The sequence below is a fragment of the Jaculus jaculus genome, chromosome X (assembly GCF_020740685.1).
Source record: "Jaculus jaculus isolate mJacJac1 chromosome X, mJacJac1.mat.Y.cur, whole genome shotgun sequence".
Taxonomy (NCBI): domain Eukaryota; kingdom Metazoa; phylum Chordata; class Mammalia; order Rodentia; family Dipodidae; genus Jaculus; species Jaculus jaculus.
The window spans coordinates 112132752-112421109 of NC_059125.1; the positions used below are offsets into that span (position 1 = coordinate 112132752).

At 37.6% G+C, this 288358-nt stretch overlaps 1 protein-coding gene and 1 non-coding gene across 7 annotated transcripts; one reads left to right on the forward strand and one right to left on the reverse strand.

The window, feature by feature from the left end:
- Positions 1-54336: 54336 nt before the first annotated feature.
- Klhl13 (kelch like family member 13) lies at positions 54337-243300 on the reverse strand. 6 transcript variants are annotated; one of them, XM_045140695.1, is made up of 9 exons: positions 243051-243300; positions 163769-163842; positions 134141-134206; positions 100151-100292; positions 74498-74630; positions 73787-73983; positions 69393-70188; positions 57684-57797; positions 54337-55901 (listed from the first exon to the last, which is right to left on the reverse strand). In XM_045140695.1, exons 2-9 carry the CDS (start codon positions 163816-163818, stop codon positions 55414-55416), a joined length of 1986 nt encoding a protein of 661 aa, XP_044996630.1. In that variant the 5' UTR covers positions 163819-163842; positions 243051-243300; the 3' UTR covers positions 54337-55413. The 6 variants fall into 6 exon arrangements, with proteins under 6 accessions (XP_044996630.1, XP_004671529.2, XP_004671526.2 ...); XM_004671472.3 differs by lacking the exon at positions 134141-134206; XM_004671469.3 differs by lacking the exons at positions 163769-163842; positions 243051-243300 and adding an exon at positions 135851-135968.
- Positions 220819-220925, forward strand: LOC123456791. The gene has a single exon (XR_006634669.1). It is a non-coding gene; the product is annotated as a U6 spliceosomal RNA (small nuclear RNA).
- Positions 243301-288358: the final 45058 nt, after the last annotated feature.

Genomic DNA, 288358 nt, shown 5'->3' on the forward strand with positions numbered 1-288358 from the left:
CACACAGTAGGAGTTGACTCAAAGTCTGACCCCAGGGACACACCTTCTCCAGCAGGGCTATGCCTGCTGGAGACTAAGCAGGAGCCTTAATCAAATGGCTGTGAGTTTGAGGGCAGCCTGGGCTTACAGAGTCATTTTCAGGTCAGCTTGGTCTATAGTAAGACCCTACCTTATAAAAACAAAAATAAATTAATACATATGTACATAAATAAATCAAACCTGAGGCTACAGAACATATTTACATTCACACCTGGTAACTTTCTTAGAAAATCTAATCCTTGAGTCCCACTGTGGAAGTAATGTGTTTAAAGCTCTGAGCATGGGGTCAATTTGAATTTTAGCTAGCCTCCCACATGCTGGGATATACACTGAAGTTTGAGAACTTCTGAATTACTGACCTAGCATAGAACTCTACTGAGTCCTATGAATTGAGGCAAGGTCTAGAGTCAGTGAAGCAACTCAAACTCTTCATTGATTTTTGTCAATTCAACTCTGCCATGGGGGAGCATACCTATTAGGATCATGCTCTCTGTGTTCCACAGCCTTTCTCAGTTTGAAAAAGTACATTTTCTAGGCTGGGGAGATGGCTCAGTAGTTAAAGGTGCTTGCTTACAAAAGATCAATGGCCTGAGTTCAATTTCCCAGTAGCCACATAAAGCCAGATACACAAAGTGGCACATGCATCAAAAATACATCTACAGTAGCAAAAGGCCCTAGCATGCCCAATCACCCTGACGTTTCTCTCAAATAAATAGAAATAGTTTTGCCAGGGGTGGTGGGGCACACCTTTAATCCCAGAACTCGGGAGGCAGAAGTAGGAGAATTTCTGTAAGTTTGAGGCCAGCCTGGAACTACAGAGTAAGTTCCAGGTCAGTGTGGGATAAAGTGAGACCTTACCTCAAAAAAGCAAGCATATATATATTCTTCCTGGCTAACAAATCAAGCTACCATCTGCTAATGCACTCATTCATTTACTCATTTTTCATTCACTGATTCCTCAAGTATCTAAACATCTCTCTCATGTGTCGGGCACTAGTGCTGCCTACTATGGATATAAGTAAAGAGACAATGACAATCACCTACAAGAAGCTGTGCAGTTTATGCAACATGCTACAGTGCTGACTGCTTCTAAAGTCATGGTGTAATATCAGCACTGCTCATACCACTTCAAAAGACTCGGGTAATGAAACCCTAGTAGGAATATCATCAGACAGCCAGGACATATTTCTTCTTTATTTCATTGCTGAATTTTAACAAAGGTATGCCTCCAGCATGAAATAAAACCACCCAAGTACTTAAATTCAATTCTATGTCAGACAAGTGCTACCCAGAGTCAATTGCCAGATGGCTCATTCAGTATCTCCCATGTGGCATGCATAAATACTACTGTAATAGCTGTTTTCACTTCATCAAAGTTTGTTTACTTAAAGGATGACACCTGAAAAGTTTCTGAATAATAATTTAAAAACTCTTCAGGAAGTTTGGAAAGTTTGGTGATAAACATCCCTGTTTCAAGAATGCAAGCACTGTGAGGACATGGATCTTGTTTTATGTGGGGACATGATATATTTAAATACTAAGAACAACTGTTCAGTACATACTAGGTGCTCCATTAAAAAATTGTCATGAATTACCTTTGGTTGACCAAATTTGTTATAATTTCAGATGGATATTTTTATAATTTCAAAGGAATATTTTGAATTAAAGTGGTTTGTAAAATTCTTTCACTAAATATTAGTTTCATACCTTCCTAAGACTTTTATATGACACACATAAAAGTCTCTCATAAAAGCAAGGTTATACTGTCTAATCAAGTTTCAGTTTAAAAAATATGGTCATCCCACTTAAAACCCAGCCTTCCCAAATCTTATCTAGTAAGCCAAGAACTGACTTTGAAGAAAAAAGCACACCACTTTAAAGCACACAGGCCAGGCATAATTTCTGGTTCCTAGAAAGTCTTTCCAATTGCAATAGCCCTGGTGATTTGGCTACATGCCGGGAAAGCTGAGAGCAAAGACTTTGCCCTTCCCATCCTGGCTGGCCTCTGGAAAGGCCAGGCTGACCTTAAGAAAGGCTCTCACATTTATTTTCTTTTCCAAAGATACTGCCATGGATACCAATGGCTAGAAAGCAAACGAGAAAAATATTAGATGCCAGGTCTACAATCCAGACTTAGGGCACTGAGGGGCTGAAGCAACTGTGGCAGGGAAAAACAAGGGCTGACCCTTATATACTAGCCAGAGGGATGGTGCTTGGCTAAGCTTTCAGCAAGTTTTTGACCATCCATCCTCATTGGGGCTGTGCTGCATTTTTTCATACCAAATCTCATGGGGTGATTTGGGTGCAAATGCAAATGCTAGCAGCTAAATTCCTCTAGATGCGCCTTTTTCAAGATGCTTCATGTGACAGAGCTGAGAACATGGCAAATTTAACTTATATGTGTCACATGGCAAGGCTGAGTTAACGTTCAGGCTATAGAAGTGAAATGGGCATAGTAAGCTTCTCAGAGTCTATTTGCTCCTAAACATGCACACCAGTTTTGTTTTTTTTTTTTTTGTTTATAAGGAAATAAGTGACCATTACTTTAGTCTCTCTATAGGTAAACATATCTGCTTAGTTTCGCTTGTCTATTTATTTAAATTAGGATACAAAATAACAAGTTTCCTTGCAGCTTTTTAATATATATTTTGTTTTGGTTGATTCCTTAGCTTCCACCTTTCTCCATCCTCCCCTCCTCAAATGTATTCTTCTGCCTCGGGTATTACCTTATCCATTCTCACATCACATGTTTTCCACTAGCCTCCCCCAGCCCCTTCCTTAAGCCCTTTTTCCCCCTTTCATGATACCTTTCTAATTTTGTGACCTTATCCAGGATTCCAAATACTCCTTACCATCTCTTTCTCAGCTAGTCCATGGATTTGGCTGGCTTAGGCTTGCTCTGGAAATATACTTTCCATCATCACCAACTTTCACAGTGTCAGTAGTCCTAAAAACCACAGAATAGCTTTTGTGTTCATATTCCATGTGTTCTTTGCTCCGTAAAATATTCAACAGAGATTCTCAATAGATCAAGTGTTTGCTTGGGGTGCCATAAATAATGTACTGCAAAGTGGGCAGCTCAAATAATAGCAGTTACTTTCTTATAGTTCTACACATTACAAGTCCAAGACCAAGATTTCTGCAGAACTGGTTTCTTTGGAGAGCTTTGAGATTCTCTCTCCATCTGACTTCTAGTTGCTTTCTGGTAATTATTGTTCCTTGCCTTATAGATACAGTACCCTAACTTCTGTCTTCATATTCACATAGCATTCCAAGCCTAGACCATCTCCTTGTGAATGGCTTTTTCACTCACAGCAGGAAACTGGTTATTTTCCAGTTACAAAGAGAAGTGTTACAAAAAGCCATTGCCACAAGAATGTATAAGGGTAAAGAAATGCATTGCTTTCTTCCTTTTGCCTCAAAAACAAAACTCAAAATTTCTTCATTGTGAATTCAGTTCATCAAGCATTGCATGAGCACCTACTGGCTTCTGTAAAGAATAAAGTAACAGAAGCCCTACCCTGGAAGAGCTTGAAGTCCCCAGAGGAAGATGTATGTATGAAGACTTGAGGACCATGAGGCAATGGATGAAGAGTGGCACAGAGTGCTAGAATAATACAGAAAAAGGAGTAATTATAGTGATAAAAAACATTTTGTGATAATGAGTGCCAGGCCAACAGACTGGTACCAATTTTTTCAACTATGTTGACATACAACTTGTCAGCTCCAATAATCATTCCAGCTTGATTGCCTCTTTGGTGGAAAAAAAGGTACTCTGCCAGTATGAATAAAAAATGAGAAAGTCAATGCTAAAATGAGTTCTAGAATGGGGAAAAAAGAGATAGAAGACATTGTTCAATTTACTAAAATCAGAATATTCACTTTTACATTTTTAATCTTAAAAATCACTTCTGGCTAGAGAGATATTTCAGTAGTTACAGGCACTTGTTACAAAGTTTAATGGTCCTGTTTGATTCCTTAATACCCACGTGAAGCCAGATGCACAAATTGGCACATGCACCTAGTGCTCATTTGCAGTGGTAGGAGGCCCTGGTGTACCCAGACTCATTCTGTCTGTCTCTCTATGTCTCTCTGTCTTTCTCTCTATCAAATAAATAAAATATAATATAAACCACTTCTTAGGAAAAGACATTGATTTGGAAAGAATCTAACAAGTCATCTCAATCAACCATTACATGATGCTTGAATTCCACTTATAATATCACCCTACAAACAGATGCCCACATGAAAGACACAAACCTTTATCATCTGTCTATCATTTCTATCTATCTATCTATCTATCTATCTATCTATCTATCTATCTATCTATCTATATCTCTGTTGAGAGAGCAAATCAAGAGCTGTACACATGTTGAAAACATTGAATCTTGATGCTTGTAAATAGAAAGTAAAGATGAGATAAATGTCAAGACTCTAAGGAAGTATGGGGTGTTTTCAGGGGATAAATATGACAAGACAAGCTACATATATTATACAAGACAGAAAAGTCATGTGGACTTGATTCAATACTGAATGGCGAGCTATTGGCCCTTTTAGAACTGGAGAACAGACAGGATTAAAAGTGGATTTCAGGAGACTAATCTGACAGTAAAGTGGAGAATAAATTATACAAGAGAGAAAATGGAGACAGAAATATGAGTTAGGAGACACTTGCAGTATCCCATCAAAATGGTATAAACTCCAGGGGTGAAAGCATAATTCAGGCCAAAAATAATATTTCATAATTTCCTGAACTAGGACTTGATGACAGCTGTGTATATTTCCAGTAACTAAAGATTACAAAGAGCAGGAGCCTGGCTTATTGCTATGAGCCTTTCAGCAACCCTACAAAGTCAGTAAGATAGTTGAATATATTCCCATTTTCTAAGTAAGGGAATATAACTAGACATTCCAAAATCCCAGCCCCCAGGTGGCTGGGACAAGAAATCATGAGTTTGAAGACAGATAGATTACACAATGAAACCATTTCTCAAAAACAAACAAAATGTGGGTTTGGGGGCACTGCCAGGCACAAGCTAGAGCGTTCAGGAGACAGGCTTGAACTTCCAGGCATGGCTAAGGACCCCTGGGATACAGGAGGCCACACCCGCTCCAATCCCAGCACATCTGGATTTAGACTTCCTCATAGCCCTTTGACCTTTGGCCAGTTGCCTAGGAAACTCCTTATGTGGTATCAGCCAGCAGCCTTCATAGAGCCCATCCTGCTGGGACCCTCTTCCCACCACTATGTAGATCACCTGATTCTCCCTATATGCTGTAATGAATGTTCCTATGCATCAGCAAGCAACCATTAAACCCACCAATCCCCTTAGAACCCTCTTATTGCTCTCTCTCAAATACTTATAAAAACTCAGTCCCCTGACAAATAATCTGAGCTATACCCTGAAGTCCTCTCCTGTGTGTATCTCCCATTGTGCTCACGTCTGCTCAAGACCCTGCTCTCAACAGTTGCCTGGATGCCTTTAGGGAATCACAGCCACAGGATCCAGGGACCCATAGGGGGTGAATTTGTCAGGGTTCTCTAGAGGAACAGAATTGCTAGAATGAATTATTTAAAAAGGGGATTTATTGGATAAGCTTACAGTAGTCCAATAGCAGTTGCAGGCCTAAGAATCACTGAAACTGGTAGCTGCTCAGTCCTCGTGTCCAGATGCCTCAGCACTCTCCACCCGGCACTACAGATGATGTAGGGAAGCCTGGAGGCTTTCTGAGGAGCTGCTGGGTTTCAATCTATGTGGGTCTTCTTCAATCCGCACTGGTCTTCAATCCATGCTGAAAGGTAGCGAGCAGCTCCAGCAGCCAAGTGGAAGGGAGGAAGGAAGGAATTCTTTTTACCCAGAGCTTCCTTATATCAAGTCCCCCTCTGAGTGGGGCCACCCACTCTGGGGGAAGGGCTTACCCTGGGGGAAAGACTTCTTCCTTTAGTTGAGCCTTCCTAGAAGCAGCCTGTAGATTACCAAATAGATCAAGTTGACAACACATTAACTATCACAGGGGGAGAGTGTCGTATTGAATAAAATCAGTCTCAGGACCAAGTCACCTGACAATCACAACAATATCAATCCTATAATACTCACAGTCCTACACTTATACTAGAGGCCTTAGGCAACATTCTACCAACAAGACAAACTTCTCTTTGCTCTTATACATTATCCATTTAAAAAAAAAAAAAAAAACACTTGATCTTGTTTGCTGAGAATAAATTTCTCATGACAGACTACCCAACTTTCATTATCTTGTTTCTTTACTGGACAAATAACTCCAACTTGAGATAATCTATCCTCAGTAGCACTTTAATCTCACCTGAAACATATTGCTCTCTAGATGAGAGAAGAATGTCATTAACTCAACTTTCCCAAAAGATGAGTGGCTGACTGCTGGCACAATGTAATAAAGAAAAATAGTAAAGTATTATAATGAGAATAAGCACACTTCTTTCAACTATTGATTTTAGGGATTTCTGCTACAAATAAAATGAAAGCCTAAAACACATACCATCTGGGGCTACTAACATTGCTTCCAAATGAAAAGCAATGTGGTGACTCTGCCAAACATTGTCTGCCTCTGAGAACAGACACAAAAGGATACACAGGAATCATCCAGGTCAGTGCCAAGCAGAAGACAGCAATGGGTCCTAGGGTAGGGGCGAAAAGGAGAACAGATAAAAGACTTCTTCAATGGACACAAGATAATATATGCCAAGTTTAGTTACATAGGACAAATAAGTTCTGCTCTATTACACAGTAGAGTGACTGTAATTCATAATGATATGATGTATAAGATTTCAAAAATCACTAGATCCTGGTGCATACATATTCTCTCTCTCTCTCTCCACTATCTCTAATAAATAAATAAAAATAAAATAACTAAATACATGTTTGAGATTATTCTTATGTGAATTAGTCTGATTTTGATCATAATACATGGCACACATGTATCAAAGCATCATATTATACCCATAAATTTATATAGTTACTGTCAATTGAAATGTAAATGTAAGCTAGGTGTGGTGGTTCACTCCTATAATTCTAGGACTTGCGAGGCTGAGGCAAGAGGCTCACCATAAGTTTGAGGCCAGTCCAACATACAGGGGGAATTCTTGTTTCAAAAGATAAAATAAAATAAATAAATTTCATAAAGAATGTACTCAAATGTCTTTATAAAAGTTCCAAAGGTCATATTATTAGGAAGGGATCTAAAATTTAAAAACCACACGTTTGTAGTCAAGTATGAAGCCATAGCATGATATGGCCATGTCACTATTTTCTTCTGTAAACTGTATTTGCTCTCTTAGTGTATCAGAAAAGCTACTCAATCTGTGTCATTTAAAATTATTCCCTTATAATCAAAACATTTTCCTGTTTCTGCTTGTATGCTTAACAATGTTTCAAGGTATGATTTATAGGTTTTTAGATTCTGGTTGAGAAGTTTGGCATAAATTTAGTATAAATCTATCAAGCACCTAGCAATACAACATTTGTAAACTCTAGTGATGGAACATGCTCAAGGGACTAAACACATAAATGCCTAGTGCTATGGAGAAAGAAGAGGAAATTGCATGCAAGTCTCACTCACTAGCCAAAAAATGGGAACTACCTTTGAAATCTGAGTAGATATTCAAGCCTGAAGCCCAAGATCCCAACCCATTGCTATCTGCTGGGCTTTTTGGTACTGCTCACAACACTACATGCACCCATTAAAATTATTTTAAAGAACTGTTTCCATGTTCCTTGTACAAAAGAGTATCTATGTCTTGATTTTTTATCAAACAAGAGGCATGATTACCATAAAGACATAAACTACATGAAATAGCATAAATTATGGCTACAATTTCCCAAGGATCCTCACCCATACCTTTTACCAGCTGACAGACTTAGGTATATATATATATATTTTAAATATTTTTTTAAATTTATTTATTCGAGAGCGACAGACACAGAGAGAAAGACAGATAGAGGGAGAGAGGGGGAATGGGCGCACCAGGGCTTCCAGCCTCTGCAAACGAACTCCAGATGCATGCATCCCCTTGTGCATCTGGCTAACATGGGACCTGGGGAACTGAGCCTCGAACCGGGGTCCTTAGGCTTCACAGGCAAGTGCTTAACCACTAAGCAATCTCTCCAGCCCAGACTTAGGTATATATTTTTATACACATATTTCATTTTACCAAAAATGTAATATCATGGGCTATGAAGATGGCTCTGTCAATAAAGTATTTAAAACGTAAGCATGAGGACTTGACATCAAATCCCCAGTACCCACATAAAAGCTAGGAACAGTAGCATGACCCTGTAATTCTAACAGGAGGAGGATTTCTGGGGCTTGCAGGATAGCTAGTGTAGCATGATCAGAGAGAGAACCTGTGTCAAAAAATAAGGTGGAGAGGGCTGGAGAGATGGCTTAGCGGTTAAGCGCTTGCCTGTGAAGCCTAAGGACCCCGGTTCAAGGCTCGGTTCCCCAGGTCCCACGTTAGCCAGATGCACAAGGGGGCACACGCGTCTGGAGTTCGTTTGCAGAGGCTGGAAGCCCTGGCGCGCCCATTCTCTCTCTCTCCCTCTCTCTGTCTTTCTCTCTGTGTCTGTCGCTCTCAAATAAATAATTAAAAAATTAAAAAAAATAAGGTGGAGAGAACTTGAGAAAGACACCTGATATTGACCTCCATTCCATGCTCACACACATACATGTGTGCCACATATGCCAAAAGTATAATGTTTCATAGCTGGATTTCATTATTTGATGATACATAGAAGTCTATGAACATACATTATAGATATATATTTTTCAAAGTATCATCACATCTGGTTTTACCTTATAGAACTTCCCCAGTTATTTGCTGGTGTACATTTAGATACTTATAGAGATTTCTTATTGTTGTTTTGCATATTGCTACATATACAGATGGTTTTTGTAATGTCTCCTGATTGAGGGAAAGAGGAGAAAAGTTGGAGTCCCTGTTGTATGATGGGGAAAATATAATCAGTACCAAAGCCACAAAGAACAAGGTGACTGGGGCACCAGACTTCAGTCTTGATCTTCTTCCTTATTTTGTTGAAGGCGCAAATCTTATGTGTAAAAATGTCTGAGTCAGTTTTCCTACCTGTTTCTGTAACTATGTTTTCCTGAGACAATGTGAAATGATCTCTATTCACCCCAGACAGGGCACAAATGACAGAAAAAAAAGTAATGATTCCACACAAGCAGAGCTTGGTGAACCAAGAAGTTTACTGATAGTTATTTACAACAGCATGGGTGATGGGTTACTTACAGGAATACAGGCAATTACGGGCAGCTACATCATTGAAGATGAGCTATGCATCTCATCTCTTAGTAGCAGTTCATGACAGGAAGGGGCATGGTTGTATAGCCCCTTACCCCTAGAAATTGCATTTCTACAGATAGCCTTGCTATATCACTAAAGAAAACCATATGGCCTGCTGAAATTAATTATTCTTCAAAAATTCAAATTCAGCCCTCTTGTGACAGAAATAGACCTTTCAATGATGCTAACTTTCTGACCCCTCTGACCTGCTCAACAATAAGTGTTACATGACCACTCATATTTTTTAAAATTTTGTTTTATTTATTTGCAAGCAGAGAGAGAGACAGGGGAGAGAGATAGAGAGGATGGGCAAGACAGGACTTCAAGCCACTACAAATAAACTCCAGATGTATGCACATCTGTACATCTAGCTTTACGTGGGTACTGGGGAATTGAACCAGGGTCATTAGGTTTTGCCAGCAAGCACCTCAAGTGCTGAGCCATCTCTGTAGCCCCAAGTCATGAAATTTTTGAAGGGTAGAAGAATAAAACAGCCATAAAGTTCACTGTAACTAGTCACTGATTCTACTCACCATGCATATTCATTTTAGCACTACCAATGCATGGGTTTCCCACCCCATTTATTTTTCAAAGTCCATTCTTTTGGATATGAAATTTAGCCATTAGCTCTTGGTAACTGTTGCCAGTACCAATTTAGAAGGAAAATTTTAAAAATCACACAGATTCTGTGACAACATTGTGCATTGAATAAAAAATTTCTTTCTTTCCCAGAGAGTCATCATACTTCTTGAATTTTTAAAATTTTATTTTTCGTTATCTATTTATTGGAGAGGAAGAGTGAAACAGTAAGATAGATAAAATGGCCGTGCCAGGGACTTCAGCCACTGCAGACACACTCCAGATGTATGTGCCACCTTGTGCAAATGGTGTACATGGGTCCTAGGGAATTGAACCCAGGTCCTTAGGCTTCGCAGGCAATCACCTTAACTGCCAAGTTCCAAGCCATCTCTCTGGCCCACATTTTGAATTTTTTTTTAATATTTTATTTATTTGAGAGCGACAGAGACAGAGAGAAAGCTAGATAGAGGGAGAGAGAGAGAGAATGGGCGCGCCAGGGCTTCCAGCCTCTGCAAACGAACTCCAGACGCGTGCGCCCCCTTGTGCATCTGGCTAACGTGGGACCTGGGGAACCGAGCCTCGAACCGGGGTCCTTAGGCTTCACAGGCGAGCGCTTAACCGCTAAGCCATCTCTCCAGCCCACATTTTGAATTTTTAACAAGAGCTATCATAGTACATTTTAAACACGTATCTTTACCAAATGCTTTGTGTTCTGTACAGTCCTATGCTTCAGCTTTACAGAAAGGGTGATTCCCTGGCCAGTGAAGAAGCATAAAAGTGCCCAATATGAACACAGCTGCTACTAGGTACTGATGAGGAGTGATACAGATGTACCAGGCAGAATTCCTGGCTTTGCCGCAATTAGCCATCAGCATAAGTAAGACCCACACACAGCACTGAGAGAAAACTGAGCTAAGTGTTACGGTATGCCTATAAATCCCAATGCATGGGAGGCTGAGGCAGGGAGATTATGAGCTCAAAGTTACCCTGGGCTACAGAGTGATTTCTTCTCTCAGAAAAAGAAACATAAAACTAAGGAAGTACATCTTATGCACTTCAGGACAAAAATGGAGAGGACAAGACATTTTAGATTATACTCACATCAAGGAAGCATTCATGGAAGAGAGGCCAATGGAATGGGTCCTGCAATGATGAGTAATATTGAAAATGAAGTGGAGATGTATCAAACCAAAATGGTTTGCAGACCCTAACAGGGAACATACATGAATATAACCGGAATAGGTAGAGGAAAATAGCAAGTGGTAGAACTTACACTGAAGTATGTCCTCATTTAAAAGTAGTTGAAAAGATTGTAAGAGCCACAGGTTGAGGCATCATGCCCAGAGGCATTCCCTCCCCCCCCACACAAAATAACTTTCTGTTGCTCCCACAACAATAACCCACAACTCCATAGGGTATACCTGCAACCCCACTGAGGAGGGTCCCCAGCAGAATGAGGACAGGGACAAAGGAAAAGAGGGTACCAACTCATGAGGTATCCATACAAAATATGTTGATAATAATAATATATATTTTTAAGTACATTATAAGTACTGTAAAGACCAAGTAAAACATAGTGAGCATATTTTGACCTTCAAGAAACAAATTTACACAGAACTGGAGGAGAAGGGACTACTTCAGGAAGAGGTAATGACAAAAGCAAAGAAGTAGAAAATAGAGTATGCTCACAATCCCCATGAGGTTGACCTACATCCCCAATGAGGCGGGCCTTTTCAAAAGAGGGGCAAGGATTAGGGAAACGATGGTACCAGCATGTGTTGTTTACATGCTAAGTATGTCCATATCTAATAAAAATAAATTTTTAAAAAGTGTCAACCAGTTTAGGATCCATATATGAGTGAGAGCATGTAACTTTTGCTTTTCTGGGTTAGGTTTACACTTACTTAGTATAGTTGTTTTCCAATTCCATTCTTTTCCCTACAAATTTCATTTTTTCTTTACAACTGAGTAAAACTACATTGTATATCTGTACCACATTGTCATTATCCAGTCATCAGTTGATGGGCTTATATATGTGTGTATGTATGTAAATATGGAGATGTGAGAGTGAGTATGGGCTATGACTTGAGAAAGGAAACCATGAGAGGGGAACAAGAGGTTATGAGAAGGGAATAAAATAAAGCATGTAGTATGAAAGAGTAATTCCAACTCCGTGGCAGCTACTGCTAGCAGCAAGGTGAATGTATGATGTAAAGCAGCTGCCCATCTGTTTTATTCCTACTTGGCGAGCAGGAATTGAGATCCATATTTCTTCTATGTGCCTTCCTGTCTGCGTACCTCTTTCTAATACTCTCACAGAAAGAGAGGGTGAGAGAGAGAATGGACATACCAAGGTCCCCTGCCACTGCAAACTCCAGACACATACTCCACTTTGTGTATCTGGCTTTACATAGTTACTGAGGAATTGAACCTGGGCCATCAAGTTTTGCAAACAATAATCTTTAAGCACTTAGCTATCTCTCCAGCCTGGTATGTAATTTTTTGAGATTGTTATAATATTCTAGCTATTAATACCCATCAGAAATAATGCATAAGGATTTCCTCTAATTCTGCAAGCCTTTATGCCATTAATTATTTTCTTTGCTGTGCAATTTCCTTTTTTTTTTTTTTAAGGTTATGCAGTCTCCACACAGATTGTCAAAAAAACAAAAAAAACAGGGGCTATAGCTGAGTGGGTTTATTTCTTGACCCTATATCCAATTGCACCAACCTATATGTATGATTTTCTGCAAGTACCATGCTGGTTTTTTTGTTACTATGGCTCTGTTATATAATTTAAATAAAGGCATTAGGATACTTCTAACATTAGTTATTTTGCTTAAGATTGCTTAGGCTATTTCAGGTCTTCTGTGCTTCCATATGCATGTGAGCATCTTTTTCTATTTCTATAAACAATGTTGTTATAATATTGATAGGGGATGCATAGCATCTGTAGATAACTTTCAGTAATACAGAAATATTACAACATTAATTTTGCTAGTTCGTGAACACGGATTGTCTTCTACCTTCTAATGCCTTGTTCAAATAAGTTTGGGTAATATAGGAAGATCAAAAATACCTTAATTACATGTGTGAAAATATAATGTAACCCACTATATGTGAAATTAAGATACACTAATAAAGTAACAGGTTATTAAACATAAGAATAAAAAAATCATTAAAGAGAAATGAGATGTAAGCAATAATTTTATCTGCAACTGCTGTGATAAGTCTTTCAGTGAGAGTGAACTCCAGACATAGGTACCACCTTGTGCATTTGGCTTACATGGGTACAGGGGAATCAAACCTGGGTCCTTCAGCTTTTCAAACAAGTGCCTTAACTGCTCAGCCATCAGCCATCTCTCCAGCCTATAACTGTTTCATTTATAATATAATTATGTTGTAAATGATTTTTCTAAAGAAAGATTATAATAAGATAAAACCAAATTCACATGTAAAGCCATTACATAGATAAATCATCAAAGTTAAAGATAATTATTTTATATTTATTTATTTGAGAGAGAGAGGAAGTGGCAGACACATAGAGAAAGAGAGAGAGAATAGGCATATCAGGGCCTTCAGTCACTGCAAACAAACTCCAGACACATGTACCATCTTGTATATCTGCCTTACATGGGTCCTGGAGAATCAAACCTGGATCCTTTGGCTTTTCAGACAAATGCCTTAACCACTAAGCAATCTCTCCAGCCCCATTAAAGATATTTTTTTTGTTTATTATTTTTATTTATTTATTTGAGAGTGACAGACAGAGAAAGAGGCAGGTAGAGAGAGAGAGAGAGAGAGAGAGAGAGAGAGAGAGAGAGAGAGAGAGAGAGAGAATAGGCACGCCAGGGCCTCTAGCCACTGCAGACAAACTCCAGACACGTGCACCCCCTTATGCATATGGCCAACGTGGGTCCTGGGGAGTTGAGCCTCGAACTGGGGTCCTTAGGCTTCACATGCAAGCGCTTAACCACTAAGCCATCTCTCCAGCCCCCATTAAAGATATTTTTAAGATTAAACACAATATTAGGCTGGGCATGTTGGTGTATGCCTTTAATCCCAGAACTCAGGAGACAGTGGTAGGAGGATCGCTGTGAGTTTGAGGCCAGCCTGAGACCACATAGCGATTTCCAGGTCAGCCTAGGCTAAAGCCAGACCCTACCTCAAAAAGAAAATCAGGATATTGTAATTATCAACCCCTTTTTTCACTGTTACTATGACCTAAGAGTATTTATTTGCTTTACTAAAGTGTAAGCTTCATATTCTTTAGTGGAAATATATAATATTTGATATGGGCCAGTCATTACTTTCATTTTCATAACAAATGGAATATGAATTCATGACTATTATTATTTCCAATTTTAAAAAGTAGAACCTAGGGCAAAGAGAGGTTAAATGATACCTGCTATCAAGTAGCTGGTAAGTAGAAATGCCAAGATTCAAAACCAGGCAATCTGATTACAAAATTTGTGTTCTTGATTCCTACTCTATATGGTTGCTTTGTGAAAAGTGAGATCTCACACTGTTCACCAATTTTCTCCTCAGTGCCTAGTCAAATGCCTGACCAATATTCAATCTTTAACAAATGTATCTTGTTTCATTTTGTTTTTACTTGTTTGGGTTTATTTTATTTATTTTAAGTATACTTTATTTATTTGTATATACATGTTTGGGAAGCATATCAGGACCCCTTGAAACTGCAAATGAACTCCAGATGAATAGACCACCTTTTTACCTCTGGCTTTATGTGGGTAATAGGGAATAAAACCCAGGTTGGCAGGGATTGCAATCAAGCAGTTTAACAATGGATTCATTTCCCAAGTTGTGCTTTGATTTTTATGTTTTTTTTTTTTTAGACAGGGTTTCATGTAGCTCAGGCTGACCACATATTTACTATATAGCTGAGAATGACCTTGAACTCCTTATTCTCCTGTGTCTACCACCCAAGTGCTGACATTACAGGCTATATCGCCACACCATGTTCAATAGCGTATCAAGTGAATGAAGGAAAGACTAAAAGATAAAACAAAGAGTAAAAACCTTGAAAAATATTTGATTTTATTTTATAATCTTCTACAATCTGGACCCCAGGCTATATTCTTCCAAAATAATACAGGTAACCACAATGGTATGGATCTATACCACACAGGAAAGACTCTGAGAACGAACTGCCCTAAAACATTGGCTTTATCCAAGAATGGTTACCAGATAACCCAGGTGCAGATTCAGTGATAATACCAATTGCAAGAGATAAAGCTTGCAAGAGCACTTCTGTCTAGAACTCAATAATGAATGTTTCCCGCATAGCCTGATGTCTCAGGCAATTTTCACACAATGAGAACTGATTCATCAGGATCACAGTCCACCCAGAAACCAAAGCTGGCCTCAATCCTATCACCATTCCTGATCTGCTATACAGAGAAATAGTTTCATCCAGAGTCAGTGCAGTGCCAGGTCCAAACTTAAGGAAGTTTTACTTCCCCAGAGTTGGGAAAGAAGAGCACAGAGACATATGTCATTTTTCCTGCTCCAGCCTGAGCTTCAAAGAAACAGAGCTATTCAATCACCGATTTTGTAAGAACAAAACACTCCAAGAAGAAACAAGAGTTTACTTTGTCAAATAAGAAAAATAACCCTTGTTTTACCTTCAGGGTTTAGACTGTATTAAAATTTTCAAATGCTCCTGCTATTCCCCAAGAATACATTCACAACATTTATATAAGATCCCATTGTGCATTTATTCTTCTTATGTACTCAGAGCTGTCCTAGTGGTCTTAGTGACTTCAGCCCTGAGGCTGAAAGAGCTCTTTCAAAATATCAATGGATTCTGCCTTAATTAAGCATTTCCCCTGAATTCTCAGGTAAGAAAGCTCCTTCTTACACACCCTCATGAATTTTGACCACTTTGTTCCCTCTCAGTCCAGGAGGAATTGGTAAGATTCTTAAAAAGTTGTATGCCTCTGAAATTTTGTGCATGAGGTATGAACATTATGTAAAGATACTGATTACACAAGCCACATGCCATGTCTTTTATGGTTACATAATTCTATACAGCTACTTACTTCCATGACCACCAAAAACTCATTATTCCAGCTACAGTTCCTGTGGCAAAGACATTGTAATATCCCATACAGTGAAAAGGCAGAACTGAAAGTGTTTTACTATTTTCACCAAAATTGGTCTAATTTTACTTGAAACACCAGGCATGGCTAAATTTAGGATCTCAAAAGAAGCAAACAAATAAAAATAAAAATGAAATGAGACAGTATCTTCTGTCATAGAATACAAGCTTTAGCAAAGCTCTCCATGTTGACAAAAGTTGAGCATGCTTATTTTTCTAAGAAGAATAGTATCTATACATTGGACACCAGAGTGGACTTCACTTATTTCATTCCACTATCTTTTTGAGTACACTGGAATTTATCAGACCATGTGTTCTTACTTTCAATTGGAAAATTTGGTCTTCACATTGAAAGAGTTTGAACTGTACTAGGCAGCTGTTACATAACTAGGAAAGATGAGAGTAGAATAAAACATGCCACAAATCTGCCACTAAGGAGCCAATAAAATGCTAAAGTATAAAGTAGTGTGTTTTTTCTCACAGATACAAATATGTTCAGTTCAGTGAGGTCTCTGTATAAATGCACTGCCACAAAAAATGAGGACATTTACTCACTCAGAAGAAAGGGATGCCCATGAGTGGTTGTTTTTGTCAGCCCTATAAAAGAAGTATTTCCCCCTTTTTAAGGTCCTCAGTGAAGTTCACCATGCCAGCAGCCTAGAGCTAGTTCATCAAGAAGGGAGCAATTTAGTATTCAAAGATAGACACAAATCATTGGGAAATGCACTTATACTGATAAGAAGCAGAGGTTAGCTATTTCTTTACACAAAATCTATATAACAAACAGTTACTTTTTCATCAAAATGTGAACTACTATTTTTCATGTCAGTGAACTTGTCACAGACCTTGGAACACCTAGTAGAATTTAACTATAGTGCTGAGTTGCAGCCAACTAAAAGAAAAACAAGCAAGCCTTATCAATAATCCAAGAACTGAGAGGAACCAGAAAGTAAAATATAGTAGAAACAAGAGTCAAGAAAAGAAATGTCAAAGTCATAAACAGGCAATTCCATAAACTTAAATAATAAGTGTAAGTCAAATTTTTAGAAGATTGCTGATATTCTCAAGAATCCCATTCTACCCTAAAATCAAAATCAAATAGAGATTACAAAGAAAAAATAAATCTATAGTGGAGCTTTAAAAAATATATATAAGCAATAATGTAAGGCCTTCACAATCACTTGTATACCTTTCCATAGTTCTACTTCCTTTCACTTTTCACCTAGGAAAATATCTCCAACCCAATTGTAGAACCTAGTAAGAGTCATATTCTTGGCACTGTGTCCCATGAACAGTGATGCACTGTTTTCAAACATGGGATCTTCAAGACATACCTCAGGATTTTCTAAAGGGAGCCATGATACTGTTGAAAAGACTGACACATACAACTCTGGTCAATTTGTAGCTATTCTCTTTCCTTCCAGATGAATGTGGTTATTGACTCAAAAGCCAATCTGTGGATTCTGTAGAACTAATGAAGTTTTCTTCAAGGGTGTCTTCTTGAACAAATTACTGTAGTTCAAAACAAGCAAAACATACAGATCTCACACGTCAATTAAGTGTTTCAGATCATTGATCATTCATCTCACTCCAGGCTGATTTTCTCCTAGGCCTATGACACCTGTGATATGGAGGGCACTCCACACCACACACTAAACAGTAGCCATGGTGATCTTAAGATTCCAGTATCCTTCACTTGTGACTTCACTGGGGTCTTTGTTTGTTAATACTCACTGTGGTAGTTTAAATAGATGGCCCCAAATATATTCAGTGTTTTATCAGTTTGTAGTTTGGATCTGCAGCCACTTGGGTAGAGGAAGTGTCATTGGACAGATCTTAGGGTCCTGCCCTAAGTGGTGGTGGGGATTTGGAATTCCATTACAAAGATATACAAAGTGTCTCAATTCCACCTGGACTTCCTAAAGTATACTGTGTGGTATGGCTTTTGGGTTTTTGGCTTATAGCCTTTTCTCTGTGCGTTTGGTCCTGAGAGAGAAGGATAGCTTCTTCTGCCATTATGGAACTTCCCCTGGATCTGTAAGCTTCAATAAATATTCCTTCCTCCATAACTGTGCCTGGTCTGGAAGTTCATTTCAGCAACCTGGAAACACTTTAGAAGTTCATCTCAGCAACCTGGAAACTGTCTACTACACTCTCCTAAATACTATAGGTGTCCCAGAGCTCTTTACCCTTCTATATGTCTCCCGTTTCCAGCAGGCTATACTCTAACTAAGTCTAGGATTCTGGGACCACCTCCTGTTATGGTAATTGGGAATACTTCTGGGCTGAGAATCTCTAGCCTCTATCACAGCACCTAAGGCTACTCCCTAGCAAGTCAGTTGCCCTTCCATCCATAAAGTCCAATCTCTTTTGGCTTTCCTTCCCCAGGTACATGTACTTTCTCTTTTGTCTCTCTCTCCTCTTTTCCTCTCTATCTCCCTCTTTCTCCTCCTTTACAATAAACTCTTAAACTAAAAAAAAAAAAAAAAAAAGTTTGTATCAGTGTCTTTGTCTTGTATACTGAACCCAAAATCTAACAGATAAGTTCAAGAGGGTCTGAGGACCTATAATGCACTGTGGTCCAAGATGTCCTCCCCAACATGGTACAGTGAAATGTTCATATGCTAAGAATTAGATAGGTTCAGAATACCAATTCTGTAACTTACTATTCATGTGATCTTGTGATCTACTCAACACACTAACCTGAAACTAACTTTCTTTCTTTCTTTCTTTCTTTCTTTCTTTCTTTCTTTCTTTCTTTCTTTCTTTCTTTCTTTCTTTTTTCTTTCTTTCTTTCTTTCTTTCTTTCTTTTTATTTGAGAGACAGAGACAGAGAGAGAGAGAGAGAGAGAGAGAGAGAGAGAGAGAGAGAGAGAGAGAGAATGAATGTGCCAGGGCCTCCAGCCACTGCAAATGAACTCCAGATACATGTGCCCCTTTGTACATCTGGTTTATGTGGGTCCTGGTGAAACAAACCAGGGTCCTTTGGCTTTGCAGGTAAATGCCTTAACTGCTAAGCAATCTTTCCAGGCTATGAAACTTCATTTTTATCATTGCAAAAGGCATATGTGATGATAATAACAGTTACATGTCTATAAATGGATACAGTATATATAAAGCACATGGCAAAATCTTTAGTGCATAGCCAAAAACAGACACTACTTCAAAAACTTGGAAGGGGTGATAACAGGTAATATTATGGTTGGAGTAAGTTAGAAAGGGGAGTGAATTATTTGAAAGTAAGATCATATGTGGTTTTGTAAGGGTTGGGATTTTGTTTTGTATAGTTGATGATACTATGGAGACCAATGGCCCAGTGAAGCATAGGCAACCCTTTGTTGCTGCACAGATAGAAACACCATCAATGTAATTTTCATTAAAGCCTAGGTCATGGTAAAGTGTAGAGATTCCCTATCTTACCAGACCAGTGTACTTTCCAGGAAAAAAAAAAAAAAAAAACTTAAATAATCTTCTTCAATCCTGACTGCTCTTATCCTGTTTGTAAACAAAATCCAAAAATATTTTCTTGTTCAGTTTTATATTGTATTACATAAAAACAACAGAGAATAGGTTATAGGACCACATTTGTAACATATATGTCCAGGTCCCTAAATTCAAATTAGCTTTCATTTGTAAATGATCAGTGGAATTCAAAGCTCTCCTTAGCTTTCTGCACTAAACACAGAGGAGTTAAATTTATCTAAACCCAAGATGTCTCCAAACAATTATAACTAGTGAAGCCCTCTAAATGCTCTGGTTACCTCAGCCTGAAACTAAGAACCTAGATAAGAAACTATACCTGATACTCAAGTCTGACATTCTATGAGATTCTTACTTCCTTAGCAGGCACAGTAGGCAAAACTTCACATTCAGAAAATAATTTCATTTACTTCAACCTTTGAACCAAGATTTGTTAATCCTATAGATCACCCAGTTCAGTGAACATTTACTTAGTGTGCCATAATGAATGTGAGCTTTAAAGTCAAATAAATTTTTATTCAAGCCCACCTTAGTCTATACCAGATGTCACATATCAACTAGAAGAGAAAGGTCTAGCTATGGTATTAAAACCAAATAAAACATGGACACACATATGCCTTGATTTCCCCATCAAAAATGAGAATAACTATTTCTAATGGTTTTCATTTGATATAATGCCTGATATAGGACAAATGCTCAAGATAAGAAATCACAATTTAATTATCCACTATGCATCAGACACTATTCTAAGTGCTCTCTTCCTAAAAAATATTTGACATAGAGTTGATGAAAATGTTACCCTGTGTAATAATAGCTAACACTCACTTAAAACATATGCTTTTTACTGTTCTAAAAACATAAGTTGACTTTTTAATTCCTCACAATAATTCCATGAAGTTGATGCTATTATTCCTTTTTTTTTTTTTTTTTTTTTGGTTTTTTGAGGTAGGGTCTCACTCTAGCTCAGGCTGACCTGGAATTCAATATGGAGTCTCAGGGTGGCCTTGAACTCATGGTGATCCTCCTACTTCTGCCTCCCGAGTTGGGATTTAAGGCATGCGCCACCACGCCTGGCTTTTTATTATTCCTATTTTAAGATGTATAAATTAAGGATTAGAAATAAGTAAGCCATCCTAGAATCATGACAATTGAAATCATATTCAAAATCAGACAGTGTGAGATGGAAAGATGGGTTAGTGGTTAAAGACATGTGGTGATTTGATTCAGGTGCCCCCCATAAACTTAGGTATTCTGAATGCTATGTCTGCAGCTGATGGATTTATGGGAATTAACACCTCCTGGAGGCAGAGTATTGTTGGAGGTGGGTCTATGGGTATTATAGCCAGTTTTCCTTTGCCAGTTTTTGGCACATTCTCCTGTTGCTCTTGCCCATCTGATGTTGGCTAGGAGGTGATATCTACCCTCTGTTCATGCCATCATTTTTTCCTGCCATTATGGAGCTTCCCCTTGAGTCTGTAACCAAAATAAACCCTTTTCCCCCCTCAAGCTGCTCTTAGTCCAGTGTTTTCTACCAGCAATGTGAACCTAACTGCAACTGTAAAGTTGGTACCAAGAGTGGAGTCATTTCTGCTAGATACCTGAGTATGTGTCATTTTGTCTTTTGGAGCTGATATTTTGAGATGAATGTGGAAGGATTTGAAATCTTGGCCTAAGAGACGCCTTTCAGTGCTGTAAGTACAGCTTGATTGACTATTCTGGTCAGGGTTGACAGACCTATAGACTGTGAGATTTGGCTTATGAAGATGAGAATGAACTTTGCCTGGACTGGGATAGAAGCAATTTATGTGAGAGGCTTGCTGTTATGACCATGTCTTGAAAATTTGTACAGGGTTGCATTGCATAGAAATGGACTGGTGTGATCAGAGGGATATGGCACAGAAATATTTTTTTTTTGGCCAAAACTGCTACCCAATCACCTGCAATTGTATGAGAGATTAAAACCATTGACATTGGGCAAGCTGACCTTCATTGGAACAACAGAAAGAATGCAGTCTTTTGAAGGGGCCTGAATGCTGAAGGAGTGTCCTGTTCTTCAAAATCTGCTTTTTCACCCCCCTCCAGATTAACAAGTTGGCACCCCACCTCGTAGTATGGAGTATAGAAATGCAAGAAAGAGAAGGTTATTGAATTTGCAATGAGGTCTTGTGTTTTAGAAATGGCCAGGGTCAGTGTGAAGCAGGTTTACTGGATGCCTGTAAGGAGACCTGATGGACTATGAGGATACTCTGTGGGTTACAGTAGAAACCCAGTGGAATCCCATTGGAGATTCTAGGACCACGAGATGGTTGCTAAGGACAGCTGCCATCCGCCCCAATAAAGTTTTCTAGGACTGTGAGTAGCCTAGCTAGAGGGGTGGAATTGGAATTCCAGAGACATGTTGCTGGTTAGAATTATCAGACTTGGAGACTCAACACTGGCTAGAGTTGTTGGACTTGAAGCTACAGAGTTTGATTTTTGCCCTGCTTAAATCTTGTATTACTTGAATATTTCTTTGCTATGCCCAATGCCATCTTTTGCAGTGTGAGTCTTTATTCTGTGCCATTATGGATTTTTTTTGTTTTTTGTTGTTGTTGTTGTTGTTGTTGTTGTTGTTGTTGTTATGACTCAGTTAAAAGACTTTAGACTATGGGAATGTTTGAACATCATTGGGAATGATAAAAACTATGGGGACTTTTAAAGTTGGATGAATGTATTGCATTTTACATCATGTATTGTTAAAAGTTTGTGGGGGCCAGCAGCAGAATATGGTGGTTTGATCCAGGTGTTCCCCATAAACCTAGGTGTTCTGAATGCTTGGTTCTCAGCTGATGGAGATTTGGGAATTAACGTCTCCTGGAGGCAGAGTATTGTTGGGGGCAGGCTTATGGGTATTATAGCCAGTTTCTTCTTGCCAGTTTTTGGCACACTCTCTTGTTCCTGTGGTCCATCTGATGATGGCCAGGAGGTGATGTCCACCCTCTGCTCTGTTCATTGTTTTCCCCTGCCATCATAGAGCTTCCCCTTGAGCCTGTAAGCCAAAATAAATCCTTTTTCCCCTTAAGCAGCTTTTGGTTGGGTGATTTCTGCCAGCAATGTGAACCTGACTACAACAAGGCACTTGTTTGAAAGCCTGGGTTCATTTCCCTAGTACCCACTTAAACCCACATGTACAAAGTGGCACATTCATCTAGAGTTCATTGGCAGTGTCAGTCTCTCTCTGTCTGTCTCTTACTCCTTATTATTTTATCCCCATCTCTCTCAAATAAATAGCCATTTGCTGTGTTCTAGGATTATCTATGACAGTATAGAAGAGCACCGAGCCATACAATAGCCTAGGTTATAAAAACAGATGCCATTCATTGGGCTCTTAATGTGTCCCAGATTCTGTGCTTGGAGATTTTACATATGTAACACTGTGTTGGTTTTTAATGTAATGTTTCTATAGCCTCAAGTGTTTATGATTAAGTTTCCTACTTAGTCCCATCCTAGGAGAACATTTGGGAGGTGGATCCCAGACAGAGAATATGTGTCACTAGGTGTGTACCTTGGGATTGAGTTCAGCCCTGTATGTTTAGAGTTAGCTTGTGCATGTTAGTAAAGCTTTGTATTGCTGTAGGCAGAGTGGGTGTGATATTCTGATGATGGCTTGAAAATCATAAATGCAGAGAAAATTGTGAAAGCTTGCCTTATACAGTTTCAAATGGGAAGGGAAAGAACTTTGTTGGATCTGGGCTAGTGATGAAAGGCTAACTACATTCTGCAAAAAAAAAAAATTATATATATATATATATATATATATATATATATATATATATATATATATATATATATAAAGATAATGGACAGGTGAGCTTGGGAGAAAGTATAGAACAGAAAGATATAAAAGATGTAAAGTTTTCCACAGAAAAAAAATATAAGCAAGTGTGAAGTTACAAGCACGGGGACTGCTTTTAGGCTATTTAAGCTGCAGTTAAGGAGATTAAACATGGACCAACTGTTTTGCATTGGGACAACAGAAAAGATTATTGCTGGAGTAAATCATTGTCATGAAGTAGGGACCTTTGTGTTGGATCCAGCCCTGTGTGTTCAAAGTTGTTTGTGCTTTATGGCTCTGGCTACTGTCTATGCTATGGATGTATGGTGAAGTGAGCCAGATTCAACCATGATGATGCTTCCCCTGTAAGCCTGAAGTAAATCCTTTATTCCCAAATGCTACTTTTGGTCTGGTATCTGTCCCAGCAATAAGAAGGTAACTACAACAAATACTGAATCTTCAAATCAATAATGTGAGATAGCTACTATTAAGATGTGTGGTAAGTGCTAGTAGGAAACCTAGGGCCTTACACATGCTAGATAAATGTCATAGCCATTTTTTTTAAATGTAGGGTTTCCTCAGTTTACTGGGTTGGCCTTGAACATGCAGTACTTCTACCTCAATCTCATAAGGAGCTGGAATGGCAGGCCTGCACCATCAGGCCAAGATAGGATTATTTATAGATTAGTGCTTCCTAAATCCACACAACTACATTTACTATTCTCTACAAACTCAAGTTCCTCTAATTAGAAACTGCATATGTAATTCTTCATGATTGTCCTTCAGTGCTCATCCCCTGCCTCACCTCCCACCCCTAGAATTGAGTATTAACCAGAAGAAAAACATTTTTATCACTCTTTCCATACAACTTCTGCATAAGAAATTTCTATGAAGTGCCCACAAGAATACAGTAGTATCCTGTTTTCATGTGAAAAGGTGCCATTTCATTGCTTTGTTTTATCTGTGATTTATTAAGTTCCAACTTGAGGGTCCTAAAAGGCTCTTTACAGACCTGGGAATCAAGTACCTTCTTTTCCTCCAATCAAGAATCATTTCTCTTTTGCCATCTCATAAATAATGAACCAATGTCTGAATCCATGCCCTGTACTCAGACGCAGTGTTTAGTATTGGGAGCACTGTTTAAATTTCTAACTATTATCCATCTAATAGATGTTTCCCCTCTCTAGAATGTGAAAGTCCATTTCAAAACATCTTCAATTAGGGCTGGAGAGATGGCTTAGTGGTTAAGCACTTGCCTGTGAAGCCTAAGGACCCTGGTTCGAGACTCGATTCCCCAGGACCCATGTTAGCCAGATGAATAAGGGGGCGCACATGTCTGGAGTTTTTTTGTTTTTTTTTTTTAATTTTTTATTTATTTGAGAGCGACAGACACAGAGAGAAAGACAGATAGAGGGAGGAGAGAGAGAATGGGCACGCCAGGGCTTCCAGCCTCTGCAAACGAACTCCAGAGGCGTGCGCCCCCCTGTGCATCTGGCTAACGTGGGACCTGGGGAACCGAGCCTCGAACCGGGGTCCTTAGGCTTCACAGGCAAGCGCCTAACCGCTAAGCCATCTCTCCAGCCCATGTCTGGAGTTTTATTGCAGTGGCTGGAGGTCCTGGTGCACCCATTCTCTCTCTATATATATATCTGCCTTTCTCTCCATGTTTGTCACTCTCAAATAAGTAAATAAAAATTTAAAAAAACCATGTTCAATTAATTAGTGTTATATTTAACTGTCATCACGCACAACATGAACTTAGGTATAATACTCATGTAGTGTTGGAGTCCTTGGAGGAAGTAGAAATTCATAAAGATGTAGGAGAATACCTAGGCCCATAAAAATCCAATTTCAAGTCCTTATCCTTGTATCAAAGAATTGAAAACACAGACTCAGAGAAAACTAAATTACAAAGCATGAGATTGATTTTAGGGAGGATTTGGTTTAAGAGGGAAGACAAAGCAAGAAAGTCCAAAGCAAAAGAAATTCCCCCCTCCCAGCCTGAAGAAAATAATCTCTGACACATACAGAAAGTTCTTTCTTCACAGAAAACAAGCAGGGAAGCTCCCAAAACAAAGCAGGAAAAATGCCCAGGCAAAAAGTAATTTTTGCCCTTCATTCCTGGCTGGGAAGGAGGAGGAGAAACTGATATGATGCCCCTCACATAGGATACAATGAGACCTGTCAGGAGGCCAAGTTTACAAATGTAGGCAAGTGTTTCAGGACCATTTATATGAATCAGACATTCAATTACAATGAGCCTCATCATCATATTCACATGAATAAGGGAGGGACCTAGTTGATTGTTGGACTCAAGACTGACTCAGGAAGGGCATTCCCACAGATGTGCTAAGTCTGGGAAAAGCTTAGAAAGAAACAAGAAGTTGATGCTGGTATTGATGCTTGTAACCATCTTGACTGAGACTGGATTTGACATGGGTTATAGTCTTTCCAGAGCAGGTAAAGTGGTACCCATGTCTCCATGGGCCAATTCCTAATTAACTATCTACCAGAAAAAAGGCTACTTTGATCCTAATCCATTTCAAGAGTAGACCTCAAGAGTTCTGAATTCTGATCCATATCTGCTCATTAACTCATCAAACAACCCAAGAAAGTTGTATCATATCCTCACTCCAGAACCTGTCAATGTTTTATGTGGTCAGCATATAGGAAGCATCAATATGTGAAACCTATGTTGATATGCTAATTGGGAACAAACAAGTAGTAAAAATGAGCACTCTGTCCATTTCAAAATGGAACACTTTCCTGTGTATTATTTACTTCTTAAGTTCCACCATTAGGAAAAAGTGGGTTTGACTAATCAAGAACATAGATTTAAATCAAAAAGTGTTAATGCATATGTTTTTCTTCTTTGGTAAGAGTCAGATTATCAAAGGACAGAAAGTAGATCCCTTGCTGTTTTATGTGGTAAAGTATATTGTTCTAGAAGCATCTATAGATATGAATAATAAATACAAAATAAAGCTCTGAACAGAGGCTGTAGCTCCACACCAATAATCCATTCTAACCTATGCTTATCTTCAAAATTTCTGCTGTCCCACTCAAAATGTATTGAATGGAAAAAAAAAGATTATCCTGCAAGTCTCATAGAGAAAAGGGAAATAATAAAGAAGCAACTAACCACTCTTTAAAAAATACTAACCTTTGGGAAGGAAAGTATAGATTAGCAAGCTAGAAAACACTAAAAACATATGGGTATAAATCTTGGCTATGTCAGTTGTGACAGTCAATTTCTGTTGTCAACTTGAACAGATCAGGAATCAAGTGATATACTCACCTCTTTCCCAGGTCTGTGAAGGCGTTTCCTTCCCCCAGAATGGACAGGCCTTCATGTGGCAGCCCACATATAAAGAAATTCCAGTAAAAGCCATTGCTTTTTGCCTGGCTACCCTTGCTCCTTCCTTGTTTATGCATGTAAAACCCTGTTGCTATGCTCCTTCTTGGATATTGGAATTGAGTTTTATCAGCCTTCCAAAGTGGACTGAAACCCAGCAGCTCTCTAGGGATCCTTCAGGCCTTCAATGCTATATTGGGACTGCTGAGCCATCCAGCCTTGGAGACTGGGTAGACAATATGGTTCTCATACTCTCTAGCCTGTACATAGCCACTATTGGTCTGTACTGGGTAACCCAATCTAACATGTCCTATTTGTAATATATAATCATTCTATCAGTTCTATTTCTGTAAACAACCTAACTACACACCAACTTAGCAGTTGAGCAATTCATAAGCCCTTGGAACTAGGACTGCTGGTAAGCAAAAATGGTAATGATACCTACATCATCTATTTCATGTTATGGTTGCTAAAAAATGATTGACTTCTGACTATATCTCAAATATTGTGCTAAGGACTTGGGCATAAACATAGGGAGCCTGAGCTCCCTTCCATATGTAGGTCTTGGACTACATGGAAAAACAGAAATATTATCATGTAATTTTGACCTCCCTTGATAACAGGGCTCCCACTTACTCAGCACTATCCTCTATCAAGTACTATACTAGGTACTTCTCATGAATTACAAATTTCTGTAGGAAGCATATTCATTTCACATACAATATGACAATAGCTCTAGGAGCTTGTATAACTTTCCTAAGAACACATACTTTATAAATGGCTAAGATGGAATTTCAACCCCAGTCTGAATTCTAAAACTAGTGTTGTTTTTCACCCCACCACACTGTTCATGTGTGATGTGACTATTGACCATATTTTTTTCTTAATTAGATATGCAAGTGATTAAAATGTAATTCTTTGTCTGATCCAGTTTTTGAAATAAACAACAAAGAGTCTTAGTTCACTCAACCTTAGCACAATGCAATCTGTCTGCATTGTCCCCTAAAAGTGAAGGTTGAAAGTGAAAATGACTAAAATAATTATAGGCAACAAAGGCACATCAGCCTCATCATGGCCAGACAAGATGACACATCCATTGTTCATTACCAACAGAGAAAGGCTCGATGTGCACAGTCTCTGGGACTCTGTCAGGCCAATTATGGATCGAAGGAAAAAATGTGCTTCCATTTTTCCCTTGGGGATTATCATGATCATTTAGAGTCACTGGCAACAGGGTAGTTGGTCATAATGTAGCATGAGGAACAGTTTTCTGGATCATTTGTGTTGATGCAGGTTATCAGGGGGGAAAAAAAAAAAAACCTTAAAATTCCTCCTTGCACAAGTCACAGTTGCTACCATGCGGTCTAAGTTTAAGCCTTAACTCGTCATTGCATCATAGATGTACGATATTTCCACAATAATGTCTGCAGATAAAAAAATCCTACATTGTATACATGATTAAGAGGCTACATTTAGTGCTTGTTAAATATCTGTAGTAGGTCAGAGCTGAAAGGAAAGCTGGAGAGCATCTGACCCAAATCTCATTTAAGAGAATCAAAGGGAAGCTTAGGAAAGGGAAGTGACAGCCTCACAGGCACACAGTCATTGCTTACTAGACACTGCAACAGAAACAAAAATCAGGAGAGTAGAAGAGATGGGTTAATGGAGGTGAACTAAAATTCTCATCTTAGTCAAAAACAGAACACAAAAGATGGATATGTGAGGGGTTTTTTGTGTGTGTTATAGATAAAAATAGCAGAAGACCTGGAGATGAATCAGTCAAGACATGACCACAAACCAGCTCTAGGACCTTGCATTGACTCTCAGGATCTGGCTTTGGTGGTCTTCAAATGGGGATACTGCCATAGGCATAGGTCTTTCTAAAGCTCTAAGAGAAACTAACAGTAGTAGATGGAAGGAGAATTGGTAGTTCTCAGCCAAAGCATCAGATGGTCTCCAATAATTTTCTTCAGTTAATTTATATAATAGGGCTCCTGTATCAACTCCTAAAACCTATCCTGGCTTCCTGCCCCAGGTGTCACTCAATATAATGGCCTACTCTTTTTAGCCACTGGTTAAGATAATATAAATCTTTGAGCTATGAGCACAATCAGAAAATATCTACAAAATTATTTCTCAAGCTGGAGAAATGGCTTAGTGGTTTAGACACTTGACTGTGAATACTAAGAACCCAGATTTGATTCCTCAGGTCCCACATAAGCCAGATGCACAAGGTGATGCATGCTTCTGGAGTTTGTTTAAAGTTGCTGGAGGGCTGGAGAGATGGCTTAGCAGTTAAGCGCTTGCCTGTGAAGCCTAAGGACCCTGGTTCGAGGCTCGGTTCCCCAGGTCCCACGTTAGCCAGATGCACAAGGGGGCGCACGCGTCTGGAGTTCGTTTGCAGAGGCTGGAAGCCCTGGCACACCCATTCTCTCTCTCTCCTTCTGTCTTTCTCTCTGTGTCTGTCATTCTCAAATAAATAAATTAATTAACTAAAAAAAATAAAGTGGCTGGAGGCCCTGGCCCACCCATTATCTCTTTCTCTCTCACTCAAATAAATAATTTAATTTCATTTAATGATTTCTCTATTGCTTTCTAATCAAAATATTTTACTTCTATCCACTGTTTTCTCTCTGGAGTTTGAAATTCTTTTTAAAAACTTATTTGTATGTGTACGCAAGAGGCACACCAGGGCCTCTTACCACCAGATATTTGCACTGTTTTTTGCATCCACCTTATGCAGGTAGCTTGGGAATTGAACCTGAACCAGTAGGCTTTACAAGCTAGTGCTGTTAACCACGAGCCATCTCTCCAGCCCCACCACCAGGAGTTTGAGATTCTTTATCATATAATGACTAACTATAAAAGGAAAGAAAAATCTGATGTCCTTTCCTTTTCAAAGAAGTGCTGGGTAGGATATTAATTAATATAGAAAGACAAATGTCTTTCATTTCAAAATGATTCAATGCCAGTTTGGCAGAGCATCAGAATTTATGCCGGGCCAGTAATATTTATTCCAGGACTATATTGGGCCACTAAGAAAGAGGAGATCATCATATGTGCTCCTCTTTCCAATACTTATTATCCACAAGTTTGAAATGAATTGCTCCTCTACTACTCTCATCACCGAAAATATACTGTATGCATATACAAGCAAGAAAACACACTATCTAAACACATAGGTATACACCCTACCTGACTTGGTGAGACAAAAAATTTTCAAGCCTCAGAAGAGGCTTTCAACACTATCACATCATGCAGTCACATTAAGCAGAAAACAAGTGACTTTGTTGAAAAACGCATATTTGTTCCAATTTTCCTGTCTAAATTATCCAAAGCCCTACAGCCCTGATATGGTTCACTTAAAGATCATTACTCATGTTCTTGAGTGGGCTGCAGAATGATCATGCCTACGCAAGGTATTCTTCTGGGTGTTGGGAAATGACAGGAGTTATCTCTAGTACTGAATGTACTGAAATTAACTCAGCTTGCAAAGTTGCATCAGCACCATATAAGAGGAGATATTTACCTTGCACCTAAAGTAAGGGAAAGGGAGGAGGAGTACTGGAAGAATTAAGTGATTTTCATGGAAAATGTTTAAATAAGAAGACAGGCTATAGGTCCCCATAGGATGTTACTGGCAATGAGCAATATAACCATACGAATATGTGTGTGAAACAAGTCATTAGAACAAAATTAAAAGTTTATGAGAAAATGCCCTGGCCAGTGGCGAGTTGAACTAGGACTCGAGGAGAAGCTAACCTGGGTGGGAAAAAGGCAAACAGACACAAGAAGGAGACCATGCTAGATGTTTGTCAAGGCCTCAAGAGTTTATTTTTTCCACGTAGGTTTATATAGGGCTGTAGGGGGAAGGGGACATGGTCAGGGCAAGGAGTTGTAGGGGGTAGGGGACATAGTTAGGTCAAAGATCACAGAGTTAGTGGTTAAACCGCAATGCCTTTGTTTCTTCATCAGCTACCAGCAAGATGGGGGAGTGTTTAGCCAGGTGTACAATCCCATTGTTTCTGGTAGTTGAATATTAGTTGAGGAAGTAGAAACTTAACTTGCTATATGGCAGTTTCTGTTAACATGGCCAAGGTTTGGTTCATAGCTCCCAACAAGAAAAGCTCCGTCAGTTTCTCCTCACTTCTGTATTCCATTTGATGCATGAGTGTTACCTGCCACGTGTCATTTACAATCATCCTTTTAAGAAAAACAGGAAATGATTGCATGATCATGAAAGAAAGGTATGTTATTTTTTAAAGTGAAGGAAAACACATTTCAAAGCTTCTTGTGTGCTTCATAACACTCCCCAAGAAGTGTCTTGTGTCTTAATTAGCTTTCTTTCTTATCTCTGGTAAAACAGGTCCATAAGGTTTTCCATGTCGTTTCTACAAGGCAACCTCCTGGAAGATGTGGTGGCTCATTTGAGATTTACTACTGACAATGTGTGTACGTTTGTTCATTTTTAATAATAATTATGGAAAAATATGGGAGATGCTGTTAGGGAAATTGGTTCCATTAAATAAGAAAAGAATATTCTTCAACTAATTGTGTAGGCAGAGGCCTTGCATCATAATAAGCATGATTCAAAAAATGAATTCCAAGTCATTTTGATTTAAATTATTCTTGAACTTATGATGCTATACACTCATTCAGAATTTTATTCTATTCTATTTTTTCCATAAAAAACACAGCAAGAAGTTAATTGAAATTGATAAATAAATGGTTGTAGAAGGGTGGTCAGATTCTCAAGGGCCCCCCTGAACAAACCTTCAGTAGACATACTGTGTTTATTCTCACTCTTCATTGGTCAACTCAATTTTTTTTTTTTGATATTTTGGTGAGTACATCCTTTTCCAAACTCATAAGTATACTTACTGTTACTATGAATAAGGCTTGGTGCCAATCTCTTTACACTTCAGATTATTACCTGAATTTGAAATGTACATTTTAAAGTGTTAGCCTGTTAGTTACTCTAAAATACTTTCCCTCATACTTCACAGAACTCTTATTTGAGTTTGGAACTAAAATCCAAAAACAAGTCAATGTGTCTCAATGACCTCTTGGTTCCAAAACACACTAGGCCTCCTATAGGTAGAATATTTTTGTCATTGATGACCAAATGATTCTGTTGATTATGCAGGAAATCTCTCCATCACTGCTACTGCAGTTGAGTTCATTTATCTTAGTCCAAGAATATCGTCCAGACAGAAAAAGAGAACAAGGAGGGTTGTAAAGCTCCCTTTCACTTTGTGCATGATCATACCTACCTCTCAGTGATATGAGTGTGACTCTGTCCCATAGCAACCTTTGAGCATGCCCCAGGCTGGCAGAACCCAGCTGCTTCTCTCTGATCTGCTTCTGCCTGTGTAGGTGCCCCCACCCTGCCCAGAGACAATTTGAACATTGATTACTCATGCAAAATGTGACACAGGAAGCAATATAGGCATATGCTTCCCTTGGAATTCAGAGTTGTGGTTTCTGTGATAGAAATATGTAGTGTTCCTATTTCTAACATTGCTGCCCCACCTTGCACATAGTCTTTATCCCAACTACACACAGGTGCATCAAAAGCATCCCATAGCTCCAAATTGTACCATTTGGCTAATCCTTAGACAGTCCTAAAGTAGCCATTTCAAAATCTACAGGGAAAGTCATTATTCAGCATATAATATCTTGGCCTGTTAGCAATAATAATAACAATAGTAACACAAATCAAATACCATGACCTTGTTGTAGACTAGGCACCATGCTCTTTGTTATATAGACCTTATCTCATTTAATCCCTGTAAAATTCCTACTATAAAGGTACCTTAATCACTTTAATGCCACAAGTGGAGTATATGAGTTCAGAAAAAAATAACTTATTCAATATCATAACATCTAGTAAAAGAGATAAGTTTGAATGCATATTTATCTATTTCCCAAATCCATGCTCTCAACCTTCAAAACTAATGATTTTAAGACCAGACTGCATATTAGAATCACACTTACTGGAAACAGTACCTAGGCACCATAATTTATGAAAGACATTCCAGATGTTTGCATATAACAAAAAAGAGCTTGAAAATTTACTTTTGATAATATTAGTCACATAGTTGCTTTTGTTGGCTGGTATGAAACAATATTGGTTTGACCTTAGAAAAGTTACTTACCTAAGTCTTACTTTCTTTAAGGCCTCTTAGCATCTAGTCAGTCTTGAATATCCAAAGATCTATGGCTTCAAATGAAAATTTGGAAGGCCCTTCTGGATAAAGATCTAAATCAAGGCTGGAGAGATGGCTCACAGGTAAAGCACTTGTCATACAAGTGAGGACCCGAATCGAGATATCCATAACCCACATAAATCTAGATATTGTAGTACAAGTAGGCCTGCAGACACACACACACAAACACACACACACAATTAATATTTAAATAAATCTAAGTCTAGATGCTGGGTGTGGTGGCAAACACCTTCAGTCACAGTACTTGGGAGGCTGAGGTAGGAGGATTAGCATGAGTTTGAGACATCCTGGTGCCACAGAGTGAGTTCTACCTAGGTCTGGGCTAGAATGAGACACCCTCAAAAAAGTAAATAAACAAAAATAAATTAAAAATTGATGTCTAGGTGATCTTATGAGTGAGACATATGGAACTAGAACAGTCTAGCCATACTATCCCACTAGCAATAAGAGAATCATTGAGAATGCAGCTGGCTTTATAGAATGGTGGAATGGCCTTTTAAAGAAACAGCTACAGTGCCAACTAGGTGGCAATGGCTTGGAGGGCTGGGAGAGTGTCCTCCAGTAGGCTGTATATGCTCTGAATCAGCATCCTATATATGGTGCTGTTTCTCCTATAGCCCAGATTTACAGGTCCAGGAATCAAGGGGTGGAAATGGGAATGGTCCTACTTATCATCACCCCAAGTGACCCATTAGCTAAATTTTTGCTTCCTGTTCCTACAACCTTACACTCTGCTGGCCTAGAGGTCTTGGTTCCAGAGGGGGGAGTGCTTTTGCCAGGAGGCACAAAGAACATTCTATTGAACTGGAAGCTAAGACTTCCCCCTGGCTACTTCGGGCTCCTGATGCCCTTGAGTGAACAGGCTGAGAAAGGAGTTACAGTGTTAGTAAGTATGATTGATCCAGACTACTAGGGGGAAATCGAACTGATCTTCCACAATGGAGGTAATGAAAAGTATGCCTGGAGTGGAGGAGATCCTTTAGGGCATCTCTTGGTATTACCATGCTCTGTTATCAAAGTCAATGGGCAACTACAACAGTAAAAGTTGTACCAAGGAGAGGGATTGCAGCTAGACCCCTGACTATATGGCTTTGGCCTTTTGGAGCTGATTTTCAAGAGGAATATGGAAGGATTTGAAACCTTGGCCTAAGAGATACCTTTCAGAGCTGTAAGTACAGCTTGATGGACTATTCAGGTTAGAGCTGAAGGACCTGAATGCAGTAAGAACCATGGACTGTGAGGTTTGGCTCATGAGGGTTAGAAAGAGCTTTGCCTGGAATGGGCTACAGTTTGTGTGACAGGCTTGCTAGTATAACCGGGTCCTGAGAAATTGTGCAGGGTTGCATTGTATTGAAACGGACTGGTGTGAGCAGAGGGAAATGGCACCGAAAAAAATGAAATCTTTGGGTGAGCTGCTGCCCATTCAGCTGCAATTGAGAGATTACCACCTTTAAGATTGGGCCAGCTGACATTCACTGGGGCAACAACAAGAATGTAAACTCTTTTGAAGGGGTCTGAGTGCTCAAAGAGTGTCCTGTTCTTCAAAGTCTGCGTTATTCCCCCCACCCCTGCCCGGACTAACAAATTGGCACCCTACATGGTATTGTGGAGTATAAGAAATGCAGGAAAGAGAGGGTCATTGAGTTTGCAACACGGTCTTCTGTTTTGGAAATGGCCATGGGCAGTGTGAAGCAGGTTTGGTGGATGCCTGCATGGAGACCCCATAGGGTCATGTGGATGAACCATGGGTTGCAGTGGAGACCTGGTGGAGATGCCAGGACCATGAGATGACAGCCAAGAAGGGCTTCCCACCCAGAATGAAGTTTTCCAGCCCAGCTGGAGGGGAGGAATTGGAATGCCAGAGTCTTATTGCTGGTTAGGGCTATCAGAGTTAGAGACTTGTCACTGGCTATAGTTATTGGACTTGGAGCTACAGAATTTGATGTTTGCCCTGTTTAAATCATGTATCGCTTGAATACTTCTTTGCTATGTCTAATGTCATCTTTTGCAGTGAGAATGTTTATTCTGTGCCATTATGGGTTTGGAGGGAATTTTTTTTCTGGTATTATGGCTCAGTTAAAAAACCTTGGATTATGGGGATAGATGAACATCATTGTAATTGATAAAAAAAACTATGGGGACTTTTAAAGTTGGACAAATGCATTGCATTTTTACATCATGTATGGTTATCAGTTTATGGGGATTTATGGGGGCCAGGGATGGAATGTGGTGGTTTGATTCAGGTATCCCCCATAAACTTACGTATTCTGAATGCTAGACTTCTCAGCTAATGGAAAATAGAAATTAAAGCCTCCTGGAGGCAGAGTATTGTTGGCAGTGGGCTTATGGGTTTTATAGCCAGTTTCCCCTTGGCAGTGTTCGGCACACTCTCTTATTCCTGTTTCCCACCATCTTATGTTGGCCAGGGGGTGATGTCCACCCTCTGCTCATTCCATTGTTTTTCCCTGCCATCGTGGGGCTTCCCCTTGAGCCTGTAAGCCAAAATAAACCTCTTTTTTTTTCCTACAAGATGCTCTTGGTTGGGTGATTTCTATCAGCAACATGAACCTGACTGCTACAGGATTATTGAGAATACCACTCTAAACTTCCTTCTTCTTTCCAGACATTTAAGTTTTCAAAGCCAGAAGGCCAACCCTATCCTTTGATTTCCTAGACTTTTTAATTCTTGTATAGGATTTCCAGAGTCCCTTATCCAAGTTCCTCTCTGAGGCTATAGGTTATTTTGGGCATTTTGGAGACAGAACCCTAGGCTCTACTAAAGCTAAAAAAGTTTTCTACCATCCAGCTATATCCTCGGGGGACAAATTCTCATCTCACATGAAATTCCTTTCAAAGTCATAGAAGCACTTAAGTTACAGATATGACTTTTTCCCATGACATCATGCCCTGGGCAAGTAAGGAACCTGATTTTCCTCAGGTGATTCCCATGGAGCAACAGAATGACATCGTCACAATGGCTCAGGAAAGATTAAGAGGCCAGTGGAGTGAAAGTAAAAATGGCCTACCCTCTACAGAAAGACACAAATAGAAGCTGTCATGGAAATTTTTGCTTTTTTCTGGGGATTCAGGACCAGAGCAAATGTTCCAGAAACTGCAGCTCTTCAGCAGATAAACTAAATTAAGAAATGTTTCCTGGGAGGAAAGATGTTGCTTAATGGTTAAGGCATTTGCCTGCAAAGCCAAAGGACCTCGGTTTGATCCCCCAGGACTCCCATAAGCCAGATGCACAAGGTGGCACATGTATCTGGAGTTCATTTGCAATGGCTGGAAGCCCTGCTGCACCCATTATCTCCTCTCTCTCTCCCTCTTTCTCTCAAATACAGAAATAAATATAATTAAAATTAAATTAAATAAATGTTTCCTGCTAAGACAGAGCTTTTCTTACAGTTAAAGAAAAGTTGACTGCAGAGTTACTAGAGTTCTAGTAAGATTCCACATGCTGAGCTGGCACAGGCCTGTAATCCCACTATTCAAGAGGCTGAGGCAGAAGGATCATAAGCTCAAGGCCTGCTTGGGCTGCAGAGTGAGTTCAAACCCAGCCTGAGAAACTTAGAATGACCCTGTCTTAAATAAAATAAAATAATAAAGGAAGGTTCTGGGAATTTGACTTTGTAGTAGACCACCACTTTCATAGCATATGTGGAACCCAGTTTCTAGTTCCTATCCCCAGCACTGGAACAACAGCAACTACAACAACAACAAAACAATAATTCCACCTATTCTCTCTGGGAAATCTGCCCCCAACTGAGAGTTCTTCCAAATAGTGTAGTTATCTTTTCATAGATTCTCTTTCCCAGCTTCTCCCCCAATCAAGAGCTGCAACTCTGACTGTGATGAATGTCACTGATTGACCTGGGTTGATTTTATTCTATGTATATTGAGAAATGTCTTATGGTATTTGAATGTAAAATGACCACCATAGACTCGTTGTTTGAGTCTTAATCCAACTTGGTGACACTGTCTGCTGCGAAGGTTGTGGAACCTTTAAGAGGTGAAGTCTTGGTGGAGCGAATATTTCACTGAGGATGGAGGTTGCTCTTGAAGTATTACAGCTCAGTCTCACTTTCTTCTCTTTCTCTCCTTCCTTTCTTAAATCCTTCCTCCCTTTGGATGTGACAATGTGATGTCAGTTTCCTGTTCCTGTCATGCTTTACTCATCATGATGGACTTCTCCTGGGAACTGTAAATCAAAAATAAACTCTTTCCCTTCCCTAAATTGATCAGGTATTCTGTCCTAATAATGAAAAAGTTACTGATAGAGATATTACTCTTTAATTTATGGAAACTTTTACTACCCTCCATTTTCCTTCCATTTTGAAAATATATGTATGTATACATACATACATATATATATGTATATATGTGTGTGTAAATACATATAAATACATATATGCATTCATATATATATTCATATATATATGAATGCATGAGAGATTGTTACTTCCTGATAGCATGTGAAGAAGCTCCTTATTGCCTTAGTATAGCCAGCTCCACTTTTTAGCACCTACAATCTCAGAATTGGCCTAGTATGGAGAGGTCATCTGGATAACCTCTTTTTCAAAGAAGGTAGCTTTGATTGCATTCTTGACATAGTCAATCACCTTGTTTACATTTCTGGTGATAGGAAAGTCACTGCTGGATGGTCCATCATAGATCCAATTGGTAGAAAGATCTTGCTGTACTGCCTTCAATCTGCTATCTTTGTGCTTCTGTGCATTTTTCTTGTTTTAATCTTCTAAAGCTGTTCTGTCTAGCTCAGTATCCAGCAAGTATAGAAGGATATTTGACTCTAATGGAATTCTATTAAATAAAAGTCTCAGTGTAAGTTGCAGCTTCTCAGAAGCAGTAGCTATTTATCCAGGGCTCAGTAGCCACTTGTGAATTCAACACAGTGGCTCCTGTGTTGAACACTGGAGTGACAGAACATTTCCATTCTCTTAGAAAGTTTTATTGGATGGCACTGCTCATTAGCTCCCTCTCAGGCACTTCTTATCCAGAATGAATCGCCTTAGTTCCTTAAACTTTGGAGTTTTACCCATTAATTCTGTATCGCTATGGTAACAAGCTACCAAAACATAGGGGCTTAAAACAATGCTCTTATTATCTCATAATTCTGAAGGTCAGAGGTCATTTGAGTTCTACTGGGTTCTGTGTTCTGAGGCCAATAAAGCCAGAATCAATTTGATCACCAGGCTGGGTTAATATTTTTTATTTGTTTGTGAGGAGAGAGAGAGAGAATGGGTGCATTGGAACTCTCGAAATTACAAACTCCAGATGCATATCACAACCTGTGCATCTGGCTTTATGTGGATATCAGAGAATTGAACCTGTGCCATCAGGCTATGCAAGCATGTGCTTTCAACCAGTGAGCCATCTCCCCAACCCCCAGGCTGGGTTCTTATGTTGATACTCTGGGAAGTATGCTGACTTGGTTCATTGAGATATCCATTTTGTGGAGCTTTAGGTCTGAGTTCATTTCCTTTTGGCTTTCTACTTCTAGAAGCTGTTCATTTCCCCCTTCCAGGTGGACTCATCTCCTCTATCCTCAAAGCCAACAGCAGTGCATCAAGTCCTCATATTTTCAATTCCTCTTACTGTTAGGCCACCAGCTGAAGAGAACACTCTGTTTTTAAAGGACTCATGTAATTAAGTTGGTCTCACTTGTATTGTGTCACCTGGGTAATTTAATTTTTTTTTTCAAGGTAGGGTCTCATTTTAGCTCAGGCTGACCTGATGACATGGAATTCACTATGTAGTCTCAGGGTGGCCTTGAACTCAAGGCAATCCTCCTACCTCTGCCTCCAAAGTGCTGGGATTAAAGGTGTGTGCCACTGCACAGCTCTGGGTAATCTTTTTAAAAGTAATTTACAAAACCCATTTTATAAATATGTTATCATAGGGATAGAAACATGGCTCAGCAATTAAATGTGCTTGCCTCTTACACATGATAGAAAGCCTGATAGTATTCAAGTTCCCCAAAACCCACATAAACAGCTGGGCATGGCTATACATGTATGTAATCCCAGTCCATGGGGGATGGAAACAAAATATCTAACATAAGCAACTTCAGCAAAGGTTTATTTTAACTCATGGTTTCAGACAGCCACAATCCATGCCAGAGAAGGCAAAATTGAGTAATTTTGCCCATGGTGGTATGTGTGGAGGTGATTTGGTTATATGGCACAAATAGGAAAGCAGAGAGCACAGGCTGGAACCAGGAATGGCTATAGCCTTCGAAGACCCATGTTTAGAGACCCACTTGTAACAGCGAGCCCCAACTCCTAAAGGCTCCACTACCTTCAAAATAGTTCCATAACTGAGGGTTAAGCACTCAAAACATGAGCCTATGAAGATCATTTAAGATTTGAACCTTAGAACTCAAGCTAATACTCCAAGGTAAATACTGACCTAACTTCAGATATGGCCAGTGTATCCTTTTTCATGTTGTCCAGTAAGCTGTATCTACATATTTCAACTCATTTTTACTTCTTATTCAATTTTAATTTTAAATTTACAGTAAAGGTAAAAGAATAATCTGGGGAGTTCACATCTACTCTAGCCAACTCACATAACCATAGGAAAATGATCAAAAACCAGGAAATTATGTTGGCTCAATACTATAAACTACAGATGCTGTACTGAAGTTTCATAGATTGCTTGCATTTAAATCCCCTTTCTGTTACAGAATTCAATACAGACCCTGTATTGTAGAAGCTATTGCATCTCTCGTCTCATCCAAGTCTGTAACAACATTTTTTCATCATAGTAATACTTTTGATGAGTAATAGTCAATTTTGTTGAATATTTCTCAATTATCTCAGGTTTTTTTTTTTTTTTTTGAGAAGCCCAATTCTCATGGTTCAATTAAGTGGAACTCTGATTTCACATCTTGGTCAGGTTCATGTTTTGCCATTCACCTTGTTAGCTACTGCTTTTTTTTTTTTTTTTTTTCTTTTCTACTTATGGCCATTCCCTAGATGAGATAAATGAAGTGAAAGTTATCATCATTCTTCTACCAGAATTCAATGTGCTATTCTTCAAGTGTCTCTGGAGAATGACTTTGTGATGCATCATGAGTAATGAGAGACGCTGTCAGGACTTACAATGTGAAGCTCATTAATATGTAAATCCTGTGTCTGTGTTGAGATCTTGCCTAGTTTAATTATGACAGAGTACTGTGATGAAGCTGAACAACTGGTCACAGTGGTGCAGTCAAAAGCCATGGAGATATGATGTATGTGTTACATGAAAAACCAGGGAATGCAAACTACAAGAGAACCAAGCAATGTTAATTCAAGAAATTCCATCCCAAGACACAAGAACTTTCCAACTTCTCAGAGATTTCAGGCATGATGAACAGCAGTTGACACTCCACACCCCAACTCCCTTTGTATATATAATGCTCTCATCATAGAGTGTCTATCATAAAATAGGGTATGCATACCTGTGAAGGGCACCTGGGAGGAGACCTGTCTAGAAATATGTCTATTGGGCTGGAGAGATATTGGGCTGCAAAGCCAAAGGGCCCAGCTTCAATTCCCCAGGAACCACGTAAGCCAGATGCACAAGGTGGCATATGCAGCTGGAGTTTTTTTGCAGTGGCTGGAAGCCCTGGCACACCAATTCTCTCCATCAGCCTCTTTTTCTTAAATAAAATAATTTTTTAAAAAAGAAAAAATGACCTTTAAGAAAAATCTCTTCGTGTTCTGGACCTTGAGTTCCCTCCCTTGTAATAGAAGACAGCAGAGCCACCAATTATTACATCATAGGGTTATTGGCAGTAGGGATGGGGGGATGAAATATAGCATAAAGAAAAAGTACTGGGGGCTAGAGAGATGGCTTAGTGGTAAAGCACTTGCCTATGAAGCCTAAAGACCCCAGTTCAAGGCACAATTCCCCAGGACCCACATAAGCCAGATGCACAAGGTGGTGCATGTATTTGGAGTTTGTTTGCAGTGTCTGGAGGCCCTGGTAAACCCATTCTTTCTCTCTCTTGTTATCAAATGAATAAATAAAAGTTGTTGTTTTTTTTTAAACAAAAGCACTGGGTATGACCAAAGAATTAGTATTGCAAAGTACATAAAGGATAATTTTACTGCATTATCTATACTAGCAAAAAGCCACTTTTCTGACAGAGTCCCTAACCAACACAACTGCTAGGTTTATACTTATAATTGTTGATAGTGACCTTTTGATCAATCATGAAGCTATCTTCAATCCTCTTTGTTTCCATAGCTCTCTCCATGATTTCTGTGAAAGCATCTTTTCCCAGCTGGGTCTTGCTCTTCACACTAGAAACTTCTTGGAAGCAATGAACAAGGTGATGTTGGGACAGTAATCAGTGAATGTTGGTTAAATTAATGCCCCATTAATCTTATCATATTTGATTCAGTGACCTAGAAATTGAAACAGCATGTATCTTATTTCTACATTAATGAGAAAAATCACAGAGTTTAAATGATCTGCCTGAGGTCACATGACTTAAATGACTTTAATACTGTTAAACCAGAAAAAAAAATAAAGAAAATGACCTAAATTAAATGCCAAATTTGTCCCATTCCTAATTCTAAGCCAGGAATAGCAAACTCAAATGTCTTCAAAGGATTATCAGAATGTCAGCAATCAGAAATCATTTGGCAACAAGTATTTTGAATGAACTTTACATGGGGAGTCATAAACAACCATCCACTCACTCCATATATGGCACAAACAACAGACCAAAAGAATAATTGTGATCATGTCTAACTTAGTGAATCAATGGTTTTATTGAACTTATGTACAGAGCATAGGTGACCCAAAATCAGCTACAACACTGAAAAACTCACCTTAGCATGGATAATAAACTCCCCATAGCTGCATAGCTGGAGCCTCTCCTTCATTTTACCTTGTACATTCGATATGAACTATTATTTCCTAAGGCCCGTGCAGCTGAGACAAAATTGCAGACAGCTGTCAGGAAGGTGCAAGAGGGAGTGGGTGAGATCTCAGGTGAGGATCTAATGATCTTACACTCCTTATCTCTGGGAGGGAATGCCAATAGGCCTAAACCTGCTGATAATCACAGCTGCTCTATGAAGATGGTAGTGGTTGTTATGCTTGGAGGACAGGATTCACAATAGGTGTAGTGGAGACAACAGCAAAATGAAGGAAGTGTATGATGCAAGACAAAATAAATGACCTCTGTGAATACCTGCATGCCCAAGATCTTATTTCACTCTTACCACACTCTGTGAGGTTTGCATTCTCATACCCTACTGGGTTTTAGATATGCTGAGTGCTGAGTTCCTGGGCCCTCTTGATTGTAGGAAGGCACTTGGATCATTTTCCAGGAGAGCTTGTGTCCTGGAGTTGCAACATACTTAAGTTTTGTAATTGATGACAAGTATAGAAAGGTCAAAAAGAGAGACTCAGAAAGACAGAATAGGGTTGGAGAGATTGCACAGCAGTTAAGGTGCTTTTGCCTACAAAGCCTGACAACCCAGGTTTGGTTTCCCAATACCCACATGGCACATGCATCTGGAATTTGTTTGCAGCAGTTAGAGGCCCTAGTTTGTCCATTTTCTCTATGTCTCTGAAAAAAAATAGAGAAAAAGAAAAAGACTTATCTCTTAATTTTTAAGACATTCAACAAAAATATCTAAAGACCAACTAGTTCAGTATTGTTAGTTAAGTTCTACTGTCAGCTTGATCTGATTAGGAATCAAGTAATACCACTTGAGTGGGTCTGTAAGGGTATTTACAGGAAGGATTAGCTGAGGGAGGGAGATGCTCCCCCAGACCACCCTTGTGGTAGCAGCCCATATCCTATAAGCCCATCTAGTAAATCCCCTTATAATGCCTATTTATTCTATCCCTGACTAATACAAGTGTTATCCAAACTGCTGATCACCACCCTTTCTTGGGTAATAAAATCAGTTTTGTGAGTAACAAAATGCAGTTAAAGTAATAACACAAATGACTATCACAGAAAATATCACAGTCCCGCCAGTGAATAAGTAGCAATTTTTTTTGGTAAAATATTGTTACAAAATTGTTTTTTTAAAAAAAGCACTTTGTGAAGTCACTTCTCCATCCCAGTGTCTTCACTCTGTCCTTAAGGCAACTGAATGTGAAAGGAATTGTCCCAGGTTACACAGTCAGTCAATGGTAGAGCTATATCACACCTCAGGTCTCCCGGTACCCAGTTAATGGCTTTGTTACTCTATCACCATGCCTACAGGAGATATTAATTGAAAATTCTTGAGATGTATTTCAATGTCTGCTGTATATGAACAAACTTTTACATCTTCTAAATAATTACCCTAAGCATATGTAGATGATGTGCATACTGTTCGCTCACCACATCAAGTCCCTGCATGCCCTGCTATAGTATATGATGACATTAAAGAATTCAGTGGCACTTGTATTTTTTTTTTACTAGGATGAATGATTTCTGATGTTCTGAAGAAATGAATGGGAACTTCCTGGTATGATATTGGACAGTGTCACCCCAAGATTGTCTGTCCTCACAGCCTTGTGTAGGTTTAGAGCTCTGAAGGGGAGGGCAGATCATTAGGACTTTGGGGCAAGGAAAAGTCTACAAGACTTTGTGAAATGACTAAACTGAGGAGTGTTGGGATGTCAGGCTCAGCATATCATTTATTAGGAGTCCCTTCGGTGGCAATTTTTGTAAATGCAAGACCAAGAGGACACAACATTTGGGAAAAAGTACAAGACAGTGTTAAGACTGATTAGCTGAAGGAAATTCAACTAAATCTTTACCTCTTGTGTTTCTCTAAAGGTAAAGGACTGCAATCAGAAGTTTTATGGTAAGACAATTTCATATAAGGCAGATTCTATCAGAGGCTATTTCTAGATGGAGAAAGAATGATCATTATATCTGACCCTGATCATCAAGGCTCAAAATAGGAGGACCAAATTGCTTTTATTATCCAGATTTTCCTACTTTTCTATTTCAAAGCTGTCACTTTTCACATCCTTCCAATTAAAAATAATATTAGCAATTACTCACTGTACAAAGCAATGAGGTTCATACTGACAGTTTTATTCAAGTATTCACTTCCCATTACATTACCCTTTTCTGTCTCTCCTGATGGATCCCTCCCACCCTTTCTCTTTCATATATATATTTCATATATATGAGAGAAAATATGTACTATGGTTCTGACTTATTTTACTTAATATGATGATCTTAAATTCCATCTATTTTCCTACAAATGATGTAATTTTATTCTTAGTTATGGCTGAATAAAACTCCAATGTGTATATACATCACATTTGGCTATCCCTTCATAATCTAGTCTGATTCCATACCTTGGCTGTTGTGGACAGAGCATCAGTACGTATGTGTGTGCAGGCATCACTGTGGTTTCTGCTTAGATTCCTCTGGGTATATAGAACTAACTTCTTTCCACACTCTTGCTCTCTTTCTGCTTCTGTTTTCTTTATCGTTTATAAAATTAATTCCATATGTCCAGTTTGGCCCTTCTTAAATCAGATGATTAAATAATTTACGAATGACATATTAGAAAATCTAGACTGGTAATGATAGAAATGGGAAATTGGTGGTAAAGGGAAAGAATAGGGATGGGACTAGAAATAAGGCGGAGCTTGGTACTGGTACTGGGCAATGAAAACACACACAGCAAAATCCAGGGAAGCCTTGTGCTCCAGGTTACCATCAAAATGAATTCCACTGCTATAGGATTCTAGATAGTCATCAGTATAAATACATAATAGTCTTAAAGAAAAGGGACAAAACTTCCCTCAACTACATCCAATGATGTTTGTTTGCTAACTAGTGCTTGACAACAAGAATAATGCTTATATGAAGGAAAAAATGAAAACTAATAGCATTCTAGAACAAAAAATGAAGTACACATACATTCTAAAATATAGATATACCTTCTAAAGATGCTAAATGAAGAAGTAAGACACAAAAGGCACATATTTGATTAAATTATGCAGAATATCCAAAACATGTAAATTTATAGAGACAGAAAGCATAATAGTGCTTGTAAGAGGCAGGGTAAGTCGAGGCAATGACTACTCATGGGTAAGGGGTTTCTTTGGGGATTTTAGAATATTGAATGGCAGGACTCAAGGTTTAAAAATTAAGAATGTGTAACATATGATTATCAATGAAGAAGTCTCTAAAAGTTAATTGATACCAAGTGTGCACTGTAGTTCATTGTGTGACAGTATTCTTCATTAAAAAATGTTTTCCATAGCACTAGAAAATAAGGAAGAAAAATTGGGCTATCTTTTATTTATATTTTCTTGAAACACATTTTAGTTGGTTCCCCAGGACATTTTTTTTTTTTTCTGCCCAAGTAGAATGCCCATGATTAAGAAGCCTAAAGTTCACTCATCCTAAGGGCTAACCTTTTCTAGAACTGTTGAGGATCAATGTCAACTCTCATTTACTCAGTAGATTTGCCTGAGTCTGTGGGACAAGTATGCCTCACTTGTTACAAAGGTGGTGTTCTCAGACACTGGTAGGATACATCCCCACCAGTGCTGTTCTCTACTGCCCTTTTTGCAAGAAGTTGCCTTCCCAGTGCATCTACCTCAGTGACAGACTCTGCCATACTTTGGGAATGTGTGGACTAGTGGCCATTGACCACTTTCATTCTACTTTGCTCTTCAAACAAAAAATGCTATCTTTTTGTTTATTTCTGGTTTATCTTGAACCAGATTCCACTCCTTAGGTCAGGCTGGTCAGAATCTCTGTAACCCAGGCTGATCTAAAACTTGTAGCAATCTACTTCTTTCAGCCTCTGGAGTGTTGAGATTACTGGCATGAGCCGCCATATCAGGCTTAAGAAAAGACTTCTTTGAGACAAGTGTGGAAGTCCTGCTACCTTCTAAATTACAACCCTCTTTTTCATGAGGCCAAGCTGTAGAAGAACTTGATGTGATCCTGGGTGAGGAATTAGTATAAATCTGGGGAAATGAAACAAAAAGCACAACCTCCAGATCTTCTCAGTTCATACCTTGGCCTTGATCATTTGCTCATGTCTTGCACCTGGAGACAGCCATGGTGTGGGCCTTTCCAGTTGAATGAAGACAAAAGTGCTTCCCTTTGGACACTAGGATTTTGCTCCATCTGGCTTTTCTTCAGAAGTGGAGGTGGCAGTCCAGAGGGGTCAATTAGCTGGCCCCAAGAGGCTGTAGTGCTGTGTAATTAAATTACAGTACACGGGCTGGGCAGATATCTCAGTGGTTCACACTGCTTGCTGCTTAAGCATGAGAGTCCTCTCAGCAGGAGATTGTGTGTGTGTGTGTGTGTGTGTGTGTGTGTGTGTGTGTGTGTGTGTGAAAGAGAGAGAGAGAGAGAGAGAGAGAGAGAGAGAAAGAATAGGAGAATGGGGCTTGCTATTGAATAGTAGCTCTGGTTGAGGGAGAGATCCCATCTCAAGAAAATACCAGATGAGTGATAAGACTACTCAACTTCTCCACTGACCTTGACCCACGCATGCATAGGCATATACATGTGCACACATGTATGTGCACACACACACACACACACACACACACACACACACACACACACACAAATGCAGTACAGGTTAATGTTAGGTAAGGAGCCTGTCCCTGGTGACCTGATGACCATATGATTTGGGGGCATGGTAGAGAAAATCCTACCAAGGAAAATAAACCTAGTAAATTAATTTTTAAAATGCTTTCAGACATACTATATACAGAATTCTAGTCATCAATACTGATGGTTGGCTTAATTTCCTAGGATTTATTGCTGTCATTTTTCCTAGGGGAAGCTAATATTAGGAAGAAAAAAGAGATTCATAAAAAGACCTCAGTGCAGTTTGGGGAAAAGAATCAGCCAAGACACTGGGTTTATGAAAGCAAAACTGCCTTTTAGGAGGCAGCTCCCTGTATAGCAGGCCCAGAGGTTGCACTGAAGGTGAAGGGAGCAATGAACCCTTGTTTTCAAAACAATTAAGCTACTGAATGTGCAGCTGTCAGTGGGGAAATTTCAACTATATAATACATGAGAGTGCTTATTCTGGCTTGCTACAAAGGACTACTCATTATTACCAGATATATACTCTTCCCTATCTTCTAAAATGTATACCTCAAGTTGTCATTATTTGCAATCTGGCATGCATTCATTCTCTTTGAGTGGTGAAGTCATATGAAACCCCACACTCCTGTTTGCATTGCCAACACATTAAAGACTGTTTCTGGTCTAACTGGTTGTTGGGAAGGCTAGAATAATCAGAGTGGATGATCACAATGACATTGGTGATGTTAATAATGGGTGAGATGAGACTGCTGGCTTCCAGAAAAATCAAACAGCCAACACTGATTTTGTATTGAGGCCTGAGTTAGAATAAAGCAATGGCTTAAATCTTTTCACATTTAATGATGGACAGAAACCTGGACAAGAATTCTGAAGGACACAGGCATCAGGAAGCCTCATCGTGCATAGAAATGTGACATATCCTGATCCAGGCCCTGGCCTTCCTGAGGTCTGCTTCTTAGGCCCAGGAGTGGGAGGCAGAAGGGGCAGTGGCTGTGGAAGTGGACCGGGTGTGAACAGCTGATTTTATGGTTCATAAAAGTACCACGACTGAAAGCTGCTTCTCAATTTCCAGACCTCTTTCCTGGAACATCCTGGCCTCCTGCACCTTGTGCATGGTCTAGCCCCAGGCTACCTTGCTCCCTTTTGATAAATTTTTCCTTCATTTCCACACCAGTCTGAACCACCTGTTTTGTTTATCTTCCTAAATACTGAGTGTCAAAGTTGCTGACAACAGACTGATTGTGATGTATCCTGCCTTGACAAACTGTAGGCAACACCCTTGATGCATTCTTCCTTTGATTTGAGATTACAACACATTCTTCCCCGGATTTGCCAGAAAACACACCTATGGCAGACAATAATAACATTTCACCATTTTTCTTAATTATATGCACACCCATAGGCTGTATGTGGTCTACCATAGATATACCTTATACCAATACTAAAAGGAAACAGTATTATACTGTTTATTTTCCCTTCTGTCAACATGAGAAGAATCCCAGTGTTGGGTTGGTTATCATCCCCAGCAGTGCCTCTGTTTCCTATGATACACCAGTAATTGTGTAGCCTCCGCTGGCACCACTGTTATTCTCCTTTGTCCATTGGCCAGCATTTAATCATGCTCTTGTTAGCATGATGTGTTCCTCCAACGAATAGCCACTTCCCATGGGCCTCCCTAGTTCTGATTATGGTCATTAAAAGTTGAAAATTTCTTAGAGATGATCACCACCTTGAATTGTTGCTATCCTCAAAGGTACTTTAGGTTAGGCCCCTCTCAAGCTGGAGCTGGACCACCAGGGAGTACAGAAAGCCAGAAGTTCCCAGGAGAGTCATTGCAGGGATACCTGGAAATGGGAGATGTGGAAATGGGTCCTGGGATCTTTGGAAAGCAGACAGCAGTACTGACAAGTAACAATTCACAATGAGGTAGGTTCTTCTGCCTTTTGACCCTCCTGGATCTGCAGTGGAAAGTTTTGTGGTTGGAAAATATTTAACCAAAGGTGATCATTGGCTATTTTGAGCTCCTTTGGCTAAGACAAGCTCTTCCTCTCTCCTAGACCTCTCATACTTTAAAACTTGGATAGGACATCATGTATAGATATACCTATTTTTCTGTCATAGTAACAAATATTCAAAATTTGTGTTGTTTGGCCAGAAATATTTATTGAATATTTAAATGAGTATTGAGTAAGGAATCTTAATTTTATTAGGGAAGGGTAATGTTACTGGCTCTAGGAAGAAAAATATGCACAGCTTTAAATACATGTCCTAAAGGGGCAAAATGTCATAAGTGACCATATGATTTACTTTAAAATGCTTTAACAAAGTTTAGATTTTACAGATATGGAAAGTGTGCATAATTGCTACATATAAAATAGATATGAAGGTGTTTACTATCCTGTCAATATATCTGAAATATTATTAAAAATGAATTGCACATAGCTCTCAAGTTGTGTGTGTCCTTGCAGAATTTGGTTTGACGCACAAATAAAATGCTTAGTTTCTGTGTCTGGTTAGTTTGCTGCATTGTCAGTTTGCATACTAATGTCAGAATGAAACCCATAATTTTGTATGTTACCTAAAATTAATTGATTTTTTTTGTTTACAATGTAAATATATATGCATGTACTTACATGTGTAATTATCATTTTGTGAATATTTTCTTAAGTACATGTATGTATGAGTATGCATATATACATGTATAAGTATACATGTATACCTAGGTGTATGTATGTGCTTATAAATCCATACATCTATATAATCAAAAGAAAAGCAGACAATTCTTAAAATTGTTATGTATAGAGCATACTTTTTATTCCATTTCTATATAAATTGCTGTTTATAATCCACGAAAATATTTTATAACACCAACTGCTCAAACACTTTTTGGTTTCTGGGCTCCTTTACACTCTGTGTGTGTGTGTGTGCATGCGTGTGTGTGTGTTTGATGTGTGCTCACATTTGTTTGGGTGCACATATAACATGTGGGGGTATAAGTATATGTGTGTACATACAGAGGGCAAATGTTAAAGTCACGTGTCTTCCATGATTGCTCTCCACTTTATACAGACAAGGTCTCTCAGTAGAACCAAATATGACTAGACTAACTAGCCAGCTTGTTCCCAGGATCACTTGTCTGTATCTCCCCAGTAATGGGATTACAGTTGGGCCATCACACACATCTGGCATATATGTGGGTACTGGAGGTGTGAACCCAGCTCTCTTAGGACAAGTGATTTACTTACTGAGCCATTGCCCCAGACCACACCTAACATATTTTGAGGATGTCAATATAGCTTTGTTCATGTGGTTGTATTTATTGACATTCCCTGCATTATAAATGAAAAGAATGTTTTAAAATGCAAGGATTCGGGCTGGAGAGATGGCTTACCGGTTAAGCGCTTGCCTGTGAAGCCTAAGGACCCTGGTTCGAGGCTCGGTTCCCCAGGTCCCACGTTAGCCAGATGCACAAGGTGGCACACGCATCTGGAGTTCGTTTGCAGAGGCTGGAAGCCCTGGCGCGCCCATTCTCTCTCTCTCCCTCTATCTGTCTTTCTCTCTGTGTCTGTCACTCTCAAATAAATAAATAAAAAATAAAAAAAAATGCAAGGATTCTAAAGCCCATATTCCATTACCTGACTAACACTGTTGTGTGCGTCCTTCAGCCTTTGGGAAACTCCACTGTACACTAATGGAGGAATGAAAATGCAAAAGGCATGTGATGGCAGTATTGTGATGGAAATGGTTTTGATTTCATAAACACCAAGAAAGGGTCTCAAGGATATTCAAGAACCTCTGGACTAATTAATATATTGTGACTCAAACTTTGAAAAACAGTAATCTAGAAAAAGCCCAAGTGGGTTATAATCAAACTGAACCAAGTAAATCCTATTATATTAATTTTGTTCCCTGTGTGTTTTGCTTTTTACTGCCTGAGTAAGAAGAGTATTAGAGTTAATTCCACAACCATAATTTCACATTGGATAATTAGTCTGAACCAGTCCATGAAGGACACTCCCCTAGAAATTGATCTAGGGGCAGTCAGTCCTGAGTTTTCATCAGGCTGAAAGCTAGATGTACATTCAAGGTTGAAGAGGTGTTCCCTTCCTTCTGAGGTGAACTGGGCATGCTACTGGAAAACAGAGTATGGAGATAGAAAAGAAAAAAGAAAAAGACTGGACCTTTGATGACAGTGAGCTAATTAGGCCATGCTTTGGGCCTCCTTTACCTCCAAGAGAACTTTGCAGTCCTGTGAGAAGCATATTTCCTATTGTTACAGTTGGGGCTTTCTGTTCCTTGAAGTAAAATCATGTTGATACATTGGGATTTTAAGGAACCCTTGTGAAATATACCATCCTTATTTTCAAAGTATTTTAAACGGCAAGTTGTGTGCAATCCTCCTTGGCACAGAAATAGGTTGAAATGGTTATTGAGAGATTTGCAAGATAAAGTTCATCAAAGAGTACAGGAGCGAAATTTTAAAAGCTCAAGTGCCTTATCCATGTGTGATTTTAAGTGGTACTCTATTGCTGAAAGCTCTCATTTCTTTACTGTGCTCTGTTCTCATCACTTTACAAAACCAAAAAATGTGAGGACACTGTTCAGATGATGCCTCCTTACACACCCATCCCAGCCCCCAGCACACTACAATGGAAGCACTTCCCACTCAACATGGAGCTCATGAGGGCAAAGAATGTTGCAATCAACTGTGTAGTCCTAAGACTTTTCATTGACTGGGATAAAATAGCTTTGCAATAAATGTTGGTTGGAAGAATCAATTAGCAATAAGGAAGAATACATAAGGCAAGCCAGTAAACCACAGCCCATGCATCAAGTCTGGTCTGTGTCTGACTTTTGTAAGGCCACAAGCTAAATATGGCTTTCACATTTTTAAATAGTTGAAAAAGTTAAAAGAATAATAATATTTTGTAAAATACCTGGAATTACATGAAATTCAAATTTTCATGTCCTTAAAGCTTCATTGAAACACATTCATACTCATTCACTTATTAGTGTTTCACTGCTTTTGCACTATAATAGGAAGGCCGAGTAGTTATGATGGAGACTATATGGCCCAGAAGGACTAAAATATTTACTGGTTCTATACCAAAAAATTTGAAAAATTTCTTCATATTCTCATTTTTATCATTCTATGGAGATCTTTAGATCCACTTTGTTTCATCTAGTCTTTGTTTATTTGTTTGATAATTGAGCTCTGTTACTAAATTGGTCATACATGATTAGTGGAGATAATAAGAAACCCTAATAAATTAAATTGGATTAAATAACCCAATCACTGTAAGACATGTATAAAAGGAACTGGATTCACTAACAAAATGTTAATTGTCAACCATCAGTATTTCTTAATTATACAGACATTCTACTTGGCCATAATAGTATTTGATATTTTGAAACTGAGAAAAGCCAAACACATTGCATGACAGTTAAAACTTACTTAATACAACACAAAAATCTTATCATAACACACTGATAGATCAGAAAATGGTTTACTGAGAAGAAAAAATTTTACATGGGGCATATAAGATTATAGATTTTAAAATAATTGAGCAAAATAATATACTTGCTATTTGGTTTTTAATAGTTTACATTTTCAACATCACACTATTTTAAACACTATACACTATTTGACCAATTTAAAACAAACTTTACTTATTTATTTGCATGTGTATGTATGTATGAATGTGCCAGGGTCTCTTGCCATTGCAAAAAAACTGCCTACCTGCCTTAATGTAAGTGACTGAAGAACTGAATACAGGCTGGCAGACTTCCCAAGCAAATAGTTTAGCCACTGAGCCGTCTCTCCAATCCTTAAAATTTACTTAAGCTTTGATTTGCTTTGAATGGATATGTATGTGTGTGTGTGTGTGTGTGTGTGTGTGTGTGTGTGTGTGTGTGTATACATACACATACAGAGAGAGAAAGAGAGGAAAATGAGACAGAACCAACTTTCCACAGAAGAGTGGTTCTTGGAAGATACACAAGTCTTTGAAATAACAATAAAATAAAAATAAAAATAAAAATAACACATGTGATTAAAACACTGTTTAGCTGCCCTGTGGAGCATTCTATCACAGGTTTATATAAGGAAACTGTTTCAGAAACCACCCCCCATAATGCATATTTTCATATAAAGATCCTCTAATAATTTTAAAAAGGAAAAGATTTCATGTCATACATTTTATGGCAAAAAATGATTTGTCAAAAATAAAGAGGTATTTTTGTCTTTTATACCCCAGCCAGTTTGACCAAGAAGAAAAATTAGGAACGTTTCATGATTTTGTGCATTTTCTAAGTCCTTTTTCAAGTAGCCTAAGAACCTATGAAGGAAAAATATAAGAAATGTTTGTAATGCCAACCGATGGCTAGTGAATGGTATTTTTTTCATTAAAAAACTTAATTCACTCTAACAGAAAAGAATGATAATTATGGATCTGCTAGAATTAATAGTAAGCTTTTTTATAAAATGTGTGAAATTAATTGCTTCTAAATAACATATAGCATAGATGCAGGAAAGCTCAGTTGACAAACAGAACTGCATCTGATTGGTATTTATTCCCTTTTGCAGACAGCTAGAAGATCACCAACCTGATTTTCTTACTATATGGGAACACAACTCACTTTCAAGTTCCTTTGTGCTTATAAGTAAAGTAGCCACAGGACTGTTGGCCAGGAGAATGTGGGCAGAAGTGATATATGCCTCTTTCAAGACTAACTACCACAACATTCACAACTGTAATATCCCATTTTTCTTCTGCTGACTAAACAGAGGCCTCTGTGGAACTAGAAAAGAGGACAGCCATAGGAAAGAAAGAATCCTCACTTCTTCGAGTATAGCTACATGGACAGCAATACCCAACTTGGATTGTTTCAGAATCATTTTTCTGTCCTATCCATGCATCTATTATCAGACAGGTGTTAACGATATACACACATCCCTAAATCTGCTCTTTGTGCAGAAAACGGAAATCACCAAAACGGTTACTCTCAGAAACAATCTTGCCTAAAGAGATCTTCAAATTTATTCCAGTTACTCCCAACATTTAAAAGTTCCATTAATAGGAAAATAGTGTCCTTACCTGTATTTAACTCAAGACAAAGGTGATCCTTTGCTGCTGATTACCCACTGGTGAAGAAATGCCATGAGCTGTAGTTGTTTTGGGATAGCTCTGAAGTTTTGATTCAAATTTCATTTAACCACTTGTAGATAAAGTAGAATAAATTACAACATGTTGCCAACATAATTGTCAAATAATCCTCTACAAAAACATATCCACCCCCTTAGGATCCTAGGTTAAGAATAAATATCTAAGGTTGTTTTACACAATTCTCCCTCAGTAGGTAAGATGGATGTTTGAGACTCCAGGAAATTGCCCTTATAAATGTTGCTACTCTTAATCCCAGTGAGGTGGCACATGCCTGCATTTCCTGCTACTTGAAAGGCTGAATTAGGAGGGTGGCTTGAGCCACAGAGTTAAGAGGCCAACCTTAGCACCATGCTCAAGAAAAGGAGAGGAGAACAGAGGGAGGGAGAGGTGCATGTAACTGCTCTTATAGTTTAGCCACGTCTGGTAGTAGTTCTGTGGGACTTAAAACCAAATAGCCTTTTCTACAAGCTATTTCGTCACAGACAACCAGCAATGTCTTCATAATGAGGTTAGAACTGGCGAAAGTCTTTTGTGAATAAAAGTCATTAACACTCATCCAAGCTACTCAGTGCTTTACACTCCAATCACCTGAGTCTTTAATAGAAGCCAAATCAGACAGCAATGAAATGCCTCAGACCAAAATGACATTAAGTGTTTTTATTGAACAAAACAAGGATAAAACATGGAAGTCATTGAGCAAAAGCAGCTCTCCAGTGGAGCTGCTATACTTTGTGCTAAATAACCTTATGAACAGAGAGAATACAGAATACACATAATATGTAAGTTATCTCAACAGCAAAGGAGAAAGAATAGAATACAGTTCTTGAAGATAAAATTTGGTCAAGGGACAAATTTAGTTGCTCAAAATTTCTAGCCCTTATCCACCTTAATTCAGTATGATTATCCACATGTATTTGGTATGTGCATACTGAATTCCAATTTTAATGGAAGCTGCTTTTCAAAGGAGTTTTTTTTTTAAGTTCACATTTATTTGGCATAATACTCAATTCTTAAAAATTTGTGTTTGACCTAAGTGTGTGTATGTGTTTTATGCACACTTTAAAAACCCTGAACCTTTTCTTATAAGCAGAGGGGCCATGCTTTTTTTTTCCACAAACTAATGTTGGTGAAAATCAGTTATTTCTCCTGTGTGTCTAAGAAACTTCATGTGTTCTCAATGCACCCACACAGTCAGGTGGGTTGACAGATATGTCAAAAATACTTTATGAAAAGAGGGAGGTAGCTCATGCAAGTTGGCAACCTTTTGTGAATTGTTTCCTGTTAGAGCAGGCTGCCTCCCTTTGACATCTTACAGTCAAAGATGAAAGGAAAACTTTTTACTTTGAAGCCTAGTGAACACAGTTGTACATTTACTATAATCCACTTTCAACTGGGCTTATAATGTAAGATGACAATACCTCACACTCAGTACACAGAATTAAAAAAAGTACTGAAGAAACTTTTCGTAGACAATACCTTTTCCATATGTTAAACATCAGCTTCTATGGGATAGAGTTCCAGGATGGTTTATTACCACTGTATAAACATTCTAGGCCAAACAAACAGCACAAGTAACATCAATGTCATCTTTTTTTTTCCAATATCTGTATCAATTAAGGGAGGCTAATCCTAACATATATACTACTTAAGGGGGGAAAAGAAGATAACCATGACACATTGCAAAGATAGGACTACAGCATCTTAGTTGTAACAACGGTTTTAAGGTGCAGAAAGAGGGGACTCTCGAGAAGGTGATGGTGTATTTTCTTCAGGTGGAAAAACTGTGAGTGTGCAAGCTCGAATACCACCAAGGGACTCTGGAAGGTCAAAAACCTTATGCCATTCATCTTTATCTGGATCATATTTCTGCACTATCTCTACCATACAGCGGTTATTCCAAGAATATCCACCTACCACATAGATTTTATTTTCAAAGACAGCAACCCCAACATCACTCTGCCCTCTTAACATGGCAGCAATTGGGGTCCACTGGTCAAGGATAGGTGAATAGTATTCACAGCTCAGGACATCATCATAATCACTGGTTCCTCGGAAATGGTTGCCACCAATTACATACAGCCTCTCTCCCACCGTACACATACAATGTAGGCCTCGGACAGTGGTCATCGGTGCCTTCTGAATCCATTTGTCAGTATCAGGGTCAAAGCACATGAGTTCCTTTTGGAAAGTATCATGAGTAATTCCTCCTAATAGATGAAAAGTATCAAGCATGAGGCAAATGGATCAAAAAAAGATAAAATGGTTTCTATCACAGAAAATTAACTTTTAGTTACGTATTATGACATAATTTAGCCCTTGGGTGCTGTACATCATGTTAGAGCCCTTTAAATTGCAGGTACCCATTTCTTCCCTTGCCAAATAAAAGTATCTCTTCTACTAACCTCATTAGGATTATGACTGTGATGTGAGATACTTATCAAAAACTACTAAAAATCTTGTGCAAATAATATACAAGTCAATAATATTAAGTGGAAATGTTTGTTTTGTAGCTTATAGTGAGCTGGGTAATGGTAACACACGTGCTATCAACTCTGGCAAAGTAAAATTAAAATGCTGAATGTCTGTGGTTCTATAAACATAGCAATTTACTACTGATCTATTAAGTCTGTATATCACCTACAAAGTTCACGATTAGAACACCTAAAATCCCACCTCTACAATGATATGACTACACTGTCATTTTAGCGGACAAGGTTGAGAGAGATATAAGATAATTTTTAGCCACATCATTCAAAGATTTTACAATCAAGTGATCAAATGACATTTATCACTGCTTAAGGTATAAGTTTTTAATGCTTTAGAGCATTCCCAGAAAATAAAATAGAAATAGTGTTTGTTGGTTTGAATATCAGCTTTGTTCCTATCCTACACTTGATGAAGAAGACCATTTTTGTCATTAAAGCAATTCAGGTAGCATTTTTTTTTTCAATCCCAATGGGTCTGAGCTCATCGTTAACAATAGAGACCACACATATACAGGCAGGTGATATAAAGCATTGACTAGTGTAGCATGATTTGCTGGATGGCTCTCTCAGTGCAAGAATTCCTGAGGTTGCTCATGAATTTCCCACCTCCCAGTCACATGCTGCAGGCCTTTCATATATCCTTCCTAATAATGGATTTCATAAGGCAGTGTTCAGAGAATAAGAACCCTTCACACCTTTGTTTTTAGATAATGTAACTGCTGGGCTGGCACCAGCAGAACTTGACACAGGGGGGAAATGTTGCAGCCTGATGGATCAAGATCAAATGATTTTTAAAAAATCCATACCTAAATAAATTAAATGCTTCTACAGTGGTGTCCATTACATTAGGTAAGATTTCTTTGTAAATTATACAGAAGGTAAGAATGAAAATTGTTTTTGAGACACTGAATAAACTGTAACTATTTCAGAATTCTTTCTAGAAAAATATTTCTGCATTTCCTCAAATACAGATAATTAGTACAGAATTATTTGTATAATGATACCATCGTATAATCACATTATAATGTTAAAGGGAAAGGAAATATATATATTATGGATTATAGTAAAAAAGTGAACATTATTGATTGCTATGCATGCTTTGTACAGAATGAAGCTTATATGTTATATAAAAATATTTCCTCTATAGCTTATCTAATTTTTTTTTAAAAAAAGGTTATTGGTACACATGAGTGAAGAATGTGAATGGTGTTTAGCATACAGAGTATGAAGACTAGAAAAATAAAACTAGATAATCTGAATGCTTTCCATTTTTTTTTTTTGGTTATGTATTTATAGAAGAATTTTTCTGCTTCTATTTTACAAACTTATAGAACGCCCAAAGCACATATATGCAAATATACACATAAAAATCACTTCTAAAACCACTATTATATTTTGACCACTATTTTAAAAGATTGTTATTAGTACTAAAACTAGAAGTAAAGATCCTACAGTTAAAAGCACAGATATTATTATATTGTGCCACACACAATCATCGCATACCTGAAATATACATCACTCCTCCATACACAGTCCCAGCATGGCCATAGTGAGGCTCATTCATTTTGGCAACATAGGTCCATTCATTTGTTCTTGGATTGTAACATTCTACAGTAGCTATTAAGAAAAAGAAAAAAAAAAGAAGTACTGTAATTATTTTCCTTTTAGATATTTTAATAATAATATTCTAATTGCTAATATAAGTACAAGGGATCTGAGAGGGGCTCCTATAATAATTATTGAGACTATATTAATATGAAGCATTCATAGATATTATACTGGACAAGATAATGTTCTAAGACTCTAACACACTCTTTGATTGTAACACTCAGAATTCTTTTCTTTGGAACCTGGTTATATCTTTATAATGAACATTTCTCAAATATATTTGTTTAGCAAACATGGGTAAAGATGAAAAATGTCATAAGGAAGGAACAACATGCCAACTGTGGGAACCTATTTTGACATAATGTGCAGGAACAAACATTAATATATGTGAAAACAATTTTTGAGATGAACGTGGAAGCCAATACACTGGCTGGTTTGTGTTCTGAAATTAATAGCTTTATTCTGTACTAAAAATACACTATAGATTTTTGACAGTTGAGTCTCCACATGCAAATAGCCCTGCCCAACTTTTTGACATTTGGACAAGACACTGTTATCTACAAAGCGGATGCCTGAAAACCTCACAAATTACAAAAAAGTTATCTCATAATGTTCTAAGTAAGTTTATGATTTTGTGTTGCACTGCATTCATAGCTATTCTTGGCAATTGGCTGGAAGTTGGGCATACCTTTAAAGCCAGTGGTTTTATTTATTTATTTACTTATTTATTTTTGTTTCTGGAGGTAGAGTATCACTCTAGTCCAGGCTGACCTGGAATTCACTATATAGTTTCAGGCTAGCCTCAAACTCAAAGTGATCCTCCTACCTCTACCTGCTGAGCGCTGGGATTAAAGGCGTGTGCTAACATGCCTGGCCTAAAGCCAGTGGTTTTTATAGCAGCCACTTCCAGTGCAGCCAATACTACTCTTAACCGGAAGATGACTGGCAGCAACATTTGAAGTGAAGATCTGTATTAAGGATATTTCATCAGAATAAAAAAAAAATTACCATCTTCAACACAAAGTAGTTTAAATAAGTGACTCCATCTTATTTAAATACCTTTCAATAAATCTATTCCAACTTCAAGATTTCTGACAGTCCAAACAGTTGGAAAATATAAACCTTTTCTAAAAGTCCAAAGTAATGCTGTTATGATAAGGACTGATCAAAATCACAAATTCTAGGTGGACTTGAAAACTTTTGATTATTTGTTGCAGACACTATAAGTGATAATTCAATTTCTTGTTTCCCTCAACCCTGATTTTTATTTTTCATTCTAAAAAAACCTGAACACTGTGTAGGAAAGCACTGCACAAAGCTCAAAAAAAAAAAAAATTTTGACTTAACAAGTTCCCTTAAAGCTTTGGCCTACTATATGGCAGAGTTGTAGGCAGTAACATGAACCAGAATCTATTGTGTAAGCTATTTAATCAAGCCACAGAAATCCTAACTGATGAATAAACCTTTGGATGAGATTTTCTACTTAACTACAGGTAAAATAGAGAGAATTTTTTTTTTCTTTAGTGAATTCACTTATGCAAATTATTTCTTCTCTATTTATCATGCTCATATTTACCACTTCTTACAGCTCTCCAGTGCTTTCCTTTCCCATTTACTTTAAATTTTCAGTTGTATTTCAGAAGCTTTTACTATCCCTCATTTTCATAAACCCTCATGATGCCTTTGTTCATTGTTTCAAGATCCTTATCAACTATATTTCTTCTAAATTCTTCTGTCAAGAACCAAACTCCTGCAAAATCTTGGCTCAAAATAAGGGAAATTCCCAATACTGCTTTTTACTATTTCAAGCACTGCTGTCTTTTTTTTTTTTTTTTAAGAATAACAATCAACACATAATAATGGCATTTATTTATGAGGTACAATATGATGTTTTGATGCACATATAGACTGTGTGATGATTAAGCCAGTCCACTTAGCATATCTGTCACATCAAATATTTATTGTTCTGCTATTATGCATTTTAAAACACTTATTTTCAGTTGCCCTTAAGATGGCTTTTACTTAACAATAAGCAAACCCTACCAAGTGTACATTAAATTCATTCATTAATTCATTCATTCCTCCCTCTATCTTTATCCTTCTCTCCCTCCCCACAGAGTACTTAGCGTACTGAATGGTACATGACATTAGAAAAATAATTAATGGAGCTGGGTGTGGTAGCACACGCCTTTAATCCCAGCACTTGGGAGGCAGAGATAGGAGGAGTTCCAAGAGTTCCAGGCCACCTTGAGACTACATAGTGAATTCCAGGTCAGCCTGGGCTAGAGCAAAACCTTACTTTGAAGGAAAAAAAAGAAAAAAGAAAAATAATTAATGGAAGAATTTTCTATGCTAAAATAAGCTCATCTCATCTCTTATTGGTAAAGGGGTTTTCAAGGACTTCCAGAGATCATCTTCTCCATCTTGCTAAAACTAAAGAGAAGTCTGAGCAGTTGTGTATTTCTTAATATAAGATGCTTCTTTGAACTTCAAAATTTCTGTATAATTGTCCTTTGTTACATCTAGTTTGTTCTGCTTTGATGTAGTTTCTATTACATTCCTCTTATTATTTTTATGGTGGTTAGTTGTTGAATAGCTAATCACCATCATTAATATTCTCCTATGCTATTCTTCTGTCATTGAGTTAATTGCATCTTTCCTCTATGGCTTATAAGAATACATTCATACATTCTCATGCCTCTCAGTGCATGACAGATATCCAGCACAGTAACTATTTAATTGCTCACCAACCCTAAACTTTCCTTTTTCCAGCTAAGTAATTGATCTCCTTTAGCTATTCCAGTCTTTTTATCTTTATTGCCAACCTTTAGAGGTTTTCCCCACAGAATTGTTTTTATTAGGAAAATTAATAGCATATGTTATGAAAATCAATGCATCTTATTAACAAGGTTTGCATGTTCTTATTTCTATTTTTTATGGTTATAAGATAGTCAGATATAGACTAGCATATTAGTGCCACCAACTTTGATGGGAAGCAGGAGCCAAAGATGGACAGGGCAAGGAACTGAAACCTCAAACTGGTGGTTCCATTGGAGTCCATGAAGAACTAGAGGAGACAGGGAACATAGAAAATACATATACAGCCCATGGCTCAAATCAAGTACACTGTCTATTTCTGTATGGTCTACAGTATGTTAATATGAATGACTTTACATTGTTAATAGGGTTGGAACCGAGTGAAATGAATATTTAGTAACAACAGATAATTGTATGAAATTCAAAATCCAGTGATCATAAATGAAGTTTTTCTGGAACACAATCTTGTACCATGGTGAATGAATTGTGTACAATTATTTTTTGTACTACAAGCTCAAAGCTAATTAGTTGTGACAGAGAATGAGTGCCCACAAAGCTGAAATATATAACACACACATACACTTTCTGGAACTTTAGAAAGGTATGTTGACCCTTAATCCAGAGAATCAATTTCAGTGGTCTAGGGGCCTGGCATATAAGTCAGAGAATCTTCAATTTGAGTTTTAACTTGATTTGTTTATTGAATCAATATTAGGTATCCCTATCATCTCAGATGATTCTGCCAGGTTTCAAAATAAGTCCTAAGGGATGATGCAGAACTTGTTCTTTGAGATTTGGCCTGAAGAAAACCATTTGCGAAAAGATGGCTCTCGTAGAATTTGGATGTACTCTAGATTCCTACTGGTGTTGGTTAGTGATCAAGAAAACTCCGAATCCATTGAAGGATATGGGGTTATTCAATAAGTTTTATGCAACTTTATTGTAAATCTATTGGAAAAACTAATGTTTTCTATAAGTCATTCCATTATTTAAAGGCTTAATTTATTAAAATTATACTGAAGTGAAAGATATCGAAGCTGTTATATTCTTCAATGTAGGAAACCCTGATGGAAGGTCAGTTTCTTATATGGCATGGTTTTGAAAGATGCCAGAACTAAAGGAATCCTTTTTCTCTTAGTGACAGATCCTCTAAACGTCACCTATTTTCCCACTATAATAACCACCATGTAAAGCAGCATTTTCAATGAATTATATGGCAACAGTAAGCCAGGCACATGGATACCCTGACAGTCTTTTACTGATATACTATGAACTTAGCTCTTCCTCAAGACCATATCTATCATAAAATGATTTAAAAGGCCCAATACATTAAAATGAGTTAAAACATCTTAGAAATGCTGTCTTGTTTCCTCTTTTACAAATATATATGGACTATAGTTGTTGTGAATATGAAGAATACATGATTCACTTGTGCTAAAGATGTTATTAGAGTGTTAGATGACTTCGCTCCCTTTCTGTGGTGGTTTGATTCAGCTGTCCCCCATAAACTTATATGTTCTGAATGCTAGGTCTTTAGCTGGTGGTAATTTGGGAAGTGGATCACCCTGGATGGAGACAGTGCATTGTTGGTGGTGGGCTTACTGGCATACTCTCCTGCTGCTATTGCTCATCTGATGTTGGCTATGAGGCGATGTCCCCCCTCTGCTCATGCCATCATTTTCCTTTACCATCATGGAGCTTCCCTTCAAGTGTATAAGCCAAAATAAGCCCTTTCTTCCTCAAAGCTACTCTTGTACGGGTATTTTATGCCAGCAATGCTGAAGCTGACTGCAACACTTAAAAGTTAGTAGCAAAAAGTGGGGTCACTGCTGATCACAAACTGACTGTGTGGCTTTTGAGCTTTTGGGGCTGATTTGAGGGAGGAATGTGGAAGGATTTGAAACCTTGGCCTAAGAGACACCTTGCAGTGCTGTAAGTACAGCTTGATGGACCATTCTAATCAGAGTTGAAAGACTTGAATGTAGTAAGAATTATGGACTGTGAGGTTTGATTTATGAGGGTGAGAAAGAGCTTTATATAGGCTAGACTTGAGGCAGTTTGTATGAGAGGCTTACTGTTATGCATGTGTTCCAAAAATTTGTGCATGGCTGTGTAGAAATGGACTGGTGTGAGCAGAGGGATATGGCACAGAAGGGAATGAAATCTTTGGGCCCAAACTGAGGCCTGTTCAGCTGCCAATTGTTTGAGAGATTACAACCACTGAGATTGTGCCAGCTGAACTGCATTGGGACCAAAGAAAGAATGCAGACTCTTTTGAAGGGGCTTGAATGCTGAAAGAGTGTCCTGTTCTTCAAAGTCTGCTTTATTCCTTTCAGTATTAACAAATTGGTATCCCGCCTGCTACTATGGAGTATAACAAATGCAGGACAGAGAAAGTCATTGAACTTACAACACTTTTTTTTTTTTTTAATGGGGCAATGTGAAGCAGGCTTGTTGGATTAACTGTGTTGAGGCCCAATGGAGCCCTGAGGATGAACCATGAGCTGCAGTGGAGAGCCAGTGGTGATGCCAGGATTATGGAATGGCTGCCTAGGAGAACTGTCAGCACTGCATAAAATTTTCTGACACTGTGAGTAGCCTAGCTGGAGGCATGGAATTGGAACTCCAGAAACATATCACTGGTTAGAATTATAGGACTTAGAGACTTGTCACTGACTAGTTATTGGACTTGGAGCTACGGAGTCTGATGTTTATCCTGTTTTGTTTTCTGCCAAATGCCATCTTTTGCAGTGTGAATGTTTATTTTGTACCATTATGGGCTCTTTGGTATCATGGCTCAGTTAAAACACCTTGGACTATGGGGATGTTTGAACAGCATTGGGACTGATAAAAACTATAGGGATGTTTAAAGTTGGACTGAATGCATTGCATTTTACATCATGTAAAGGGGCAGAATGTGGTGGTTTGATTCAGGTGTTCCCCATAAACTTATGTGTTCTGAATGTTAGGTCCTCAGCTGGTGGCAATTTGGAAAGTGGATTCTCCTAGAGGCTGTGTATTGTTGGGGGTTGGCTTATGGATGTTATAGCCAGCTTCCCCTTGCCAGTGACTGGCACACTTTCCTGTTCCTGTTCTCCACCTGATGTTGGTCAGAAGGTGATGTCCACCCTCTCTGCTCATGCCATCATTTTCTCCTGCTGTCACTGAGCTTCCCCTTGAGTCTGTAAGCCAAAATAAACATTTAACTCCCCAAAGCTGTTTTTGGTTGGGTGTTTTCTTCCAGCAATGTGAAGCTGACTACCTGTTAAAGGGTTGTATGGCTTCTCTTGCCACCCTCTCTCACCACCTTCTATGTTTACACAGGCATGTGAATGTGCCAGTTAAGATGGAAATACTCATGTGTGCATATGTAAAGAGGGAGGATTCAAAACAAAAAAAATGGGGCAAAAGAAATATTAAAAACAGCCTCTGTGTAGAGCATTCAGATATTGAACCAAGAGTTAATTTAGAACAAAAACCTGCTAGTCCACAAAGCCAACGTGCCAGGAAAACTGGAAAGGGAGACTGACAAAATCTGTTTCTTTTTCCATAAAGACCATTGTGAATGGATAGAACTGAGAACTCACTGATGTTGTTCACTGGGAACAGGGGAAATCAGTTAAAGTAGTCAAGTTTAGTCACCTCAACAGTAGACAACAAGGTAACAATGCTATTGGTTGCACTCTAGGAAAATACAGGAGCTAAAATGAAGTGGGGTGAGGGGCAGAAAAAAATATAGCCTCTTGTTTCTTAGTTTTATGTGTTTTGGACCTAAAACGTTTCCTGAAATCAAGATTCAATCTGAGTACAATTAAGTTAGCCGTGTAATTAAAAAAGAAATAAAAATCTTCCATTTAACACTAGTGGCTTCCCTCCTACCCAGAGAGTCTATGATTTATAATCATATTACTTCAGGATCTATGATTTTAATATTTATTTATTTATTTATTTATTTATTTATCTCAGAGAGAGAGAGAGAGAGAGAGAATGGGCACACCAGGGCCTCCAGCCACTGCAAACGAACTCCACACATGTGCAATCCCCTGTGCATCTGGCTAACGTGGGTCCTGGGGAATGGAACCTGGATTTACAGGCAAATGCCTTAACCACTAAGCTATCCCTCCATCCCTGGAACTATGATTAATAATAATATTTATGCCCATAGATTAGAGCTTCACACTCTATTGGCTAGAGAAGCTTCGTTCTGCAAAAGGTGATGAAAAAAGTCAAAACTCAAAATTCACTAAAGGGCTGAGAGCAACTGGCTATTGAGTGCTCAGTCCTAAATGAGCTATGTCTTCACACCCTCCAAGGCTTAGGGACCACTGCAGAAGAAGATGCAGAAAGAATGCAAGAGCCAGAGGGTGGGGAGGAGTGCTATGTACCTTATGGCACCATCCTCTAGAGATGAAGCAACCACTGTATTCACGACCTCACAGTGGCTGTTGTTATCTGTGCAAGACCTGCACAATACTGAATCCAACATTTTAACATGGAGGAGGTGGGGAAAAGACACCAAAATAGAAGAGGGACTATTTGGAAAAAGACTGGGTTCAGTGAAATGGGATTAGGGAGGGAGAACACAAGAAAATAATAGGAAGGTATTGTGATCAAATTATAGTATATTAATACATGATAACCCTCAATAAGAAGAAAAAAGTAAAAGAAAATTCTAACATATTTTACCTTGTAAGATTTGTACAGAAGGTATCTGATGGTGATAGTGATTTGGAAAACACTTTCATATTTTCCCAAAGAAAGATATTTATAGATTATGAAAAATCATTTCAAACTGGATGAAATACCAAAATTTTTGCTAGAATTGGAATTAGAGCTGTTTTTTAGTATGGGTATTGGTATCTTTATCATAGTTAGCATGTACTTGTGAAAAATATAGTTTATAGAAATATGACTCCAAACATTTGATATGAGTTTAGAAATAGCTCACAGAAAGTATCATGCTCTTGTTTATTTTCATTATCAAAATAAAACACAGAGGAGTTGTAGCATTATTGTTGAATTTTTTGAGACAGGTTCTCACTATGTACAGCCTACACTGCCCTTGAACTCTTAATGGTACTACCTTGACATCCCAAGTGCTAATAAGACTTCAGATGTGTGTCACAGCACCCAGCAGAAAACTTTTTAAAATATTTTATTTGAGAGAGAAAGAAAACGTGAGAGAGAACAAGAAGGAAGTGCCACAGCCTCTTCCCTGTATAAACAAACTCCAAACACATGCATCACTTTGTGTACCTTGGTTTATGTGGGTACTAGGAAATTGAACCTGGGATATCAGGCTTTGCAAGAAAAAGCATGTTTAACCACTGAACCAGTACTCCAACCTCAAAAACTATTTTTAAGTAGAGAGAAAGTTCATGTTCAAGAAAGCCTATGCCTAGGCCATTCCCCAAGTGGATTAGTCTATTCCTTGTTCCTGGCACAAGCACTGACTAAGAAAGGCAACTATCCAGTTTGAAAGTACACATTTAACTGCCAGGGTTCATTACCTATAATTTGTCAACTCTTAAAGATTATGGTAGTTATTTTTCCTAGAAACAATGAAGTCAGAACCTGTACTTTCTGGACATCTTCAGACATATTTAAAAAAGAACTATCACATCAAAATAATGTGCATGGTTTGACTAAGAAGATTTGAAATGACAATTCTACACTAAAAGTATTAAGGCAACAATTGCTTTTGAAAAGTCTGATGAATAAAATATACTGGGGAATCTATGCAGCTAGTGGCTATGCCACCTAGGCCAACACTCTGTGCAGCTTGGTCTTTAACACAAAGTCATAACTACAAAGGATAAACATGAATCAAAAAGGTCAATGACATTAAGACCACATCATTAACCAGAATGGGCTCAATAAACAGCAAAGTATAAAAAATACAAATTGTTCTTCTCTCCAACAAATAGCTTAATCTAAAAACCCAGTAAGTATCTTTTAGTTCCCAGAAGACTGATAAAAGGATTCTGATGAATACTCTCAACTTAGATAAAGCTTTGGCAGACAATGTTTTCAACTTTTCTAGTACTATGAAGCTCAGAGTATTGGTGACCTTAAGGACTGTACTTGTAATAGAATACAAGGACTAAAGAAGGCCAGAGACTGGAGAGTCCAGCTTAGTAGTAAGAAGGCCTGCCTACATGCACCATACCCTGAGATTGAGACCCAAAGTTAAAAAAATGAAGTATTTGTTAATGCCCATTTTAAAAAATGATTTTTTAATTAAAAAGACTGAAAAGAGTAGTGGCAAATGCTATAAAATGTAGTGTTTCTTGCTTTTATTTTGGCACTGTGTGGTGGTTTGATGCAGGTGTCCCCCAGAAACTTAGGTTTTCTGAATGCTAGGTTCTCCAGTTGGTAATAATTGGATATTAAAGATTCCTGGAGGTGACGTCCACTCTTTGCTCATGTCACTGTTATGCCTGCTATCATGGAGCTTTCCCTACAAGCCTAAAAGCCAAAATAATCACTTTTTCCCACAAGTTGCCCTTAGTCCGGTGATTTCTGCTAGCAATGCGAACCTGACTGCAACAATAAAGTTAGTACCAAGAGTGGAGTCATTTGATGTTAGACACCTAACTGTGTGACTTTGGACTTTGGAAGCTGATTTTCAAGAATGTGGAAGGATGTGAAACCTTGGCCTAAGAGACGACTTGAAGTGCTTTAAGTACAGCTTGATGGAGTATTCTGGTCAGAGTTGAAAGACCTGAATGTAGTAAGAACTATAGACTGTGAGGTTTGGCTTATGAGGGTGAAAAAGAGCTTTGCCTGGACTGGGCTAGAAGCAGTTTGTGTGAGAAACTTGCTGTTATGCCCCTCTTCTGAGAATTTGTGCAAGGCTGCTTTGTGTAGAAATAGACTGGTGTATGCAGAGGGATATGGCATAGAAATGAAGTCTTTGGGCTAGAACTTCTGCTTGTTCAGCTGCAATTATATAAGAGTTTGAGACTGGGCCAGGTGAACTGCACCAGGGCAATAGGAAGAGTGTAGACTCTTTTGAAGGGGCCTGAGTGCTCAAGGAGTGTCCTGTTCTTCAAAGTTTGCTTTATCCCCCCCCCTGGATTATCAAATGGGCACTCTACCTGACATCATAGAGTATAAGAAATGCAGGAAAAAGAGGGTCATTGAATTTGCAACACGGTCTTGTGTTTTGGAAACATTCAGGGGAAGTGTGATGCAAGTTTGCTGTATGCCTGCATGGAGACCCCATGGGGCCATGAGGATGAACTGGATTGCAGTGGAGACCCAGTGAGATTCCAGGACAACCAGATGGCTGCCAAGGAAAGCTGCCAGTCCCAGATGAAGTTTTCTAGGACTATGAGTAGCTTAACTGGAGGGGCAGAATAGGAACTACAGAGACTTGTTGCTGGTTAGAATTGTCAAACTTGGCGACCTGTCACTGGCTGGAGTTGTTGGACTTGAAGCTACAGAATTTGATGATTTCCCTAGTTGTTTTAAATCTTGCATTGGTTGAATATTTCTTTGCTATACACAATGACATCTTTTACAATGTGAATGTTTATTCTGTGCCATTATGGGTTTTGGGGGGATTTTTTTTTTTTTTGTATTATGGCTCAGTTAAAAGACCTTGGAGTATGGGAATGTTTGAACATCACTAGTTTTGTTAACAACTATGATGACTTTTAAAGTTGGACAGAATATATAGTGTCTTACATCATGGATGGCTATCAGTTTTATGGGGGCCAGGTGCGGATTGTGGTGGTTTGATTCAGATGTCCTCCATAAAGTTAGGTGTTCTGAATGCTAGATTCCCAGCTGATGGAGATTTGGGAATTAACACCTCCTGGAGGGAGTGTATTGTTGGGGGAGGACTTATAGGTATTATAGCCAGTTTCCCCATGCCAGTGTTTGGCACACTCTCCTGTTGCTATGGTCCACCTTATGTTGGCCACCCTCTTCTCATGCCATGTACTTTCCCCTACCATCATGGAGCTTCCCCCTCGAGCCTGTAAGCTAAAATAAAACTCTTTTCCCACAAGTTGATCTTGGTTGGGCGATTTCTGCCAGCAATGTGAATCTCACTGCAACACACTGTTCTATCATCCAAAATTGACCCAAATTAACAAAATTATATCTTTTAAAGTTGACTCATGTCAACAAAGTATTTCTATGTAAAGGACACTTGTAATCCATCTGAAGAAGATTGAAAAAGTGACAATTAAATGGTTTACAAGATCAGTTTATAGGACCTGAGTAATATTCCACCATGACACATAACTAATATTCACAGATCATAATAACCATAGTTGTTCAGCTATGATAATACCAACTGTATGTATCTCATCTACATAGAATAGTATTCTTACTACTTGGCCTCTATCAGGTTGCAAACTATGAAAATGAAGAAACAAAATAAATCAACTCTCTATAAAGGATATTAGCCTGGTAAGTAAAATAGTCTGTGCACTTTTAAAACTAGAAAATAAGAAATTATGCCAAATTTATGTCAAGAGTATATTACAATTTAAATTAGTTGAATGCACTTTGTAGGTAAACTTATAATATGGAATTTATATATGCTGCACCAATACAATACATTGAAATACAGTCAAGTATTTCTTAGAAATAATTTGCACCTTGGGTGAATAATATCTTCTCAAGTAAGACATAGAAATAGTCTCAAATATTTTCTTGGGAAAAAAATCTAGCTGTAATTTTCTTCTAAATTTATAGAAATACCTATTTTATGATTTGAAAAGAACTTCTGCATAAAGAAAGAAATTCCATGAGTAAAGTATGCATACTTACGCAATTCTCCAGCTGCATTTCGCCCACCAACTGCGTATAGATATCCTTTGAGGGCACTTAGGTGGAAAAAGGTGCGCTTTTCGTTTAAAGATGCAACTTGCATCCATTTATTATATCGAGGATCAAATCTAAACACTGTGTCAACTGCTGTTTTTCCTTTTGTGTCATAATTACTCTGTCCACCAACGACATAGAGGAAATTTCCAATGACGGCAATACCATGCTGGTACCTTGGGGCATCCATGGGGGCTAGGGATTTCCACTCATGGGCCTTTTCATCATACATGCGCAATTCCTTACTCACAACTAGTTGCTGCCTCAACACTCCTCCTAGAGTAACCAAATGAGTGGTGTCAGAGCGAATGGCAGTCCTGTCTGACTGCATAACTGGCTGCATGTACGGCATCATTTGGTAATTGCTGGCTTCCAAAAGCAAGTTGACACAAGTATTGTCAGTTCTCATGAAATCCACTGTTTGCACATAATTAATGAGCTCCTGTGGTGTCATCAATGGAAATCGTATGTTCTTCATTAACTTTGCAGCACAGTCCATTCGAGGCTCTTCCAGGCGAAGCCAGCGACAAGTAGCCTTAAAGAGCTCAAGTTCAGTGCAATGCTTAAGGCTATTACTGGAAAGCACAAAGGCAAGACGCTCAAAAGGGAGTTTTAAGAACTCCCCAGTGCTCAGCAATGCAGGAAAATTCTTTAGGACAAAACTGTTAACATATTTATCCACTTCGGTCAGATTATAGGTGTTGGCAATCCGTCCAACTTCGACACAATTGTCTAAAGTGACCTAAGAAGCCAAGAAGAAAATTAAAACATAACTACTTTCTGGATATACACATTTTTGACCACACTATTCCTGTTCCAGAACAAGAATGAATTATGCTTTGTAAAATCAATAGCAATGCAAATAAATATTTCTATACACACTAATGATCTAAAGAGAATAACCACTTTTACCAAATTCAGTAGAAAGCTAAGAGAAGTGATCAAAGTAAGTAGGTTATAAGTTAATCTATGAATGGAATAACTCAATTATGACTGAAATAATTAATTTTAACCTCAAAATGTATCTCCACAAATATGTATAAATTTTTGATGGCTGGAAATTTTAGTAAAGAAAGGTATTGAATGACGGTTCAAGTCTATCAATTTCTCACTAATGATTCTTAAAAACACCATACAGCTAAGACATCAAAAAACAGAAAAGTTCTAAGATCAATTCCTTGATTAATTTTCATGTAGAGAGGTAACATGCATTACTATAATTCATAAGACTCCTTCAAGTTTTGTTCATAATTAAAATAATTTAATAGATAATTATTCCTAGGACAATGTTATTTTCCACATTATTTATCTGGAAATATAAGAGAATTAATTTCATGTAGGCAGAAGGGATGAACCTATATCAAATCACTCAGGCAGGTGAGTTTGGGGTATCTATTACTTGTATCTGAGCAGTGTATCTTTTCTTAACCACTCTCTTACTATAAGTATACACTACAACTGGCTGCATTCAATATGAGCCCAGACTCATGTTCCCAGCACAGACTAAAATATGCCCCCTGTAGAAAGCAGGCAAAGAGGGAGAAGTGATGAGAGGTCTTTCTTCAGCAGAACCTCTTTTCAGTGTTCTGAAGACTGATCAAAAGGAAAAACAGAAGAATTATTTCTGCAGATATGATGGAAAAAATAATAACCAGGCATGGTGACACATGCAGTAGGAGGATTACCATGAGTTTGATGCCAGCCTGGGACTACAGATTAAGTATCCAGGGAAGCCTGGGCTAGAGTGAGACCATATCTTAAAAAAAATATATATTGTTGATCAAGCCTTAGGCCATAGAGTTGTTGAGGGCTGAAGAGATGGCTTGGCAGCTAAGCTACTTTCCTGCAAAGCCTAAGAAATTGGGTTCAATTCCCCATACCCATATAATGGCAGATTCATGAACTGGCACAAGCATCTGGAGCTCAGCTGCAGTGGCTAGAGGCCCTGGTTCACTCATTCTCTCCTCTCTCCCCCACCCTTGTACAAAAAATAAAATAAAATATTATCACTTGAAACCCATTAATGTTAAAGATTAGAAATCAAGCTATATAAATGAGAAATGAAGTCCCAAGTGTTGGTACACAACTATAATTTTAAGAGATTGAGATAGGAGAGTCACTACAAGTTCAAAGCCGGATGGGGCTAAATAGTTCAAAGCTACCCTGGGCTGTAGATTTATACCCTATCTCAAACAAAAATATGATTAAGGTATTTAATTATATTCCTTTTGTTCCTCCTAAAAAAATTATTCAATAAAAAAATACTAAATCGCAAGAGAAAATAAACCTATCTTTTACTTTGGGACATTTGGAAAATAGCCTTCTACATATCAGTTCACTCATATATACAGACGCCCAAGGCTAGAAAAGGCCTAAACAAAACACAATCAATGTTGATAGTGTACTAGCTCCTTTGAAAATGCCAGAGAATGGTATTTTATAACCATCTGAATTGCCATGTCCTTGATAAAAGAACTAAATATTTTCTATAGCCCCTGTACAACAGGTACTTACACTGTGGAAATACAGCAAATTTTAATCTTAGTAAAAACAGAATTACAAAAAATTCATGCTAGCTAAAATATAGAATCAGGCTATATGTCTATCAGCAGATGACTGGATAAAGAAAAGGTGATACATATAAACAATGCAGTTCTATTCAACCATAAAGAATACAATTGGGAAATCTGCAGGAAAATGGATGAACTAGAGAATGTCAAGTAGCATAAAGTGAGCCAGAGAAACAAAAATATCACCTATTTTCATTCATATATGGAAACATCATAATAAAAAAGGCAGCAAAGTAGAAGAGAGATTGCTGAGAAGAGATTTATGGGTATAATGTTATGTAATTTAGTGATTAGGACAACTAGTATATGCATCACCTCAAACATTTATAATTTTTCAATTTGAGAATATTAAAAACCTCATTTATAGCTATTTTAAAATATATAAAACATTATTAATTATAGAAACCCTACTGTGCTACAAGACTATAGAACTCACTTCTATCTAACTATAATGTATATCTGTTAACTGACATCCTCCTAAACCTCCCTGATTCTTACCCTCCCTGGCCTCTTGTAACTATTATTTTAGATGAGCTGTTTTAGCTTCTGAAACATAATGAGTGAGAATAGACAGCATTAGTTTCCAAGCTTATTTGATTTAACAAAATAGACTCCACATCCATCCAAAGTACTGGAAATGATAGTAATTCATTATTTTGATAAAGGTTTAATAATGTTCCATCATTATATATATATATATATATATATATATATATATATATATATGTCACATTTTCTTTATCCATACATCTGTTGATGGACAAGAAGTATCCTACTAATGAATGAATTAAGTACATGTTCTTCCAAAATCTAGTTTTAAGAAAGGTTCCATGTTCAAACTCATTAAGATTAATAGGCTCCAACAGTAATTATTTACCAATGTTAAAATTTACATTAGTTAAAACCAATTATATAAAAACATATTGCCCATAACATAATGAATTGGAAAATACATAAAAAAATTACTACCTGCATAATTTTAATCAGAAAGGCCAAGACTATGCTAGGCGTGGTGGTGTACACCCTTAATCCTAGCACTTGGAAGGCTGAGGTAGAAGGATTACCATGAGTTTGAGGACAGTTTAGGATGTAGAGTAAGATCTTATATTGAGATTCCCCCACCAAAAAAGAGTGAGAGAGAGAGAAAAGCAAGCTCTGGGAACTGTAGAAATCTTGGTAATCTCTCTGAGTAAGGCAGCATTTGGTATCCTTCAGGATCTTAGCTAAAGTAAAGCACTACCTTCAGGAAATGGGCAACTGTCCTGGACTTCATTGTTTGGTTGGTTCAAATGTATTCAGAGTGATATATTCTAAGGAGTCAAGACCTGTGTCTCTGCAGATTTACATATAAGTGCTATTTCTCAAGATCCATCTCTCTTATTCAAAGAAGAAAAAAGTGGCAAGCTTACTTTCATAAAATTCTATAAGCACAAGTTACTTTTCCATAGAATTCCATTAAAAAAGATGACTATGTAAAATCACTGAAGTGAATGCATCCAAATTAAGGTGTACAACATTATCAAATAAGTATATATCTTTGTCAAATATTATAAGCATCTTGTATCATTGGACTAAACAGGTTTTTGTTGAATGATACTACTTTGTAAAACTGCATAGATTTTATTCTCATCTTGCTTCCAAGACCATATAAGCTATGACACCTCTTTGTAATGGAGTTTTACAAGTCTACACAACAGATTTCATGAGCCCTACTCTAACCTCTACATCAACATCTACCACAGGAGAAAATAAGATCTGCAAACATCTTACCCCAGATATGAGAAATACTTTGCAAAAGTCTAAGACGGGCAGAATCTGAAGAAAGCTGGCAGCTTCCAGCGTGTCTTGAAGGTTGTCCATGTTAAGAGAAAGCTTTGCAGTATAAATGAAATCAATAATTTTCCTTAGACCCACTTTGCTCACGCCATGAAGCTTAATGCACATTAAATCTTGTTCTTTCATTCCACCTTCAATGAAAAGACAGCTAGTTAAAGGAAGGTGAAAAATTAAGGGCAAATTCACATCAGCTGCTAATTAGATGCAATAAAATTAAGGGAAAGTCTTATTCTGTGGAAGAATTCACACTAGAGGCAAGCTTTTGCATATTTTCCAGTGAAAAGAGAACACTTAAAATAAAATTATCTCTACATAGAGATCACATATGATGCAAGGGCTTCCAAAATATTCTTTTGACACTTCCTAACTTTTGATGGATTAAAGATCAAGTTACTGGGACACAGTTTTTGATGGCCCACTCAGATTTGAAAAAGAAAAGCAATGAAGGACAACATGGAAAAAGCACATCAGTATCACATAAAAGACAGTGCTGCACAACCACACAGACTACTGAGTACATCTTTAGTAAGTGTTTCCTCTTATAATAATAGAGACCAAAATAACTAAATTTCACATTATCAAAAACATATTTAAACACAGATCCCTCATATCATTTTAACATGGATGCAGAATCGAAGAAGTTACCTGTGAACATAGCCTTGAAGTAGTCACTAGCAGATGCCATCATGACTCTATGCACAGGGTAAGTATCGTCTGTATCACCTGGCATCAGGGTGACATCACAAAGCAATCCTTCAAGCCGAAGCTGGTCAAAACCCTGGAATGATAACATGAATTTGGCCAGGAATCAAGGAAGAACAAGGTTGCAATCTGCATGCTAAAATCCTACTTACACATTCATGTGGCCCAATATATTTTGAAAACAGATCCAAAATAATACTCAAAAGAATTATATACCCTAACAGCTTTCAATACAAACTGATGTATATTTCACTAGATGAAAAAATATAAAATTAAGCTAATTTAGATTAAGAGCAAATACAGAAAATGTATCAATTCACTTATTTACATGACCTTCAAATTTTACTCTACTTTTGGAAAAATGACTATTTTCACTTCTTATGTCCCACACATAAATAAAATGAAAGTTCAGATTGTCCAATGTCTTTTCCATAATAACATGCAATACTGCTGCTAAAGGGCTTTACCGAAATAGTGTGGGTTTTGTGGTGGTTCTTTGAAACAGAAACGGAGAGGACAGTTGTATTAAGTGCAAGACGAGAGTTTGTTCTACCAACAGAATTGTCCCATCTCTTTAAAATTAAAGATTGTGCTTGAACATATTCTAATACTCAGTTCATTGTTGCTTCTAAGCCAACTGTCTTTCAGGTTTCAAATCTTCAAATTAATTACAATTGCTAAAAGGTATCTGTGAGACTTAATTGCCCCCAAATACGTAAAGAGTTAGCAAAGAATTAACAACGGAGTTCTACAGTGGAGAGGAGAGACAGGATTCTTTCTGTTGGTTGAGGAGCTCTTCCACCCCCACTCCACAAATAGGCAGTGATGCCTTTGAGAGAATGAAATGCTTTAAAGACTGCAATGGGCTGATTCTTCAACAGTTTCATATCATGTTCCTATGATGGATGCATACAATTTATTTCAGTAAAAAATAATAAAAAAATGTTTATAACAAACTAGTAAAATAATCCCAAATTGAGCAATATCAAAATTTTAAAATACAGAATTTGGCAAGCTATAGTTTCAAAGAAATGTTTCATTATAAAAAGTCAGGAATACAAAAGTTGACACAGACTGCTTTCTAAGATTACAAAAATACATTAAAATAAGAAACAATACAAAGTATTTTATCCCCTATGTATTTTCATAATCACAGATGTTTAAATAAAATTGTCACAGACTTAAGCAACTTAATTGCAGTGGGCAGAACTTTAGCTTTGTGTCAAGTTAACTAGGAACTACAAACTTGCTTCTGAAACCTCCCCAAGTTACAAAATGAAACGTGTTTAAAATGTTTGTCTGTGGGCTAGAGAGATGACTTAGTGGTTAAGTGCTTGCTTGTGAAGCTAAAAGACCCCAGTTCGAGGCTCGATTCCCCAGGACCCACGTTAGCCAGATGCACAAGAGGATGCACACATCTGGAATTCATTTGCAGTGGCTGGAAGCCCTGGCGTGCCCATTCTCTCTCTCTCTCTGCCTCTTTTTCTCTCTATCTGTCGCCCTCAAATAAATAAAAATAAACAGAAAAATTAAAAATGTTTGTCTGTGATAGATGGCTAGTAAAAGCCGAAATGAGAGAAATGGAACAGAGCCAGACTTTGGGGAGAAAAGGTTAGCTCCCAAAGCTTGGCTTCTTTGCTTTCACTCTCTCAAATAAATTTCAAGTTAAAAAATTTAAAGATACATTTTTTTAAAGTCAAAACACTGAAGGATAAGGCCAGGCATGGAGGCACATCCCTGAAATCCAAGTATGTAGGAGGCTAAAGCAGAGGAGTGTGAGTTTTAGACCAGCCTGGGCTACAAAGCAAGGCCCTGTCTCAAAAAATTACAGATATGAGAACTAAAAGTGAATGTCACGTGGGACCCTATCTATACATTTGTAAATTTTAAAATTCACTTGAGGGTGAGACTTACATCAGTGGAAGAGCATCTGCCTAGCAAGAGCAAGGTCCTGAATTCAGTCGTCAGGGCAAGAAAAAAAAAATCACTTGGGCAGAGAACATGGACAGATTTCTATTTCAGTGTACACAGATAAACTTCCTTCCTAGGGGATGTACAATTTTATTCTGTAGTGGGAACATACCATAATACTAAGTGGTCTCAATGTTCAAAATGACAAGCAATGTTGCAATGAAACACCCTGTACATATTCTTACTTGTATAAGTTTTCTGGTGGTGGAGATTCTCATATGTTAGTTTTTTATTAGAAAAAGGTGTTTTTTTCAAATAGCTGACAAGTTAGTGTTTTTTTTTTAATGTTTGTCCTTGGCAAAAGCACCATATCTTTGGTAGGAATAAATTTAAAAGGAGACATAAATGATAATATAACAATAAGATTAGAGTAGGTACCATATAATATATGCCTTCTTCATTTATTTTTATTCATCAAACATTTTAAACTTTCTATAAAGTAAATGTAGATAACATCCTTGAAATGTAATCATGGTCTATTCAGTCAAAGGCAATGACTGTACCCAATCAGTTATTTCCTTCCACTGAAAACAGAACCAAATGTCTTGGTGCCTCATTTGCTAGGCCTCCTGACTTTCATATTCCTACCAATATTCTGCATGTGCAAGTGAGAAATGGGGTAGGCTCTATTACTCATATTTATTTTTCTCTTTGGAAAAACATGATGAATGCTACTTATGCAATTTCTCATTTTGTCCACATTCCATTAAAATTGCTTGTGGGGGAGCATGTACTCATTCCTTAAAACCTTGACAGTTCAGGGAAGACATCATGAGTCTTTATCCTCTTCACAGATGTGACTGCTTTAAAACGGTCAACTCTTTTTCAGTATAATTTAGTGTCCCCGAAATCAAAGGTCCCTAAGCCATTCTTAGCATGTTCTCAGTAACTCCTATTCTAAACTTAATCTGTCTAACCTTAGAAAATTGTCTACTTTTATGAGGTCTTGCATTAACTTTCACTAACTGCAAGATACATTTAATGAATGTAAATTTTCCTATGTATAAATGAATACTCTCACCACCAAGTTTCATACATAACAATTTTATTTCAGGTTATTTCTATCTTCATCCAAATGATATCTGCCCATCAAAGATATCATCAAAGTTGTTTTCAGGCAGATTTGAATAACATCTCTAGTATGCACTTGTTAAAAGGAAAGGCCATTCTCCATGCTTTATATCAACTTCAATTAATCTACTTTGGTTCTTACTCTTAAAATCCCCCTCCATCAACTCTAGAAAGGGTTTCAAAGAGTCTACATTCAATTTAAGTATGTCCTTTCAACATAAAATTATTTTCTCCCATCAAATTTGTACTTATACCTCTTATAAGATTAAGCTGTCTGCCTCATCTACACCTAAACAGTTTGTCTTAGTGGAAATTGCTTAGCTTCTAAGTAATCTTATGGAGTATCATTAAAATTGTTTCTATTGATCTACTGATTTAAATTCATCATTCTGTCTCAACACTCAGCTATTTAGTATTCTGTTTCTTCTGGGCTGTGGTTTTCACTTAAGAGGGACTTGTTTGCCCTTAATTTCTTTTATATTTTACTTTTTCTCTTCTATAAATCTCCCTATATCTTTTTTCCTTCTCTATATTATTTTTGAGAACAAAAAAGAACATTTGTGGTGATTTAAACAAATGTCTCTCAATAGATCCAGGAGTGTATTAAAGCTCGTAATTTAGATATTTAGCTACCTGGCTGGAGGAAGTGTCACTGTGGATGGATCCTAATGTCTAGCTCCAAGGTGTGGGGATGGATCTGAAATTTCCAGCCAAAGATATACAGAGTGCTGTAGTTTTGTTTGGGTTTCCTAAAACTTGATTACTGGTAATGGTGGTGGTTTTTCTCTCTACATTGACCTGCATGACAGGGCCCAGCTTCTTCTGTCATTATGGAACTTCCCCTCTACTTGTAAGATTCAATATATCCCTTCTTCCATAACTGTGCCTGGGTTGGAAGTTCATTGCAGCAACTAAAGATGATTACTACAGTATTAAGATATCTTTTCCTTCTTGAAATTAAATTTCCAAACATATCAAAAGATCCAATGTTGGACTTCTGGTTAAGATGGCTGCGTAGGTACCACACCAAAGCTGCCTGGAGGGGGAGGGGGGGAGGTAAAAATAAATCCAGCAAAATACACACTTTTTACTAAAAAGTAAGGTGTATAGGAAAGTGAAACAACAGCAGAGAAGTAGGAGAGATCCAGAGCATTCAGAGCCCGCATGGGCCGGCAGAAGCTGCTCCAGCGGAGCGGGTTTGCACGCCAACCAGCCGCCTGGCTTGGCTTGAGCCACAGGAAAAGCAAGGCCAGGAAATTTTCCACTCACACTGGAGCTCTCCTCAAACTCAAGAAATGTGAAAGGAGAACATCAGTGAACAACGGAGGAGCAGATCACAAGGTAGAAGAATGTGTGGCAAACTAGAGCAGCATCGGTTCCCTCCCCCTCCCCCACTGCCAGTGCTCAGCGCTCAGGAACAGAGCAGCAGTCCAGGTCCAGGGACCCGGCCACGCCTACGTGGACTGACAGAGCACCAAAGAGGCACCCAATCAAGAGCACATCTGAGAAAAAAATCATCCCACAAAGTAACTGGGATTACACCAGGTCAGTACCCACCTAATAAGCCTGGTATATAGGCCTGAACCAGAAGTGATAATTGCACCTTCCATATCAGGATAAATTATATGTTAAATCAGATGGATGATCGAATTTGCCATTCTTAAATAAGCTGTATTTTGGGCTTGTTATTTGTTGCTTCTTGAATTATAGTGGCTTTGTTTACTCTTCTGTTATACATTAGGGAAGGGTCTCCCCTGGTCACAAACTGACTTGGAACCTCCTAAAGACCAGAAATCTTAACCTCCTTGTTGTTAGGATTAAGGGAGTGGGTGAGGCGCCACACACCCTAAGGGACAGACAGAGGATCTGGTTGTCATAATACCTACTCTTGGATAAATACTCGGTGTTGTTTTTCAATGAAAGTGTACATTGATTAGTTGAATTTTAGAATATGCCTATATTTTGTTCCACTTAGTCTACTTGAATACTCTCATAGCAGGCACATCCAATACCTAGAGTCACTTTTGTAGATACTCTGGGATTCTTCAAAGCCACACCTAGGACCTTAAGCTCCTACCCTGAAGATATATAACATCAGATTGATTGATACAACCCTTAATGCCCAGCTAACTGGAAAATCCAATCATTAAATAATCCAAGACACAAAAATATATACATAATAACACAAGAAACACCAAAAATCAATACACTATAAATCCACTGAAAAGTATTAATGCATCAGAAATGACCTCTAGTGAGAACGAGTTAGAGGAAATGCCAGAGAAAGATTTCAAAAGAATGATTATAAATATGTTCAAAGAAATCAAAGGAAGCAAAGAAGACACAGGATGCCAATTTAATGAAATAAACAGGTCAATACTAGACATAAATAAGGAAATAAAAATAATAAAGAAAACCCAGTTAGAATTACTAGCAATAAACAACACAGTTAATGAAATAAAAAAAACTCTGTAGAAAATGTCACTAGTAGAATGGATGAAGGAAAGGACAGAATACCTAAGCTAGAAGACCAGGTGGCAGATCTAATACAGTCCAACAAAGAGAAAGACAAACAAATAGAAAAGTATGAGTGGGAATTTCAAGATGTTGGGGGCACTATGAAAATATCAAACATAAGAATTCAGGGCATAGTAAAAGGAGAAGAATTTCACTCCAAAGGCATAGTTGGTGTCGTCAACAAAATCATAGAAGAAAACTTCCCCAAATTGTGAAAGAGGTGCCAATGCAGATACAGGAAGCCTTTAGAACAAAAGCCAGACAAAACCTGGAAAGATCCTCTCCTCCTCATATTATAAACAAACTACCAAACATACAAACCAAAGAAAAAATATTGAAAGCAGTCAAAGAGAAAAATCAAGTTATCTATAAAACAAGCTTATCAGGATAACAGCAGACTACTCAACACAAACTTTAAAAGCCAGAAGGGTGTGGAGTGATGTATTCCAAGTTCTGAAAGATAACAACTGTCAACCAAGGTTACTTTATCCTGCAAAGCTATCCATTCAAATGGATGGAGAAATAAGGACATTCCACTAAAAAAGAAGGCTAAAGGAGTATTTGAAGACAAGACCAGCTCTACAGAAAATACTTGAAAGAGTCCTCCATGCTGAAGAAAAAGAAAAGCACATATATAAGGAACCAAGAAAAAAACAAACAATACTCAAATACTAGTTAATACAACAGAGCAAATGTAAAACCAGGAGAAGTACAAAATAATGGAAAAAATGAATATACACCTTTCACTAATATCTCTTAATATCAGCGGCCTCAATGCAACAACCAAAAGACTTAGGTTTGCAGACTGGTTTAAAAAGCAGGATCCTTCAATTTCTTGCCTCCAAGAAACCAACCTTTCTACAAAGGATGGACACTCTCTTAGGGTAAAAGGATGGAAAACGGTGTTTCAAGCTAATGGGTCTAGAAAACAAGCAGGGGTTGCTATCTTAACATCTGACAAGGTAGAATTCAGTCCAATGTTAGTCAAGAAAGATAAGGAAGGTCACTTTATATTGATTAAAGGCACCCTCCAACAGGAGGACATTATAATCCTAAACATATATTGATCTAATATGGGGGCCCTGAAATTCATCAAACACTACTAGAACTAAGGTCACAGATAACACCAAGCATAGTGGTAGTGGATGGCTTCAAAAGCACACTCTCATCAAATGACATGTCATCCCGGGAAAAAATAAACAAAGAGGCATCTGGACTAAATGAGTTCATAGAAGGAATGGACCTAACAGATATATACAGGACATTTCATCCAAATGCTGCAGAATATACATTCTTTTCAGAAGTACATTGAACATTCTCTAAAATAGACCATATATTAGTACAGAAAGCCAATCTTAACAAATACAGGAAAATTGAAATAATTCCTGGCATTCTATCTGACCACAATGGAATCAAACTACAAATCAAAAGCAAGAAAGGCTACAGAGCATACACAAAATCATGGAAATTAAACAACACATTACTAAATGATGAATGGGTCAATGAAGAAATCAAGAGGGAAATCAAAGAATTTATAGAGTCAAACGATAATGAGAACACAACATACCAAAATCTCTGGGACACAATGAAGGCAGTCCTAAGAGGTAAATTTATAGCTTTAAGTGCCTATATAAGAAATTAGAAATGTCACAAGTAAATGACATAATGATTCACCTTAAAACCTTGAAAAAAGAAGGACAAGGGGCTGGAGAGATGGCTTAGCGGTTAAGCGCTTGCCTGTGAAGCCTAAGGACCCCGGATCGAGGCTCGGTTCCCCAGGTCCCACGTTAGCCAGATGCACAAGGGGGCGCACGCGTCTGGAGTTCATTTGCAGAGGCTGGAAGCCCTGGCGCGCCCATTCTCTCTCTCTCCCTCTATCTGTCTTTCTCTCTGTGTCTATCGCTCTCAAATAAATAAATAAATAAATAAATAAATAAATAAATAAATAAATTTTTTTTTAAAAAAAGAAGAAGAACAAGGCAAACCCAAAATCAGCAGATGGGAAGAAATAATAAAGATTAGAGAAGAAATTAATGAAATAGAAACCAAAAAAAAAAAAAAATCCAAAGAATCAATGAAACAAAGAGTTGGTTCTTTGAAAGGATAAACAAGATTGATAAACCCTTAGCAAATCTGACCCCCCAAAAGAGAGAAGAGACACAAATTAATACCATTATAGATGAAAAAGGTAACACAAGATGCAAGAGAAATTCAAAAAATCATAGGGACATACTATAAAAGCATATACTTGACAAAGTATGAAAATCTGAAAGAATTGGATGATTTTTCTTGATATATATGACCTACCTAAATTAAATCAAGATGAGATTAATCACTTAAATAGACCTATAACAAGCATGGAGACCCAAACAGTTATCAAAATTCTCCCAACTAAGAAAAGCCTAGGCCCAGATGGATTCACTGCTGAATTTTACCAGACCTTCAGGGAAGAGCTAACACCATTGCTTCTTAAGCTTTTTCATATAGTAAAAATAGAAGGAATTCTAGCAAACTCCTTCAATGAAGCCAGCATCACCCTGATACCAAAACCAGGCAAAGATAGAACAAAAAAAGAAAATTACAGACCAATCTCCCTCATGAACATAGATGCAAAAATTATCAACAAAACATTGGCAAACAGAATACAAGAATATATCAGAAATACCATTCACCCTGACCAAGCAGGCTTTATCCAAGAGATGCAGGAATGGTTCAATATATGCAAATCGATAAGTATACTACATTAAATAAATGGATTAAAGGACAAAAATCACATGATCATCTCATTAGACGCAGAGAAAGCGTTTGACAAAATCCAACATCCCTTCATGATAAAAGTCATATAGAGACTGGGAATAGAAGGAACATATCTCAATATAATAAAGGCTACATATGACAAGCCTACAGCCAACATATTACTAAATGGGGAACAACTCGAAGCTTTTCCACTAAAATTAGAAAGAAGACAAGGGTGTCCACTGTCCCCACTTTTATTTAATATAGCACTGGAAGTCTTAGCCATAGCAGTAAGGCAAGAGACACTCATAAAAGGGATACAAATTGGAAGGGAAGAGATCAAGTTAACATTATTTGTAGATGACATGGTTCTATATATAAAGGACCCTAAAGACTCTACCAGTAAACGGTTAGACCTGATAAAATCCTAAGTCATGTAGCAGTATACAAAACAAATACACAGAAATCAGTAGCCTTCCTATATGCTAACAACAAACACACAGAGGATGAAATCAGAGAATCACTCCCATTCACAATTGCATCAAAGAAAACAAAGTACCTTGGAATAAACCTAACCAAGGAAGTAATCGATCTCTACAATGAAAACTTTAAAACACTCAAACGAGGAATTTCAGAAGACACTAGGAATTGGAAAAACATCCCTTGTTCCTGGATTGGAAGAATCAATATTGTGAAAACGGCAATCTTACCAAAAGCAATCTACACATTTAATGCAATCCCCATCAAAATTCCAAAGGCATTCTTCATGGAAATAGAAAAAACAATCCAAAAATTAATTTGGAATCACAAAAAACCTCAAATATCTAAAATAATACCAAACAGCAAAAATAAGGCTGGTAGTATCACCATACCTGATTTTAACCTATACTACAGAGCCATAGTGACAAAAACAGCATGGTACTGGCACAAAAACAGACATGTAGATCAGTGGAACAGAATAGAGGACCCAGATGTAAGTCCAGGTAGCTATAGCCACCTGATATTCGATAAAAATGCCCAAAATACTCATTGGAGAAAAGACAGCCTCTTCAGGAAATGGTGTTGGGAAAAGTGGATATGTCTCTGTAGGATGAAAATAGATTCTTCTCTTTCTCCATGCACAAGAATTAAGTCCAAATGGATTAAAGACCGGAAGCTCTAAAATTTCTAGAGGAAAAAGTAGGGGAAACCCTTCAACATATTGGTCTTGGCAAAGACTTTCTTAATACAACCCCAGTTGCTCAGGCAATAAAACCACAGATTAACCACTGGGACCTCATGAAATTACAAAGATTTTTACTGCAAAGGACACTGTGAATAAAGTAAAGAGGCAACCTACAGAATGGGAAAAAATCTTCGCCAGCTACATATCTCATAGAGAATTAATATCTAGGATATACAAAGAATTCAAAATGTTAAATAATAAGAAATTAACAAGCCAATTAAAAAAAATGGGCTATGGAGCTAAATAGAGAGTTCTGAAAAGAAGAAATACAGATGGCGTATAAGTATCTAAAAAAATGTCCTACATCCCTAGTCATCAGGGAAATGCAGATTAAAAGTACACTGACATTCCATCTCACTCCTGTCAGATTGGCTACCATCATGAAAACAAATGATCATAAATGCTGGTGTGGACATAGAAAAAGAGGAACCCTTCTACATTGTTGGTGGGAATGCAATCTGGTCCAGCCATTGTGGAAATCAGTGTGGAGGTTCCTAAAACAGCTAAAGATTGATCTACCGTATGACCCAGCCATAGCACTCCTAGGCATATATCCTAAGGACTCATTTCATTTCCTTAGAAGTATGTGCTCAACCATGTTTAATGGTGATCGATTCATCATAGCTGTGAAATGGAACCAGGCTAGATGCCCCTCAACTGATGAGTGTATAATGAAGATATGGCACATTTATAAAATGGAATTCTACTCAGTGATAAAAAAATGAAGTTATGAAATTTGTAGAAAAAGGGATGGATCTGGAAAGGATTATAGTAAGTGAGGTAACCCAGGCCCAGAAAGTCAAATGCTACATGTTCTCTCTCATATGTAGATCTTAGCTACAGATGATTGTGGTTCTGTTTGAGAAGGAAAAAAACTCAGTAGCAGAGGCCAGTATGCTAAAAAACAGATACAAAGGGAAGAGAAGGGAAGGGAGGTGGGTACCTAATAGGTTGGTACTGTATATATGTAAGTAAAAGAATAGATTAACTGCCCTGAACTACACTTAATGTTAATATTCATATATTAATGCTAATCTCACTTCTGGTTAGAGAAGCTTCTCTTTTCAGATGGCAATGACTACTGGGATGACCCAAACGGCAACATAGTGCTGAGAAGAAGGGACAGAGGAGTGTCCAACACTGACATCTCACACCCTCCAAGGCTCAGGGTCCATTGCAGAAGAGGTGGCTGAAAGAATGTAAGAGCCAAAGGAAGGGTACCACTCTGTACAATGCAACTGTCCACACAGAAATTGGCCTCAATATCCATCACCTCACAGTGCCTAGCAATAATATTATCAGGTCCTAATAATAAGAAAAAAAAAGATGATGACATCAAATTAAACGACAGACTAGTGGAGGGAAGGAGGGGATATGATGGAGAACAGAGTTGTGAAGGGGAAACTGGAGGAGGGAGAGAAATACCATGATTTATTGTCTTTAAGTATAGAAGTTGTCAATAAAAAAAATGGAAGGAAAAAAAACAGGAAATTGCTTCATATTACCTCCTTAACACTTTAAAACAAGGCAAAATATGTGAAAAATATAGTTTTCAAAATCAAAGGAGTGACATGTGCGTAAAATGAGAAACAAATTAAGTGAACACTATAATTGTCACAGCATACTGCCTAAAGGTATGGAGAATGGGAGCCTAGAAAATAGCTTTGCACTCTCCTTGGCCTAAAAGTCTGAGAAGACCGAGCAAAGCAACTAAGTTTATAAGGTGAAATATAAGGGCAAGCTTCCTAGAGAGGAGGACTCAAGAGATCTGAGAACAGTCTGCTTCGAGTATTCAATTGTGAAATGACAGGCTAATTTATTAACAAAGACCTACCTATTTGCACAAAGTCTATATTAAGGTTCACAGATATTCTATTCAAACTCAAAGAGTAGAAATTTTACAATGCCATGGCCTTACAACACACAACAGGATTTTCCCTTAGTACCATGGGTTCTATAGAATAAATACTCTGGTATAACCTCTCAAGGCCTAAAAGTCAGTGGATAAAAGAGTTAATGTTAGCAAGTGAATTGGGAAAGAGTATCATATGCAAAGTGACACCAAACTGAAGTCCACATCTCACACCATACTTTATTTCCTCAGTATCAAGACGTAGACTTAGGGCATCCAGTGACCTGGATGCAGTCATCCAGTAACAAATAACCCAGTTCCTCAGGTGATTCCAAGGCATAGGAGGTGGAGTTCTCAGATTCCTAAAGTTCTGAGGAAGGAAAAGTTTTCTGTGTGTTCACAGGAGTTGTGCTAGCATTTCTGTGGTGAACTTCTTTTTCTTTCTCTTTGTTCAGGATCAGAACACGGGTGCAATTATTGTACATATGTAGCTCATCAAGGGAAATTAAGCCCTAACTTTCAGGTAAAATGACCAAAAAGGGTGCCCTGACAAGTACATAATATTGGTAAGATTGTCAAGGTAGCATTATGAACAAGAGATACAACAATGCTTCCTATCATGAATCACTGTTCAATAATAAAATGAAACAAATTATTAACACACATGACAAAATGAACGGATCTAAAAGGTTGGACTAAGTATGAGACACTAAGCTCTAGACCTTAGAGGCTGCATTACAATTGTTTTAGCTGTTGTTCTTTTTCAAAATAACAAAAACATAGTGACAAAAACACACACTGTTACCAAAGTTTAGGAGAGGTGGCTACCAAGAGGTAATAAAATATACTTTAGGGTTACATAATGGTTTGATATCATAATTTCAGGGATTAGATAAAAACTACATATTTGTAAATCTTATACAAGCATATCCTAATGAAAATCACTTTTACTGTGTGTTCCAATTTATAAAAACGAGGATGGTAAAATATACCAAGTTAACACCACATGATAAGACAGTTCAGAGAAAAGACTATTTATTAGCAAGAAAAATGAGAATATAAAATTGTTAAAACTCTTATGTGTCTAACAGCAGAGTTTCAAAATACATGAGGCAAAAACGGGGAGCCCTACAATAGCAAATACAAAATTCACAATAGTAGTTTGTAGCTACAGATTTCAACACTGTTCCACTTAATTGATTCACAATGTGACAGGAGGGAAATGGTACCAACACATGATGTATCCAAATAAAGTTTCTACATAAAAAAAAATAAAAATATGACAAGAAACAGGTTGAAGCACATCAAGCAAACTGATCTAGTTAACATTTATAAAATACTGTACAAAACAACAATAAATACAAATTATTTTCAAGTATCTACGGGATGGATATTTATCAAAGTAAAAAATCAAAACTCTAGCAGTTTTGAAATAGCCCCAAATAATTGAATAGTAAATAAAATTCTTCTCAATAATCTATGAAAGAATATATAGGCACACTAGAAAGTATAACTTTCTAAAGATAACTTTATAATTGAATGGAATTCTAACTAAGTGAAACTAAATGAAAATGCAATGTCTCAAAAAATGTCAAATGTTGGATTAAGGAGATGGCTCCGAGGTTAAAGATGGTGCTTGCAAACCTGTTTGCAAAAGCCAGTATCCATGTAAAGATAGATGCACAAAGTGGCACATGTCTGGAAGTGTCTGGAATTTGTTTTCAGCAGCAAGAGACACTGACATGCTCATACTCTCTCTGTGTCTCTCTCTGTTTCTGTCTCTCTTTTTTTCTCCTCTATCTCTCTTCTCACAAATAAATTCTTTAAAAAAATTTTGTGGGATGCAGCTTTAGCTGCACTTAAGAAATTTATGTCAATAAACGGCCATATTAGAAAAGAAGAAAAGTCTTATACAAAAGATTCCAATTCCCCCTTATGAGACTTAAAATAGAGGAACAAGTTAATTACATATTAAGAAGGAAAGAAGACATGACAAAGATCATAATGAAAACAAATTAAACAGAAAACAGAAAAAAAATAGTGAAAGCAAAAAGAAAAATAAATACCAGTCCTTGAGCTGGTGAGATGGTTTAGTGGTTAAGGTGCTTGCCTGCGAAGCCTAAGGACCCAGGTTTAATTCCTCAGTGCCCATATATGCCAGATGTGGTGGCACATGCATCTGGAGTTCATTTGCAATGGCTAGAGGCCCTGGCATGCCCATTCTCTCTATTTGCACACCCGTCAAATAAAGTACTTTTTAAAAATACTAGTTATTTAAGGACACACTTTGATCTGACTAAAAATAAAAACTAGCTAGATTGGTTAAGGGAAGAAAAAATACAAATAAGTAATATCAGAACTGATAGAGGTGATAGTCACTAGATTTTTTTTTTTTCGATTTTTCGAGATAGGTTCTCACTCTATCCCTGGCTGACCTAGAATTCACTATGAAGTCTCAGGGTGGCCTCAAACTCACAGGGATCCTTCTATCTCTGCCTCCCAAGTGCTGGGACTAAAGGCATTTGCCACCATACCTAGCTTGTCACTATACTTTTAACTAAATGTAAATAAATAACAACTCAATTGAAATGAACAAATTCTTTGAAAATGAAATTGAAATGAACAAATTCTTTGAAAGATACAAACTGCTAAAGTTTAATCTAGAATAAACAGATAACCTAAATAGTCATGCAAAATGAATTTGAATTTAAAATTCCCTCTTCCTAAAAATATTGGTGTTGCAATGGATTAACTGGTGAAGTCTACCAAATATGGAAAATGACAACATTTCACAAATACATAAAGAATATTAAGAGAAGATAATATGTCTCAACTCATTCCAGGTAGCTAGAATTGTGTGTGTGCGTGTATGTGTGTGTGTTTACTGGATACTGAACCCAATTCCTTGCACATGCTAGACAAACACTCTACGGAGACACTTCCTAGCATATATTTTGTCTCCCTATCTATGTGTTTAAACAGAGTATCATGTAGCCCAGGCTGGCCTTGAATTTGCTATGTGGACGAGGTTGCTTTTGAACACCTAAATTTTCCAAGTGCTAAGATTACAGGCATGTAGCATGACACCTTTCCCCTAACATCTTAATACCATAATCAAACAAAGAGGACTGGGAAAAAGCAATCTTATATTCCAAGGAATGCCCAGCATGGTGGTAGATGCCTACAATCCCAGTACTTACACTAGAAAAGGTGAGACAGGAGAATTCTGAGTTTGAGGCAGCTGGGCTGTAGTGACCCTGTCTTAAAAATATCAATCAAAAGCATAAATAAACAAATAATTCTTAACATCTTATCAAATTTAACAGTATATACAAAAGGTATATACTGTATAAAAGAATATATAGTATACATCATGGTCAATGAGGGGTTTAATACATTCAAGACAAGGTTTACTTAGCAACAAATATTTTGATAATATAACTAGCCAAATTAAGATATTAAAAGAAAAAGAAATATATCAATAATTACAAAGAAACTCTGTATCTATTAGTTAGTACTAAGAAAAAAAAAATTCAGCCAATGATGAATAGAAAGAATATTGTAAACCCTATACTAACATCGTAGCTAAGTACTAAATTATCTTCCCCCTGAAATCAAGAATAAAACAATATACACTTTTGCAATTTTTATTCAACATTTTTTCCTAAAGGTTCTACCAGTACAATAAGAGAATTAGAAGGTTGTAAAGGAAGTAAGTAACACTAAGTTTATTTATAGGCAAAATGATGGCATGTGTTGAAAATAATATAGAATCTCCCCCAAACTACTAGAACTAATACTTTAATGTTTGCAAGACACAAGAATCATAATCAATATCCAACTGAGTTAATATATATTAGCAAAAGTTGAAAAATAAAATTATGTGTTACAGAATTTGACTTGAGTTGGTATGGGCTATTCATATCTCTAATGTCAACATGTGCTAAACAGTGAAAAGTACTCAGTGGAAAGAAGAGGTTAATAACATACTTAAGTGACCTAAAAAAGAAGTCTCAGATACTCTTCCAACTTATATACTGAAGATATATATCAATTGGAAATATAATAATAGTTCATCATACCCTATTCTTTGGTACTGCAAGAACTTTTACTAAGAAAATCTATAGAATAATGTCCTTCTAGTCTAGATACCATTCAAAGAAAGAAAATAAATGAGATGAAGCCTAACTTTAAAATATTTGGCTCTGGCCTGTAACTTCCACTATCAGAAATTGGTTGCTAACCACATTGAGCTGTTGATCAGAGAGAGCTATGAGGTCCCCAAAACAAGACAGGCTTCGTCAAAGCACTTAATTACCTGCCTGAGGTAAAAGGTAAGACCCTATGCTAAAGACACCATATGCTGCCATCAGAGAACCCCAAGCGACCTGGATGGAATCCAGAAAAGAGCCAGTCCCCAAATAGTTAGTCCATTTAGTGCTGTGAAGTGCTACGTGAGCTACTGGGTCAAAGTGACCAGCAAAAGTGTGAGCAAGCGGGAGTCAAAGCTGCTGAAAAGCAACCAGCCTGACAAGATGTACACACCAGTGCAATTGGCGGCCCACAGCCTTAATGGGTAACCAGTGGCTTTCTGATTAGCCAAGAAATCCACTCAGTGGAAAGGAATCCATAGCTGAAGATTGGAACCAGGTCAGAATCCTATAGAGACCAAGATTAGGGTCTCCAATGACAAGCTCCCACTAGTTTTTGGCTGAAAGAGGGGCTACAACCATCAAAATCTCCCTAAATTAGCAATGTTTATCCTATTTAAACTATGCTGACTTTATTCTCTGATGGGGAGTCCGTTTTCTTTTTCAAAGGGTAGAGAGACCCAAGGAGATAAACCACCCTTCACACTTTAGCCAAGACCCAGGTGAAACCACAGAGGAATTGGGGAGACCATTCAAGAGTGCTGTTTCCATGGTGAGCCAGACAGTGGCAGGGTGAAGATGCTCAAAACATACCAAAGCAGAAATACAGAGGCTCCTGAGAGCTCATCACTGAAGTAGACTTAAAACACACCCACCAAGGCTCAGGGAATTTTGCGGAAGAGGAGGTGGAAAGATTGTAAGATCTTGTGAGACAAGAATCTATATCACTGTTTCATAAACCAGCATGCAAACTTATTTGTTACACACATAATATCATAAGAGCAAAAAAAAAATGCAGTTGTTCCTCTGTGCCAAGTATCAGACTACATTCTTTATGTGTATTATCTATACTAATAATGATGATATTAAAAAACACCAAAAATGACTATTTCTGAAACATGCCCCACATACTCCAGTTCTAGATCAGGGACACACAGAAACAACTTAAATCGCAGATCTTGAGGGTCTCACTGGAAGATGACATTTATTGAGTTTCTCTCTCGCTTTCTCTCTCTCTCCTCTTCTGTCTATATATGTAATATGTATGTATGTATGTATGTTAGAAGGCAAAAATTATTTTAATCACAATTTAGAAGTGGATCCATGATTAAGTTGCAGGTAAAAATAAGAATCTCTGGGTTGCTATTGCACAACAAACATTAATATAAATTTTAAAGGGCTAGTAGGAAGGATTTTGAAACATTTCGTCATGAAGAAATGATAAACCTCGGCCCTGGCCTGCAAAGCCTAACAACCCAGGTTTGATTCCCCACTAGTCATGTAAAGCAAGACTCACAAGGTGGCACATGCTTCTAGAGTTCATTTGCTAGAGATCCTGGCACACCCAATCTCTCTCTCCATCCCCCCTTTCTCTTTCTCTCTAATAAATAAGTAAAATATATTTAGAAACAATAAACCATTAAAGAGGAAATACTTAATATGATTCAAACATTTTATAATCTATTCGCATATCAAAATATCACATTACCTCATTAATATGCATAGTTTTAGGTTTTATGTATTAAAAAAGGCCCATTTTAGAAGAGGGAATACATGTCTGAAACTGCAAACCTGGTCAAAAGCCCATGGGTGAGAGTGATAGGCCCTAGAGGGGAAGCTACTACTGTTATTTTGCTAAGTGGACATGATATCAAACTATCTTCTAAATATTTACACTTATACCTAGAGATTAGTGCCAACTTCGACCCTTGGACAGAGAAGTTTCTTTTTACAGTATGTGCTGCTTTTAACAAAAACTCAAAACTGGTCAAAGTGCTATGAGTAAGTGACTGATCAGTGCTCAGCCACAGATTGGGAAGCTTGTATCACTGCCTCCATGGTTCAGAGAACAATGTGGATGATGCGGATGGGGGGTGGGATATAAGAGTCAGGGGATGTGGAGGGGTGCTGTTGAGCACTGCCTTCTGACACCACATGGCCAGTATACTCATAAACTCAGAGCAGCTGTGGTTTCCTGTAAAAGAATGTGCACATCAACATTCCATTGTGAATGGGGAAGGGGCTCATGAGGTCCTGCCCCTTGCTGAGGCACTACTGGCACTTATACTTGCTGGAATAGGTGGTATGGGGGGAGGGGAGACAGAGACATTTTCTTTAGAAATATAGCCATGAGCTGGGCATGGGGGCATACGCCTTTCATCCCAGCATCTGGGAGGCAGAGGTAGGAGGACTGCCGTGAGTTTGTGGCCACCATGAGACTACATACTAAATTTCAGGTCAGCCTGAGCTAGAGTGACAACCTGCCTCGAAAAAGAAAAGAAGAAGGAAAGGAAGAGGAACAAGAAGAAGAGGAAGAGAAATATAGCCATGGTAAGTTGTGCATGCTCCAGAAAATAATCCATATCTATACGCATGCAAACCACCTGAATTTAATTCACTGTGCCTTCAAAAAAGCCCATCAAAGTAAAAATAAAACTAATTAGAAAGAATGAAGGATTCAGCAGAATTGGGATAGGATACAAAACGGTAATGGGATTGTATATGATCTATACACATCATATACATGCATGGAATTGTCACAGAATAAATAAAAGAGAGAAAGAGGCAGATAGAGAAAGATCAAGAATGGGCACAGCAGGGCCTCTAGCTGCTGCAAATGAACTCCAGACACATGTGCCACCTTGTGCAACTGGCTTATGTGGGTCCTAGGGAATCAAACCTAGGACCTTTGGCTTTGCAGGCAAGCGCCTTAACCACTAAGCAATCTCTCCAGCCCTATGAAAGCATTTTAAATAAAATCTTTAAAGTACCAAAAAAAAAGGAAAAAATAGGCATTTTGCCACAAGATATCATTTTAAGGTGAAACATTATATAGTAACAATTTATCAGAGAAAGTAAAGTAAGGGCATTCTAGGGAGAGTAAATTGGTATAAGAATAGTAACATGTGAAAAAATAATGTATTTTTTGGAGACAGTGAAAAATCAGAAATCTACTAGGCTTTTTAATTGATCACCTATTCTATTAACTTTGATAAGATATTGTCAAATTAAAGACTGTATGATTGAATGGGTAAAATATTGGAACTTGACAAGGTAGTTATGATAAGACAAAGAAACCAAAAGTACTTTGACAAATATTTACAAACCATGTATCAAATAAAGGATTTTTGGTTTAGAATATATGATAGTACTTACTAGTGAATATGAAAATAATAAGTGACCCGACCCAACTAAACAACAGGAAAATATTCTAAATAAACTTTGCTCCAAAGATGAAACACAAATAACAAGATTCAACATCAGTAGTAATAGGGAAAGATAACTAAATACCACAAGTAACAATATAATCTAGTAGGATAGCCATAATCAAAAAGACATGCCAAGGAACGAACATGAAACTGGGATTTTCTATGAGAATATGAAACTGTGTAGCTATTTGTGAAACACTTTGATATTTCTTCAAAAGACTAAAATTTGTAATTAATTTAGTACTAATTCCACTTGTATATATAAACCAAAAATAAATGCAAAATTTCCACAAAGACAATAATACAAGAATAATCAAAGCAACATTATGTATAAGCCAAAAAGTAGGAAACATAAAATGTCCACCAGTAAACAAACACATGAATAAAATATATTACAACCATACACTGGCACATACTTGGCCAAATATAGGTAGGAAGCATGTTGCAGGCTACAATGTGGTTAAGCCTTACAAACAGAACAAGTGAAATAAATCAAAAGTCCACATATTTAACAATTTTATTTATTTGAAATGTTCAAATACACAGATCTATGAAGATAGAAAGTAGATTAGTGGTTGTGTGGGATTTTAAAGAAGGGGTTGGCAGCAGATGGGAGAGTAACTGTTAACAGACAGTCTCCTTTTTGATGGGTTAATAATATTCTAAAATAGGCTGTGGTGATAGTTGCAAAACTGTGAATATTCCTAAAATCATTGAGTTATACAGACTGAAAGAGATGAATTGTATGGTATGTGAGTTATAGCTCAATAAAGCTGTTATTAAAAAAACTGAAGGTGCTAGAAAGGGTATGATTGAATGAATTATCATAAGACTGCACAGAAAAGATACTGTCAGCCTGGGGCAATAGGAAGAAGTCTAAGAATTAAAGCTTTCATGATGTACTAGTAGTCCAGAGGTGAGGGAAATGAAATCACCCTTGATTTTATCAATTACTACTTAAGCTAACCACGCTTATCTTCCTTCCTTCAGTAAAAGTAATTTGTACTGCTAATTCCGTCATGGATTCTCCTGGGATTTGTTCAAGGTTCTAGGAATCCAAGCTGATTATGTATCAAATGTCTTTCTAGGCACTTTCTTTGACAGCCTAATTTGTTGCAGCCTATTTAATAAAGATGACTAATCTTCTGGAGCCATTCATGCCAACCAGATGGATACCTTATTTGGTGCACCCATCACTTCTGATCAGCTCCATTTTCTCTGACATCTTCTCTGTTTAACTTAAGTGGAAGAAAAGAAATGAATATTCAACATGCACCTTACTTTTTCATGAATTGTGACATTTAATCTTCATATTTCTCACCTAGATTACAAATAAAGAAACTGGTCCAGAGAGAATAAATGACTTTCCCAAAGTCATATCACTAGCTAGTAAGTGGTTTAATTAGAATTCTACTTTGGACTGGACAATGAATCATTCATGCATAATCCTGCAGTGTGAGACTTCCTACACACACACACACACACACACACACAAACACACACACACACATATATATACATACATATATATATACATACACACACAGTCCCCATGGATCAGTTCCTCTGACAGTACTTTCAATGTCTTTTCAAGTTGGAGTTTGTGTCATTGCTAATTTTAAAAGAATGATGATATTTACACATTTAACACTCCTTTGGCTTATTTCCTTTACAACTATATGCCCAAGGTTAGATTAAAAAATAAATAAGGTTCCCTGTTAGGGCTTGGCTTTAAAATTATCCACGTGAGAATAAAATTTTATCAGACTTGAAAATAGGACACATAAGTCTTTTTTTTTTTAACAGCAATTTAAGAGTGGTAGTTCTGGACCACTATAGGAAATAGTGTAATGATATGCAAAATCATGAGAAAGGGGAGCTTCAAGTAACAAACTTTCAGGCTACTTTCACATGACGATTCTTACCATAGCCTACAATAAGAAGTTAAAGCATAATACCATCAAGAGCTCTAAGAGTCAGCTGTATTTTCAATCATTCTGTCTCTAAATTACCACCACCTATTGTTTTGTTTACTGGATAGGTTATAGAGGAAAGTATCACTCATCTCTCTCTCTCTCTATTAATGTTCCAAGAACTTTTGTCATGCTTTCAAATTCAGGTGAAGTATACTTTTTCTACCGATAAGACCGAATTATGTAATACACTTAGCTTTATTGAGATATAATTGGATACATGTGTGTATATATATGCATACATACACACACACACACACACACACACACACACACACGCTTTCCCACAGTCAACCTGAGAAAACAATCACCTCAAAACAAGTGTTGTACCTTTTAGATATCACACTTATATCCTCTATGTCTCCCCCCCAACTCTAAGTAAACATTAGTTAAACATTAGTATATTTTGTATTTCTATACACTCCCATATTATGGATATATCATAAAATGAAATCCTAGAATTTTTGGACTTTTATCTTTAGACTTTTGCACTCAGCATGTTTTTAAGACATATCCATATGGTAGCAAATGAAAAATATTTTGTTTTTTAAATACAGATAAATCTCATTACATTCTATGGACACAAATACCTCATATTTTTTAATTTTTCTTTTGCATTTTCTACTCCCATGCTGTGCCTTCGACTTTTTTTTTTTTTTTTTTTTTACTTTATTACATGAACATCACTAAGGCATTATCCCTGGCCCCGGCACACATACATAGAGACTGATTGGTGTATTTATGACCCTGTGGTGAACCTTTTTCATTTAATATCATTATACTCTTTCCATTCAATACATACATCTATATTTACTTGTTTATTTTGTAACAGGGTCTCACTCCATAGCCCAGGATGGCATATTCCAGGCTGGTCATGGACTTCCTGTAATTTTCCTAGCTCAGACTCCTAGGCAGAATTCTCCATATATGGTATCTTGTGCTTTTTTTTTTTCAGTGAATACACAGTACTGAGTAATTTTGAAGCGACTTAATTCATATAATCACATAATATATGTTGGGAGGTTAAAAGAGGCCATTTCTGTCAGTGGGAGAAGATTCTTGCCTTAAGAACACTAATGTAAAAATATAGTTGGGCCTTAATGTGCCCTGTGGGTTCCTTATTTTAAAACTTAACCACCAAGGAATGAAAAGTATAATTGAGTCTACAATGGTTTCATCAGTACTGAACATGCATAAACTTTTTTTCTTGTCATTTGTCCCAAAACAGTGTACCATGTATTTATATTGCATTTATACTGCATTATGTAGAAAAAGTAATCTAGAAATGATTTTAGGTATACTAGAGGATGTAAACAGGTCAATGCTATTTATATATACATATATAAAAAAAACTTGAACAGATTTTGGTCTGTGGGAAGTCATGGAACCAAATCCTCTGTGTGTACTGGGGGGAAGACTATACATTCCCTGAATTACATTGCTACAAATGTATATTCCAGGGTCCTTCCCAAGAGTTCTTGGTTCAGAAGCACTTTTAAAATGTTTTTAAAACTGCTTCTGCCATTATTTGTTTTAAAGTTTTAAAACTGTCATGTTCACTATAATTGACTAAACATGCATAGGGCATAAACATAGGGAAGTGAAGGAAGGATCTCTATGTAGTTTTCCATTGTTTTCTTTAGTAAAAGCACATTAACATAGGAAAACACAACTTCCTCTCATGCTTTCCCTACTTGTTTATTCCCTTATCCTTTTCTCCCATAAGCTGGAAAAGCTAACAATTACACAAGGTATGCAATGCTCAAATCAAAGAAGATGGAAAGTTTTTCTTGTCTAGGCCTCACCTTTTTGTTGGATGCTCACAGGACAATGAAACTTAGAACCCCTCTCCCAGCAGAAATTGGCATAGCAAGAAAATGGGATTTTGCTGGATTTATTGATTCAGACTAAAGGGAATTGTAGGGATGTCCTAATTGAGACTCCTATTTTGGAAATAAGAAAAATGAAGCCCAGAAACATTATATGAAACACTGAGACCACACAACAAGCAAAAACTCTGTCTCTTGTTATACTATGTGCTACTTTATTATAATGGCTCTTGACCAGAGGTATTCATGAAATCCACCTGGGGAGATTTTATTTAAAGATACATTAGGTAAGATATTTGTTTTCCTTATCTTACTAAGCAGAAAAGACTGATATTGAAGAAGACTTGGGAGACAGCTATTTTCTTTTAGGTAGTTTCAGTCAGGGACAGAAGCCCAAAGAGAGAAACAGATGTCACCCCACCATAGCAGAAGTGGAACTCTTGTCTGATCCAGTTTCATCCACAACAGCTGCAGCGCCCCCTACTGCCTCCACAGTCTAGCACACTACCTAGATGGGCTGGCCTTTGAATCTGCATATTAATCAGGTCTTCCCTTACATACCAGAGTCTGATGAAAGAATGCATTTTCAATCCTAAAGGCTTGTCCTTGCTGATCTCTGCCCTCTCTCTGTCCAGACACAAAAATCAGACTTTCCCCCGTCCAACTGGGTAGGGGAGAGCATTGTTTCTTGGCTTGGGTAGATTTCTGCTTGCCTCTGCTTTATGCTTTGGGGTAACTTTTCACTTTAAATACTTGTATAATTTTCATCTGACCTCTATTATGTGTGTATTCCTTTACACTCTAGATCTACCATGTGGGAATTTTCACAAAACTCTAGGCCTGCTACCCATGTAATTTCTCTAAACTCGGGATAACCACAAGTGAAATTATCTCTTTATTTTTTTGAGATTTTATTTTACTTTTTGTTTATTTGAGACAGAGGGAGAGGGGGAGAGAGAGAGAGAGAGCAGGAGGGAGGGAGAGAGAATGGGCGTACCATGGTCTCTAGCCACTGCAAATGAACTCCAGATGCATGCACCACCTTGTGCATCTGGCTTACATGGGACCTGGAGAATTGAACTGCAGTCCTTAGGCTTGGCAGGCAGGCACCTTAACCACTAAGCCATCTCTCCAGCCCGAAACTCTCTCTCTCTCTCTTTTTTTTAAAATCATCACAGATTGGGCTGGAGAGATGGCTTAGCCGTTAAGCGCTTGCCTGTGAAGCCTAAGGACCCCGGTTCGAGGCTCGGTTCCCCAGGTCCCACGTTAGCCAGATGCACAAGGGGGCGCACGCATCTGAAGTTCGTTTGCAGAGGCTGGAAGCCCTGGCGCGCCCATTCTCTCTCTCTCCCTCTGTCTTTCTCTCTGTGTCTGTTGCTCTCAAATAAAAAATAAATAAATTAAAAAAATAAAAAAAAATCATCACAGATTTCATTGTTTTTATTTATTTCTTTGAGAGTGACAGAGAGAGAAAGAGGCAGATAGAGAGAGAGAATAGGCACGCCAGAGCTTCCAGCACGGCAAAAGAACTACAGACGCGTGCACCCCCTTGTGCATCTTGCTAATGTGGGTCCTGGAGAATCGAGCCTTGAACCGGGGTCCTTAAGCTTCACAGGCAAGTACTTAACCACTAAGCCACCTCTGCAGCCCATGAAACTCTCTTTACTACCCATTTCTCACCTGAATTTTCTGGTCTCTACTTTGGTACTCTCCTGTTCTTAAACCATCACCAATTACTCTTAACTTACTTCCATGTGGAGACTCAAGATGGATTTTATGTCTTCCACATGAATGTGTGTTCCTTATAAAACTCTATATATTATCTTACCTTCCATGTGCTTGTAGCTCTGCTCCAGTCTCTTCTTAGACCTCCTCTCTTAAATGAACCTCATGAATTATGCTGTGCCTTCCACACGAGTGTTTCCTGTCTTCCACATGCTTGTAACTCTACTTCAGACTTTTCTAGACCCCAATTTTCCTTGAATAAAAACTACAATTTGAGATTTCTCCCTAAATAAACTGAATAATTCATAAGTTATCCTTCTTGAGTCCATTTTTATCAATTCATTGTGGTTCATAAATTTGATAGCGCCCTCTTCTATAACAAAATCCTGCAACAGTATGATTTAACTGTATCTAGAAGGCACTTATGAACACATAGTCTTATAATGCTGTCCTCTACTTCAGCAATAACCACAGAACCACAGAAGTGAATGAAGCATTTGGGATATTAAAAAAAACACAAAATGCTCCAGATTGCTGTGTTTTGTAACCTTTTGACTTTTTATTCCCTCTTTTCATGTTAATTGCTACTTCTTACATCATCACTGGGTTTGCATTCAGTGAATATTCTTCACTGCGTACTCTCATACTTACTATTGCCAATGAGAATTGAGACATCAAAGAATTATGAACTTTAGGATGATGACCAAGATGATAGTATAATACCTTATGAGTAAGGAATAGGAATTTAGTGTAGGAACCTTGTGATATTTACTTTGGCTGCTATGTGACAGTAAATGCTGCAAGATAGGGTATCCTTTAAGAAAATGACATGCTAGCCAGGTAGCCTTTACACATATAAAACAAAGAATGAACTTTGGAAGGTTTTATTTTTAATTCAGAAAGGTATGCATGCTTCCCTTCAAGATATTTACTCTAGTGGATTTTATGGACTTATTTTGCTAAAAACAATGGCTGAGGTGAAAATAATGATACTAACCATATGCCCTCCAGACCTGTCATGACACACCCACAGCCCCTACTATAGATATCCTGCACTACAAACATCCTGCTGAGTTCTATAAGCTACAAAAATAATGCCAAAAAACAGTTGAGATTACCTGTAACACCACAGAACTGTGCGTATTGCTGGTAAAGATGCGTGTGGTTCCTGCCTTGGAAGACTGCAAATGGGAAGACAGCCCCATTTCGCTGCCTCCAAGGGACAATTTCATGTGCTGGTCTTCCTCTTCCACAAGTGATCTGAAATTTTTTTTTAAATCAGAAGGAAAGACAAATTAAAATGTGTATCATTCATAATAATGAGATTATTTAGAAAAATAATCAGTCACTTTTGCAAAACTATGGAATATGCTGACAGCTACTTCAATGTATTCTAGGTTTGTGGCACTCTACATCACAGAAAAGTGTGTGTAATTTTATTTATTTATTTATTTATTTATTTATTTATTTATTTATTTATTTATGGAAGAGAGGCAGAGTCAGATACAGAGAATGGTCATGCCAGGACCTCCAGTCACTGCAAACAAACTCCAGATCCATGTGCCATCTTGTACATCTGGCTTACGTGGGTAATGAGGAATCAAACTTGGGTCCCTAGGCTTCACAGGGAAGTGCCTTAACTGCTAAGCCATCACTCCAGCCCCTACATATAATTATTGAATTGCTTTCTAAGAAGAGAAGAACTGATAAATTAACTAAAATGATTATAAGTTATAATCACAATTTTTTTTTAATGGTTTTTCGAGGTAGGGTTTCACTCTAGCCCAGGCTGACCTGGAATTCACTATGGAGTCTCAGAGTGGCCTCAAACTCACAGCGATCCTCCTACCTCTGCCTCCCAAGTGCTGGGATTAAAGGCGTGCGCCACCACGCCCGGCAATCACAAAATTTTTTTAAGGTAACAGTATTTGTTTTGTTATTTTACTATTTGTATAGCAATGCCATCAAATTGTACTATTCACAGTTAAATAAATTGGAGACATTTAAGTTCAGATAGATTTTCTTATAGACAATTATAGAGCTTAAATGATGGAAAGGCAAAGCTTCTATTAAACAGGAGGGATTCAAACTGCTTAATCCCATATTTAATTTTAAAAAGAAAAACTAAATAACTGATTTATCTAATCATTATGTATCAAGTTTGTGAATCTTAAGAAAATCCCATACAATAGGTACCATTATTATCTTTATTAAAAATGTGTTAAACAAGGGCCGGAGAGATGGCTTAATGGTTAAGCGCTTGCCTGTGAAGCCTAAGGACCTTGGTTTGAGGCTAGGTTCTCCAGGACCCATGTTAGCCAGATGCACAAGGGGGCACATGCGTCTAGAGTTTGTTTGCAGTGGCTTGAAGCTCTGGCATGCCCATTCTCTCTCTGTCTCTCTCTCTCTCTCTGTCACTCGCAAATAAATAAATAAAAAATGAACAAAGGAATTTTTAAAAAGTGTTAAACAAGTTATTTGGGAACACAACCTTTTTAAAGTGGTAGGATCAAGCTTTACATTTAACAGTAGGTGAAATCCAATTCTACTGGCCCCTCATACTAATAAATATCAAAAGTCAACTGTAGTATGTTAATATTTTATATTTATATTATTATTTGTAATCAAACCTAACTAAACAAAATTCTACACATGAAATATTTTTTCTAGTATTATCACTGAATTCAGGACTGTTTAGATAAATAGTTATGTTCTCATTATATTTCCATCTCCTCAAAGAATAATAAAATATATAAATATACCCTATGTATTAAAAAACAAAATATTCAGAGGTCATGAGGATTGGAGTACCTGGAGTCAATGTCACTTAGTTATTCAGAGAATATAATAAAACATTTGTAAAGGGGCTTCTGTTTGGTTAAACTAAAAATAGGTAATACTGGGACAGCCTGTTGTTGCTTCCTAGAAAAGGCCTTGTATTTTCTGAATTATACATAACTAAAATGGTTTCTGGACCATGTGCCGAAGAGCAGAGAGGCTCTGGTTCTGAATGAGGTCCACTAATGATATAGATTACTTAATGGACATTAAGGAGAAAAAGAAAATATCATTTTATATATTCGCCATTTTTCCTATTTATCTATAATTATCTGACTTTTTTAACTGGATTATTCAATACATAGAGACTTTACCTTTTCCTATAATATTTATTTCCTGAGTTGATCAATTTTAACAAGTAACTGTTTAAAACTATAGAATACTGTCTATACTAAACGATCATTCTTTTTGACTACTAAAACCAATGAAATGGTTTTAAAGCGTGCAATAATTAGCAAAAAATTCTGGCCTTAAGGGTGACATCAATTCATCTTAATGATACCAGAGCCATAGTATAATGAAAAATGAATTAATAATAGATAACCATGTTTTATTCATTTCCCATGGATATTTAATAGATAATAATTCAAATATGATTTTAACAAGCATAATAGAAAATGAACATAAGAGTTTGAAGAACAACTTTTAAAAGAATTAAAGCATATATATATGCATAGCATAAAAAATACTCAGATACACATTTGTGAGTAGGCATTCAAGATTGCAGATTCAACTGGTAAAGTAAGAAATAAATTGATGGTGAGTAGTATCCCTAAGAAGAAAATGCCTATTCATCCAGACTTATTTTAATAAGAAATTCCAGAAGACTGTGTTATTGGTTTTCTGTATTCCATGCACACAGCCTGGCATGAAAGGCTTAATATTCCTCAGAATGAAATAGAATCTCTTGTCTGTTTATCATTTGAAAGACATTTCTTTATAGTGCAGTGCTTAAGTCACCATCAATTATTATTTTTATAAAACTGCAAATGCAAAAGGGGTAGGAATAAAACTGAAACTGTATTGTCCTTATGACATCTCCTGGAAACTGATTTTATAAATAAACTAAAGATAACAACTTGTTAATTTCCATTTATCTCTTGCTCTTCACATTGAAAAGCAGAATGTGAAAATGCAGCCCTTTCTTGGCAATAGGATATGGCTGACTTTCTAATTAATTATTGCAAAAGCTCAAGAAGCCCTCATCAAATTCATCTTTGTCATGAGTTTTATTAGTATTGTTTCACCCTTTAGCGTTCAAAACATTCCTCATTATTTCTGCATCAGTGACAGTACGTGTCATGTCAACCTTCTTAAAGATTCAAGATCCTGTTCTATCTTCTTTGCATTAAGTTTATTTTTTTTTAATTTTATTTATTTATTTATTTATTTATTTGAGAGTGACAGACACAGAGAGAAAGACAGATAGAGGGAGAGAGAGAGAATGGGCGCGCCAGGGCTTCCAGCCTCTGCAAACGAACTCCAGATGCGTGCGCCCCCTTGTGCATCTGGCTAACGTGGGACCTGGGGAACCGAGCCTCGAACCGGGGTCCTTAGGCTTCACAGGCAAGCGCTTAACCGCTAAGCCATCTCTCCAGCCCGCATTAAGTTTATTGATTGGATGTGAAGAGCACTGTTCTTCAACCCTGCAAGCAGGTGACACTTGTCTTCAAACCCAAGGCCAATATCATATCACATATTAGAAAAGAATCATCATCTGAGGAATTCCAGGAATGAATACATTTCAAAAAGATCTTACTTTTTAAAGCCATATTGTTAAAAGTAATCTATATGTAGTTGTTCTCAAAGAGAGGAGGACAGGAAGGAAATTTGCTGCCACTCCTCCCCCAATACACTGCTGATAAAGACTAGAGAAATTTTCTATTGTAGCAGCTGGGGTAGGGGCATGAAATTACCATCATCTTTTAGGATACTGCTAAGCAGCCTATATATAGTGCACAGGACAATCGTGTATGCCAAAGATATTCTCAGGTAAAGGGCTTAGAAACACTGATACAGAAGAACTAACTTCCTCATAAAATGTTCCTCAAATAATTTCAGGTTTAAAGTATTTTCCCAATGTTCTCACTGACTCTATGAAGTTATGTAGCAATCCAAGAACACAGGAAGATTACTAATTACCACTAACTCTTCCAAGACTAACAGAATACCTTGGTTCTCCTCGTGCCTATCATACTGAAAAATCAAATGTTTATAATAGATCTGTAGATTATAGCTCTGAGGTTTGTAACACAATTATGTACCAAAGGTTTTGTCTTATATTTCATATAAAAACAATGATTTGGGCTGGAGAGGTGGCTTAGCAGTTAAGGTGCTTCCTGTGAAGCCTAAGGACCCATGTTCAACTCTCCAGATCCCAGGTAAGCCAGATTCACAAAGGTGAGGAAAGCACAAGGTTGTGTCTGGAATTTGAGTGCACTGGCTGAGGCCCTGGTGTGCCAATTCTCTCTCTCTGTTTCTCTAATATATATCTAGTGATATCTATCTATCTATCTATATATAGTGATTCTATTTAAAACAATTTTTATCTGGATATACTTTGGCTTAATAAACGGTCTTTCTCCTATAATTCATATCTATATATTTACTGATGCCAAGCTACCACTGCCCATTGGATACATCGTATTTTCAAAACAGTGACCAACTTCTGAACATGAAATTAATCTCTCACAAAGTATACCTGAATTGACCACCTACACTTACTCAAGGAAAATAATTCTGTTTTGGGGAGTGTTTTGTTTTGTACATGTATGTGTGCATGTGTGTGTGGTATATTTATGTATTTATGTGTTTGTGGTGTATCCATGGGTGCAAGTGTACATGTCTGCACATGTGGGTGCCCAATAGCAAAGCCAAGTGTCTTTCTAAGTCACTCTTCATCATACTTTTTGAGAAATGGTCTCTCACTGAAAGTGAATCTCACAAATTCAGCTAGATTAGTTAGTTAACATGACTTAGGGATTCCCTGTCTCCACCAACACAGTGGTGGGATTACAAACACACTCCACATGTCTGAATATTTGCATGGGTGCTGAGAATCTGAACTGAGCCATTCCTCATCCCACTAGTATTTTTTATTGAAGATCATTAGTTCAAGGACAGAGGTACTATTTAAACATTTTACTGAAAAACTACTGAAAACAGAATCTTAATGAACACACAGTCTACGGAATTACATTGCACAGCTATCTGAAGATAAGAGTGGGAAAGTCTAAACAGTTATATGCCAATAAAATGATGTCAAACTTGTAAACATATCTCAAGTTTTCAATAGTTTAACAAATATTCCAGGAGAAACATGTAAATTACATGAACACAAAATTCATAAAGATGAAAATGCAAAAATATCAATCCTATCAGTATTACAGAATATGTAAGTCAAAATAAAGATTCTAACTTTAAACCTAAAAAATTATCAAATCATTAGGCAGAACATATACTCATAATTTGCTAGTGCAGACATGCATTAAGTCCACAGAGTATACATAGAGATGTTTATTCAAATAGCTATTTGAAAAAGAAATCTTAAAAACAATGGGTTAATAAATTCTTTTGTAAAATTATAGCAAGTATCGTAATGAAGGATTATGTACCATATCTATGTCTTGGTACCTGACCCATTGGAAGAGTCCTCTAGTTCAAATGTTTTTGTTTTTTTATTTTTTCTGGTTCAAATGTTTTTATACAGAGAATAGTTATATAGAAGTTTAATTTACTAGTGGTTCTATGAAGATAGTATATTATTATAATTCACTATGTCAAACACATTTGTATGGTTATGGAGAGAGGAAGAGACTCTCTTAGTTGCATCATTTGAACAGTCCTTTTAGCACTCCTCAATCCCCACAGCAAAAATATTCCAAAATCTACAGAAACCAGTACTTTCTATGTTTGACAATGAGGTATTATCTGGCCAATTATAAAATGAATATTTACTTTTCTTAGCTTCCATGACTATAAACCACAATTCATTTTTTTTTCTCAAGGTAAGGGTCTCACTCTAGTCCAGGCTGACCTGGAGTTCACTATGTAGGAATTTGTAAGAAGAAAAAATGAAGTTTCAAAGTTTTTCTTTTTCTTGTCATAATTTAATTCCAGATGCTAAAACAATATATTTTGAGTAACACAATTTCAGGGCAATAAAACAATGGAGTCTCTTGAGTTGGTGCCTAAAGTATGACACAAATATTCCCAGATTGTTAATATTATCATAACCACACATTAATGTCAGTTTATATACAAGAATAATAGTAACAAAAGAAAAGAAAAACAAGAAAGCCATGAATGGCTTCACAATACTATCAAGTCACTGACTGATCCTTCCCATCCAGCCCTCAAGAAAATAAAATACATATTTTTCGCACTCACAATTTGAAAAGAAAATCATGAAATGAGTTTTCTTCAAAGAAGTACTCCCCATCCATTTGTCTTTCAGCTTGGAAATAGAGAAGTGTCTGCTTGCAGCAGCACTGGCTAAATGAAGGATTTCTTGTGATAAAGTTGCATAGCAGGTGGAGAAGAAATTTTGCCACCTGTTCTCATACTTGCTTGAATTTGAGTGCTAAATCTGTTAAGGTATTTCCTTCTACCCCTAAGAAATGAATTAAAAACTTAAGATGATAGAAGCCATTTCCATTAGTTTCCAAAAAATTTCAAAGTATGCATTGAGTGCTAAACATATTAATAATAGCTCTTCTTCTCTATCCCTCCCAAGCAAAAACTGAAAGAGAAATCATGCAAGTCTGTGATTCTCATATCCTCTCTGTCTCTTTCTCTCTCTCCTTCTTCCCCTCCTTCCTTACCTTATGAAGAGTCAAGAGAAATATTCTAAATGAAAAATCAGAAACAAAATTTCTAGTCTTTGATTTAACAACTATAAAATAAATCTGACATAGTCATAAATACTTAAAATTTTAAGTGTTGAAAGATTTGTCTCCCAACTAAAGTGCCATTTACAGTATCATTACATTAGGAAATTATAAATATCATAGGAAAATGTTTAAATAAAGCATAAATTAATTGCTGGCTAAAAAAACAAATAAAGGATGTGTTCTATTAAGGAGGTGTTTGCTTGACAGCAACCAAGAACAAATCTTTGATTAGTTATTTATATTTTAATGATGTAACTGTAAGTATGTTATTGCTTACCTAAAATGATTTTGCTAATAGAAACCTGTAGCATAGGCAGTATTTTATAAAATAGTTGCTATATTTCCTAAGTTTTCTTTTCTGCTGAGGCAATACTAGAGTCCACAAAGTGGAAAAATAATCAAAAATGACAGGATTATAATATAAACTGAGTTTCCCAAAGTAGAGAAGCTATTGTGCACCCATTTTCTATGCATATGTCCATCGTATTTAAAATAGAATTACATTAATAAATAGCTGATGTCCATTTTAACATAGGAATAAGATCGTTTACCCAGCACCTGCTGTGTACTAGGCATTGTGCCAGGCACATTCTAGCATGCTACTTAATCCTCATGACAATCCCATTTTAAAGACGGGGAACTGAAGCTCACAGAGTTTAAGGTCTCAGCATGAGTGTCATAACTATGATCGGAACTAATAAATATATCCAGAGTTTACATCATTCCCATAACATAAAGCCTAAATAGTTAAAAAGAGCAGAAAGTGGTCTAAGAAACATTTCATATTTCAGTGCTTATTTATAAGGACAAGGGAGATATTACAAAGACAGTCTGTTAGACACAAGAAAATTTCTGGTTTCATTAATTGAATCTAAATTTGCTACTTTGTGTAAGGGAAGAAGGATAGTGAGAGGTTAACAAGTACAAGGTGCTGACACAGAGCGACAATAACTTCTCATGTGCTAGATCTAGAATAAAATAACTTCTAAGTGTAATAAGAATTAATGGAATTTTTCAAAATAGCCAGTAAAAAATATTTTTATTGTTTCTATCACAAAAATAAGTATCTGAGGTGAAAGATCATCTAATCACCTTGGTCATGTTACATGCAAGTATTGAGATGCCATAAAGTATCCTATATATGTGTGTGTGTGTGTGTGTGTGTGTGTGTGTGTGTGTGTGTGTGTATTATAAATTTTAAAAGTGGAATATGCCAGTAAGTCCTAATTACCAAGGAGTCTGGCACAGAAAGATAACGAGTCCATGATTTTGAAGGCACCATGGACAATACAGCAAGACCCTGTCTCAAAAAAGTAGATAAATACATAAAATTATTAATTTTTAAAGTAATATTCTTACCACTTTATTTACAAAAATATAATGGCAATATTGAAAATATCTCCCAACATATATGGGGTGAGGAAAACAGCAAATTCTAGAACATAATTCAGATCAACTTTAGGGAGAATTTTGTATTACTGATACCAACATTTGAAAGAACTGATTCTGAATTCCAATGGCAATGATCATAATCACAGAAATAGCACTGTGACACAGATGAGGGACTCGGGCTAGACAAATGGAATGACAAATGATACTCCATTAGATAAGTATAATGAGATGTAAGGTAATTATCCAAACTGAAAAGCATTTGCAGTATCTCAACCCAGTCCTTGAAAAACTTTACAATTAGTGGTTTTCCCCTCTATCTTACTTATTTCAATAGTTCTCTCCCTTCATCTTTTAAAATACCTGCACTAATGAAATTATACTAAGTCTCATACAAAATTTCCTAATTGGAAATCTTGGTTTATACATTATTTTTATTCTTTGCATTTTGTAATATTTTGGTGAAGCTAAGATGGGTAGATAAGTAGGTGAATTGGTGTGTGTGTGTGTGTGTGTGTCTGCCACGCATGCATACATGAAAAATAGATATAGAAATATGTAAGAATTCACTCTATTACCTGAAGAGGAAAATAAGACAAAAATAAAAGAATAAATTTATAAGACTGTTTCACCCATTCCCACTGCCCGTATGCACATACATACACAGACACACATGCACACACATAGTGCCAGAGCTTCTCTTGCCTTTAGAAAGCCATATAAGGTGAGGGAATGGTGATATTAGAATATGGTAATTTGCAGATGTGAGTTTTCAGAAACATTATGTGTCCCTCTCACTGTCAGTAGTCTCCATGCCAGTATGCAGTGACCATTCTTCCTCTAGCAATACACACACTCTCTAGCAGAGCAAAATATCTACAACTCCTATTAGCCTTGCCGACTGAGAAAACTCAGTCATATCTGCAGCCACAGTTTGCCTTTTTCTTCCTCAATTCCAACATGAGGAAAGTCAAATGGTCAATCCTGCCCCTTCAATATCAAGGCAACTGTCTTTATAGAAGCATTACTTTCAGATGATTTGTCAACCAAGATGTCATTTTACTCCTATTGTCTGTAGTTCACCAATTATGAAAACTGATCATTGTGCTATTGTGCACATAAATCAAAAAGCATAGGATGAACACAATAGATTTCATAAGCATAAAATTCCAGTTAATTAAATATTCAAATATCCAACCTTAAATTTTATTAAGATGACAGATCCTATAAACACAAAACCAATTACAAGTCACAGAGACAAATCCATTTCACAACTGGAGAATCATCATTTGAGTGGTTTAAAACTTTAAAATCCCATCATTTCTGAATTTTCCAGTTATATTCAATGCAATAGAAATCAATAATTCATGCCAGGGTTTCAGGGGATGTTTATTTCTGTTTTTATGTGAAATTTGAAAAACCCAAAGTAAGACTCACAATGTAATAACCATGACATTCCATATGTTAAGAAATATGATTGAGGCTGGTGAGATGGTTTAGCAGTTAAGGCATTTGCATATGAAACCTAAGAACCTGCTAGCCTCCCCAGATCCCATGTAAGCCAGATCCACAAGGTGACACATGCACAAGGACATGCATGCACACGAAGTAGCATATGCATCTGAAGTTTGATTACAGTGGCTACAGCCGTGGTGCGCCAATTCTCTCTCTTTCAGAAAAGAAGAAAAAGGGGGAAAAAAGTGTAATTGGCAGCTATAAGAGCTATACATTCAAACCCCATAAAAAGTAAAACAAATCTAAGATTTGACTTTACAATATCTACAGACATCTCTGATTCTTTCAATGAATGCAGGATATTCTAGTATCAAATCAGTCATGTTTTAATGGTGAGAGCCAATATTATTCTTTTAGACAAGATCAATAGACTGGCCTTTTCAAAAAATATGTGAGATAGCCAGGCGTGGTCATGCATGCCTTTAATCCCAGCACTTGGGAGGTAGAGGTAGGAGGATCACCTTGAGTTCGAGGCCACCCTGAGACTACATAGTTAATTCCAGGTTAGCCTGGGCCAGAGTGAAACCGTACCTCAAAAAAAAAAAAAAAAAGTGAGATAGTGTGAATGTAAGCAAGAGTGAGAGAACTGGCACACCAGGGCCTCCAGTTACTGTAATTGAACTCCAGATTTGTGTATCACCTTGTGTGCATGTGTGAGCTTGCACGCTTGCATAACCTTGTGCATCTGGCTGATGTGGGACCTGGAGAGTCAAACATGGGTCTTTAGGCTTTGCAGGCAACTTCCTTAACCACTAAGCCTTCTTTTCAGCCCCAAGAGGCAACACTTTTAAGATGGGTGAATAATATAAAAAAAAAACAGAAAAGGGGTTCCCAATCTAGTGAATCTAGTGATGATTCTCTCAAGCCCATGTCACATATGGAGCTTATTAAAATAAAAAAAAATAAATACCTGCCTGAATTATCATTTGCCATGTTAAAAATATTTCCCTTTTATAATCTGCCTTAACACTAGGATATTTTTAAATAAAGCTGGTTGTAAATATTAAATTTTCCCTCATGACTATGACTCCTATAAGGAAATAAATTCATTTTTGGCTTTAAGTTATCTGGTTGTTAGAAGAGACATAAAAAGAATTCTTTAGCATCCCTTGCTGTTCACCCAACCATCTATACTTCAATGGCCATGCTTTAGTAGTATAAACAGCTTCTTGAATCACAGAAATGACACTGGATTTCTCTCCCAAAATCGATCAGGGTCCACTATTTCACTATATTTCAAAAAATTATTTCAGCTAAGATTACTGTAATGTTCACTCCTGTATCACAAAGTAATTTCATAATCTAGTCACAGAAAATATTGCTGTTTATAAATAATAAATATTACTCAAGAAAACCAATTTATAAGTATTTATATGTGTGTATTAACTCTAAGAAAGAAGTGAGTTGTGCAATATTTTGCTTTTTTGTAACTAAACTATTTAAAATCCAATATTTTCCTAGAAGGCTGACTGGTGACCTGAGCTTGTGTGAGTGTACAAATTATAAATCATTGGGGAATTTTCCTCATTGAGGATAAGATATTTTTGTTTTGTTTTGAATACTAAGACTTCTGCATTAAGTTCATAGTGGAAGACAATATTAGTTTTATAAAGTATCAGTCTGTAACAAGCATCCAATTTCTCATTAATTTAAAAGGAAATTTTGTATATTTATTCAGTTATGATGTACTGTTGTGCTGGAGATCAAACCCAAGGCCTTTTGCATACTAGGAAGGCATTTTCTCACTCAGGTATATCCCCAACCATGGAAATTTAAAATAAAAGACATGTAGAACATTTTCAGGTTTAATGTTTATGTATTTTGAAGCACAGTGAATTTTGAAGTAGTAATAAAGTGCCACATTTATTTGTTTGAAATAATTCGGGATAAATTTCACTTTCTTTCCTCCTGTACAGACCTTTATACCTCATTCCATGCAGAATTTGAAATAAGTGTTTCATAAACAAGCTAAGATTTATGACTCTCACAGTAGGTGAGAACAGCAGGGAGGTGTTAAAAGTTTGCATGCTGGTTGGAAAATGATATTCTAAAGTATTTACCATATCTTCATTAGCATTTAGTGAAATAATAGTTTAGTATCTTAACATTCAATCTTTCTGTATTCCTAAAATAGTCTATGTCAGAGGTATCAAACTTTTTCATACTATGACATGACATCATCTACAAATGTGTTGGGCCACATTCATGCACCCTGGGATGTTTGTGTTCTGAAGGCTACAGGTTGGCCATGCTTGCTATACACGGAAATCGATTTGACTAAATATTTCTCAATGATAATTTCTGGAAGCTTGGTCAATCAAAAGAAATTTCATTAATCTTAAATGTATCCTGATGCCATACCTCCAAGAGAATCATAGATAAAATATTTTAGACTCTAAAAGAAGTCATCATCAAGATCTCTGACCATGTCTATGTCTAATCAACTTTCATGTACCACTATATCTCTCTAGCACATTCTTGTTCTTCACTTCCACAATTCACCACCTATACTATAGTTATAACCTCTTTGTACCACTTGCTTGGAGATATATATATATATATATAAAATTATAAATTTCCCATATATTATGGTTTAGTATCTTCACAATCTGTGATTGTATGTATAGCTCAGAAAATGAATCTCTTGCTCAGAAGCATTCAGTTAAATATTGCCTGCTGAACAAAAACTAAACCCTACACTCTTGGATTCAAGAGTTTCTGGCTTAGTCTTCTTTGACTAACTAAACCTTCCAGCCAAGTATTCATATAAACCGTACATTAAATGATTAAAAAATAAACAAAAAACTTGTAATACCTATTTTGCTTCAGAAATGTTTTTTACATATCACAGCTATGAACTGTTGTCTATTACTAAATAGTGTAGAATAACCATTTATTTAAACATGTTATTGAAAAGAAATTCACTTAATTTAAATCTGATATTTTCTAAGCTTCTGCTATTACACTGAAGATCTTTCAAGTAATAATTCATACCATAAGGAAATGTGTATTATTGCTGAGTAAAAATTTTAAACGTATTTCACTTAAGTACTATTCAGTTTCCCTTTGCTCCTAGTCAGCCATTCCTTTCTATCAAACTATACACATAAAATACACCATTACTTAAGTAAAAATATACCATATTAAAAGGATAAATTTGTCTGAAATAATTTTTCATGTTATGATAAAGGCCATTTAATTGTAAGTCAATCCTTAAATTTAAGAGTATTTTCAATCTTAAAACAGATTATAACCTTACTTTCTCTATCAAATTAAAATTTGATGTACCATGACTAATGTATTTGGTCACTGGTAAATTGATTCTATTCAAACTACTGTCAAGTCTGTGGCAACAGCATGGTTTTTACCAGCAACAATAACAAAAATCTGGATGGTGGGTTATCTCTATTCACAGGAAACATAGCCATGATTTATTCTATAACTGTAACTATATATATATATATATATGTATGTATGTATGTATGTATATGTATATGTATATGTATATGTATATGTATATGTATATGTATATGTATATGTATATGTATATGTGTATATATATATATGCACACACATACACATACATACATACATACATATATACATATTTACATATCCAATGAAGGAATTTAACACTATTGAATGAATAGCTCTGTACATGGCTGCTACAAAGCCTAAAATCTCCTGAGTTCACCTACACATTCAGCATTTATAAGTATCTGCTATGCACTACACTTCAATAGGAAATAGGCAGGATACTTCCTTATTGAGACTTCATAGTCAAAGAAATGATCACTTTCCAATAGACTATATGATATTAAAATCATAATATATGCTATTATCCATGAATAAATGTGTTGTATTATTCATATAATCTAAAATAAAAATTAAAAAGTTTTTTCCCTAGTCCCTAAGGGTATTAATTCATATTAGCATCTAAGCATCAAATTTTAAAATATCAAGATTTTTTTTGGCTGGATCAGGCTATACCAGATGCTTAATCCGCAATCAAATAATATCTACTATTCAAAATATAGCCTGACGTTATAGTTAAATGTAAGAAAGCCAAAACTTATGATGCCATGATGATACATCACAACATTTAGAAACAGATAATCTCTAATTGTATCTATTTAAATACTTCAGTAACATGTCTATGAAGAGTATGTTAATAAGCCAAGACTCCAGTCTATTTAAAGCCAAACTTTGGTTCCTGTTCCACAGATTTTTGTTTAGCTGTGAATCATTCAGAAATGATTATGCACACAACCCTCTGTAGGGAAGTGCACATCATGAATGACTGTGCACTTCAATTTGGTGATGCTTTGAGATTACCTACTGAATAGCCTATTCACAAGCAAGAGCACTCATATAATCCTCAATTTTCTGTTTCAAATATTTTTACACCTGAACAAACTAAAGCCAGAACAAATTATTAATTAGAAACATGTTTAGCTTGGGATAAGAAAAAAAAACACATCTAAAGAGAGATTTAGTTAAGGCTTTGTATTAAACTAATCTATAACATTAATTGTAACACAGTTTACAAAATGGGATGTGTTTGAAAGAAAACATAAAACCAAACTGCATCAAATCATTGAATGGAAATATATAGAGAAAGAAGAAACATCATGATGAATTTCAAGGTATATGGGATGACCAAAAGTGATTTCTAAGATCCCTTCCAGTTCCTAGGTTCAAAGAAAACTAAATGAAATAATCAATGTTCCTTGCAAGATGTCAAAATATTATATCTTGTTGGTAAGTGAAAAGGTCTATTTTTTGGTCAGTATTTGAAGTGTAGACAGGGTATTGTGCATGCATGCTAGGTCATAACCCAGTCCCCAAAGCTCTAAATTTCTGAAGCTAGAAAACAAAAAGCAAAACTAGAAGATGTGAAAAGGAATCTTATAATTATGAACAGCTATTTCAATTTTTCAAAAATGCCTACAATGAGAGATGTGAATGTGGGAGGGAAACAGGGAAGAAGAGTGTGGTTAGAAGGATGGCCTATGAGCACTGTCTTGAGCTCACTACTATAATTCATTATTCTTCTGGTGTCCACACAATATTCCAACTTTGTAAGTCTAAAATGTGATCGAGGCTCTCTGCCTTCAAGGCTTGATCTGAGTCCAAAATTTCACTATATTGACTGCAAGTTTAGAAATAGCACTTTTCAGGTATTAGTAACTTGAAGAACCAGTTTAATGTTTAACAACAGTAACATAGTCTTTACCTATCATTTTACCATTCTGACTTCACTCAAAAAATGGTAAATAACAAACATTCAAGTTTCAATATTTTCTCCTACTACCAGAAGGGCATTAACAAAGCCAACAATTTTATAATTGTCTACCACTGCTTCCTCATTCTATATATACTAAAGCATTACAGTTGTACTGATTTTTATTACTTTTTAATTAAAATTTAAGTTAATTTTTCTTATTTTTTTCCAGGGAGAAAGACTGAGAATGGATGCACCAGGGCCTCTTGCACTGCAAATGAACTCCAGATGCATATGCCACCTTGTGCATCTGGCTTTACATGGGTACTGGGGATTCAAACCTGGGCCAACAGGCTTGCAATTGCCTTAGCCACTAAGTCATGTCTCTAGCCTGAAATTATTATTTTTTAACTGATACACATGGAAGACTTTAAAAAGGGTTCTTAGAATCCTGTCTTATTTACCTTTCCAGAGACACATGAGGGCCTTTTGTTGTTAACTATTATTTTTATTGAGCTTTATATTTTATCTGATTTGGAATGATCTTTAAAATACAATCTAAATGTTCTGAGAAGGATGAAAGAAATATATTACTTTAATTTCTCAATCAAATATAATACAATCAATATCAACCTCCTTGAATTATGTGCTCACTTTGGTGATTTTTCAACTGTTCTAATGTCAATGGAGTTATTTTGAGAGCTTCTACTTAATTCTAATAAACTTTGTTAAGAAAAACTATTGTTCTTTATCTTTGAGAGAGAGAGAAAGAAAGAAGAGAGAGAGATGGAACATGAAAAATCAGCACATGGGCTAGAGAGATGACCTAGCAGTTAAGACACTTGCCTATGAAGTCTAAGGACCCATGTTCGACTCTACAGATCCCATATTAGCCCAACACACAAAGATGAGGCAAGTGCAAGGTCACACATGCACACTAGGTGGCACAAGTGTTTGGAGTTCAACTGCAGTGGCTGAGGCCCTGGCCTGCTAATTTTTCCTCTCTCTCTTTCTAGAAAAATCAGCACACAACAGTCTGTATTTTATGAAGCCAAATAAATAATAAAGTTTGTCTAATGATCATTATCTTAGTTCTGCCTTATATCTGCATTTTGTGACTGCTTCTATTCACAAAATTGATGTATTTCATACCTATTTTACAGGGAACAGAACTAAATTTCAAATTGTAAAACCTTTTCTCATACTTTGAACACAACCTCTAGTTATAATGCTGTCAAGTTGACAATTCTACTTTGAATAAGATTTTCATAAGCTCTTGTTGCAAGGGTTTGAAAGCTGCTTATGTAATATTTAAACTACTGTAAACAGTAAGAAGAAAACTACTTGCACAGTGATTAATAAACTTAGCTTAGTTATAAGAATTTGTAGCACCATCTGGGTTAGTTAAATGAAATAAGTCCTTGCATTTTTTGTACAAGCCTAGCATGATTGTGTTCATATAGGTATATTAACAGAGACCTGTGGACATGGTGGTATATGGTAAAAAGTACTTTGCAAACGTAATTAATGTTAAGAACACTGATATGTGGAAGCTGCCTCATATTGTTCATGTCACTAAATCTAACCACATGGGTCTTTAACTCTGGAAGAAGAGTGAGTGGTTCAGGCAACAGCATAAAAGGGATTGAACTTTCCATTGTTGGCTTTGCAGATAAAGGAAGAGAATTAAACTCCAAGGAGTACAGTTAACTTCTAGAATCCAAGACTATAGCTTACAGCCAGCAAGAAAATGGGAACCTCAGTCCTACACCCACAGAGAATTTGATTTGGTCCATGACAGAAATGCCTAGGAAGTAGACTTTCTCCTAGTGCTTCAGCTCTGCTAACATTTTGATTTTAGCCAGCTGAGACCAATGCCAAACTTATGCCCTAAAAAACTAAAATAATAAATACATTTGTGATTGTATAGGCCATGAGTTTGCACTGATTTGTTATAGCAACAGAAAACTAATAAAGTTTTTTCTATCTCATTGAGTTCTTACATACAATTAAGCAGTGTAACAATATTATCTCCAAGAAAGAATTAAACATATTGGCTGGGGTAATACTTTTGGACAGTACTCAGAAGAGCACACCAGCTATGACATTGTCTTTGGTGTCCAGTTGCCATAGGGAGGGAAAGGTAGAATAGTGCTTTAAAAAATTATGAAGAGAAGCTGGGCGTGGTGGCTATGCCTTTAATCCCAACAATTGGAAGGCAGAGGCATGAGAATCTCCATGAGTTTGAGACCACCCTGAGTCTACATATTGAATTCCCAGGTCAGTCTGGGCACTAGGCACACAAGGGTGAAGACCTGAGTCTAACACCCCAGCTCCAAAGTAAATGCCAGGCAGACATGACACAACCTGCCTCTTACTTCTTCCTCTTTCCAAAATTTGATTCCACACATGTCTCATCTAAATATTCTAAATGTCACGTTGATTAGGTGGAATTCCTAATAACGTTGAACTACCCATGATGGTATAAATATGCAATAGTGTCTCTTGTTCTGTGGGAAGTTGCTTTGGAAAAGGTTACTTCTAAATAACATACATGTAAACATAAATCCAGACAAATTATTTCCTAAGTAAAATTCTTTGAAATACTTAAAAGAAAAAGATACACTATTCTGTTTTAGAAATGCCTTGTATATAATATTTTGAATCTAAAGTAAATGACTGTTTCAAGAGGTCTTTTAAACAACAATAGGATTAACTTAGTTGCACATGTCAGGCTTCCTCAGACTAAAATATCTTAAGGCAAAAGAATAAATGTTGATGATGAGGAGAAAGAAATCCAATCAAACCTTTGAAAAGAAAGTTTGTAAACACTACAGAAGAGTATTGTCTTCTTCTAGAAGGACCACAAACACAGAATCATATTCAGATGCAGAATTTCACATGAAGATTAACATAGAAATACTATCCAAATGAGGAAAGTTGGGAGAATGAGGGAAACCATGACACATGAGACTGTCTCTAATCATCACTGTATTTGAGAAAATCCTTTCGTCTACATTAGCTCCCTAAGGATACGGAGGTAAGGATAGGAGGAAGTGATTTTGCACAGTACAATCAAGAGCTGTCCATAAATGAAAGGTGCTGCCTTGGTGACAATGTTCAAACATTGAACATTGAAAGGTATCACAGAAGAGATTCCTGTATTAATTAAATGAAGTGTGAATTCTCTAAATGACCTCTAAGGCCACTTTAAACTTTATGATTTTCTACTAATAAATGGTAAGCTAGCACTTTTCCAAACCCAAACAATATAATTTCCCAAAGAGAATAGCTTATCACAAAACTTACAAAATAAAACACAGCATTTCTTATGTCTTATCTGTTATTTCTGGACATCATTTTGTTAGACTACATATGTAGCAAAGACCAATTAAGGAGACACACAAGTGAAAGTTTATGTGGCAGTTGTGAAAGTAACTAAATCATTATTTTCATTTGAGACTAGAAATTTAAGACGTATCTGCTAAATAAGAAAGATTATTTGGGCTGGGAAAATGGTTCAGTAAGTAAAGCAGTTGCTCCACAACATAACCTGAGTTTGGATCTCCAAAACTGACATAAAGCAAGATAGAGTAGCTTAAACAACTGTAATTCCAGCCCTCCTGTAGTGAGATGGGAGGTGGAGATAAGACAATCTCTGAAGCTCATGGGCCAGCCAGCCTGGCATTCACAACTGTGAACAACAAGAGACCCTGCCTCACATAAAATGAAAGATAAGGACCAACACTTGAAGTTATTCTCTAACTTCCACAAGCATGCCATGCACAAAGACAAACATAACCACACACACAACAAGTATAATAAAAAATTCTCAAACCACAATTGTGAAGGCAACTAAATTAATATTCCGTTTTAAATTTGAGAATAGAAATTTAAGAAGGAGTTTGATAGATAAGAAAGATTACTCCAACTACAGATTTTAATTTATTCAATAAAGTAGTAATGGACAAGTTTAGGAAGAAGTGCCAAAAATTATGAAACACTTTTTTAAAAAATATTTTTATTTATTTATTTGAGAGTGACAGACAGAGAAAGAGGGAGAGAGGGAGAGAATGATGCATTCGCCCCCTTGTGCATCTGGCTAATGTGGGTCCTGGGGAATGGAGCCTCGAACAGGGGTCCTTAGGCTTCACAGGCAAGCGCTTAACTGCTAAGTCATCTCTCCAGCCCATGAAACACTTTTATTATCTACTTTCTGAATTATCCACAAAGGAGAATTTATATTATGCAAAATATTTTTTCTCAGGAAATAGAGGGGCTTAATTTTATTGGTGAATGTAATTGCTATTAACTACGATATTAGTGGCCCTGACTATAAAATGCATTTTACATATAATTAAAATATTTTTAAACAAGAAGCTACCAAACCAAAAACAACTTCAGGCACTAAAGGAGGACAAATATGATTCAAGTTCTAGTTAGTACACTAATACTGATATTTTTTAGCTTGAGGAAGGTAAAATTTCAGAGAAAACATCTCATATTTCTGCCCTGCTAGAATTCATAATTACACTGTTTTGACTAATTCTTAACTAATTGTTTTCCTTCTTCTTGCCATACTATTATTGTCAAAAGATAAAAGGATTGCTTCATGCTAATCGAATTTTAGTGTGTTGTTAGAATCTAATAATGCATTAACCCTATAACATTGGCATGCAGGAGCCATTTGCTGTTTTAAAACAATGAATACCAAAACAGTATCAAACCATTTAGATGTGATTGCCCTTTCCGGTTTATTAATTTAGGTAAAATGACAGGAGAATTTATATGGTTTGCACCTGTCAAGAGCAGAGTCTTTCCTAATGCAGTTTACGCTGTCCAAGAGAACCTCCCTCAGGCTAAGGTTGAACTTCAGCCTACTGTTGAACAGACTGTAACACAAATACATGTCAACAAAGACTCAGTTTCTATTAAGTATTATTATTCTAAATCTTTTGTCTTTAAGCTACTCCACTTTACCCCTATATCATTATAATTTTAAAAGTGTATTATGCTACATAAAAATATCTTCAACACTGATAAAACTATTTGCTGTCATCAAAAGTCTTTAAAATATAGAGACATTTCAACTGTCATTTGAGTTCTAAAAGAGAAAAAAAAATAGACTATAAACTCATTAGGATAAAACAGCTGTTCTCTTCTAAGTTTCCAGTAAGTAAAATGTTCTGTATTGTAGCTCTCATAAGCACAGCAACATTGCCTTTTATCCCCAGCAACCATGAAGAGTGGGTAAGCTGCACTTACACTGGATTCAGAAAGAGGTTGTAAAGAGCCTCCGTACTTGGTCTACACTTGCTCAATTCCTACAACACAGTTTTACTACAAGTATGGATACTTTATTTTGTAAAATTTCAGTCTTTGAGAAACTACTCAAGTCTTCAATAAAAGTCACAAAACATGCATTTAACAAATCATAATCCATAATGATAAAACATTACAAATCAATGATTATGCTATATACAAGGACACACACAAAAGGAAGGGATGCCAACTGAAGAACTTGACATTCACATATTACTTTAAATGTTTATACATGATTTCACAGGTTAATTTCTCATAGATCACAATTTAGCAAGGAATCCTAATTTAACAATATCACATCAGTGCAAAGAATTTAAACCAAAAAGAAAAGGAAAAAAAAAAAAAAACATTTACTGTATGTTTGCCAGTCACAGTTAGGAGAGCAAGTATGGTACTTGATCCAGTAATCTAACTTAGTTTTCACAATTTTAGAACTAAACTTGATACTAAACTTTAAGGTAATTTCGTGTGCAGTATGGCAGAATATAAAATACAGGTAGGGGATGTTTTCATTTCTGACCAAGTGAGGTAATGAGCTTTGAGCTAAGTCAATACATACATACATACACACACACACACACACACACACACACACACACACACACACACACACACATATAACTATAATCTTAAGTTGAGCTTAAACAAGTCTTTTATTATAATTTCTCTGAATATCTTCACTTAATATTTGGTATTAATTTATTTATAAAGATAATGAACTAAGGCCAATTTAGTAACAGAGCTTATTACTAGTCAAAATAGCCTACTATTGGCTTTTCAAATCTATTTTTACATCATTACATGTGTGTGATACCAGCAGTAAATATTTACCATTCCAAGACCCTGAAATTTTATGTTTTACCTTCTAAATAAGTTCAATCATCTCATGAGGTCACAGAGATGAATACTTAAAAGGAAGAAAGGCATTCACTTAAAATGTTATATTCAGCTGTGACTGAGCTTATGGCTAATATGAATTTATAATATATGGGAATATATCCATCAATGCCTAAAAACTGACAAGTCAGCTATAATATCAGCTACAACTTTGATCTTTTGGATAGTAACATATAGTAAGATGATAATTATTAATAAACGTTATTCATTGTAATCTGATCTTAATAGGGTTTTGCTTGGTTCGAGGTAAATTGCCTTGGGTAAATCTTGGATTATTTGTCACTAGTTAAGACTCATAGCCAGCAAGTCATCCCATTTTCTAAAATAATATCAAAATGCTCCATTAATTTGTCTCCCTCGATGACTTGTCACAAATAAAGCTTTTGAAAAACAAATACAGCTGTATTTTTAAACATCACTTAAATTCTTTTACTTAGTAAGAAAAAAGTTTAATACCCAATCCAAATATGACCTACAATATAAAGGGGAAGGGACATAAAAAATCTGAAAATGATTCTGAAATGGCCTCATTTTTCAGTGCTTTCCAGGGAATCACTTCCTTTGCCACGGAAAGCCTTTCAAGAGCCTGAATGATCACTGAAGATCTGAAGCTCATAGAAAACTAAGTCAAAAGACGGCAACTCACCAGAGTTGTAAACACACAATTAACCTAAAGTGGGAAGAATTCTCCAAGTTTTTACTACTAAAAATATTAAAGGGAACACACAATTAAAACACTCTTCTTACTCCAAAGCCTTCCTTGTACTGACATTTTCTTAAAAATAAAAAAAGTCCATTTTTTCCTTTCACTCTTGCCTCCACCAGAAGAAACAAGAGTATGAAAAAATACTTCAAAAGAACATTGTATGTCCTGGACTTTGTTTTTAACACTACAATTGAGTAATTGAAATATATATGTTTTTGATTGTCAAAATTCTAGGAAGACTTTCCAATACGTTTCAGTACATATTTACTTAAAATACTTTTCTAAAACAGCCTTTTATAGAATACTTTTTATCAACCTATATATATAAACAACTGACCATAGGAATATAAGCACATGATTCTTAACTTAATACTACAGAACCTGAATACTAAAACTGAGAAAGCTGTAATATCAGACTCATTAATATTTATACACAACTGAAGTGCAAAAGTCTTGATGGAATGACTCATTTTCTGATCAATATGTTAACTCAATATTTCAAATTCATCAAAATAATACAAAATACACTTCTACAATTAACATATCACTAACATCAACTACCAGATCTGAAGCCATTACACAAAAGAATTCATTGTGCTTTAAGTATACAAAAAAATCAAAAATATCCCACGTTAAACATTAAAGTTTCCTTACATAGTCCGTGAGCTATAGATTTGTGTTCCCATACTAGTAATTAGCATTTTGCGTGAACATAAACATAAACTCTAGGAAACAAAATGATGGCAAAATGTGAGCATGCCAAAATCTTTAAATATAAAATAAGCTTGAAGGATTTATTTTTAATCTTGTAGGTTTGGGGATGTTGTTGTCTGGGGTCCCCCTCCCATGTTTTACCACAAGGTAGATCCATGAATGAAACCCCACTTTAATATCCTATTTTCTCTCACTTACATGTATGCTGGAGAAAGAGGAGTTGACCTGGATGTTTTAAGCACAGGAACTGGGAATTTCCAGATAGCAGGAGAGCTCGTTTTCCATTTCAATGGCATGTTGTCACCACGGTACTACAATAACAGTAAACAGCGTTTCCATAACAGACTACTGACTAGGACTTCCATTCCACACTGTACTGACACAGCAGTGGCTGCTGCCTAAAGCGGAGAACAAGCACAGATTCTGCCAGCGCCCATACACCGACGCTTCCAATCTGTAAAATAGGACTGCAAGGTACCTCTTTTAAATCCTCCTGTCCCCTACAGCAAAATGATGATTTCTAACACTCCAAGTTCCAACTCAACGATAGTGCCACCTCCTTAGAAAAGTGTTGACTGCAGCGTGCGTGCGTGAGTGTGTGTGTGTGTGTGTGTGTGTGTGTGTGCATCACACTGCCTAGCACACAATGCAGCTTTATTTAATAAAAGCAGCCAGGGTGGGTTTTTTTTTCAGCTTGCACTACCATTGTTCTACCTTAACAGGGATACTGCAGCACTGTATTATATTTTGCACCTATTAATCTGATTTCTGACCAATAGCAGCAGGAAAAAATAAATGAGTTTCATATAAAAATGAAACAACATACCTACTCAGAATACACTTGTCATCCTCTGAACATTCTTCTTTTGAGCTGCAACAATACAAATGGGATATAAACCTCAGCATAGCCTTAGGCCACAGCTAATAGAGATCAGTGACTAAATTCAGCAGTCTGCTTTCCTCCTGTGCAAGCACTGGCCACACAATACAAGAATGCCATTATGGGAAAAACCCATTTAAAAATGCCAGTTCCTCTGTTTTCCAGTTAGAAGAAAGCAAAATGTCAGAGCAAACATAAACTGCTGCAGAACTCTGCACGTTCTTCTAGTAGCTTCTGATTCAAGTTGCACTCCTTTCCCTATTTTGATTTCCAAGCCAGGATGACAAAAATCTCATACATTTACAACATGCTGTGGTAACACGAATATCACTCTGTCTTCTACAGAAGAGAAGTACAGAATACCAAGCTCTTAATAGCAGTCCTCAGAGGGACGCTATCAACAATCTAATTCAATCCTGCCCTCCCCTTCTCTCCCCTTTCTCCTCCCGTTCACCCTCCTCATTACTCCCCCGCCCCCAAACAGCTCACAAATTGCCTAGAGGAAAGACCAATACTGCGGGCCAAGCAGGTGTCCAGCAGAGACCACTCCACAGCTCAGCAGCGGTCCAGTAACCTCTCAGGATTAGCGACTGTCAAAGACGTTCAAAAGCTGAAGCTGATGTCAAAGGCAGCTCGAGGTATTTTATGAAAGCAATGGCAAAGAAAGGGTTCATCTACACTGTTTTAAAATACTGCCAGAAAATAGCATTTGAAATAACCCCAATGTGACTGGGTGTTTCACATTTTTGTTTAAAACACAAAAATAAAGTCATAAATTTTCTTTAGAATTCTAAAAACTGAAAAGAGGTTATTTTTGAAATTATGTACAACTCTCTTATTTACAGGGTGAAGAATAAGTATAACTACTGATATGGCAGTCATTGTCCCTACACACCTACATTTCTAGGACCCTTCTCCTATCTAAAACCAGAATTACCTTGTTTCCTTCAGTGTAAACTGAATAAAGGCAGACTGCCAATATCACAAAAGTCACTACCTTTGAAAAACAGTAACTGCAAGCACAAAGCACCCGTACTGACTTTCATGCCTGTATCCAACAATAAACTTCCAACTGAAATTGCTGGCTTCAAGAATTCTTTCCAAATTATTCTGTTTCTAAACATTGAGATTTAATCCTTTAAAAGGACTTGTGTATTACAAAAGCACAGAGAAAATTTTTCTATGATATGAAACTACTTTCAAAATTCTAAGTCATCATTTAATATATCAGAAACATACCACAAAATTACCTAAGATAATCACAACAGCATTTCTTAAAAAAACTGAGTTCAATATGGAAGCAAAAAGACATTATGGAATACAAACACAGATGTATATGTGATTCACACAGATATGCATGCATATCTGTAAAGCATAAACACTATGAATAGTAAGCTAATGCCAATCATTACTACATGCAATTTTTATTCAATCCACCATGTATCAATACCCAAAAACCTTAAACCATAAATCCAACTCCTTTAGGTACCTCCTTCAAAAACTGTCTTACAGAAAGTTTTAAAGGAACTGGATGAATGAATATTCATCAACATCTTAGTTGCAAAAACAGGTTTAAAAGGTTACCAAAAATCACCAGCACAAATATTACACTGGAAGATTTGATGTCATGAAGCAAAAGTGTCCCAACGAAGAAATACACACACACACACACACACACACACACACACACACACACACACACACACACAGCTGTGGAATTCTTCACTCCAGAGTGAGTTTCAAAAAATATAAAACTATAATATATTAGTTGTATGTAGTAAGGAAAGTGACTGTTTTAGAAAAGAGATTCAACCATTTTAAGCCTCTGATTTATTATTTTTTTTTTACAAAGAAGCAATTTCAAGTGTGGCTTCACCTTATGAAAACAATGACTCTCAAACCTATGTCAAACCAGAAATACACAGTGTTTATGGAGGTTTATCTTCTTACAGAAATGGCTCAAGACTTTTGAATAGAAAATAGTGTTTGAGCTTATAAATTTCTAAGATACACAGCCGTATGTGAACATCCTCAAGTTATTCCTCTAATAAAGTGATTTTTTTGTACAATCTCATTAAGCTCCAAAGAAATCAAACAAAATCATTGGTCTTCTAAGTCAATTACCAGTTTAGGTTTCTGAGATTTGATGTTAAATACTAGTTTTATGCCAATAAGTTTAATGTTTGTTCAAAATGAAAAAAAATCGACTGCTTTCTTCTACCTCATAGTTAGCATCCAATAAAAACTCAAAACCGCAAATTTATTATATCTGACAATGAACATTTACATTTAATTCTAGTTTTTGTCTTAATAAATTGCTATGTCATTTGTAATAATCTCTCATGAGGAAACAATTATGACAAAGGTTTTCAAAACAATCACTGTAGTACAAATATAGTCCACTAACTATGTGTTACACTATTTTAATGTGCTTAACTACAACATTATTCATATGTCATTTAGAAATAACCTTCAACCAGGTAAAATCACCACCAATTATAAATCAAGTAATACCTAAATTAATCAGATTTTACTCCCTTGAAAGAGATTCAAGTTAAAAATATGTATAATAATTATCATTATATACCAGAATTAAAAATGTTTGTATCTATAAAAAAGAAAATAATTGCATACATATTTTAAATATAACCTTATGCAAAGTAAATGTCATTCTACTTTAATAAAAAGGCAGGTGTTAAGACTGTTAAGAACCCTCAGCCACATCACAAGAAATAAGGTACAGAATACTTGGAATCTATTATATATCAGTGCATAAGACAGAAGAACAACTTAAGACGATAGTATATCCAAAGCATTTTATGAATATTAACTACTTAAAGTACTTGTGAAATGTGTATTTCAGAGATAAAATAAATAAAGGACAATCATGGTTCTTGGCCAAGGCTAAATCCTACAATACAGACTCTCCCAGATTTCAATGTAGAAAGAGTACATTTTTAGAAGTGTAAGAACTAGAAAACATCTTTCTTACTATAGAGATGAAAAAAATGAACTCCAGAAAAGATAATTGGCCCAACATTGCATTCCTCGTTAATACACAATGGCTTAATCTCCTATTTCATGATTTTCCCCTAGAGTCTCTAAAGTCTCTCTTTTCAGTCAGAATGTTCTATAAAATATATCTATCTACCTGAATTTAACAATATTCATTAAGTATATCAACATATTCTAAAGAAACAGGGAAAGGCTGGAGATGGCTTGCAAAGCCTAACACCTGGGTTCAATTCCCAGAATGCATGTAAAGCAAGATACACAAAGTGGTGTATGCATCTGGAGTTTGTAGTTGTTAGAGGCTGTGGTATACCCATTCATATTCTCTTTCTCTTTCTCTTTCTCCTTCTCTCTCTCTCTCTCTCTCTCTCTCTCTCTCTCTCTCTCTCTCTCTTGCTCTTCCTCCCTTGCAAATAAAAATATTTAAAAGAGAAAAAAGAAAATTAAGACACCATCACTACTATATGATGACCAATCAGCGGCACAAGTGGGAGTGACACATCTACATTAAAAGCACAACAATAAATTAAAACAAATGATTCAGGCTTCATCAAAATTTAAAATTTATGCCTCAATGGATATTTCCAAAACTGTGAAAACATAACCTACAGAATGAGAAAATACTTGCAGGTAACATATATGATGAAGAAATTAATACTGATAGAGACATAATAGCAAAACTAATATTGTAAAAGTAAGTAGGAAGATAGTTAAGTTGGTAAGGAACTTGCACCTGAGCTCCACTCCCGCAGTATCCATGTGTCAAAACCACTTCTACAATCTTAATTCCAGAACATGGGTAAGAATGATCAGGGGGAAAGATAAAAATAGCTTATGTCAGTTATACTATAAGGTGAAAAGTTCCTGAAAAACATCGCAGTAAAGACCAGACCTACCTATTCTGTGAAAATTTTGGTCAATCCTGTGGTAGGTACAGGAAAAGAGTATAGCACTAGCCCTAGTATGTGTAAGCATGCACTGTATAATCACCAAACTTACTAGTATCTCTTCAGGCTGATCTAGAATACCAATGTTTTTTTATGTTGTGCAGACAAGACTGTGTGCTCTGTTTGTGTTCTCCCAATCAGAAAAAAAAGTACAGAGATGGCAATCAAGTAGGACTAATAAATCTGTTAAAACAGAAAAAACTGAATAACACATCAAAATTCTTAAAATATAAAAATTCCTTATTTCAAAAAATACAACTTTTTCTACGTAAATACATGTGTATCTTTTACATTAAGATTACATGTACTTGTGTACGTATCTCCTTTATTTGTTCCTGTGAAATTTAATAGAAAATATACATGAAATTTCTTCTTACATACTCACATATATAGCCCTGTAAAGTCTCAAGAGAACATCCCAAAGACTTCTCAGAGAAAACTGTGCTGTAAAGTTCTACAATGGAAATTACTTAACAGAACTACAAAGATTTTTATAGTCTCACAAAAGATCTGTGATGATATACACTATTGTAGCTATGACTGTTCCTTGACAGAGTACCTATCTCTTTTATAATACAATGACTATAACGACACAATTGTGCAGGTTCATGTTTATGTGCAAGTATAGAGAAGTTGTCACTCCATGATTGTGTAAGTAATGTGAAAGTGCTCTTCCCATCTTTAACAGCTCCAAAGTACGAATAAGTCCTAAATTAGGCAGTGATATAACAATAGTGCAAAAAGCTATGATGGTGAAAAAGCAGGAAAAACTAGTTAAAGGACCAAAGAAGAGAAGAATTGTGGGAGGAGAAGGAAAGAAATATATTGATTGGTGTTGCTAGAAGTGGAATGCAAAATACTTCCTGATATTTCCATGACACTTTTATAACTGGGGGCCTGATGAAAGAAGTTGTGAAGTCAAGACAGGGGAGGGGTCAGTGGGCAAAAATACAGAGATACTATGAAAAGACAAGTCAAATTATTGGAGATACAGAAGCTAATGACTCTTACTCTCTTACTAAAGATTAAAAAAAGGAATAACACAGAATGGAAAATTCAAAAGTTCTTGAATTACCTTCTTTTTCCACTTTGGTAGTACCTGTATTATTTTATGTCTTTCTTTTGTTCCCTACCCTTCAGTGTTTTAAATATACCCATGTGCTTAGAAATGCTTACAACTCCAAACCAGTGTTTGTTGTGGGTGTGTGGTAGTAGTAAAAAAATAATGTATCTTTTGTGGGGTCTTTCTGTGTGCATATGTGTTTGTATATATGCAGATACATGCGTGTAGAGACCAGAGGACAAACTCTGGTGTCATCCTCTGGAATACTGTCCAACTCCTTTGAGATAGCATCACTCATTTAACTTGATGGCTGGCCAGCTCCAGGAATCTTTCTGTCTCTGACTCCCCAGCACTAGAATTACAGAAATGCACCACCACACCCAACATTTTGAAAATATTGCTAAATTTTCTATTACTAAAATCACAGTTTACATAAGATGAGTAATTAATTTGGTGATTTTAGGCTATAAACCCTTAATATGAAAATATGTATATGGATATTGTTGTAGTTTAAGTGTAAAATCACTATTTCATCAGTTATTGAAGGCCTGGTTCCCAACGAGTCAGGTTATTTTGGGAAGGGGGGAAAGTAAGGTAGAATGTCACTGAGGCATGTCCTGGAAAGATACACTTTGTCCTTTCTCATCAAGGGTCCCCCATAATGTCATTCTGCCTCAAACCCACAGCAACAGATTCAGCTAACCTCTGAACCTGTAAGCCAAAGTAAATCTTTCTCTCCTAAATTATTTACTCACAAGTTATTTGTCACAGAAACGAAAAAGTAGCCAGCATAGATTATCACCTGGTTAAGGTAAGTATATTTTAAATAAATTTATTCAAGTGGGTGTGGTGGTACATGCCTTTAATCCCAACACTTGGGAGGCAGAGGTAAGAGGATCACTATGAGTTCAAGGCCACCCAAGACTACATAGTGAATTCCAGGTCAGCCTGGGCAAGAGTGAGACCCTATTTCAAAAGAACCACAAAAATTAAAAAATAATATTCAAGGGCTGGAGAGGTGGCTTAGCGGTTAAGCGCTTGCCTGTGAAGCCTAAGGACCCTGGTTCGAGGCTTGACTCCCCAGGACCCACGTTAGCCAGATTCACAAGGGGGCGCACGCGTCTGGAGTTCGTTTGCAGTGGCTGGACGCCCTGGCGCGCCCATTCTCTCTCTCTATCTCTGCTTCTCTCTCTCTGTCTGTCACTCTAAAATAAATTAAATAACAACAAAAAATTTTAAAAAATAAAAAAATATTCAAAATATACAATTAAAATTATTTTATCTAATGAAAAAAATTTGCTTTCATTTCAAAGAATACTTACTATCTGCTTAGTCACCTCTCAGCACCTTCCTTAAATTACGTTAGGGAAACTAAGCAAAAATCCATTGTTAACTTTTCTTGTGTGTTTTACATTATACCTGAAAATATATCAAAATAAAAATCCATTCCAAAATGCACAATGCAAAGTGGGGTATGGCTCTGTGATGGAACACTTGTCTAGCAGGCTGGAGGCCATGTATTCAGTATCCAATAGAGCCAAACATAATTAAAGCAAAATACAAAATATACATTAAATAGAAAGAACAGCTAAGAATGTGGCTCTAGTGAATAAAATTCCACTTTGTAAAGTTTTGGATCACCAAATATGGAAGCAAGGCCAGGCCAACAAAATTGCATGAAAAAAACATAGCACCATGATCCTTATATTTGTAAATTTTACACTACTTTGGTAAATGTAAACAAGGTTTAATAATGTTTATCTATGATGGTTGAAACTTGTCAATAATAAGTACCTTGTTTATCAAACAAAAAGCATGGCAATTAAAGTTCAACATTTTCGTATATTCTATGTTATTTTAGAAATACCCAGTCATTTTTTAGAATCTAAGTTTCTGAAAGTTCTCCCAAATAGCATATTTTCTTCACTGGTCCAATTAAAATTAATGAAATAATACTACTTTAAAATATATATTTATATTCAGAGCTACTACATCCCCATAACATCAGTTTTATGGCTAAAGTTTAAGTTAGAAGATAATCTGGTTGTCCAATCCCTTCCCCTCTCATTTGTAAATTTTGATTACAAATAATTCCAGTGGGGCTGGAGAGATGGCTTAGTGGTTAAGCGCTTGCCTGTGAAGCCTAAGGACCCCAGTTCGAGGCTCAGTTCCCCAGGTCCCACGTTAGCCAGATGCACAAGGGGGCGCACGCGTCTGGAGTTCGTTTGCAGAGGCTGGAAGCCCTGGCACACCCATTCTCTCTCTCTCCCTCTATCTGTCTTTCTCTCTATGTCTGTCGCTCTCAAATAAATAAATAAATAATTTAAAAAAATACTTCCAGTGTAACCACAACAATGTTTCAATAACCAGCAGTAAAACTCTTTCATGGAAAATTAATCCTAATGATTCATTAAGATTAAGCCAGGTGTGGTGGCACAAACCTTTAATCCCAGCACTCGGGAGGCAGAGGTAGAAGGATGGCTGTGAGTTCAAGGCCACCCTGAGACTATCAGGTCAGTCTGAGCCAGAGTGAGACCCTACCTCGAAAAACTTAAAAAAAGATTATATATCAGTATGTAAAATTTCTACTAAAATGACCCATACATACTCATGCTGTTGTTTTCTTTAACCATTTCCAGAAAAATCCAGAGTAATTTTGTACACATATCAATGACAACCATTACTATCAAACAATAATAGGTTTATCTGAGCACATCCCTATAATCTTAACCTTTGGGAACCTGAGACAAGAGGATTGTGAGCTTGAGGCTGGCTTGGCTACATAGAAAGATCAGGACTTTAAATAGAGAAGTGATTAAGTAAATGAATATAAAAGGTTCAAATGTATAATGAATGATAAAAAAAAAACCTTACATTTAAAAGCAATTCTAAACTTGAACCTAGTTGTCCATTGTTATAACATCAAACCCAACATTTATCTTAAAGGGGCAGTTCCCAGTCACAGCATTTGCCTACTATAGAAATACACAACAGACTCCACCACTTAGTCAATGGTTATATTTACTCCACTATTATAAATCTTTCTCATTTTCTAATTTAGCATTTTCGTTGAGATTCTGAGTTCTCCACAATAGGTAAAGTATGTATAAACATTTTACAGAAATGTGTCAAATATATGGTGCCTAGTCTAAATTGCAGGAGCTAGATGATACTTTCATAATTTAATATTATGTTCCTGCAAACAGCAATTTAATTTAAATCACACTTGTATTTAAAAAGTGTTCATTTGTTGCAACCTAACAAAGGCATTTTTGTTATGTCTGACTTTATTATTTGAATTCAATGGCATTTCAATGGTGGAGGTAAACCATTTCTTTTCCTTTATCTTACACCCTATTATTAACTAAAGTAAACACAATTTTAAATAAAAACATAATCCATCTTCTAGATTGACCCTAGGTTTAAGCTAAAGGCAATTTAATTTTGGGTTTGTTAATTGTATTTTAAGTCTGTCTATATCAACTAACATATTAAGAATTGCTTCTTATATATATGATTTATATAATCAGTTTGCATGGAATTCTGAAGCTACTAACACTTCAGTGAAATATATTTTCCCTTTGGCTAGTATGTATTTATTTATTCATTCCTTATTTGGCTTGATCTTCATACAAGAAACTACTAAGGATTTTTAATCAGTTTTCCATTACAGAGCTTAGCTATTTTGTTTAAATTGATATGATATTGTTTAGATATTAAGCAAAAATATTTGTGCGTTGGTTTCCAGATACACTTATTTTTCTGACTTATGTCTGTAAAGTTGAGAACAGTAAAATTCGTATTCTAAATGGGAGATGAAGTAGCAAGACTGGGTTTAAACTTATATTCTAAGCAGAAAGTGTTAGAAAATGTATTAACTAGTACCATGCTCTCTCATATGTCATCTGAACTACATGTTTCAGCTGAGGCCTCTTTAGTATCTTAGCCATTATGAACAATGTAGTATGAATCCTATATATGTCCCATGTATCAAAAGCAATCAGTTAACTATGCTTCACCCCAAACTCATTGAGAGAAGCTGCATGCAAAATTAGTTCAGTCATCAAGCAGTATTAACCACTTACAACTTTGCTAGATTTTACAAATATAAGAAAGAGTTCGTGTATCTTGGCTGCAAGTTGCTTACAATCTAATTGGAGACATTGTAAAATCACGAGAAAAACCCAAATGAGAATATCTTGACACAGTAACACCTTGATTACAGTATCCTAGATAGCTTAATTTTAGAGACTTTTTTTTTTAAATCATGTTAAAGTAAAAACATTTGGAAGAAGTTATCAAAAGAGCAAAACTTGTTTTTTGTCTTTTCATGGAAAATTCTTTGCCCTGTACCTTCTTCAATACTAACAAAAACTAAGTTTTCTAAAATACTTCACAGCCTTTAAAATGTACAAAGGCTATTGCAATATGCTTCAGATACAGAAATGTGCACCATCTTTCATTCCTAGTCCTTGCCTGGCCCTTCACCCACCACTCTAGTTGACATGCTCTCACATGAACATAGCTGCTGCAAAGGAAAGACACTCTTCTCTTGGCTCTGTGGGAGTCAATAGATAAGAGAAAAGTTTTAAACATTTAAGTCAAATGCCCTCAAATATCACCTATAAATAAATAAATAAATAAATAAATAAATAAATAAAGTCAATGAGTGGAGGTGGGGACCCATACTAGCATTTTAAAGCAGCACTCTATCAAAACAGGGCTATTAGACTTGGGGAAGGACTACTTTAAAGCCTACACAAGATACCAGAGTTATAGCAACACTTTTTTCATTTTATTTTTACTGACAATTTTATACATGTATTATTTTAATCATAATCAGCTCCTATTATCTTTTCTTTTCCCCTTCCACTTCTTCTGACTGAACCCCTTCTTCACAGGGATTCCCTCCCCTCACTTGTGTGTTATCTCACTGAGTTTGATTAGGATTGTTTGCAGGAGCTTGGGGAAGGGGTTGCCTCTCCTATGCAGATCCCACATTTGAATGTGTAGATTATAGAACAAATGTGATACAGTGACATTCTGTTTAGTCTCTCAGTCATTGCTCTTCCTTTTAACATCAGAATTGGCTATTCACCACCAGTTATCAAATGAAAATGGCCACAATCACTACCTTGCCCTCTCATACTTCAGATCCTTCCAGGTGTGAGAATCTGAAAGGAAGGTGTTCAGCTGACAGACAAATAAGCCCAGAGGCAGGCAGACAGATGCAAAGTGGAAAATAAGGAGGTCCATGAATTAGAAAACAAATTATATTGATTGTACAGTACAGGTTTAGGAGTTCAAAACTTGGTTCAAACACTGTCCATGAGGAAGAACACAACAGAGAACAGACTAAGGGACCTATGGTCTGGTTGCAGCTCTGTCACTAATTAGCTTAATGATCTACAGTGTTGGTTGTCCTCATCTATAAACTACAGGAAATGTTACATTCCCTATTTATCTCACAGAAATTATATGAATGTCAAATGAATCTAAGTTTTTTTAAAGTACAGTGGACAATACAAAGCAAAGTACAGTGATATGAGAGGTTTTTGACAAATTTCTTAATAAACATAGTACACTGGGCATCAAGGAAAGTTTACTTGATATTTGAATGCTTTCTAATACTTCAGGGTCTCTCTCTTAGGAAAATAAATTCTCATTCAAAGATAGTAAGTACAGGAAAATGTAGACCCTTGGACATACCCTGAAGTTGATTTTTTGAATATATCCTTGAAATCGGCTTGTTTTAAAGACAATTGCCTCCGTCTCCTGAAAGTGGAGTGTAAAAAAAAAAAAAATCAGATTAATTATGGCTTTACTGTGTTTGGTTTAAATTTCTCAATCCATAACCTGAAAGTATTTTAGATATAAATTTATAAGCCATATTTATAAATCATGAACAGTTAAGGGCACACAGAACAATTTAAAGCTATTTAAATTAACTTTATGAAATATTACCTGAAAATTCATTAGAGTTCATTTGTTTTTAGAAGCTTTCTTAACATTTCAGAAACTCTACAATAAAGACTGACATTAAAAACATTAATTTGCACCTGATCTACAAGACGAACCAAATCTAAGCACAAGGAAGCATTTTTCCAGTAAATATACATTTGGCCCTTAGAATGATTTGCATTTTCTAGCTTTTTAAGCCTAAAGGTCAGTTCTTTGCTGACGGGCTGCTTGGCCATAAAAACCTGAAAGCAAATGACACACGTTCCAAGCTTTCACAGAACAGATGGCTAATGCTCTCCTAGGTTCATTTACTACCATTTTTCTTATTTCCACACTGCTTGTAATTAATAAGAACATAGAAATAGATGTGCTATCTCCTAACAAAGAAGTTTTGTCATACAGCTAGCTCCTTTGGGCTAATACACTAAAAGACAACATTGGACAGATATACTCCTGCTAGTGCCTCAGGAATACAGTTTTAAAAATAGAGACTACTACAGAAGCACTGCAGTATGTGCTGTCTATAGGAAACTCTCAGGAAAATTACACTATGCTGGTAGATGTCTCAGGAGCTTGGATACAATGTATAATTGATTTGCATTTATTTCACTGATGTTATTAACTTACAGAAAGTAAACATCAGCTTCACCTATTGTTTACTTCAAAATAAATTGTCAGGATTTTTTTCTGGGTCATCTCACAAGCACTGGGTCATTATTAAAGTCATAACTAAATCAAAGTCACAGTCTACGAGTATCTTTAGAAAGACCTTGACAAAGACCTTATCCAAAATATTTTCTGAAACCTAATTACTTCCTAGGGGAAAAAAAAAGGTGTTCAGGGAGTATTTTATTTCTTTTTGAAAAGGATAAATTTAGGACAGCATCTCCTTAATGGCAATACTTTTCAAATGCTATATAGATACTGTTGAAAAATAAAAAGTTACAATAGGTTAAATTCACATTTATCATGTTTTAGTATTAAACCCTGTCAAGAAATGACAATTATATTATTTTGCTTATAATACATTAAATATCTTTAAATACAGGTTATTCCTATTAATATTATTTCTTTTCTTTGTGTATGTAAGAAGAATCTGGTGTGCCACCTTCTGGTAACTGAGCGAAATTAAATATTGCTACACAAGTCACTGTTCTTTATTTTAACTTTTAAAATATATAACATATTTCTTAACCTGTATTACATTTAAGGTACATGAATAAATCCATTCTACTGTCTGAAGTAAAATAAAATTTCCTTAGAGGTTTTGATAAAAATATCAAGCTTTATACAAGCTCCCTATGATTTTTACATGGTTACCAATATGTCTCCTGGATTCTACAATACATATAAAATTGATTTTTGTATACCGCTTCACAGCCACATCTCAAAATAACAGGCTTCCTATTTTAATGACTAAGTAGCAGTAGTAAAGAAAGGAAAAGAAAGGTCTCTTACCAGTAAGCCCATTTTTCTCTTAAGGTTTGAACTCTCATCATTTGTCATGTTCTTGTGGATCCCTCTCTCATCAAATTCTCTGGAGTTTTAAAGTTAAGAGCTGTGATGCACAGCTAGGCTCTGCTACACAGTAGCGCACCCCAGTGTATCTGCCTGGTATAGCATTGGCTTTAGCTCCCAAAAGGAGAAACAAGTCTTTTCTATTCAAAAGACTATGTACTTGATAAGAAATTATAGTCACCGTGGTTGAACTATTTATATTTCATATCAAAACTCCTGATCAGTTTGGAAAATGAGAACCACATGAATTCTGAGCTTGGTTCCAGGAAACTGAACAGAAACAAAGTGTTCATTTTTGCAGAGGTAGGATGACACAAATACTGCACTAGGAAGTCTGACTTAGGAAAATATATTTACCTGAAAGATACCTCATTTTTTGCAAAGGTCATTCTCCTGTTATTTCTCCTATTATACTAAATATTTTTCATCCTTGACATTTTCTTCTTCTTTCCCCACAGAAGATAGCCATTTAATCTTACCATTTTTTCCTTTATCTATTTTCCAGGAATCTAAACCCCTTCTAATAAATAAGCTACTTCAACATGTATCTGGTATTCATGAATCTCTCATCTTTTTTTTTTTCTGAGAGAGAGTGTAAGAGCGATAAAGAAAGAAACAGACAGAGACAGAGAGAATTGGCATGCCAGGGCCTCCAGCAATTGCAATCAAACTCCAGACGCTTTCACCACCAAGTGCACAGGTGAGACCTTTCATACTTGTGTCACCTTGTGCATCTGACTCATGTGGGATCTGGAGAGTCGAACATGGGTCCTTAGGCTTCATGTGCAAGCATCCTAACAGCTAAGCCATCTCTCCACCCCACATCTCCCATCTTTAATCACCAATCATAATGCTTCTAGATTGCTCTTTTTAAACAAAACTACCTGAGATATAAATTAAGTAGACAGCACATATTAAAAACAAAACCACATATTTTGTGTTTGGAATAAAATTGAGCCAGGCATGGTGGCAAATGCCTTTATTCCCAGCATCAGGAGGCAGAGGTATGAGGATATTTGTGACTTTGAAGCCATCCTGGGACTACATAGTGAATTTCAGGTCAGCCTAGGTTAGAGTGAGACCCTACCTTGAAAAACCCAAATGTAAAATTGAAATATAAAAATGAACAATACAAAATTCTCTTGTTCTCAGAAAGTTTCTGGTGGAAGCAAAGAGGTAAGTACTCTGACAGGACAAAATGTGCTCTAGAAATTTTAGTAGTTTAGGGCAAGGATCTTACAGCAGCAGAAAAGAATGGAATATGGAAATCTTGCTGCAACAGAGGCTGCAGAATGAAAAAGTCATTAACTTAGCTCTAGAAGAGGGAGTCTCATAGAGATACAGAGGTTTAGCAAGTACGTGTTTGGGGACAACATAGCTAGATAGAGTTTGGTAGGACTGGCAGGTAGTGTTGAGGAGAGTGGATTTAAAAGTATGCAGAAACCACATATCAAAAGAGAACACACGGCAGTTAAGAGGCTTGTATTTCATCCCGTGCACTATGAGAAACCAGTTGTTGGATAAGTAGATCAACCAGGTAATTAATCAAGCAACCAATCACAATACCAAGAACACACCACACACTGGCTAACCTGCTCTGCCAGTTACTATAATGGTATTCTGTAGAGCAACTTACCAGTCTATATCACACAAGCCAGCTTTGTTCTCTCACCTTTACCTACTAGGTCATCCTTACCCAACATCTTTTCACTGGTCATCTTTTTCTGAATTCACCCATCTTTCTAGTTTTAGCTCAAACTCTACTCTTTTCTGTGATGTCTTCCATAGTAACTTTGACTTTATATATATATATTTTTTCTTAACATTCCTCCATTACAGGTATTGTGCATTATTCCTAATGTTTAGCATAAAATGTCCAAGAAACCACTTTGCTCCTAGGCCAATATGTAAAAGAGAATAGTGAGAAGGAGCATGAGGACCAGTGAGCCCAAGAAAGCCCACATTACCAGCATTCACATTATGCACTCATTTTAATAACTTCTGTCACCATTCCCAAGCCTCAAAAGGCAAATAGATGAAACTGTAAAAAGAGATGGACTCATACTCATGAACAGCTCTGCATTGATATGTATCAGTGATTAAAGAGAACTGACGAGAAAGGGATGCCAACAGAATGACTGAAAGATGGACAAGTGAGCTTTGGAACACATAGAGCTATAAGTTAAGGAAAACAGTGACTGTGTTTTACTACTAGCAGTAAACTGAAAGAAATCACCTAAAAGCATACAATAAACTGAAAGAATTTGTGAGGACCACAGAAAGAGTTCAGGATAAAGGTAGGCGATTTGATTTACATTTAGAATCTCCAAGGATGTGCTATTAAAGGAGAAAATCTAAGAAGAAAGTGTTATTTCCAGAGCAATAATAATGTTTGCTGGGAGATTAATATGGAGTAAGAAGGTGCATCTGAGAAATGTGTTCTTAGGTGTGAATATTTAGTGTTCTCACTAATGGAACCTCATCCTATTACACTCAGTGTCAGACACTCAGTATGCAATCAAGCTTTTATTGGTTTTTGTCATTTAGTATTCAGCTTTGTCTTACCCTTTTTATGTCTGCACAATATCTTAGATTTATGTAATGATTCAAAACCCATGATGCTTTCATTTATGTACACAATAAAAAATCTTTTCATCATATTCAATGGTTTTATGTTAAAATGACTTAAGAGGATTTTGCTAATAATTTCAAAGGGTAGTTAATAGTAAAAATGTATTCTCAATGACTTAAGCATTCCCACAAAAACAACAGAAAAGATTTGCTGGATAATGCTATCTATCTTCCCTTCTTTTTTAATGAGATGAAAATCTGACCAGTTTCCACTAATTCTTAAGGGAAAAATAATCAAAAACCAAATGCAGAAAAAAATGACTTTGAAAATGCACCACATCTTCTCAAGTAATCTTCAATATACAGTAGCATTTAGGAGGACATAAAAATGATTTAATTTGCCTTCAGAAGAATGCTTTTAAACTCTGCATTAGTGGCAGCATGTACTTAAAAATAGATATAATAAGCCAGACCATTTACTCATTTAGTTTTGTAGAAAACAGAATGACTGGGACTGGGGAGATGTCTCAGTGAATAAAGTCCTTGGTTCTTAAGCCTGAGTATCCAAGTTCGATGACCAAACCCCATGTAAAAGCCATAAAAATAAGAAGCTGTGATGGGCTTCTGTAATCCCAGCATGCTGACTGCAAAACAAGAGGCAGACAGAGAATTTCCTGGGAGCTTAGAAGCTCTTGGACCAGGTAGCCTGGAGAGCCCAGCAAACAATAACAGTAATAATGAAAGAGAAAGGAAGAGAGAGTCAGAGACAGAGATAATATTAAACTCAAGCAAGGTGGAAGGAGAGGACTGACCCAAAAATAGTCCTCTGACCTCCACAAGCACATTTTGGCATACACACACACACACACACACACACACACACACACACACTCACCCAATCACACACAGAACACCTACCACAAAGAACAACTACCACAGTATTTGCTTTAGGCTTGGCAGGAAAAAAAAATTACATGATATTTTACTATAATAGATATTTTATCCAAGTTCAAATAACCAGTTCACCTCAAGATTGTAAAATGAGAAAAGGAATTAGAAGGACTGACACCTGAAGTTCATAAGTAAGTGTCCGGTAATACTGGTGATTGTGATGACAGGTCTGTTAATCTAACGAACCGTGTATTCCATTTTAAATATAATTATCCAATCTCCTTCACTACAACACTCTATTCTGATGAATTTAAGATATCTCAGAGCAAGGGTTACTAGAGTTTTCTGTACTATTTAAATATCTATGGATGACTTATCTTTAAGGTCCCAAAGTCTAAAGAAGGGTTGATTAGGGTATTTATATTAAGAGCAATCACTCATATTCCTATAATTTAGAAGTTCATATTTCAGGGAATTGTCAAATTTCAATTGTATTGCCATTCAATCTGACTGGGAAGATGGAAAAAAAGGAAAGAAAGGATGTCTTTTGTTGCAATGAATAACTGCTATCTGCACTGGATTAGGAAAAAAATGACAAAGAAGGCTGCTGGAAGTAGAATTTCATAACCTCCACATGCTAACTAAATGAGCAAGAAACTTCTCCCATACCTAGACTAGAACAAAATTCATATTATTTAACTACATAGCAACACAAATGATAGAGAACAGCACATGAGTAATTTGGACTACTTGACATATTAATTATTCTAAGTTGACTACGAAATATACATATTTTACTAACCTAAATATTGAATCAATTACCATTTAATATTTACAATGAGAATATGGAGGGAGCTAGGATATGCATGCTAAAACATTTATAAGCTTAACTCTTTATGTTAGTCTGAAAATACAAAAAATGAACTAAATTAAAACCCAATGACACAAAGGAAGGTAAGACTATTTGATAAGAAAGGGATTAAGAATGTCCCCATTTGTCAGTTACTTTCAACCTAAATTTTCATATCCAAATACCCTACTTGTTTTTTTTTTTTTCTACCCCCTCCCATTAACCCTCCTTGTTAATGAAAATGGGTCGTGCATTGTGGAGTTAGCCCCCAGTTATTAGTATGATAAATGTCTCTGCAAATCATGACCCAACATGTAACTCTGACATTCTTTCCGCCCCCTCTTCCGCAAGATTTCCCTGAGCCATGTTGGGTTCATTTTTGGTCTGCTTCAGTGCTGAGGTGTTGGGGGCCTCTGAGGCTTTGGCTCTCTGATTTGGTAGGAGTTGATTTTTCTCTGCATTGATCTCCTTCCCCTTTGTGCTGGTATCCGGTTCACAGGAAAACACCACCCTTGCTTATTTCGCCAGTTGTCCTTAGTTTCAGTTGGGCCCCTTTTGAGGTATGTTGGGGCAGCTCTCTTCTTAGGATCTGCATACCCTACTTGTTTTAATTTTCATATCCAAATACCCTACTTGCCATTATTTTCCTTATCCAGTACAGGTAACAGTTGTTGGTTGCAGTAAAATACATTCTTAACCACTTTCTTTCCTCAGGATATTAAAGTCAATTCTTCCTTTTTGATTCTCCTGTTTAGCCAGACCCCAGCTTAGGCAACACAGTATTATTAAAGTTCCTACTTTACTAATGATAAGCAAGTTTGTTCTATGATTTAGCTCAGTAATGGCTGCTGAGATAAAAGAAAACAAGAATCCAGCTCTTCTCACATCAAATTCAGTGTTTATTAAACACTAATATATTGTATATTTACTTTTGAAGTATAAATATGACTCCTAACACCACCCAGCCAAAATACTGATCACATACTGATCACAGAGAACTAGAAATATGTAATAGTTCATACAAACTATACTATGGCTATACGACAAAATTTGCAAAATAATCAACCTATCCCAATGCCATTAACAGATTTCCCTTTCATGTATCAATCAGCAATTTCTTGGCATAGACCCCAAACATGCCATAGTTGCTCATATCTCATTAGTTTCACAACCGCTTCCACTAGGAATACGCTACTTGTCTACCAAGTAAATTCTAGTCATGCTTAAGTGTTCCAGAATACTCCTTCCATGAACTGTCCCCCACAAACCACTTAGTAGATGTCGATGTTGGTTCTATCCTCCTGAGTAATATTGCTCCTATCTCTTTGGATTGCAATTATTTCTTTTTTATTTTTATTTATTAATTTGAGTGACAGAGGGAGAGAGATACAGAAATAGGCATGCGAGAGAGAGACAGGCAGAGAGAGAGAGAGAGAAAGAGAGAATGGGTGTGTGTCAGGGCATCCAGCCACTGCAAATGAACTCCAGATTGATGCAGCCCCTTGTGCATCTGCCTTACATGGGTCCTGGGAAATCAAACCAAGGTCCTTTGGCTTTTCAGGCAAATGCCTTAACCGCTAAGCCATCTCTCCAGGGCCTGGACTGCAACTATTTCTATGCCTCCCTTAAAATGTGTATGTAGGGTTGGAGAGATGGCTTAGTGGTTAAGCGCTTGTCTGTGAAGCCTAACAACCCGTTTGAGGCTTGATTCCCCAGGACCCACATTAGCCAGATGCACAAGGGGGCGCACATGTCTGGAGTACATTTGCAGTGGCTGGAGGCCCTGGCGCGCCCATTCTCTCTCTGTCTGCCTTTCTGTCTGTGTCTATCATTCTCAAATAAATAAAAGATGAACAATTTTTTTAAAAATGTGTATGTATATGTACATAGGAATGTGTATTATATGTGTTTATGATACCCTTCATGATACTTTTAGCTCAGTGCCTCAAACACAACAACCCAATCAGAGTGCACAATTTTGGTGAAATTAAGCCTTCCGAAGTAGGTTCTTCCCTTGCCTATGTCAAAACTCACTTATCTGATGAGATTTAAACAATAAATTATTAAAGGACTTTATCCTTCCCAAACTAGAATATATATTAAGAAGAAATAAGACTACAACAACTAAGTATACTTTAAATGGTCCTTTTTGATGTTTGCATGAAAGAGCTCTGTGTACCTGGTAGGATATTCAGCACAGTAGATATACAACCACAAGGCAGATGGATGTATAGGAAGACTTGGTCAGTAAATGACTGCTGAACTGTCCTGAGCAAGGGAAACACTTAGCTAGAGAGAGAAGTGCCAGTGATGTATTTTCAAGTAACGATAGAAATGGTAGAGAGTAAAAACATGCGTGCCATTTCTTCATCACCACCTAAACCACTGAATACTGAAAAATGAACTGAAATCTTCTGAAAATTTCATTTTTATATACCGGTAATTAAAAAGGATAAAATCATGCTGTATAGATGGTCAAATCCTATTAAATTATTGTTGTGACAGTGATGATGAAAGAGTAAACCACAAAATCCAGTACTGACAATAAATTTTCATCTAGATGGAGAAAAATATATAACAGTGAATTCAATCAAGCAAGTCACTGCACATCACCATCACCCAGTAACACAAATGGTATGGTGAACAGCCATAAACAAAGCATACATGCTGAAGGGGGATTGGAGGAAGGATAAGAGTATCAAGAGGGGAGACAGAAGGTGAGAAATGGGGGAGGATGGGGAACAGATACAGTCAAAGTGCATACTTGAAAGAAATTACCTCTATAAAACTCAACTCAATCTACAATAAATAGATGCTAATAAAAAAAGAGCAAAACTAAAATAAATAAAAGAACGAAGGGGCTGGAGGGATGGCTTAGCAGTTAAGGAGCTTGCCTGTGAAGCCTAAGAACCCAGGTTCAATTCTCTAGGACCCAAGTAAACCAGATGCACAAGGGGGGTGCATGTGTATGAAATTCACTTGCAGTGGCTGGGGGCCCAGGTGAGCTCATTCTCTTTATCTGCCTCTTCCCCCACCCCTCTCTCTCTCTCTCTTACACACACACACACAAAATAAATAAAAAAAAATTTAAAAAGAGTGAAGGATACAAATAAAACATGGGACAGCATAATGCTAATAAGACCCTTTACCTTGCAAAATGGAGAAGAACCTATGAAACCTGTTCTAACTACACAATTAAAATTTTGGCTTAATAAAGTATCACAGAGGCTAGGGAAATGGCTCAGTGGGAAAAAAAAAAAAAAAACTTGCTGTATGAAGCATGAAGCATGAAGACCAGAGTTTGGATCCCTAGTACACGTGTATATGCCAGATAGGCATGGTAGCCCTCCCTTAATCCCAGTGTTCAAGAGTCAGAAACAGGGGTGCCCAGGACAAGCTGGGTACCTAGACTAGTCAAATTGGTAAAGTTTAAGTTCAAGTGAAAGAGTCCTGCCTCAGTATTTGAAGTGGAAAGTTATTCAGGAAGGCACCCATTATCAGCCTTTGGCCTCCAGTCGTGTGTGCATGCACACACACACACACACGCACACAAACACATAAATACATATGCATGTGTATCACACATAAAAATATAAATATAAAAAGGATGTGCCTCAAATCTCTGTCTCCACACACCCTTACTTTCTCTTTTACACAGACTGGCAGGAAATAAGTATGAAAGGTATAAACACAATGAGCAACATAAAAAAAGTAAAATATGGGCTAGAGAGATGGCTTAATGGTTAAAGCATTTGCCTGCAAAGCCTAATGACCCAGGTTTGATTCCCCAGTATCATGTAAACCAAATGCACAAGGTGGCACATGCATCTGGAACTCATCTGCAGTGGGTGGAGGCAAAGGTGCACCCATTCTCTCTCTTTCTCTCTCTGTCCTCTCTCTCTCTCTCTCTGCCTCTATCTCTCTCAAGTAAATACACACTGTAAACATTAAAGAAATAAAAAATACAATAGCGTTTCCCAAGGGGCAGAGCCTGTTTGCAAATTAATGTCAAGTGCATAAGTTGGGAGTAAGAGCGGAAGTTCCAGCAGCTGGGAGAGCTAACACATACAGATCATTAACCACTATCTTTGACATATTCTACGAGACAACTGGAAGGACTAGAAGCTTTCACTAAAAGGAAAACTGTAATCTTATCATGTGGTCTTGAAGTTTTGCTAATACTGGAAACTTTCACCACTGAAAACAAATGCTTTATAATGTAGTCTTAATAGTTTTGCTAAAATTGTATTTGAATTTGTGGACACATAGGCATAGGATATAGGGTCTCATGGGATAGCTGAGAATACAAGTCACAAAGGCCATTAGGAGCCAAAAAGAAAAATCAGACAGTTCAAAGAAGATGACAATGATATACAGTATCTACAAATAGGGCTCTGTACTGACTCAACACAAATCAACTGAAGATGACACCTCATTATTAGTAATCCACAAAAGATCTTTTTCTTATCCAGACCTAGTTCCCATTGTGAGTGGCCCCATATTGTACAAAATTGAATAACCATACCACCCTACCCAGTGCTGTCATGTAGCTGCTAAAAAATACACAACTTGTAGCATGTGGTAAATCGATGCATAAGAGTATACAGGAAGAATTTGAAGGAAGGAGTTGAAGAAGAAAAGGAAATTAAGAAAACCTGTGAGGCAAGGCTTTTCCACTCCCAAAGTATGCTGCTGTGAAACTCCCTCTTTCTCTAACACTTCCCCACCTGCCAGCAATCTCAGCCATTACAAGTTCATTTGCTAACAAGAAGCCTGTTAAAAGTACAACTGCCGGGCTGGAGAGATGGCTTAGTGGTTAAGCGCTTGCCTGTGAAGCCTAAGGACCCCGGTTGGAGGCTCGGTTCCACAGGTCCCACGTTAGCCAGATGCACAAGGGGGCGCATGCGTCTGGAGTTTATTTGCAGAGGCTGGAAGCCCTGGCGCGCCCATTCTCTCTCTCTCCCTCTATCTGTCTTTCTCTCTGTGTCTCTCGCTCTCAAATAAATAAATAAAAAATTTTTTTTAAAAAAAGTACAACTGCCACAATGAGGCATCTATCAGTTTTTCACACACAGGTGTGAATCAGTTCAATCAAGTCTCTTCCAACAGCAAAGAGCTGTTGTCCCTGGAACTAAAACAGGCTGGAGGTAGGAGAAAGCCTTGCGAACCCTAGCACTCTTGGCTGGGGTGCTATTTCAAAGAGTTTAAAAGGAGAAGGGGCTTGGAAGATGGTAGAAATAGAGATGCTGAGCTGCTGAATGGCACCTACAATCCCAATGTTTTCGTGACAGAGACAGAAGAATCCTTGGTGCTTGCTAGCTAGGTTGTCTAGCTGAATCAGTGAGCTCTGAATTCATTCAGAGATCCTGCCTCAAAATAAGGTAAAGAATGACAGAGGAAGATACCCAATATCGACTTCAAACCTCCCAATGCATGCACAAACTGACCTCCCAATGCATGCACACACAAGTGCACATGCACCTCCATACATACACTGGCCCACATGCATACAAATACACATGCACACACACATACACATAGCACAATAATAAATAAACTACAATAATTGAGTTAGTCTACAAACCTCACCATCATGTATATGGTGTACAATGTCCAAGCAAATGATTTGCAAATAAACTTTTAGAACAAACTCAATTTACAGGTTGTGAACTACTTGAACTTCACAATATTTAACTTCCCCAATACACACACACACACACACACACACACACACACACACACACACACACCCTAAACAGACCAGTCTCTTCTGTTTAGCATATGCTATATGTTTTTCTCTTTTGTCATTAACCTCTTGAAACAGTCTTTGTGCAGATGGTGGCTGCCTTCCTCTTCACACAAGTTCTATCTTTCATATTCTTCAAGCCAAATTCTACCTTAATTTGATGACTGTAACACTAACTATATGCCACTTTCTGAATTCCTGCACTGGCTGCACAAATTAGAATAGTTATTTATCCTATGCCTGCTAAACAAGGACTGTTAGCTAACCATGTACATGCAAGAAGCCATGCATTCAGCTACTTAAGCATTTAATAGGCATCTCCATTGCACCAGAGGTTGTGAGCATTTAATAAGCATCTACTCTGGGCCTAGCAGATCAAAGTGGAGTAAATTTAGTTTCCCAGTTTCAATGTGGTCAATCTAAGAAGCATCACGCAGCAGTAGTTCTGTGAGATATGCTGTAATTGAAGTGTTCTCCATCTAACATAAATTAACATGGATTGCCCTAAATGGACTATAGTAGGGGATTAGGGAGCATTTCATAGTGTTGACTTTGGACATTATCCTATAGTTAAGAGACACCTATAGAAGAGTGTGCAAGTAGAGAATGCAAGGGATTAAGTCAGACAGAAAGGATAAGAGAGGGGGATGCAAGTCTAGTTAGGACACAATTCCAATTATGACTACATATGATTTAAAAAAGTTAAAGCAGTTTTGGGAGGCATACAAAAATTTTGAGGGCTGGAGAGATGGCTTAGCGGTTAAGAGCTTGCTTGTGAAGCCTAAGGACCCTGGTTCGAGGCTTGATTCCCCATGACCCACGCTAGCCAGATGCACAAGGGGGCACATGCATCTGGAGTTCATCTGCAGTGGCTGGAGGCCCTTGCGTGCCCATTCTCTCCCTCTCTCTCTCCCCACCCTCTCTCTGTCTCTCTCTCTCTTCCTTTCTCGCTCTGTCACTCTCAAATATATAAATTTTAAAATTGTGAAATGGAATGTAAAATACTTATTGGCCAGACATTATGATAATGTCAAATGTTTGTTAAACACATTCTATGTGCCAGTGTGAAAAATCCTTTCCCCACCTAATGATTAAACTTACATTAATTGTTATTAGAACTTTATAATACAGATACTATCAACATCCCTCTTTTACAGAAGACAAAATTAAGACATAGAAAAATCAAGTTACCTGAGTTATCACAGAATATATAAATATCGGACCTGGAATTTGAACCAATGCCATCTAGTTCCAGAGTCCATAGCCATAAGTTCTCTAATATATCTCGAAATGTGAGAGTGTTAGGGAGAGAAAGAATATAGATGACTCTGAGGTTACTGAGAGAGAAACAGGTAATGATAGAAAGCACTAAAATACACTATACATGAAAACAGTTCCTACGGCATTAATTAGTACTGCCTCCTATATCTAAGTTCAAGGACAAATTCCTCTCTAATATGCTGTGCCAGAAATTAGGATTGAACTGCACTGAGGTTCTTGGACTTGACACACACACATATGTGTGTGTGTGTGTGTGTGTGTGGTGCATTTAAAACCTGGTACATTCAGCCTATTTCTAGAAATGTTCATAAATGTGGCATATCACCTTTTCTATCATGAAAGCTCTGAAGACAAAAAAAAAATCGATTCAACTTTGATGAACATCAAGTACTGTCCATTGCAGATTCATTAAGAATATACTGCCTTGACAGAAAGCCTCAAGTATCCAAGCATATCCTCAGCAAAAGAAACACTTCTGGAGGCTTCACCATACCTGAACTACAGCTATACTAAAAAGCCATAGTAATAAAAACAACATGATACTGACATAAAAACAGGAACATAGACCAATGGAATAGAATCAAGGACCTGGACTTTGGGTCAAGTAACTACAGCCACTTGATATTTGACAAAGGCCCTAACAATGTATGTTGGGCCCTGAAAGGCCCAGGCGTGAGGCCTAGTGGAACTTCCTGAGCCTAGCTAAAGTTTGGCGACCTGTCTCTGGCCAGCTATGACTCAGCAGGATGCCTAATGGTTTCTGGCCTGCTACTTCCCTGTGTTAATTATAATTACCATTTCAATAGTTAAAGTTTACTATTGGCCCTTACCTCTTCCCCCATCCTAAAATCCCCGCCTTCACACCCAACATGATATAGGCAACTGCTCAGAGTAATAAAGGGAGTTGTTTCTGCATGGAAAAGACTCCTGACTCAGTGTGGTTTGTCTCCGGTGGCCAGGAGAGGTTTCTGAGTCGTCCGACGCTGATCATCCTCCTCAACCCCTAGGGAAGAACCAGCAGGCCTGGTCCTTCCCTCGGCACAACCTGAGTGGGAAGGAGCCCCGCAAATGTACACTGGAGAAAATACAGCATCTTCAACAAATTGTGCTGGACAAACTGGATAACCATATGCAGAAAAATGAAACTCAATCCACACATTTCACTAGGCACAAAAACCAAGTCCAAATAGATCAAATACCTAAATATAAGACCAGATACTCTGCTACTACGAGAAGAAAAAATAGGGCTGGAGAGATGGCTTAGTGGTTAAGCATTTGCATGTGAAGCCTAAGGAGTGTGGTTCGAGGTTTAATTCCCCAGGACCCACGTTAGCCAGATGCACAAGGGGGTGCACGTTTCTGGAATTCATTTGCAGTGGCTGGAGGCCCTGGCATGCCCATTCTCTCTCTCTCTTTCCCTCTTTATCTCTGTCTGTCACTCTCAAATAAATAAATAAAAATAAAATATAGGAGGAACTTTCCATGACATAGGACTGGGAAAAGACTTCCTGAACAAAACCACAGTAGCTCAGGAAATTAAACAATCACTCAACCATTAGGATCTCAGGAAGCTGAAAAGTTTGTTCACACAAACAAACAATAAGCAGAGCCAACAGATTTTCCACAGACTGGGAGAAAATCTTTGCCGGATACACATTGGGCAGAGACTGAATTTCTAAACTCTACAAAGGACTCAAAAATTTAAACAATAACAACAGTGCCAGGGGAAAAAAAATAAATAAAATAAATAAATAAATTAATTAATTAATTAAAAAATTTCAGTGCCAGGGGAAAAAAAAATCAAAAAAAATTTAAAAAAAAAATTTAAAAAAGTCAAACAACCCACTCACAAAATGGGGCAGAAAACTGCACAGGGAGTCCTCAGAGGAAGAAATACAAATGGCAAACACACACTTAAGAAAATGTTTAACATCCCTTATCATCAGGGAAATGCAAATTAAAACAACTATGAGATTCCACCTTACCCCAGTAAGGTTAGCAAACATTAAAAAAAAAAAATCTAATGACAACAAATGCTGGTGAGGTTGTGGAGAAATAGGAACACTCATTCACTGTTGGCGAAAATGCAAGCTGGTATAACCACTATGGAAAGAAATATGGATACTCCTAAAAAGGATGACTATAGAGGTACCAACAGACCCAGTTACTCCCTTATTGAGCATTTACCCTAAAAGTTCCAAACCTCAGCTCAGAGATATTTGCTCAACCATGCTTATAGCTGCTCAATTCACAATAGCTAAGAACTGTATTCAACCCAGATGTCCATCATTAGATGAATGGATAACCAAGATGTGGTATATCTACACAATGGAATTCTACGCAGCAGTAAGGAAAAATGAGCCAACGGAATTTGAAGAAAAATGGTCAAACTTGGAACAGATAATTCTCAGAGAACTCACCCAATCACAGAAAGATAATCGTTGCATGGTCTCTCTCATCTGAGGCTCCTAGCCTGAATCTTCCCGTGACAATGACATACCTAATAAATATCTCAAGGACTGGACAATAGGGATGATGGGGTGGGGGGAGAGGGAAAGGGTGGGGGGCCCAAAAATTGGACCCAAATGGAAATGGTACCATAAAATCCTACCTCCTGAAAGACATACTAAAAAGTCAAACCTTCATCAGGTGCTTAGAGAGAATACCTGATTCACAACCTGGAGAGGGCACGAAGATGTAAATAGCAAAACAGGAAGAAGGCACAAGACTGATTCCAATTCACAATTATGTACACTATTAAGTACTTTGGGTTTTTTAATAATGCCATTTTCTAAAGCCAGTATTTTGCTGTGTCACTGAAAAGAATATGGCACTGTATTCATGGGCATGCCTGAACACTGCACCATAAACTAGGTCTGCATGATGTGTTTTACCTTCCATATGACAATACCCACTACACTTCAGAACACCCTGACCAAATAAGAGCTACTTTTCCAACACTGGCAATGCTATTCTCACATATTTAATTGACAAAGAAAGAGAAAATTCTGACCTCATCTGCCAACGGACAAAGTACGGTCTCATGACACAAAACAAGAACTGAAGAACATTCGCTAATAAAGGCTCATCCATCTTGATTTCCCTGGAGAAGTCACATGTCTGGTGGGCGTCATATAGAAACTGAGCTGTAAATGCACACACTTTAGGCAAGGTTCACAGTATGTAGCAGATAGCTTTAGGTTCACTGAGATGAACTTCCAGACCAGGCACAGTTATGGAGGAAGGGATTTATTGAAGCTTACAGATCCAGGGAAAGTTCCATAAGGGCAGAAGAAACTGGCCTGATTTCACAGGACCAAGCAGAGAGACAGAAGTACAAGCCTAAAAGGTCAAAAGCCACAGCACACTTCAGGAACTCCTGCTAGGCACACTTTGCATATCTTTATTTTATTTTATTTATTTTATTTTGTTTTTTCAAGGTAGGGTCTCTCTCTAGTCCAGGCTGACCTGGAATTCACTATGGAGCCTCAGGGTGGCCTTGAACTCACAGCAAACCTCCTACCTCTGCCTCCCGAGTGCTGGGATTAAAGGCATGGGCTACACCTTGTGTATCTTTAGATTGAAATTGGAAACCCACCACCACACCTTAAGATCACCTAGTGATGACATTGCCTCCAGCCAGATAGCCAGCAGATGCAAACTACAAACAAACAACTGAATATATTGGGGGCCATCTATTCTATTCAAATCACCACACAGTAACAATTTACAACATCTTACATTGGGAGATACATTCATCCTTTGATTCGACAGGATACTTAAGAGTTCAAAACACAGTGAATAATAGTATGCTATATTTTGTTATACATGCAAGCAAATATGCTATCCTCCAGAATTTTCCTAGTCCACTCCAGTGGTGGACAAACCATTTCCTTTTTAAAAAAATATATAGGTAGTATCACACAATATTTCCATTTCTTCTAGTTCTGAGGTAAAAAAAATAACTATTTTACAGATTAATATATATAAGGTATACATACCTAGAAATCTAAGTTAAAATAAATTTTCTACGTGAAGCTCTTATTGCCACTGACTCACAATATCTGAACATTGTTCCAATAAAAATATGAATACAAACCTTTCCTAAAGCCAGATACTTTGAAAGTTAGTCTAAGACAATAAAAAATGAAGAATGTAAAAATAAATCTAAAGGTTAAATATGATAATATATGTAAACTGCCTAGCATAAGGCCCATTAATATCTAAGGCATTTAAAAAATGACAGCTTAGATCCTTCAAGATCAGGTGACTCTCCTTGGAACTAAACCATAAATCCTAAGGCAACAATTAAGTTCTAATTATCAGGTCTACTTTAATCTGATTCATTCCCCTATTTTAGCCTCCAGTACATTCAGCCCCATCTAATAATTCTACGTATTTATATATCAGTTTTATTAGGCTATAAGCACCCCCTAAAGACACCTCAAGGCTTTTAAAATAAATTGTAATTTAAAAGTTAAACACATGAAAGAGAACACCATTTATTTAGTAAACACATAATATCTTACATCTCTATATGCCCTACGAATTTAAAAAACGCTTTAATAGTTTTGATTTCATTAATTTGTTATCTTTCATAGCTCTACCTTACCTAGGAGGAAATTGAGACCCGTGGAAGTTAAATGATAGTATATTAACAGAAAAACCAGGACTGGAAACTAGTTGGTGATGGCAAGTAGAGGGAGATGAGGAAATGCATAAGAACAGTGAAGAAACACAGATAGGGAAGACAGACAAATACAGAGACACACAGAGTTGATCTGAATTAAAACCCATCTCCATAAAGGCTATCTCTAGAATATGCTGTAATTCTGTTCAACTGCAAGCACAATGGTATCATCACTTAAGAATAACCTTGCAAGTGAGACAAGGTGCACTGCAGAGACCTTAAACTATTCTCATCAGCCTAGGTTAGAGTAAGGGTAAGAAAGAGCAAATGGAACTAGGTGTTTCTGCTAAGGAATCTTTAACTATGCCAGAGAAGTGGAATAATTTCAGAATGAGTTGATGAGAATTTGGTTAGTAGGAAGTAAAGAGAATTCTAAAAACCACAAGAATGACAGCTATCAGGAACTACCACCACCTCGACTAATTACCCAAGGAAATGCCTTCCACCCAGGATTGGCCTCTAGACCTTAATAGATAAGACACAGCTGTGACCAGGAAAGGCAAAGACATTTCTATGCTGGTCATGCAATGAAATTTTCCAGAAACCCACCATCTGGAACATGACTCCAATGCAATTTTCTAGAAAACATTCTCTTAGAAGCACTGTGCAACAAAACGGTTTCTGTGGTCACCAGTAGCTACCAACCACTAGAGGAAGAAGACAAACACCAGTGAAGGTGCCCAAGGACAAGCCTGCAGCAAACACACAGGAACCAGGAAGCAAACTTCCTCCAGACCTGATAAAACTTTAGTGGCCATGAGGTAAAGGATGCTGTGCAAGTCACATTCATCACCTCCCCAGTATTGTTGTAACCTGCAAGATTCACACAATACTGGGCCCATAAACATTCCTTCATGGATGACAGAGAGGGCACGAGTTCCTCAAACCTCCCTGAGGAGTTACAGGAAGTTAATTAACATTTTCTGAAGTGGTATAGCCACTACAAGACCCCAACTCATACCTATGCAGGAAAAACTAATTAAATCTCAGTGGGACAGAAGTCTTCATGACCCCACAGTGCATACAATAACCCCACTGAGGAAGGCCTCCAGGGTAATGAGAGCTGGGGCAAGGGGATAAAAGAGAATAACCTGCTATAATTAATATAAAATAAAAATTAATATTTAATAAAACTCAGTGGGTTACACATGTATACCACACACACACACACACACACACACACACACACACACACACACACATGTGCGGGTGCACATGCACACATGCACGTGCAGGCGCCATCAAGATAAAAGAGGGACTAATTGATAAAAAAGAAGAGGTTTGGCAGAAAAGGGTGGAAAAAGAAGTCAGGAGAAGGTAATGGAGGGGGATTAAGTTCAAAATACATTATAAAAATGTATAAAATTGTCAATAAATTCAAGAAAGATTTAGGGCCCATCTGCACAAAGAAAGCAAAAAAGGTGAATTTTGTTGAAGGACTATAAATCAATAACTGACACAATAGTTAATACTGAAAGGCTGCTTGTTGTTTTTAAGCAAGAGCCAAATTATAGCTCCGCTAAGTCAAATACATGTCTTAGAAAGTCTACTTTCTATTCACATTTGGTAGTAAAATAACTTACTGTGTTGTTTTGGTTATACTACTCTATACCACATAAATTATTCCTCAAAACAACATGTTTGTATGGCCCTCATCATCAAAGAAAATTCAAAAGTACTGAGGCATTTTATGCTTGTGATATGGGAACCATTAGCTCCATCTGATGGACAGGAACAATAACTACAAACACCAGTATTAAACCAAGTTCACATCACTACTTCAAACTGAACTTCTTTAGCCCAGAGCAGCCCTTGGGGTCTTAAGTTCAATATTCCATTTAGACAAGCAAATGCAACCAAGAGGATCTTCCAGGCCAGAACCTACCCTATCAAACAATCCTAACCATCACTAGGATTAGGAATTGTGGATGTGTTTAGGCTATAAAATTCTTTCCTGCTCCTATCTCCCCAAACTGCTATAAGATAAACAATTTTCATTTACTTTGATTAAAACTGTATCTGCAGACTCTCACAACATTTAATTATTAAAACCAACAATGTACTTCCTTGCAAACAAAATAAAGAGGGGGCATTTTATTGGCTAGGAATTAACATGAAAGTAAAGTTATACTTACTTGAAAAGCTTTCAAATGAATGTTTCTCGTGCTTTTGGATTTTTGTGGACCAGTGAAATTTCAAAACAACTTGAAAAACTTCTTGGGGGTCCTACACAGGGTAGGCAACTTTGTTTTGCAAAGTGAGACCATTTTAAAAGGCAACTCCTTATCCACAATTTCAAGACTCGAATACTTGGAAATCAAACGTGCCCATTTTGTTTCCTGTAATTTATTTAGCGTCAGTATCTGAACTGACCCGAATTCATCCAGCAGTAAATCCTGTCCTGAACTGGCATGAGGCTATCCATATGCTCCTTCTCTCACTTAGAATAAATATTCTTAGGTTATACTACAGAAACATTTCTGTAACTGATTATGGGGAGTCACTTTGGACCATGCTGGTCTCTTATATAAGACAAGATCCATGGACTTTATCATGTCTCTGAAATCTAAAGTGAACCTAAATTCTGAAACATTTCTTGTCTCTAGTGTAATTCTGAAGATTGTATCTCAATATGATGTCAAGATAATAACGGCAGAGATTCATAGTCTTTGATTACCATTGTTTCATCAAAACAAGGGATGAAACTGGATTGAACTAACCAATGAAGAAGTACAATCTCAGAAAAAAAATATCAACCAAGTTAGTTTTTTGAAGGACAATCAAATTGTTGCATTAACTGCCATGTGAGAATCACTATCATTGAAAAACATCCTACTGGTGTGCTCTATGTTCAAAAGATGACCTTTGGAACCATTTTGTAGTATAGATCAGGCTTGTCACTATAGGACAGGGATGAGTAAAGTCATTCTGTGGCTTCTAGAGGCTGTGGGTAAATGACATTTACACACTGACAGGCAAGCATGCATATAGAATATACCAAACAAAAATATATTTTTTATCTTAAAATGGCTCTACAGTATAAATCAAAAGTATGTACAACTCTGGTCCAAGTGTAACTAAAAATGTTCTTGAGTTTTAAATGAATCAATGCAACTGAATGAACTTGAATCTCCAGAAATAAATCTAAGAAATAAAAAGAAGTGCCCTACTGCCAGAATACTGGGAAAGTTGGAAGAAAAACATTCACCAGCAAACCACCTTGTTGCTAAGAATCTTATGGATTTTTTCAAATTATTTATTTCTGCACTCTTTCTTTTCTCTGACCAGTTTGATATATTAACAAGCTGGACTACCTGGACATGTCAAATTAAATCTTAACACATGCTAATGAACACATGTCCAACCATTTAAAAGAAAGAACCATTTAAAAATCCACTATATGCACCTTTAAACAAGATAATAAATTATTAAGTTTGACAGCATTTAATGAGTTTCTACATGTTATGTCATCAGGATAGCCATAGAAAACAAGTGCGTAAATTAGGAATGGGCCTTTCTCCTCATGTACTCTGTGGTCTAGGCAAAAGATACTGTTAAAAAAATAAAGCTGGGCATGGTAGTTGAGAGTCAAGGCATGAAGATCACCATAAACTTGAGGCCATCCTGGTCTACATAGCCCAAGCCAGCAGGGATACATAACAGTCTCTCTCTCCCCCCCCCCCGACTTTCCACTCTTCTCTATTTACATATATAACTATGTATATTTACATATAATTATGATACATTATGCTAACTGAATATACATTTTTTTATTTATTTGAGAGTGACACAGAGAGAGAGACAGAGAGAATGGGCGTGCCAGGGCCTCCAGCCACTACAAATGAACTCCAGACGCGTGCGCCCCCTTGTGCATCTGGCTAAGGTGGGTCCTGGGGAATCAAGCCTCAAACTGGAGTCCTCAGGCTTCACAGGCAAGCGCTTAACTGCTAAGCCGTCTCTCCAGCCCCTAACTGTATATACTTATACAATAAAATACAGTGGGATGAATTTCATGTGATTTTACTAGAAGCAGAGCTCACAGGTTCATTTTTGAGCATGAACACAGGCAGGCTATCAATCAACATTCAGAGGCCTTAATTACAGAAAAGTTAGGGTATCTCCTTCACATGTATTTAAATATATAAACAATAATAAACTATGAATTAGTTGTACAGAATTCCAAATAAAGTCTAAGCTTTACTGCTGATGAACAACCTCCTGCATGTGAAATAGAAAATACCCTTTCCATTGCTTGACATATAAGTTTAATTGGTGTTCTAAGTATGTGCTTGGTCTCCCTGTGAAGGACCTCAGTATTGTCACAGAACTATGAAAGAAAAAGATGACATATTAGAGGAAGAACATTTAGATAATGATCTAAATGACAAGTGGCTAAAAGTGAGCCATGCCCCAAGCATAGAATCATCCTTGGGCAGCTGCCTGGGAGGGCAAGGCCAGCACAAGAGAGGCTGGGAGCAGGGACCCACTGCAAACTATTGTGAGTCTGGGCAGAAGTGGGGGTTGCCTTAAGGGTAGAGCCATTCCTGGACAGTTGCCTGGGAGGGCAAGGCCAGCGAAAGAGAGGTTAGGAGCAGGGTTACACCATTGCACACCATATTCTGCTTGGCTGATCCCTGTGCTGCTGGTCCCTGGAGTCCCCATGGTTCCAAAGCTAGGGCCATGCCTCCACCCCATCCTCACCATTGCAACACTTTCACCCCTCCCCACGTCACTGGCCCTTGTGTGAGTCCCCATGGTGCCAGGGTGAGGGACCATGCTTCCACCCATCTCCATTGCACCTGTCACTGCACCTCTGGTTCATTTGACTCCCCATGGTGCCAGAGTCAGAATCCACACTTCTGCTGCCCCACCCCAGCATCCAGTCCCTGCTGGTTCTCAACCCACTCATCTGGCCCCTGAGGGTCCACACACCACCAGCCTCAACAGATCTTGCCAGTCTCTGCTGTCTCATTTGATTGTACCAAGCCATGCCACTGGCTGCCTCCTTATGCCTAAGCCACCACACCAGCCATATCCTCCAACCATTTTCAGGACTGGTTCTTGGTTCTAAGAGACCCAATCATTTCCCTATGCCTCCTCCATTTTCACACCACCAGCATCTGCCTACCAATGCCCCAGAGAGGAAGCACAGGGTTATCTAGCAACCCACAGAATGGGAAAAAAATCTTCATCAGCTATACCACTAACAGAGACCTAATATGTAGAAACTACAAATAACTCAAAAAAGTAAGCATCAAAAATCAAGCAATCTACTCAAAAAAAAAAAATGGGACAGAGAACTGAACAGGGAATTCTCAAAGGAAGAAATACAAATGGCTAATGCCCACCTATTAACCATCAGGGAAATGCAAATTTAAACAACTATAAGATTCCACTTCACTCCAGAAAGGATGGCAATCATTTAAAAAAAATCAAATGCTAATAAATATTGGCAAGAATGCAGGGAAAGTGGAACACTCATTCACTGCTGGTGAGAGTGCAAACTTGTACAACTACTATAGAAGTCAATATGGAAACTCCTGGAAAAGATGAAAATAGAGCTAACAAGTGATCCAGTCATTCCTTTACTGGGCATCTACCCTAAAGGCTCCACTCCTCACTGCATAGATATTTGTGCAACCATGTTTCTAGCTGCTCAATTTACAATAGCTACGAACTGGAATCAACACAGTTGCCTAATGTTTGACAAATGGATAATGAAAACATAGTACATATACACAATGGAATTCTCCTCAGCACTAAGGAAAAACAATATAATGCAATTTCTAGGAAAATGGGCAGAGTTAGAACTCACACAAGCACAGAAAGAAAAACACTACAAGTTCTCCCTCATTTGTGTTTCCTAAACTGGAACAAGTTGAGTTGCAGGCATACCTGACAGAAAATGCCAGGGACAGATAAGAGAAAGGGGTTTTGTTTGTTTGTTTTTTCTTTTTTCTTTTTTTTTTTCTTTTTTTTTTGAGGTAGGGTTTCAATGTAGCCCATGCTGACCTGGAATTCCCTATGAAGTCTCAGGGTCGCATCAAATACATGGCTATCCTCCTACCTCTGCCTCCCAAAGATAGGGAAGAGCTTGTAGGAATGGAAATGGAAGAGAGGGATGAGATATACACTAAACCAAATCCAAGATGAATTGGTACCATAGAAGCTCCTGGATAGCAGACTAAAAGAAATAATCCTCAACAGAATCATGGAGGGATCATCTAGTAAGAAGGGCCCTGGAGACAATGGGATGAAGCCTAATTCTAAAATATTTGGATCTGGCTTATAACTCTGAGTACATAAAATTGGTTAAAATCCATGTGGAGCTGTTGATTGCAGTGACCTACAAGGTCCCCAAAACAAGACAGACTTCTGTCATAGCACTTGATTACCTGCCTGAGGTAAATGGTAAGACCCTATTGCTGAAGACACCACATGCTGCCAGTGCTGAACATCAAGAGATCTGGCTGAATATGGAAGGAAGCCAGTTCCCAGGTAGTTAGCCTATATAGTGCTGAAAAGCACTACCCAAGCTGCTGGGGGAAAAATGGCCAACACTATTGTAAGCAAGTAGTTTTTCTCTGCAGAAACAAAAAAAAAGTCCTTGCATGGATTAGAAAATTCCTCTAAATGATAAAATATACAACACTATAAACAAGTGTGTGCCTTTTATATGAAAATGTGCAACCCTTGAGTGATAAGAATATATATAATGATATATTGTACATGCATGTCATAAGCAACAGCTCATGACAGTAATAAGGTCTAGCCAAATTCTACAAAATTCTGAATCAACAAATGTCAATGTGATAAAAAGCCACTGGCAGGAATTGGGTGATGGCTCAGCAGTTAAATGTGCTTGCTTATAAACCAGTGTTCAACTCCCTAGCCACCTATGTAAAGCTGGATAGGCATTCATTTGCCGCAGCAAGATGACCTGCCCAAGCAATAATAAGATCATTAAAAAAACTATTTCCTCAATATTTTATGTTACCCTCTTATATAATCCTTGTATTTATTATATATGATGACTTCTAGAAGAATATTCTACTTATAATCAAAAGCACAAAAGTGCCTTCATGTTTACAAAGTAACCGTTTGGCAATGAATAACCTTGATAAATTTATTTTCTATGAAGTTAATCAACTGGGTGTTTATTTAGTAGCCACTTTGTACTTCGAAACATAAAGATATTATTTCCTAATTTATCAGTAAAGGAATGACTTGGATCCTAAACCCTCATATTTTACAGAAAGGTATGCTTTACAAATAGGGTTATATATTTTTAAAACATCAAATAACTTCATTCCCAGCTCTGTATTCACTTGACATGGATTTTTCACATATGAAGATGGAAAGAATAAGATTAGCTAACCAAAATATTACAAATTCCTGGCTTTCTGCAAGAGGTACATAAAATGTAGTAAAAATTATGGAAGGATGTACAAAATATGATGCAAATGGGAAATAACCTATTCATCTTTTATATGATGGTTCAAACTTTAAATTTCATACTTATGGAAATTAAACTCATAAACTCAATTTGGAAAGGAACTTAGGAACCAGACCGATTGTAAAATTAACATGCAAACATAAATTTCAATGACTGGCTAAATTGTTTACAGAAAACTAACAATGTGAGGAAGTTATAACAATGACATTAAAAGGTTACATGAGGGGGCTGGAGAGATGGCTCAGCAGTTAAGGTGCTTGCCTGTAAAGCCTAACAACCAGGGTTCAATTACCCAGTACCCATGTAAAGCCAGAAGCACAAAGTAGTGCATGCATTTGGAGTTCATTTGCAGCAGCTGGAGGTCCTGGTCTGTCCATTCTCTGTCTGTTTCTCTTATCTCTATCTCTCTCTGCTTGAAAATAAACAGATAAAATATTTCTAAAAATGAAATATAGCAGAAAACACGAGCAGCATAGTAGATCTAAGTAGTGTTTTCATGCTATGCTTCACATCTCCAAAATTTTTCAAAACTATACAACTATAAATAAACTATAAACCTTGTAACCTATTTCTCTCCTATTTTTCCCACTCCATGTCCCTGGAAAACCATCTATTTGTTTCTATATTTCTTTTCTTAGAACCCATGTAAGTGAAATCATATAGTATTTCACTTTCTACACCTACCTTATTTCACTGAGCAAAGTGTCCTCTGGGTTGATTCATGTTGCTACAAATGGTAGAATCTCTTTCTTAAAGGCTGAATATCATTCCACTATGTTTGTGGATATAACAATTACTTTATTCATACATTGAAGGAGAAGGTTGTTTTCTATGTTTTGGCCACTATGAATAATGTCGCAAAGAACATCAGTTGTGAAGATACCTCAACGTGGTCCTGATTTCATTTCCTTTGCACAAATGCCCAACACATGGATGTCTGAGTCATACAGTAGTTCTATGTTATTTTTAGAGGAACCTACCTACTGTTTTCCACAAAGGCTGTATTAGTGTGCATTTCCAAGAACACTGTACACTAGCCTCTTAAATCAACATGCTTTACAAAACTTGTTATCCTTTGTCTTCTTACCATTCCACTCTAACAGGGGTGAGGTAATGCTGTGGGATTGATTTGTAAGAAAATTTCACAGTATATATAGTTACATAACCAGACTACATTAAAATCCTCTGAAAATAAAATAACTAATTTTAAGTGGCGGAAAAGGTTGTACATACACTTCTAAAAATATTTAAATATTATAAGCACAAAAACTCTTATCATTACACATGAGGAAAATGCAAAGTGAAGATCAGTAAGAAACCACATCCAGAGAATTGGTGGGATATATATATATTAATCCCCAAAATTCTATGCTTAAAATACATCATAGATTGTATCTTTAATTGTTCCCAAAAATGTGCTCTACTGAATGGTGGTAGAAATGTTAGAAGGGGGGACATTATTGGAGAAAGTGGGTCAGTGGGATCATGCCCTTATTGTACATGTTGGGACCCTGGCCCTTTCTCTTTATTTCTCTTTACTTCCTGGTGGCAGTGTTCCATCTCTTATCATCAGGTCCAAAGCAATGGAGCCAATACATCATAGACTGAAACCAAATCTCTCTTTGAGTTGATTTTCTCAGTTATTTTGCCATAGCAACAGAAAGACTAACACAATATCCAAATGAAATGAGTGCACATACAAAAAAAGAGATCTGTATCAGTATTAATAAATATACTTGCTTATGCTCAAATATGGGATCCAACATAAGTGAATTAACAATAAGATAATAGGATCAACTGTGATATATTTAAATAATAGGATATTAAGTAACAATGAAAACAACAGTAATACTGACAAATGCAGCAATGTCTCTGATATTCCATCATGTACTCCTATATTTTCAATCAACATGGCGATACATTATTCCTTCTCTGAATTTCCTGGTTTCTGTTTCACTGAATGAATATATCATATAGTACCTATATGGATCACTATCCTCCCATTCCCCAGATGATAGATTACATTCCAACAAATAATCACCCTTCATACATTTCTTCCATGAGATTATTGTGTAAAATTCATTGTAGACTATCTGGCAAACAAAAGTGACTTTGTGGATATTCCCTCCCTACCTTACCATTTCCCCATTTGTTTATTTCACTATAAAACTGTGGGTTTTTACACAATACAATTGTATTTTGAAATACTTCACAATTCAAAAAAAAAAAAAAAACACAGTCTAAAACTACTTAGTGGGCTAGAGATAGGGCTTACTGGTTAAGGTGCTTGCCTGCAAACCAAAGGGTCACCTAAAGTTAGTTTGCAGTGGCTAGAGACCCATTCCCTCTTCCCCCTCCCTCTCTCTCTTTCTCTCTCTCTAATAAATAAACAAAAATACAATTGAAAACTACTTAATGGGGCTGGAGAAATGACTTAGTGGTTATGTTGTTTGTCTGCAAAGCCAAAGGATCCCGGTTCAATTCTCCAGAACCCATATTAGCCAGGTGCACAAGGGGGCACATGCATCTGGAGTTCATCTGTAGTGGCTGGAGGCCCTGGTGTGCCCATTCTCTCTCTCTCTCCTCCTTTCTCTCTCAAATAAATAAGTAAATAAATATATTTTTTAAACTACTTAGTGATGGGGACATGTTCTATGAAATATAACACTAGGCAAACTAATCAATCTGTGTACAACACACAGTAAGTCTTCATGTTTACAGATGGTTTCTAGGGGTTTTATTTTTATTACATATTCTAAATGGCCTGTCACTTGATGTGGCCTCTTGATAAAATCAGAAGACATGTTCAAAACATTAGACATGAAATTGCTGCCATGGAACACAAAATCTTGTTTTACAGTGAACTGTATGAATATATATTCACACACACATACATACACACACACACATACACATACATACATAAACATACACACTAAAGTAATGACAAAAGGCACAGTATAATAACTAAATGAACCAATAAGTCACTTATTTATATTATCAAGTATTATGCACTGTAAATGATTGTAATTAGTTACACTTTTATATAGCATAGAGAAAAACAGGTTGATTTATACTAACATCAGAATGAATACATGAATAATGAATCACCCTATGATACAAGGGAAGATGCATTAGTAGACAATGGGATTTTTCATAGCCATTATAACCTTAGAGGACCACTGTCACTTATGCAACCATTTTTTATGGAAATTCTGTGTGGTATATGACTGTGCTGAATTTAAAGTCTGACATTTATATTTCAATAATTCTACCACATATATAACTATTTTCAAAACCTGATCCCTCATGCATGTCCTCTCTCTCTCTTTCTACCTCTGTCTCAGTCATTCCCTCTCCTTCTTCCTCTCCCTCCTCGCACATTACATACACACACATATATACATATATTTAAAATAGAATTACATTGTGATTATGTATACATTTCTACTACTGAAAATCCAGTTACAAGCTTGTCAGGCGGCTAAAAGGAGGCACTGGTAGTCTATGTTCTGGTTCTGATATTTACAATCAGTATAGTCTTAGCAGGGAGTGTCTTGATGATTTTAAACTTCAATTTTTTCATCTATGAAACAGAGCCAATATTAACTAGACTGCAAGATTACTATGAAGATGAAATACAATCAAGCCATTAAGAATAAAAGATACTCATTCACACCTGCAAAAACAAGGTTGTATTTCTCTAAAACATTAATTTAAATTCCTACATTGTTAAAGAAAGCTCCAACTGGCTCATTTTAACCCACTGAAAAGATTTTTAGTGACAGAAATGTACATACAATCATACTGTATACATAATTTACAGGGCAATACTATTTTTTTGTTTTGTTTTATTTTTATTGAGGTAGGATCTCACTCTGGTCCAGGATAACCTGGAATTAACTATGTAGTCTCAGGGTGGCCTTGAACTCACAGTGATCCTTCTACCTCTGCCTCCCGAGTGCTGGGATTATAGGTGTGCACCACCATGTCTGGCTTAGGGCAATACTATTTTTAAAATAAGTTCTTGAAACATCTACTCTTAAGCTATAATTGTATTTAGAGATAATGCCTTTAAAACAAAACTTCAAATCAAAATCTCTAGTGACTATATGCCAGCTGTTCTCTCTTTATAAAAATTGTTTTTTCCAGGTATAATCTCTATTTTTCATTACCTCAGAACACAGTGGCACTAATACATTTTCATTTCATTTATCTTGTTACTCATTTATTCTCATATTTACTAATATAATAAGTACTTCTTGTTTTATGTTAAGTATATAATAAGTATTTACTGGGAACTTGCTAAGTATACAAATGGGTATCAAAGACATCAAAATAACTCATAAAGTAAATTGTTTCCATAAATATACCGGTTACGAAGGATTGCAGCAACCAATTCTCCTCTATGCAAAAGATCCATCACTTCTCAAATTTGGATAATGACCTGTTCAGGAGGAGAAGAAACCAAAATTTACATTAAAATCAGAATCAGAACATTTCCAAACTAGGCTACTTATATAATATTTTTAATGTTTCATGACTAAAGGCAAGATGAAATCCATGTTCCTAGTATCTAATTACATCTTATAAAAATTAATAAAGTTATTATTTTACAAAGTTAAATAGTCCCAATATATTGGAAACTCAATATTGAACCATTAAAAATATGGACTAAATTTCAAGCGAAGCTGTTAGCCAACAAGCACATGTGTAAGAATTTACATAGGAAAATCCAAAGCCCTAAGGAGTAAGAATAAAGCTGATTTGGAGAAGTGAGAAATAAACACTTAGGCAAACATCTGCCAAGTATATACAGAGGCAGCACTGATTTCCATGTTAGCAGGGTAACTTTGGGTCTGAGAAGCATACAAAAGAAGGTTCCACAATTTTAGAAATGGTTGTGCAATATATAGGTTAAAAAATTGCAATATTTTGAAATCTTAAAGACAGTAAACACTTGACCTGAATAGAACTGCTTTCATGGTTGTTTTGTGAGAAAAGGTAGATAATTTTAAACAAACTGACTATATCTAGTCTATTTCTTTTTAGTAAGGTCTGTTAGGAAAAGCAGAGAGAGAGAGAGAGTGTGTGTGTGTGTGTGTGTATGTGTGTGTATACACATACACATTCATATATATTCTCTTATTTGTACTCATGCTATTCATTCTGACTATATTTGAATATATATATATATATATATATATATATATATATATATATATACATATATATATATATATATAAAATGTTCCTCATTAATAAAATAAACTTATTATATCAGAAAGATAAAAATATCTGTATTTATTTTAGTATGTTTCCACAAGGATTACCTATAAAATTGTACAGACAAAATAATTAAACAAGGAGTATGTGAGCTTCTTTGTTTCTCCTCAGCCCTCTTACAGCTCATTATTTTAGGGAAAAGAAGGTTACAAAGTATTAAGAAATAGAATACTTTTAAGTTTGAAAAGGAAGTAAATCAATGAACAATATGGCATTTATGTTGATTTTATTATGTTTTCTGCTTATATTCATATTACTGCAGGTAATCAAGAAGCCTACATGAAAAAAAGAAGCCTACGTGAAATTTTATGAAAGTAAAGCATTTCAAAATTAAACAATCTTGATTTGTCTTTTCTTTTAAAAAGATTTAATGGTGCTGACAGAAAACTGGAGGAAGCCATTCTACATGTAGTTCAATGGGAGAAAGAGAGAGCACCAGTGAAGATACTCAACAGAGTGGACATTGCAAGCCTTATATTTGGCCAGCCAGGCCAAATGAGCCAATGGGTGCAATAGTGGCATGTCTGTCATGGTGGAAACCAACTGCCCTCCAATTGGACTGGAGGCCTGCTCCATGGGGGAAACACATCCCTAATACTGAAAACTTAAAACAGGGGTAGTCATGAGCCCTAGGGGTGTAACATCTGCTGATGTCTGGAAAAATGTATATACTATGCTTCTCAAACTGCCCAGTAAGCCCTTCTCTTAATAATTATACCCTTATATTAATGCTACTCTCACTTTGGTTAGAGAATCTTCTCTTTTCAGATGGCAGTGACTTTGGGATGACTCAGAAGGTATCATAGTGCTAGCAAGAAGTGACTGGAGTACTGAGTAACATCTCGATCACACCTTCCAAGGCTCAGGGTCTAATGCGGAAGAGGTGGTGGAAAGAATGTAAGAGCCAAAGGAAGGGTAGGACTCCATATAACGTGCTCCCTCCAGATATAACATGGCCTGGATATCCATGACCTCATAGCACCTGACACTACCTACACAAGACCATCATAAGAGAAGGAAAAGACTATGACATCAAAATAAAAGAGAGACTGATTGAGATGGGGAGGGGATATGATGGAGAATGGAATTTCAAAGGGAAAAGTGGGGGAGGGTATTACCAGGGGATTTTTTTTATAATCATGGAAAATGTTAATAAAAATTGACAGAAAAGAGTTTTAATGGTAAGAGAATTTTGAGATGTTGAGAGATTTGAATTTTGGTTAGTCTTCATTTTTTCTATATATAATGAGATTTTTCCAAGGGTGGGGGGATAAACCTGTATCTAAATTATTACTAAAGATCTAGAAATATGAAATTAAGTACTTTGCTCCTCATTTTACTAGTTAAATCTACCATCAAACATAATTTCCCAAAAATAAGCATGTAGATTTGCTTGTAATTACGACTATGGTTTGAATGTGTTGTCTTAAAAGCACTGTGTTGGAAAATATTCTGAATATGTCTGTGTTGGAAGGTGTGATCTGAATGTAGTTGTGTAGGTCATGGGAACACCAGCCTTGTGAATGGATTGACATTATTGTATGTGGTGGTCTGAATGTAAATGTCCCCCATGCCTCGGGTATTTTTGACTGAGGATAAGCCTTCCTGCTTAAGTCTCCAGCAACCTGCTGGAGGAGATGTCACTAGGACCAGATCCACCCCTAAGGTGTGTTTAAAGTGGATATTCATTCCAGTCCAAAGGTGTGTGCATAGTAGTTTAAGCTGTGGTGGATCCACTTGCTGATGATGCTGGCTATTGGTTGTTTTCTCTGTGCTTGGATTTAGGTAAGGGAGCCAGCTTCTTCCAATATTGATGGTATTTTCCTGGCTTCTGTAAGCCTGAAGGAAATCCTTCCTTCCCATAAACTGTGTCTGGTTGGTTGTTCGTCACAGCAACAAGGAGCTGACTGTAACAGTTAACTTGGCATTGGTGTTTGCTTGCTGGTGGTATGGTATTGGCTGTTGGTGATTTCTCTCTGCTTGGACAATTGAAAGGGAGCCAGCTTCTTCTGACATTGATGAGACTTCATGTGAATCTATAAGCCTGAAATAAATCCCTTCCTCCATAATCTGTGCCTGGTTGTATATTCATCCCAACAACATGGATCTGAATACAATGTGGTAGAATGGATTCCTGTCCACCATCTATCATGGGATAATATAACAAGAAACTCCTTGCTACATACTGGCATCTTGATTTTAGATTCCCAGGCTAGAGAACAGTAAGAATTTTTTTTTCCTGTAAAAAAAAAAAATCACCTACTGTCAGCAAAACCATTATAGCAGCACAAAATTGGTATTTCAGGAAAAAAAAATATTGTTCCTACGTATGAAAATGAAACAACAAAGGTAGAAGATGCCATAAGAACAACGACAGAGGCAGACAGCTCTAGAATTGTACAAAGTGAAACTTATAAAGACTTACAGGAAAAAAAGCATGTCTTGAGAAGTAGGATGACAAGTGGATTCCCAAAGCCAAAAACAGAGGAAGGGGGTCATTTCCTAAGTTAGACAAAGGTAGGTTATGGCCCACATAGAATTCATCTGATCTTCCTCAAAAACTATTGACAAGTCCAGTGCTAGTCATGTAAGAAAGATTCAGCATCAGTGGACAGCATAACTCACTTAGCTATTTTAATGACTTTTCCCTATAGGGCTTGATATGTATGTCAGAGTCACATGACTACAAACAGAGATTACAACAAAGATAAACAGAAGCTGTATCCACATCATAGACAAATAACAGCTTGGCATCAACCCAATACCCCTACTGCAAGTGGATCTCTCAGTCCAGGGGTGCTTACTAAAATTCTCCATATAGGAGACTGTGTGGTATCCTGAAGAGTGGGAATTAACATGGCAGGATATGGAACCCCAGCCATTATCATAAAGGCTTTCAACAAATAACCTACATTTTTAATCTCATGACACACTCCTGCTTCCCACAGACTAGGAGCCTCCAGAACTGGAGATATTAGGATTTCCACAGGAAAATTAGTTCAGTTCTCCTATAATAAGGTCATGGACAGGAAGAGATTTAAATTGTAACTTTGCTATAAGTAAAACATTAGTTTGTGTTGGAGAAATGTCTCAGCAGTTAAAGGCACTCATTTGAAAATCCTGATATTCCTAGTTCTATTCCCCAGTACTTACATAAAGCCAGATACACAAAGTGGCAAGTGTATGTAAAGTTTGTTTGTAGTGGCAAGAAGCCCTGGTGTGTCTATTCTCTCTCCTCTCTCCTCCTCCTCATTCCCACCCTTTTTCTCTCTCTTTATTTCTCTCTATTCTTGAAAATAAACGTATTAAAAATTAAAATAAAAGGACTAGAGACATGGCTTAGCAGTTAAGATGCTTGCCTGCAAAGCCTACAGACCCATGTTTGATCTCTTTCCAGACCCCACATAAGCCAGATTCACAAAGGTGATACAAGTGCAAGGTCACACATGCACACTAGGTGGTGCAAGCATCTGGGGTCTGATTGCAGTGGCTGAGGACCTGGTATGCCAACTCACTCTCTCTCTCACTCTCTCCCTTCCTAGCTTCCTCTCTCTTGCTCTTTAAAAAAATAAAAATTAGTTTCAATCACACTCATTTCTTTTACTCCTGTTCTTATGTTCTTAATGAATGCGCTTACACGTCCTCATTTTAATGGGGCTAGAAGTGAAAAGGAAGTAAACACAGGTAATATAATTATATAGGAGGTAACTAAAACCAAGTTGTTTATCCAAATAAATATATACATATATTTATATAAAATTTTAGGTGCATATTATTAAGTATTCATTAATTGAACAAGCATGTATGTGCACATATATGTGTGTATGTATGTAAATTTACATAGGCTGCAATATGGGAGTAGAGTTGCAAAACGATAGATAAGGCTTGCATATCAAAGAATAACATGACAACATTAGTTTGGTAATTGAGAAGTAATGATGTCAAGTGATGGAGAGTTTAGAGAAGAAGAAATGATGAAAAAGGAACGTTTAATATAAATATATTTATCTAACACAGGCATACCTACACATTTAAATGCTAGGGAAAGAGAAAGGATTGAAAATATTATTCAAGAATAGGCTTTCTATGAATGGGGAGAACCCTAGTGAAACAGAGGAACACAGGCTAGCAAAGAAAGCAGAGAAAACTCAGGCAGGAAGGAAACTAAGAGAACTGTAATATGAAAGCTGAAAAGGGATGGTAAGAAATTATTCAACAAGTTCAAAATCTGTTAAGATCAAATAAGGTACAGCTACATAATTAGTTGAACAATTATAAAATGAATAAGGATTTTTCAAAATATTAGTCTCAATATCACTATGGAAGATCCATAGTGCAGCTGAAAGGGAAGACATAAATATATTAAAGATCCTCTGAACAACTCAAATACAGAAATTATAAAGAAATGGTTCCTCGGGGCTGAAGAGATGGCTCAGCCAGATGTACAAGGTAGCACATTAATTTGGAGTTCATTTGCAGCAGTGGAGGCCCTGGTGTGCCTATCTTCATTCATTCATATCCTGTCTCATATTCATTTCTTCTCTCCCACCTCCCTCTCTCTCCATCCCTCCCTCTCTCTTTCTCTCTCCAGGGCATAGTGGCACATGCCCTTCAGCCCAGCCCTCAGGAGGAAGCCAATCCTACCTCAAAAATCCAAAATAAATGGTATCTCAAACAAACATGGGGAAAATGATAGAGAAAAATAAATTAGGTGGGGAATTAGATGACCATTTATTTTATTTTTGTGTTATATTTTAAATCTGTTTTAAAACTCCATGGGGTATATGCTATTTCTTGCCCTAAAATAATAATCCTGAGAGATCAAATTTTTAAAGGTGAAAAGAGAAAGCTGAAAAACAACCAAAGAAATAGTCAAGTGACCATTTTATGATCTTGTAGAAAGAAACCAGCACCCCAAACCAGAAACTAGAGTGTTCAATGTGATTATAAAAAGCACTAAAAGTCTGTGCTTCAAAAGGACCCATGTCTAAAAGCACGTGATAAGGTAGAAAATGATACACACAAGACATGTGGCAGGCAACAGAGGTTTACTGTTTTAATTTGTCACACAGTTAATTAATATAAACAAGAAAACAAAGAGTAGCAAGCAGCATAACAGACATGACGGTACACACCTGTAACCCCAGCACTCAGGAGACAGAAGGACTGCCTTGAGTTTGAGGCTACCCTAGGCTATGCAAAGAGTTCATGCCCAGCTTGAAGTACATATCAAGACCCTTTCTCAAATCAAAATAAAAAGACATTTAAAGGAGAGGAATAGTGTTGCATGTCTATAATCCCAGCATTTCAGAGGTACAGGCAGGAAGATCTGGAGTTCAACTCCAGGCTCCTCTAAATAGCAAGTTTAAGACCAGACTGAGCTACAAGAAACCTATCTCTAAAAAAGAGTAGTACCCATGAACTAGAAGGAAAATGAAAAAGGTGTGGCATCCTAGAAGGAAAGACAATGTAGTGTTATATGGAGAAAGGTGGGCTAAGTGGGCTTTGTAACTCAGTGGGTAAACTGCTTGTCACATGAGTATGAGTTGGAATACCCTATAACCACATAAAACAACAGGCATTAAAGGGTAGTTTGTTTCTATATCCCCGGAATTGGGGAGCTAGAGACAAGAGGATCACTAGTGTATACTGACCAGTTAGTCTAGATGAGTTGGTGAGCTCCAGGACAATGAAAGAACTCTGGATCAAAAAATAAGATAAGAGGGCTGGAGGGATGGCTTAGTGGTTAAGCGCTTGCCTGTGAAGCCTAGGGACCCCGGTTCGAGGCTCGGTTCCCCAGGTCCCACATTAGCCAGATGCACAAGGGGGCGCACGCATCTGGAGTTCGTTTGCAGAGGCTGGAAGCCCTGGCGTGCCCATTCCCTCTCTCTCCCTCTATCTGTCTTTCTCTCTGTGTCTGTCGCTCTCAAATAAATAAATAAATAAATAAATAAAAATTAAAAAAAAAATAAGATAAGAAGGCTGAAGAGCTAGATGGCTTAGCAATTAAGATGCCTGCCTACAAAGTCAAAGGACCCAGGTTCCATTTCCCTGTACCCACATAAAGCCAGATGTACAAAGTGGCACATCTGTCTGAGGTTTTCCAATGAAATAGCTAGAGGCCTTGGCATACCCATTCTCTCTGCCTCTCTCCTGATCTTAAAAAAAAAAAAAATTAAAAAAAACTAAGGATAACTGGGGAAGACACATTATATCAAACTCTGGCCTCCAAATGTGTACATGTATTCATACATACATGTGCATATACACACATACATGCATACCCGCACATACACCTACATGCATGCACACGAAAAACATGAAAAAATGGAAATAGTAACCAAGTATGTCAGGTGCTGCTCAGTAATGGAGTTAAGAATTAAAAAATAACAACTTCCTCATGATTTCAAACTCTCCTTTATCACTAGCATTGATTCTTAATGTTAAATATGGTTGCTTGATAGTATTTGTTCTATACTGTTTTATATTCATCATCAATGTTACATATATTTTTCAAAAGGAAATATAAAACTAAAATGAATTTATTAGAAGAAAAATGAAAAAATGGAAATCTTAGCCTTGGATAATAAAATACAATACACTGAGCTTTAGAACCAGAATGCTCAGTGTTGCATTTCAAAAAAATAAAAATAAATAACAACTTGGTGTGGTCAGACAGGTGCCACTGGAGACCTTGAAAATAGTAAGGTTTATAGAATTATGGTTGATTAGTGCCAGTTCAAATATAAATGAGAGGGGAAAGAGAAGGGAAATTCTGTGTACTACTATTGTGCATGAGGAAAATTACAAAGAAAATTATAATTTAATTATAACTATAACATATTGAAATTACATAAAGAAATTTATAATGTACAGTAGTTGGAATGAGATATAAAGTAGGAGTAGTTAATATTTAATTTTTCATATTGGGAGACATATCTAATTAAATCTAAAATCCATGGAATTAAATAAAAATTAAACCAAAGAAGAACAAATAGTATTTATCAAAATCTCAACAATACATAATCTATATTCTTTCTCTACATATATATTTCATATTTACACACATTACAACAAAAAATACATGAAAACTACACACATTATATGTAGACATGCATATATACAGTTGTATAAAATTTGCAATACAATACAATAAAATACACAAAAAAGTAAAATAGAGGCACAGGAACGATAACAAATTAGGAGAAGTAGTTCCCTCAGTGGAGGAAGAGAAGAGAATGTAATTGTGGTGGAATACACTAGGAATTTCAGTTTCATCTGATTAAGAGTCTGAAATAAGGATGGTGATGTGACAATAGCTAAGTGGTTGTTACATGGACATTCGTTGCAATAGTCTATGTATTTCTTTGTATATTTAAAATATTTTATTAAAAATAAAACAAAAATTTGCATCTGGGAAAATGGCTCAGTGGATAAAATTCTTGCCAGATAAACATGAAGACCTGACTTTAGAGCCAGAACACCCATGTAAAAGTCAAGCACGGCACAAGCCTATAATCCCATCACTGGGGAAGTAAAGACAGAAGGATCCCTGAAGATTGCTGGCTAGTCCAGCCAAATCAGTAACCTCCAGCATGAGTGAGAGCATCAGGGAGAGACGATGTCAAAAAATAAGGTGGAGAGTAATTAAGGAAGACACACCTGATATTGACCTCTGGCTTTCACACTCATATAGGTACTTTCCCACACGCATATGATCTCTATCTCTCTCTGTCTCTCTCTCTCTGTCTCTCTCTCTCTCTCTGTCTGTCTGTCTCTCTCTCTCACACACATACACACACACACAGAGAGAGAGAGAGAGACAGAGACAGAGGGAGAGAGAGAGAGAGAGAAATCCTACATGCAAAAACAAAATGAAACAAAAATTAGATACGATCTTTACCTCAAAGGAGGATTATACTGGTGAGCAGAAAAGTCAGAATAACTCTGCCTCAAGAAAACAAGCAGACATGATACCTAAGGGCCAGCATATTAGGAAAAGAAAGTTTTCAAACAAAACAAAAACACAACTTGACAAGCATTATAGATAAACAGACACACATCAGCTAGGTGAGACAGTGCATGTCTATAATCCTAGCACAGCAGGGAAAGACTGTAAGCATTCACTTTCTTTCTCTCTCTCTTTCACTTTCATGCACACACACACACACACAAACACACACACACACGTTCTCACTGGTCTCAACACCCTCATGAATAAAAGGAAAATTAGTCGCTACTCAAGAAAACACACCTGACAAAGACCTAATTTACAGTTTTGACTTTAAAACATTGTACTCTAGGGAGATTTCCAGTCAAGATGGCAGACACATATCCAAGCAAGAGCTCTGGGGTTGAAATCAGTCAAGAATGGGGTGGGGGCTCCAGTACTAGTAGGTCTTAAAGGAACTCCACTGGGTGGGCACAGGGATGCATATTCTGGAATATGCAGATTCCTACACGTACACCCTAGGGCTCAATGGTAGGCTGCAGTGGGCCGGTGCCTAATGCAGCAGCTGAGTTCATTTGGACAGGGCAGTCTGGACACTGGCCTTGGGGCCCATGCTTCCACACCAGTGCCTATTTCACATCGAAGCCTCCATACCCACTACCTCCTCAGACCACTCTCAGGCCTGGTTTCTGGATCCCACGGGCCCACCCACATCCCAACCACCCCCTTCCACTTTCCTACCACCAGCTACCTCCTACAAGTGCCCCAGTCAGGGAACACAAGAATAACTGGCAATTATCCACCAAATGGTACCAGTGCTTCCTCCACAACCTGTTCACCTGGGGTACAGTGGGGGGGAACAGGGACAAGAACTACTCTTCGTGAGCCTCGCGGGCAAGGCACTGCTGGGATAGTAGGCTGAAGAGATTCTGAACCTCTAACCATAGCTTTTGTATCAGCCCAGAGTTGCTGGCACACTTGCAACCTCTACAACCTTCACATCTGAGAATGCAATACTAACCCACTTCCATCTGGTTCAAACCCAAAACAGAACACATTGAAGATCCTACAAGGGCAAATTCTTGCTGCCTCCTTGAAAAAAATAAGATTTTTACCCCAGAGATGGGTAGACAACAACATAAAAATGCAAAACAACAAACAGAGAGATCTCCACCAAGATGGCCTAGTCCCATAATGGAAATCTCCAATGAAAACACAGAGGAGACAACAGAATTAGAAGCTCAAAATGAAAATATGACAAGCTATGTGACCCCGATCAAGCAAATAACTGAACTGGAAGCAAACCATCAAAAAACCAACAATCATATAAAGGAAATGGACATAGCTTTCTTCACTGGTATTAACTTAATGGAGGAATACTTCCAGTAAGAGAGACCTCAAGGGCTGGAGAGATGGCTTAGTGGCTAAGGTGTTTGCCTACAAAGCCAAAGGACCCCGGTTCAATTCACCAGGACCCACATGAGCCAGATACACAAGGGAGCACACACATCTGGAGTTCATTTGCAGTGGCTAGAGGCCCTGGCATGCTTGCTCACTCTCTTCCTCTCTCTCCCCCTCTTTCCCTTTTTCAAATAAATAAATAAATAAAAATAATTTTAAAAAGAGAAACTTCAAAACAGAGATAAATGAATTGAAGGTGAGTCAATAATTAGAGGATCCCAATAACCAGCTGATTAAGCTTAATGAAGACATGATTCAATGCAAGAATGAATTCCAAGAAGTCTCAAGAAAATCAAACCACGACCTCAAACTGGAACTCGAAAAAGGGATGGAGACAATATGAAAAAAACAGAAAAATCAAATATATCTTGTAAAGCCTCTCTAGAAACCCTTACTAACATAGTTATGTGGAAGACAGAACCTTATATCTGGAAGACAAGACAGAAGAAATTGCCTGGAAGTCCAAAATCTCTGATAACTTCAAAATATCATGTGAATGGAACATGAGGGAATTGTGGAATATGCTAAAATGACCAAACATATGGATCACGGGTATACCAAAAGGGAAGACATCCAGGCCAAAGGCATGGGAACATTTCAACAAAATTATTAAAGAAAGCTTTCCCCCCCTCTCAAAAAAGAGATCCATCTAGATACAGAAAGTTCACAGGGAGGTGGAGAAATGACTTAGTGTTAACGTGTTTGCCTGCGAAGACTAAAGAGCCAAGTTCAATTCCTGAGAACCACATAAGCCAGATGCACAAGGGGGCACATGCATCTGGAGTTCATTTGCAATGGCCAGAGGCCCATGCATACCCATTCTCTTTCTCTTTCTCTCTCTCTCATTAATAAGTAAATAAAAGTAAAAATATTTTTATAAAAGCTCACAGAATATCAGACTGGACCAAAGAAGAATCTCTCCAAGGCACAATAAAATTAAAACCCTGAACAATGAAATCAGAGAATACTAACTACAGCAACAGAGAAACAACTCGTTAATACAAAGGCACCCCCATCAGAATTACCTCATACTTTTCAACGAAAACCAGGACTTAGAATGAAACAATTCAAAGCCTAAAATTCTATGGCTTTCAACCCAAAGTGCTATACACAGTGAAAGTATCCCTCATAACAGATGGTGAAAAGAACATCTTCCATGATAAAAGCCAATTCTACAATTGTATGAACACAAAGCAAAACTTAGAGAGAATACTTAAAGGAAGACACTATACAGAGGAGCCTACAAGAGTAAGAATACAATAACCAAAACTAAAGAAGGCTCAAAAATATACAAAGCCCAAGAAAGCACCAAACCCCATAAAGTGTCCAACATGGCAGGGATTAAATCAAATCTTACAATATTAACTTTAATACTAATGGTCTTAACTCACCTATCAAAAGACACAAGTTAAAATCGTGGATCAGATAAATGGACCTTTCTATCTGCTTTCTTCAAGAAACTCACCTCACCTCTAAGGATAGATACTTCCTCAGAATTAAAAGATAGAAATTAATTTTCCAATCAAATGAAAGTAAGAAAAAAATGGATGTGGCTATATTAATACCTGACAAAATTGACTTCAAACCAAAGGACTAAGAAGGCCACTTCTTACTCATCAAGGAAACTAACTAACAAGAGGACATCACAATCATAAATTTATACACACCAAACACAGGTATATCACATTTTATAAAAACAAAACCTACTAAAAAGAAACCATAAATAAATCCTAATACCATCATAGTAGGGGACTTCAATACCCCATTATCATCAATAAGCAGATCATCTAAGCAGAAAATCAACAGGGAAATAATATAGCTTAACATTACCATATATCAACGAGACCTAACAGACACTGCAGAACATTCCACCCCAATTCTAGAATATGCATTGTTATCAACAGCCCATGGAACCTTCTCCAAAATAGAACATCTATTAGGGCATAAAGCAAGCCTCCATGAATTCAGGAAAATTTACATATCTTTCTGCATCATATCAGACCACAGTGCATTAAAGCTAGAAATCAACAACAGAAACAGCAGAAATTACACCATCTCCTAGAGACTGAACACACTATTAAATAATGAATGGGTCATGGAAGAAATCAAAAGGAAATTATTTAATTTCTGGAACTAAATAATAAGTAGGGCCCTGTAGAGGTAGGATGAAGCCAAACCCTAAAACATTTGGCTCTGGCTTATAACTCCCAGTACCAGAAATTGGTTACAAACCACGTTGAACTGTTGGTCGGAGACCTACGAAATCTCCAAAACAAGACAGATTCCTGTCATAGCACTTGATTACTTGCCTAAGGTAAAAGGTAAGTCTCTATTGCTGAGGACACCATATGCTGCAGACACAAAACATCAAGAGATCTCGCTGAATCTGGAATGATTCCAAGTTCCCACATGGTTAGCCTACATAGGGCTGAAAATACTACATGAGCTACTGAGGGAAAATGACCAACAACATTGTGAGCAAGCAGGGGACACTCCTAAATGAAGGCAACCAGCCAGGCAAGATGTATACACCTTTGCAATAGTGGCACACAGCCTAGATTGGTAACCAATGGCACTGTGATTAGCTCTGAAATCCACTTAGTGGAAATGAAACCATCACTTGAACTGGGAAACAGAATCCTATGGAGACAAAGATTATAGACTCCAGTGATAAGCTCCTACAAGTCTTTGTCCAAAAGTGAGGCTACACCCATAAAAATCTCTCCAAATTAACAATGCTTATCCTTTTAAACCTATCCTGATCTCACATTCCATTGGAGAATATGTTTTCTTTTTCAGAAAGTAACAAAAACCAAGGACAAACAAAATCAATCAACAAGGCAAGAATACATAGCTGACTCCCTGGCAGGAGATGGGCCACCCCTCACACATCAGCTAGGGCCCATGTGAAACCACAGAGAAATTGGTGAGATGAACATGAATGCTGCTTCCATGGAAAGCCTAACAACCAGGGCCAAGGTGATGGAGGCAAACACTGAGGATACTCAAAACACACGAAAGCACAAATCCCAAAGCTGCTAAGAGCACAACACTAAAGTAAACTTAAACCACATCCATCAAGGCTCAGGGAATTTTGTGGAAGAGAGAGTGGAAAGAATATAAGAGCCACAGGGTGGGTGAGAATATCCAGAGACATTGCCCCTCCCCACAATGACTAATTGCTGCTCTCACAACTCCATACCACCAATTCCACTAAGGAGGGCCGGCAGTGAAGTGGTGACAGGGAGGAGGGAAATGATGGTACCAACATATGATGTGTTAATACAATTTCTACTTAATAAAATAAAAAAAAAATTAAAATTCTACTCAATGAAAGAAAAATGAAGTGAAATTTTCAGGAAAATGGATTCAACTAGGAAAAAAAAAATCAAATACTAGGTGAAGCAATCTAAGCCCAGAAAGACAATAATCACATGTTCTCCCTCATATGTGGATACTAAATTTTAATGATTGTATTTATGGAAATAAGGGCATGTGAGAGTAAGTTTGGGCTATGCTGGATACAACGAGAGGGGAACAAGAGATGATGTGGGGAATGACAAAAGGAACTATGTAGTGTAAAAACAGAAAGGAGACTAAGGTGTGTGGGAGGACACATGGACAGAAGGAGAAACAAAAAAATGTTTAAAAATACTATAATGAAACCCAATTCTTTGTATACACATAATTTTTTGGTAATAATAAGAGATATTCCACTTAGCTCAACAGAAATAAAACTGACAAAACTGCCTCTGATAGTTTTAGATATCTTGCTAAGTTCAAGCAATTTCACTATAAGCATTTCAGTAATTCACAAATCTGATGTGTTTCAAGCACCTATCATACAGCTAGGTAGTAATTCAAACAGATATTCTTATGATTGCATTTAATTAAAAAAAATCACATCATCCTGTCCTTGCCTGTCCAAGAACCAATAGCTTTAAAAATTATGAGATTTGAGATATCCCTAGCCAATTTCACACCATATAAGGAAGGCCTTATTGAGGCACTAAACTGGTATTATATAAAAGAAATTTTAAGAGTTTCTATAATAGTCTATCTTCAAATAAAACTGTGATAAGACCTGAAATAAGAAAGCTGACAGAAAGGATTAGAGGAAAAGACTAAGCACTACAAAATCAAATAACTTCAAAATCTACCAAATTTGAACATGATCACACTCCTCTAAATCAAGTTACATGTTACAGCATTACTGAAAATTTGAAATCATCTTAAAATTATGAAATACGAAGCTTGACAAACAGAACTGTATTCTTTATGGTTTATTAGACTAAGAGTAGTTTATAATATCACAGAGGGTATCAGAAGTGCAGTCCACTGGTAAAACACTTTCCCACCATGCATGAGGCACTGGCCTCACCACAAACCAAAGCATTACAGAATGATTAAAAACTTCTTCCACCTATTGTATGGAAGTAGTCACAGCCTAAAAGAGTTGAGTGTTAATTTTTACAGTGGGTGGTGATAATTTTCTGTAATAAATATATAAATGGATAGTCAGGTGATATGTGGCCATATAAATAACCTTAACAAAATGGATAACACTATAAAAAACTAGAACAGTTTAACCTAAAACTGAGTTCAGAATTTACCTTTGAAACAAGTGATCTAACTGCCTGGTTTTCTCCTGATTAGCATCTCATACTCCAACTAACAGTCCAGGAAAGTGTAACAATGACTTCTAGGTCTACACTCCCACCAGAATGAATACACTTCCATGCTTTGTATGGTTCTCTCTTCTTTGGTGGAGGTAAACAGTGACTGACACACTCTTCTCAGTCAGTCAGTTCAGGCTTCTATTTATAGACACTGGGGCACTCTGCCCATGTTAGCACCATGTGTTCATTACTACCTTGTCCCTCATTGCTGTGCAAACCTTACAGCATGCAACTCAACTGTATTTTACAGTAATTTTACTCCTTCTGTCTCACAAGATACCTCACAAGGCTCTTCTCATTTTGTCACTCATAATATGATTAGGAATGCCTTTGGGATTATATTGTTGGTTCATGATACTGTTTATGGCACCTCTGCAACTGACCATTTTTACTGATGATGAAATTAATGCCCTTGTGTTAATGAAATTCTATATGATTTTCTAATAGCTGTTGTTCTCTTGTTATAAAGATAAACTTCATCCAACAAACATTTACTTTAGTGTCGAATGCCAAGCACAACTGGCTTGATTTCCTGCAATTTTACATTAAACTCCTACTGGTGTGTGTGTGTATATGTATATGTGTGTGTGTGTATGTATGTGTGTGTGTGTGTGTGTGTATATATATATATATATATATATATATATGTATATATGTATATATATATGTATGTATATATAGATATGTGTGTGTGTGTAATGTTGTACTGTCTCTCATTGAATCAAACCTCCCTATGCCAATCATCACCCCCTTGTCTTCCCCATTCCCTCCCATTCCCTTAATAAAGGAACCAAGAAAATATATGTGTGTGTAATGAATGGTCCCATCCTCCTACCCTTTTTGGAAATTTTTATTTTCATGTTGGGGGGTGTGCCAGGATCTCTTGCCACTGCACACTAAACACATAACAATTTCACCACTTTTTGCATCCAACTCTATGTGTGTGGCTAGAGGATTACTGAAATCCGGTTAGCAGGCTTGGCAAGCAAGCACCTTCCACCAAAGAGAAATCTTCCTAGTCCAATTTTCCACTCTTTACCTTGAAATTTAGCATATTACTTCAACCTATTTAATCAATGTCCAGTCTACATAATCCACTGATTTCCACTACACGCAAATCTTACAGAAGAAAAGACTGAAGGAATTAAAAAAAAGAAACAAAATATAAAATGTATTTAAACCACTGGCTTGCAAGCTTGAGGTTCAGAGGCCCCAAGATGTGATAATCACCCACTGTGTCTACTTCAATCAGGGTTGGATGTATTCAGAGAATTTGCATTTCTAACAAGTTCACAAGGGACACTCACAATCCTGGGAGAGAGTCTAAGGTCTGATGACTGACAGCAAACAGTAGAGAACTTCTGAAGAACCTGCCCAATAAGCACCTCAAGACAAGAATGGTAGTGCTATGAAGACAAGGACTGCAAAGGCCAGGGTGCCATATTCTATGTGTAGTAGAGGGAAAATCACCTACACATGAATTGCAAAATTTAAGATTAAAGATTTCATATATACACATATGCATATATATACACAGATATACATATGTATGCATGTATGTATATGTATGTGTGGATATATATATATGTGTGTGTGTGTGTGTATATATATATATATATATATATATATATATATATATATATATATATCCTTTACAAAGTACATACAAGAATAAGGAACCTAAAAAATGGACATGCTCACATGCGCACACACCATATTCAGAGACAGACAAATTCAAAGTCATAAAGAAGCAAGTTTTCTACAACATTAATACTGTATAAAAACTCAGTGTAAATCCAATCAAATTCCCTAAATAGCACAATTTGAGAGGAGTATGAATGTTTTACATAAGGAATATAGTAGTCATTAGGAAAAATGAACAGATAAAAATTATTCAAAATGTTTGAAAACAAACAACTAAGGAAGAGAAACTTTCTCCAATTACTATTAAAATGCACCAGAAAGATACAATAGCTATAATAATGTGGAAGTAGTGTGGGAAAAGATAGGGACCTTCATGGAATACTGCCCAAAAACTTATCATTGCTATATCATGAACAGGATAACTGAAATAAATAGCAATAAATATGAACTTTTCAAAAACATATTTGGAGGACCAAAGTGATACTCATCCCTGTAATCCCAGCATTTGGGAGGGGTAGTTCCGGATCTACTTCATAAAACTTGTCTCAATTCCTCTACCACCAAAAAAGAAAAAAAAAAAACACAATAGTTTAGAGGAAAATGGATATATGTGGTCAAATTCTATATGCATCACACATATACACTAGGCATGGGTTAAATATCTGAATACTAACAACTAGACCTGTAAGAGTAAAGGATAAAGAATTTATTATCTAAGATCAGACACAATACTCGAAGGCCATCGAGAAAATTGTTTGTAATTTTGATATATTTTTGAAAAAATAGTTACAATTTTATGTGTCACAAAACACCAAAGTAACACTTACACAAAAGTAGAGGGACAAGGAGACCTGCAACATGAATAAAGTATTCTTTAGAAAATCAATAATAAAGGTGAGAAAGTATCTGAACAGACCTTAGAAAGAATAATGGCATCAAAGAAAATAAACATAAAGATATTAACCCTCTATTGTATATGGGTTTGTATATACATAAATGTGCATGTGTATCTGTGTAAAAAGAAGAAACAGCATAAAATGCATAGCCATGCAAAAACATTAGTCAAATTATTTTTTCTTCCCCACATTTTTATTTTCAAACTAAATTAAGACAGCTGTCAGATTTTATTTACTATCTCGCAAATTAAACACTGGCAAAAAAAAAAAAAGACACTGAAGAAGAAATAAGGAAAGGGGTTGCAAAAAAAAAAAAAAAAACTAAGCTGAAAGCAATAGAGAAACTGAAGAGATATTCATATGGTATTAAATCATCCAGGTTGAGTGATTAAACAAGCAGGTACTAGTTATTTTTTACCCCTTATTTCCACTATGAGGCCAAAATTCAATTTGTCCTCCATGTTCCAAATGGTAAAAACGTAAATGGTTTTATGTTACAGTAATCACCTTACCAAAAAGGCATTTATCTAAGCAAAATTAGATTCATATGCTACCTAAACATAAACAGCCAATATCTCTAACTTAATGAAATATTATCACATTGCAATATTATAACATTGGAATATTATCACATTATATTTGAAATTTAATCTAATTCTGCTTTTTATAACATCATATTCTTCTAATGTATAAAGGTGAGTAATATAACTGTTTCACCCAAGAGGACATGAAGCAGAGTCTGTTGTTGTTTTTCCTAAGTTAATCTGTATCTAAAATATGAAATCAGGCTGGAGAGATGACTTAGCACTTTAGGAGTTTGCCTGCAAAGCTTAAGGACCCATATTCAACTCTCCTGATTCCACACAAGCCATACACACAAAGATGAGGCAAGCACAAGGTTGCACATACCCACTAGGTGGCACAAGCATCTGGAATTAGATTCCAGTTGCTGAGACCCTGGTGTGCCAATTCATATTCTCTCTCCCTCCCTCCCTCTCCCTCTCTATCTCTCTCTCTCTAAAATAAATTAATAATAAAATATTAAATCCATGTGCTAAACACTAAGCTACATATAAACAAATATAGGAGGTAGAAAAGTATTTCCTTACCAATAATAAATGTAGTATAACATTTCTTAAAAAATAAAAGTATTCCTCATTTCTTAAAATATGTGGGGTCAATCTGAATTGAGAACCCTGTTAAAAAAGCACACTGAAACACAAATACAATCAATCTAAGGAGAAAAAAAAATGGCAAGTATTCAATGGTAAACTGGTTCCTCAAAGCTTATTATAGTCTTTAAAAACAGTATATTAAAAAAGACAAAGATTTCTTTTTTAAAAGGCACAATGCTAGCATCCCTTTCAATCAAAACGTACATGAGTGAACTCAATAAAAAATAGGAAATAGCCGGGCGTGGTGGTACACACCTTTAATCCCAACATTCAGGAGGCAGAGGTAGGCGGATCACCATGAGTTGGAGGCCACCCTGAGACTACATAGTGAATTCCAGGTCAGATTGGGCTACAGTGAGACCCTACCTCAAACCCCTTCCCCAAAAATAGGAAATAAAGTCTGTTTAGGCCCAGTTTGGTGCACTTCTGTAGTTCTAGCTAAAGAGGAGGCTAAGGCAGAAGTCTTATGCCCCAGAGTTCAAGGACATCTTGGACAACATAGATACCATCTCAAAAACTAAAGATAAAAAAGAAAGAGGGAAAAACAGAGACAGAGTGGGGAAGGAGAAAGGGAGAAGGGAGCTAGAGATGGGAGAAGAGAAAGGAACAGAGGACAGCAGAAGAGAATGAACCCTTTTCTATCACAATTCATGCAGTCAATTTAAATTTACTAGAATTCTGTTTTACTACATTTTCCTAGATAACTTTGAAATATAGTAAAACTGTTAATTGATAACTCAACAATCAGAACTCCAAAGAAAGAAACACTCCAAATACAAGCTTCTTACAAATATCAACATTACATATTAAGTCACTGTCTTCAAATTGTGCAAAGGATTCAAGGGAATAGAGCATGTATGTACAGATAAAGATAACAGAATTCTAGCAAGATTATCAAAATGTAAAAGAAAAGAAGGGAAGTATGGCTAGCTCTGTTTTATGCATAATCTTTTAGAACAATATGTGCTGGCATGAATGTAAACTGTTCTCCATAGCCTCATGTGTTTGTGATTAAGCCTCATACTTAATCCCCAGCTGGTGGAATCTTTGGCAGTGGAGCCTTGCTGGAGGAGTTATAGCACTGGGATGTGTTTTAGGATTTTATAACCCAGCCCCATGTGCCACCATTAGCTAGCTCTCTACTTCCTCCTTGCTGATATGATGAGAGATGATGTCCAGATTATGCTTTCCCCACCATGATAAAACTTTTCTTTGAACTGAAAGCTGGAAATAAACCATTTCCTTTCATGAGCTTCTTTTGGTCACGTGTTTTGTTCCAGCAAAGAGAGAGTAACTACTACAACACAGTAAAAACCATCTTATGGAATACAGTCACTTCTGAAAAAAACAAATTTACCTTTATTTCCAGATGTCATGATCACGTACAAAGAAATTTTCAAGGCATCAACTAAACATTATTAGACAAAACTTTTCAGAAAGATTACAAGACATATGGTCAATATATAAAAGCCAATTTATATTATTTATTTATTCATTTATTTACTTGAGAGAGAGGGGGAAAGAGGAAAGAATGGGTGCACAAATGCACTCCAGATGCATGTGCCACCATGTGGGCTTATGTGGGTCCTGGGAATTGAACCTGGGCCCTTTGGCTTTGCAGGCAAGTGCCTTAACTGCTAAACCATCTCTCCATCCCCAACTTATATTTTTATACACTTGTAATAAATAATCTGAAAATGAAATCTGAAGACAAGTCCATTAATATAAACATGGAACAAAATACCTGATGATATACTGAATCAAAAACAGTATAAAAAAAACTTAATTCAGAAAACTACAAAAATTATGTTGAGAAAACTTATTTTTTTTTTTGAGGCAGGATATTGCTATGTAGGTCCAGACAATGTGCAGGACTCTCCTTACTCAGCCTCTATGGACTTGAATTGTAGGCATGCTGCATATATGGCCTGAATAAAACCTTGATAAACAGACAGACAAGTAGGGACTATGGGTAATGTGTAATGGTACAGTGGGTACGCCAGGGCCCTGGCTTTAATTACCACAAAAAGATACAAATACTAAAAAGATAAGATAAATGGAAAGGTATTGACATTAGGATGGCTAATATTTCCCAAACTGATCTGCAGACTTAACATATTGTGGATCAGAATCTAAATAGACTTCTGTGTAGAAGAAGACCACCAGCTCATTATAAAATTGATATATAAGTATTCAAAACATACATGTGGCTATTTCATAGGATGGCTCAGAATTAATTGTACTAGGTAAAAATTTTCTTTTTGAATTTTAAATAACTTAGCTGACAACTCTCAACATAGGTAATATTTATTCACATTTAATTTTCTTTGATCAAATAGCATGTGCTATTTCTTTCTCCTGATTAGACCCTAGTTGATACATTTACTCAGGTAGTTTTACTACCAAAAGAGCATGATAATATGTCTTAGAATACTAATGATATGATTTCAGTTGTCACTTATTAGCTTTACAAGGAAATTATTTCATCTTTTTCCTCCTCAGAATGTTACCAGGTAATAGAAGGAATAATACTTCACAGAGTTGGCGTCAGAACATATGAGAATATCTGATATAAAACAAGTACTCAAAAATATTATTTCCTTTTATTCATTTCATCATCATCCTCCACTTATCTGTCTTAGCAATACCTCTGAAAGCCTTTCTTTTGACCTCCCTATCATACTACAGTGTTTTGTGTCCCTTTTCCTTGTGACTTTCATCAAAGGCTTATCATTAAAAGAAATCACAGCAGAATACTGCTTTGTTACTCACATTTCTGATTTGAAAACTTACTACAAAGTAATGCTGATCAAAGCAGTGTGGTGCTTGCAAAGGGTAGGCATAGAGATCAATGGAATAGTATTAAGAGGCCAGAAATAAAGTCATATTATTTTCTAAAGGGATTCCAAAAATCTAATGAAAAAAGAACAATCTCTTTAACAGATGGTGCTAGCACACCTAAAATCAGCACATGCAAAATACAAAATAGAATTTTATATCATATACAATAAATAACTGAAAATAATCAAATATCAAAACTGAATAGCAAAAAATCATAGAAGAAAACACTGAGGTAAATCCTTATTATTTTCAAACCGAAACATAACAATAAAGCAAAAACAAATGATATGGGATTTATCAAAATTTAAAATATATGCATCAATGGATATTGCAAAACCATGAATACACAACATACAGAAAGAGAAAATACTTGCAGACCATGTATAGGATAAAGAAATTAATACTGATAGAACCATAACAGAAAAACTAATATTACAAACGGGGTAGGAAATTCGTAAAGCACTTGCTTCATAAGCACGAGGACCTGAGTTCCACTCCCAGAATCCATGTAAATTCCAGGTGTGGGGGTGGCATGCCTGTAATCGCAGCTGTTTTTCCAATACTCAGTGTAGTAGACAGCTCCAATGATGGTGGGATGAGTCTCCAAACTAACACAGTTTTATGGAAGGAAGGGATTTATTTCAAGCTTACAGATCTAGGGAAGTTCCATCAAAGACAGGAGAAGCTGACTCCCATTCATAAATCTAAGCAGAGAGAAACCACCAGCAGCCATCAAACACCAAAAAGCAGCAAGCACACAACAGGTAGTAGCCTCCAGAGCTCAAACTTTTGGGCTGAAATGCAGATCTACCCCTAGTCACACCCTAGGGCTGGACTCCAGGATCTGCCCCCAGCAGTGGCTAGAGATCCAGTTAAAAGTTGTAATAAAACACCCTAAGTCTATGGAGGACATATATTCTAAATACCACATGAAATGACAGCTTTTTTTAAATTTTAAACATTTAAATGGATCCTTAAGACTTCCAGGAATAATTTCAATGCATCCTGCTTGGTTTTCTTTCTTTTATTTTAATTTAGAGTCTTCTTATTTTATTTTATTTTTAATTTATTCATTTTTATTTATTTATTTGACAGTGACAGAGAGAGAGAAAGAGGCAAGATAGAGAGAATGGGCATGCCAGTGCTTCCAGCCACTGCAAATGAACTCCAGATGTGTGTGCCCCCTTGTGCACCTGGCTAAAGTGGGTCCTAGGGAATCATGCATCGAACCAGGGTCCTTAGCCTTCACAGGGTAGCGCTTAACACCTAAGCCATATCTCCAGCCCATGGTTTTCTTATAAATAAGTATTGTAGAACAGTAGTAATCAAGAACCTGGGGTGGAAGGGGGAGATGTTGAACAGAGGGTGTGGTGGCTTGGATCAGGTGTTCCCCATAAACTCAAGTGTTCTGAATGCTTGATTCCCAGGTGATAACAATTGGGAAGGTAGAGGCTTGCAAGAGAAGGTATTTTGTGGGGACAGAATTTTGGGTGTTAAGAGACAGCTCTTTTTGCCACAGCTTGGCTTACTCTCCTGATGCTGTTTTCAACCTGATGTTGGCAAGGAGGCGAGGTCCACCTCTTGCTCTACCATCTTTTCCCTTCCATCATGATGCTTCCCTAGATACTGTAAGGCACATTAAAAAAAAAAAAAAAAACTTGCCTCGGACTAGAGAGACATTGCTTAGCAGTTAAGTTGCTTGCCTGACAAGCCTAAGGACCCATGTTCGACCCTCCAGATCCGACATAAGCCAGACACACAAAAGTGAGGCAAGTGCAAGGTCACATGTGCCCACTAGGTGGTGCAAGCATCTGGAGTTCGATTTCAGTGGCTGAGGCCCTGGTGCACCAATTCTCTCTCACACACTCGCTCTCACTAAAATAAATTAAATAAATAAATAAAAACTTTCCTCTCATGACCTGCTTTTGGCCATGGGCTTGAGTCCCAGCAGTGAAAAGGTAACTACAAAAGAGGGTATAACATTGTAGCTGAACAGTAGGTATGTAAGAGAAGTGTCCAAGGTTAAAACAAAGAATTTACTCACTTTTGATACTCACATCTCACTGGCATATTTCACAGTGACTAATGAAAGTGGGCACAAGGAGGTTTGGGAACAAGCTCTTAATGATTTGGAGTAGAGTTTCTTAGAAATCCAGTTAATTAACCTCAAATATCAGATAAATAATAAACATTTTCTAGTTGAAGAATGCCCATAAATGTTGCAATGAATATTCTTTACTAAAAACATATATGTGATTTGTCTAAAATTCATATCTAACTGGGTATGCTGTACATTATATGATAAAAATCTGGTAACCTGTGTTTGATATAGCAATTACTAGGAAGGTGATATAACCTGAAAATGGTAACTATGGTAACTATGGCAGAGGAGTTGGTAGTCTGCCTTGTGCCTGAAGCTTGATGCCTTCCTTTATAAAAGTAAAAGAAGATCATTTGGTCAGGCGGGATGGCACATGTCTTTAATTCCAGCACTTGGGAGGCAGAGGAGGCAGAGTTCAGAAGATTGCCATGAGTTCGAGGTCACCCTCAGACTACATAGTGCATTCCAGGTCAGCCTGGACTTGAATGCAATCAAAAAGAAAAAAAAAAAAAAGAAAAAGAAAGAAAGAAAAGATCATTTGATTAAATTTTTTTAAAAAGTGTTTTATGAATCATTTGTATTACTTGGCAGTCTCAACACTACTCTTTGAGCTGCCATAAATAGACTAGTAACAAAAGTTATTACATCATCTACATATTTACTTATAAGAACATAGGTAAAAGGTTTTCTTATTAATGTTTCCAATTAAAATATTTCTCCACTTTCTTCTGAATTTCATAACATTAACCATAAAAGGTGAGCTTCTAGTATTAGTTTGGGTTTGCACTGCAAGGGAAAGGAAACATTTCAACTACAAGTATCTCCAGCAGCACGGCTTACTTGCTTTCAAAACCTTTTGTCTACAATACAGAAAGATGGCCACAAACTAGCTGAGAGACTGAGAGATCTTACACATATATGAGACATCCTCCTATGCCACCCTGAACCAGCACTGAGAATTGCTTTCAGTCTTGTTGCAACATACTTGGAAGGGGCAAAGATATTACAAAGAGAGACACTTGTGCCATCCTTTTGTTACTATACTATTGAGACAAAGGACCCTAAGAAATTGGAATTTCCCCAGGAATCTCATGCTAGGGGAATGGAAGGCTGAAACAGAGATTTCACACAGATCTGACAACTTGTCAGATCACTGTGCAAGAAAAGACTGGAGCCAAGACAATGACAGTGGGACCACACCTTGACAGGACTGCTTAGTTATGCATACCTCTGACTTTGACTTTTGTTTCCTTTCCCAATGTGGCCATGCTGAATGTAATCTTTGTCTGCTTTTCACTACTTTCTCTCTTCTTGGCATAACGAGGGGGGATGTTGTTAGTAATGCCAGGGACCAGGCTCTAACTGTAATAACGTTGGTGGCACTCTATCTGGCCTAACTAGGACAAAGAACAGTTTGCCAGGGCGTGGTGGTGCATGCCTTTAATCCCAGCACTGGGGAAGCAGAGGTAGGAGGATCATTATGAGTTTGAGGCCATCCTGAGACTACATAGTGAATTCCAGGTCAGCCTGGACCAGAGTGAGACCCTACCTCAAAAATAAACAAAACAAAAACAAAAAGAGAAGCTTTTACCAAAGTTGTTAAAAAATTATGAGGTGAGGAAGAAAAGGGTTTAAATGAGATTTTTTTTAAAAAGGTAGCTTTAAGATTCTTCTTACAGTATGGGGTCACATGGCATAATGTTGAAGCAGAGTGGCAAGCTGCCTCCAAAAGTAAATGAGGGAGATGAATACAAACCTTGAGCAAATCATAGAAGCAAAAGCTGTTTGCTCTCTTATCACAACCTACATTGTCGTGACAATGTCTACCATGTAAGCATTAACTCACCACCTCCTAATTCACATATTCCATTCCAGACCATGCAATATGCCTTTACACTTCATTTGAAGTAGAAATTCTCTTTTAGGCAAGATAAACATATCTTTACTGTACACACAAGTGTTGTGTGAACTTCTCTTGAGATGAGATGAACAAATGTCTACTCACCCCAAATAGGGTACCAATGACAGAAAAAAAAAAAAAAAACATTCCACCCAAGTGCAATTTGCTGAATCAATGAGCTTAATTGAGGTTACTTATAGGGGTTATTTATAGGATGAGGAGTTCCTTATGTGAACATGGGAAACTTATCGGGACTGTAGCACTGAATTTTTTAAAGTCTCTTTCTCCCAGGAACCAATTAACTTCCTATACTATATCTTCTTATGGAGGAACAGCACCTCTTGCGCACCACACTCCTAGAAAAATAGTTAACTGCCTATATATGTCCAGGGAGAAGCAGGGCCTTCGTAAGACCCTCCCCCTTAGCATCTATTAACTGTCAAAATAAACATTAGGAAAGACCAGTGTCTCAGGAGTCCCCCACCCCAACATCCTCAGTGATGTTAGCTACCTAAACATCCATAAAGAAAGGCAGGGCTTTCTGAGCCCCTCCCACAAGCAAACATTAACTGCCAGTATAGACTGAAAGGGAAAATTAATGGGTCGAATCATGTTCAGATCTCCTATGGGCAATCACAGCTGCTGAGAGTTCAAGAGGACAATGGTTATATCATGCTTAGAGGACAACGTATCACAACAGCAGGGCTATCCATTATAACACTTTTCCTTTCTCCAACAAAACAACCAACCAGAAGCAGCTTATGGGAGGAAATGGTTTCTTTCAGGCTTATAGTTTTTAGGCGAAGTTTCATCATAGTGGAGAAAGTATGGCAAAGCAGGTAACTAGAAGCAGCAAGAATGGAACACCCAGTAGGGCTACACTAATAATCTTCAACATCCACCCCCAGACCTCCTCCAGCAAAACTCCACCTCTCAAAGGTTCCACCAGCTAGGGATTGAGTATGCTGCTTAATCACAAGAGATTTGAACACAAACACTATGGGAGACATTTTACATTCACATTACCACACCAATTCAGTGATATTATAAAAAGAAATGGTCCATCAATGTAGGATTAGTTTAATAACTACAGGATGTACTCACAATAGAGTACTAAGCAGCTGTTAAAAAGAATATGGAACACCACCAGAAGATATTCTGAAGAAGAAAAGCGGAAAATAATGTGTACAGTATGCTATCATTTTTCTGAAACAGAGGATGAGTAATTGTACTCTTTAAGAGAAGCATATAATACTAGTGTGAATTATTTTAATTTATCATTTTTGTAGATTTGACATTGGAGCTATATAAATACCTTATCTAGTTCAAAACTAAGGGCTGGGCTACAGAGATGTCTTAGCAGTTAAAGCACTTGCCTGTAAAGCCTAAAGACCCATGTTCAACTCTCCAGATCCCACATAAGCCAGACACACAAAGGTGAGGCAAGCACAAGGTTGCACATGCCTATTAGGTGGTGCAAGCATCTAGAGTTCAGTTGCAGTGGCAGGAGGTCCTGGTGTGCCCATTCTCTCTTTTTATTTTATTTTTTTTTTCCTATCTACCTCTTTCTATCTCTCAAATAAATAAATAAATATTAAAAATAAAAATAGTTAAATTTAAGGTTAGGGAGATGCCTCAGTGGATAAAGTTTTAATCATTTAACATTATAATCCAAGTTCAAACCTCCCCAGACTCCTCATAAAAAGCCCAAAATTGTGGTAGACTTCTGTAATCCCAGAACAGTAAGGGTAAAATGAAAGGCAGAGAGACAAAGACATAAGAATTTCCCAGAAGCTCGTGGCGAGCACAGCAAAGAACAACAGAATAAGGAAATGCAGAGAAATAAATCCTGCCTCAAGTGAGCAAGAAAAGCAAAGATTCATCCAAAAGATGTCCTCTAATCCCCAAACATGCATCATGGCATGCACATGCCCACACTCTTACACACACACACACACACACACACCACACACACACACACACACACAAATTTAAGACCTAATTACAAAAAAGTAAGAGAAGATTGGATAAATGGACAAAACTGGATATACTGTCAGTGGTATAAATGCATCAAAAGAAGTATATTTCAAGTGACTATAAAGCACATTTTAACCTCACATTTCTACTAGGATATACATCAAGAACGAAGACCACATGTACAAATTATAAATTGCTTTCAATAATAATTTTTTTTATTAGTAACACTAGTATAATTCTGAGTATCTGAATGTGGATGATGAGAGAAACAAAATCCTAACTATGATTTTTTTAAATTTGTTCAAAGAAAATAAAGATATTATATTTGAATGTAAAAGTTCCCTGAGACAAAGGTGTTTGAACAGTTGGCCCTCAGCTGGTGGCGCTGTTTAACAAAGGCTGTGGAATGTTTGGGAGGTGGAGGAGACTTGCTCCATCCTGTCCATTTATTCACCTAATACACTTCAATGAGAGCAGTGAGGGATTAGCAGCAATCACATGACAATGAAATAGGGCTTTGGATAAGGTAAGTCCTGAGAATTAGATGCAAAATAATGCAAACAACAACATATTCACTTTAAAGTAATATAGGAGATTTTATTTCTTCAATTTGGAGTAACTTAGCAAGAACTGTCAGGTACATATTATAGTGCAGGATTCACTATAAATTAGTGCGCATTTGGGAAGCACTAACTACTTACAAAGCAGTACTGTAAGGCAGTAGTGTGCACATTTTCAGTAATTCTCACTGCCCTTGCAGGTAGGGTCTTGACATAGCTCACACTGCCTGGAATTCTCACTGCCCTTCAGGTAGGGTCTACTTGAAATTCACCAATGATAGCCCTGAGAAACAGAGGTCTTAAATTCTTATTTAATGACAAAACAGACATAAATGACAAAAACAAAAATATAATTCTGGATGTTCTGGTTATAACATCTCTCCATTATATAGCTACCTCCTTAGTCCTTTTAATTCTGATGTTAGCCTCATACTGATGTCAGTAATTGCATATTAAAGTCAATTATCTATTAGAAGCTTTGATTCATTCTTAATATGCTGCAGAGTACTATTGCCTGGAAATTCATCCCATTTCCTTGCCTCAATTACATTCTCTTCATCATACTAACTCAATGCTACCATGCTAGTTCATGTCTGTGTATTTGTCAGCTTTCTACACTTTCATTTCCTTTATGCCTCTTCTCGAAGGGTTCATAAATTGCAAGTGTTTCAGCTGTTCTCTACTCTTGTTTCTTGATCTTCCAAAACATCTGCAACCTTTTGTTTCCCAGATGAGGTATTGACTCTTTGAGACCAATAACTACATATCGCTAGCTCATTTACTCACTCCCAAGTGTCTAAATGAACACTGGTCATGAAACAATCACACACACATGCACACACAAATTCTGATGACTTTCCTCCTCCTCTTAAAAAGGATAAAGTACCACTTATTTCAATAATGCAAAATGAACTTTACTTTCCAATAAAATTTAATAACAAAGTTCCCTAAACAATCTACTGAAAAGTATCTGAACTTAAGAAGTTGAAACTATGAAAGCCATTTTAAATCACAAAATGAATGCACATAGCATTTTGGCATTTTTCTATATAATTGCAGCAAAGAAATAAGTCAGTAACAGGAATGCATTATTAACTATCTTAGCTATGTATAAAGAGTATGTGGTCAACCAGGCATGGTGGCGGACACCTTTAATCCCAGCACTACGAAGGCAGAGGTAGGAGGGTCGCCATGAGCTTGAGGCCAGCCTGAGACTACACAGTGAAGTCCAGGACAACCTGAGCTAAATAGAGACCCTACCTCAAAACTCCAAAAAGAAGAGTACATGGCCAATGATAACATGTGCATAAAGAGGTTTGAGGCTTACAAGTAAAGCACTCCACATCACTATACAAATATACTTCAGTGATGAAAATGCAAAGCCCTCATTACCAGTAGCATAATTAACATAGGAGTGCATAAATTTGAATATAACTTTCATGCCTCAAAACATACAAAATGCATGTGCGCACAAACACACACACACACATACACACTTGCTTCCTAGTATGGTGAGTTTCTGGCTCTTGATCCTATTGATCTTACCAATAAAATGTTCCAAGCTCATTCACTCATGCGCTCTCCCTCTCTCCTTTTCCCTAATCTTCTCCCTCTTTGTGTCTTAATAATGTATTCCTACAACATTCTAGACCGTAACCTTTACATCCTCAGAGAAGACAGAACATGGTATACTCGTAAGAACATGGGCTGTGAAAATAGAATAGCTTCAAATTCTTAGTCCAGCACTGACTCGGTGGCACTGAACATTCAATCCTCTTCTGTAATATGGATATAGAAAAAGTACCTAGCATTTAGCATAAATGCTCATAAAATCTCAATGCTGTATAATTTATAGTATAAGCACTGTACAAACAGATTTTTAGGAACAAAGGTATGTATACTACAATGGTGTAAAACACAAAGAAATAGATTCACAGAAAGGGTGCTTCAGATAACCAAGGGGTCATCAGGATTGGTTCTTTCTAGGACCTTTCTCCTTCACTTGCAGATGGGTGCCTTACCCATATACATTACATAGAATTTCTTGGGTACCATACCATCTATGTCATAATGTCCTCTTATTACAACGATAGCAGTCATATTGATTTAGAACCCCCTCAAAAAGTATTCTATTTCAAAATACAATCATATATTGAGACACTGGGAGTTGAGTCAGAGCCACATGTTGGGTTATGATATGCAGAGACATTTATCTTACCCATAACTGTGGGCTAACTCCACAATACATGATCCATATACCTCAACAAGGAGGGGCCAAGGGGAGAGGGGGTAGGTCATAGATGAGCCTAATAATGGTACCTGACTGTATTTGCTAAATACAAAAATAATTAATAAAAAATTAAAAAATAAATAATTTTTTAAAAAGATTCTATTTGTACACATTTAGTGAACCTCAATAAAAGAAATAAAAGTAAAACAAAAAAAAAGAAAAGGTCAGCTTTCCCTCTTCCCCCACTTCTCAATTTAGCATGCATTAATGTTTAGAATGTAAGGGTAAAAATGTTTCCTTCCAAACTGCAGAGGCAACTGCTATTTTTAAATATTGATTCACACTTTAATGACCTTTAAAAAACCCAGGTGCTTAATGGCTAGCATCAGACAACTAATATGACTCTTCTGTGTTACTGATATGGGGAAACTGTTGACACACATGTAAAATTGAGTTCCAGTATACAAGTTTGGCCAGAAAACAAGCTGGATGGCCTAGACTGATTCTTACTTATAACCTCCTCTGGAAAGATTTCATAAGTAAGGATATCATACTCCCTAACAGTAGAATGGGGAGAAAAAGATTCTCAGACAGGGATCTGAGTTGAAATCCCAGCCTTCTCATGCATTTGTTGGAGGTTTCCCTGAGTTTTATTTGCTTCCATGGTTCTTGAATAGTAATGCTTACTACTTATATAGTAGTTGTAAAGACTGAATGATATAACATATGTTAAGCACCTAATTAAAATATGTACGATTAATCTCCTGTTTTCCCTTCCATATTCGAGGGAAACTGAATTTTAGCATATATAAATGAAAATCCTTCAGAGGTAAATTGGTAAAACATATCCATTTTTTTTAATTAATGCGGAGACCTGAACAAACACTGGATGTCCTCTTATCACTTTTCAGCTTTTTTCTTTGAGATATAGTTTCTCACTGAATCTGGAGCTGCTGCTTTCCAGTCAGACCTACTAATGAGTGAGCCCCGGTGATTCTCCTGTCTCCAACTCCATTAGAACTTGGGTTACAAACAGGAGTGGTAAGCCTAGATTTTTGCTTTAAAATTTTTATTTGGTTATAAATAATGATACACTTATATGTTTATGTCTTTTCTTTTTTATTAATTACAAAGTTTGTATGGACACATCATGTATTGGTACCATTTACTTGCTCCCATTCTATTGATGGCCTTCTTCAATGGGATTGCTGGTCTTCACCATGGGGTTTTTGGTTATTAGTGATGAGAGCAGCAGTCAGTCATTGTGTGGTAGAAGGTAATGCCTCTAATAATACTCCATCCCACCCTGTGGCTCTTACAATCTTCTTCCCTCCTCTTTGCAAAATTCCCGGAGCTTTGGTGTCTGTATTTTAAGTCTACTTTAGTGTTGAGATCTCAGCAATTTACAAGATGCACGCACTTGTGCAACAGTGGCACCCAGCCTAGGTGGGTAACCAATGACTTTCTGATTGATTAAAAGACCCACTCAGGGAAAAGAACCCATAGCTTATACTGAGAACCAAGTCAGAATCCTATGGAGACCAGGATCATTGACTCAAACAAGAAGCTCCCACTAGTCTTTGGCCCAAAGAGAAGCTACACTGATCAAAATCACTCTTAATTGGGCTGGAGAGATGGCTTAGTGGTTAAGGCACTTGCCTGCAAAGCTTAAGGTTCCAGGTTTGATTCCCCAGTCAGTACACACACAAGCGATAAGCACAAGGTAGCATATGTGTCTGGAGTTCATTTTCACTGGCTAAGGCTCTGGCATGCCCACTCATATTCTCTCTCTCCCTCTCTTCCTCTCCCTCTCTCTTTCCATGCCTCTCAACTAAATAAAAAAAGTAATCTGCCTATCTTTAAGAAAATAATAACTACGCTTATCCCCATTTAACCTATGTTGATCTCACACTCCATTGGAGAATCTGTTTTACTTTTACAGAAGGCAGTGAAAACTGAGAACCACCAAAATCTATCAACAAGACAAGAAAATATAACTGACTGCCCATCATGAGATGAGCTACCTCTCCCACATCAGCTAGGGTCCAGGTGAAAACACAAAGGAATTGGTGAGACGAGCAAAAGTGCTTCTCCTTGCCTAACAACCCGCAACAGGGTGATGGCAATAGAAACTGAGGATACTCAAAATGTACTAAAGCCGAAAGCCAGAAGATGTCTAGCTTTTTATGTGATGCTGGTTACCGAATTCTGGCCTTTATGCTTGTAGAGCAAGCACTCTTATCTGCTGAGCCATCTTCCCAGTCTCCCTAAGGTATTAACTATTATTTTTCTTTAGCCTCCCGTCTAATTATTGGATGTACATAACATACTTTGTATGGATTGGTGACCATCTTTAAAACAATTAATACCATGTGGTCAATATATTTTATTAAATTTTTACATGCCATGTAATTTTAATTGCTTAAAAAATGAAGAAAGACAGAAAAATTCATTCTATACTTGAAAGTACTACTTTTTCTAATTTTATAATCTTTAATTTAGCTTTTATCTTTAATAATTGTGATAGTTAACCTGGGTTCACCATTTGGCAGGATTCAGAATCACCATGGAAACAAATCTCTGGGAATGTCTGTGACAAAAATTTATAAATTAGGTATGTAGATGAAGTTAACTGAGGTGGGAAGATCCACCCTAAATGTGAGAAGCACCCTTCCATGGGCTGGGGTCCTGCACTGAATAAAAAAGAAAGATGGTTGAACAGTAGCATTCATCTCTCTCTGCTTTCTCACTGTGGACTAAAAGTGACTAACTGCTTCATTCTTATGCCTCCATGCCTTTCTTACTATTATGGACTGTATCCCCTCAAATTATAAGCAAAAACAAACCCTTCCTTGTTGCTATTGTCATGTATCTGTCAAAGAAGCAAGAAAAGTAATTAACCCAATACTTAACATATCCTCTAGGAACCTTATATTATGAAAAACAAATTAACTAAAATTCATTATAAAAGATAAGTAAACAACAAATAGCCCTATTAGAACTTTTGGTGTTTCCAATACTCCTCAATCTCTGAGAACTGTATACCTTTTACCCAAAAATAAACATGACTCTTTCTTTTTAAAAAAAATTTTTTTTTTGCTTTTTATTTTTTATTTATTTGAAAGCAACGAACACACAGAGAGAAAGAGGCAGATAGAGAGAGAGTGGGCATGCCAGGGCCTCCAGCCTCTGCAAACAAACTCCAGATGTGTGCACCCCTTTGTGCATCTGGCTAACGTGGGTCCTGGGGAATCAAGCCTTGAACCGCTAAGCCATCTCTCCAGCCCAAACATGGCTCTTTCTTATACTATCAACCTTAAACAAAGTTGACTGGACAAAGGATAGAATTTTTCCTACACTAAATGTACACTCATGGAAATCTGAGAATAAGTCTAGTCTTGCTAGAAGTAAACTTGGGAACTCTGAGCAGCTATATGCAGACAGTCAGATAAAGCCAATCTGCACTGAGAGAGGATCAAACAAGTCACATAAAGAGAAGCATAGGTGTAGCCAACTAAGCTTAAGACACACATGAGATGACCAGCTGACAATGTCACTAAGCTGTTTCAACTGCCTGTCCTTGGCTTTGGCCTCTGCTAGTTTTACTGGTTCAAGCATCATAGCTTTTCTTATAGAAGTCAAGATAACCACTAATATCAAATATACATCCTCCAGCTCTGGACATCACCATTTTTAATTAAGTTACAAATCAACATGTTTCCTTATGGTATTTTCATACATGTTTCTTTTTATTGATTCTAACCCCTCCCTCCTCCTCACTGGTCCCCCATCTCCCAGACCCCTCCTTTCCTGCTGTACACTTTTGCCCCAGTATTCCTCCTTGACTTTCATTTCTTGTATGTTCAACTATCTTCCCCATTTTACCATATCTTGGGCCACTTTCTGTTTCCTGGACTTTACCCACATTTACTCCCACCTAGAGAAACTCTTTAAAAACACAAAAAACATTTTTTAGACTTTCCCCTTTGAAACTCCTCTCTCCATCATATCCCCTTCCCCTCTCTATCAGTCTCTCTTTTATTTTATCTTACTTTTGTTTTATTTTATTCACAACTGCCATAATTGTAAACAATATGGAACTCACTTTGTAGTCCCAGGCTAGCCTCGAACTTACACCAATCATCCTACCTCAGCCTCCCGAATGCTAGGATCAAAGGGCCTCAAAAAGGAGCACCAGGTACAGACTGACTGAAGGAGTGAATGAATGGATGGTGACTCCTCAGCCCTGAAGCTTGTCTCATTTGGGTAGAAAATGCAAATACCAGGGCTGGAGAGATTGCTTAGTGGGTAAGGGATTTGCCTGCCAAAGCCAAAGGAACCAGGTTTGACTCTCCAAGACCCATGTTAGCCAGATGCACAAGGGGGCGCATGGATCTGGAGTTCGTTTGCAGTGGCTGGTGGCCCTGGCATGCCCATTCTCTCTCTATCTCTCTCTCTAATAAATAAATAAAGAAAATTATCAAAAAAGAAAAAAAAAACATTTTTATGCTTTAATTTTTATTTATTTACTTGCAAGAAAGAGGCAAAGAGCGAGCGAGCGAGCGAGCGAGAGAGAGAGAGTGCATGTCAGGGCCTCCAGCCACAGCAAATGAACTCTAGATCCATGTGCCCCCTTGTGCATCTGGCTTACATGGGTTCTGAGGAATCGAACCAAGGTCCTTTGGCTTTGCAGGCTAGTACCTTAACCACTAAGCCAACTCTCCAGCCCCCACCTAGAGAAACACTTATTCAGTGTTGGTGAGAATATAAACTGATACAACTACTATGGAAATCAGTGTGGAGGTTTCCCAAAAAGCTAAAAGTTAAACTACTATATGATCCAGCTATACCACTCCTGAAAACATACCCTAATTACTCTATACTTTAGAGAGTATACTTGCTATCAAAGTCCTATTCAGAGAGTTCTTGCCTATGCTTATATCATGATGCATATTTTCTACTTTTCCCTCTAGCAGTTTCAGGGTTAACAGATGGGACTACATAAACTTAAAGTCTCTGCCTGGCAAAAGAAACCACCAGCAAAGTGAACCAACAGCCTGTAGAATGGAAGTAAATTTTCCCACTTTTATTCAGACAGGTGGCTAATCCCTATAACTTACCAAGAAATAGAAAAAATAAATACCTAAAACCTGCCAATCACCAAATGGGCTCCCAAAATGAACAGTTCACAAAAGAATAAACACAAATGACCAAGTACTTAAAACATGTGCAACATGTCTAGCCATAGAGAAATAAAAATTAGAAACACTCTAGATATCATCTTACCACAGTCAAAATGACTAGCATCAAGAAAACTGAAAACAAATGCTGGCAAGGTTGCTAAGAATCAGGGACTCATATCCACTGCTGACTGGAGTGCAAACTAGAACATCTATTATGGAAATCAATATAGAGTTTTCTCAAAAAAAAAAAAAAGAAATACTTTCCATGTGACCCAACTATACCACTCCTGGGCATATATCCTATGGACTCCATACTCCACTACAGACATACTTACATATCCATGATTATTGTCACTCTATTTACAATAGCTAAGACTAGGAATCAGCCTAAATGACCAACAACATATAAATGATGTAAATGTGATACATATATACATATATATATAACGGAATTCTATTCATCAGTACAGAAATATGAAATTTCAAGGAAAACTGAAGGATCTTCAAAGAATTATAATTTAGTGACCCAAGCTCAGAAAGACCAAAATGGCATGTGCTCTGATATATAAATCCTAGCTTATAATAACTATTAAGTGTGTATATTTATGTAACAGGGAAAATGTACATAAAACACATAAATATAAAATATAGCTAAGAACACATATGAAGAGATTAATAGGAAGAAGGGTAAGGTAAGGACAAAAGGACACATATGACATACAAACAAAAGGAAAGACAATACTGGAGAAGAAGAAATGGGAGGCAGAGGAGGATTGGGTAGAGAAGGAGGCATGAGAATCAACTAAAATAAATTGTTGCTTTAAATGACAGAATGAATTGACACCTAATTCTCTGCATGTCAAGTACAAATAAAATAATAAAATAGATACACCAGTTGCAGTTACATTTTTGTTGCTAGGATAAACATCCAACTAGAAGCAGCTTATGGTGAAGGAAACTGGCTCTCTTTAGCGCCCACAGCAGAGAGAAACAAGCAACACCAGTAAACATAAAACAGCCAGAGCTCAAACGAGCTCTCTACACAACTTAGCACTGGATTCAAGATCCCCCTCCAGCAGCACACCTCTTCCAGCAGGCTCCTGGAGGCTTAAGTAGGAAGCTTAATCTAAAATACCTGAATCTATGGGAGATATACAATCAAACCACCACAAAGACATTACTGTATGCCTACTAAAATGACTAGGTTTCTTTTTAGATTTGAAACTTGACAATATCAAAGAACAGATAAGAATACTAAGCAACCCATAGATTGCTAATGAAAGTGAAAAATGGACCTATGCCCTGAAAATACATTTTCGCATTCTCTAAAACAGCCAAGCATTTACTATATGCATTTTTTCCTCCAAGATATTGTTAAGACAAATGAAATCTTATATTTTCAAAAATCACTATGACAATAATTATAGTGAATTTATTTATGATCACTCTAAACTAAAAACAACCTGCATATATGTCACCTGGAAAATAACTAAAAAATGGTATGTCTACACACAAAAAAATACTGTTTTGCAATAAAAAGGAACAAGCCACTTTTACATTCATCCCTTTGGAAAACTCTCTCAAAGGCATTAGGCTAAGTAAATGGGTTCTGATTCACAAAGCTAACTATACTATGATTCCATTTAGATGAAATTATGAGAAAGGCAAAATCATCAAGAATGAAAGCAGATCTATCTTTGACAGGGACTGGAGGTAAGAGTGTGAGTGACTATTCATCAAAAGAATTTGAGACAAAATGGAATATCATCATTGTAATAGCAATGATATGGCAATGGCATGTGTGACAAAACTCAAAGCCATGCATGTAAAAAGGTTAAGACTTTTGTATGTGAATTATAACATATATAACATACATACATATATATATACACATACATATATATATGTATATATATATATATAAAACTTATAACACTAAGAAAATGTCAAAAATTAACTCCGTATGATTTAATTATAAACTGAAGGGTATTTGGATTATGAAATGAAAATATATAATATGAGGACTGCTGTATATGACACTAAAGTATAACAAGGTCCTCCTGCCACGTGTACTATTTAAATCCTTTGAATGACAGTAAAAAGGGCTAATTGGGAAAATGAAAGAAACTTTTTTTAAAAAGCAAAGCTATTAAATAAATATTTGAAGAAAATTAGAATAAGGCTATTACTCCAAAGAATTAAATATGGCACATTCTTTTTAGTTTAAAAGAAAAGGCCTTTACAACAATGCCTAATTCTGAGTTGTACTTTAAAGCCAAGCCCTAAGTTTCATTTTCTGTTTCAGTGACATTTACCAGAGGTATAATTAAATGAATCCAAGATAGTAGATCAGGGTCTGAGAAGATGGCTCAGCAATTAAAGGCACTTGTTTGTAAAAGATAGTAGATCAGACCAATTGAGATGGTAAGATTGTGATGTTCCCAAACCAAAGTGACTTTGGTAAAAGAACACACACTTGCACACATTTACATTCACTCATATTCAAGACTTCTGAGAACAGCAGGGTGCCTCTTTTCTAGGCTCCATTTAAGAATATCTTCCTGGTGATTTCTCCTCGCAAAGTACTAGTGCATAATATGTAACAAATTGCCTTATTCTAGGATGTGCCCTACTTTCCAAGTCCATGCTACTTGCTCACTATGTTCCCTCTGTCTCTGATATGCTTTTACACTTGTACTCCAACTTAATCAAACCTAAAAAAAACACAAAGCCCAGCCCCATGCTCATTACTCTCAGTGCATTTCTACTGAATGCTTAGAAATCCACTTAAAGAATTTGTCATGATATGGATAAGAGCACGGCAGTTTTTTCTGAAGTCAGCTAGGGAATGGTGTGGCGGTTTGATTTAGGTGTCCCCCATCAACTTAGGTATTCTAAATGCCATGTCCCCAGTTGATGGCAATTTGGGAATTAACGCCTCCTGGAGGCAGTTCATTGTTGGGGGCGGGCTTATGGGTGTTATAGCCAGCTTCCCCTTGCCAGTGTTTGGCACATTCTCCTGTTGTGTCCATCCGACACTGGCCAGAAGGTGATGTCGACTCTGCACTCATGCCATCGTTTTTCCCTGCTATCATGGAGCTTGCCCTCGAGTCTGTAAGCCAAAATAAACCCTTTTTATTTCCAACAAATTGTACTTGATGTGGATTTTCTGCCAGCAATGGGAAGCTGATTGCAACAAATGGCCCAAAGGAAAAGGAATGCCACCCTACCCTGGTGACACTAGAACTCCCATCTGATACAGTATTATCCAAGTCAGCTATAAGCAGCAGCAGCTTCTTCCTGGCTCTGCCTCAACTTTTCCTGGGCTTAGCCCCTTGGAGCAAGCCCTTCCTAAGTCAGACCCACCCACCATTCAGGGTCCTTCCTGAACCCAGTAATGGTGCTCATTCTAATTGGGTGCCTAATCTCTCTCATCATTATGGAGATAAAATTCCTCCCATAGTTGGGCATGGTGGTGCACGCCTTTAATCACAGCACTCAGGAGGCAGAGGTAGGAGCCAGCCAGAGACTAAAGAGTGAGTTCCAGGTCAGCTTGGGCTAGAACAAGACCCAACCTCAAAAAACCAAAAATAAAAATCCCTCCCAGATCTCCAAGTGGACAACAGTCACATTCTGCTCTATCTTATACACGGTTCATCACTTCCACTCATAAACTCCTTATGACCAGGCATTTAGCTTTGTTCATCTGGAAACTACCACTGCAGCTGGCAGTATGCCAAGCTCTATATGCAGAGTTAAGTTTTTAGTACTTTCAGTGAGGTGCAGCTGTAATCAAGGGTGCTGCACAATTCTGGAAAGCACTGTGGTAGAAGAAATTTTACAAAGAAACCAGGCCCAAATGATAATCTAAAACACAGTTTCTATTGTATAAGCCTGTACCAGGAAGACAGCATGACCCCAAGTCTCCTCCCTATCTATGTAGCTGTACCTTTCTTGTATGTTATCTGGTTAGTGCAGCCATAGGCACAAACACCCCTAAACAAACAGCTTTCTTTTCTACATTTGTACTTTCTTATCACTGACATTGCTAAAGAATTTTCTATTTGTGCCACAATATCATGTAACCTTAGAAACTTGTAACCCACCATTAGTGTAAAAATTCAAGTTGATGTCAAACTGTCAGCTATACTGTGTATAAACCCATGTACTATCAGAGCTTAGTACTCAGACTTTGGAAGTTATTCCCCTGAGTGCATGTCAACATTAATAAATTTTCTTACTCTCCACTCTATCTCTGGTTCCATCTCTGTGTAACTTAGTTTCCCATAATAGCATCAACCCAAGAGGATATACAGAGGCAAAATACCCAGAGTAATAAAGGAGAAGCAAGCAAGTTTCCTCCCCCACATGATAGTTAGGAATGTGCAGAGAACCCAGCTAATATGAAATTATATACATGTGGCAGTGAGAACAAGACAAAGAAGCTCATTTTAGTGAATTGACCCACTAGCAGGCTGGAGAACCAGAGCAGTTGACAGTGAAGCTCCTGCCTAAAGCTAGGTTTATTGTTCTTTTAGGAGGAAAGATCATTCTTTTTTTTTTAATTTATTTATTTATTTGAGAGCTACAGACACAGAGAGAAAGATAGAGGAGAGAGAGAGAATGGGCGCGCCAGGGCTTCCAGCCTCTGCAAATGAACTCCAGATGCGTGCGCCACCTTGTGCATCTGGCTAACATGGGACCTGGGGAACCGAGCCTCGAACCGGGTCCTTAGGCTTCACAGGCAAGCTCTTAACCACTAAGCCATCTCTCCAGCCCGAGATCATTCTTTTTCTAGTAAGTATTTTGAATGATTGGATGAAACTGTTACCAGGAGACTTTAGGGTGAAAGTGTGGGCTCTGACAGCCCAAACAAGCTGGGCTTAGCCACCTTCCCCAATAGGCCAATTAAGGACACAAATAATAGCAAAAAGCAGAGAAAAAACATACATTCAATGTAACAACGAGGTTCAGTGATACTCCTTCCAGGTCTATCTTCACAGAACTAACATGAGGTTCAGGTGTAAATAGAGGAAAATAGGTACACATATAAATAAGCAGTGCTGGTCAAAGTGTTGTCTCGGCTGTCTTTCCTGCAAGGTGGTCTAACAAGTTGTCAGAGCTGGGTGAAATCTCTTATTAGGAGACAAGTTCCTCTTCTTTCTGCCATTCAGTTTCAGCCTTCTTTCCCACAGCATGGGATTCCTGAGGAATTCCAATTTCCTGGGGACCACTGATCCAATAGTCTGATAGCCAAAGGGAAGGAAGGGCACAAGCATTTCTCTTTAAAATGTCTGCTTTCATGCCAAGAAGGTGGCAAGACCACTCACGTTAGAAATTATAATCAAATTTACTCAATCTACTGACAAGACAGAGATCTAATAATGATCTCATTACAGACTATCTACATGTTTGCCCAAAAAAATTTAAAAAGTTGACACCTAGTTTTAACCATCATGTCCACTTGTCTCTAAATGCTCCTCCTTATGTCTCTTTCCCATTCACTCCAGTACAGCTAGTACAATGGAAACTATCACCTTCAGAGACAAGCAGTTTTACCTACTCCTGCTAAGTTCTTGCTCAAAAGTAACTCCAAGATATATATAGCAATTTGTATTGCAATTGATTAATTTCTGTTACAATGAAGTTATATTTTAATTCCACTCATGAACCTGTACATGATGGGGCCAGTCAACATTCTGTTTTGGATAAGGGAAGTGTTGGAGACTACTGCCCTCCCTGATGAGCTAATGACAGTTAATGGTTGCCTGTGGAGGAGAGTCATTCTTTGCATGGCATAGCCATGGTGATGAGGGTGAGAGGGTAAGGGAGGGTAATATGGTATACACATGATCAAAATTTTATATGTATGAAAATGTCAAAAACACAAAATTATTAAATTTAAAAAACAATTAACTAATTGACTTTTCAAAAAACAAAATCTTGGGGCTTTACGCTGATTTTGGCTTCTCTTGGGCAGGAGCACTCTCCTCTTTACGTCTCTTAACCTAATAAAGTCTCTAAACACACACACACACACACACACACACACACACACACACACACACAAAACTATGTGGAGTTAATTTCTAAATATGTAGAACCCAGAACATACAATCTTGTCTTTCTTTGTTACTCATTCTAAACAGCTAGAAGTAACCTCAAATGAAATTAAAATTTCAACACATCAAGAAAGAACACTTGCCAGGCGTGGTGGTGCACACCTTTAATCCCAGCACTTGGGGGGGGGGGCACAGAGGTAGGAAGATTGCTGTGAGTTCGAGGCCACCCTGATACTCCATAGTGAATTCCAGGTCAGCCTGGGCCAGAGTGAGACCCTACCTTGAAAAACTAAAAAAAGAAAAGAAAAAAACCCAATAGAGAACAATAATTGTTGCAAAATAAAACTCTAAATATCACAATTACTGATGCTGAAATTAAAAACAGTTCAAATAAAGATAAAATTAGAAACACAACTATTTTAATGAAAACTTTTTCTCATAAATATCTTGTGACAAGACTAGACTCCACCAGACTATTACTCTAGCTACCAAACAATAAACTTTTGGCAAACACACCTGGACTTAAGTTTGGACTTCTCCTGGTAGCAAAGAAAATCATATTGCAATATATTCCTACAACAATCATCTCTTCTATTATCTAGGCCCATGTGTCCAAAGGTTTTCTAGTTAAGCCGGGTGGCAGATGAGCATCTTGATTTTTGTTTTTCCTTATCATGGAACTGAACCAAGGGTTGTTGACATTCTGAGTAATAGCTGTATTACTGAGATATACTCTAAACTCAATACCTTGATTGTAATACATCTAAATTTTAACAATTCACATGAGCCAAATGATTGGCTTTTTCTCTAAAACCCTCTTGTCTTCTCTGACAACTGAAAATAGCAACTCATCCACCAAGGAGTATGCACCAGAAACCCAAGGTTCTTTATCCATAGTTTCTAACACTCCTTCATCCATTAAACTTAGGATATCTTTAACTGGCATTCAAATCCATCTTCCCTTCTCTTTCTTTTATTAGACTAAATTTAGTTTATATTAGCCTTCTAGCCAATCTCCCGACTTCATAGCTTGCCTACCTTCAACTTGTTCTACAAACTGCAGTCTGATAAATATGGCATTAATGCTATTCTAAAGTCACCCCTCTGTTTAAAAAATATTTCTAGGGCTCCCCAAGTACAGCAGCATAAAACTTAAACTGTTTGGAGTGATAAATAAAACCCTTCACTGAGGTACTGGTCACTTTCTAATTCTCATTATCCTCCACAACCACCACACAAACTGAGTCCCACTCTAGTTTATTTTATCATCCTTGTGTGCTCTCTCAACCTTCAGTGGCTTCTGCATTGCACACTTTTCCTAGTTAACTCCTATATATTGTACATTTATTGAATCAGCCTTCAGTACCTTCAAGAAGTTTAAAGAGAAAAAAATATTAACCACAGTATATTGAGCTTCCAGAAGGGGTAAGGCTCTGATACCAACTCAAAAAAATTAAAAACCATCATAGCCCCTAAAACAACTTTCCAATCTGAAGGGACTGGAATAGTAATTGTCACAGTATTAACTTTCCCCATACTTTTCTTAAGTATAATGCTTTCCATCATTAGCCTACAAACTCTCTAGAAAGGAGGAAGAGGCATAGAGGAAGATGATGAAATGTGTACATGATGGGGCAAGGGCCAAAAAGGATAGAAAAATAACCAACATCACATAAGCAAGGATATCTTACAAAACTTTCATGCTGAAAGGGTGATGAGTAAATGAAAAATGACTTTATGAGAATCAAGTCATTGAACACACAAAGTAACTATGGTCAGAGAGATGTTGTAGAGCTTAAACTCTGAAAAATTCTTACAAATCACCCCTGAAAAATGCATGCCATGTTCATGGATTCATTGATCTGCTTGAAAGATCTGTGATACTTTCCATGTTGATAGGTCCATCTGCCCTCAACCAGCACACACACCAAACAGTAGCGTAATCCAAAGGAGCTAAAATATTCATAGAAAATATCCTGGAAGTTTCTATGACATGTGAAGAAAAGGATATTTAACTAAGAAAACCAGAGGTAGAATTTCTAAACTAGATAAGTCTAATATAGTCATCATAACAGATGGGATTATTATCAATGTCTAGTGAGAAATTAGACTAAAAATATTCATTCAAAGAAATTTTAGAGCCCTAGAAAACCAGTTGTTGTTTTGTTTTGTTTTCTCAGTACACAAGGGCTGACAGATTTATGTTCAGGCATTTACTTCACAAACAAACCCTTAGATGGAACTAAGATTCCAACTGAGGTCACAGTGCCCCTTTAAATCAAAGAGACTCAGAGGAAGAAACAGTTTTGTAGCAGTTTATAGAGAGAGAACACTCTACTAAGTCAGAAGATAGTAAAGTCTATGACTATAATGAGAACCTCAAATGGGGAAAAAATAGCAGAAAAATAGGATGTGGAAGTCAGAAAGGGGAAATTTTCTAACTCCACTTTACCAAAAATGGTGTTAGTGACCATTGTGGTTCACCTATGAAGATGTCACTTTCTTCATCTAAAGTGTGTTACGGATGGAATGGGACCACTAAACACTTCTTAAGGTCTCTTGCAACCAAGTAAGATTAAAATTTGAGCTACAGTGTTCTCTCTGGCCCATATATGAAAGTGAAAATAGGGATAAGAAAACACAAAAACTATGAAGAAGAAAGAGATACAGGTACACATGACCAATGTATGAATAAAAAAAAAATAATACACAGTGAAGCTGAACATACAGCCTGAAAGAACAAATATAAACTATTAGAAGCATCAAACCAAGGGCACCAAGAGAGCTCAGTCAATAGAGCATCTGAAAGCCTTATCTATTAGTTCCAAAGTACCTTTTTCTCCTAAATAATGTCAGAATTATTTCCCTCATTCTTCCCTGCCATTGTTATATACTACATTTGGGGAAAATAGGATCATAAATATTGTGGCTATGAATACAAACAGCTAGAAATGAATTTCAAGACAACCTCTTGTCATTTCCTCGGCCAGTGTAATACTAAGTGGATATCACTGAGGGAGAAAGAGAAGCAGAAAGATACAGGGTTTTTTTCCCACAATGACCATTATCATGATGACATTTTCAATTCAAAAATTGAAGACAATTTTACACTTTATGTATATAATACACCACTTCAAAATATATAAAGTGAAACTACTTAAATAATAAGCAATTGACTATAAATTAGAATATAAGATTTTTAGCATCTGAGTAACTGACAGAATCATACAAAAACAATTTAGTAAAGTTATACATAATTTGAACACAGCTATCAACTCAGAGTTTTAGGTGTATAAATCTTTGCAAGTGAAGAAAAAAACTTTTAACAAGCAAAGATAGAACATTTAAGATTAAACATATTAAACCTGTAAATAATGCACTGTCTCCAAGAAATCATAATGGAAATTACAAAATATTCAATCAATGGCAAACACTACACAGTGTAATTTGTTTAAAACAGCTAAAAACAAAGTTTACAGGGAAACTTATAGTCTTAAATATGCACATTAAAAAAACTAAAAATGGATATACTAGGTATTCATTTTCATGAACTAGAAAATAACAGCATAATGAGATCACAGAAAATTCCAATACAAACTGGACATGGGACTTGTAATATCAACTACTGAGGAGACAGAGGAAGGAAGATTGTAAACTCAATGCCAGTCTGGGCAATTTAGCAAGACCCTGTCACAAAATAAATATTTTAAAGTACTAAAATGCTATGGGCATGTGAAAAGCACTGGGTTGAATCACCAGTACTACAAAAAGGATAAAGGATAAATAAATCATAAAATAAATGAATTAGAAAACAAAATAACAGGAGCTCAAGAAAAATATAAGTTGGGTTGTAATAGTTTTTAATATTATTTATTTATTTGCAAGGAAATAGAATGAGAAAGAGATAGAGGGAATGGGCACCCATGGCCTCTTGCCACTGCAAAGGAACTCCAGATCCATGTGCCACTTTGTGTATCTGGCTTTATGTGGGTACTGAAGAATCAAGTCTGAGCTGTCAGCTTTACAAGCAGGTGCTTTAAATTTCTGAGTCATCTCTCCAGCCTTGTTGATGGTTTTTGAGATCTTATGCTAGTAACAAACTTCTGGAACGTGATTTAGTATGGATATACGAGGACTAAAAATGATCATTACAGATGTTACAAAGATTAAAAATAAAAGCTTTCTTAATGTTGTAGGGAAACAGATGGTAGAATGCACAAATTGTTAAACCTTCTTGAACAATGAGGACATAACTACACATACATTTACTAAAGCAAAACCACTTCCAGACTCTCATCTCACAACTACACATGGAAAGGTATGTAGATAGCTTTGTGCAAAATAAAAAAAAAAATGCAAGGTCTACAACAAATTTGGTATTTCTAGGTAAATGACTATAGAATTATTAAATATTAATATACTACAGCATTATTCCTTTTCTAGAAACAAGCATAGCAAGAAAATTTATTAAGAAAACTATGCTTCCGACTTCTGGGTAACATGGCCACATAGGAACCACACCAAACCAGCCTAGGGAAGGATTTAAGCAAAACCACAGCAAAATACACTCTTCCTCTGAAAACTGAAGGAGTATAGGTTATTTTAGATGCAGTGGAGAAGCCAGGGAGACCAAGATCCACCAGAAAGGAGGAAAATGATCAGAATCCCACAGAGGCCCTTGCGGCCCGCCAATCTACGCAGCCTGTGCACACACAGGACACCTCCCTGCCAGGCAAACCTAGTGTACTATTGAATGATCAATGAGTTACTGAAGAAATCAAAAAGGAAATCAATAAATTAATAGAATCAAATGATGATGATAATACAATATACCAAAACCTTGTGTAATTTATAGGTCTAAGTGCCTATATTAAGCAATTAGAGAGTTCACAAATAAACAATTTAATGTTCCACATTAAGGCCTTGGAAAAAGAAGAACAACGCAAACCAAAAATCAGTAGAAGAGAAGAAATCATAACGATTAGGGTAGAAATTAATGAAACAGAAACCAAAAAATTATAATCCAATGAATCAATTAAACAAAGTTGGTTCTTTGAAAGGATAAACAAGATTGATAAACGCTTAGAAAATCTGATCAGAAGAAAGGGAAGAGACAAAAACTAATCCAATTCGAGATGAAAAAGGAACCATTACAAAAGATATCAAAGAAATAAAGAAAATTATAAGGACATACTTTAAGAATATATATGTAGCTAAGTTTGAAAATCTGAAAGAATTGGATGATTTCCTTAATTAATATGACCTGCCAAAATTAAATCAAGATGAGATAAACCATTTAAATAGAACTATAACAAGTACACAGATCCAAATAGTTATAAAAAAGTCTCTCAACTAAAAAAAATCCAGGCCCAGATGGGTTCACTGGTGAATTTAAGCAGACCTTCACGGAAGAACTAATACTCCTGCTTGTCAAATTTGTCCATAAAATAGAAAATGAAGGAATTCTACCCAACTCATTCCAAGAAGCCAGCATCACCCACATACCAAAACTAGAAAAAGACAGTACAAAAAAAAAAATACAGACCTATATCCCTCATGAACATAGATGCAAAAATTCTGAACAAAATATTGGCAAACAGAATACAAGAATATATCAAAAAGATTATTCATCCTGACCAAGTTGGCTTTATCCCAGGGATTCAGGGATGGTTCAACATACACAAATCAATAAATGTAATATATCATATAAATGGTCTGAAGAACAAAAATCACATTATCATCTCAATAGATACAGAAAATGCATTTGACAAAATCTGACATCCTTCCATGGTAAAAGTATTACAGAAACTGGGAACAGAAGGAACATATCTCAACATAACAAAAGCTATTTATGACAAACCTACAGCAAATATAATACTAAATGGAGAAAAAAAATGAAGCTTTTCCACTAAATTCAGGAACAAAACAAGGGTATCAACTGTTCCCACTTTATTAATATAGTTCTAGAACTCTTAGCCATAGGAATAGGGCTAAAAGAGATACAAATTAGAAAGGAAAAGACCAAATCATCACTATTTGCAGATGATATGATTCTATACATAAAAGACCCTCAAGACTCTACCAGAAAACTGTTAAAATCGAAGGGTGGAAAACAATAATCTGGACCCAAACGGCAATGGTACCATAAAATTCTACTTCCTAAAAGACAGACCAAATGGCTGAACCTTCACTAGACCCTCACAGGAAACACCTGAAACACAAGACACTGGAGAGGGTAGGATGAAGACTAACCTAAATCTTCTACATCTTCCCTCCCTCCCTCTCCCCCTCTCCCCTCTATCTCTCTCCTCTCTAACTCTTGTATATTAGTTATGCTTTTCCTCAATTTCTTAGTGGGCACTGACCTTTAACCCCCACTTCCAGCTTGGGGCTACCATCCACAATGAGCTTTTGATCAGAGAAACCTACAAGGTTTCCCAAAACAATGACAGACTTCTGTCAGAGTACTTGATGACCCACCAAAGGCCAGTGTTAAGACCCTATTGCTGATGACTCCATACACAGCTGATACGTAAAATGGAATTGCATGGCTGGAAGCCAGGAGAGAGTCAGTCCCCAGTCAGTCAGCGTGTCTAGTGCCAGAAGGCGCTACATGGGCGACTGGGGGAAATGACCAAGATCTGTCCAAGCAACTCATTGTCTAACCTAATTAGCAACAAATAACCTGATGTGATGCCCACACAAGTGCAATAGTGGCACACAGCCATGGTGAGGAATCAATTGCTCTTGATTTGGCTAACTGATCCCCTCAGTGGTACTAGACCCATAGCTGGAGCTGGGAAACAAGTCAGAACCATACCCAAACACAAGCTAATAAACACTTTTAACAATATAGCAGGATAGAAAATAAACATACAAAATCAGTAATTTTCCTATATACTAACAACAAAAATGCAGAGGATGAAATCAGGGAAACACTTCCATTCACAATTGTCTCAAAAAAAAACAGAAAGTACCTTGGAATAAACTTAACCAAGGAAGTTAAGGATCTCTACAATGAGAACTTTAAAGCACTCAAGTGAGAAATTGCAGAAGACACAAGGAAATGGAAAGACATTCCATGTTCTTGAATTGGAAGAATAAATACTGTGAAAATGTCAATCTTACCAAAAGCAATCTACACATTTAATGCAATCCCCATTAATATTCCAATGGCATTCTTCACAAAAATAGAAAAAAAAATCCTATAATTCATTAAGAACTACATAAAACCTCGAATAGCCAAAACAATTCTGAGCAACAATAATAAGGCTGGTAGTATCACCATACCTGATTTTAAGCTATATTACAAAGCCATGGTAACAAAAACAACATGGTATTGGCACAAAGACAGACATGTTGATCAATGGAAAAGAACAGGGTACCCAGATGTTAAGCCAGGCAGCTACAGCCATCTGATTTTTGACAAAAATGCCAAAAACATTCATTGGAGAAAAGACAGTCTCCTCAACAAGTGGTGCGGAGAAAACTGGATATCTATATGTAGAAGGAGAAAATAGATCTTTGTCTTTCTCCATGCACAAAAATCAAATCCATGTGGATCAGAGACCTTAATATCAGACCTGAAACTGAAACTGCTAGAGGAAAAGGGAGAGGCAACCCTTCACCATATTGACATAGGCAATGACTTTCTGAATATAACCCCAATTGCTCAGAAAATCAAACCACTAATCAACCATTTGGATCTCCTGAAATTACAAAGCTTTTGTACAGCAAAGGACACTGTGAATAGAGCAAAGAGACAATCTACAGAATGGGAGAAAATCTTTGCCAGTTACACATCTGACAGAAGATTAATATCCAGAATATACAAAGAACTCAAAAAACAGAACAATAAGAAATCAAACAACCCAATTTAAAAAATGGTCTATGGAGCCCACACCTTTAATCTCACCACTCGGGAGGCAGAGAGGAGGATCACCATGAGTTCGAGGTCACCCTGGGACTACATAGTGAATTGCAGGTCAGCCTGGACCAGAGAGTGAGACCCTACCTCAAAAAATCAAAAGAAAAAAAAAGGGCTATGGTACTAAAAAGAGAGGTCTCACCAGAAGAAATACAGATGACATATAAACATCTAAAACAATGTTCTACATCCTTAGCCATCAGGAAAATTCAAATTAAAACTACCTAGAGATTCCATCTCTCTCCTGTCAGAATGGCTACCATCAACAAAACAAATGTCAATAATGTCGGCGAGGATGCAGTAAAAGGAGAACACTTCCACACTGATGGTGGGAATGTAATGTGGTATAGCCACTGTAGAAATCACTGTGGAGGTTCTTGAGACATCTAGAAATAGATATGCCATATGACCCAATTATAGCACTCCTAGGCATATATCCCAATGACTCCTCTCACTACCTTAGAGATACTTGCACAACCATGTACATTGCTGCTCTATTCACAATAGCTAGGAAATGGAACCAGCTTAGATATCCATCCACAGATGAACGGACAATAAATAAGTAGTACATTTATACAATGGCATTCTATTCAGCAGTAAAGAAAAATGAAATTATGAAATTTGCAGTGAAATGGATGGATCTGAAAAGGATAATATTAAGTGAGGTAACCCAGGCCCAGAAAGCCAAATGTCACATGTTCTCTCTCATATGTGGATGGTGGCTACAAATGTATAGACTTGTGCGTGATCTGCAGCCAAAAATTAGTAGCAGAGGCCCATAATCCAGAAAAAGGAAATAAGGGAGGGAAGAGAGGGAAAGTCTTAAGAGGATGGTATTGTATATATGTAAGTAGAAGGGCAGATTACAGGGACAGGAAAGGCCTAAGTGAAGTCAGGGGAAGAGATTATATAAAGGAAGTGTGGGAGAGGGTCAATTAAAATTCAAGATATTCTGAAAAAGACCTATGAAAATCTACTTTCTTGAAAAATGACACATCCAGAAGCCATAGATTGTTACTAGAAAATTTTCAATGCCAGGGATAGGATGCCTTCCAGTGCATTGTTGGCCAGGGGGATCCCTGTTGCCTCCAAAACATTATAGGCTATTGTCAAGGCCCTTGGTTTCCCATGAGAAAGAGATGGTAAGACCATATTACTGAAGACTTTACATGCCTGAGTGGCAATTTCAGTGAGAAATCAAGCTGGTGCTGAACAGAAAACCTTCTACCTGTAGCCCAGCCAACTGAAAGCTTGAAAAAGCTGCACTGTATGCAGCCTTATAGGAGACAGAAATCATCAGCAGTGAAAACAGTGGACACTGGAAGCCTCAAGTTTGGCCAGACAGGTCAAATGACTGAACGAGTACAATAGTGGCATGTCTGCTCTGGGGGAAACCTGCTCTCTAACTGGACTGAAGGCCCACTCTATGAGAGGGAGTACGTGCCTGGTACTGAAAACCTAATCAAAAGCCTATGGCAGGGGAGGTTATGAACATTAAGGGTATAAAGCCTGCTCTTGTCAGCATAAATGCATATATCATTCTCACCAAACTGCCCTGAAAGCACTACCCTTAATGTTCATATTCATGTATTAATGCTATTCTCACTTCTGTTTAGAGAAGCTTCTCTTTTCAGATGGTGATGATCACTGGGATGACCCAAAAGGCAACACAGTGCTGAGAAGAAGGGACCGAGGAGTGTCCAGAACTGAAACATCTCACACCCTCCAAGGCTCAGGTTCCATTGCAGAAGAGGTGGCAGAAAGAATATAAGAGCCAAAGGAAGGGTAGCACTCCTTACATACAATTGTCCGGACAGAAATTGGTTTCAATATCCAAGACCTCACAGTGCCTAGAAATACCTACACAAGACCCTCATAATAGGAGAAAAAGATAATATCAAATTAAAAGAGAGACTAATGGAGAGAGGGAGAGGATATGACAGAGAGCAGAGTTATGAAGGGGAAAGTGGGGGAGAGGAGGGGAGGGAAATACCATGGTTTGTTGTTTGTCAGTATAGAAGTTGTCAATAAAAATATATACATATTAAAAAAAAAAGAATATACTTCTACAGGAGGGAGAAGGCCAGAGCAGAGAAAAGATTTAGAAACTCAATGGTTATAAGGTGTAAATGATAGGGACTTTTATGCCATATAGCCTGGGCATTCTTATAAAGTTGCTAAAATTAATAAGATAACATACATCATAACCTGTACACAAATCTTCATAGTAGTTTTTTTATTGATTGGAAAATGTGGAAATAATCCAGATATAAATGTACTGATGAATGAATAAATAAAATGGAGTATATCTATATAATGTAAAATTATTCAGTCATTTAAGGAATAAAATACTAATACATGGTATAACTTAAGATGACTCTGAAAAGGAATATGTGAAAGAAGCAAGGCACAACAGTACATTGTATAATTACACCTCCATAAAATATCAGAATAATAAGTAAATCTAGAACTAAGAGAGTAGAATCATGATTGGCAAGGATTGTGAGGAATACAGATAGGAGAGTGATACTACAGCATATAAATTATCTAAAAAAAAAGAGTTGAAAAATAGAAAAATAGATATGCATGTCCTGCTGTGAAAAAATATGTAATATATATTAAGTTTGAAAGCAGACCTAGATTAGTGTATGTTCTGTGCTTCTGTTTGTGTTTAAGAGAGGGTAAGTTCACATGCCTGTACTTCCATAGAAAACATCTGTAAGCATATTGTAAAACAAAACAGTGACTACCTCTAGGGACAAAAGATTTACTTTTCACAGTTAGTTTGTTTTTTAAAATGTTTTTCCAGATGTGTGCAGGACTCCTATAATAAAAACAATTATCAAAATCTATGCTAAAAAAGAAACATCTAAATAGTCCATTAAGCATAATTGGAAAAAGGAGTATCACAAGTTCAAGGTCATCCTCAGCAACATAACAAATTTTAGGCCAGCCTTCTGCTTAAATTCTTCCAGCCTATGAGTTTTTCCACAGCTATTATTTTGAAGCCACACTCTTAGACATCCCTCAATAAGTAACACAGCAGGAAGGACAAAATAAATTCACAATATGGTTAGTACTGAGGAACTTTACTGTTAAAACAGAAGCCTTTCAATCAGCTCAATTTTTATTTACTCTTTCAAGGCATGTAAAGTTCCAATACGTCTCTGAAGGATTTTCATAAAAGTTATGTATTTGCAGTATAATCAGTGCTGTAGAGATGTGTACTGAGCATCATATAGAATTAATTACATGACTAAATTAAGTATGACACTAGACCTCCATTCTGACTTGGAAGCTTTTTCTGTTCACAAAATCTATATCACCTATACATCTCACTTTTATGGCCTTTATATTAAGCAGGTTACTTGTTAATATAAGTATATTCTTAAACACGTAACAGACACTTGTCTGTGTGGTATTTGCATCTTTGGCTTATTGTGTGTGTGTGGTTTTTTTTCACAGACCAAGGAAATGTTTCAACTAAAGATAATTTGAGCATTCTTAACCAATTATTAAAATGGCATATAAAGCCATTTCAAAAAGTCTTCAGAGATAAGACAAGGATTAGTCTCTCATTTCAAGTTGAGATGTAATTAAGCCATAATGACAAAAGGTCTAGAAGGCCAAAAAGAAGTCAAACTTATACTGCTGGGAAGATGAAGTAGGTGGAGTCTTTCTCTGTTCCTCCTAAAAAGCATAGCTACCAAACAGAACTGTATATAAAACAAATATACCATGGTTGAGAAAGTCAGCAAGAAAAGACAATCTAAAGACTTAAGACATAAGGAGTAAAACAGTGGTGAGTTCTCTTGGTATTCCATCTTCCTCGTATATTCCAAACATAAAAATAAAGAAAATTACAGCCTAGAAATGACAATGAATACAGAACAAAACAAACAAAAAAAAAAAAAACGGCAGGGCTGGAGAGATGGCTTAGTGATTAAGGCACTTGCCTGTGATTCCTAAGAACCCAGGTTCGATCTCTTTCCAGGTCCCACATAAGCCAGATGCACACAAATGAGGCAAGTGCAAGGTCTCACATGCCTACTAGGTAGCCACAAGCATCTGGAGTGCGATTGCCATGTCTGAGGCCCTCGCACACCAATTCTCTCTCCTTCCCCCCCCCCCACATCTCTTAAGAAAATTAAAGAAAAGAGAAGAAGGGAGGAAGTAGGGAAGGGAAGAATGTAGGGTGGGAGGGAAGAAGCGAGGAAAGGAGAAGACAAAGAATAAATAGGCAATGACAAGGAAGGGGGCAAGGGGTAAGAGCACATCGTTACCCATGCAATATATAAACAGAAAGAAGGGAAATGATATATATCCTATAAGAGGATAGAGGAGACAGGGGCAAGAGAATCAACTTAAACTGTGTTTAAAATTCCATAGTGGTACCTAAAGCTCTATGGTAACTAAAAATGAAATTTACAAACAAGAATGAGAGACAGGGAGGGAACAGGACAAGGACCCTGTTCTACCTAGCCAAATGGTCAGGAATAGGGCAGAAGAGCAGGACAGAAAACACTGACCTAGTGCTGGACAGATGCCTTAGTGGTTAAGGCACTTGCCAGCAAAACCAAAGGGCCCAGGTTCAATTCCCCAATACTTACATGAAGCCACATACACAAAGTGGCACATGCATCTGGAGTTTGTTTACAGTGTCTAGAGACCCTGGTACACTCATTCATTCTCTCTCCCACTCCCTCTCTCTCTCTTTCCCCCTCTCTCTAATAAATAAGTTAAACATTTTAAAACAGAAAATACAGAGCTAATAACCACTCTACCTCCATGTAGACACCACAGGAAAAATGTGGCACCACATCTGCATCACCAAAGGATTAGTAGGGAGCCTAAATGTCTAGCTTTACAGACTATCAGGAAAAACATACACTCCCCTGAGATAGTAGAGTTAGAACTTTCACCACTGCCTTGTAGGTTACACAGGCCCCTCATTCCCCATTGGTGAGTCATTATCGTACCTAGGGAAGTAGTGACCAGGGATTCCTTCTCCTCTCGAACAGGGCAGTGTCACTGAACTATCTCAACAGTTAAGGAGGCCATTTGACAGAGGTAAACTGGAGAAAATGAGTTGAGACCCACATGGTAGTAATAAGGCAGCATCTTCCCATACTGTGACAGAGCTATCAAAGGCAGACAGCTGAAACAGAAAGTTTCAATAAGAGCTAGTTTCACATGACATAATACACAAAATGTCTAGATTTCCACTAAAAACTACCTACACCATACTGAGAATAAAGTGGCACAAATGAAGTATAACTATGAATGCCAAGATGACATAGATGCTCGGATTGTCTGATAGAGACTGAAAGGAGCAGTTCTCCAAATGCTTCAATAAACAATTTCAAGAATGCTGAGAGGCTTGAAGGAGAAGGATCACAAGTTCAAGGCCAGCCTAGACTACAAAAAAATATAAAAATAAATACAAGATATAAATAATAACCATATGGAATTTTCTAAACTGAAAATATAATAAAATGCTCATTGAAAAGGCAGGCTTAACAGAAGAAAGGCAGACACAGAGTACAAATGAGTGAACTGGAAGGCCTAATAGTACACATTGCCAATTGAGCAACACAAAGAATATAAACTAAAATATTAAAGAAAAATAATCATCAGAGATTTCTGAGAGAGAATAACATGAGATCAAACATCTGTACCAAAATAGTCCCAGAAGTAAGGAGGAAGTTAGCTCATTACAGTAGTTCCCCACGGTCAGCAAGAGATCTTTCAAGACCAGTAGTGGACACCTGACACTGGATAGTAGCAAACTTCATGTATACTATGTTTCTTCTACACATATGGTAAAAGAATGTATAAGAAGGAGTTAATAACTAATAGAATAATTATATCAATTACTACAATACAAATTCATATACATTCATTCTTACTCATATTCCCTCCCTTCCTCACCCTTCACCTCCCTCACCCCAAGCTTAGTTTAACAAAAGCACTACAATACTTGGAAAGTCACTCTGACAGTGAGATATCTACTGAATGACTAATATGCTGTTAGTGTATAGAGCATGAATGTGCTGGACAAAGGGATAGTTCACATCCAGGCAGAACACCACACTCCTCAGAATGGACTACAATTTAAATCATGAATTGTTTATTTCTGTAATTTTCCTACTAATAATTTGTGCTGAATTTAACTGTAGATAACTGAAACAAAATGAAACTGTGGATGAGCAGAGAGTAGTATACTTAAAATAAATCATAAATCTACACACTGATAAAGCTGCACAACACATAAATACGTTAAACCTTATGAAATTTACTCTAAAATATATTCTCAAACTTTTGAAAATATTTAACAAAAAAATCTTACAAGCATCTAGAGGGAAATGCATCTTATGTATAACAAAAATCAATTCACATGACAGCAGATTTTCCTTAGAAACCGTGAAGGCCATAAGGAAAGATAAACGAGATTTTGCAAGTACTGAAATTTACCAAGAATCTTGAATACAACTAAAATGTCCTTCAGGGGATGGAGAGATGACTCAGAGGTTAATGCACTTTCCTGCAAAGGCTAACAACCTCAGGTTCAATTCCCTAGTACCTACATAAAGCCATATGTACAAAGTGGTACATGTATCTGGAGTTCATTTGCAGTTTGCAATGGCTGAAGGCCCTCACATGCACATTCTCATTCTCATTCTCTCTCTCATTTTCTTTCACTCTCTCCCTCCCAACCCCCTTTACTCTCTGATTGCAAATAAATAAATAAATATTTTTTTCTACATGTCTTTCACCAATAAGGGAAAGAGATCAAGACATTCTCAGATGAGGGAAGATTGAATTTGTCACCAGCACAATAAGCCTGGAAGAACAGTTAAAGGAAATTCTCCCATCAAAAGGAAAATGATAAAAGAATTTTGGAACATGAGGGAAAAGAACAGAGTATAAAAATACAGATAAATAGATTTTGTTTCCTTCCATTTCCTCTTGAGTTGTTATGCTTTTAGTGATTAACTAGCTCTGTATTTTCATTGTGGAGGTGTTTCTATGAACACGTATGATGTGATGAAATGCCATAAACTGCACACAAACACTGCACTGATGTACATTTCTGTGTATAGTAATGTACATTTTTATACATTTTATAAGCTGCAGCCATTGTAGCAAACTAAGCAATGGTTTCACATGAGTGTTCTGTACTATCTTTGCAAGTTTTTGCCATATGGTAACATTACAAAAAAATCTTTTCTTGGGGTTGGGAGTAACACTGGATTGATAGAGAGTGTTTGCCTGGCATGCTTGAGGCCCTCCCTGGGTTTGATCCCTAGCAGTTCATAAACGAGGTATGGTGGCACATACCGGTATTCCCAAGACTTGGGAGGCAGAGGCAGGAGAATCAAAAGTTCTGCTACACAGCAAGTTCCAGGCCAGCCTGGCCCACATAAAACCATGTCTCCAAAAATAAATAAATAAATAAAATGTCTAATTTAAATCATACCAGAGATAGAGGAACCAGCCATGGTTGTACACAGCTGTAGACCTACTTTGTGCTCAAAAATCTGAGGCAGGTGCTCACTTCGGCAGCACATATACTAAAATTGGAACGATACAGAGAAGATTAGCATGGCCCCTGCGCAAGGATGACACGCAAATTCGAGAAGCGTTCCATATTTAAAAAAAAATCTGAGGCAGGATGACTACAAGCTCAAAGTGGGATACATAGCAACTTCAAGGCCAGCCTGTCTCAAAAAAAAAAAAAAAAGAAAGAAAGAAAGAAAAAAAGAAATCAAAAACAGAGTTAAAGGCAATCATTCTTGGTCTCATAGTCAGGGTTTGATTTTTCAATTATTTGCCCCAAATTTTGAAAATGAGTAATTTGCTTATTTAATATGAACCCCTGCTACTTGATAGCTATTAAATTGCTTATTTGTTCACTTGCCTCATTTTTTTAACTTTTTTCTACAGATGTTTGTTTTAAGTAAAATAGCTGGAAAAATAAATTTTAAGTTAACAAAGATCTTTTGGTACAAAATAAGTACTACTTGAATAAAATAATAACACTTTGAAACTTACACATTCTAGGTACTATGCTGAATACAGTATTTCATCTACTTCCTGTAAGAGTCCTTCTTGTATCCATTTGAGACAAGGAAACTATAGCTCAGCAAAATGAAGAAAGGCCAGCAGCAAGTGTCAGTCAAGCATAACCATACTATGACACTAAGTCTATGTCTGCATTTCCCCTTCATGCAGCACCTAGAATGGACATATGATTTATTGAAGAATTCCTATGGCATCCTATACTGAAAATTATGTTAAGCATTTCAATCACTAATACTAATGCCATCAGATTAGGAAATTGAACAAATATCATAAAAGGAAATCCTAATACCTGAGGGTGAGGGTGAGGCTGAGGCTGAGGCAGGATAATCATGATTTCAAAGCCACCTAATTGAATTATATAGTCTGGTGGTTTGAATCAGATGTCTACCACAAACTCATGGGTTCTGAGTGGTTAATATCTGTGATAGTTAAGGTGTTGTCAACTTGATCTGTTTAGTAATCCACAGGCTGCTTCTAGGAAGAATCAACTAAAGAAGGAGGTCTTTCTCCCAGGGTGAGCCCTTCCCCCAGAGTGGGCGGCCCCGCTCAGAGAGGGACTTGATATAAGGAAGCTCTGGGTAGAAGAGTTCCCTTTTCCTTCCTTCCTTCCACTTGGATGCCGGAGCTGCTCCCTACCTTCTAGCTTGGATTGAAGACCAGTGCGGACTAAAGACCAACATCAACTGAAGACCCACGTGATCGAAACCCAGCGGCTCCTCAGGTAGCCTCCAGGCTTTCCGGCACCATCTGCAGTGCCAGGTCGGGACTGCTGAGGCATCTGGCCACATGGACTGAGCAGCTACCAGGTTCGGTGATTCTCAGGCCTGCAACTGCTATTGGACTACTGTAAGCTAATCGAATAAATTCCCTTTATAAAATAATTCATTCTAGTAATTCTGTTCCTCTAGAGAACCCTGACTAATACAATATCCAGCTGATGGAAATGTGGAAAGTGAAATATTGCTGGGGGAGGTATGTTTTGGGGGTGTTATATCCAGTACCCACTTGCCAGAATTTGGCTCAATCTTCTACTAGCATTTTCTACCTGTTGTGGCAGAGGTGATGCCTGGCCTCTGCTCATGCCATGCTTTCCCCTGCCAACATGAATCTTCCTCATAAGTCTATAAGCCAAAATAAATACTTTCCTCCCATAAACTGCTTCTGATCAGGTGTTTTATCTCAGCAACACAAGGTAACTACAACACATAGTGAGTTGCAGGCCAACCTACAAGAATACAAAGGGAGACCCCGTCTCAATAAATCAGAAAAAAACAACAATAACAAAAAAGAGTTAAAAAAAAAAAAGAAAAACAAATTGAAAGCCACTGATTACACAGTGTTATAAAATGATAAATGGAGAATGAGATGTAGCTCAGCTGTAGACTGCTTGTCTAGAATGCACAAAGTCCTGTGGTAGATCTAGCACCACATAAACTAGGTATGGTGGTGCATACTTGTAATCCCAGTACCTGGGTTATGGAGAGAGGAAGATTAGAAAGTCAAGGTCATCCTGTTACATAACAAATGAAGAGGCCAGCCTGGACTACATGAGACACTGTTTCAAAGAAAAATAAGCAAAAAGAAAAGAAAGGAAGGGATCAAAATGAGAGAGGGAGGAAGACTGACTCATCCCTGACAATGAGAAGGAACAGTGCTACTTCTATAACAAACTTTTGTTTTAGGTAGCTGCTTTTTATTTGTCTGGTCAAGGTCAGAATTTAAGGTCCTTTCATTTTAAAATAAAGCCTAATGTATTGCAGAGCTCTACGTATTGTTCTCTCAAAATTCCACATACTGTTATTAGCTCCCTATGAAACTATTCTTGGATAAAATGGTTTCCAAATACCCAAGGAGGGTTCATAGTTCTTCATGTCAGTGTATCTAATCTTTAAATGACTAACAAAATATCCCAGGCTGATGCCACAGCTGCTACCATGTTCTCAGTTACCTCAGGAATTTTTACACTTTATTGGTGTAATGTGAGAGTTTATGCAATTATCTATAGTATGTCATTACTAATACATACACATTACCAACATTACAAGCTTGCTGCCGAGGCTTATTTTTCCCATTAAGAAAAAACTCTGACACTGTTATGTTAATTATCATGGGACTTGGTGGTATTATATCAGGATTCTGCCTTAGAGCAACAAAAGAGAAATAAGTAAGTTCATATCTTTAAGTTGGCATATTAGACATTGTTCCAGTTTCATGATCCATTCGGCCTTAAACTCAACCCACAGATCAGTCAAATAAAACATAAAAATTATACTCATTAGATCAGTCACCTAATTAAAAACTATTCATGGTTTCCCTCATTAGCCTGTTATTCATGTTCCTCTGCTTTCTGGTTTCAGTTTTCTGCTTTCTCTCTTCCTATTCAATAGCACTCAACTGAACATGTCCACAAATTCTCCTGTAATCTACATCTTTCCATCTTTATACTTTCCCTATACTTTGAATGTTCTCTTATTTCAAAATCCTATCCAGGCATCAAAGGACATTCCAAAACCTAATTCCTTGCTTAAATATCCCTTAACTGTTCAAATCTTTTCTAATCCATCGGCAATTGGCTCTCAATTATTTTTTTCATGTTTGTAAATATTATCTGTTCATTGATACTGGAAACACCTTAAAGATGAAGGGCCTTAAACAAGTAAATGACTCCCAGAGTTCATTCTAATTCTAAAAATTTATATATTTATTTCTTCTACCACCTATATTCTTTATAATAACCTGATACTTATTTTAAAATATCTGACTTTACTAATACCTACTACAAAATTATCCAGTCCTGGTTATTGGAAAATTACTATTACAATTTCAAGATGGAAAAAGGAAGACCTGCCAGACTGACCTGCAGGCATTATTAGTAAACAAAACACACATTCATTTATCTTCTCATTCAACAGGCTTTAAACTTAACTCTGGGCAACATGCCAGGCAACAGGGAAAACCAACATGGTCCCTCCACTCAGGAAACTTAAAAAAAGCCAGTAGGAGAGATAGAGTAGTAAAAACACTACTTACAGTGAAGGCTACTAAGAAATATTCCCAAAACAGATGTCATTCATACTTAACCCTGAAAGACAGGAAGTAGTCAGCAGACAAGGAAGAGTAGCAGAGGGAAATATATGAGGATAAGAGATCGTGGTCAGTTTAGAGAAGAGCAAGTAGTTCCAGCAAGGCTCCAAGTAAGCATACAACATTGGAAATGGTAAGGCAGGAAATAGAAAGACAGCCAGGAGTCAAATCATGATAAGCTTGTGTTATGGGCTGAAATGTTCTCCCAAAGGCTCATGTGTCAATGGCTTGGTCCCCATTGCAGCAATATTCAGATGTAAGAATTGGGGGAAGTAACTGGATCATGGAGATACATATTTCACCAGTAGACTAATCCACTGGTGTGTTCATAAACTGCTGGAATGTTGGGAAGTGGTGGAAATGCAGAAAGCAGAAAAGAGTTGAAGGGAGGTCCTTGGGAGCATACCTTCTGTGAATCTTCTATGAATCTTCTTTCTCCAGGCCTTTTCTCTCTCTCCCTTTTTGCTTCACAGCTGCCATGAGGTGCAGTCGCTACTGATGTCATTCTAGTGCCATGGCATTTGGCCTTGCCTTAGGCCCGAAGTAATGGAGATAGCCACCCACAAACTAATACCTCTGAAGCCACAAGCTGAAGCAAATCATACCTTACACTGATTTTTTTTTTGGGGGGGGAGGCATTCTGCCACAGCTACGTAAAGGAGGCTAACATAGCTTGCATGTCCAACTGACAACTTTGGTTTATTAACCTGAATCTAACACTAGAGACTATGTACAGTACAGGCTGCTGGCTGTCCTCCAATACATGTTCTTCCCTACTCGTAGAGCAATAAAATATTTTGCTGGGCACATGGCCATGGGTGAAATGCAGCATTTTCCAGCTTCCCTCATAACTAGATGTCGGCATAGGACTATGTTCTGGCCATGAGATATATGTGAAAGTGATATGTGCAAATGCTGTTATGTCCTTAAATGGAAGGGATGTGTTTGCTTATTTTCCATTCCTTTGTATGGAATGTTCTTCAAGAAGTACAAAATGCAAACAGAATGTTGTTACTACTTCACAGAGTGATGGAAGAACTTGGCCTTGTCTACCACTGCATCCCTAGCATCTCAGTCATAGAAGTACTCACTAAATATTTTGTTTCCATTTCCTTTCAAAGAAATAAGGTTCTTCTCTCTATGCGAAGGCTAATTAAGGCCAGTGAGTCATTTGCTGAAGATACAGTAAATCTATCTATGAAACAGTAGATGGATCTGAGCCATGTAAGAGTCCTCCTAAAAACCACTGAAGAGGCTGAACCAGTTTAGGTACTACTTTAAGCAGAAAATACGATCATTTTGAAAGAGTAGTTGATGGGCATATTGTAACAAACTCATTTTTAAAATCAATAAACATTTCAAGCCAAAGAAATGCAATATTCACATTACTCTGACACCTCTTTAATAAGCATTACGCTAAATCATCATCCATTCAGGCACTCTTAAGCTGTACCAATTTCATTTGCAATAAATGAACAGAATTCTAACTTCTTTCTATATAACCCAATATAACAAAATCTAGCCAGGAAAAAAGGAAGCACTAGGTTGGAGAGATAGTTCAGTCAATAAAGTCCTTGCCTCACACACATGAAGACCTGAGTTGGATTTCCAGAATTCAAGTAAAAATGTCAGCTGTGGTAGTATACACTTGTAATCTCAGCACTGGGGATGGAGACACAGAAGGATTCCTGGAACTCATTGGCCAGCCACTCTAGCCTACTAATTACTAAGTTCCAGGCCAACAAGATATGCTATCTCCAAAAAGGTGAATGGCACCCAAGAAACAATACCCGAATTGTCCTCTGGCCTCCAAATGCATGCACAAACATGTGCACATGCACCTGTACACATATGAAAATGTGCATACACCAATACACAAACACTTTTTTAAAAAAGGACAGCATCATAATATATATAGACAATTCTAAATAAAGAATCCTCTTCAGAGTCTAGAGAACAAGTTGATTCCCTGATTCCAGGTGATATCAAGTACCTTGATGGTAAAGCTGATTCCATCTAGTCCATAGAAATGTGCACCTATTTCCTTCTGCTAGTAAAAACAATACCATGGAGTCTGGTTTTATTCTCTCCACCAGCTGCACACCTCTGCCACACATGGCAAAGCAGAGATTGTGTAAAGGAAATAAAAACTAAATGTGAGATTTACAGCAAATCATTTAATAAATTCACTTTACTATCAACCTAAACTTTGAGCCCTAAGTAAAAACTCAACATATGTATATAAGTATGGATACTGAGGAAGCATAGCAAAATTTCTAAATCATTCTGAAAGTAAAATTCAGTAAAATCAAAATGAGGGAAAATCAGAGGTAGCATGAGATCAACTTTCTAAAGACACATATGTTATATATGGCATCTAATCATGTATAAATATTTTTTAAGAATGAAAAATAAATAGCAGCTCTTAAGCCTAAAAAACATCACTCACTGTAACTTGTCATTTTAATGAAAATTTTGGAATAGACTGTCTCCTCCAACATTCACACAGATGTTTGGCTTGGTAACTTGTTTAACTAGACTAAAGTGAAGTCATAAATTCTAATACTAACTGGAGTTTTTTATGAAGGCTGAGTGGTAGAAAAGGAAGTGGCTGAAAAAATTAAAAACTCATAATTATTTCAGAATAGCTGTATACAAACAACACCATAATAGACACTTTCTAAACCATTTTCCATGAAACCCAGCCCAAGACTGTATCTCAGCCAAAATCAGATAGATGGTTGATTTTAAATCAACTATCTTTCCACTACTAATCTACTTCAGGAATAATGTGCAAAATATTATAAACATACAAGAGAATACTTATACATTTTTTCAGATAGTTCTGATTCTGCCTCATTGTAAAGAATATATGGATTTGGCAATTTTAAAGCACATTGGTTTAGGTTTATTTAGTGCTAATATCAATATTTTATGACAAATGCATTTACATGATCAATTTGAAAAAGAGATAGTCCTTTGGAAGGCTAATAACTGATACAAATTGGAATAAAAAGAGTTTGGGGCTGAAGAGATGGCTCAAAGTTAAGGTGCTTGCATGCAAAGCCTAAGGACCCAGATGTGACTCTCCAGGTCCCTCGTAAGCACATGGTAGCACATACGTCTGGAGTTAAATTGCAGTGGCTTGAGTCCTGGTACACCCCACCTCTCTCTCTTCTTTCTCTATCTCTCTCAATTATATAAATAAATTCAATAACAATTTGGAATTAAACTGTGGAAAGCCCAACATTAAGAACTGAGTGACAGGGTTGGAGAGATAACTCAATGGTTAAATGTACATGCTTATAAAGTTTGAGGACCCAGGGCTCCATTCCCCAGTGCCCATTTAAGCACAATATGGCACATGTGTCTGGAGTTTGTTTGCAATGGCAAGAGGCCCTGGCATGTCCATACTCTCCCTCCCCCTACCCTCTCTCTCTCCCCTTCTCTGCTTGCAAATAAATATTTTTTAAAATATATTTTATTTTTATTTATTTCTTGACAGAGAAGGAGAGAGAGAGAGAGAGAGAATGGGCAAGACAGGTCATCCAGCCACTGCAAACAAACTCCAGACACGTGGGCCCCCTTGAGCACCTGGTTAGCATGGGTCCTGGGGAACCGAACCTAGGTCCTTTGGCTTTGCAGGCAAATGCCTTAACCACTAAGCCATCCCTCCTGCCTGCAAATAAATACTTTTTTTAATGGCTGAGCAACAGTAAGAGGACATCTCTGGACATTTTCATGGGGAAGCAGTAAACTAATAAGACACTCTAGTTCCATCCTCTTTGAGGCCACATTTGTTTCAAAACACATTTCTCTTCCCAGCAACATGTAACTGTCTTCTATATGTGTACAATTTAAGTGTTAAATAGGTGAATCATGTAATAGGTCAGTTACTATATTTTTAAGAACACAGGTCTGTGAGTTTTAAAAATTACACCCTAAAACATATTTATGACCAACAATATAAAAGATTCTCAATTTTATTTACCCTTTTGCTAAATGAAAATAAGCATACGGTGCATGTACATACAGCTTTGGACATTAAAATAATCAGAAATAATCACCTTGATTAACAATAAAACCCTCATCTTCAAAAGTACTTTCTTAAAAATAACTCGCCACCACTCTCCTCTGATCATTTCTCTCCTTTTTTTCTAGAATCTGTTTTGTACATGACTTTTTTTTAGCTATCATGCTGTTTTATAATGTCCCATCAACATCAGAATAAAAATAAGTGTCATAGTTTAAAACATACAAACAGTCAGACTGAATGCATTATATCCCCAGTACTTCCACTTATTAGATGTGTAATGTTGAGCAAAGTATTTAAACATCACTGTGCCTCAATTTCCTCATCTGTAAATTGAGATAACAGTCCACATTGTGTTACTTCACAGAAAGTTATTGGAATAACAGTGGACTAATATAGAACTTGGCACTGAATGATACCATTACTATTGATTGATATCAAATTATCTGATACTTGCTGCCTCTGGCTAGAATGTAAGCTATTTCAAGGTAGTGGATGCATTTTCTCTCTTCCAATAGAGTTCTCTACAAATAACTACTTAATAAATGCCTGTTTAATGGTTAAGTGGATATTGCACTTGTATGACGCCAAAAGTACTTGGAAAATTCCTTAATCAAAAACTCTTTAATAAATAAAAACTATGCAAGAGCTGGAGAGATGGCTTAGCAGTCAAGGCGCTTGCTTGCAAAGCCAAAGGACCCAGGTTCCATTCCCCAGGACCAACATATGCCAGATGTACTAGATGGTACATGTATCTGGAGTTCATTTGCAGTGGTTGAAGGCCCTGGTGTGCCCGTTCTCCCTATCTCTTTTTCTCAAATATACTTTAAAAAACTGTGCAAGAGCCGGGAGTGGTGGCGCACGCCTTTAATCCCAGCACTCGGGAGGCAGAGGTAGGAGAATCGCCGTGAGTTCAAGGCCACCCTGAGACTACAGAGTTAATTCCAGGTCAGCCTGGACCAGAGTGAGACCCTACCTCGAAAAACCAAAAAAAAAAAAAAAAAAAAAAAAAAAAAAAAAAAAAAACAGAAAAAAAAAACTGTGCAAGAAAGCGTACAGGTATAGAATGCTGGTTGGTTATCTGCTACTGTTTTGGTTTTACCCTGTTAATTAAAAGGCTAGAAATAATAAAGGATCTTTTGGGCTAAAGAGCCTTTTATATTGTCAGAGCAATGACCCTGGATTAGAAACCAAGGGGATTCTACTCATAGCTCTACTTAGTGGCAAGCCACTTAAACTCATTGTACATAGTACACAAGATTAAATAAAATAAAAATGTTATCCACTCTTCAAAAGAAAGATGTTCTAGATGAGACAGTATTCTAATTACTGCCCAGCCTGCTGCTCTATTGCAGTGTACTCTGGGGACTTCTTTAAAAAGAGAAAGATGATCTATAATAAAGTTCATTTTATTTAACACTTAAATTAATTAAGTGTAGTGTAAAGCTAATTTTTCAAAACAGTTTTGAAGGGTTTTTTTTTTTTTTTTTTGTAGTGCTAGACATCAAATCCAGGGCCTTATACATTCTAGGCAAGTCTTCAACTACTAAGCCAACATCTCCAGCCCTCAAAAATACTTCTTGAAGCATGACCTTTTCATCTTCAAATGACATTGATAATAATCACTAAGTACATGTGTAGGCAATATTGCTAATAAATAATGTATTTCATCCATATAGTGTGCTTAGCTTCTTGCACACTCATTATCTTAATGATTGCCACAAAGCCCTCTTAATATACAGTATATCGTACCTAGCTTTTCCCTTTTGTCATCTTGTGGCATTCCATCACAATCATCTTCATCTCATTTGTCTCACATTGGAACCAAAGGGCAATAATGTAGAAAAGGAAATTGGTAGTGTCAGGTACTTTCAACTCAAACAATAGACCACTATACACCAACAAAGCTCATCTCAATGACCCAGAGAAGACTTTTTCTGTTTATCAAAACTGCTGCCTTGGGCTAGAGAGATGCCTTAGTAGTTAAGGTATTTGCCTAAAAGCCAAAGGACACAGGTTTAGCTCCCCAGGACTCATATAAGCCAGATGCACAAGGTGGCACATGTGTCTGGAGTTCATTTGCAGTGCCTGGAGGCCCTAATGCACCCATTCTTTCTTTATCTGCCTCTTTCTCCATCCTTCTCTCTCAAATAAATAAATAAAAATAAAATATCAAAAAATAAAATCTGGACTAGAATGATGGCTTAGCAGTTAAGGTGCATGCCTACTAAGCCTAAGAACCCATTTTTAACTCTCCATATCCCATGCAAGCCAGATACACAAAGGTGAGGCAAGTGCAAGTTCTCACATGCCCACTAGGTGGTGCAAGTGTCTGAAGTTTGACTTCAGTGGCTGAGGCCTTTGTGTGCCAATTCTCTCTCTCCAAAAAATAATAAATAAAATAAAATAAAATACTAGTGCCTTATTTCATTTGCTACTAGAGTAAATGGAACAAAAGCTTAACCATAACAACTCAAAATCCAAGTGAAAACATTCAAACAGAATTTGTACTTTTAGAAATGACTTAGCCATTACAAATGCTTTCACAGTTATTTTTTGTAAATACTTGAAGCCTGGAAAAAAAATAGATAAATCAGTAAAATTGTGACCTTTTTAAAATTATCACAAGACAAACATTTTCAATGTTTTAAAGGCAACATTGTAGTATACATTTTTTTGCATCACGTGATTCTTCAAAATGTATATTAAAATTTAAAATTTGTGGCTACAGAGATGACTTAGAAGTTAAAGGAATTTGCTTGGAGCACCTGATAGTCCACATTTGATTCCCAAGACCTATGTAAAGAAAGATGCACAAAGTTGAACATGCATCTGGAGTTCATTAGCAGCAGCCAAAACTCCTTGGTGTGCCTGTTCTTTCTATTCCTCTCTCTGTCCCTCCCTCTCTTTTTTTTCCTTTCCTATCTCTAACCTCCCCCTACTGGAAAATGAATAAAAAACTTTACAGTATTTATTATTTGTTTGCAAGTAGAGAGAGACAGAGAATGACACACCAGTGCCTCTAGCCACTGCAAACAAACTCCAGATGCATGCCACATTTTGCATCTGGCTTTATGTGGGGACTGGGGAATCAAACCTGGCCTTAGGCTTCACAGGCAAGCACCTTAACCCTTGCACCATCTCTCCAGCCCTAAAATTATTTTAATTTAAAATCTTAGTAAACTTAAACAGTATCGTTTTGTATGTAACTACTGAATATTAAAAAGTGACATTTGGGCTGGAGAGATGGCTTAGCGGTTAAGCGCTTGCCTGTGAAGCCTAAGGACCCCAGTTCGAGGCTCGGGTTCCCCAGGTCCCACGTTAGCCAGATGCACAAGGAGGCGCACGCATCTGGAGTTTGTTTGCAGAGGCTGGAAGCCCTGGCGTGCCCATTCTCTCTCTCCCTCTATCTATCTTTCTCTCTGTGTCTGTCGCTCTCAAATAAATAAATAAATAAAATTGTTTAAAAAAATAAATAAAATAAAAAGTGACATTTTCAGTGTATCACAGAGATACTTGCACATCTGCGTTCACTACAACATCATTCACAATAGCCAGCATATGGAACCTGCCTAGGGTTTACAAATAAATAAATGGATTAAAGACAATGTGTTACATATACCTAATGGAATTTTATGCAGCTATAAAGCATGAAATTATGTCATTTGCAATAAAATTCACAGAACCAGAGATTATCATATCAAGCAAAATAAGATAGCCAAATATTGCCATGTTTTCTCTCATATGTAGCATCTAGATTTACAAAGATAGAAAGATGATAGATAGAAAGATAAATAATAGATAAAAATAGATTGATTGATAGGCGCACACTTGGAGGTATATGTGTATGACATGAAACTAAAAGGAGATTATGAGAAAGGGAAATGAGTTATAATGGGAAAGATTTGAGGGAACAACAGAGGATTATTGGAGGAAGGAAAGACAAATATATGTTCTCCCTCATATATGAAAGCAAATTTAAATATATACCTCTATAGGCCATGAAAGCAGAAGGAGGACTAGTTGAGGGGGAGGGATGAGGAATGATGATGATGAATATTAGCAATGTACAATGACAGATAAGTTATATAAGATCATAATGAAACAATTTTGTATGCTTACTAAAAAAATAATTGAAAAAGACTACATAAGGGCTGGAGAGATGGCTTAGAGGTTAAGACACTTGCCTGTAAAGCCTAAGAACTCAGGTTTAATTCCCTAAGTACCTACGTAAGCCAGATACACAGGGTGGCACATGTATTTGGAATTTGTTTGCAATGTTTGGAGACTGTGGCATACGCGTGTGCTCACTTGCTCACTCTCTCTCTCTTTCCCTGCCTCTTTCTTCCTCTCTCTCTCAAATACCTAAATAAAAATGTATCTTAAAAAGACTACATTAGTCTAAGAAAGACAAAGAGCTACTCATGATTTCTCTCACTAGAGATAAATGAAAAACAATCATAAAAAGTAGTATTTTTGTTCTTGTATTCAATGTGATGCAGTATTTGAACACTGTGCCAAGCATTTGCCATAAACTTTCTTGTTTGCCAGAAAGCTGGTGTTGTTCTAACTATATTCAAAAATAGTATTCTAGGTAGTATTATAGCTAACAAATAAAAAAGGTTCATAAGTTTCCCTCACATTTCTGTTTCACGTACAAATGGGAAAGCCCCTAAGTATGCCCCAAGTTTTCAACCATTTCACCTACCAATGTACAGAAATGTCAGTAGTAAGAATAGCTAACCAGATATGGGAGTACACACCTTAAACTCAATACCTGGAGGCTGAAGCAAGAGGACTGCCTTAAGTTCAAAGACAGCTTGAGCTAAATAATGAAGTCCTATATATCATGAAAGCAAAACTAAGTTTCAAACATTGGGGAAAATATAGTAAATAAGGTAACTCGAGCCCAGAAAGACAAAATTTACATGTTATCCCTCCCTCATATGTGGACCCCAACTTTTAATGTTTGTATGTATATAAATATGGGCATATGATAGTGAGCATGAGTATGATTCAAGATTGGAGACCAAGGCTGGAGAGATGGCTTAGCGGTTAAGCGCTTGCCTGTGAAGCCTAAGGACCCCGGTTCGAGGCTCAGTTCCCCAGGTCCCACGTTAGCCAGATGCACAAGGGGGTGCACGTGTCTGGAGTTCGTTTGCAGAGGCTGGAAGCCCTGGCGCGCCCATTCTCTCTCTCTCCCTCTAGCTGTCTTTCTCTCTGTGTCTGTCGCTCTCAAATAAATAAATAAAAAATTTAAAAATATATATTTACAAAAAAAAAGATAGGAGACCATAGTGGGAACAGGAGATGATGAGAAGGGGGAAAGGACAAAAGGAAACATGCAGTCTGAAAGCAGAAAGGAAGCTAAATTGAGAGGGAGGGAACAAGGGAAGAAGGAGGAGGAAAAGAAGGAAAACTGAAACATGTTTGAAAATAGAATAATGAAACCTAATTCCTTAGATGCTATTTTTAAAAAATAGCTGCTTGGTTTTTTAAATTTATATTTGAAAAGGCAAGAATAAATGATACCTCGGTCTCTATATGCCAACTAAAAGAAAAATCTAAAATTTAAAAAAAAGAATAGCTATATCTACTATGTGGTGTGCAGTGTGCTTTATGTGCACTATGTAATACTTCAAATAACGAAATACTTAAAGCGGAAATAAAGGGCTCAGAAAGATAAACCAAAATGTCCAATATCACACCGCTGACATGAGAAACTTTCAAGATTTGAATCTGAGCCTATGATTCTAGATCCTATGATTCTAGCCTTCCCATTAAATAATACATACAAGAGTGGAACAGAAAAATCTTGAAATAAGCTACTCTTTTGAAATGTATGGCCTTTTTTAAAGTGGGACCTAAAAGCAAACGTCTATAACTGTTTTGCCCTGTTTTACTGAATACTCTAGAGGTAATTCGCCCATATATCATAAAGGCTTTGCCTTAATCACCACCCTCTATACTCGTGTCCTTATTATAATCTCGGAGCACAAACACAACAATTCAACAATGTCAGGCCCTGTGAACTGCATCCAGCATGCGCAAACAATGAAAGTGGGACAGCAATGATGAAAATCAGTTGACAGATGTACTGTTTGACTTGTCCCATTTACTTTTGACCCCCTTCTTCACTTGCCTTTTTTCCTTCTTATCTTTCTCATTTAGAGCAAATTAAACTATTGCTTTGTAAGTCTCTGCTGGCCTATTTTCAAAACCATTTCAAACTGTAGAAACCTTTTATCACACTCAAAGCAAATCTCAACTTTCTTCTAACATTGAATATCCCAGTGGTCAGCAATTAACAAAACACTTTGTATACTTAATGTGCTGTAAACAAAAGCAGCTTTAAGCTTGGCAAAGATAACTTCAAATCAGTGAGATAGGCAACCCATCAACCCATCTGACCCATCAACCATGCTGCTTTAAGGTCATGTTCAGTGTGTTCTAACAATCTCTCTTCTGAAGATTCCTTGGCAAAGTCCTTCACTATCAATCTTAGCTGTTACCACCAACATTAGGAACTGGACATATTTTAACATTACCATTATCAAACGTTGTTTATCCTTGAATTAAAAGAAAATTAACACATTGTGAAAAGAAAAAAAAGAAAAAAAGAAAATGAACACAAAGAAAAATATCAATTCCAATTTCCATAGGTCATCATGGAAATTTAAGGCTATGAAAATGTATGAGTGCTTCAGTAAAGAACAGATTCTGGCAAGATAGTGTGGCCTTGGTAACTTTCAAACGGTCATCCCAGGGTTACCACAGCTATCCTTGCAGAGGCCTATGCAAAAACACTGAGCATTTTTCTCAAATATTCCTATGAATATTGCATTTATATTACATTTTAAAGTATAAGGTGTCTGAGTTTGCTAAGACATGTTTTATGTATCTTGAATTAACTGCCAGTTTATGTTCTCCTGAATCATTGGGTAAAATAGGTGCCTGAAGAAAATACATGCTGATTTATTTTGTGTCTCCTGGGCACACTATCATGTCACCACGCTGTTTATTCAGTATGTGTACTACAGGCTAAGGAAGCAGCCCATAGTAATGAAAGAGCAAAGGAATGAGTTTCTATTTGTTCAGGTTAGTGAAAGACCAAGGACATAATGTATATTTCAAATATATTTATCAAATGAACTCACAGAATGAATTCAAGGACTTCTTTTCAACTGAAAGAATATTTAATAAAATCTTTTGAAACATATACGTATTAGCAATATCACAAAAGTATAAGGATAAATAAAATATGTCAATTATTGCTGATAAATGTTGATAAGAGAGATCAATAAAATTAGGTTATTTAGTCTAGTTTGAAGGAAATGGCTGCTGAGATATTAGACAACATTGAGAGGGGGTGGGGATAATTAAAAGATACTAAGAAAATTTTTCAATTGGTTCGTTGGTTTTCCTTTGTGTATTTTTAACATTATTTCAAAGATAAAAATGAAAATAAAGAATGGTAACATACACCCATGGTCCTATGTAACTATAATTGGTTCTAGAGCTACTAAAGTCCAGGAACCATGTCTCATTTGTTCTTTACCTTTCTTGTGCTTTTAAAATACAGATTTTTATCCACAGTAAGTTCAATAAATGTTTATCAATTGCAACAAATAAATGTGTAATCACATTAAATGAGTTTTTGCCTGAATGCTAGCAACTAAAAAGACTCTGTTATCCTAAGAACTATGGTTTGTTTAAAATAACAAAAGAAACTAAAATAAATATTCTAAACATGGCCCTAGAGGAAAGACTTGGCTCATTTCAGTATGTTTTCCCATGATATGAAGACCATACAGCCAGCCCTCTCTATTCAGAGCTGTGTGAATAAATCAGCATGTATTTACATGGTAACAATTTACATGGTAACCACTATGAGTAATGTATTAAGATAAGTATTTATGTCCCTAATCTCCACCACTCAGAGCAACAGCTTTCTATGTACAAGGCCCTGGTTTAAACACTTTTCTTTGAGAAGGTAAGATTATTGTTTCTTATCTAAAAACCTCAGTACCAGAAGAAATCCCAATTCAGAAACATCCAGACTTTTAGAAAGGCAATAACTTACATAAACTACTCATTAAGTAATAATCCATTAGGATCTGTGGAAACTATCTCATGAAATTCTACATAAAAAGTAAATAATAGTAAATATAATAATGACTAAAAATATCACTTTTAAACACTATTAAAAATCATTTAAAGGTTTAAAAATCAGGTTTTACAAAAATTTTATTGCTTTTTCAGAAGTTTTGAAATTTGAAACTTGATAATAAATTATGAGTCTAGCTACTTCATTTAATTCTTACAAGTATGATAATGGGTAAGTTTAGCTTGCTCTATTTTTATAATGAGGTGATTGTGTTAACTAACCCACTCCATGTTCCCTGTTCCCAGATAGAATTATAACCCAGGCAATCTAGCTCCAGACAATTGACATGAGAAAGATATAATGGCATTAAATGATGTGGGCATGGAAAAATAACAGGACAAATATCACAAGGCATTATCATTATTCAAAAACTACAGAATATATGCTATATTCCAGGTGCTTGGAACACAATGATGGGTAAACCAGATGATGTTCCAGTCACCTCCATGAAGCCAGAGGCCAATGTAGAAATGGTCAGGTTTCACATAAGCATAACTATGATACAATGCAAATTTGTGACTGAGGCTCACCTTCAAAGTAGGAGGAGAATGAACTCAATAGCAGATGGTGTAATCAGGCCTGATGTTTAAACTGCTCCAAGGATAAAGGTATGGCAATTTGAAAATGAAGCAACAGTTAAAGGAAAATAACAAACCTTTCTTAAAATTCCAAAGGGCAGTCTAAAACCTGAACCTTTATATATAAATGAAACTTCTAACCTTCCAAAGGAAAGATAATTCTATTAAAATAAGAGATCACTCCTGGTAAAATAAATTCTTCAGTTTAACAACAAACTGATATTTAATAAAATTGCTGGTAACACACTTTGCAGCACAGGTAACAATATGACAGTAGCAAGTGGGTTGGTTTGAACAAATCTCAGAATTCCTATCCCTACATCCTCTCATTCAAGGAGAGTAGTCAAACTGAATCACATATCTACTTAGCCTTTAAATTCTTTTCATCTTGGGTATTAATGTAAATAATTGAGTGACTAGAAATTCAATCTATTCTCTGTGAAACATATTTTAGGTTTCACTGCCTAAAGATTGTTTGTTTTTAGCCAATGAGCTCCCACACTGAAGACTCTACTGAATTCCCTTTGTTCTGAGAAAGTGAAATTCTTTCTCAAAGCTCCAAGTACTGGCCTGGTATGGTGGTGCATATCTTTAGTCCCAGCACTGGGGAAGCTGAAGTAGGAGCATTACTATGATTTCAAGGCAAACCTGGTTCTACAGAGAGAGATCCAAATCAGCCTAGACTTGAGTAAGAACCTACTTCAAAAAACCACCAAAATTTAAATATTTTTTCTAAAATAATCTTTAAGTCCTATTTATCTATTATCTAACTCTGTCTTAATTCCCTAACACCTTTTTTGATCATACCAAACCCAGATCTCCAGGATTTCACCATACTTTGTGTTCATCATGTACCCTATCTTAATATTCCCAAAGAATGATTTTCAAGATCTTGACAAGATAGGTCCATTCTCTCTTCTCTTTCAGGGTTGTGCTCAAATATCACTTTTTCTCTGTAAGGCTGTATCTGTCAGTGTTCTCCAGAGACAAAGAATCAATAAGAGATGCATATAAATCTATGGAAGGGGTTTATTAGGGAAAATTATGGCAGCAGAGGCTTTTCCCAAGTGGCTACCTGCAAGCTAGATATCCTGGGGTGCTGGTAGCATATCTCAGTGTGAGTCTGAAGGCCTCAAAACCAGAGAAGCCAGTGTTATTCATTTTGAGATAGACCACAAGAACCTGAGGGTCTGCTGGTGTAAATCCTGGAGCCAAATTCGAAGGCTAGCAAGCCTGGAATTCTGATGTCCACAACAGCAGAAAAAGTCTCAGCTCTAAGAGAGTCCAAAATGACTTTTGTACTTGTCTTCTCCAGCCAACTGGATGGTGCCCACTCACAATGAGGTCACTCAGATCTTCCCCACCTAGTCCACTCAGACTTACACACTAATCTCAGGAAGCACCCTCACAGACACATCCAAAATCATGTTTTACCATGTTTCTAGGTATTTCTTAATCCAGACATGTTGACAAATAAAATTAACCATCACACATCACCCTGCTGAAAGTAGGTGCTTCCTAGTTCACTATATTTTACTTCCTTACTTTATTGTTCTTATTACAATCTGTATGGATCCTCTTCATCTGTCCATTCATTATCAATATGTTCTGGTACAATGTAAGCATTGTGATTCTCCACAGGAGCAAAGATCTTGGGTTAAAAATGTTTAAACTGTTACTAATACAAAACCTTTTGTCCATGGGAAGCATTCAACAGATATTAGATCATAAATTATTAAATACATAAATAGTTAAAAACTGAACTGCTACAAATATCTCTAACTTAAAAAAAAGCCATGTTTTTGTGCTTAGGAGTTTTCTCTAGGGCAATTCATTTTTCCACACCCTTTCTACACTTTTGAAATGTGGTGTTACATGCCAAATCATTACATTATTTCACAGGAATAAAGAATTAAGCCAATATGTTTAATACACAAAAACAAACTCAAGCCAGGCAGGGTGCCTTTAACCACAGCACTTATTAGGCAGAGGTAGGAGGATCACTATGAGTTCAAGGTCACCCAGATACTACATATTGAATTTCAGATCAACCTAGGGTTATAGCAAGACCCTAACTTGAAAAAACAAACAAAAATAAATAAATAAATAAAACACCAAAGAAGTCATGATATATTAAACATCAAAAATAAAATAAAGCCAGGCGTGGTAGTGCATTCCTTTAATCCCAGCACTTGGGAGGCAGAGGTAGGTGGATCGCTGTGAGTTCGAGGCCAACCTGAGACTACATGGTGAATTCCAGGTCAGCCTGGGCCAGAGTGAAACCCTACCTCGAAAAAACCAAAAATAATAAAATAAAATAAAGGGCTAAGGAGATGGTTCAGCGAGTAAAGCACTTGTGGTACAAGTGTAAGGCCCTCAGTTCAGGTGCCCAGAACCCATATAAAACTAGATGCAGTAGCATAAGCATCTCTAATCCCAGTGCACCAAAGGTGAGATGAGTAGAGACTCGCAAGCCAGCTAAACTAGTGTATGCAGCAGTGAACAACTAGAAAGAGATCCTGCCTCAAAATGTAAGTCAAGGTCATAACCAAGGTTGCCTTCTACCGCTGAAGACTCAGCCTCAAACAAGGTGGAAGGCAAGAACACACTGGAGGATGCCCTCTGTCCTCCATAAGCACACTATAGCATGCCCATGCCCACATTCTCACAAACACATGTACGTATGACAAGCACACAAAAAGATACTTTTTTAAATAAGAAAAATAAAGATTCAGGTTAGTCTCATTTCCCTACTGCAAATCACATTCCATGAACATAGGTTAAAATGAAAAGGTAAAGCTAATCTAAAAGGAACCTGTACTTACATTCAGCAACATCTGAAATATCCAGTTTGAGCTGGCTTGACAGTACATGTCTTTGATACCAGCATTTGGGAGGAGGAGGCAGGAACATGAGAAGTTCAAGGACATCCTCCCTCAGCTACAAAGCAAGTTTGAAGCCAGTCTGGGATACATGAGACTTTAAAAAAAATAAGAATTTCAGTCTGATAGTCTCTAAGTATATCAGAAGAGATATCAAATACATACTGAAGATTCAGAGCAAAATGATTATGGTTAACTCACATCTACCATGTTTTTACCCTCCAGGAAAACATGAATAATTTCATTACACAATAACATCAGTGAAAGTCTTGGCTTAAACATAACATTGATAATAATCACAAAAGGGAAACATGATATATACTCTTTCCTTGAAACACCTGAAAGTCCATACCCCTCTCAAAAGTGGGTGGTGAGGCCTGAGGAGATAGCCTAGTGGTAAGAGGTAACTGCTTACAAAGCCTAACAGTGCTGGTTCATTTCCTGAGCACCCATAGAAAGCCAGATGCAAAAAGTAGTGCAAGCATCTGACTTTTGTTTGCAGGAGCAAGAGAACCTGGCATGCGTGCATATGTCACACACACACACAAAATAAATAAATAAATAAAAACATTTTAAATTAAACTAAAGTCAACCAGATTTTAACATTAGCAAATGAATGGGGAAAGGATATATATAATGTATATAGTTATCCAACAAAAATGATAAACAATAGTCTTTACGTCTCTCACTTTCTTCAAAACATCAACCAAAGACCACTGACCCACACAACACAGTTTAAATCATGCTTATAAAAATGGAAGGATAAAGACATCGAACAATCAAGGTTCTTATTTATCTACTTAAAAATACATCACTGGGCTGGAGAAATGGCTTAGTGGCTAAGCGCTTGCCTGTGAAGCCTAAGGACCCCAGATCAAGGCTTGATTCCCCAGGACCCACTTAAGCCAGATGCACAGGGGTGCGCACATGCGTCTGGAATTCGTTTGCAGTGGCTGGAGGCCCTGGTGCACCTATTCTCTCTCTCTCAGCCTCTTTCTCTCTGTCTGTTGCTCTTAAATAAATAAATAAAAATAAACGCGTGGTGGAACACACCTTCACTTGGGAGGCAGAGGTAGGAGGATCACTGTGAGTTCGAGGTCACCCTGAGATTGCATAGTGAATTCCAGGTCAGCCTGGGCAAGTGAGTCCCTACCTCAAAAAAAAAAAAAAAATTAATTAATTAATTAATTAAAATAAAGCATCATTGCATGTTGCAGTAGAAACACTTATTGTCTCACTGCCAACTTAAGTGTGAATAGTAGCCCCTTTCTTCATTTCATCTTCATCCACAACTTGTTTTTTCTAAGACTGCTGTTCATCGGGGAATGTTTTGTCAATGGCAACACCTGGTCAGTCATTAAGCAAAGAAACCTATTGCTGTTATTTATAAGAACAGACAATTAAGGGAGCCAATATTTTCAGATACAAAATGATGACCTAACTTTTTAATTCATTTTTTTCAGTTTTCAATTTTTTAATATTTTTTATTTGATAGAGAGAGAATGGGTGTGTCAGGGCCTCCAGGCACCACAAACGAATTCCAGATGCATGTGCTTCTTTTTTGCATCTGGCTTACGTGGGTCATGGGGAATCAAACCTGGATCCTTTGGCTTTGCAGACAAGCACCTTGACCATTATGCCATTTCTCCAGCCCTCAGTTTTCAATTTTGAACAATAGATACAGCTAAACACAGCTGTGTAAGTCAGCATGTGCTAGTTCACCGGTATCTGCCTCCACTTTCAGCTTCTCCATTCAATTTTCCTTGCACACTAATTACAGCATGGAAGTGAGCAAGTGAACCTCACTAAGGGAACCAACATGGCAACTGCATGGAGAGAAGGGGATGTCACTCATGGTGGTGCTGTTTCTTCAAGAACTATGAGGCTGTAAAATACTGTGTGGGAGTATATAGATATGAAATCTACTATAGGAAACTGTGGCTTTTTTTTTTTTTTTGTAAGGGAGGAACCCTCCCAACCTAGGTAGTTTTAAACCTGAGAGTCCCTCAGTTCCTATTCAATGTGCTTGGTAGCCAGCGTACTCTAACTTGAGTGACTTCTCCAAACATCTAATGCTCTCTCATTACGTGAAAACTATGAGCATTCTAATTTACAAATAGAAAAATGAAGCCAGGCATCGCATATCCCACCAGACCTCCTTCTGTCAGGCCTGCTCAGCAGCCAGGAAGGTTTCGGTCTATGTGCAAATATTACATGTGAACACACATTTAAAGTGCTATGTGTTTTTTTTTTTTTTTTGGACTGTTGTTGAAAGCTACAAAGAAAGTTTAAAGTTCCTCGACAGATATTTACTAACAGGTTATTTAATACAGAAATAATTCTACTTTTTTCTGTAAATGTAAGCTAAATATTATAAGCCTAAGAAAATCGTGACTCAACTGTGACCAAAAAAAAGAAAGAAAAAGAAAAGTCAAGGCATTCACAGCTGAAGAGGCTCTGAACTAAGTTAAAAGAAGCCCAAGGAAAGAGTGAGTTCTTGACTTGGGAGCCAGAAGCAGCAGAGCCTCCCAAGTTACAAGATTCTGAGAGGGATGGATAAGGGAGTACCAGGAAGAAACTGTTAGCAAGAGACAGTGGGGCTGAAGTGGCCAGAGGCAGAGGAACCCCCAAGCTATGAGAACAGCGACAAGGAAACCCAGAAAGAACTGTTCTGGAAGGATGACAAAGAAGCGCCTGGAAACTAGGTTTTTCTCACTGGAATCCTGGAAGAAGCCGACTTCTGACGGAGCCCAAGGGACCTGGAGATGCAAAGGTGCCGAAGCTCGGGCGCGCAGGCTGGCCGGCCACGGGAGGAAGGGGGTGGGAAGAGAGCAAAGCCGCTTCCCTGCCTCGCTGTCTCCGGGGCACAGCGCAACTCCTGGCCGCGCACCTCAGGTCCCAGAGGCGGGGAAGCGGCTCAGCAAAGCCCCGCGACTTCAGGACCCTGCCTTACCTTGCGAACCACGTCCCGGCGCCCTGGCTCCCCGCCGCTCGCCGGCCGGCAGCCCGAGGGGGAGTTGCGCGGTGCAGCCGGGGCTCCTTCCCGCCGCGAGGCACGCGCGCCCGACCCTTTGCCGGCGCTCACACGGGCGGGCGGACAGCGCGTACCCTAACCCGAACGCAGCTCCGGTTCTTTCCAGAAGTCCGCGTACCGGCTGCCTGGGAATTGGAGTTGAGCTGCCGCGGCCGGCGCGGTACAGCCTCCGCCTGACCTCACCAGGGGGTGGGGGATAAGGGAGGGGAGCCCAGCAAGGGAGGGGAGGGGGGACGCCACGGAGGGGTGGGAGGGAGCTCGCGGGCGGGGGAAACATGGCGGCGGGGGTGGCCCCAGCGGCGCCTGCGCGGGAGGCCAGGGGAGCTGGGCTAGGACCTTGTGTGGGGTCCAAGCTGAAAACCCTGCTAAAGCCGTGGCAAGGCTGGGCCGGAAACAGGATGACCGCCAAATGGCCCTCAAGCCTTTGAAACCAGGACACTTGGGTGTGAGCCCACATGGCTTCTGGTGCCCAGGAGGCAGAAGTGAAAACTGTCAAGTATCCAGGGACAACAGTGCATCAGCTGGGGCTGGCCCACGCTGCCGGAGGAGTTCGTGGATGCATCATGCCAGCCATAACTTTGGCCTCCTCATAGTCACAGCGGGACCGAGCAAAAGGGGGTACTCTAGAAGCATTGTCACTTCACACTACCCTCAAGTGGGACCCGCACCTCAAGACAAACCTGATCCAGGTTCTCACAGGACTGTTCATCACTCCCCTAGCAGGCTGAGAGCTTCTTCCCCCACCTCTCTACTAGAGTACAGACTGTTAAGAAAGGGGAAGAATGACAGCTACTAATACAGCAGTTTGCATTTTATTTACTGTCTTCTATTAACCAATCATCAGGCTGCCAACTCACTTTTCTCTCACAGTGACTCCACCACTTACACACTGCTCTCATCTCCATTTTATAAGGGGCAAAACTAAGGTGGCAAGATTAAGCAAGTTGTCCAAGGTTATAAAATCAAAGTGGCCAGGATCCCAAGTGGGGTGATTCTGGCACCCAAGCTCTTAACCACTACTTCCAAGCGCTGGTGAGAGACAGCTCTGCTAAGCCTCGAATCTTTCTTGCCAGCCTGGTCCCCAACAAAAACCCTAGTCAAGCCAGTTTTTCCCCTTGCCATTCTTTGCCTCCTTGACAGTTACAGCCTGGGGCCACCTTTTACGCCTCCTCCTTCATCATTTCTACCTATCATTCTAGACTCTTCCTTCATCATCTCTGTTTAGGATTCTAGTCTCCTTCTTGGAAAAATAATGGAGTCTGCTCTTAGCAACCAATCTAATTAATCACTGTGGCTTTTTCTTTCTATTTTTTTAAGAGTGGTGCGTGAGAATGGGGACTGTAAAGAAAGGCCAAATATTCTACACACTGAGCTGTCGCCAGCTGTAATGCTGTGAGTTTCCCAATATTTCTCCTTTTCCTTCCAGTAAACTGATCTGGGATCTGAGATCTCAACATTTCTGTCTTGGTATTCCAATTTTTTACACTGAAATTCTAGGACTGTGAAAGGATTTAGGCAAATCTGAGAATAGCCAGTTACTCAAAAGCTTGCTAGAGCTAAAGAAACCACACCACATCATTAGGCTTGATCAAATTAGTGAACAGATAACTCCAAATACATGGAGTTTTTTGAACTGTTATCATTTACCTATCAGTGTGTTCAACCCAGTTCATCTGTATTGACAAAGATGTGTTTGTTCCCTTCTCTACTATGCTTATTCAATAGATTGTACACCTAACCACATAATGCCTATTAGGAGGACAGCACCTGTTACAGTTTACAATCTCATCAACATGTGTTTAATGCAATTAGTTTCATTATATATCAAAAGTCTGGTTCATAGTTTAGAATAAACACAGATTTTGATGTACATCCAAGTCACAGCTTCACCCTAGCCATGAAAAAGATTCAAGTGCACCTACTTTTCAATAAGTTTGTCTGCCAGAAATGACAGGAAGAGGAAATTATTACATATGGCCTACAAAGCCTTTTATAGCACAAAAGAAAACTTCCCAAAGTTGAAAGCAAGGATGGGAAGAAGTATAGAATCTGCCTTTGAACTGGGAGTAAGATGTTACAAATACCTTTATTTAATGTGAATCCTGCCATTTGGGTGCAGATGCTTTGTCTGAATAGTTAATGTAATGGAAAGAGCATTAGACTTGTAGTCAAAAAACACTGAATGGTCTCTGTAATGAAATAGTAAAATTGGCACCAGCAGAGTGGGGTCATTACTGCTAGAAACCTGACTGCGGCTTTGGTCATTTGAAACTGAATTGAGGGAGAAATGTGGAAAGATTTGAAACTTTAGCCTCAGAAACATCTTTCAGTGCTATAAGCACAGCTTTATGACCATTCTGGTCAGAACTAAAAGACCTGAAATGCAGGAAGAACTACAGACTGTGAGGTTTGGTTTATGAGGGTGAGAAAGATCTTTGTTGAGACTGGGCTAAAAGCAGTTTGCTTGAGAGGCTTGCTGCTTTCAGCCTGTTTGTGTCCTGAGAACTTGTAAAGGAATTGCACTGCACAGAAATGGACTGCTGTAAGCAGATGAATATGCCATGGAAGGAAATCTAATATTTGGGCCCAAACTGGTGCATGTTCAGCTGCAATTGTTTCAGAGATTACAGCCATTGAGATTGGGCCAGCTGATCTGCACAGGGATAACAGGAAGAATGCAGACTCTTTTGAAAGGGTCTGAATGCTGAAGGAATGTCCTGTTCTTCAAAGTCTTCTTTATCTCCTCCTGGATAGACAAATTGGTAGCCTACCTGATACTATGGAGTATAACGAATGCAGAAAGAGAAGGTCATTAGATTTACAACATGGTTTCGTTTTTTGGAAATGGCCATGGGGAAAGTGAAGCAGGCTTTTTATGTTACTTGTGTGGAGACCTGATGGAGCCATGAGGATGAATGGTGGTTGCAGTGAGGACACAGTGGATATGCCTGGGGTATTAGATGGCTACAAAGGAGAACTGCTAGCACTGGATGAAGTTTTCCTGGACTGTGAACAGCCTAGCTGGAGAGGTGGAATTGGAACTCCAGAGATTTGTCACTGGTTAGAATTTTCAGACATGGAGACTTGTCAATGGTTAGAGTTACTGGACTTGGAGCTAGAGTTTGATGCTTGCCATGTTTGTTTCAAATCTTGTATTGGTTGAAGATTTCTTTGCTATGCCCAATGCCATATTTTGTAGTGTGAATGTTTATTCTGTGCCATCATGGGTATGGGGGCTTCTTTTGGGGTATTAGTGCTCAGTTAAAAGGCCTTGGACAATGGGGATGTTTGAACATCATTGGGATTGATGAAAACAATGGGGACTTCTAAAGTTGGACTGCATATATTGAATTTTATATCATGTATGTTGATCAGTTTGTGGGGGCTAAGGCAGAATGTGGATTGATTCAGGTGTCTCCCCATAAACTTAATATGTTCTGAATGCTTAGGTTCCCAGCTGCTGGCAATTTGGTAATTGGAGCTGCCTGGAGGCAGTATATTGTTGGGGGCGGGCTTATGGGTGTTATATCCAGCTTCCCCTTGCCAGTGTTTGACGCATTCTCCTGCTGCTGTTGTCCATCTGATGTATGCCAAAAGGTGATTTCCACCCTCTGATCATGCCATCATTATTCCCTGCCATCATGAAACTTCCCCTGAAGTCTATAAGCCAAAATAAGATTTTTTTCCTTTCACAAACTGCTTTTGGTAGGATTCTTTGTGCAGCAAGTCAAAACTGATGGCAAAAATCCCCCTTAATCAAAGCTGCTTACACCCTGCATTGGAGAATGTTTTATTTTACAGATGGCAGAAAATACTGGGGAGATCCAAGATCTTATCAATACAAGAAAAGCCACCTGTCTGCTCACCACAAAATGTGTCACCTCTGCCACATTTACTAGGGTCCTGAAGACACTACAGAGGAAGCAGCAACACAAGTGTTGCTCCCAATGCTAGCCCAACAACCACCTCCAGGGAAATAGCAACAAACACTGTGGTGAACCAAAACATGTTGTAACAGAAATACAAAGGCTACATACAGAGAAGTCAACACTAAAACAAACTACTTACACAACACCAAGGCTCAGGGATTTTTGCTGAGGAGGAGTGGGAAGGTGGTAATAGCCACAGGGTATCAGGTACACCCCGGGGCCACTGGAGGTTTAAGTAGGCCTGAGCTGTTGGCATGGTTAAGGGCCCCAGGCCACAGGAGGTTGCAGCAGGCCTCGAGGCTGGCATAAGTGAGGCTGCTCCCTTCCTTCCCCACCCCCCACCACTGGGAGTACCTGGACATCGTGATAAGATTTAGGTTTCATTTTCCCCCATGATCATGTGATCTTTTACTGCCAACCCAAAGGGTATCAGCCAGCAGCCCTCACACAACCAATCCCCCTGAGACATTTACCCCCACCCTAACTCTATATGATAATTGGGCATCAGCCAGCAGCCTTCACACAGCCAATTCCCCTGTGACCATACCCCATACCTTTTCCTGCCTCAACATAAACATGTATAAGCCCATTGCACTAACAAATAAATGAGCTTTCCTCTGGCACAATCTCCCAGGTGTTTCTATCCATCACACTCACAGCCTCTCAAGACCCTGCTCTGCAGTTGCCTGGACATCTCCAGGAAACTGATGCATGGCGGCCCTAGGGCAGCAAGGAACCACAGCTGGAACCTGAACAGGGACCCTCTGAAAAGCACCAGGGTAGGTGAGTGATCCCCTTGAGGTACATCGGCCCCCTGTGGCCTTGCCTCCATGACTGAGGGCTGGCAGGTTTCTCCCTTTCCTCCTTTACTTTCAGTTGACTCCATCACAAAGGACCAGATAAGGCCAATGGGTAACTGATGTGCCTCTCCCTAACATTGATTGAAGGCCCCAAGCAAACTGTTTGGACCCTGACCGCCCTGTCAGGTGTTAGCAACAATCCCCTATCTATTTCTGTCCAACACACACACACACACACACAAAAAAAAAGTAATGCAATGACCTCTTAACAGCTTGTAGGGTGGTCACCAGTCTCAAACTTGTGGACAGGCTTGCATCCTGACCTTTGGGGAAACCCCCTGGTGCTATCCAGCCCTCGGGAACATTGTCCTCTGGTCTTGGTGCCTCCACTCTTTTTCTATCATGGGTAATATCACCTCTCACCAAAAAGAGTCACAGACTCGAGGTTTATGAGCACTTCTCAAAGCTAGAGGCATTAAGCTTTCTGAGAAGAAAGCCATCTCCTTTTGGGAGGAAGTCCTCCAGATTGCCACCTGGATGATTTCTGGGGAAGGAAATTCCCCCTCACTCCCTTTTCATCTCCTTTAAAGCTTCTTCAATAGGGCAGTGTTGGGGCTGCAAGCTGGCCCATTCAAGCACCCTAAGGTGGCTAGGGTCTGACGGCAAGTGCATGCATGCTGAGATAGAGGCTCATCAACCCACACAGATGCAGTGTCTCTGCTTTCCTCCCCAGTGGTCAGTCTGGTGTCTCAGCCGCTGCTTCTATGCCTACCAGACCTGACCCCAGGTGAGAGCCTAGGAGCTGGGGTGGGGAAGGTGGGCTGGGCTGAAGTAGTGAGTTATCTAAATTAATTGTTCACAGTGAGTTGCAGATTGAACTCCTTGCTCTACACTTTCCCACCCCTTTCCTCCCAATTATAGCTGCTATTATGCAACGTATTAGTTCTCCTAAGTCCACCATGCCAAAATCAGATGATGACTCCAATGGGGAGGGTCCCAAGGACTGGCCAATGACAGACCTCAGTTCCCTTGAAAAGGCTATAGAATAAATTAGAAAGAAAATTACCTCAGACTCCCCTATGTCCACCACCCTTTATCTGCCCTACCACCTTACTCACCACCCAATCCGGGCTGCCCCCCTCTGGACTCGTGTTACATGGGCCAAAATAATCCCAACATGATAAATTCCTCTGTCCATGACCCTTCTCCATCTGCCCCTCACCAACAATCACACAACAACTATGTGATCTCCGGGATAACAATACAAATCCATAAAAATCAGGGAGTCACAGCTTTTCCTATTTATGTCCAACCAACTCGGTCTCGGCCCCTACAGTGGTATCCATATCAGACCAATGACTTTAAAGAACTCAGGCAGTCAGGGATGATGGTATCCATGTGTCATGGACTAAGTCCCTCCTCCAGAGCCTATGGAGGGCTCCTTTAACACTCCCCCCCAGGACTGGTGTGATATCTGCCAGTCTTTGCTGCCTAGCCCTCTATTCCTTAAATGGGAAGCCCTCTATAGAGATAGCCTCTCCACCAACTCTGGTATAGACAATGTTAACACTCCATACTAGACCCCTTGGACAAATGCTGGTGGATGGGGGTGACAGGAAAACACTCATGGCCTCTCACTATCTCCCTCTGCAGACCTTCATATCTCTAAGACAGCTTGTTCGACCCCCCCCCCCACCCAGTTCCTACTCACCACCACAGTCTTTCACAGGAAAACCAAGTCACAAAAAAGATACAAGCCAACATAACCTGGGCACAATACATCCAATATGTGGCCAACCTTCTCCCCTTTAATATCCACCCCAATGCTTGTAACTGCTTTTTTTTTTTAATTTAATTTTTTAGTTTTCTTTTCAGTAAATACAGGCAGTTTGGTATCATTATTTAGGCTCATCTGTGATCTACCCCTTCCCATTAGACCCTCCTTGTTAATGAAAATAGGTCGTGCATTGTGGCGTTAGCCCCCAGTTATTGGTATGATAAATGTGTCTGCAAATCATGACCCAACATGTGACTCTGACATTCTTTCCGCCCCCTCTTCCGCAAAATTTCCCTGAGCCATGTTGGGTTCATTTTTGGTCTGCTTCTTTTGTGCATCCACCACCTGCCCCCTGCTAACCACAGTCCCTATTAATGCCACCCCTGAATATACCACATCTACAGCAAGCTATTCCCAACCCCACCTTACTGATAATCCCTTCTTTGATTTAGGTCAAGGTATGACTGCCTTTGTCTGTCAAGCTCCAAACTGACCAGAACTGAATGTCTCAATATTTTCATAACCAAAACCACTGTGTCAAAACACTTGTTCTCCTATGGTGTTAAGGGCTAACCATCCCATGTATAAATGTTCCTCTCCCACTTACTTTCCCCCAGTCTTGATTGTTCCACAGGTGTATCTCTATGAGGAAGAAGAAGAAGCGGCCTACAAACTCTGCCAGCATCAACCAAGAATTTCATGCCCCCTCTGGTGGGCCCCAGCATGATGTTGTCCCTGGGTGCCTCTGGTGCTGCAGGAGCCACTCTTGTCCAAACCGACCACCTTTCAGGGGACTTACAAGACAAGCTTGACCAGACCATGTTATCAACTACCAACAGGTTCAAGTCTCTTCAGAGACAATTAAACTCTCTCATGGGTGTAGTACTCCAAAACCGTAGAGCCTTAGACTTCATCACTGCTGACCATGGGGGACATGTATGGACTTGGGAGAAGATTTTTTTTTTTCAATGAATCGAATGTTGCTGAAACAAATATTAAAACTCTCAAAAAACTCCACAAGGAGCTACTTGACCGCTATAAACATGATGACCCCACCACCTGGTTCTCTAACCCCTTAGTCACTTTTCTTCTCCCCTTCCTTGGCCCCTCCTTGTGGTAGGAACCCTGTTACTTGTAACCCCCCTGCCTCATCAAATTTTTCAGACAACAAATAACTAATATTGCTAAGGCTCCTACCAATCAGGTCCTTGGGGACCATCTAGATCTACCTAGACATGCAATAGACTAAAAAATCTCACTCAACATGATGACACTGCCCCATTATAAAAACAAAGGTGGAGTTGTTGGGCACAGTTGAGGGCTCTGGGTCACTGGAGGTTTAAGCAGGCCTGAGCTATCAGGCGTGGCTAAGGGCCCTAGGCCACAGGAGTTTGCCATAGACCTAGACCTGATAATCTTGCCTTGAGACTGGCAGGAGTGAGGCTGCTCTTTCCCCTCACCTGGGGCACCTGGACATCCTGATAAGACTTTCCCCATGGCCATGTGACCTTTTACCACTCACCTAAAAGGTCCCTACATTTTAATGAAGTATCAGCCGACAGCCCTCAAACAGCCAATCTCCCTGTGATCCATCCCCCCACCCTAACTCTGTATGTTAATAAGGTATCAGCCAGCAGCCTTCGACCTGTGACTCATACCCCGTACCTTTCCCCATCATTACATAAACACTTATAAGCCCATTCCCCTAACAAATAAACTCACTGTCCTCTGACACAGTCTCCTGGGTGTTTCTTCATCTCACTCATGACCACTCAAGACCCTCTCCGCAGTTGCCTGGATGCCTTGGGGAAACCAATGCACAGCAGCCCCAGGACAGCCAGTAACTACAATAGGGTGGGTAGAAATACTTTGAGGCACAGTCCTACCCATACAGATTGACAGAAGCCCTAATTACTCCACATTGAACACCAATAACCCTATTGTGGAGTGCTCTCAGGAAATGGGAGGGGATATAAAAAGACCATAACCTATGTAAAAATAAATATTAAAAATAATTCTAAAGAATGGGTGGTATAACAGAGGGAAGACTAAGAAAAAAGTAAGTCAAAGCAAAACATTACTGTTGGAAACAAAACAAAATCATTCGTTGATGATTACTCTGGCCTGAATTGGGTACCTTTCCCCACATATATACACATACAGTACCTCAAAATGCATAAGGATTTTAAAATGGCCATTAAAGTGAGGTTTTACAATCAACCCCAATCTCATCTGATCAATGTCCTTATAAGAAATTAGGACACATTCACTCATGGCTTGAAGTAAGACCATGAGAGAACACAGTGCAAGGGAGGAAAGGCCTCAGAAGAAACCAAACTTTCTGACACATTGACATTAAATTCCTAACTTCTAGAAAGGTCAGAAAATATTTTTTATTACCCATTCTATGGTACTTTGTTATGGCAGCCACAAGTGCCACATAGAATTAACATTATTAAATGATTTGTAACATTGCTCCTAATTTGGTAGACTAAGACTACACATATTTATTACTCAAATAGGTCAGGAAACCAAGCTTTACTTAGTGGGTTCACTGCTCAGAGATTCCAAAAGCTGCAGTATCAGCTAGGCTTTGTTCTCAGGTGGAGCTCAGAATCCTTTTTCAAATTCATTCTAGTTGGTCAAACCTACTTCCTCACAGCTACAGGCTAGTGATCCTAACATCTACATGTTCTAGAGACTTCTACTCTCCACAGGCAGTTGACATCATGATTATTTGTATATTCAATTAACACAAGAGGAAACCTTTCTTTAGGAATGGCCCAATCCCTCTTCTTAACAAAATTAATTGTGAGCTTTATTGTATGAACATAATGCATATTAGTCATATTCCCATTAAATTAAACTTTTTTTTTTTTGTTTTTTTGAGGTAGGGTCTCACTCTAGCTCAGGCTGATCTGGAATTCACTATATAGTCTCAGAATGGCCTTGAAATCATGGTGATCCTCCTACCTCTGCCTCCCAGGTGCTGGGATTAAGGGCATGTGCCACTACACCCAGTTTAGATTACATTCTTATGTTCCCTCTCTGCTGGCCCTTTCCACTGAAGACTTTCCTCAGTGGGGTTATCAGTATTCAGCATGAAGTCATGGATGCACAAGTCAGTGTCAGGAGGGAAAACAATGCCTTGGATATTCCTTTTCACCCTGTGGCGCTTACATTCTTTACGCCTATTCTTCTGCAATGTTCCTTGAGCCTTGGAGGGTATGTTATAAGTCCTTTAGTTTTGAGTTCTCTGCATCCTTAAATTATCTGCTCTGATGAGTATTGATGAGTTTTGAGTATCTTCATTGTCTACTGCCATCTGCCTGGTGGAGGATTTAAGCTACCAATCAGAGTAGCTGTCATGTTTAATCTGCCTCTTTCTTTGGTGGGTGATGTCCCCTGGGACCTGTTAGATGTGATGGAAATGTCGTCTCGTGTAGGAGGCAATTGGCTTTCTTTTCTTGCCATACTAATGGATCATGGGTTTCCCTGGTATTTTACTGCCATCTATAAAGGCATATTCTCAAGCCAAGAGTGACAGCAACATGGATCACAGGGATAAGAATCGTCATTTTAAAACCCTTTTGACAGGCATAGTCAAAGAACACTGGGAGCTTCCCTCTATAATCAATGGCCTTCCTACCAATGGCCTTCTGACTTGGTTGCCAGTACCAAGTATGGATTCCCTCCCAATGAGTAGCCTCCTATCCAGTCATAAAGCAGTTGCTTTTCTCTGGTTGGCTAAAAATGCCATCTATCTTTTTAATTGTTGATTGGCAACTTATATTTATTCTTTTGAGAACTCTCTGTTGAGTTCCCCTGCCCCATTTTTTAAGTGAGTTGATTTAACTTTTGTATTGCTTAGTTTTTTGGGTTCATTGTATAGTCTAGAAATTAAACCTTTGTCATATGGATAGCTGGCCAAGATTTTCTTCCATTCTGTAGGTTGTCTGTTGACTCTGTTGATAGTTTGTTTATCTGTACAATAGTTTTGTACCTTCCTGAGATCCCAATGGCTGAGAGATTATCTAATTCCCTGAGTTACTGGGTTCTTATTCAGAAAGTCTTTCCTTTTGCCTATTTTTTTTCTTCTAGTCAGTTTAGAATTTTGGGTCTTAAATTGAGCCTCTTCATCCATTTGGAGTTTTTTTGTGATGGGTGAGAGATAAGGGTATACATTCATTTTCCTATGAGTGATTATCCAATTTCTTTAGCACCATTTGTTGAAAAATTCCTTTTCTCCAGTTCTTTTTTATTTTTGGCTTCTTTTTCAAATATCAAGTACCTCTTGTAGTTACAAGAACTTAGACCCGATTCTTCTAAACTATTCTACTGACTTTTGTGATTGTTTTCGTGCCAAAACCATATTTTTTATCATTATGTATTTATGGTGTATCTTGAAATCAGGTATGATGATACCACCAATAGTAAGTATCCCTTTTGCTGAAGATAGTTTTGGCTGAGATTTTTGTGCTTCCATATGCGTTTTGATACTATTTTTTCTATGTGAAGAATATTCCTGGAATTTTTATTGAATTTTATTGAATCTGTATATTGCTTTTGGTTGGATGGCAATTTTCACAATATTAATTCTTCTAATGCATCTTCTCATGTCTTCTTCAATTTATTTCTTCAGAGTTTTAATATTTCATGTTGGAGTCTAATACCAAACAGATTAAGGCTAATAATAGCCCTTTTGATTAACTCAAAAATTAATTTTTAATTCCTTAATTGCTGCCACAAAAATGAACAAATTAAAATATTCACCAAGACTGTACTGGCAGACATGAAAACCCACATGAGTGTACACTTGTGAAACACATGCACTCAAAGGAGCAAGTAGCAGGCTAGAGATACTGCCTAATGTTAAGAAACTAGCCTGTGAAGCCTAAGGACCCAAGTTTGACTCTTCAAGTCCCACTTAATGCAGACTATGAGGTGATGCAAGCATGCAAGGTCACACATGTGCACAAGGTGGCACACACATCTGGAGTGCCATAGCAGTGGCTAGAGGCCATCGCACCAATTCTCTCTCTTTCTGTCATTAAAAAAAAAAAAAAAATCACAAAAAAGAGCAAATAGGGGCCAGAGAGATGTCTCAGCAGTTAAAGCACTTGCTTACAAATCTTTACCTGGGTTTGATTCCCCAGTACCTACATAAAGCCAGATGCACAAAGTGGTACATGCATCTAGAGTTCATTTGAAGTGGCTAGAGGCCCTAGAGTACCCACACTCTCTCTGGTTCTCTGGCTCTCTGTATCTTTCTTCTTGCAAATATATATTTTTTTTTAAGAAGAGCAAGTAGCTGGTGTATAGTCAGTACAAAAGAATATCTGAGCCTGCTGTGCATCTAAATAAAGGTAGACTACTTTAATTGATAACTTTAAAGAAAGAACACATTTAAAAGTATTAGGGTCCTTTCTTGGCTCTGGTCAATTTGCATTGCTTGAAACACTCACCTGGTCTGTTATTGAATGAAACCACTACTTATAGGAAAACCCGAGATTCATAGGGCTTTGGGTGACATATGAGAAAGCATCTTGGTTCATGGTTTAGGGGAAAATCTGACTTGTACAAGATTATAAATTATAGAGAAATAAAATGACCTAATGAATGGGGAGACATATCAACACGGCAGAAGTTTCAATATCATTCAGATGTCCATTCTCCCTGTCCCCTGAAATTGATCTATAGTTACAATGCAACCTGAAAAAATCTTGTCTAGTGTTTTCTTTTGTAGAAATTGAGAGACTGATTCTAAAATGCATTCAGAAATCCCTACAATATAAAATATCCAAAATAACCTAAAAGAAGAACAAATTAGAGGTAATAACACTAACTGGTTTCTATTTTTAATGTAGAGTTATATTCAAGAGTGTTTAGAACTAATCACTGGAATGGAATACAGACTACATATAAATGGGGCCAAATATATATAGAAAAATGACTTTCAACCAAAGTTCAAAATCAATTCAGTTTTTAATTGAACATCTATACTGTTTTCTATAATAGCTATACTAATTTATATGCCCAACAATTTAGAATTCCCTCACTCTGCATCCTTACAAGTACTTGATAGTAAAGCCATTCTAATTTCCTAACACACACCAAAAAAAAAAATTATGTTGGTGATCTGATGAATATTTAATTCATTTGATTGGAGCTTTCTGTATTGCATGCATAGATTAAAACCTTATATTATACCCCATAAACATACACAATTACTATTTGACAAATTTAGTGATGAAACAACAGATTTTCTTCAGCAAGTGGTACTAGAGGAACTATGTATCATGTGAACTCAGTTCCACACCTCATACTATCTACAAATAGCAAGGATGCATCACAGACTTAAATGTAAGACCTGGAACTATGAAATGACTACAAGAAAATGGGCAAAAAAGGGGGCAAAGATGATAAATTGATAATTTTGACTCAAAAAAAAGTTTAGGGCTGGGAAGATGGCTCACTGGTTAAAGACACTTGCTTTCAAAGCCCAGATTCATTCCCGTAGCCACTCATATAAAGTCAGATGGATATTAGAGTGCAGCAGAAAGAAACCCTTGTGTGAACCCCTCACACACATGCAAATACATTTTTAAAAGGTGAAACTCTACACCATTAAAGACTCTATTAAGAGATTGAAAGAAGGTACTCTGGTGGAAAATATCTAATAAAAACATTTCAAACCAAATAAACAACTTTGAAATTTCAAATGATAAACAAACAAAAACAAGCACACCATATGGATACCACCAAACAAGGTATACAAAGTATGTCAAATAAGCACATGAAAAAATGCCCAGCAGGATTAGTCAGTCAGGAAATCCCAATTAAATATACATTAAGGTAATATCATATCAGACTAACCAACATTAAGAAGAATAACCATAGGGCTAGAGAGATTGCTCAGTAGTTAAGGCACTTACCTGCAAAGCCCAACGACCTGGGTTCAATTCCCCAGTACCCACATAAGCCAGATGCACAAAGTGGTGATGCATCTGGAGATGGTTTTTGGTGGCTGGAGTCCCTGGTATGCCCATTCTCCCCCCCCACTCTCTCCATGAAAATAAATAAATAAAATATAACAAAGTAAACCATGCCAAATTTGGAAAAGGAACTAAGACTCTCTTGTATATTGCTATTGTGAACAAAAATTTAAGAAAAAAAAATTCCCTCCCTGTCACCCAGCCCAAATCATCATCTCTCCATTTATTGAACAAATATTCAGTGAATATTTCCCATATGGAAAGCCAATGATAGAAATAAATTCTGAATGATACATAGTAATTGTCTATAAAAGAAGTTTACACATAGAGTTACAAAGCAGGGGCTGGAGCGATGGCTTAATAGTTAAAGGCACTTGCTTGAAAAGCTTGAAGCCTGATGGCCTGAGTTTGATTTCCCAGTAGCCACATAAAGCCAGATGCACAAATGGTGCATGACTCAGGAGTTCGTTTACAGGAGCAGTGTGCCCCTGTCTCCTCTCCCCTCTTTCTCAAGTAAGAATTCTTATAGTTACAAAGCACTATGTATGATATACATATTTATGCAGAGAAAATAACATAGAAAATAAGCAATACTTTGATAATAATAATCAGATATTGGTATTTTGGATTTCAGGTGTGATTATATCATCTCATTTGTCAATAGTCTCCAATTTTTCTATACTGAGAAAATGTTATGTGACCTCTCTTGGGACCACATAAATAAAGAATCAATTCCACCCAAGTCCTGCTGGGTGGAAGCAATGAATTCTCTACAGGAGCAGGGTTGATTCTGGCAGCTGGATCACTGGAAAGCCCCATCCCAGCATAAGTTGCATCCCTGGACCTCCCAAGTACACCTTCCAAGAAGCTACATCACTGAAAGTTCTCCTTATTTCAAGCAATCAATCATTTACTACTTATGTTGCAATTGTTTACTGCTTCTGTTGTAGCCTCCGTGAGGGGCTTCCTGAGTTTTGCAACTATTCTGAGCTTCTGGAGCCTTTATGTTTTCCTAGTTTCTTGAATCTTTAGAGTCACCCTCCTTTCTTCAAGAGGAAAATTTTTTTTAATTTACAAGGAAATAGGTACAAAACTTGGAGAGATAATGTGCTTTTTGTAATAAAATGAAAAGACCTTAGAGAAATTTTGGCACAGACTTAACACTGAGCCAAGTTATTTTTAGATGCACTGGAAATACAGTATTAAAGCAGTTAACTGGAAGGTATAGATGGTGGTTGAAATAATGGAAAGAAACAAGAAAACTCAGTGAACTAAGACTCATAGAAGACTTGTTAACAGAGAAGACCTCAAAGGTACAATGGGAGAGAAAACAGGTTAACTACAGAAGAGGGAAGAGAGGAATCAGGAAGCAATGCATAGGAAGGCATGTTAGATAAAAAGGAGAACCTGATACCTTGTCTACTTGGGAGGCTGATGCAGGAGGATCACAACTTCAAGGCCAGTTTGGGAAACTTAGTGAGAGCTTATCTTAAAATAAATAGCAAAAGGCTGTAGATAAAGCTAAATGGTGGAGTGCTTGCCAAGCTTATACATGACTCTGACTTTAATGTCCAGTGTGCCCGTGTGTGCCCGTGTGTGTGTGTGTGTGTGTGTGTGTGTGTGTGTGTGTGTATTTATTATGAGAGAGAGAAAGAATAGGCACACCAGGGACTCTAGCCACACCACCAAGTGTACACATACACACACACACAATACAAAGAGATTGTAGTTGAACACAGTGAACAAGGTAATATTATCTCATGGAAATGTGCAGAGAACATGTGTTGTATGATACAGTTTAAGCTGACTTTTGAAATTTTATCATGATATTTCCCAATGAAAGTATCATCATTCTGAAATGCAAATCTGAATACTTCAGTCATCAACTCAAAATCCTTTTCTCCTTTGCACATTAGAATTCATTGAAATTGTGGGACCAGCTCTGGAAAGAAATGCAGGCCATCTTGTTTTTTTGTTTGGGATCTCTGAAGATAAAACAAGCCTGGAGAAAAAAATGATTTTTTTTCCCAAGGTCACAAAATTAGTGACTTAAATATACTTTGAAATTTTTAGCTGTCTATGCTAAAAGACAATGTAGGCATTGGGAAAATGAACCCTTAGATACTCTGCCAAACTCACTTTATGGGCAGTTTCAAGTTTCCTTAATTACCTCCATTTTCCTCCCCATAGCTCTTGATTGCCTATACTATTTACCTCTCTCTAATTTTTCCTCTCTCCTTTCTCCTGAACTGTTTCTTTTGAGGTAGCTGGTTAATCTTACCATTTCTCCATTCACCTCACCATCTTAATAGGAATGTCTCTCTCCTGTCATCCTTACAAAAAAGCATATTCTTTTCCAAAACACAGATCAAGTGCCACTTTCCCTAAGAATCATTTTTTGGGGGTCTGGAGAGAAGGCCTAGCAGTTAAGGTGCTTGCTTGTTAAGTCTAAGGACTTGGTTTAATTCCCCAGAACCCATGTGAGCCAGATACACTTGGTGGTGTGGTTAGAGGCCCTGGTGTGCCTATTCGTTCTCTCTCTCATAACAAATAAGAATCATGTTTTTGTCCATACAGGGGTCAGTGCACAAATTTTGACAGTAATAAAGGGTAGAGTTTGTCTAGGTTTGAAACCAGTCTCCAGGACTCATTAGTTGCATGCATAAATCTATTATTGCACATTTGTTATATTTATACAATAAATGTTAATAATTCTTTATCTAGTGGGATTCTCCTGAAAGTTAAATAATTTATTATACTTCATCAGGCATAATGGTATGCACCTGCAGTTGTAGTGACTCAGCAGAATGGGGGAGAAGATCACCTGAGCCTAAGAGTTCCAGACTAGCCCAGAGAAAAAAGAGATTCCAACATTTTTAAAAGTCCATGTTCCAGGCTGGAGAGATGGAGTTTGTTTGCAGTGAATGGAGGAACTTGCACGCCTACTCTCTATCTGTGCCTCTCTCTCTCTCTCTCTCTCTCTCTCTCTCTGTCTATATCTATCTCTCTCTCTCAAATAAGTAAATGAATAAATAAAATATTTTTAAAAGTTTGTGTTCACAAAAAATGCATATAAATAGGAAAGGGAGAAGTCAATTTATCATTATTTGCAGACGATATGATTCTATACATATGAGACCCTAAGGATTCTACCAGAAAACTGTTAGAGTTGATAAATGCTTTCAGCAATGTAACAGGATGCAAAATTAATACACATAAATCAGCAGCCTCCCTATATATCAATAACAAATGTGCTGAGAATGAATCAGATAAGCACTCCTATTTACAATTGCCTAAAAATGTAAAGTACTTTGGAATAAACTTAACCAAGCAAGTTAAGGATCTCTACAATGAAAATTTTAAAATGCCCAAGAGAGAAATTGTACAAGACAGTAGGAAATGGAAAAGCATTCCATATTCATGGATTGGAAGAATCAATATTGTGAAAATGTCCATATTACCAAAAATAATCAACACATATAAGGCAATCCCCATCAAAACTCCAATGGCATTCTTCAATGAAATTAGAAAAAAAAATTCTAAAATTCATTTAGAAGCACAAAAATATCTTAAATATCCAAAGCAATTGAGCAACAAAAATAAGACTGGGTAGTATCATCATACCTTATTGTGTAGTAAGATATTAACAGAGCCATTGTAACAAAAATAGCATGGTACTGGTACAAAAAATATATATATTGATAAGGAAGCCAGCCAGATAAACTGGGGCTGGTTGCATTCTTGCTTCTAACTCCTGTAATCCTACCTGTTTATTGCAACAACCAAACAGCCACATTCTTAAGACCAGATAAAGACTGGCTGTGTGCCTGAGACCATGCCTTTCTCTGCCACTACATACTCTGAACATTAAGTAATCTTGCTAAACCCTTATACCAGCCAACTGCCTACGTGCATACACTACACAGCCAGCAGAGACCATTTATCCTCCTTGAGCCTTTACCAAACAAAGGGAGAGCAACCATTGAACATTATCTCTCTCCATGCACATGAGTCTACTCCAAGTGGATCAAAGACCTTAACATCCAGAAACTCTGAAACTTCTAGAGGAAAAATAGGGGAAACACACATGTCAACAAATAGCATGTGTTGTTAGTGTCCATATATCTTTAGATGTTATGTACAAGGAGTTGGCATGGAGTCTGGTAAGTGCCACCTATGTTTATACACACCAACATATAGTTAAATTGTGCCCCTTAGCTAGAAATGTTCACACAGCAATACAACACAGTAAAAATGACCAGTATATATGTGAGACAAAGTGACTGAAATATATTTAAGGAAATTTCATGCCACAGACAGGCATTCAGCCTTTGAAGTTGGCACTGCTAAGATAGCACCAGTGTGCACAATAAAAGTTTTCCTTTCTGCTCCTCTGAGTCCATCTTGTCTGTCACTTCTCACCAATCTGGTTTTGTCCCATTACAATATAGCAAGGGAACAGAGTAGAGGACCCAGATGTAAAACCAGGCAGCTACAGCTGTCTGATTTTTGACAAAAATGCCAAAAAAATTCAGTTAGTAAAAAGACAACCTCTTTAACAAATGGTGCTGTGAAAACTGGATATCTATATGTAGAAGGATGAAAACAGATTCTTATCTCTCTCTGTGAACAAGAATCTACTCCAAAGGGATCAAAGACCTTAAAACATCAGACATGAACATCTGAAACTGCTAGATAAAGTAGGGGAAACACAACAACATATAGGCATAGGCAAGGACTTTCTGAATAGAACCCCAGTTTCTCAGGAAATAAAACAACTAAACTAGCCACTGGGATCTCATGAAAATAAAAAGCTTTTGTATAGCAAATGACTCTGTAAATAGAGCAAAGAGGCATCCTACAGATAGGAGAAAATATTTGCCAAGTATACATATGATAGAGGATTAATATCTCAGCTATTGTCAGGAACTGTCCATCCTGCTGACTATGCCAAGTGTCAGGAGCTGGCCACTCCAGGGGGCTTTGTTGAGGGGGGTGAGCCAAGCTGAAAGAAGACATAGGGGGGCAGATACAAGGTTGCAAGGTAAAGTAGGGCAGGGCAAGATAGTACCCTGTTGGGCAGCACGACCCCCACAGTGCCCTCAGGCACCATGCCATTTATTGATATATAGGAAGTGCAACACAGGCACACTTCATACCATGATCTCATACAATAATCTCATCAACACATGTGTACGCAGGTGTATTCCATCATCAACATGAGCTTGCACAGGAGCCCTGTATAAGGGTGTTAAGTCATTATTATATAATAGATTGGAGCCACTTTGTATGGCCACACCTATTATTATATTCTCTATATGTCCCTATAGATATACAAAGAATTCATGTCATAGGAAACTTTTTCCCTGGAGAGACACAAACACATGTTCTACCCCAGTTAGGGCATAGATGACAGACCAAAGTATGATTACACCAAAACCAGTTTTGGTGAACCAATGAATCTACTGGGGTAATTTACATAGCAGGATAAGGTGTTGCTTATAGGAGATATGGATGACTCAAAAGGAGCTCCATCACTAAAAATCCACCCCAGCATAGGTGACAACTCACAGAGCCTTCAAATCTGCAGCTCACGGCACAACCTGCAGGCAGCTCAGCTGGTCCAGGAGTCTCCAACACAACTTGCAAGAAATTCAGTCGCATCCCCAAACAGTCCTTGTCCCTTTATATAGCCTTAGGACAGGGTCTTGTAACCTTTCCACAGACTGGACTTCTTGAGTCTCAGGAAATTCCTTCCTTCCCCCCACCAGGAGGAAATGTTTCAATTTGTTATTAACACTGGTCAAAGTCTATGCTTTGTTTATCATTCCTATAACCTTGGGAAGTGTTTGTGAAACCTTGGAAGTTTTAGCTCTTCTAGCCTCTTGACTCCCTCCTCCTTTCAGGAGAGAATATTTAAATTGACAAGAATCTGCTATTCAACAACTAAAAAAACTAAATAATAGGAAATCAGGGGCTAGAGAGATGGCTCAGTGCTTAAAGGTACTTGTTTTCAAAGCTTGATGGCTCAAGTTTGATTCCCCAGTATCCACATAAAGCCAGATACACAAAGTAGTGCATGTATCTGGAATTCGTTTGCAGTGGCAAGAGGTCCTGGTGTGCCCATTATTTCTCTCTCTAATTAAAAATAATTAAACAACCTAATTAAAAATGGGATATATAACTGAACAGAGTTCTCAAAAGAAGTACAAATGGCAATAAATGCATAAAAACATGTTCTACATCCTAAGCCATCAGGGAAATGCACATTAAAACTACACTGAGATTCCATCTCACTCCTGTCAAAATAGGTATCAAGAAACCAAATGACAGTAAATGCTGTCATGGGAGTGGGAAAAGAAGATTGTTCATATTGTAAGCTGGTACAGCTGGGGAAATCAGTGTGGAGGCTGTAGAGACAGCTAAAAATAGATTGACCATATGACCTGGCTATGCCACTCCTTGGTATATGACCTAAGGACTCTACTCTTAACTATATAGCCACTTGCTCATCTATGTTTATTGCTGTTCTATTCACAACAGCTAGGAAATGGGACCAGACTAGATGCTCTTCAACTGATGAATATGTGGTACGTTTACACAATGGAGGTTTTATTCATCTGTAAAGAAAAATGAAATTATGAAATGTGCAGAGAAATGGATAGATCTGGAAAAAACAGTATACTAAGCGAAGTAACCCAGACTCAGAAAATAAATACTGGATGTTATTTCTCATATGTCGATCCTAGCTACAAATGTTTAGTTTTCTATGTGAGTTGAAGTAAAAGTCAGTAGTAGAAACCAGGAAGCTAGAAAGGGCCTGTTGCAGTCAGGTTCACATTGCTGGCAGAAAACACCCAACCAAGAGCAGCTTGTGAGAAAAGGTTTATTTTGGATTACAGACTTAAGAGGAAGCTCCATGATGTCAGGGGGAAAATGATAGCATGAGCAGAGGGTGGAGATCACCTCCTCACCAACATCAGGTGGACAACAGCAACAGGAAGAGGTGCCATACACTGGCAAGAGGAATATGGTTATAACACCTATAAGCATGCTCCCAACAATACACAGTCTCTAGTAGGCTTTAATTCCAAAATTGCCATCAGCTGAGGACCTAGCATTCAGAACACAGAAGTTTATGGGGGACACCTGAATCAAACTACTACATTCCACCTCTGCCCCCCATAAACATAACAATCCATGATATAAAACACAGTGCTTTCAGTCCAACTTTTAAAATCTCCATAGTTTCTAATCAATCCCAGCAATCTTCAAACATTTCCATAGTTCAAGGTCTTTTTACTTTGCCATAATACTAAAAAACAAACAAACAAACAAAGAAACTATAATGGCACAGGATAAACATTCACACTGCAAAAGAGAGCATTGGGTATAGCCAAAAAAAAAAAAAAAATTCAACAAATACAAGATTTAAACAGGGCAAACATCAAACCCTGTAGCTCCAAGTCCAACAACTCTAACCAGTGACAAGTGTCCAAGTCCATTAATTATAACCAGCAACAAGTCTCTGGATTTCCAATTCGGCCCCTCCAGCTAGGCTACTCACAGTCCTGGAAAACTTCATCTGGAGCCAGAAGCTCTCCGTAGCAGCTGTCTCGTGGTAACTGCATCTCTACTGGGTCTTCACCGCAACCCACAGTCCATCCTCATGGCTCCATCAGGTCTCCATGCGGGCAATCCAGAAAACCTGCTTCACACTGTCCATGGCTGTTTCCAAAATATAAGCCATGTTGTAAATTCAATGAACCTCTCTTTCCTGCATTTCTTATGTTCCATAAACCAGGTGGGCTGCTAATTTGTTAATCCATGGGGGAATAAAGCAGACTTTGAAGAACAGGACACTCTTTCAGCATTCAGGCCCCTTCAAAAGACTCTGCATTCTTCCTGTTGTTTCAATGTAGGTCAGCTGGCCCAATCTCAATGGTTGTAATCTCTCATACAATTGCAGCTGATTCAGCCCAAAGATTTCATTTTTTTATATGCCTTACCCCTTTGTTCACACCAGTCCATTTCTATGCAATGCAACCCTGCAAAAGTTCTCAGGATATAGGCATAACAGCAAGCCTCTTACACAAACTGCTTCTAGCCCAGTCCAGGAAAAGCTCTTTCTCACCCTCATAAGCCAAACCTCACAGTCCATAGTTCTTAGTGCTTTCAAGTGTTTCAGTTCTGACCAGAACAGTCCATCAAGCTGTACTTAAAGCACTATAAGGCATCTCTTATGCCAAGATTTCAAATTCATCCATATCCCCCCAGCAGAGCTGCCTCAAAAGGCCTATGCCACACAGTCAGCTGTCTAGCAGTAATGATACCACTTGTCGAGCACACCAGGGACTCCAGCCACCAAAAACCAACTCCAGCTGCATCACCGTTTTATGCATCTGGCTTATGTAGGTACTGGAGAATTGAACCCAGGTTGTTGGGCTTTGCAGGCAAGTGCCTTAACCGCTGAGCAATCACTCTAGCCTCATGGTTATTCTTTTTAATGTTGGTTAGTCTTATATGTTGTAGTATTACCTTAATGTATATTTAATTTGGATTTCCTGACTGACTAATCCTGCTGGGCATCTTTCCATGTGTTTATTTGCCATACTTGTTGGTACCGAACTTACTGTTGCAGTAAAGTTTGCATTGCTGCAGAAAACAGCCAACCATTAGTAGAAAAAAAAGGGTTTATTTTTGGATCACACACTCAAGGGGAAGCTCCATGATAGGAGAGAAAATGATGGTATGAGCAGAGGATAAACATTGCCTCCTCACCAACATCAGATGGACATCAGCAACAGTACAGTGTACCAAACACTGGCAAGAGGAAGCTGGTTATAACACCCATAAGCACACTCCCAACAATACACAGCCTCCAGTAGGCCATAATTCCCAAATTGCCATTAGCTGTGGACCTAACATTCAGAACACCTAAATCTGTGGGGGACACCTGAATCAAACCACCACAGGACCCATGATGAAGGGAGAAGAAAGGAGGCCTAAATGGGAGTATATAGTAGATATGTAAGTAGAGGACAGAATACTGGGGGAAGGAAATGGTGTAAGTGGAGAGAATGGAGGAGAGGAGGAAGCAGGAAGTGGGTTAATCAAAATTAAAGATGGTATGAATAAGCCATATTAAAACCTACTTCTTTTGCTAAATTTATTATATATATATACATATATATGTTTAAATATCACCTGGACAAAAGTATACTGTGGGGATAGATAATGCTGAGCCAAGAAACCATAGGTTGTTACAAGAGAATTTCAGTGCCAGGGGTGGTATACCTTCCAGTTAGTTATTGATCAGGGAGTCCCCTGATACTCCCCCCACCAACAAACATTACAGGATTTGCCAAGGTTCTTGGTTGCCAAACAGAACTAGTAGGTAAGACCCTATTGCTGAAGATTACACATGCTGTGTCTGCAAGTCACTGAAAGTTCAAACTGAAGTCCAGCTGGAAGCCTCCTCCCTGTTTACTAGCTGTCAGGGTGCTGGAAAAGGCTATGTAGCCTGTATGGGGAGAAAAATCATCAAAGGTCTTAACCATAAGTAGACCCTGAAAGCTTTATGGCTGGAGAGTCAGGCCAAATATGCCAACAGGTACAATGGTGGTATATGTGTATGGAAAAAAGAAACTGCTTCCTGGTTTGACTTGAGAGACAGTCCATGGGAGGGAATTCATGCCTGTCCTGGAACCCTAATCAAAAGCCTAAGGTGAGGAGGTCATCATTCTTAAGGGAAAAACTACTGCTGTTATCCAGCTAAATGGAAATATCATTCCTACCAAACTGTCTTGTAAATACTTATGTTTATGCCCATCTCACTTTTGGCTAGAGAAGTTTCTCTTTTCATATGGTGGTAACCATTAGGGAGACTCAAAACTCACCAAAATGCTGAGAAGAAATGGCAGTGGAGTGTTCAGCACTGAGACATCTCTATCACATATCCAAGGCTTTTGGGCCATTGCAGAAGAGGTAGCAGAAAGAATTTAAGAGCCAAAAGAAGGGAAAGAGTGCTTACATTAATGTCTTCCAGATCCAAGGTGGCTATGGTGTTCATGGCTTCACAGTGGCTGGCACTACCTTCACAAGACCTGCACAATAAGAGGAAAAATGATGATCTCATAGTAGATACTAGAAGGGATTCAGTAGAAAGGTGATTTGGGAGGGAGAAAAGAAGTATGGTAGGAGAAAATTATGATTATATTATATTGTCTATATGCATGAAAGTTGCAAGTAAAAAGTTAAAAATAAAAAATCAAAATTTCATATTAATAATTCATTATACACATGTGGTAGTTTGAATGAATGTCCGCAATAGATTCAGGAGTTTATTAATGATTGAAATTTATATCTCCAGCTGCCTGGCTGGAGGAGGTGTCACTGTGGGTGGATCCTGGGGTCCAGCCATAAGATGTTACTGGTGATGGATCTGTTTCAAGCCTAAAGGTATGCCGAGTGCTTGGATTATGCCTGGATTCCTTGCTGTTTGGCTTCTGGTTTTTGCTTTTTCTTTTGGTGGTAGGTTTTCTCTCTTTTGCCTTTATGGAACATCTCCTGGATCTGTAAGCTTCAATAAATCTCATTCCTCCCATTAACTATGTGTGGTTTGGAGGTTCATCCCAGCAGCATAAAGCTGACAATGACATATACAAGCATATGAAATTGTACCTGAAAGAGCTATAGAGGTCTAAGACCTACTCCTTTATCAGATCACTGGAAACACTTGTAGGCATTTCTTAGGTATCTGTCTCTCCTCCATAGCTAGGTCAACAGCTTCCTAAAGCCAGGGATAATGACTGTCTGGAAGTAACAAGTGTTCAATAGATATGTGTGGGATTAATACACAGTCCACAGAGATCAGTAGCCCCTAAACTAAACAAACTACTCCTAAAGACTGCTAAAAAACTCAACATAATAAATAGATCTATTGTTTATTTTTAATAGTAAGATCTTGTGTACATTAACTGAATGGAACTTTCAAAAACTCTCATACAGCTATTCAATTTTATTAGTCAGGAAAATGTACAAAGTGGGTATATATTGCTCTACCTCACATATTTTAATACCAAGTCTAAACTTTTTTTCATCCTTTTGCTTTGTTTGCCATGATGGTGATTTAATCAGGGCCTTGTACATGCTGGGCAAGCACGATACCCTGGGATATACCCAGAATCTTAAACCGTTTTTGAAAATCCATTTTTCTTCCTCCATACTTCAAGTGATCCCTGCTAAACACTAAGTTATGCAGTTCCTTTGCCTTCAATAACTCTTTCCTAGTTCATAAAGTGGGATTTCAGAGTTACTAAGGCTTGTTGAAATAAAAGTGTTACAGAACTACAATGTTTCTTTTTTGTTGTTGTTGTTTTGTTTTTATGTTTGAGATGTCGGGGATCAAATTTATGGCTTTATACATGTTAGGCACTCTACCACTGAGTTATGTCCCCAGGCCTTCTACCAGCTATTTTGACACTTTTCCTTCCTTATTCTTTATGCCACTAAATGTGAATATGGGATTGTTGACTATAACAAAGCTCAACTTCTATTTATTTACACTCCCTTTCTTCTGATGTCATGCTACATTTCATTTCTGTGGCCTTGCCTAAAGATTTCAGGAGAAAAAAAGCAGTAGAGGCTCTGTGAGAATAATAGTCTCAGACTGATACCTGCCTATTATCATTAGGTGAGACTAAAAAAGCATCCTAACAAGTTTATTTTCCCAATCTCTCTTCCTCAGCACAGTTTCCATCACATATACAGATCTGTTCCTACTAAAAGTCACACATCCCCTAAGTAACCCTGGTGACTTCTACATCCACTAAGAACCATAGCATTTGTTAGCTGAATCTTCTGCCTGACCTCAGGCTTGGTTTTCATATTCAAAATAAGGACTAAATTAACACTAACCAGAAGTATGTGAGCCATGAACATTAGCCACATGTAACTTTCTAGTACCTACGTGTTTATAAATAAAAAGGACTGGGGATGTAACTCAGTGGTAGAGTGCTTCCCTAGCATGTGTGAAGACCTAGGTTCAACCCCCAGACATGGGAGGTGTGGTGGTTTGATTTTCCCCATAAACTTAGGTGTTCTGGATGCTAGGTTCCCAGTGGATGGAGATTTGGGAATTAATGCCATTTGGAGGCAGTGTATTGTTGGGGGTGGGCTTATGGGCATTATAGCCAGTTTCCCCTTGCCAGTGTTTCTGTTGTACACTTGATGTTGGCCAGGGGATGATGTCCACCCTCTGCTCATGCCATCACTTTTCCTGCCATCATGGAGCTCCCCCCTTGAGCCTGTAAGCCAAAACAAACCCTTTATTCCTACAAGCTGCTCTTGGTCAGGTGATTTCTGCCAGTAATGTGAACCTGACTGCAACAGGAGGGAAGGAAAAGAAAAAGAAAGGAAGGAGGGAGGGAGGAAGGGAGAGAGAAAGGAAAAAAGGTTTGTTTTAAAACATTTAAAAATAAAAAGAAGTGATAATAATAACATTTTAACTCAGTAAAACTGAAATGTTTTCAACATGTAATCATAAAATAATTAAAAAGAGCTGCTGGAAGAAAATGATCAACAACAGCATGAATAAGCAAGGAACCCTTAGATTATGAAATCAACCAGCTGGACAAGAAGTACACAATGGTACAATAGTGGCACAGCCTCTAGGGGTAGCCAACTGCTCTGTTTGGACATGGGGCCCACTCAGTAGGAAAGAATTCACATCTGGTACTGGGAACCAAATCAGCATCCCCTAGTCAGGATACTCAGACTTCAGAGAGAAGACCCCATTGCTTTCTGAAGAAGAGTAGACTTGCACACAAAAAATGCTCAAATAGCTTTGCATACCACCTTTAACCCAAGATGTCTCACTCTTGGTTGGAGAATCTGCTTCATTTTACATATGGCAGAAAAAAAAAAAAAAGAGAGGACTCATGGATCCATCAATTCTGCTCACCGACTGCCCACCAGAAGACTTGCTACCTGTTGTACATGTGCAGAGCCCAGGAGAACTTGCAGTGGATATGGCACCATGAACATTGCTCTTACTACTAGCCTGACAACCTGCTCCAGGAAGATGAGGGCAGACATAGTGACCAAGCAAAACCTATCAAAGCAGAAATCCAGAAGCTACAAAGAAGTCAACACTAAATCAGACTGCCAACAGGCCTTCCATGGCTCAGGGAACATTGTAGAAGAGGGAGGTGAAAGCTTGTGAGAGCCACTGAGTGGGTGGGAATACTCTGAGACACAGTCCCCCCACTATTCCATTGGGACTGACTGAGGCCTTCCTAATCCCACAGTTAATCATATAACCCCACTGAAGAGGGCCCCTGTCATGATAAATATTTCCCCTGGGCAGATGCAAACACATGTCATCACCCCTAGTAGGACTCAGATGGGAAACCAAAGTACCATTGCACCAATACCAGTTCAGTGAACCAATGAATTTATGGGTGGGGGGAGGTCACAGAGCATAAAGAAGGGTTATTTACAGGAACGTGTGGTGCCCAAAGCAGCCACTTTGATGGAGATCCCTGTGTCAAAATTACTCATTGGATGCTCCTCCCTCAGCCTCAGGATGAGGGCTTACTTACAGAGCATCAGGACCCCAGAGCAGCCATATGGTGGAGAAGTCTCATTCCACCCTGAATGACAACTTCCCTGTGGCTGCCTCTAGATGTTCCTTGTCCCTGTCCAGGAGTATGAGTCTGCAGAGCAGCATTTCAGATGAGGCTCACTACTTTCCTCCCTCAGCCTAAAGTTGAGGGCTTACTTACAGAGTATGAGACCTCAAGGCAGCACTACAGTGAGGCTCACTATGCCGGGAATTACACCCAAGGATGCTCCTCCCTCATCCTCAGGGTGAGGGCTTATTTGGAGAGCATGAGAACCCAAAGTACCATTTCAGTGGGGCTCACTATACCCAGATTATCCCTGCAGATATTCCTCCCTCAGCCTCTGGGTGAGGGCTTATTTACAGAGCATGGAGACTCCAAAGAAACCACGTTGATGGAGCTCACTATACCTAGATCTTTTACTCTCTATATACTCTATCTCCCCACGGAGGTGACAAGATTTTGTGGAGAGGGCACCTAAATCTAAGGTGGTGTCTAATGACCCTCCCCACAACTTCTCTTGTGAGGTGACCTAGCTGCTTTTGATAAAGTTGGCAATAGTTTTTACACTTTTCAATGAGAAGAAAATTTGCCATACAACAGTCACAGCTGGGGAAATGGGAACAGGGTACAGGGAATAAAAGAGTATAATCTGTTAATCAATCAATCAATAAATAAATAATGAGATGGTACATTATTCATATTAGGTTACTCTGGAAACTTTATAGAAAGCAGTTCATCACAGGGCTTCAAAAGTTTGGAAATGGGGCTGGGAAGATTGCTCAGTGGTTAAAGGAGCTAGCTGTCAAAGCCTGCTGGCTGGGGTTCAGTAAATTCCTCAGTACCCCACATAAAGCCATGTGCACAAAGCACTACATGAATTTGAAGTTCTCTCTCTCTCTCAGCTGTCAAATAAAGGAATATTTTTTTAATTATCAGAAATGAAGTCTTTTTAACATATCTTTTTTTTTTTTTTTTTTTTGGTTTTCCAAGGTAGGGTTTCACTCTAGCCTGGAACTCACTATGTAGTCTCAGGGTGGCCTCAAACTCACAGCAATCCTCCTACCTCTGCCTCCCAAGTGCTGGGATTAAAGGTATGCACTATCACACCCGGCAAATATATCATTTTTAAATCTGTGCATCTTTTTTTTTTTTAATCAGGAACTTATGTACTTCACTTGTATAGATACAGAATTTTAGTATAAATCCCACATCTGTACATGGGAGATATAGGAAATTGCATTTCAATTGTATTTTTTTTTATCTTTGACACTTAATAAATTTTTATTAAAACTATTTCCTTATAGTATAAATTATATTAGGCAAGGGGCTGTTCTTTTTATTTATTTTTTGTGGGTTTTTTTTTCGGGATTGGGTTTCACTCTAGCCCATGCTGGCCTAGAACTCATTCAGTAGTCCCAGGCTGGCCTTGAACTCACAGCAATCCTATTACCTCTGCCTCCCTAGTTCTGGGATTAAAGCGAGCACTACCATGCCCTGTAAGGGGCTGCGCTTTTCTAACTTCTAAACTTTGGTCACCTGAAGCATAATCTCATTCATGTCAGAAATGTCTTGAGCTTTTCCTACCCCTGTGGGGTAGTGGGGGTGGATGACCATACCTCAGGTATTCTTACCCACTCTGTGACTCTGACAATCTATTCAACCCCTTTTTTGCAATGTTCCCTGTTGACCTCAACCTGTATTTAACTTTTATTTGTCATTTGATATATTTTAATTTGATGGAAATTCCTGTGATCATTTTTTTTTTTTTTTGGTTTTTCGAGGTAGGGTCTCACTCTAGCCCAGGCTCACCTGGAATTCACTATGTAGTCCCAGGGTGGCCTCGAACTCACAGCGATCCTCCTACCTCTGCCTCCCAAGTGCTGGGATTAAAGGCGTGCACCACCATGCCCAACTTTTTTTTTCTTTTTTGCATTTTGTTACAAGGTCTCACTATGTAGTCCCAGCTGGCCTTGAACTCACAGCAATCTTCCTGTTTTGGTTAGCATGTGCCATTATGCCCAGCTGTCCTGATTATTCTTAGTAATTAGAATGCTATAATCTGCCTGGCCCTATTATAAGCATTATTTCATTTTACATTCAAAACAATGAAAGGCTATAGGTGTTAGTAGTGTCTTTTCAGCACAGAGGTACATCCTGAAGCACAAGAGGTTAAATATGTATAGCTTCACAGGTATTAAGAGACAGAGATTAAATATTTTCCCCTGTCATTTTCTGACCTTCTTAATAAAAATATGTATGTGTGTATGTGTATAAATATATACACTAAGTGTATGTGTATATATATATATATATATATATATATATATATATATATATATATAGAGAGAGAGAGAGAGAGAGAGAGAGAGAGAGAGAGAGATACACTTCCATAGTGTATACATGTTCATATATATACTCAAAATACTTGGGTATAAACATAGTGAGAAAAAATGTCTTCTAATTTATTTTCAGCTTAAGTTACATCATCATTCCTTTTCCTAAACTACTTAACTTTGATGAATTTGAAAATTGTTATGGCAGATTCTTTTCAAACATGAAACAGTTATATATATACAAATATCTATTCTCACATTCCTTGTAACTGACAGCTTTTTCTTTCCCTGTTACTAACATTTTACTTGGCATAAAATTATCAAGGTATATTCATGTTGTAGCATACACAATAAACTTAGCATTTTATCACTAACTTAGGTTTAAAAAAAGTATGCTCTAAGTATGAGTCAGAGAGTTTCTTATAACCATTCTCTTTTGCTTTATGCTTTTTAAAAACTTTTTAGAGATAGGAATTCAGTATGTAGTTGTATGTAGCTGGCCTTGAACTTATCACTCTCCTGCCTCAGTCTCAAGTGTGCTAGGATTAAAGAATGGCTATAACTATTCTTAATGTTACAGAAGCAGTTCTGATTGGCCTAGTTCTGAGTTTAAATGAAGCATTGACTCATACCATAGCCTCAAAAGTATTAACTTTTTATAGCCTCAGTTGTCCCATGAACAATATAGAAAAAAAAATACTAGCAATACCACCTCTCTCATAGGGTCAGTAAGATGTAATGAATGAGCTAAAGAATTTATTAACATCACCTGAAATGGAGATGTAGTCAAGGCTGATGTCCTAAGTACACAATATGGGCGTCTCCTGTGGTCAAAGTCTGTAATTTTTCCATTACCACATCTGGGAAAAGCTTCCTAGTTTTCCTTGGGAATGTCTCTGTTCTTGTTGAAGAAATGGCAACCTGAGCTCATGTAGCCAACCAGATAGATTCAGAATTGAATCTTAAGCTCAGTTACCCAAAACTGAAGGGGAAAACAGAGAGAAATAAAAACTAACCACTGAAATTCATGTGTCTTCACTACAGAACTCAGCCAAGACGGGCCTCTATTTCCTGCTGCCTCATTCCCATCTTCTCCAGAATCTGGTTCTTTAGCTTTTCCATAGATTCTTTGGGTCTCCTCATCTCCACAAAACTTTTTCAGGCAGCTGATTGGTTTCTATTGCTTGCATCAAATGAATTTTCCCCGGCATGCTTTCTAATCACAGGCAAATAATCTGTAATACTCAATAAGCTCTACTCCTCTGTGCAAGGAAAGAATAGTAGTAATCTATTATTGGGTAATAAATTACATCCAAAGCAAGTGGCTTTAAACAATAAACATAATTCAGGAGTGGCTTTGCTGAATGCTGTGGCTCTGGGTCTCTTAGGGAGGATGCCATCATTTGAGCACTGGGCTGAGGCTAAAAAAGCATCTTCCAACATGCATTCACATGGCTCTTAGCATGGGAACCTCCATTTTTTTGTCACGTAGATCCCTCCAAAGAACTTCCTGAGGTCTCCTTGACTGGGATGTTGGCCTCTTTTAAATTTACAGAGGGATTTAAGAAAGCAAGAAGGGGGACTGTAGAGATAGCTTTGTAGTCATGGCACTTGTCTATGAAGCCTAAGGACCTAGGTTTGATTATTCAAGACCCACATAAGCTACATTCACAAGGGGGCACATGCATTTGGAGTTCATTTGCAGTAGCTGGAGGCCTTGGTGTGCCCATTCTCTCTCTCTCTCTCCTTCTCTCAAATAAATAAATATTTAAAAAATAATAATAAAAGAAAGGAAGAATGAAGCTACACATTTTTTTTTTTTTTTTGGTTTTTCGAGGTAGGGTCTCACTCTGGCTCAGGCTGACCTGGAATTCACTATGTAGTCTCAGGGTGGCCTCGAACTCTCGGCAATCCTCCTACCTCTGCCTCCCGAGTGCTGGGATTAAAGGCGTGCACCACCATGCCCGGCTAAGCTACACATACTTTATGACCTAACTTCAAAAGTCAGGGTCTGCCATTTTCTCAACAGACTACTGGTTATTCAAGAGAGGAAGGATCCATACAAGAGTGTGAGTGCTGGAGGTACAGATCACTGACAACACTCTTTAGGGAAGCCTAAAAGTCCGGTATGGGTCTTGTACCTGGCCAGTCACTATCCTCTTTTCAATCTAGCTACTCCTAGTAATCTAAGATTCCAAGATGACATCTCATTTAAGAAATCTATAGTGACTTAAGTCATGGTAGAAAGGAGTGGATATGAAGGAAAACATACAAAATGAATGGGGTGAAGGTCTCCAGCTGAAGGAATCTTGTATCTGGAGAACTGGTAAAAAAAAAAGAGCACATGACCTTTAGGAAAGAGACAGGATGCCTAAAGGTCCAAGGACAAAGGATATCATCAAACACAAGTATGTACCTTGGCAGATGAATAACTTTTCTGTTTATCATCACCAAGGAAAGCCTGACATATAGTTAAGTCCTGTGTCAATATTCTGTTTTTTTTTTTCTCTCTCTCTTAATTCCAAAGTGGGCCAAGTAACTGTGATCCATCAACCCAGACTGGTGGCAAGTTGATTTGAGCTGAATTGTGCACCATGCCTACTGCCAGTTTATATGTAGAGGTCCTAACACATAAGGCCTTTGTCCTGTGTAGTATGTGTGAATACAAGGCCTTTCAATAGGTGTTATGCTAAAATGAGGCTCTTAAGGCTGGAGAAATAGCTCAATTGTTTGTGCTTGTTTGCAAGTATAAGGACCCCAGTTTAAACCCTGGAACCCATGGAGAAAATGCTAGGCACAGTGGCATGTGCTTGTAATCTCAGTACTAGGGAGACAGAAAAAAGCAGCTCCCTGGGGCTCTCTTGTCAACCAGTCTTGCCTACTTGGTAAAGTTCAGGCCTGTGAAAGAAAATATCTCATAAATACAAAAAAATGGTGAATGGCTCCTGAGGTGCCACAATGAAGATTGTCCTCTGACCTGCATCTGCCTGCATGCATGCACACGTGTGCCTCTCACTCTGTAATCCCAGGCTGGCCTCAAACTCATGGTGATCCTCCTACCTCTGCCTTCCAAGTGTTGGGACTAAAGGTGTGTACCATCATGCCTGGCTAACTATACAATTTTTAAAAAAATGATTCTCAATTAATAGTGTAACTTAATTCAGTAGTGGTATTCAAACATAAATGAATACCAATTCAAAGAGATGCATATGTATAGAGTTAACAGCTACTTCTAGGGAAGAGATTTTTTTGATCCACCTAACTCATGTTTCCTTTGTAACTTCAAATTTAAACAATTAATAATCTTACAAACTTCTAAGCTGAAACATTATATTCATTTAAAACTTCTCCTTCCATTCCCACCTAATACTTTCATCACATGTAAGCACTATTGTTGATGTCTTGTGTGTTCTTCTAGAGTTTCTTTACTAAGAGTTAAGTCAGTTAAACCATAATTGTATACTTTAAAAATATTAAGTGAGGGCTGGAGAGATGGCTTAGTAGTAAAGTGCTTGCCTGTGAAGCCTAAGGACCCTGGCTCAAGGCTGGATTCCCCAGGACCCACGTTAGCCAGATGCATAAGGGGGCACATGTATCTGGAGTTCATTTGCAGTGGCTGGAGGCCCTGGAGTGCTCATTCTCTCTCTCTCTCTCCCTCTCTCTCTCTCTTTCTGTTACTCTCAAAGAAATAAATAAAAATGAACAAAAAATATTAAGTGGAACAACATAAGAAAAGTTTGTTGTTATTTGTTAAGACAAAACCATTTCTGGGCATCAGAATATTGCTCAGTGGTAGAGCACTTACCTAGCATGCCTGAAGCCTGGCATTCAATCCTCAACAAGTGAAAATAAATCATAGAGAAAAATTAATTTCTACCTAATATGTTTCCCTTTTAGGTTAAAACACCCTTTCAGGTTAAAACACACACACACACACACACACGCACGCGCGCTATAATCTACTATCCCCTTGCCCCAGGTTCCAATACCATGGGGGCCCTCCTCAGTGGAGTAATAATATTCACTGTGGGATCATAAAGGCCTCAGTCAGCACAATTGGGAAAGGGAGTGGGGTGGAGAGCATGCCTCATGGTATTTCTACCCACACTATGGCTCTTATAATTTTTCTGCCCCCTTTTTCACATTGTTCCCTGAGCCATATCAGGCCTGTTGGCAGGCTTATTTCATGTGGAGTTCTATGTAGCCTCTGAATATCTACTTTGATAGTCCACTGTATCTGTCAACATAACCCTGGAACGTGTTGTCAGGCTATCAATAAGAGCAGTATTCATGTCGCTACTTCCTCTGAAATTTCTCCTGGGCCCAGGCAGATGGAGAGGTGGCTAGTCTTGTGGTGGGCAGTTGGCTATCTTCTTGTCTTAGCAATGGGCCTTGGTTCTCCTCTGTTTACTCTGTCAGTTGTAAAACAAAGCATATTCTCCAAAAAATAGTGAGAGCAGCTTGGGTTAAAGAGGGTATGCAAAGTTATTTGAGAGATTTTTGGTGCACAAGCCCACTCTTCTCCAGAGAACAGTGGGGCCTTCTCTCTGAGTTTCCTGACCATGGGATTCTGACTTGGTTTCCAGTTCCAGATATGAGCTCTCCTCCAATGAGCTGGCTTCATGTCCAACTACAAAACAGTTGGTTATCTGCAGAGACTATGTGCCACTATTGCATAAGTGTGTACTTCTCATCTGGCTGTTGATTTCATAGTTTGCAGGGTCCCCTGCTTATTCATATTGTTGGTGACCATTGTCCCCCAGCTATTACCCTAGGGCTCTCCATAATTTGTGAGTGCTAGCCAAGAGGGAGTTAATTTCACTTTCAGTTCTAGCATGGTATTCTGATGTCCTGTGACTGCAGCCTCTGGTGTCTTTAGTAATAGGGTCTTACCTTTTCACTCTTGCAAGTAATCAAATGTTTTGGCAATGACCTATATTGTTTTGGGGACCTCATGTGTCTCCCTTGGCAACAGGCCACTGTGGGGTGGCAACCCAATTTTGTACCTGGGATTTACCAGCAAGAGTCCATGGTTTTAAGGTTAAGCTTTTTCTACTTTCTGTCTGGACTGTCCCTCTTCTTCCTTTATTGGTGGTTATATCTTATAGAATACTAGCCAGAATGAGGGTTTCTATGGAACTGATTCATATTGTCTTACCTTTTCTGTAATTTGCTCCCTAACCTCCCTACCCCTCCAAGAGCCACTTCTTATTAGGTCCCTCCCCCTAACCTATGAGGTAACTCCTCTTCTCCTCTCTCCTTATTTTTTTTCTCTCTCCTGGTCTCATGCTAGTTTTATTACTATTGTTTCTGATCATTTATACACATCTCCATTTGATCCCAGTTAGGAACCACAGCCCTGCTCCCCTCTGATCTTCAGCATTTTTGTTCCTTCACAGGCAGACACCCTGGATTGGTGTCTAGTCCTGGTGTGCAACCTTGGCACTCAGCCCCTCTCCCAATGGTGCAAGATCCTGCTTTTCTCTCCCTTTCAGCTTTCTTTAACTAACTCAATTGAAGTATTACTCATAGCACCTTTTCTAAAATACATTTTTAGGTGCTGGCTATAAATGTATGCCAAAACAGAACGTCATCATTATACTATTATGTAAACCAAATTATGCTTTAATGAATTTATTTCATTTCACACTAAAAGTAATTCCTGTAGATATATTCTTATATAACCAAGAAATACATCTTTTCTACTAAAAATGTTAAAATAAAGTGAATGTTTAGAAAGCAACTGACAAAACATACCCAGATGGATAAAAGCAAACAAGAAGTGAAAGAAAGATGCAGGAAATTTGAGGAAACAGTTTTAGGAATGTCCATAGCCATTATCTTTTAGCTACCAGAACAATGTCCAACCAAAACTAAGATTTAAATGCCTTTGAGGAAAAGGGAGTTTCAATTTTTATCAGTTTAGTTACTAAGTATATGGCATAAGTTCACAGTAGACCCCCTCTTATTTTGCATTACCTCACACCAATCCATTTCTCATAGGCTTATAAATATATTGGTATTATACTGGACACAAAAATAAAGACCACACAGGAATTTTAATATTAGTCTGCATTGAACTAAAATCTAAATAACTAATTAAATAATATCTATCCTTGGAGATATCAAAACCTAATTCAACACAACATTATGCTGCACACAGTGCTAGAAAGAAAGTTTGATGTGTCCTGAGAGGTCCTCTCACACTTCTCTATCCCTGCCCTTCTGCCTTCCCAATGTCTGGATGTCCTTGAAGGTTCATCATCTCAGTTTCAGGTAAATACTTCATGACGCATCTTTTTGAATTACATTCAAGTTTTGATACCAAAAATAATTAGGTTTTGGGCTGGAGACATGGCTCAGCAGTTAAAGTACTTGCCTGTGAAGCCTAAGGACCCAGGTTTGATTCCCCAGTACCCACTGAAGACAGAGGCAGAAATTGATGTATGTGTCTGGAATTTGTTTTCAGTGGCTTGAGGCCCCTGGTGCACCCATTATCTCTCTATCTGCCCCCCTCCTTTTTTTTGGTTTTTCGAGGTAGGGTCTCACTCTAGCCTAGGCTGACCTGGAATTCACTATGGAGTCTCAGGGTGGCCTCGAACTCATGGCAATCCTCCTACCTCTGCCTCCCGAGTGCTGGGATTAAAGGCATGCACACCATGCCCAGCTTCTCCCTCTCTTAAATAGATGTGTGTATGTGTGTTTAAAGCATATGTTTTTAAAATGCAGTTAGTATAAAGATTCCTAGATCTGTTATTTTTTAAGAAGGAGAAGATAGGTATACTATTAATGACAAAGGACTGGAAAGATGGCTTAATTGGTAAAGTACTTGTCCCACAAGGATGAAAACCTGAGTTTGGATCCCAAGAACCTACATAAATGTGGGGCATGGTGACATGCCTATAATGCTATTTTCATGGATAGAATGAATTCGCATTGTTGAACCATCCATAAATTTCACTGCAGTTCCTATCAAAATACCAATGGTATTCTTTACAGATGAATGTGTTTATTCACACACACACTGTGGCTTGGATAAATATTCCAAAAAGGCCCATTATTTAAAGACTAGGTCCCTTGTCCATGACACTCTTAACAAGTGGTGGTACAGTTAAGAAGCATGGCCTTGGGCTGAAGAGATGGCTTAGCGGTTAAGCGCTTGCCTGTGAAGCCTAAGGACCCCGGTTCAAGGCTCGGTTCCCCAGGTCCCACGTTAGCCAGATGCACAAGGGGGCACATGCATCTGGAGTTCGTTTGCAGTGGCTGGAAGCCCTGGCTCGCCCATTCTCTCTCTCTCTCCCTCTATCTGTCTTTCTCTCTGTGTCTGTCACTCTGAAAGAAAGAAAGGAAGAAAGAAAGAAAGAAAGAAAGAAAGAAAGAAAGAAAGAAAGAAAGAAAGAAAGAAAGAAAGAAGCATGGCCTTATGTTAGGATTTAAGATCTTCAAGGGCATGACCTTGATGGGTACATTAGAAACCCAGTCCCTTGCACTGACTTTTCCTTACTACTTGACATAAGGTAAGAGGATTCCTCTATCATGTGCTCCCATTATGTCATAATGCCTTTCTACAGGCTGAAAGGCAACATGCCAACCTATCCTGAACTGTACACTCCAAGCCTGCAATCCAACTTAGACCCTTCCTCTTTTTAAGTTCATCATCTCAGTTATTTCTGTGATAGTAAAGGAAAGCAATCGCAGAACATAATCATGTGTGTATATATGTCCAATTTCTCTGGAGAACCTGATTAATATCATATATAATATAATTGCCTTCAATTTCTTTTATCACTGTTTTATAGTTTCTGTTATAAAATGACTATATGTCTAGGTATTAATTATGTATTCATTTATTTGAGAGTGACAAAGAGAAAGATGCAGATAGAGAGAGAGAGAATGGGTGTGCAAGGGCCTCCAGCTACTGCAGATGAACTGCAGATGCATGCACCCCCTTCTGCATCTGGCTAACATGGGTCCTGTGGAATCAAGCCTCGAACCGGGGTCCTTAGGTTTCACAGGCAAAGACTTAACCACTAATCCATCTCTCCAGCCATAAGTATTATTTTTGAGTTGTTATAAATGAGATTATTTTCTTGATTTCTACATCAACTGATACATTATTTTATAAAAATACTATTGATTATTATAAGGTGGTCTTGTATCCCAAAAGTTTATTGGATTAATCAGTTTATTGTTAGATTTCTTTTAGTGGAATCTTTATAAGGTTTTCTAGATATAAGATTATACTCACTGCAAACAAGGATAGTTTCTCTTTGTAATTTCCTATTTGAATGCCTTTTATTTAAATTCCTTGCCCATCTGCTCTGGATTTGACTCAGAGTATTAAGTTGAATAAGAGGAGTAAAAGTGGCCATCCTGAACTTGTTCTACTTCTTAGAGGAAACATACTGTAAAGCTGTAATAACCAGAACAGCATAATATTGGTATTCACAACAAACATATAGGCCAATGGAATATATTAGAAAACTCAGAACTAAATCAGCATATTTATTGCTGTGGTGGTTTGATTTAGGTGCCCCCCATAAACTTAGATGTTCTGAAGCTAGGTTCCCAGCTGATGGAGATCTGGGAATTAGTGCCTCCTGGAGGAAGTGTATTGTTGGGGGCTGGCTTATGGGTGTTGTAGCCAGATTTCCCATGCCAATGTTTGGCACACTCTCCTGTTGCTGTGGTCCACCTTATGTTGGCCTTGCAGTGATGTCCACACTCTGCTCATGCCATCGTGGAGCTTACCCTCGAGACTATAAGCCAAAATAAACCTCTTTTTCCAAGAAGCTACTCTTGGTTGGGTGATTTCTACCAGCAATGTGAACCTGACTGCAACAATTGCCAACTTATTTACAAAATAGTCATGAAGAACACAGGCAAAGGAATTTAGTCTCACCAGTAAATGTTGTCGGAGAAATTGGATATCCATGTGCAAAATAATGAAACTACACCTCAATTTCTCAGCCGTTACAAACATCAACACAACTTAAATGTAAGATCCAACCCTGTGAACCTACTAGAAAAAAAAATGCTTCCGAACATTGCTCTGCATATGTATTGTCTAGATGAGACCTTGAAATACAGTCAACAAAAGCTAAAATTTACAAAGGAGATTACACCAAACAAAAGCTTCCATACAGAAAAAAGGGAATATTAAAGATGCAACCTACATTCACTATGGCTGTGTGCTACTATTGCACTTGGGTGAGCATCGTGTCAGGTTGTTCGCTGCTGAGTAGCTTAGACCTCAAGTTGCTTGGGCAGATGTTGGCTATTTTCCCCAAGTAGCTCATGTAGCACCTTCTGGCACTAGACAAGCTAACTGACTGGCTCTCTTCCAGATTCCAGCCAGGTCTCTCCATGTTCTGTACCAACAGCATATGGTGTCTTTATCAGTAAGGTCTTACCATGAACCTTTGGTGGGTAATAAGTTCTCTGACAGAAGTCTGTCTTCTTTTGGGAAACATTGTAGGTCTCTCTGATCAACAGCTCATTGAGGATGTTAACCCTATCCTGGTACTGGAACTTACAAGCAGCACCAAGGGAAAAGATGGAAGAAAAGGATAGGTAATATAAAACAGAACAGGAAAAGAGAGAGAAGCACAAGAAAATTAAGGTTACGCCAATAGATCTGCTCAGTGGAAAGGCACCCATAGCTGGAATTGGGAAACAAGTCAGAATTATATCCAAATAATGAGTTCACTCTCCAATATCAAGCTCCCACCAACCTTGGGCTACAAAAGGACCTACACACATTAACTTCTGTCTAAACTAATAATGTCCATCCCATTTATCTGATGCTAACTTCACTCTCTGTTGGAGAATCTGCTTCTCTTTTTGAGATGGACACAAAACCTAAGGAGAGACTCAGCCCATTGCACTTCACCAGAGCCCCAGATGAAACCATAGAGGAATTAAGGAAATGTGCAAGAATGCTGCTTTCTTGGTGAACCTGGTATCATCACAAGGGTGAAGGAGATAGACACAGAGGACACTCAACTCCTACCAAATCAGAGATCCAGAGACACAGAGGGTCCCAAGAGCCCATCACTGAAGTAGACCTAAAATGAACCCAGCATGGCTCAGGGAAATTCATGGAAGAGGGGCTGAAAAGATTGATAGAGCCTCAAGTTATACATTATGCACAGAGCCATTGCCTCTTCCTCATAACTGATGGCAACCCCCACAATGCGCGACTCATAATCCACATGGGGATAACTAGTATCCCCAATGAGGAGGGTCCCTTTGGAGGCAGGGACGAGGTTGAGGGTAAAGATTGTACCCACATTTGCTGTTTACACAGTGAGTATGTCCATAACTAATACAATATTTTATTAAAACTAAAGCAATAAAAAGTAAAAAGAATACTTATATGCTAAATAAACTAACATGTTATTATTATTCAGAATTGTAAGAAACAACTCAAGAACAAAATAATATAATACTGAGAAGGGCTGGGCATTGTGGTGCACTCCTACAGTTCTAGCTACTCAGGAAACTGAGATGGGAAGATGAATTGATTCTACAATTAGAGACCACCCTGGTCAAATAGCAAAAGTTTCTCTAAAAAAAAAACAAAATTGGAAAGTAATCTGAACAGATATTTCTCAAAAGATGGCACAGGGCTGGAGAGATGGCTCAGAGGTTAAGGCTCTTGTTTGTGAAGCCTAGGGACCCATGTTTGACTCTCCAGACCCCACATAAACAAGATGCACAAAGGGGAGGCAAGCACAAGGTCACACATGCCCACTAAGTGGTGAAAGAGTCTGGAGTTAGATTCAGTGACTGATGCTTTGGTGTGTCAATTCTCTCTCTCTCTCTCTCTCTCTCTCTCTAATAAAATTTTAAAAAAATAGATGGCACAGAAACACCTGAAAAGTACACAAAACATACATACCCTCACCGGTCATCTGGGGAATGTGAATCAAAACTGTGGTAAGATACCACCTCACCCTAGCTAGTGTGGCTATTACAAAACAGACAAGCAGTGATGGTGTTATGGCTCTTTGGATAAAGTCACTTGCTTATAAAGCCTGATGGCCTAGGTTTGATTCCCCTGAACTCACATAAAGCCAGATGCTTAAAGTGACACATGTGTATGGAAATCATTTGCAGTGGCAGGAGACCCTGGTAAACCCAAATCCCCTCTCTCTCTCTCTCTCTCTCTCTCTCTCTCTCTCTCTCTCTCTCTCTCTCTCTTTCTCCTTCTCTCCTTCCCTCCTTCCATTATTTACTCTAACTCTCTGTTTGAAAATAAATTAAAAATATTTTTTTAAAAAGAGACAAAAGATTTGTAAATGAATAGGTCCTCTATGTTCCATGAATAGGAGAGAAGAGAATGGCTTCCCACCAGCGCTGGGATGTAGCTCCCAACCTGTCCCAATTACTTTGGCCTCTAGCAAGGATTGTTCATGATGTCCATGAGTTTTTGTCTATCACACACATCTCAGCCTCCAGAGGCAATCTTGTCTAATGTCACCCTCTTTATAGAGTGGCCCACATCCAGTGGCTGATGGGTCACAGTATGAAGATCTGTCTGCTTTTGGTCATCTTAGGACACTGTGAGAGACTCTTCTTGCTTTAGTGCTGTGTTCATTGAAACACAAGCTCTCTCTCTCTCTGGCAAGCCATAGTCATGTGATGAGGTTTGGGAAACATCACCTCAATATATGGCACTTTGCATTTGAGAAAATAGCTGAAGCAGGAAGGTCACTTTCACCTTCTCTTAACCCCTTGCCTCTAAAGAAGACCATACAAGAATTCTTTGACCTCATATTCAAGTATGTCATAAGACCCTCATTCTAGAACTACCTACTGTATCATCAAAGAGAATGAATGTCCCTGTTGCCAGAGAAACAAAGACCCAGAGAAGACTGAAAAAATGCACGTTGCTAAGTTCCCACAGTTTACTTCCATCAGATCAGTATATCACACCCCACATATCTACCACTACCCACACTTCTATATGACTGAACTACTTTTCATCAAACCGAAATATAATTTACAGGTTTCTCTGTTTGGGTTTCATTTCTGAAGGTTTTCATGTCAAATAAAACTTATACTAAATTAATGCTTATGCTTATCCCTTGCTAAAAACATAAGACAAAAAAGGATGCAAAGTGGGATGGTTTTAGCAGTTACGGTGCTTGCTTGCAAAGCCATAGGACCCAGGTTTGATTCCCCAGGAACCAGGTAAGCCAGATGCACAAAGAAAATGTATCTGGAGTTTGTTCACAGCTGTTTAAGGCCCTGGTACAACCATTCACTTTCTATCTGCCTCTTCCTCTGTCTCTCTCTATCTCTAATAAATAAAATAAATATATATTTTAATAGTATGCAAAGAAAGGGAAATTCTCCTTCACTAATAGTGGGAATCATCATATTATTTTCCATAGAAGCTTCATTATCTTACATTCCCACCACCAGTGCATAAGAAGTACAGTTTTTTCTAATTCCCTAATATTTGTTATATCTATTTTGACATTATCTATCTTTAATGATATAAATTAGCATCACATTTTAGATTTGATGTTGGTTTCTTTAATTATTTATGGAGCTCATTCTTTTAATGTACCTGATGACAATTTGTGTGACTTCTTTGGAGAATCATCTATTCGAGCCATTTACCCATTTTAAAATTAGTTTCTTGCCATGGAGAGATGGCTCAGCGCTTAAGGCATTTGCTTGCAAAGCCTAAGAACCAAGGTTTGGTTCCCCAGTATCCACATAAAGCTAAATGCACAAAGTGACACAAGCATCTGGAGTTTGTTTGCAGATACTGGAGGCTCTGGCACACCCACATTCTTTCTTTCTGTCTTCCTCCCTCCTTGAAAAATAACAAATAAAAATATTCAATAAAATTAGGATATTTTCTTATTGGGTTATAGGAATTCTTTATATATGCAGGTATTAGCCCTTTGTTATATATAGCATTTGCAAATAAATTCTCCTGCTCTCTAGGGTACATTTTCATTCTTGCGTGGTTTTTTATTAGTCATGGACATACTCAGTATATAAACAGCACGTTTGTACCATCCTTTCCCTCATCCTTGCCCCCCTCCAAAGGGACTCTCCTCTTGGGGATGCAAGCCATCCCCATGGGGATTGTGGGTCATACATTGGGGTAGTAGCCATTAGTTATAGGAAAGAGGCAATGTCTCTGTGCATAATGTCCCAACTTGTGGCTCTAATAATCTTTCTCCCTCCTTTTCTGCAAAATTCCCTGAGCCATGTTGGGTATGTTTGAAGTCTACTTCAGTTATGGGCTCTTAGGAGACTCTGGATCTCTGGTTTGGTAGGTGTCGAGTGTCTTCAGTGTCTAGATCCTTCAACCCTGTGCTTATCTTGAAAACAGAAGCATTTTACTTTGATGTAGTCTTCTTTGCCTATTTTTTGCTTTGGTTGCCTGTGCTTTGTAGTGCATGTGTTATCATGTAGTTATCTACTTTTCCCAAAACCATTTTTTCACAGATGCATCCATTATCTTCCACTGTCTTCTGTATTCCTTTACATCAGAGCCATTCTCTTTTGTTTACTTCAGCTTTGGAATATATTTTGAAATAAAAAAAATGTGGCTGTAGTAAGTGAGAATTCAACTAAATTCCTGTTGCTTTTCTGGTCTCTAATAAATGATGAAGGCCAGTTATACAAACTAAAAGTTTAGGAACAATGATATTTTAACCTAATTTAATGATAGGAATACCCACACTGTGGTACTATATGGTTTAACTTTTCTACTCATTGGGAAACCAGGTCCCTGCCATGTACCGGGTATGGTGTTCTGCAAATCCAGACATTTTCTGTGATCAGAAGCCATTCCCTGTTGTCAAACCAAGGACTGTTTCCTAGAATAAGAGAAAGCCTTTTATATTCATGTGGCCTTCTGGCCCGCCAGTCTGAATTCCAGAGAATTTAGTCCAACACTGACTTTTTCCTTTCTTACATTTTGGATAGAATTGCACATATGACCCAGCTTTGTAATGGATGTTTTCCACATTCAAAATTCATCATTTCAAAGCCAAGTCAAAGTGCTATCCTTCTCATCCCCATGCTTTCTCTACCCCTGAGCTGTATCTCCACCCCCACCTCTACCATTTTTGATCTTCCTGTCCCGACTATTTAGACTCAGTCCTTAACAACTCTGAAAACAGCTGCCACTTGCCTTCTGCATAGCATTTCACTTGCATACTACCTTACTTACCAAAATACCAACTATACCATGGCTCAGCAAAGAGATTATCAAACCATCGTCTGAGACTCAATGGGAGTTTAAATAAATTTAATGGTGGTTGGTGCACGCCTTTAATCCCAGCACTCGGGAGGCAGAGGTAGGAGGATCGCCCTGAGTTTGAGGCCACCCTGAGACTACATAATGAATTCCAGGTCAGCTTGGGCTGGTGTAAGACCCTGACTCACAGAAAAAAAGAAAAGAAAAAGAAAAAAATTAATGGATCAGATGGAACTTTGAAGTTTGTCTTTCTTTTTATTTATATAATTATTTTGGTAGAAAAAGAGTGAGAGAATGAACACATGAGGGCCTCCTGCCACTGAAAACAAACTCCAGACTCCATTTTGTGCATATGGATTTATATGGGTACTGAAGAATTGAACCCTGGGTCATCAAACCTTGCAAGCAAATGCCTTTAATCATTATACCATCTCTCTAGCCACAGATTTCTTCAATTCAGTGCAACAGAATAGGAAAGAAAATAATCAGAGTTCATTTATTATGAAAAAATTTGTCTTGCAAAAGTTTCTCTTCAGTTATGTATGCATGCGTTGGATCATGATATGAACTATATACCTGTTAATTTCCCAATACCAGAGGTAGATAGTTAGAGAGACAGATAGATAGATAGAAATATAGGTAGATAAATGATAGAAATACAATGTCTATAAGCACAAATATTTGCATATTAACACATAGATATGTATATAAGCATATACATATAACTATTAAAATATACATTTTTCATTTTTATTATTATTATTAACAACATATTTTGTATGGATACCTCATGTGTTGGTACCATCTTTTCCCTCATCCAAAATGGGCCCTCCTTCAGTGGGGTTGCAGATATTCCCTATGGGGTTGTGGGTTATACATATTTTAAAAGTATACATCCTAATGGATATGAGATGATACTGCATCAAGCCACAATTAAAAATTCTTGAAAGCTACCAGGTTAGTCTGATTTTATCTACTGTGACTAAGGGTTGCCTCACTGTGTTAGGCTCCTGTAAGGTAGGAAAAGGATATGCATTCTCTCAAGGAGTGCAATATTTTAACCCTTATGTTACAACTCAGATAGAAGATATTAATAAGGAAACTCAGTGAGCCTTAAATGAAATGTACCAATAGTAAGTGATTATACAAATATTTATAATGTCTGTTTAATATATTTGTATCAGGAAACATAGTACATACCTTATAGTAATTACTCAATCCCCATAATTCTTCTGAAACAGATATCATCCTAACCCCCATGCAACAGTAGAATAGAAGCCTAGAGACATTAAATAACTTGTGTAAATTCTCACTGCTAGTTAATGGCAGAGCCAGGACTCAACTAGAGTTATTTGATCCCTATGCTCATGTTCATATATCACAAACTACATTATCTCTGTGACCAGACAACTGCTCTTTTTCAATTGTTCTACTAATGTTTCTACTTCTATTACTTGCAAATAATATTAATAAAGTTAATCACTGGAGACTATTCCTATTAACAGTGGTGTGCATTTAAGTACTTGTATTAT

Excerpts from the sequence above, each read along its gene's own strand:
- Klhl13 (XM_045140695.1), bottom strand. The coding sequence starts at position 163,818 with ATGGATCTTTTGCATAGAGGAGAATTGGTTGCTGCAATCCTTCGTAAC. Across the intron at positions 134,207-163,768 it reads GCTGCAATCCTTCGTAACCG|GAGACGGAGGCAATTGTCTT; the intron begins GTATATTTATGG and ends CTCCACTTTCAG. Across the intron at positions 70,189-73,786 it reads AAGTATTTCTCATATCTGGG|GTCACTTTAGACAATTGTGT; the intron begins GTAAGATGTTTG and ends TTGGCTTCTTAG.